The 287571-nt window shown below is 34.2% G+C and overlaps 7 protein-coding genes across 13 annotated transcripts; 1 reads left to right on the top strand and 6 right to left on the bottom strand.

Annotated features, from left to right (window-relative positions):
• Positions 1 to 7952: 7952 nt before the first annotated feature.
• Positions 7953 to 88401, bottom strand: LOC106133903 (uncharacterized). Its single transcript, XM_060953859.1, is given in 10 exon segments — positions 7953 to 8840; positions 9048 to 9170; positions 11108 to 11252; positions 16231 to 16314; positions 28410 to 28472; positions 40741 to 40917; positions 48947 to 49032; positions 57830 to 57953; positions 64185 to 64282; positions 88331 to 88401. Coding segments are annotated over 9 exon segments (942 nt in total). The 5' UTR covers positions 64260 to 64282; positions 88331 to 88401; the 3' UTR covers positions 7953 to 8775.
• A 13015-nt stretch (positions 88402 to 101416) lies between these two features.
• On the bottom strand, positions 101417 to 126355 carry LOC106133966 (DENN domain-containing protein 1A). Of its 3 annotated transcripts, XM_013333886.2 has the most exons (14): positions 126099 to 126355; positions 124793 to 124948; positions 124552 to 124689; positions 122342 to 122525; positions 121896 to 122153; positions 121246 to 121347; positions 120747 to 120859; positions 113554 to 113662; positions 113111 to 113299; positions 111476 to 111508; positions 109970 to 110076; positions 109120 to 109321; positions 108088 to 108507; positions 101417 to 106933 (listed from the first exon to the last, which is right to left on the bottom strand). In XM_013333886.2, exons 1-14 carry the CDS (start codon positions 126113 to 126115, stop codon positions 106697 to 106699), a joined length of 2265 nt encoding a protein of 754 aa, XP_013189340.1. In that variant the 5' UTR covers positions 126116 to 126355; the 3' UTR covers positions 101417 to 106696. The 3 variants fall into 3 exon arrangements, with proteins under 3 accessions (XP_013189340.1, XP_060809410.1, XP_060809409.1); XM_060953427.1 differs by lacking the exon at positions 108088 to 108507; XM_060953426.1 differs by lacking the exon at positions 111476 to 111508.
• Positions 126356 to 127538: 1183 nt separating this feature from the next.
• LOC106134021 (uncharacterized) lies at positions 127539 to 140790 on the bottom strand. Of its 3 annotated transcripts, XM_060953640.1 has the most exons (15): positions 140599 to 140790; positions 139694 to 139783; positions 138316 to 138436; positions 137940 to 138078; positions 137385 to 137601; positions 136927 to 137104; positions 136208 to 136416; positions 135664 to 135877; positions 134963 to 135060; positions 134377 to 134533; positions 133683 to 133867; positions 132958 to 133213; positions 132272 to 132483; positions 131614 to 131806; positions 127539 to 128677 (listed from the first exon to the last, which is right to left on the bottom strand). In XM_060953640.1, the coding sequence occupies exons 3-15, from the start codon at positions 138341 to 138343 to the stop codon at positions 128616 to 128618; spliced, it is 2148 nt and encodes a 715-aa protein (XP_060809623.1). In that variant the 5' UTR covers positions 138344 to 138436; positions 139694 to 139783; positions 140599 to 140790; the 3' UTR covers positions 127539 to 128615. The 3 variants fall into 3 exon arrangements, with proteins under 3 accessions (XP_060809623.1, XP_013189420.2, XP_060809622.1); XM_013333966.2 differs by lacking the exon at positions 138316 to 138436 and having other exon boundaries at positions 127540 to 128677; XM_060953639.1 differs by lacking the exons at positions 138316 to 138436; positions 140599 to 140790 and adding an exon at positions 140196 to 140298 and having other exon boundaries at positions 127540 to 128677.
• A 5773-nt stretch (positions 140791 to 146563) lies between these two features.
• On the top strand, positions 146564 to 188975 carry LOC106133991 (forkhead box protein L2). 2 transcript variants are annotated; one of them, XM_060953567.1, is made up of 11 exons: positions 146564 to 146831; positions 151628 to 151794; positions 164484 to 164595; positions 178295 to 178442; positions 179319 to 179653; positions 179795 to 180020; positions 183285 to 183441; positions 184604 to 184676; positions 185280 to 185402; positions 186942 to 187061; positions 187918 to 188975. In XM_060953567.1, coding segments are annotated over exons 1-11 (1533 nt in total). In that variant the 5' UTR covers positions 146564 to 146830; the 3' UTR covers positions 187989 to 188975. The 2 variants fall into 2 exon arrangements, with proteins under 2 accessions (XP_060809550.1, XP_060809552.1); XM_060953569.1 differs by having other exon boundaries at positions 146564 to 146835.
• Positions 188976 to 189618: 643 nt separating this feature from the next.
• Positions 189619 to 232475, bottom strand: LOC106134067 (cyclic nucleotide-gated cation channel subunit A). Of its 2 annotated transcripts, XM_013334022.2 has the most exons (10): positions 232347 to 232475; positions 214598 to 214715; positions 211032 to 211233; positions 201228 to 201467; positions 197533 to 197692; positions 193369 to 193514; positions 193139 to 193261; positions 192155 to 193060; positions 191876 to 192057; positions 189619 to 191707 (listed from the first exon to the last, which is right to left on the bottom strand). In XM_013334022.2, the coding sequence occupies exons 2-10, from the start codon at positions 214687 to 214689 to the stop codon at positions 191425 to 191427; spliced, it is 2334 nt and encodes a 777-aa protein (XP_013189476.2). In that variant the 5' UTR covers positions 214690 to 214715; positions 232347 to 232475; the 3' UTR covers positions 189619 to 191424. The 2 variants fall into 2 exon arrangements, with proteins under 2 accessions (XP_013189476.2, XP_013189477.2); XM_013334023.2 differs by lacking the exons at positions 211032 to 211233; positions 214598 to 214715; positions 232347 to 232475 and adding an exon at positions 209223 to 209571.
• Positions 232476 to 234766: 2291 nt separating this feature from the next.
• Positions 234767 to 240643, bottom strand: LOC106134012 (ankyrin repeat domain-containing protein SOWAHC). The gene is made up of 6 exons (XM_060953591.1): positions 240365 to 240643; positions 238042 to 238114; positions 237348 to 237440; positions 235702 to 235889; positions 235171 to 235284; positions 234767 to 234972 (listed from the first exon to the last, which is right to left on the bottom strand). Exons 1-6 carry the CDS (start codon positions 240392 to 240394, stop codon positions 234868 to 234870), a joined length of 603 nt encoding a protein of 200 aa, XP_060809574.1. The 5' UTR covers positions 240395 to 240643; the 3' UTR covers positions 234767 to 234867.
• Positions 240644 to 248052: 7409 nt separating this feature from the next.
• On the bottom strand, positions 248053 to 283260 carry LOC106134011 (uncharacterized). Its single transcript, XM_013333951.2, has 5 exons — positions 283010 to 283260; positions 281946 to 282604; positions 272124 to 272150; positions 271377 to 271499; positions 248053 to 248199 (listed from the first exon to the last, which is right to left on the bottom strand). The coding sequence occupies exons 1-5, from the start codon at positions 283134 to 283136 to the stop codon at positions 248143 to 248145; spliced, it is 993 nt and encodes a 330-aa protein (XP_013189405.2). The 5' UTR covers positions 283137 to 283260; the 3' UTR covers positions 248053 to 248142.
• Between the last annotated feature and the right edge of the window lie 4311 nt (positions 283261 to 287571).

Here is a 287571-nt window from a genome sequence, read left to right as displayed (position 1 = left end):
TTGTTTCTAAGAAATAATCTTGGAAAATTTAATTATAATGACACCGAATGGAATTAATTTCATATCAACCTTTGTGAAACTCAGTGTGGATACATTCAGGGCGTATTTTGCTGACGACAGCCACCCACTAATTACAGATCAGGCAAAATTGACTGTCACGGCTCGTGGAAAAAGCTTTCTGATTAATTACTGCCATGGCGCCAAAGTTTCAGGCTCGGGATTCCCGTTAAGTAAACAGCGATAAAGTAACTTTTAATATTCATAATTTATAGTCCGTTTATATCTGCGATATATACCTCAAAACGTTACCTCATATTTTAATAGGTACTATTTCTTTCGGATATGCTTCGGGAGTTTTATAAACTTAACCTATGCGACAAACGCTAATTTCATAAGTTGAAACGGCTTTCGAGGGTTCATGTTTTATTGAATATCCATTTGCTTAGATTACACTATCATATATGGGGTATTTGTAATTATGAAACATTCAGTATATTATATTAACAGTATATATCATTAAATATTTTTGAAACAGTACTATGTACTATCTAATCTAACATACACATTTATATATTTTCAGGTAATGCAATTTATTTTAAATAGACAACATATGCAAATAGGACTACTGTCTGTCTTTTAACAAATTTTGAGTGATATTGTCAAGACACTTTGATACAATAGATTTTTCAAAAAGTAGGCAGGTTTACAATCTATAATAATTATAGAATTAGTATTCATATTATAATTCTGTAAATCTATTACAAACATTGATATATGGTTTAAAAGTCTTACCACTAATAATATTTTTTTTTTATTTGAATCGTACTTTTACCAAAAATCGGGAAATACTTATTCATCTATTGCACATTTGTAAGTATTAGATATAGATAATTTTATGTTTTAACACAAACATCTATCTCAACTATTTCTTGTCTATGATAAATAAAAGAGTTGTACTTTTATAAGTGAAAGTATAAAAGCCGAATGATTTTAGGATGATATACATTTATGAAATTCTGCGTTATCAGTATTCTCATACGTCTCAATCTCTAATAGAAGTGCAAACGCGTTTTTAAAAAATACAAAATACCGTATTGGCACCAAATTTTAGCATTTCCAAAATTTTAATAAATAATATTTGATATTGGTTATTATAAGTTAAACCATAGATCGTGTTTTTCTTATTAATTACTAATCTTCAATCAATTTCCATGCCGTATGTTCGATCACTCTGATATTATACAAAATATACACCTAATGAATAGATTTATACAAACTTGACTAGCTTCTCTTACCCTGTTCCCTTCGACCGCCTTTTAAAGTTGCCGATCTTTAAAATATCTACATACTTTTCTAAATACAATCTTTTTTTTTAAACCTTTATACATTTATAACATAAAGTATTGTAAATAGTTCATAAATAATTTACACAGTTAGAACATTAATTTAACAGTGCCAAAGTATTATATTATATATATCTGTATAAGTAGGCAAAGGTATAATAAGGTTTAAAACAGGCAATATGGAAAATCAGACAAGTAAAGAGTTTTTGCGGTGAGGGTTCTGTATGTTATGCCCCTTACGTATATAAAAACAAAAATATGCCTGATTTAATGCCTTTAGCTAATGCTAAAGGCATTAAATCAAGCATATTTTTAATAATCAGGCACAGACCTGTAATGCTCTTGTTAATCAAACAATAAGATTACCAGCTGTCCGAAAACGCAGAGGTCGACCCATAGGGCATGGTTAGATCATGTTCTTTGGGTCGACCTCTGCGTTTTCGGATAGTAGTACAGTAGTAGGACTTAAGAAAAAAAAGAACAATATCTAAATAAACATTGTTATGTACTCGTACATGAAAAATAAATATATTTCTTAGAAATCGTGTATCATTAACTACTTTTTGATAAGTATATCAATTGCCGCAAAAGGCTTGCCTCAGCTTTGGTGGCTGTTTATTTTTGGTGGGTATACTGCCTCTAGCTAGCGGTAGAATATTTAGTTGGTTTGACTTGCCACTTGTGGCAGAATAGCCTTATTTGTTATTCTGCCTATAGCGGCAGAATAATACTATTTTTTATCTAACCACAAGTGGCAGTATATTTATTTTTATTAAATGACCACTGGTGGCAGACTAGACACTTCCTATAATTAATTAAAGTATGCAGGTTCTTTATTTTAATGATAGGGATAGGGAGGTAAAAAATATAGAATTTCAGTTTTTATAAACTTTAAGTATAATTATATCTATACACCAGATTTCTGAATAAGCGTTGAATTCAACATGTTTTTGGGCACAGATATTTTGTTTAATATTTTGATTACCGTCTGACCCGGAGGACAGGGGCCTTGTTCAAATGCAACCAAGACTACATTATTAAAATGAACTTCTTTTTAAACTAATGTAGAAAATGAAAAACATTGAATTCGAGTTTACTTGTGTAAATCCGCCATTTAAATACTTAAAATAATAAATCTCTTTTCGGTGGCGTAGACTAATGGAGTTGCGCGCTCTCTGATAAATTTTTGTTTATTCGCTTTATTTTACTTTTCTACAAAAACATAAATTAAAAACTGAAAGATGAGATCAAATAATGCAAAAAATAAAACCAGCATTAGAACTGTGCAAAACTCGAATGAAGTTAAATATTGCAGTGCGCTTTTCCGTTCCTTCCAAAGAGTAAGCAATAAAAAGTATACTGATTTAACTCGAGTTCTGCTCAATTTCCCGTTCTTGTCCCGATACGGAATATCTCCAAGTGTTGCACAAACATCGATACTTCTTTTTCAATAAAATCACAATTCGATAAAGTCACAATTTGGATTCGATAGTTCTTTTTTACATATTAGCACTTTATTGTTACATATGTATGTATAGATATATAAAACTTAATATGTTTAAAAAATTTCAAGTCAATTTATATTTTTTCTTCTTTTGTAGTATTAGGTAAAATCTCAGAAAGTTGAGTCAAAATTGTTATTTGACGCGACTCGTACATATTGTAACATTTTCTTCAAAGAAACTCCCGCACCATTGATGAGTTGAATTTAATAGGAAAACTGTAACCACTGATAAAAAAACAAGACGTGACTAGTTCTACTTATACTCGTATCCACCTGTGTGAATAGGATTTGATAACGCTGATCCACTTTTATGACGCTGTCGAAAGATTTGTCGCATCACTAAAGGTCGCAAGTTTTCACGCCTTTTAAAAATATGCTGAAATCGTACAAAGTGAAGCATGACAGTTGGAAAAGAATCGCTTTTTCAAGGAAGTAATTTTTAACACTTTAAAATTGCTCTTACTATATTTGCGTATAGAACAATGATGTCTTTTTATTTTTTACCGACTTCATGTATGATGTAATTGGGATTATCTGTGATAAAATAGTTAAAAGCTAATGTTACCCCATAAATTGTAGCAGTTGTAACAAAGCCCCAATTAGTAGATGAATGAAGATAGTTTGAGAAATTTCTATCAAAAGTTACAAGGTGAGTAGGCAAAACAGACAGTGGATCCGATTTTATATCTTAGGGTGATGTGCTTATAGTATGTTGGCTTTTAGGGGGAAATATTTTCTATAACTTGTTCTCAAGCTTCAATGCTGGTCGTGTAGCAATGAAAACACCAAGTTTCTGCCCGCTACTTCTCATCAACTCTCTTTTAAATTTCTTTTTACGTTACTTTTCTCAAATAGTGATATAAACTCTCTCTGAATAAAAAATACGTTGAAACATTTTTGTATTAACAATATTATGAAGGTACTCCACAATAATCTGGGTCTAAAAAAAGATATGATTGCCAAGAGAGTGTAAGGGGATGGCGAAATCGCTTCGACATATAATGGAACATCAAAGTAACCGATGAATCCCAATGATATTTTATATATACATACCTACCTACTCATATGAACAGATACGACGTACTAGTTACGAAACGTGGTGGGTTCCATATAAAATCACATAAAAAAAGCCGTAAGTGTTGAAACTTATTTTTTCTGATTGTATTTTTATAGATCTGTGCCAATCAAGTATACTGACTTGGTACTATGATGTTTATTATAATCGTCAATAAAGTTAATTCTGAAGAGTGTCGGACGAACAGCTAAGGTACTCGACTAACAACGTGTACTGAGTCCGTTTCTTTGAATGTTAACTGATTCTCTTACTTTGAAGAAAAATATCGTGAGGAAATATGCAAATTCAGCCAACATCTTAACTAATATTATAAAGCTGAAGAGTTTTTTTGTTTGAACGCGCTAATCTCAGGAACTACTGGTTCGAATTGAAAAATTTGTTTTTGTGTTGAATATAGCATTATCGAGGAAGGCTTTAGGCTATATAACATCACGCTGCAACTATTAGGAGCGAAGAAATAATGGAAAATGTGAAAGAAACGGGGTAAATTTTTCATCCTTGAGGGCTTCAATGATGCCCAAAATATACTCCACGCGGACGAAGTCGCGGGCACAGCTAGTTTATAATAATCCTACAAATAGTTAGGTTCTTTTGAAAGGTTGTTGTATGTCAGACAGGATTCGCTTGGTTAAAAAACTTGACCAGCGCTTGTCCTTGTTGCGTTATCACGATTCAGAAGTGGGTAAATCCGGTTCACGATGTGTTTAAAACTTTGTTGTTGCAAGCGCTTATTTCCTAAGTTGCCTCCTGTAATATCTACGGAAAAGATGCTTTTATTTTAAAGTTCTGGAAACCACACGGCACCAAAATACCGGGAGTATTCTATAACTTTTACAATCGCTTCGCCTCCCCATTTATCGAGTCCCAGAGATTTTTATTCAAACTCAATATGAGTTTTTTCATGAATAAATCATGACAATTCGCATTATTTATTTGCTTCGATTGCCTTTTGAGTTTAAATGATGCATAACTAATATTTTTATCATCTTCTTATACCTTATTTCAAGTTGAGAAACTCTATAGGTAACTATAAAAACTCTATGCGGTGTTTGTTTGTGCTGCAAGGAAGAAAATGTATGGGACTTTGTAGGACCAATAGAAGTTAAAATTTATATTGAACAGCACTTTTCTCCATATTGTACAACTTTTAAATTAAGAAGGTAAAACCATATTTTCTGTCTATTCAATCCGCCACTGCCTCATTCTCTACACGTTATTTTAAAACGGACTTTATCGTCTTGCAACAAGACAGTAACTCGGTCTTCTATCCGGGATCTCACGTGCCCACGTCGAGAGGATCCTGTGTTATATCCGGGGCACCTCCCGTCTATCCCGATGTAGTAACGAGTTTGCCACAAACCGCTATATAAAGGTACGTATCCCAATTTTAATGAGGTGCCTATGTGAAATCCCATTTATTGTTAGACAAAGGGGCCAACGTAACTCGCCGACGCCTTTGATCAAAAGCAGAGACATTATGGTTTAGCGAATTTGGCGAAATGAAAGGGGGTATGCGTATGGAACCATAGGAGACATTTGAGTTGGGGCATAAAAAAATACGTGAATACTTTACCATTATTAATTGAAAAATGTGGAGTGTACCTTAAGAGAGATAATTATACCATAAATTTAAATGACAGACGTAATGACAAAGGTTTATTGTAAATTTCAAGGTGGAGTTGTGTAAAAGAACAAGAGCAAAAAGTATACTTAGTTACGAAAGAATAAACGAAACAAATTTGTCAATAATCCTGTATAAAAATATTTACAAATGAATTTTGTATGAAAAACATCGTCAAAATTTCATTATCACTACATTTTAACACAACATTCTACATCCTAACTAAATTTATAAATAAAGGATATTTGGGTAATGTTATTATATAAAGGTTTATTTAGTTTATACAGTAGCAATTTTATTTATTATATATTTTTTATTTATGGCACTTCCCAACTATAATTGTGATATCATCTGCCACCACAGAAATTCAAATTTATCCAGAATTTCATGTCAGCAACAATCGCGAATATTTTTTTTTCTTTTAGTTTGGTCCGCTCTTGCTTTATGAAAGTCATTTTTGGCGCTTGGCGCAATAGCAACATTTATTAATCAGGCATATTACTTAAGGCGATCCTCTTACACCTAGTAGTTTAAAACACAGCTACAATTTTTACATTCCACGAGCTTTTTTTAATTATTAAAAATATATATTTTATATTGAGAAAGTAGGTATACAAAAAAAACTAACAACAACTAAATGTTTTCCGTCATACATTTCATCTGCTTATCAATCATAAATTCAGCCTCCTTGTCATTGTTACCAAAAGAACAACTATCTCTTAAGGCTTTAATCGTTTAAGCACTCCTCTTGGAACTATACTACGTGATCGATGACTTCAAGTGTGGTTTGTTTAAAAGGAATCATATTAATATAATCAATTGTTTTTTAAATATATTTTAACAGAGTTACACACGAAACATTTTAACAGAGTTCCAGTTATATTTTTATGTTCTTTTTGACATTTTTTACTAACAGAGGTTTGGTTATTGTCACCAATAATACATAATTTTACAAAAAACTGTGACAAAATATATTAATAACGAAAAATCAACCAGCTCTTTTACTTTTTATTCGTTTGGCCAAGGTTATGGAAACCAAATCATATAACTGTTCTGTCTAACTCTGAGAGAATAAAATTAGTCTTGTAATGAAGGCAAAAAAGGTCTCAGTGGAGTCATAAATAACTTTTGTTTTCTATTTTTCGTAGCATTGTAGACGTAGAAAATATCGTAGACTTTCGTAGAAAAAGTCGTAGCTTCGTAGACTTACCGTACTCTACTCAACGCAACACCAACGCCGTAGTAATTATAGAAAACGTTTAAGAAATTAAAAAATCAATAACTTGGCAATTCGTAATAGTCGCTGCAATCGTCTTGAAGCTTCATTTATTCAAACAATAATTAGCCTTTGTAATGAAAATTTCTACCGAATAAGTAAAATGTTAAGAGTGTATAAAAAAGTTACATTCATCATTGATTTATAGTAGTCAGTTAGTGCGACCAAAGGACTTTGAACTAACTATCGTCAATTACTCATGAATTATTAATTCAGTAAACAAGAGGTTAATACCATTCGACAACCAGTTTGAAATCTCCCGTAAGTACTAGCTATATTCAGCTGAACGTGGCCTTTCGGTCTTCTGTCGGTTCTGTCTATCCCATTAGATGTGACGTGTTTGTATTATGTAGGTACATTAATTAGCTGAAGAAATTGGAATTTACTAGTCTTGAGATCCATGAAGTACCACTCTCGTCTTATAGGTAAACCGGACTCCGTGTAAGGCTTCTGTAATAACCATCCACATTGGTATTTCTCTATTTGCCAATCACTCTCAAAACTTATAAATAGTATAGATGCAACTTCTTTATAAAATAATTTTAATTCGCTCAGCAGGAAAATAACTTAACATAATTAAATTAGTATTTACAATACATATTATCTATACTATGCACCGACCGTATTTGTTCTGTGTAGGCGGTACTCCATCTTGTGGTTATCGAAGCTCATTATGTCTTAATCCCGTATCAATCAGGTAAATACAGCAAGCATATTAATGGCATTGATTATCATTATAGGTACGTAAGATTATCCATCGTTAATATATTTGGCTTATAACAATATTTCGATTAAATTATCCTGTAGTACGACGTAGATAAATTGCACAGGTATTTCTATTACGTTATTTCTAGACAGCAGTAGAAAAAAATATAATTACACGAAGCGTTTGTCTATAGACTTTAAAAATAATTAACGCCATAGAATGGAGCGGTAGTCTATCAGCTGACGGTGATATTTTACAAAACGCTTCTTCGCTTGCCTAGCCCTGCTAGAAAAAGTTAAGTAGGGACAAAACAGAGGAAAGATATGTCAGTCTTCGTGCACAATTAACATTATAGACATACTAATATTTTTGGACATACTAATCTTTTTGGACATACTAATCTTTTTGGACATACTAATCCTTGTGTCTTAGTGGACATCTTGCATTTTCAAAGCTCATTACGTCCTATCTATCAACAATAAACAGTTCTAAAGTGAAGTCCTGTTCCTAAAGAATAGTAAGTCATCGCGAGACGCTACTATTGTCATGTGTAACAATTTAGGAATAGGAATCTACATAGACTGTTACATCTGCGTGCGGTGGCCTTTATCGGACATTGGTGGTTTTTGAAGCTTATATATGTAACGGACATTTGCGGTGTTTGAAGCTAATATATGTCTTATTAATCAATGTGCATTGATTATATCCATTTGACTCTGAACATGTTATCTCGTATCGAAAGAGTTACCTATATGTAATGAAAGAGATATCTTGATAGAGGAGATGTCATCGTGGGTACAATTGTCGTGTTTCACACTAGAAATATAAATCCTTATCTTCCGTGGCGTCTGCGGGCGGTACCCCTTAACGGACGTTTGCAGTTTACAAAGCTCATTATGCTAATACAAGCAAATTGGTGACATTGATTTAGCTGTCAAGATATTATCCTGTAATGTAAGAGATATCATGTATCTAGAAAGGAAAGTACGTCTGTTTTAAAAGCTCATTATGTCGTATCAATCAAGGAAATAAGTAAATTGTTCCTACATACATCTGGCTATGAAGTTAAATCGAGTACCTATAGAAGAGATATGTCATCGCGGGGTGCTACCATTGTCATATTTCACACTTTAGAGATAGGAATCTTTATCGTCCGTGGCGTCTGCGGGCGGTACCCCGGCGGCGGACATCTTGCGGCGTTCGAGTCGCGCGCGAGACACGGGCCGGTAGTACTGCTCGCTGCGCCGGCGTCAGCGTTCCGGCGCGGGCGCTTCCGACTCCAGCTCCATCCAGAGCGAGCTGATAACGCGGGTTTCTGGAACAAGGTCGTGAATAAACACAAAACCCACGGCAGATTGTCGTCGTTCCCTCTTCAGCTAAGTCACAAGAGCTGTCGTGGCGACGTACGTTTTAGTTCCTTGCGACTGGACATAAAAGAATTGAAAATCCTGTGCATTTAATACGAGGGGTCTAAAGGATTCAACCACGACTTGTGGATTACTGTTGTTTATGGTTTACTGACCTGGTTTTTCCTCCGGGTCCGTCTGAGTGGGAATCTCTGGCGCCTCTTCAATGCAGCTCTGCTCGTCTGGGAACTGCACGTGCTTCTTCACCGCTGACCGACTTGGCTTAGACAACACGGAGGCTGGGTGGAGGAATTGATCTCATTATTATCGCAATTTGATTTTATATAGATTCAGTTTGATACTGGTTCATCCTGTTGGTCCACCTGAGTATACCAATTCGGACATTTATGTCTTCCCATAGTTCACTTCCTAATAACTAGTTGAACCAGGGGTCATATTTTTCTACCGTGGTTCACCTTTCTAAAATTTATATTTAGTTTACTCACTTTTTCATTTATTATGCAAATAGACTACACATTATATTTTAAGAAAATTCTTACAATCTCACATTAATTCGATAGTAAATAATTCCAATGAAATGTAATAATTTACACTAATTTCAGTGGAAAAAGATTGATCTTTTACTCGTCAGAGATGCGATATGAAATTTATTATTAGAAAACTTCACCAATGTTTCAAAGGAAACACACTATAAAACAAACTACTCCATAGGCAGGAAATCATTATTTGTGTTTCAATTCTTATTCGAGAACAAAAGACAGTACGAATAATACTCGGGAAAATCGGGAGAGATCCTGTGATACCGGCTGTAAGCTGTCAAATCCTGTACGCTTTTATATTTTTTATTCTTTTCTATTTATTTTGTTCCTCTTTTTTTGCGACTATTTGTCATAGGGACGGAAGTGTATATTGAGGTCCAGTAACTTATTTTGGGTATCAATGGTCAATGAATTCCTGAAAAGTGGTTTTGCTTGAAGTATCAATATAAAATTGAGGCAATAATTATGTTTTAGCAGTAATATGAAGCGGAGTTTAATCTTAAGTAAAGGCTATTTTATATTAAAAAACAAGTTAAATATAATTGTATTGGTCTTTGGTTGCTATGTAATTTTTGAGGAGATTTATTTAAATCCTTCGATTGTGAATGCTTTCGTCATCAAATTATCTAAGTCCTCATCCTAATTATAATGTTGATGAATTTTTGGGTAATCTGTTCAATGAACTAGGTGGATTGATGAATTTTCTTTGGTAAGTAATCAGTTACATTTACCTTATCCCTATTATATTATATAACCCGATAAACCGAACAGGAATGTCACCAGGGCATTAACAAAATTACTGACAGCTATTAATTAATACAGGAAATATCTCTACAAAGAAAGTTAACCCAAAACGCCTGTCTCATTCACTTTGGGCAGTAATTGTGTAAGATAATATGCATTGTCACGAATTCATACAGTGAACTCTATTCTGTAACGAAGGCCCAACTGTTTAGTACAACCCTAAACAAGTTTTAACAAGCGCAAATTGTCTGAAATAGAAGTTAATTGGTTTCATTATCTTTAGCAAGATGACGATTAACAAAGCTTTTCCGAAGTTGAAGAATATTTGATGCATCTTTATAGCAGGAAAACTGAAAAGCGTTGTAATTCACGAACTTTAATTGACAAGAATTGAAATTAATTAACTTCCCATTTTCGTTGGTATTTTAAGATATATAGGTACTTGTTTATGTGATCCCCTGCATTTTCCAAGGTTACAAGGTAATTTTATCTTCCAACGCCCAGTAATAGTTAGTTTACAACGGCTGTACGAGTACTGTACGTAGTCAGTTATAACGTAGTACAAGTGAACTTTACCTTCGAGTCTTTTCAAGACTATTGACTTTCTTGTAAGGAATAAACACATGATAAATATATAAATATATACGGGACAAATTACACTGATTGAGTTAGCCTCGAAGTAAGTTCGAAACTTGTGTTACGAGATACTAACTCAACGATACTATATTTTATAATAAATACTTATATAGATAAACATCCAAGACCCAGGACAATCAGAAAAAGTTCTTTTCTCATCATGCCTTGACCGGGATTCGAACCCGGGACCTCCGGTGTCACAGACAAGCGTACTACCGCTGAGCCACAGAGGCCGTCATGATAAATGTATATATTTGATATTGCCTAACTAAAATGAGTAGTGAAAAGCAACTTACTGATAGTTTTAGTGGGGACTTCGGAGAACTCATCTGGGTCACACCTGCTGGGCATGGGTTTGCCAGCTGACCTGCGGCGGCCGCTCGGGGCGGAGCTCGTGGTGGTGGTGTGCTGGGCCGTAGCCGTGTATTGCACAGCTGCCATCTGTATAAAAAAAAAAGAAATTAATGTAAATTCAGACAAGCATTTATATGCTCAGTAAATTTGTGAAATTTTCAACAAAACCTGAACTAATTTTGTTAATTAATATATTTTTATTGCCGTGTGGTTCCCGGCACCAATACAAAAAGAATAGGACCACTCCATCTCTTTCTCATGGATGTCGTAAAAGGCGACTAAGGGATAGGCTTACAAACTTGGGATTCTTAGTTAGGCGATGGGCTAGCAACCTGTCACTATCTCAATCTCAATTTTATCATTAAGCCCAATAGCTGAACGTGGCCATTCAGTCTTTTCAAGTCTGTTGGCTCTGTCTACCCCGCAAAGGATATAGACGTGACCATAAGTATGTATGTATCTATATTGCACAGAAATTTACACAGTTACAAGAAATAGTATATTTATATATATAATAAATCATTTGCAATGGCCGACTTATCCAATGAAGGGATCTCTTCCAGTCAACCAGCAGACAATAAAAGAACTAGATAATTAAGTAAAAAGCGGCAAGTCACTACGTTACACTAATACTATAAATGCGAAAATAAATTTGTTCGTTTATTTGATTGTTCGAACCAATATTCTTAAAATTTTGCGTATAGGTACTTATGCAATTGAGTCTTAAGAAGGTTATGTTTGTTACTCTTTTACGCAAAAACTACTGAACCGATTACGATAAAATTTGGTATGAAGATAGCTGAAGACCCAGAATAACATATAGGCTACTTTTTATCCCGGAGTTCCCGCGGGATTGATAGGGTTTCCATGCGGACGAAGTCGCGGGCGGCCTCTAGTATTAACTATAACGGCAACTATATCATTGGAATTCGTCTAATCTCTCTCTCTAAAAAATTCGGGCATAATTTACGTTACAATTTTCCAAACGATGGTTTTCGTCATTTTTTTGCGAATAGCGTATACTTTTGTTGTGAGCGTTATTACCGTTAAATTTAACTTTAACATTAACTTAAACTAATACTTTGGCGTATTCTATATTTATTTGTTGAAAAAGAACACATCGTTTTTATTTTACCTAACCCATTCTGTGTACACTATATTATAATAAACATACATACATACATAAGCCGTACGCACAGAAATTTGAATAATTAATTGGCTTATTATTCAAATTTCTATGTACGCTTGTCAAGAGGAAGATATTGTATATGTAGGTATATATCTAATGGAAGTAATGGAATTATAGTAAAATGTGTATACTATAATTAACATGTCCACATAAAACATGAAATAAGTACTCGTATTTTTTATTTATAGATTTATAGTTGCTTTCCCAGTAATACAAAAAATTATGAACCTATTTTATTGGAGAAAATGTAGAAAAACACATATAATAATTACTAGAAAAATGTACGCGAGAAAAAGTGTATCATGGTGGTAAATCAGGTGTTCAAGTGACACAATTATAACCTATCATAGCACAGATGTAACAAAAAAAAAATTATCACGACCAGAAAATTTTAAGACTTGTGTACGTACAAACAGACGGGACTTTTTCCTATCGTTATCATCCTAATACATACATGCATACATACATATGGTCACGTCTATATCCCTTGCGGGGTAGACAGAGCCAACAGTCTTGAAAAGACTGAATGGCCACATTCAGCTACTTGGCTTAATGATAGAATTGAGATTCAAATAGTGACAGGTTGCTAGCCCATCGCCTAAAAAAGAATCCCAAGTTTGTAAGCCTATCCCTTAGTCGCCTTTTACGACATCCATGGGAAAAGTGGTCTTATTCTATTTTGTATTGGTGCCGGGAACCACACGGCCCATACTAATACCCGCAAGAGATATGGACTTGATTATATGTATGTATGTATGTGTCATCGTAATATTACAATCATTCACAGTTGATTTAAATTATTAATGTGCATCCTACTTTCGTATTTCCTGTTTTAATTGATAATGATATTAATAACTTTTTTTACTTACTTTAACCCTTCTAAAAATTGTTTCAACATCCCTAGAGAAGTTCGGTGAAAACAATTATTTTTCCGGTTCAATAGTTTAGTGACATGGATACGGGATAACGGAACTTTCGACAGATTTAAATTGGAATTTCGTAATTTTTCAAGGTTCCGTATTTTTAAGTTGAAAACGGATACCGTTATCCTCTTATGTATTTATCCAGGCGGCAAATATATATTTACGTACAAAGGGATTTTCGATCTGATAACCATCAATTTTTTAGGCTATAGTTATATGTATCTTCTTCTACAGTAACGCATTGGAAACGGTAGAAGTTAGATATAATTAAAAACATAAGTTATCGTCGTATTAAATAATTTTTTTTATGATTCTTTCATTTTTGCTATCCTTGACTCAGTATTCCAATTATATATAATTATAAAATTTGGACTCTAAACATCGTTTTTTTGCCCCAAATATATTGTACGAGCAGAAGTGTAAATTTTAATCCAATAAAGTGATGTAATTTGTCTATACCTACCAAAGAGCACATACGTTCAAATTAAAAAAAGAAAACCACAATTGCTTACACAGCTTGGCTGGTTTCTTTTTTCGATGGAGTTTTACGTGTTCGAAATACGTACGCACCAAGCATGTTTAGAAATTTCTTTGTATACCTACCAACCGTTTTTTCACAATTTTGGGCTTGGTCCCTAACATAAAATTGTTCGTTCACATTGATGAGTACATTGACCCCATTCCGGCTTTCCGCAGGGGCATAGCAGGGGTGTATTCGAGTACTAACTATACGTGTTCTTTTGGATATCTGGGTCAATCCAAGGGTGTTCGAAAATGACTTGTATTCTTTGGAATCAATCAATTATGTATGGATAAGCCACTATTCCATGTCCAGCCTATTGTTTCCAAATTTGGCTCGCGCTTATGATCGTAAAATATGAAACCGTGAATGTTCCTTTATGATTTTATATATAAGTATTATCACAACTAAGGCGTTAGACAGATTTTGATGAAATTTTGTATGAATTACTTAATTATACAAAAGATGTAGTTACAGGAATAGAAAAGGGTATGTTGAGATGGTTCGGTCATGTGGAGAGGATGAATGAAAACAGGTTGACTAAGCAGATATACATGGAGAGTGTGGAGGGAAAGGTCGGGGTGGGAAGACCTAGACGAACATATCTTGATCAAATTAAGGACGTCCTGGTAAAGGGTCAGGTCAAAAGTACCCGAAACCGCCGAGCTTGCATGAAGATAGTTATGAATGTGGATGAAGCAAAGGAAGTATGCAGGGATCGTGGCAAGTGGAAAGAGGTAGTCTCTGCCTACCCCTCCGGGAAAGAGGCGTGATTTTATGTACGTATGTATGTATGTACTTAATTATACAAGGTCAAACAAAGAATAGGTACTTTATTTCCTGGAAATGTAAAATCAGGAATTTATAAAAGAGCACGGGCAGAGCTAAGAGTATAAGGAGCTAGCAAGATTAATTAAAATGGTTAGCTCGTAGGAATTTATTTTCTTGTAAATTTGAGAGATTTATTAGAAAATAAATTCCATTAAAGAAACGTGAACGAAATCACGGGCACTTACTAGTATGGCATAAAAGAGGATGCAAATGAAGTCACGTGCAGCTGCTAGCAATATTGGTGACGAATTGTCCGAAATATAAAAATGTTTCCAACAAAATGAGAAATTGAAAAACCCTTTTTGCAAGTCGATAAAAAGGGGCAACAGAGTTCTGATATTGGGCCTAGATTAAAAACCGGACGAGCTTTGTATGAAGTTAATTCTAAAGTGAGGGTTCCGTATAAAAAAATACAATCGGATATTAAGCTATCAATAAATTTTGTTAAAACGTTTATTCCATAAATGTGTCGTCACAAAACGTCGAAAAAAAGTATGATACGGATAATGTCCATTTAAGATCTTTCGAAACTTATAAAACACTTAACACGCAAAAAGATAGATACAATAACACATCTTTTATCAACCCAGTACCTAAATCAAATCATTTATTGTTTATCAATCAATTTGTTTCCACATCTTTTTATTGGTTTAGGGCTTTTGTTATTTTTACTATATTTTGATAAATTATCTGTGACAGACGGGTACAGTTATTTATAACGAGTTTTCCGGGGCGTCCCGCGGGAACATCCGGATAAAATGCGCCAATCCTGGTTTATTACCAACCAATTCCGTTACCAGTTTGAGCGTAAGTGACTAACGTAATATTATATAGATCTTAATATTATACGGATCCAATCCTTTGTGTTGTTGATTACAAGCCCAACTTACGAGCAAAAATTTATTAATAGTTTGATTATTTTTACTATTCGTCTGTTATCGCTGCGCGCTTATCTTCTTATTTCATATATACAAATGCACGTAGTAATGTTAAAAGTGCTTATAATTACACATAGTCCTAGATTAGTTTTAATACTTTTAAAAGCTCATTATTTCTCGTGGAACAAAATAATCTTGAAATATTATTATACTCTACATCTAGCAAACTGATAATTGATTGATAATAAATTGGTATTAATAAAACAATTCTACTTATGCACTTATTTCAAGTATATAAAGAATTTAACATCTGGCGTCCTGAAATACAAAATACTAGTCTTGTTAACACACTAGTCTAGTTAAAATTATAGGCATTAAAATTGTGGTGGGAAATTCCAAAAAAATAATCTTTTGTTAAGTAACTATAACATGTTACTATTATGTTTTATGGTTTCATTTAGCACCACGTATCACTAAAACTGAATACAATTGAACAAAGCGACCGATCAAAACATGTGCGTCAACGCCGATGACAATGTGGGTGATTGATTCAACGGGAATTCAATTTTATACCTTCACTGCAGTGGTTTAGATTGCAGTGTTAACGGTCAAAAGGTAACGTTTCTAAAAAGTTATTACTTATCTTACTACCACATCCATGACGTGGTAAGATTTCTTTTCTCTATTTCCCACAAGATACACGAAAATAAATTAGGTAACTCACCCTGTCCGAGTAGTCAAAAGCAGCTGTTCCACGACCTTCCAGATATTCCTGGAACTGTGATATCACGCAAACCATTGCATAGATCTGGGAACAAAGGTTATATTTATCATATATTGTTATATTTATCATTATATATAATTGTATGTATAGATTACAACAGAAGCTTTTGATTGTGGTTTTGTTCGCGCACAGTGTAATTTATCGAAAACCTGACGAGACTATTACTCCAAAATTGCCTGTTGCTGAATAAGTAAAGGCCACATCAACTTGTCCATAAAGGCATGACTATCGTCCTAGTACTTACATCAAAACCACCCAAGACCACGTTAACCCTGAATGTGGTCTCAACTTGCACGCAAACGCTCAAAAGGCGGCAGCCGAATCATTACCCCCGGGTACAGAAGGTTAATCACCCACTTACCCGACTCACAACCGATTACAAAAGGAAAAATAAATTAACGGACCAATGACTAAATGAGCCAAAAATACTTAAACGGTAAACGAATACGGAAATACTTAGATTATAAGAGGATGGAGATATCAGACCTAAGGCAGGGTTGACTGAAGGGATTCGCTCAACCAGTGGAGCTTGTAATAAAGCATATATATGTATAATCACGTCGTTATCCCATTCTAAGAGCTAATAGTAGTGCTGTCGATTATTAGTCCTTTATCGACAGTCTATCGATAGTTGGGTGAAAGCATTAGTGTCGACAGCTCAGTTACGGTCAACAGTATTGACACCCAACAATACTATCGATAGTATTAAAGCTCAATATCGTAAGCTATTGTTGATTTCCGAGGTCAACTAATGATAGTTCGGTGACGATAGCTATAGCTAACAGACTTGAAATCGTTCAGCTGTACCGCTTAATGATGGAATTGAAATTAATATATTTACTCATACTCATCGCCTAAAATAAGGCACTATGGCTTTTTTCTTACTCTTAATCTCTCTCTATTTATGAAGGCAAATCGAAAAGAGCGAGAGAGTAACATACGCCTTATCTAAGTCCTTGAAAAATCTCACTAGTCAAGCATTCAGGGCTGGCGCGCTTTAGAAGAAGTCTTGTAAATGAGACATTATTTTTATGATTTAAAACTTAAACTAATGAATTATATTTAAGGTTAAGAATATACGGATAATACAAAGATAAAGCGTGTATTTTTAAATGAAGATAACGTAGACATTATTTTCATCGTGTAAAAAATTTTTTGGTGTCGACAACACTATTTTGCTTACGAAATAATTATATTTGTAACATTACAATACATACATATACATTCTATCTACATAGATACAATGACTTGTTAATTATAAATAAATTATCATGTTTTCATCCAGGGATGAACAAAAATTATCACAGTCGAGCGGCAATTTAAAAAATATCATGATTATAACAAAATTAAACACGATTGAACAGCTTAATTAAAAGCAAAGTCATTAATTTTTATCGGCGTTTTCAAAAAGGATTTCGAATTACTAAAAGATTTGAGGACATGTTCACAAAACGAGGTAAGATGAAAGGGATTTCAGAATCCTTTTTCCGCGCCGTTCACCAGCCCTGCTGCCTAATTTAAATTTAAAATGAAAGTATAACTTAAAACAACATTATGGCCCTCGTAAATAGCAACTCATTTAAATATAAAATATCAGTCTAATATTCCAGTGGCTGTCGTTTTTTTCGGTAACGTATTCGTTTTTGCTTAGGGAATAAGCTGAGGATTCATGTTAATAATACAGAGAAAAGTTTTGTTTTTTTGTTTACTCGTAAAACGAATAATCTCACAAAACTTTATCTATTTTAGCTCAACTGAGTTGTTTCATTAACTGAGAATATTTTGTTTGTGTTTTAGTTTATAAAAAAATTTGCACAGATTGTTTCGGAAATCGATTACGAATCTCTTTTTCTTCGCAGATATACCTATTTACTTTGGGGTTCTTCTATTGCGCGTTGGACTAATAACCTTGTTGCCTCTGAAATCCACTTCCAACAAGCCGTTTGATTAAATATGGGTTTCGAGTCTCTTTCTAATAAAAACGTAATATGTATATGTATGTATGTTAACTCTCACCAGAGCGGAAACCCGGAAAAAGCTAGTTATAAACAACATATTTGGATGATGACAACTCGCTAGCTAATAAACCTAACTCTCCTCGTATATGTATGTATACGCCTCTCCCATACTTCTTTTGCTTAGTCCTCGTTCATATAAGGTATTTGTTTAAGGTAAGGAGCTACTCAACTAAAATCGTCTCCTATTTACTAGTTTGTAATACTTTGGTTTTGTCAAAGTGATCCGGAATAGTGTTAGCAGGGACACAATTGGGTTACTACCTTATCACGGCAGCTGACGAGGCCTTCTAGTTCCATGTCAATAGCCAATCATAAGGTAAAGTAACCCTAATAGTATATGCCCACACGGTAAGTCTATTTAATCTTCTATGAAAATGCAATACTTCATAGATAAAGTTATAACATAGGCGTGTAGGTATAATATTCGAAACGATTCTTTAGCTACGAGTAGATTTTAATAATCTAAATGCATCAAGGAGCACATTGACTGATTAACTGGCATATTGACGTAAAGCCCAAATTGCTGGAAGTAAATTTAAATTTAGCATGGGCATTCCTTACGTGGAACGGCACTTGGATTTAGCATTTACTTGCACCTTGCACCTTGATCTGCACTAGCACTTAGGTCATAACTGAAAATCAGCGTATTGCTCTATAGCAATAAATTCGTTGAGTTGTGACCTTTTTGTATTGCTGCAACTCACACCCTAATTAATTTGTATTTCATATGAAATTGTAAATTGTGTGTAGCAAATCAAATAAATGAATTATCAATCTATCTATCTACTTTATAAGCGTCGGTGGTGGAATCGGTAAGGTACCCACTTCGGCCATGTACCAATGCCTTTTCTGAATGCAAAAGCTTTTTTTTTAATATTAATGCCACACATATGTTAAAGTGTGTTTAAAGAAACATACTTTCCTATTTGTCCTATTGTTGTCACAAACAAAGTTTTGTCATCCCATTCTCTCGCTGATCTGATAGTGCAGTCTAGCAAATAAAAGTTTATTTCCAGGAGCGTTTTAAGCGTTATAAATTATAAAATATAAAAATTGTTTTCATACAACATAATTGATTCCATCTCCTGTTTATTCAAGGGTACAAAATTTGGCACCTCAATTAAATACCTAATAGAATCATGAATGTTAATTAAATAATTAGACAATTGCGTAAATTAATACCTAAATTATTTTATTTGGATAAAAATGTTGATTTGAAATGTATGCTTTACATTGTTTTCATTCCTGGAAAGTTAGTGACTACTATTATTAGTGACATACATATATATTTGGTATATCCCGAGCTGGAAGATAATTTGCAACAAGAACATATATTTCTGAAATGTATACTGTATCTGTAACGCAGATGAATAAGGTATGCGTGGGGTAAAAACATAAGAAGTTGGAATCAAAGATTTGATGTACTTCCGGGCATAACGCCCTGTATGTTAATTTGATTTAATCTATTTTAAGCCACAGAATAATGTTATGAATCAATATGAAAATGAGACCGTACTAATTACGATTTCTATGGATAAACTTAAAGATTAATAATCAATTGACAACTCCTTTGTCAAGGCTCTTAGAACTAACGGATATTGTAATTTTTTTAGCTTTACGAATTGCCTTTTATCTAGAGATTGTTTCTTAGAAAGCTCCATAATTCTCTTTCTTCGAAAGCAATTGAGTTCAAAAGATCCATTATGAGAATGCTTGTATATTATAGAAAAGACGATGAATATTTTTTTTATCCATCAAGCGCTCTTATGAAACTACCGTACAAAAAAATATGATACTTATAGTCGTCATATTTTTTGAGAAAGTAGATAATTTGTGATATGATGCAAAAAGGTTTTCTGATCGTTATACTGCTTATCCTAGTAACGTCTTAGAAATAGCCTCACTAGGAACTTTTCCCTCGCTTCGATTGTGTCCACGATCCAGGCAAGGTAATACAAGTAAAATCAATAGGACTTCTTGCTGGGCTGCACAGCGTCGTTGTTTAAAGCACGATTAACTGAGAGGTGGTGGCTTAATTTTATGAAAATTTCAATTTACAGAAGGAAGCTGGTGGGGGAGAAGATGAACTAAATGCTCCCCTACAACGAGACGAGACGGCGTAGACAGCTGAAGGGTTTATGATAGAAACCCAACCCAGCTAGGGTAATAGTATTTGCAAATACGGCCACTGTGGGGCAGAGGTAGTGCGCGTTTTAAGAGGTAGTAAGTTCATGTTTAAAAAAACGCTAAATCATCTAAAGAGAAGGAAAACTTAAATCTGAAATACTTATATATTCAGTTATTGGCATTTAAAAAGAACTGACAATAAAAGATACGTCAATAAACTTTAAATTAGAACACTCAATTTTAATGTCGGATAAATCCGATATATCGCAGCTGTGACGCTGTCTGTCCGCGCGTTGCCTCGGATTTGAAATGCCGCAAGTTTATGAAAATTTAATTATTTTCCATTCATGTCTGTATGATAAAACCGGCCAAGTGCGAGCAGAACTCGCGCACGAAGGATTCCGTGCTATTATCTATGAAATAAATTGCGCGTTTAATTCAGATTACTATATTTGAAAATACTGTAATCTTCCGTATTTGAAAATACTGTAATGTATGTAACGTACCTCGCAAGGGATATAGACGTGATTATATGTATAAATATGTATTTAAAAATTTTCCTGAGAAAACAAAATATTAGGTATCTGCTTTTTCACATGACTTATTAAGGAATGAATTATTTTTATTGCCACTGCCGATCAATCTAACAACTCATTTTCGCTTGTTAATGATAAATTAGACTGAAAACAATTTATTTCCATCCAACTTTCGTCCCTGTAGGTAGGTACTTATGATGGAAGTAAGATAAAGTTTTAACTTCTTTGAAAGTGAAAATAAGAGATATTTGCGAAGTTTTAAAGCTTTGCTAGTCGAATGGTTAAGTAATGAGTGTGAGGGCACAGGTTCAAATCCTCCCTCGGTTATGTAATGTACCAATGTCTATTTTCTAACTGATACGACGAGGGAAAACATCATGAGAAAACCTGAAAATTCAGTCAACTGAATGGAATTCAGGAATTCTATTAAATAACATTTTAATATCTATTATAGTATAAACGATAAAATAAGATTTTTTTTCTAAGCTTTGTCAGATGATTCACCAATTGATATGGGAGAGTAAATTGTTTTCACTTTTCATATTTTGTTTGTATGGAAACCTACTCTGTTTTATGATCCAAACATGCTGTAATGCATACATGGAAAGTGCAGAATTTTTTTTTACAAACAAAACTTGTTCTTTACGAGTAGAAATTCTACGATTTGTACAAAAGCTTGTATTTTTTTTTTACCATCATTATTCTTTAGGGCTTAGAATTCATTTGTGACCTCAATGCTGTAACGTATACATACATGCAAACACGTCTTTATCCCTAACTGGGTAGACATAGCCAACAGTTTTAAAAAGACTGAAACGTTCAGTTGTATGGCTTACTGAGGAAATTGAGTACAAATAGAGACAAGTTGCTATTTTATTGCCGAAGAATCTTACGTTAATATTACCGTTATGGATAGGTATGCCAGCTAATTTCTTCAAAAACAATAATAAGATATTGTTGTTACAAAACAATATCTTATTCTTGTTTTTCAAAACAATCCATAAATAGAGAATAGTGGAAAATGCTGTCATTGATTATTTAATTAGTTATATTTCCTGCCGGAAATTGGTGCACAAATAATCCAACATTATTTAATAGATAATTAATGTGTAATTAACACTTACGCCAAGGCTTCAATAGTACTGTTTCCAATACTAATTGGTTAAAATAGATTTTAATTGACGTACATTTTCATTACTAGTTACTGACTTATTTTATGTGTTTGACAATAATGCTGGCATTTACGTAATAAAATTTGGAATTATTTGAATACGGCCCTAAAATAAATTGTCTAATGGTGATGTTATTAGCTTGACTGAATCACAAGATTCAAAGATTTTATTTTGGTTAGACCATGAAAATAATTTAATCATACATAAATCGGAGTCGACTCAAATGTAGTGCCTAGATGAATGTAACTAGATCAAATCTGAGACGTTCTGACAAAAGGTCAAGTAAAGAGTACCCGAAACCAACGAGCTTGCATGACAAAATGTGGATTACGAGAAAGTATTATGCTGAGATCGTGGCTTGTGGAAAAATGTAAACTCTGCCTACCCCTCTGGAAATAGGCGTTATTTTATGTATGAAGGTATACAATAGTAAGTGGTTTATTTTAACATCAACAAAAGTGCTATTTCTTAGTTACAACGAACTTAATTAGTCCCTGTTTAAAACGACGAAAGCGCAACTTGAGTGTTTCCCGTTAATATTTAATGACACTGTACCCAAATCCGTCCGATGTTTTAGCAAACGTGTGGCTACCCGGCCACCCTCATCAAACCCAGGTACGGATTAAGGACAAACAAAGCCATTTTATGTTTGCTTTAAGAAACAAAATTTATGCAAGTAAACGTTCATTTTGCACCATTTCTCAAAACAGGATACGCTCGGCGAACGTTAAATCTTAGTATAAAAAGGTCTGAAATGGGAAACCCTATCGGTAGAAGTTTAATGCTAAAGTTGGGTCAATGGGAAAATTTTTAATTAATGTGACACATAGTCTCGAAAGAATTCATTCATTCATTGGATCTCCAAAAAAATTAAAGAAGTTAATGGATTTGTATCATGCTCTTGGCGTTATATTTTGTGGCGTCACCTTTCTAAGGGGAGAGTTATTCTTAGCAAATCACATTTTACCTCCGCTAACCAATTTTACAATAAATGCATTAATTTACGCGCGAATTTAGCGCCGCTTTCCAAAGAATACAGCATTTTCGTAAATCCCACAGAAACGGATGTTTTTACCGGGATAAAAAGTAAACCCTATGTCCTTTTCCGGATTCTTTATTATCTTAATAATATATGTATACTTATAATTTCAAGAAGATCGGTTCTGTGGATAACGCGTATTGAGACAGACAAATAAACTTAATTTCGTAGTAAATATTAGTATGGATTTATTCAAAACTTTATTGAGCCTCAAAGGTAGGTACAATAGGTGAAGTAATCCTCTACCTTTATACTACTCTAGCAAGTTAGATATTAAAATTAGGTGTCAATTTGGGATATAGACTAATAGTTACACATCCAGTTGCCAGAATGTACAGGTTTCATTGCATGACTGTACGTAAAATCCACCTATACCATATACATATATTTGACGGAGGAGTACAAAAAATTTTAACGCAAACATCTGTTCCCTTTCAATCAGGTTTTGTATTTTTATTTTTTATGTCTTTTCCTTTCCCCCTTTGGCCCACCCACATTCCAAGTAGGCAAATTTAAAGATTGCTCCCATAAACAACTTCAGCAGTTAAAGAAAGAAAAACGATTGATTTGTGAATGAAATTAAGAACGCTTACAATTTTTTTATTGGACTTTGCTTTTTTAATGGTCTCATCTAATAAATATATAAAGTTTGAAAATGTTTCAGATTTATTTATTTAGATCTGCCCCTGTTACATGTCGCGTGCTTTTTTTATCGCACGAAAAACAATCGCTGTCTCGATTCGTTTACGTCATAATAAAACGCGAATAACATTAGTTTTTCGCGCGATAGAAACGCCGTCGCGCGTGACATACGACGAGGGCTGGAATGTATAAATAAACAGCTTTCCCGTTACTGAGTGATTGATTGATCGATTGACAGAAACTGCTGCATTCAGAGACCGCTTCCCGAAATTCCCGCGGGAACGGCATTTAAAATTTTAAAAAGGCGAGCTGCGGGTGTATTCTAGTCAGATAATATTATCAATTGATCATGCTTTTTCCCGGATGGGAGAACTAAGACACATTTCTACTTGCCATACCACTTTTGCTTCATCCACATTCATCAATCTCTTTATGCTAGCTCATCATATTTAGGGTACTCTTTACTTTACTTTTCAAGTCTAGGGCTATGAAAAAATCGTATAATAATATTAACAAGTCCGACCTTGATAAAAAGTATTGGAATGGAAAAATATGTTTTTTGGATACTCACAAAGCGAAATCGAAATAGATTTTATTAGACTTGATATGGTATTCTGAGAATAAGTTAAGTAGGTTGAGGGTTTCATATTTGTAAAGTCCTCCAGTCCTATAAAAGGTCTTTTTTTGAAGAAAATGTTACAAATATTAATTTAAATATTCCTAGCAATAAGTCCCTTTTTCGTTTACTATATACTCTTTTACATACATTAATGTAATCACGTCTTTATCTCCAACAATCTCGCAAAGACTGAACTGAATGATGGAATTGAGATTCAAACAGTGACAGGTTGCTGGCCCGTTGTCTAAAAGAAGAATCCCATGTTTCCATAGGCCATTCCTTTGATTGACTTTTACAATCTGCACGAGAACCTAGAACATTATTTTTTTATTACCACCACCAGACCAGCATGGAAGATTGCACTAGATGAATGTGCATAATTCCCTTAGTCGCCTATTACGAAAACAATGGGGAAAAGGTGAAGTCCTATCCCTATTGAGTACCATAAACCACCTCTAAAATTCATAGTATATTTCATTTCAGTCGTCGACTCAATCCTTTCCGCAGTAAGACTTGTGGTAAATCCTGAATAAACTAAATATTCTAAATATTTCCGTTTCAGACGTTTACTTTACATATCGACTCGAAGATAAAGAGGCCCGCAACATAGACCGACTTTTTATCATTGAATATTTTTATTGTAGGTCTGTACCTATATATGTATAACATAGACATTTTATAGTCATTATTTTAAATTTTTATAAGATACGATATTAAGAAATGTTAATACCGCCCTAGGCTGGCTTTTATAAACGTTCAAGATCATAGTCAGTCAGTCAACTTAAGTTTTTTCCCATTGAACCTGGCACCTATTTGGCGCAGCGGTTTAAAGGCAACCACTGCGCCAAACAGGTATAAAATTTGTTCGATCGGATTACCTCAACTATCTATTTCTAGTTATTACCTGTACTTACTGTAATAATTACATTTTTATATAAGCATTCTTGTATTTCATGATTAAAAACTGAATAATTGCAAAGTATTTTTGACGACCTCTGTGGCGCAGCGGTAGTGCGCTTGTCTGTGTCACCGGAGGTCCCGGATTCGAATCCCGGCCAGGGCATGATGAGAAACTAACTTTCTCTGATTGGCCTGGATCTTGGATGTTTATCTATATACGTATTTATTATAAAATATAGTATCTTTGAGTTAGTATCTCGTAACACAAGTTTCGAACTTACTTCGAGGCTAACTCAATCTGTGTAATTTGTCCTGTATATATATATATATATCTATATATATATATATATATTTATTAAAATATATTTTTTCTTGACATAATTTATACTATCGTGTTTTTTAAACATTATAAAAAGCTGAACTTAACGATTACCCATATTGAAAACAAAAACAAAACATTTGGTTCGTAATTTTTGAAAATCGTTAAATTCTTCAAAATGTGGATAAACCGAAAATCAAGGGTAAGTGGAAAGATGTAGCTACTGCCTACTTCTCTGAGACAGAGACGATGATTTGTCCATATGAACAACAGTATAATATGTAATGCCGGTCTGACCTTAGATATAAAATATAAAACTCGGTGACAATGCATAATCTGATTACCGTTTGGTAGATAGCAATCAGCGGGAGGAAATTGGCTCTTTGTAAAAGCAGTATAATTTGAACCTGCTGTAATGACAAGAATTTATAAGAATATTCATATTTGAAATTTGCCTGCATCTTTCCTTTTTATTTATACAAATATATAAGACAATATTTGTGATTATAAACACGACATTATAACTATCCCACCAAAAATGTCCTGTAAAAATAGCCAAGTCTTGAACATAAAATAGCAGCTGCATGTAATTTTCTAATAAAAAGTAATAAAAATAAACAACGCAAGTAAAAAAAAAATGCAATTTTTTATTACTTTTTTATATATCTAGAAAGATGTACGCGACATACGCACTAGTTAATGACCAATTAAGTTACTCAAAAAAGCTTCAAGATAGCTGAAAGGAGAAGTAAAATTAATTACGATCGACAGACAGACGAGAAGAGTGAAACCTGTTTATCGTAACAATCGATTATATCGCATATATTTTCACGTGCAGATACCATAAAAGGTTCTAGATCAGTTTGTGATAAACCGATTAAGTTATACAGGATTTAAATTTAAAAAAAAAAAGCAATTCCAATTTTTTTTAAACAGATACGATGCAACAGATAGACACTAGATTACACTCATTAAAACTTTGTTTTATTTATCCTTTTTTCAATAAAAATTAAACACCAATTGACCTACGAGTAAATCCTTCTTTGGATCTATTAATTATGGAACAGGGATGCTTTTATTGAACGGTTCAAGTTAGTGTACTAGAAAGATTTTAATGTCATTAAAATGGTACAAATCAATAATATGTAAAATATCACACCGTGAAAACAAAAGTGACTCAATCAAGACTCGGAACTAGCTGCAGCCCGGGGCTTCGCTCTCGTGGAAATTTCGGAATAAAAGTACTTTTTATTCCGGATTATATTCAATCCAGACACAAAATTTCATCAAAATTAGTCCAGCAGGTTTTTACATAAAAGAGTAACAAACATACATTCACAAACTTCTATTATATATGTAAGAAGTAGAATTTTAGACTAAAAGATCTCTTGTCGAATAATTCAGATTAGAAGAGACAAGAGGTTATAATTTCAAGTACTTTAATGTTTCATTGACACAAAATGACTAAAGTAAACTCTTAAGTTTCAAAACAGATTAGTTAAACTAAATTACCCTGACCTATTAATTGGGACGACAGGGACTCGGTTTCTTGTTAATAAGTACTTCTTATATTGTATGAAAATCAGCGAATACCTTGGAATTAAAAATGTCATTCTAGATACAACCCTAAATAACGATTTACAGTTAGTTTTGTTATTTATTGATGTCTTAATAAAAAAATCTTTATTGATTAAATATTTTTAAAAGTTAACTTGTTTTGTGGAGAGTTAAATATATAAAAGAATAAAGATATTTAAAATCTTTATTTTTATACAAAGCATGTGCAAAGTTTTTAAAGTAATAATGGTTTTACTCAATATTTTATCCTTTTTATTTATGTAACGATAGGTACTGTTGTTTGTTTTAATAAGTGTAAGTAATAATACTTATATTATAATACTTCTTCACTATTGCTACATCTTTCAAATCCTTTAATTTTTGATTGTAAGGTAATTATTTGTTTTTTCCGCTATCTAATTTCTAAGTATTATTATTCTGAGATTGTCGGCAACAATGCACTATTACAGGAAGTATATCAAACCTTTACAGTAGGAGTGTGAAATTTCGATTTAGCCATACTTATACACACTAATATAATATTATAAATGTCAAAGTACGTTTACTTGTTTGTTTTCTCTACATGGGTTATCATTAAACCCAATCATCTTGAAATTTGGTTTATATATAATTTAGAGTTTGAAAAAGGACATAGGGTACTTTTCATCTAGGTTTAACTACAGGTTCCTTGGTATTTGCGAAAAACTTGTGGTCTTTTGTAGGTGGCGCAAAAACGAGTAAAAGCTAATGTAGATATAAATGTAATCGGGAGTCCCGGATTATTATCCTGACTCTGGACTTGGCGGAAAGTCAGAATCTGAATTATCTTTAAATCACAACTTTAACTCTTAAGATTATACAGAGCCATTGGGCATATGGACTATATATGTATGTACATATGTTAGACTTTCCCGTAATTGTGTTTCAATATAGGCGCAAAAAGTAACAGGCATATAAAGTATTTCTCAGCTGTATTAGACCAGCGTGGAATTAATTACACGTAGCTCTAGAATCTTTTCTCTATGCGTTTCTTATGAAGTCTAGGGGTGCACTAAGTACTGGAACTTAGTTATTTTCCGCTTAAAGCGGGCGGAGCTGCGGGCATTCTCTAGTCCTTTTTGGAACGAGGTCGCTACAGATAGTTTTTATTGAAGCAATTTTTGTAATCAAGTAGTAAGTACTTTACTTACATTGAGCACGATTATGAAGAAGTCCAAAGTGAACAGGAATGATGTGATGGGGTTGAAGTCGAGCTGAAACAAAGATTAAATGTTATTATAATATGCACCAGGATATAAAACAGAAGTTACGAATACGATTTTTCAATTTCATTTTCAAAATAGGTATAGGTAGGTTATTAAAAGCAATAATATTACAATCAAATGTTACCAAAATAGAGACGATATTATATATAAATACAATTTTAATCATATTATTGGTTTTTTGTGTATGTTAAGGTAAAAGTTTCTCTTAGTTACACTTTTCTGGCGCTTTATATATTTTTTGTTTTCAAGTTTCCTATATCTTTTTTATTACTCAAATTAAGTCTTAGGTACTTTTCTAGTTCTTTACAAGCTGTCTTTATTTAAGTTTTTGTAACACATACATCAAAGTAATTTTCACATACTTAACTAAATATGAATGTTATCACGTATAAATGGGTCTTTAGAAATGAAATGTGTTCAGAAAATACATTTATTTTCAAATGAAAGTGTCGTGAAAACGTCCTTTTTTCTTAGAAAAGGAATTAGTAACCTTGTACGAGTACCATCATATTTCAAGTTGCCGTCATTAGTTAGAAATGTGAATAACGAACTGAATGAAAGAAAATGTTCATTTATTATGTGGGGTCAAGTGTGTGGGAGGAGTTCGCAATATTTCACCACGTCACAGAGTTGGGCGGACAAAAGAAATCCTGAGATAATTTCATGGAATTATGACGACTACCATTTTAAAAGTGTCTCTAAGGTGCTATTTTTAATTTGGCGCCAATTATGCTCTGACGTTAGTATTAAGTATTTTTATTTTAGGTTATAAATTATAAATTCACTTCCTTTCATTAAGAAAGAGAAATGGAAGCAAGTAAGTTCAAAGCCCAAAAACATTCTGTTTTCTTCATTTATTATTTATGTTTAGTGCCAGGATCTTTAACTACATCCATTTCAATTGTCATTATAATCAATTTATTGATTTACTATTCTTAATACAAATTTTGATTATGATCTTAAAACTTATGATATTTTAAAACCATATCTAAGGTAAATATTATTAAAGTAATAAGGTAAAATTAACATACATACTATCATCCCTTGGCATAATAAATCTGGCAATTATACATTTACGTTAAATCTCACTACAACTTTAATTTCTTTCAAAACTTCTCCCTGCAAATAATTGCGAGTCCAATTTATGGCAACACTATATTTATATGTCTCGCCAGTTGCGATTGAGACACCCAATCCAAATACCAACTCGCTAGCCGTCGCACCCATACCAATTTACCGATGCTTTTATATTGTATTTTATTATGTACGAAAATTTACTGATTTATCTTATGACTTACATAAACTTTGTTTTCAATTACAGATATATAACTGTGAATTTTGTATGCAGAATTTATGTTTGTTAATTTGGGAATGTGTCTTCAATTCTGAAACTAAAATACTTAATACGATTAGGTAGCGAAAAATGTTTCTTCGCATTTTATATGAAAACTAGAGACATATTTCTCAAAGTTTATTTTTCATTACTATTTATATTATATTTTATTATTACAATAGGTGTAAACATAAATTAAAATAAATAAACTTAGTTACGTTATACTAAATATATAATTCTAAAAAAGAAAAAGGAATATAAATTAATAATTAAGACTCGCAAAAAGTGGTGTTCTTACTGCATGGTGCCAAGAACTCCGGAACTCTTGCATTCCCGCGTTGGAGGCATGGCAGCCCAGTTAAACTCAGCTAGAGTTAAAGCGATGTATGTGGAACTAAATTTCATACAATTTCGCATTTACTTAACTCGTTTCATCGAATAAAACCGGCACTAGGGTAATATATTCTGTGTCCGTAAATTATAACCATATCTACCACAGAGTTATTATTATATAAGTCAACCCTATTACTGGTCGTGCTATAATTGGCTAAAACACCTCACCATTTAGTAGCACATACCATTTTTCACCATGTTTAACCCGGAGTTAGTACGATTTGTCACGCCCGTCACGGTCAGACCAAGATTTTTATTAAGCGATAAATCACTACGCCCAAACAGTAGTGGTCAATTCTTTTCAGCTTTTTATTTATACTTAGATTCAGCTCTTTGCGTCGACGCTCAGGCTCTGTCAAAGACAAGGGGAAAGATGGATGTGTAGATGTCTTATTTTTTTTAGATAAAACTGGTTATATTTGATTAAAAGCGTTTGCAATGTTTTTACTAGATTCAAGTTCTCCGCGAAAAAGAGAGAAGAGAGATTAAACCCATCTTTGTGGGTATTTACATATCTCAAATCTCAATTCTACTGAAATTTCTAATAATAATTGTTATTAAAACAACCCTGGTCATAGATTGGAAAGTTTAGTGATTTAAAGTTATATTGTCTACTGCTCCAAAGATATACTGGCACTCGTCAGCCAGGTTTGGCCAAATGAATAACAATCAAGTATTTTTGCCATAATTTCGAAAGGTAGCTTTGGACCTTTTTTAAGTCATGGAGCTTGTTGGAGCTGAAATCCGTGACGTGGCTACGACCCAGGCTGTAAGTTAGGTAACAAAAAGTGACGCACGTCTTACCTCCGTGACATTATTAACAGTGGAACTTTAGCTATTTAATAGAAAGAATAGAAAAGCATAGTCATAAATAAACAAACCACATGTAAATTCTGATGGGCCAAAAGGATAAAAGGGTGCTTGGAATCGTCGTTTCCTTGTCTATGGTATGTAGAACACGTTTCTAGACGACATAGGATCCCCGACGAAATACAAAACATATTTCAGTGACTTTAGCTAGCATTCCGTGCGCTATTCCAAAGAATGTTGAGAATAGGGCTGCCGAAGTTCTTTTTTTAAACAGAAGTTTCAATTTTAAATGGTTTATTATTTAGACGGTTTAAAATTTTAATAACAATAAGGTACTCAAATCGCTGGTCATTGAATTTAAAAATAGCATCCTGTCCTACAAGATGATGACGTTTCAAGTACTATGACGCTTTAAATTATGCAGGTTAGGTACGTACTTTCACGAGACATTATCGACTAATCCAAAATTACATCGTTCAGTGTAATCGAAATCAATTTGATTGAACGATGTTTACATTAACCTACGTTTTCAGAAATTTCATTAAAAACCGAATGAGTTTCAAGCGCGACGAGAATTATCTGAAAATTATTATTCAGACTTCTGGGTGGTGGTGGTGACATCAATGATTTTAATAACAATATGTAATCATTTTGTGGTGTCACCAACCAACATACATAAGTACTTACTATAGTCGAGATCGTTGCTCGCTCGCTCGACGCTATTAGCTCATATTTTTCATTTAAATAAAAAAAGACTTCAAGTGATATATTCACTTAAAGTCTTTTTATTTCATTATACTATATTATATTCATTCTAAAAAACGTATTCCAAAACACGTCTGTTGTCAAAGCTGATAAAGTCCTTCTTTTGTTTTCGTATTTTCTTCGTAATATTTTTTTATTTAACTAATCTAGTCTACGGGCAATTTTTAATTTGAAATGAACTAATAACTCAATTTTACATATCTTGTTTTCTTTCTATTAGGGTCATGGGGCCAACCCTTCCATTTTGCAGTAGACCTGCGGTTGAATCAAAATAGTCTAGCTTATGGTTATAAAGAGATGTTATTCATTTACTACCTACCTAATTGTTATATAATTAGCCTACTGATAAATATAATATACATACAAATATATAGGTACGAGTATATCACGCCACGCTCGGTTGGATGGCTTAGTGATGGAATTAAGATTTACCTACATTACATAGTAACAGGTTGCTAGCCCATCACCTAAAATAAAAACCCTAATTTATAAGCCTTAAAGGGCTTCTACAATTTGCACGGGAAGAGAATCAGCCAGCAAACAACATTTATTCTTTCTTTTCTTTCAAACACATCCATAGCGGTAGAATCCAGCAAAACGTAGACAGTCCTGTGACTATTGGTTCTATCTACCCCGTAAGGTATCAAGAATGCGTGTGTGTATTGATAAGGTCAAAATGTCCATAAAGTTATAGGGTTCGTCTTCAATTACCCAAAATAACCATAACATTGCCATTAGGGTTTTAAGACCAACTTTATTACTGTCTATTAAAAATATGAATGGTAGATAAGCTCCAGAAAACAGCATAAAATACTATGTTTTATGGCTTTACGACTTGCGAAAAATCATTAAATTATGATTTAGTTTTAACATTCGAATGTAATAGTGAAAATGAATTTCGTGAATAGCGAAGATCAGTGGTTGGGTTGTAATTTTATATTGTGAGCCTTAAATTAAAAAATTGAATTGATTTGAGTTAAAATTCAATGCTAATTCAAGGCTATCTTTCATTTATTTGATAAATTATTATTACTTTATAAAGATGCAGATAAGTAAATTGAGCATATTGACAATATAATAATAAAATGAAAAAGTTTTTGGTATTTTGTACTAACTTTCAAAAAAAATTCATGTAACTTTCATGCATGATTACAGCTATATGCACCAACGGTTTTGACAGTAAGTTGTGTGTGATTCAGTCACTTAGTAACGCAAGGGTTTTATACATTGACTAGAGTATCCATCTGAGTAAAACGAAAATTCCCGTTTTCGCGGGAATTCCGGTATACTCTTAGTACACCTATAGACCACTTAAAGAATTTACATGCCAAATTGCAAGGCTAAGCTTTAGACCCAACTGATTGATTTGTGCGTTGTCTAACAGTCACTCAGCAACGGATCAGTTTTAAACATTGATTGAATTGTTAAATAAGTACGATTGTGTAGCGTGTCCAGTTGGTACGAGTTAAATTTCAATCAGAGATCGGCAAGCGACCATGTTTGTTTAATCTACTATGTTCAGCTCGATTTCACAACAAAGTCACATTATACGTGTGAGCAAAATCACGACTCTTTCCCGGAACGGTAGGCAGATAACCTATTTTTCTATTTGCCGACGATACCTGAATACTGCTTTGCTTCATCTATTTAAAAAAACCCACAACGTAGGATTAAATGTATGAACAAGAAGTGTGTTTCTTAATCGTATTATTTCACTGAATATAGTACCTATAATACAAAATGTACGTAAACTATGTATAGGGTAACATAACTTTAACTTTATTGCTACTTTCATGATCCCAAATTTACAATTATAGAAGGGGTGCGTACATACATACATACATATGGTCACGTCTATATCTCTTGCGGGGTAGACAGAGCCAACAGTCTTGAAAAGACTGAATGGCCACGTTCAGCTATTTGGCTTAATGATAGAATTGAGATTCAAATAGTGACAGTTTGCTAGCCCATCGCCTAAAAAAGAATCCCAAATTTGTAAGCCTATCCCTTAGTCGTCTTTTACGACATCCATGGGAAAGAGATGGAGTGGTCCTATTCTTTTTTGTATTGGTGCCGGGAACCACACGGCATAGGCAAGGGGTGCGTAAATGGGAAGAATGGAGCGGTTTCGGAAATGGCCTGACCATTTCCGAAACCGCTCCAAGATTAGAGAGAGAGAGATTAAGAGAGAGATTTATATTTATTTATTTATTACCCCTACGGCGTGATTTTATGTATGTTGGTGTCATGATCTGATTTTGATGATGATATTGTTTTTTTCATCCACATTCACCAATATTTTCATGAAAGTTCGTCGTTTTAAGGTTAAACTTACAAAGTCATTCTTTTTTATTTTCCGCATAACGACAAAAAGATAAAACTCTGAGCTCTAAATTTACATTGTATGATTGAGGTTTATGACAGATATGAATGGTGTGTAATCCATAGGTTTGTGGTTAAAGTAAGTGGAGTCGTGTGATAACATAAGCCGAGTGATAACGGAATTAAACATAGCCAAAAGACTGGCAGACAATGTAGGAATTTTCAGGAATATATAATGTATGTTAATTCCCAAACAACCTTATGATTCCTTCACTTCAAAATAGGGTCACTTCCTCTCTTTGCCGTATAAGGTTGTTTTAGCAATGTTTTCCATGGTACAATATGGATTCGGTCCCCCTGTATTGGTTGCGGAGGTCCAATGGGATTCGCTACATGTAAAAACCTGCCTTACCCTATCCAGGATTATGGTCTGAAGACGCAGGTCTACAGAGAAATAAGGATTTAACCGGGAACGTACCGGTAGTCTACCTCTGACGTTATCGGTACCGGTAAATTAGGGAGCGCAGTTCCGGGCAGAAGTTAAGTACACTATAGTGAGTGTGATGGCGGTTTCACACATCTAAATACATATTATCATTTCTATATAGACATGATAATATGAATGAAGGTATGTGAAAGAGATTTCCCTATCCCTTTCCCTAAACAGATCCTACAGTGAAAGACTGAAAGGCCAATTTGAGCTGTATGACCTATTGATGGAATTGAAATAGCCCTTCGCCTATCAGAATAATCCCAAGTTTATTAGTCATAGTCCCTTAGTCGCCTTTTACGATATCTATGAAAAAGCTATAGAGTGGTCATATTCTTAAGTCCTGTGTGGCTCCTTCTGTCCTACCTGCTTCCTTGTATCAAATAGTTTTAGGAAAATTAATGTATAAGGGATGCACTCCCATGGGATTTGTATACATAAGTTGTCTTGGAAACTTTGTAAAATGGAATTATTTATCTACTAACACCGGTAAAAATAATTGTATTTTAAGCTTTTGTCTGATTCTTCACTCACTTTTAATTTTAATTTTTTTTCTCCAGTGATTCAGGCCGTACCAGATGCGATTTGGCCACAAACTAAGTCAGACATTTGCATAAAGAACATCTTCAGAAATACTTAAATGTAACTTTTAAGCGAAAAGTTTTTTATTGATTTCCTTGACTAATTAAATGTAAAGAGGTTTTTATATTTATATTGCGAGAAGCACTTGGGACCCAGAGGCAAACAGGGATATTATAAAATATTTGTTTTCGAGCATTTCCCCAGCAAACGGGGGTAAAACAACTCGGTCGGGGAGGGGTCGGCCAGTCCCGGTTCACCCCCTTTTCACCCCCTCTTTACCCTTCGGCCCCGGGCTTCGACAGTAATCATCGCACCTCACACATCTTAACCTTCTCTGTTGACGAAGCAATTAAATATTTTGATTATATTCATTTCGACTGTGGACCGTCATTTATTAAAATATGAAATTACTTTTATTTGGTTACGTTGTAAAAAAAAATAAAAATACAGATCCATCCATATAATCACCTCTATATTCCTAGCCTGTCAGTCTTTCAAGTCTTTCGTTAGGCTTTATGATAGAATTGAGATTCAAAAAGTGACAGGTGCTACCTATAAAAAGAATCCAAAGTTTATAAGCCTTCCATGCACGGTCTTGCAATTTTTTATAAAAAAAAATACAAATTTATGTTCAATGAAAGATGACATTAAAAGTAGTACATTCTAGTAACTTAACAAAGTTGTAGAGTTTTAATAATGATTTTGACTAGTTATTTCAAAATCATTAAGTTAAATTGTACCTTAAACAGTATCGAATAACATTTTTTTTTTTTAAATAATATGGCACTTTAATGTGATTAAAAAAAATTGTTATTCGTAATCGTGGAGTATGCAGATAAATGCGAAAACCGGCTAAGTGTGAATCGGACTTGCGCACGGGAGTTCAGTACCATTATAATGTTTGTTGTATGGGAATCTCCTCTTTGAAATAATTTATTTTAGTAAAATTGTATGCAATATAATATACAACTAAATATTCTGTGAAAGTTTTAAGCGCTTATCTTTTACCGTAATTAGTATTGACCAGAAAATACGAAAATATACACGTTTATTGTTTTTTTAATATTTTCATTTTTGTATTTTTAGTATTGGTTGTTACATCGTTAACAGAAATACATAATTTATGCAAATTTTAGCTTTCTAGCTATCACGGTTTACGAGATACAGCGTGGTGACAGATGGACGGACGAACAGACAGCGGGAGTTTAGTAATAGGGTCCTGTTTTTGCCTGTAAGGTATAGAACACTAAACAATTTAGTCTCTACCTAGCCTTCCGGGAAAGCGGCGTGATTAATGTATGTGAACAGTAGGGTGCCGGGCAGAATATGAAGGTTATTGTTGGGAGAATGCTTTTCTGATTTCCTGTGGGATCGTTACCCTTATACATAAGTGTTTACTAGAGCCAGCGACTCCGCCCGCGTGACAAGAAAAATTCTGTTAATTTGTATTTTACTACTATTTGGAAAATTTTGACGTAAGATGATGCGGGGTGTACAGAGCCAACAGTCTTGAAAAATCTTTTAGGATTCGTTCAGCTGTTTGGCTTAATGACATAATTGAGATTCAATTAAAATTTATAAGCATAGACTTAAAGGGATAGCCCTAAGTCGCCTTTTACGACATCCATGGGAAAGGGATGGAGTGGTCCTATTCTTTCCGGGAAGAAAAAAAATTTTACAATTCCTTTTTTTTGTGACTAACTGGGCTTCCGACCCTCCATTGATTTGGCCGTAATACATTTTTATTACCGGGGAACTCTTGATAAAGCTGAATTAATATCTAACTCGATTTATATCTCGATCGAATCCGAAGCATTTAATTCTATTTTTACCTTCGACTTTCAGATTTTCATTTGAGTTGACTTCGACAATGGTAAAATTGTGCTCGAAATTATTAATATCAAGATAAAATATGGGTGTTATCTCGCTTATTTCTGTCAGTATTTGTGGTATCTAAACAAAGAGGGATATAACAATATTGATTATAAGAACGACTGTTTTACACGAAATTGGGATTTGTTTTAATATTTGTTTTGGAGAGCGTCAGTGATTCTAAAAGCGTTCGGGTGTAAAACTGACCTCCCTGTGGTTTTGGATTGTTCGAATATCTCATGTTTTGTTGCCGTTAACTGTACGTGGGTTCAAACAATGTTGTCTGCTGCCGGAGACCAATTGGGTTAGACGTCGGAACTATATTAAATATTGGATTATGGTAACACTTTCAATTGCCTGAATATGCAGGTTTCTTAACGTTTTTCCCTCACAGTAAGGGCATTGGTTAGCACTGAAACTAATGTACATAACGTTAAAGAGAAGGCACAAAGTGTCATTGGTACATGGTCGGAGCAAGATTTGAAATTGTGTCTCCATGCGCATCACGCATTTCAATCGCGCACCTTGTCTCTCTGACCACGGATCCCTATTTTCTTCCTAAATAGGTGATTTTTTTTCTTTTTTAATTTTTAGTATTAAAATATGGGCAGTAAGATAGTGAAAGACTGGCGTCTGCCTCAGCTTGTACCTCAGAGCGCCAGCCTCAACCCTTGTTACTTTTATAAAAACGAAACCCTGATTTGCTATTAGAGGGTATTTTTTTTACAAAGACCTACTTAATTACCCGAGGTCAAAATAGTCTATTTATTTATTCAATGATTCCCATAGTAACATTCCGGTATAATATAAGGCAGATACTAGTATGTGGTAAATTATACATAATAGGAAAAATACAGAAGTCACGCAATTTATAAAAGTATGTCAAAACGTTATTGCTCATGAAAATTGTTTCTAAATCAGTCTAAAATCGATTTTTACTGTTCCTTTTAATGTATCAACATACAATACAGAATACGGGCAAATACGGAGTTGTCAATAACGTTTTATACTCATTAAGTGTATTTATCGTCATTAATGATTTGATTCTTTAGCTACAATACAAAAAAATAATCGTTAACCATAGAATTCAGTATTTTGACTAACAACTAGTCGAGCTAATAAGAAAGTTACGCAAATAATTATTTAATATTCGCGAAAAGGTTACCTACTTTATTATATTTTGACTTGCGTCTTGATCAAACGGTGAGGAATGAATGGTCGAAGTTGCTGACGTTCTTATGTGTTCTAAATTTGATGTTAAGGATAATTTGATTCTAGATTTGATGATGTTTATTTATGAACTAGAAATACCTAATAGAGACATTTTTTTATAAATGATTTTCTACGTTTCTTAATCTGCAACAATGGTCCAAAACACAGTCTGATGACTTCTGAATTATGTCTTGGGTTTCGGAGTCCAGTGAGTCAGTCTCTCGATGCTAAAATGAAATAATTTATTTTCGGCCTACAATAGAAATCAAACACTAGGAACACATCACGCCCAATTTCCCGAACGTGATGTTAATTAAGTGCGGCGTTGACACAGTCCTCATTCACATCAGATCTCCTACAGGCGCATATAGGCTCTCATTGACCTTATCTACAATAGATCATGGTGAATTTTTATATCAGCATGTTTATTTTTTACTAGAGAGCTTTTTACTTTTTTAAAAGGAAAAATGACGCTAAATGTTTTGTGGGAATTTCAGAAAATCCTGTCTTTGTGCAACCCTTAACCGCATTAATATGTGTTTAAAATAACTACATTCCAAACCTTTAGACTTATAAGTTAGAGCTCTACGTTGATATGTCAGTAGTCAGTTTCCTCTATTTGTGTATATGGGATTATCTTTTTTTTAAAGTCCATAACCAATCGGTCATTATAATTAAATTATCGCGAAACCGCTGAAAATTCGGCTTCAACAACGATCCCCGCCAGGAATTTTAACTTAATTCCCATCATAATTTAATTGAATTCCAACCGATGGATACTGGGTTTTGAATAATGAGGTGAAAACACTGGACATTTAATGATAAGCTAAAAATTATCACATTTAGTCATTACGTTTAAAAGTTGTAGCACGTAAATATATGTAGGTAGGCTTTAGTCATACAATCACAAATATCAATCTCATAGCACTTTTTGGACAAAAAGGAACTAGAAATGAACTAAAACAGAATAAAAAACATTATCTAATGGCTAACTAGGCCAAAGTACGGAGCCTACATTGAATCACAAATTAAAGATTCTATAGAAATGTATCAAATTATATCGTCTTTTCAACGCGCAGTAAGTACTTATTTTATTTTTTGTTTTGATTTGACTTATTACATAGATCAATACAATACTTAGATACAATCTTCTTCTTCCTCCTGGCTTTTAGTCCCGTTTGAATCCTCACCACTATGAATAGGAGCCTGGGGTATGCCTTTGACCATGGACCCTGGATTGGGTGAGTTAGTTTTTATACGAATCGACTCTCCTGACCTCCGCCACCTTTGCAGGTAAACCTAACCCGTATTGGATCGATCATTGTTACACACCCATTTTTCTGAATGTCCAGGTTTCCTCACGATGTTTTCCCTGATCGTAACATCTTGACTTGGCCATTTAAATCATTTTTAATTGGCCAAGTCAAGATCTCTCTAAGTCTAAGTCGTCTATTTTCAATAAAACCTAACCGAAGATCGTACCAGGACGTTTGTAACTCAGAGGTAAGAAATTCGGTAAAACTGGTTCTACAGACGTAGATAGCTCAAATTTTGCACTTTTAATTAAAAAATCATATACTTTTTTTAAATATATAGAAACTAATATCGGGAAGGTTAAAAATATTTGATAGTAGTGAAAAGTGTTTAAGTACTTGAAATTAAAAATGTGAATTAAAAATTCATCTGACACTTTTCGTCAAATCTTACATTTCTTCGCTGATGACCTTACCATAAATTGAACTATATGTACCATAATTGTCTACTTCTTTGTCATTTTTATTTTGCATTAGTGCAAGTCTACATGCATGAACTTTTAATTCCCCCGTTCGGTGCAACACGGAAATGAAACGGATACACTATCGCACTATTTTAATCAGCGATGCCCATATTAACACTCGCATGTTTTTAATGGATTACTGAAAAGGAATTTACTCAGGCAAATTTTATTTCCTCTAAAAACTTGAAAGCACTAGCCAATCATAAATATATAAGACCATTCCTCGAATGATTTATTGAGAATTTAATAATCAATACATTAGAATTGTAAGAACCGTACTACAAAAAATATCAACGAATGTAAGCGGTTCCCGTGTGGTTCCCGGCACCAGTACTAAAAAGAATAGGACCACTCTATCCCTTTCCCATGGATGTCGTAAAAGGCGACTAAGGGTTTGGCTTACAAACTTGGGATTCTTTTTTTAAGCGATGGGCTAGCAACCTGTCTCTATTTGAATCTCAATTCTATCATTAAGCCAAATAGCTGAGCGTGGCCTATCAGTCTTTGGCTCTGTCTACCACACAAGGGATATAGACGTGATCATTGTATGTACATATGTATATATGTGAGCGGTTCCTTATAATAACAATTGTGTGTGCTCCTTTATAATTTTTACACAATACATGTATAAACTATAGCCGATTGTTTTATTATCCGAACTACCCTACAGAAGTAAATTATAATTAATCTCTCTCTCTACAGTTTATTGACTTTTCTTTGTCAGTATGTATTGAGCATAAAATAATTTTATTTCAAACGACAATTGCTGGTATATACTTACAGTTTGCAGGTAGAACAGGTACACCACATTAATGATTTCCACCAAGGTCTCCAAGCCCATGGACACTACCCAGGGAAGTAGCATGAACTTTATGTCCTGAAACAAAATACAGGTTTAGTTACTTTCTTTTTAATAGTTTATTTGTTAGTTTATAATAGTTTGTTTGTTAGTTTCGCCGTGTGGTTCCCGGCACCAATACAAAAAAGAATTGATCCACTCCATTTCTTTCCCATGGATGTCGTAAAAGGCGACTAAGGGATAGGCTCACAAACTTAGGATTCTTTCTTAGGTGATAGGCTAGCAACCTGTCACTATTCGAATCTCAATTCTATCATTAAGCCAAATAGCTAAACGTGGCCATTCAGTCTTTTCCAGACTGTTGGCTCTGTCTACCCCGCAAGAGATATAGACGTGACCATACGTATGTATGTATGTATGTATGTTAGTGTCGAATCTCCTTCTTAGTTCCGGACACTTAGAATTTTTTTTGAACATATTCTACACGACTTCAACACGAGTTTGAAAGATGATGACTTTGTACTTTTTGGCTACATAGTTAGTATGGAAATTTGCTATTTTTAAATACACGAGCGAAAGCCTAATAACAGATGTATAACAACAATATACATTTAATCACGTCTATATCCCCTGTGGGGCAGAGAGAGCCAACAGTCATCAAAAGACCGAAAGGCCACGCTCAGCCGCTTAATTATAGAATTGAGATTCAAATAAAGACAGGTCGCTAGTCCATCGCCTAAAATAACAACAGATGTATCTATTGAAAACTATTTATATACATTACAAACCCAAAATAAAAATGTTTTTCGCTATAAATAAACGGTACAAATCTTAGTTTACAGCTAATTTTCTACATCACTGCATCAGAAATCTGCGCTATGAAGGGCGATTTTACAATTTCTGGAAATGTAAAATTCACGCCGATGCGTGGTGTAAACGACATCGCGGGATATTCAACCAAAACCAACCGAGCGTAGTATTAGCCGGGATTCCTAACTAGATTCTCCGCTAAATCACGATCTTCGTACCACAGAAGACGCGGTAAGCAATTGGCCCGTCACGTTATAGGTATTATTACTAGGAATATATAGGTAACATTTATACATTACTTTAACAACTTTGCAATGCTATATGACGTTTGTTTAACCAGTTTTGTCATAATGAAATTGTTGTGATTTTTGGTTTTATTTAAAGAAATTGTAATAGTGTAAGACTAAATATTCCGATACTGTCTTGTGACATTAATGTTTGTATTGCATTAAATCGAAATCATAAATGATTTTCACACAAAGACGCATGCGCATCGCATTGAGACCGACTAACGGCTTTGTGATCGGCTAAATAATGATAAAATACCGTTGGCCTGGTTTTAATGGTTCCACACCTAAGAGGTGAAAACGGGACCCTATTACTAAGGCTCCGCTGTCTGTCCATCCGTCTGTCTGTCTGTCTGTGGCCAGACTGTATCTAATAAACCGTGATACCTAGAAAGCTAAAATTTAAAAAAAATATGTATTGTACTGTTGCCGTTATAATAACGATTACTTAAAAATTTATAATATATATTTAGGGAGGTCGCCGTAATATAATTATACGTGTATTTTTTGGTCTATATTAATAACTGTAACAGGTAGACGTAGAACATTTTTTACAGAATGTGTACTTGTATATTAAATATTATTAAAAATATTATTAAATATTATTATTATTTCAAAATGAACTAAAAACAATAAAGTAATTATCAAAGGGGGCTCCCATACAACGTAAGTTCCAAGTAAAAAACGTGATGATGGTACGGAATCCTTCGTGCGCGAGTCCGCCTCGAACTTGGCTATTTTTTTATAATATTGGGCGACATCTCTACGCCACTCGCCACAACATCAAATCAAACAACTACTGCCAAATATCGCGAAGAAATTGACGCGCTCAACCAATAGCAGCGAAGAATCTAAGACGCGATTTCAAAGATTTCACGGATTGGAGCTATATATACAACCTCCGACACAACATCGTCGGAGCCGCGGTTCCCCAGGCAGAACACCTAGCCCGGCGGAAGATCTTCCCTTTGGTGGCTGTCGAGCCGAATCATCGCTCCCACTACAATATCAAAAACTAATAACAAATTTAACATCGGTCATTAAAAAATTTCACCACAGTACCTAACATAGTTTTAGTATCTGAAATAGGAAATGTTCCTATGCAAATTACTTGTTCATACATTCATATAATCACGTCTATATCCCTAGCTCCCATAGGATATAATGATATAACCAGAATGCATTCCATTCTAACTAGAATAATCTGATTCCCACTAAATATACCGCGAGTTAATATGTTTTGATATGATTAAACCGCAATCAAATCAATGCTATTTGTGAGTCATATTTATAGCTGCGCCGTGTGGTTTCCGTCATTTAAGAAAATTACCAAATTTTCTTTTTCTGATGGTTTTTGTAAAGGCGACTAAGAAAATAGGCGTGTAGTGCTCCCATGCTGATTTTTAAACGAAGATGAAACATACCTAGTTTATGTTTGTTTGTTTCTCTTTCCGAGCAGATCGTAAAAGTCAATCACGGGAAAAGCTAATAATCTCGAGACAACTCGAGTTTATAGAGACTCGAGAGACTAGAGACTCGAGATTCTAATAGTGACAGATTGCAAGTCCAATACTTGCAATCTGTCACTATTAGAATCTCAATTCCAATATTAAACCATGAACGTTGCTTTTGAGTATATTTTCTGTCTACCTCGTAAAAAACGTGAAATATGTACATACGTTAGCATATTTATTTATTATGATGACTAATAATTTCGACGAATATAAATTGCTGTATCTTAATTAACTGCTATTGCGGCCTTGATACCACAGTCCGACTGTATGGTTTCACCATTACTCTGTCTAGACTTTAATAAAGATTATATAGATTGAATGTTACCTATTATTTAGATTTGTACATATAAGATATAAATATAATATATTATATAAATATAAATAAATAAATATATACGGGACATATCACACAGATTTAGCCTCGAAGTAAGTTCGAGACTTGTGTTACGAGATACTAACTCAACGATATATAATTTATATTATGCCTACCCCTCCGGGGAAAAAGTGTGATTTTATATATGTATGTATTATATGTAATAGAAATTTCAATAACAAATAAATATTAAAAAAAATACTTGAATTAACATACCTAACTTAAAACTGCTACATTGTCTGTGTCTCCGAAAAAATCCTCGAATTTTGGTCTTTTCAAGTTATGTTTATTCAAAAACTTATATCTAAAAATAAATAAAATCTATGTGTTTCAATTTCTTGAATTGAATAATCTGACTGTTCTTCAACAGTTGCATTAAAACATACTTTAAATTGATATTGTAAGTAAATAACGAATATGTGTTATTTTTTAAGTGACTTGATTATTTCAGTGCAAAGCACGCATAGTTTTGTGGATTATAACTACTCGTATATGGCTTATGGCTATACAAAAGCAAAGTCTTCTGTCAAGATTGTCAAATGTAGTTCTAACAAAAACCGAAAGACTTCCGTGCTTACACTGTAAACGCGACCCTAAAAAGTTCACTTAGCTAAGTGAAGGAAAGTAAAGAGACATGATAAATATTAAACCCTCTTACCACGCGGTTCAAACTTCTCAACCGCGTAATAATGGCAGGAAATATGTTAGTTAACTATTTTTTATAATACGTGTACTTCCTTGGATGTAAGTCTTCTTTATAATTTTGTTATCTTCTTCAAATGTAACAATGCTCGGGCCTTTTTGTAATGCATGTGCAGTCGTTAATAACCGTAATTTGATTATGATCATAGGAATATATTTTATGAATAAAAAATAATGAGACCTTATTTGGAGACTTTATAATTACTCGTGTCACCGTGTGTAATTGATCATATTGAGCTTTAAGGTACTCTGTAGTCCGGCTACATGGAAAAATAAATATAGGGATGCAACCCCAGGCCCCGAAGCACATTAGCTGAAGATGTATTCTGTGATAATAATTTTGTAAAGGGCTGAAGGCAAATTGCAAAGCTTTATCATCAAAAAGAACTATTTCTTTTTACATCGTTTTTGTACAGGTATTCTTACACCTTTATAAGGGCAGCTTTATAAATGATACGTAAAGCCTCAAAATTTTTGCGATTAGCCCGAACGTCATACAATTTCATGTTTGGGAATGAAAGAAATAAAATAAAAAATATTAAATATTTCATTTTGGTTTGCATCACTTTGAATGAAACGTATCTCTTTGATAAAAGTAAAATTGAAGCTAAACTTTTATTAATTCATAAAGCGTGGAGAAAAGTTATTTGCCGGCCGAGTATAAAGCGCAATGCTTGATATTATGCATATTATGATACTTCCATATAATTTTCATATTTCATGCTCTTACATTCAATTTTACACTCGCTGAACTCGTAACGCTGAGCAACTGTATTGCTATCGTATTTTTACATTAAAAATAAGTTACAAACGACTATGAGAACATATTGACAAGTCTTACATATGTAATCGACACTACACTATAAGGAATTGTCTTTTTGAAAAGTTTATGAAGTCTTCAAAATGAAATAGTTCTGTACACAGGTATCAATATAACCAAATATTCTTACTTCATTCATTGTTTATTCGAATGCTCTCAATTCTATTCATAATGAATGAATTAAGGACAGATAACATGCCGCTCCCCTTATAGCTGTTAACGGTTTGTTACTAATTGTTCATCAATTAAGCACAATTGTGTACGCAACTTAATTTCAAGTTGGGCTACAGGTAATTTTCTCTTTTATCAGTCAAATTGCGAAATAACTTCTCTCAAATTTACTTTTACTAAATTTGCAGGTAACCGTGAACCTTTTAGTCATTTCAACCGTAAATAATACTTAAGTATTTCATTTTTATGATGTCCAAAGTTCAAGTAAATTTGCCTTAAGTCAATCTTGAGGAGAATTGAGTTGTTGGTGACTTTATTCAATTACGTTTTTTCTGAATGAATGTTCTTTCTGAACTGACTTTTACCTTTTTCTTTGAAATCTGTGTTGAGTGATGCTTGAAAAATAAATATAAAATATATTCTCATTTGTGACATTACTATGGCAATTCATAGTAATATCATACGTAGCACAATCAATTATGTTTTTGTGTAATCATCATATACCTAACATTTGTCCAAGTTTAGGTAGAAGGCTAATTGTATCCGCTTTTATCCACGATCCAACAGTGGACAAGTCAAATAACTGCATGGATCTCGACTGACCTCGTTGACCACGGTGAAAAAAGGAAATAAGCGATTTCATCTTTAAGTTTTAATGTTAATAAGGGCAGTCAAACCCAGTTTCAATAGTAGTTGTACCTCTCACACACTTGAGTATGACATTCATAAGAAAGAAATGGAGAAGTCCTATTCTAAAAGCTAATTCTAGTCCTGTTGTTCTATTAATGCTCATGTTTATAATATTTACTTATTTACAATTTAATTATTGGACATTTATTTATAATAAGGCTATATTCTAATGAAGTATCTTTGAAAATTATTATTCCAATGAAAAAATAAAGTAAGCTAAACTGCATAATTAAAACACCTTTGAAAAACAACTTGGCAACTTTAACCTTTTGATTTAAGTCATTTATTTCACGCTAAAAGTATATTTATGTTTGTAAGAGTTATTATTATTTGGAAGAAATTTGAGAAGAAAATGTTTGTAAAATTGCTTAATATTATCACAAACCGAACGAAGTAAATAGAAGCTTGTTGTCTCAATGTACGAAAAGGTACAGAAGTTGCACATTGAGTGCATGTTTAAGATACTTGTTCAATCATTTCATTTATGTAAAATTTGTTAGACAGAGAAAAAATTAAAAAAAAAACGTTATATAAATCATAAAAGTAATCATAGATAAGTAGATTAGACCTATAAACACTAGTAAATTTTCTTTATGATAATTATGATGTTAACTAATTCATCGATAGAAAATCAATTCCATTTAATTAAAACGTAGTGAGGAGAAATTTGCAAGACGATTATGCAAAGTAGATATTTATTTTAAAAATATGGAAAATTAAGACGATTATAAGTTAAGAAAATATTACTACTATCGTTGATATTTATATTTTTATTAGCCTGAATATTAAATATAGACGGTAACCAAGAATGTGAAGGTATCCTTCTGGATTTATCATGTTGTAGTATTTCTATTGACCAAACTCAATGCCGCAATCAAAAATATATCGTGATTGGAATTTCATTTCGACGAACAAATTGAATTTCAAATTAGAAACTGTATCCTATTGGAAATGTCTAAAAAGTCTACAGTTATTCAGTAAATTTTGACGATTCTTTTACTTTAGGTACGATCAGATTTTACATTTACCTTAATATACCTAATACCTAAAGTACTGACGGGAACAACGTATTAGTTCGGAATTTACTTTGTGCCTAGATCAGTTAAATTTTTCTGCTAATTTAATCAACCAAGTTGTGTTGATAGCATTTATTTTATCGCCACTGGCTTTAAATGAATTTAAAGATTAATAAATTGAATGAAAGATAAAATCGGCATCAAAAGGTGTTCTACTACTAAATGACATACACCGTTCCGTACAAGGGAATAAAATTCCATATTCCTAGAAAAGTTAACGGTTCAGGAGTGAATTTTCATTAACTTTATGCAAAAGGTTTTCGGGGAAGTTATTTCCATTGTGCACATAAAGAGACTTTGCATGTAGTTCGCTGCAGAGACTGGAATTTTCAGTATATTGAAAGAGCTCATGCATGCAGGTAAAAATCAACACACATCATGTCTTTGTTACTTAAAACCCGGAATAATATACGGAACTAAATTTAAAAGGCTGAATGGTTCAAGGATGAATTGAGAATAAATAAGAATCCTGAATTCATTCATAACATTACTTAATTTACTTTTATTGTCTACAGCAGAAAAGAAGCACCTGGCAAACACTAAACTTTTACTTTTCCCTGATCAGCACGAAAGTTTATAAAATTATTAACACCAAGTGAAAAGTTGAAACCGGTGCGAATGTAAAAAATTCAAAAGTTTGTTCAATCAACAAATTAATGAGGGCTTTTCGTTATTGGAAGTACTAGACCGGTATTGGCGGGATCGTACCTATCTTTATACAAGAAATCTAAAACTATTCAAAATAAATGTGTTACTTAGATGACTTTGACATAAAAACTAGACAAAAATAATGGTTCATCAAAAAATCGACTTGAAAACATGGACTTTTACCAATAAAAGCATTTACGAGTAGAAACTAAAACACCAAATCAGCAATTTGTCGTCTGTTCGTCCACGCAAATCCATTACTCCTCTTGCTACAGACAATTTAATTTTAATAATATCTAAATACTAATGTTGTTAGGCCTGACTAGTATAAATTCTTAATAAAACTGAAACATAACATTGGTATTTTATGGTAACACTATGGGACATCAAAAAAATGTTTTGCAATGCAATGATCTTTATTTAAAACTTAATTACTTACAACAGCTAAAGCTAAAAACATTAAACTGAAAACGAGAAACAGATTGATATAAGAAATACGGGAAAATGAAATCTGAGATCGAATACAAAACAAGCACAAAAATTTATCGATGCTATTATAAGAAAATCTCTTGTTAAGTGCCTATGAGTATCATCGGTCTAATAGGGTGTGAGATGAAGGGTGTATCGTCCAGGGAGATAGCCCATATTCTTGGATTCAATTTTATGCAATTTCCTTCCTAATACAAGGAGGTAGCTTATATCGTAGGCAACACATTCTATATATGATCGGTGTAACATTGAATTAAAGGACAGAGAACAGCGTGAATAGAGAATGTTGTTATGAAAAAATTAATTATGAAATTTCGTGTTTAGTTTATGCAGATGCATAATACAGTGTCGCATAAAATTTAATATTTGTACACAAATATTAATAACAAAATCTACTCGTAACTTATTAGGTAGTGTTGAAGATTACGAAAAAATATTATTTTTTACAAGCGACCTTACAAATTCGCTAGTGTACCTTGAGTGTAAGAATACGGAATAAGTAACGAACAAAGCGTTTAGGTACCAACCTTGTATACTCCGACTATAAGCAGGATGCATGCGATGAGACCCAGGGTACTGCAAGCCAGCAGAGTAATGTTCAGCGACACGGTAACTGAAACAAGAAGTGAATTTCAGCACAATATTGTGATATTTAAATATATTTTATTTAGTTTTCATACAAACGTACTTTCGGTTTTATTTTGTAATTGAAATTTATGTTAGCCGTCGATTTTTGTAAGGTTTTCATTTAAGTTTTTCACAGCAGAAACCAATTAATAATACTGTTAATGTTAGTATAATATTATATATTATAGTGAAAGTACGTTTTTATGAAAACTCGAGTGTACAGTGGGCGACATAGAAAAAATATCACCTGCATTTGTATCGAAGACGTGTCAATAGTCTGCATTAGGTGATACACTTATATAAGTGGCCCACTGCACATTGGAGACTCAAGAGAACAAAAAATCTAGTACAGAATAAACTTCAGCCAGAATTTTTGACCATGAAGAAAATTGATTCTAAAAATGTTTACGATCAAATAAAGAAATGATTTTTTTTTTTGATGTTCAAAAATAACTTCATCCTTTCGAATGATGTTTTTTAAAATAATGACCAACCATAAAAGGTTTTTTAAACCCCAAAAATATGTATGTTTCTTTATATAAATTGTATGTTGATAAAAATCTACATATGCTAGGTCAATCAAAAATTGCATATTTTCAAATTGTCCGTGTGTCGGGCATCGGAGCTAAATCTTCTTAACAAATTATATTTATGTTAATGTTCTTCTTGTCCCTTGCTGCATGTCCTCCTGCAGTTTCACATTTCTGTGGATTCTACTAATTTTAGAAAAGAAAAAACAGGACAGAACAAAAGCATATTCGTACACGTCACAATGTGCGCTTAATGAGATAGTTATCTAAAATTTACAAAATCTATTTTAATTAAGTTCAATTTACAGATAAACGAAATAAAGTTAGGAATGAAAACTTGTTCATTATGAATATTTCGTTTATTAAAAGTTTAGTCATTTCGTGCATAGTTTTATCACAATTTAATGCTCAAAATTTGTATTATTACTTCCAATTTAAAGACGTTTAAAGCAGTTTTCGATTATATTAAAATACTATTCAATGCGGTTTGGGTTAAATAGTAAATTACAACTAAACGAAGTAGATCACTTTGATACACAAGTCTATCTATTTTAGTAGAAAATTTGGAAAATATTCGGCGTAATAAGATGTCGTTTGAAGCTAACTACAGGTATGTAAAAAAGGAAGCGTTCTCAATTTATTCATCACAATTTGGCTGCTCTTTGTTCCAATTTTAGGGAGATTCGGAGGTAACTGGTTATTAAATTTTCCAAGCTTGACGAAACCTTTGCAAAATAAGTATATATGGTAAGGAAGGTATTTTAATATTGCTTATTTAGCCGATCTACTAGGTCAATTTTTGCAATACGTTGGTTTGGTACCACAAGGTATCAATGATAAAAAAATTATTATTAAGCCAATTGTTAAACAAACCTTGCAATTATTATACATAAAATAAATAATAAATATTTATACTAAAATTAATAGCGATAGCCGTTCACAAAAGCTCACAAATGCTAATAATTAATATTTGAAGTTAAAATAAGTTTTCATCAAACAAAGTGAAGGAAACGACTGAAGTTTCCGTAGTTGGGCGAAACTTCAGATATTGTGTTGGAAGCGTGAAAATTAAAGTTTGAGTAATGGAGAGTGCCCTTACAGTTCCATGTGCCGGACACTTTACAATTTGGGTGTCGTCCAAGAAGTGTAAAATCATTTACAAAAACATACAAATAATCACAAGAGGCAGGCAACAAAGCACCAATACTTTTAACGTTTAAAGTCTAGCAAATAATGTTATACCTATTACGCCTTGCCTTTTGTGAGTCAGCCCATAATTAACTGAGTTTAATCTTCTTGGTCCTTTTAATCCAATCGCAAGACCTTTAAGTTTTTGATTCGTTTTAGACGTTTGTAAGCCAATCGATTTTAGCGTTGCGATTGGAACTTAAATCTTTTGCATGATCTGGGTGGTAGAATAGTGAAAAGATCTATTCCGAAAAGTTCTAATAACACAACGTGGGAAAGAAAATGTCTATGCTAAAGACACTTCGGAATGCCTACCTATAGTGCGACGCGGAGGAGGCGCCGGCGGAGGCAACTGCAGGGAGGACCCTCCCAAAAAGGTCACCGTACCTGATGCCAGAATGAGGCGACGGGTCACATCTGCCGACGATGACAAAGGCATTACAACACATCGATCGGTTGACTAAAATATTGCTTGGATCCGACGCGAATGGGGGAGGCTGATGTCAATCTAACATTTAAACCGTTATGTCACCACATTCCCCTCTCAAGGACTCTCAATTAAATAAATTGAATTTGCAAGCACACTTTTTCAACTAATTTCATGCTCATTTTAATTCAAGGTCGAAAGTTTTACAAGTTAATGTTGAAAACTCTTTTATAAAACTTGTGCTTTTTCTACCAGTCAATAAAGTATTAATCTTTGTGCCAAGCAATATTTCAGTTTACGGTCGAATGTATCTAATGTAAAACTGAGAGATATATTATGGAACACTTCATATCCATAATTATTTAATACAGCTATTTATATTATAATTTATAAACAAATACTTTCCGGAAATTTTATTTTTCTTTAAATATTTGACATGGACATCAATTGTATAAAATTTTTATTCTATTTAGATTTCTGAAGATAGTTTCTATCAACTAAATGACAAAGATATGTTGTTTATCTATTACATATGATCGGTTGAAATCTACGCATGCTTAGCAAATCAGCGTATTCAATTAGTAGTGAAAAGGCCAATAGCACCAATAGCACACAATAATTAATGGATGCACTGAACATTTTAGTTTGTAGTTTCATTAAATCCTTTCATTCGCTGGTTAATGATTTTTAGTTTCTTGTTTTAATACCATCAATTGTTGATATTTTACCCTTTTGTAAAGATTGTCTATACGTTACAATGACATTTAAAATTTGTAATTTTTTCTTTGATCTCCTTGTAAAGGAGTGAAGAGTGCCTAAGTAAACAGTCTAAATAGTATGGTATGTTAAGTTTATGTTAAAACCTTAGCAAGTCAAAAACTTCAAATTAGGAAAAATTATCATAAATGTTGTTAAGTCATAACAAAGAAAAGCATCATTTGTAAAACTTTTGAAAAGAAATTTTCGAATGAATGTTATTTACATTAAATGGTTCAATTTTTATGTCAGAGAATTACCTACTTAAATGAAAGTTAAAAAGGCCAACAATTTGCTAACTTGGACAAGAGGAAATGAGGCATTTTCTTGAAAAGTATTTAAAAATTACAGTTTGTTGATTGTTAAAACAGTGTTTGCAAATTTTTTACCTTATTCAAAAAATTTCTCTTATATTTCAGTGCGCACAGATATAAAACAACAAAACGACCTATAAACTATAATGCTTTTAAATTAAGCATTATCTTTGTATTTTTATTTTATGTTCTTATAAAAACTAGCTCCTGTGGTAATATATATTCTTGCTTCGCGGATTTTCACTACACATGACCCGTTCCAAAGTCATTCCGTTATTCTCGTCCAAACTGTAGAAGCGCAAACTCTTATTTTTTCCGTTCTTGTTGAAAATGTCTGAATTCTCATAGGGGACCCCTAACTTACCTTACCATGCCTTTACATCTAGCTGGTATAGTTTAGTACCTATCTATTGAGGGTAGAATATGTAATTTTTATATGTAATTACTTTAAAAGTAATCCTACTACTATTATAAAGGCGAAAGTTTGTATGGATGTTTGTTACTCTTTCACGCAAAAACTACTGAACCGATTACCATGAAATTTGGTATGTAGGTAGTTGAAGACCCAGAATAACACATAGGCTACTTTTTATCCCAGAGTTCCCGCGGGATTGATAGGGTTTCCATGCGGACGAAGTCGCGAGCGGCCTCTAGTTACATATAAAAGTTACATTTAACTAGTTCAATTGCTATGCGTGCTACGAGTGTTCTATATTTTCCTAACTTATATTAAAAATGGTATATTTTATTAAAGATAGTTAATTTATTCGCATATATTGCGTAAGGGGGTTTCGTAACCATAAAATAACAAGTGCTTATAAGCCTTCCCCAGGGAGACCCCGGGCGATTTCCGATTGAAGGGAAATCGGTAATCACCTGAAAATTATACTGAGATATAAAATTAATGAAGCTCCTAATAATATTTACTTGTTTATGTGCACATTGCGCTCTAGTAAACCCGGAGTAGCGTTTGTGTGTTTTTATAAATATTGTTTGTAAATCTAGCAATCCAAAATTTAATATATTTTAAATTCAGAAGTCTCTTGCAATTTCACGTTAAAATTTACGATTTTCCTAAAAATTCCCACGAAAATTCCAGTTGATACGCACGAAGCTTAAAACAGACTTAGTTGTACATAGTAGGATCGAGTAACAATCAAACTAATGAATTTAAGTGGGAAAAAAAAGTCACGCGGGAACAGCGCTGTGAACGGGTCATTCACATAAAGCACGCAAGCGCCGATATTCTCAAATCCCTAGATTTTATCAGAAATATTGGTTCTAAAATCGAAAGCCATTTATTTAAGTACATGTTCGTGATTGGCATGCAGGTTTATTTATAGAAAATTGGGAAATAGGTAGTTATAGAGGGACTGTCGAAGGCGGACGAGAGGTTAAGGTATCCGCCTCGTTAGCAAACCCTTTTCAAGGTATGCGTTAGAATTCCAATTCAATAATTTACCATTAACTCAAATTAATTAAATTTTGAATGCTAATATCTGTAGCTCTTTTAAAAAGGATAATTATCATGAAGTAACATGGATATTTCAGGCTACGGAATATGTTTAGAGATGAATGCTAGGTGAGGGTATCTTGCTAAAAAGCTGACGAAAGCAACCGGGATTGCTTATATACCAAAAGAAAAAGAAATTTACTTAAGCTAAATAGAAACTTTATACACAACTTACGAGTATTTCTAAAGAAATTTATTACAATAGTGTAGGTAGATATTTTAAATATTTCGTGGTTAATACGTGATCCACAAGAACCTTCTAGAGGTTCAAATCCTACCGAACGACGTCATTTAGTTAAATTGCGGTAACTATTATGTTGGGCGCCCTTAATGGCTGTTTCTAGAACAAACGCAAGGTAGTTATTGTTTGCGAATGACAGCTCTCTGATAAAGACAAATGTGTTTGACCATTTCAGATGCGATATTAATGGTAACATTTTTTACTGTCATAATAATAGGTACCTAATATAATTTTTATTTCTTGACTTGTAATAAGATATAGACTAAGTTGATCAGGTATAGATATCTGGAGAATACAGGGTTATTTTTTGTTCCAAAATTTCTTACGGCGTAGACTCAGGCAGTTCTTTAGTAAATGAATATTATAAAGATATATATATATAATCACGTCTGTGTTCCTGACTTAGCCAAAAGTCTTGAAAAAATAAAAAAGCCACAGCCTGTAATATTTAACTATGGAATTAAGATTCAAATAGTGACAGGGAACAGGTTGCTAGCGCATTGGCTACAAGAAGAATCCTAATTTTATTAGCCTTTCCCCTAATTGTCTTTTACGACATCCATTAGAAAGCTATGGAGCGGTCCTATTTTAAAGTGCCAGGAACCACACCACATTTAAAATTGCGAATGTATATTTTCGTGAATATTTGGCTCTGCATTGTTTACCAGCTACGCTTCATCACTTAGTAACGGGTTTCATATATTTTAATTAGGCGACATTAGCCGAGCGACTAATTATGCAAACACCTCACATCGTAACACGTCAGCTCCCATAAAATATCATATAAATATAATCACGTTTTAGCGTTTACGGGAAAGACATAACTATCTCAAAAAGACTAGAAAGCCACTTTCAGCTTCATTAAGCTATATGACTTAATGTTAGATTGAGATTCATATATGCCAAAAAGAAGAATCTCAATTTTCTAAGCCTTCCCCTTCATTGTCACACACTGTTCACTTTGAAAACAAAAAACAAATAAATTTACGGTTCAAACAGTCACTAGGTTTGCTATAAATTATTCATCACAATACGATATTGGCTTCAATCATATTCGCAAAACGAATTCTAGGTATCATGCAAATTTGTGAAATTTGCGGCAGTGTTCCTAGAAAGTGGGTTAGGGTTAAGTTCGGTTCGGTATGTATTCAAGGATGTAAAATTTTCCACTATAATGTGTATAAACAAATATACTTGGGATTCTTCTTTAAAGCGATGGATTAGCATATAAATCTCAATTCCAACATTAGACCATACAGCTAAACGTGGTCTTACAGTCTTTGCGGGACTGTTGGCTGTACCTACCCCATAAGGATAAAGACGTCATAAAATGTATATAAACAGCTTTAATTGGATTATGATAGGAAAGAGAGAGATAAAGGTATTATTGTTTCAAACCATACACAGACATTGTTCAGGAGTAGAGCCCAAAAGGTGCTTATAGGATTCTATTTAATTAAGCCGGGACTTTCTGGAGCTAAGAGATATGTATAAAAGACAATTAAAACCTTTAATACATCGAGTGCATGATCTATACTTTGTGGTAAAATTAAGACAATAAGTAGACGTACTAAGTACATAATAAGGTAGCAAGTTACCGATATAACCACAAGAATTGCTACTAAAGTCGAGGTGGCTAGGTAAGCCGTAGAAAGGAAGATGGAGAGATGACATCGTCAAAACAAGTTCGCTATGAAGAAGGAAAGCACAAAACCGAAGTGAAGCCTACGTCCTGAGGATCAACTCGGCTGTCAAAGAAGAAGAAGAATATCCATAAAATGGTACTGATGTCGTGGGATGCGCTATGGACCTATGTACATCCATGGCAGCGGAGTTATGGGGAAATCGCATATTATACAGTTAAGTTAATACATTCAAGGAGCGTCTTACAATAACAACTTTGCAAGTAAGTAATTTCACCGAAAATTTTACCATCTAAATGTGTTTCTCATATTTTCCTGGAATCATTTGTGTGTTTATGTAAGCATTGTGGCAGGATGTTATAATAGTAAGTGAATTTCTTTATGGACATTGTTCTAAGGAAACATTTGCTTTTGTGGGAAATTGTTTTATTATAATATGTTTAGGGCTCTTTCTGTGAAGTTTCAATACTGGTCTGGTACGCAAAAAAAAATCGAAACTTGTGGCAGATTATTTTTTTTCCGTGCAAAAGCTAATCAAAGGCGTATAAACTTGGGATTTTTTTAGGCTATGGGCTAGCGACCTGGCACTATTTGAATCCTAATTCCGTCATTAAGCCATACTCACAGCTGAACGACGTCTTCCAGTCTTTTCGAAATTTTTGGCTCTATAATCTAGTAAGGAATTAATACGTGATTATATATACGTAAAATAATTTAAATTGGCAACTACAAACAAACAACTGTATTAAAATGTAACTATATTGTTACATTTCATAAATTGACAATTACGAGAAATGAAACTACATACTTACATCAAAACAATTGTAATTTATTTTATTGGCTTACAAACAAATAAAATTTAATTTGCTTTCGGTAATTGTTTTTCGATGCCAATTATTTTCATGTTTTAGGGTTATGTTTAATTGTCATCTGCAATTAATATAAAGCAAATATTTTTGATTGCTGCAATTATTTTTAAGTCGATAAGTAATATATTATAGGTCCGAACAAATTTTGTCGTTTTGCAACAAATCTCTGAGAAACTGTTAGTATTTTTTATTTGGTATGAGTATGACCTCTTGTACTGATATGATTACCAGCTTCAAGTCCCTACTAAAAGTTTAATTTGCCGCTAAAATAACTTCCGAAATGAAGAACGATTCAGACTTAACAATGGCTAACAATAATGTACGAACCCGAACGTAGCTTTTTAAAAAGTAATTCTAATCGGAGTTGATAAGCTCAACGTGGCAGTTACAGAAATACGAGTATTATACATTTTCTTTGCGGTAATTCGTCTAAGGTTAAACTTCGTTGAAGAATTTAAAGATTTACTTATTTGAAGGAACAAATTTAAGTTGGCGTCGATTCGAGATTAATTAATGGCTTTTAGCCGCTAGCTTCGTTAACAAGCCTTTGTTCTCCACAGATATTTAATTATATTTTATCGTGTTTTTATTTATTTTAAGACGGATTTATTGCTTCGCTTTAACGAATAACACGACTGAAATAATTTATCATTGTAATGTCTAAAATATTTTTTCTTATCAGTTTGTTCGTTAAAGTGTATTTTATAAATATAGTGATGCGAGAAATCTCTGTTTTCAAATTGTTTTCATACTTTGCTACGATATTTCGTAGAACACCGACTGTCGTAGCTTGTGTATGCGCTACGAAACAGCGGTTCTACGAAACATGTAGAAGAATAAATCGTAGCGTCTGTTTATTTTCGTAGCAGGCACGGGATCCTTGTGACAATAGAACTAATGTTCCGGAATAATGTATACACTTGCATTTCACTCGTGTTCGTCTAGAATTTTATTTTCTTAGAGATCGTCTTCGACTTATAAATAAAGTGTTCATTAATATACTAGTATTTAGAGGTAACAAATTTATTCTAGATTAATAGGAACGTACATATTCTAAACCCGCTAAGAGTAACTCGTTTTTTTATTTTTATTATACTTCTCTGAATTTCTATGTTCTGAATAATTTACGTTCAACGTCATGAATATTTATTTTACATCAAAATATAAATACGTCTTACATTTATCAAAAATCAACAATTTCTCCTCTGTCTGCAATCCAATTTCCACTTCCTATTAGCCATGACCTCAAATTATTCCCACCTGGCATTCTTTATGTGTGCAATAAAAATATAATGTACTCACTGGGTGTAATCTTCCCCGGCTCAAGGAAGCTCTCCGACTGAGGCTCGTTCATGGCTCCGTTGAGATACCTCTGTTCCACTTCTATGAAATGGCCCATCGTCACTATGGTCACTGAGAAGTAAACCTAGAAAAATAATCCATGTTAAACACTAAATAAGGCTGTAAAGGCGGTTATCCATCGCTGTGCATCTTAGTTTTATAATTTCAGTTAAAATGTTACGATAGTAATGTAAAAATACTGCTTCATTCCTTATTAAATATATACATGACTAACTTATTTTATTTCGGGTCTAGTATATTATAGCGCCGCCAAGCATAGCGTAGCATGCAGTGATATACTAGTATTATGGTTTGACTTTTTCAGACACAAAACATAACATATTTATTTTAATGATTACTTAGAAAATATAACAATTACTCTTAAATACGCGAAATCGGTAAACGTTAATAAAATTACTATATAATTTTCGCAAAGCAAAATAAATATGATCTTACACTAAATATAAATACAATATTAAATTTTATCTAATGCTTTTTTGACTTAAATAATATAATTATATTGATTTTTTGCAATGAAACCTCAGTCTATTGAATAAGGTTAATAAATACATTATATCGTAAAATTCATGACCGTTAATTAATGCAAAATTGTAAATTGAATAAAATTTAACGTAATTGCTTTACAGTTGGCTCTGTCTGCCCCGCCAGGGATATACTCGTATATATAGTTTATGTATGAATGCTTAAAACTATACACTGAAATTAAAACAGCAACCATTGAAACATTATCTTCCAAATAAATAATAATTTTTATCTGGAAGACCAACAACCGTTTACAAAATAATTGCGTCATAATGTATACACATTATGGTTAATTATATACCTAGTTCCACATTATTCTGAATTCTATTTAAGCAACCACCAACATTCGATCCAATCTAACTGTATGCAGTCAATAAATCTCCAAAGTCAGTCGGTCAACTAATATTTATGGCTGCTCGATCATAAAGTTACTTGCGAACTCAAACAGCGATACTCAATACTGTGAATCAGGATTTAAGCTCACCAAAACTTGTATTAAGGGGTTTGAGGAAAACTTATTAAATTTCCCGTACTTTGTAATGCTTATGAATGAACTCGTCACTTATAAATTCGGTTGAGTTTAAATGTCAATAATTAAATAAGGAACTTTATGATTAAAAACTAAAATAACATATGTACATACGTCATGTCTACATCCCTTTCGGGTGAGGCAGAGCCTACAAAAGGAGACCCAAGTAAGCCTAAACAAAAATTAAATTTACAAATTGTTCAATCCTGCATAGCATCAACCTGCGGGAGTGTGTTTACATCAATTTACATATTTGATTGATTTGTTTTCAAGGGACTTAAAAAAGGAGAAGGTTCTCAATGCGACCGTATGTTTTTTAAATCAATGTGTCTTGTATGTTATATGACTAGAGGGGTCAAGCTGGCGGCAGCCAGCAAAAACAAAAAATTCCGTCAAAAGCCTTTCCCGTAAAAATTTAGGGAAACCTCTCTTAGTGACCTTAGACAATATAAGGTACACGTCAAATTTCAAATTCCTAGATCCAGTGATGCGCGTTGTCTGCCAGTCAAACAGTAACGGAAGAATTTTATATAGATTAAGATTATGTAGTATTTAAATAAATGTTCTATTTCTATTTCTAAACAAGGTTTAATTTCGTGCCGTGTGGTTCCCGGCACCAATACAAAAAAGAATAGGACCACTCCATCTCTTTCCCATGGATGTCGTAAAAGGCGACTAAGGAATAGGCTTACAAACTTGGGATTCTTTTTTAGGCGATGGGCTAGCAACCTGTCACTATTTGAAGCTCAATTCTATCATTAAGCCAAATAGCTGAACGTGGCCATTCAGTCCTTTCAAGACTGTTGGCTCTGTCTACCCCGCAAGGGATATAGACGTGAACATATGTATGTATGTATGTATGTTTAATTTCAAATAAAATAGATTTTAAAATTTATAAATTCTTTGATTGGTAAACAATGCGACTCACAAATGCCTGAACAGCCAATTAAATCTCCCGTATAAATTTGTTCTTTCAATTGAGGCATGAGTGCATAGCATCTGACCTTTATCTCAATTTCAATATGCCCAGACGGGCAGACGGAATGTCGGAAATTATTCATATTTCTTTTGTGCCGCTTCGCCTTCTTCTTATTGGACTAAAAGCTATATTTGAAAGAGATTCACGACTTATAAAATAGAATTTTGTGCGTTCCACGTTTTGTGGGATAAGATAAGCTGTGACCGATGATGGACAACCACTAAGATATAGAATTAATAAGTATGAGTAACGCCACATAAAAGACACAATATTACCTGAGAAGATGGTGAAATATTCTTATGAACCCGTCTCTACACCTACGTGTAAGCCTAAAGTTAGTCGTAGTATAATTATCTTCTTCTAAAATTTAAGAGCTAAGTCTTGTCGTAGAGTTAAGGGTCATCCATTTATTTCAGTTAATTTTTAGCTGATTGTTACTTTTGTGCATTATGCAGAAAGTTAATATACCGTAATAGGTACCCGTCTCTAAATTGATAATTGCCGCGTGTACAGCAAAGTTACAAAACAACATATTGACTAGTCGAAGGAGTCGCAGACTTAATCCCTTTCTTCTCTTTAAGCCTTTTTTCAAGCCAACCGTCTTTGCAAAAGCTAGACATTCTATCAAATGCATAAAATGACATACTGATTGACCGACTGACATATCAATGCACACTGCACACACACTGCTGTTAACTACAAAGTTTCGAATGACATTTCAACTTTGTAGGTTCAATGGAGCTTACATGCCAAAATTTCGTATAAGTATGAGCTTAGGTACTTAGGGAGGCTTTCCCTAAATTACAAAAGGACAGAATATACGGGATTGTTGTTTTTTTACCTCGGCTGCAATAGCGGGCATACCCAAATAAGTTCATCAAGTTAAAGATACTGTTCCCATGAATTTAGAAGTCAAATACAAAGACCACTGCGGTGGCCATTCAAATTCTCAAATGGTTTATATATAACGCGGCGCAATGAAGGAGAGGCTCTGTATGTATACTAGCCTGTGTGTAGTGGCTTAAAAATAGAGTTAAGGGTCCTTCCACACTTCAAAGACTGAAATAGTCTTTGGTTTAGTCGGGTTAAGCTGCTTACTTGTCGGATCGGACTCTGTCGAATTAAATAGTGAGCGAACAGATTATTTATGAAGACCCTTAAGATTCCAAGGATAATATAAGTTAACCTTTTTAAGTCTGAGATAATAGGATTATACCAATTTGCTAAAGATATTTGTTTAGAAAGCTGGTTTTAGAACAGTTTTTCCAAAAGTTTTAATTATCAATTCTTTAGCTAAATTAAATGCCTTTTATCTACTTTTTTTTAAATAAATTTCTATTTCGATTTTAATTTAACTACTAGTTTTTTTTTGTATATTAGTCAGTAAGTTAAAATAATGGCAAAAAAAAAATGTTTAAAGAAATATGTAGATAATTATGTTTATAAAATTTTAAATGCCAAATGTTATTTCTCATTATTTATAATAAAGAATAAACTCTAAGCTTTATCTAGAAGCACCTGTCAAAATCGTTTTATCACTTTCCAGGGGGCGACGGCATTCACAAAATTGCTTCTTGTTCGAAGTCACATTTACGCGTGATTTATGAGACATACTATTTTAGAGATGACGTGATCTAGTGTGCCAAGCAACCTTAAGCATTTAAAAAATAAATTAAAAAACGTTGCCTGAAATGTCGCAATCACTTATCATAAAACTGATAACAACTGATAACTAATAGATACATATAAAAAAACCGAAGAACAAAAAAATTTATTCATTAGAATTTCTTTTTAAATTGTAAGTGAAATATACTTTGTTGTCGGTACAGACGACGAACACATTGAATTGAGATCAGAAACTCCTACTTCAAAATAAGGCCGTTTCATTTAAAAAAAATATTAATTGAGAATGAAGTATTTTAGCCACTCATTTGTCAACGAAACAGCCCTATTGGACGAGACATCCCGTGGGCCATTCTCTGCTCAGATGAGTTCGTAACATTTCATTATCTCCGAACGCACCCTTTGGAAAATCGTCACAACGACCTTTTGTGTTTCTCATTCCTTTGAAGGATATCTTTAGTGTTAGCAAATCGAAATTGTATTCTCTATTGAAAAGTTTCGGCAACAAATTTAGTAATTTGTCTGGCTCCAAACATTGAAAGAGAACACTGAACTTTTTCACCATACGTTAACGGATTTTATATGACATATTTAAACCAAACAAAACAAGATTTAAACACTTATTTGTATGCAATTAGAAAATAACTTTGTATTATAGATCCAATCAGTAATTCTAAATACATACATATGATCGCGTCTATGTCCCTTGCGGGGTAGACAGAGCCAACAGTCTTGAAAAGACTGAATAGCCACGTTCAGCTATTTGGCTAATTCTAAATGAAATTTATAATTAGGTGTTTTAGGTTGTTAAGTAGAAAATTCCATAGCTCGACTATGAACAAAGTGATAACTTTGTTCATAGTCGACTTTTCTACTTAAATGATCAAAACAAGGATTTCTGCAATTACTTTGGGATAGAGAAACCAACTGAAAACCCAAAGAAGAATTACTAAATAGAAGGCATTAATATAATCCTACACGTATGTTTTATCCACAAATTTTAAGTTAGTTCTTAATATGTATGTATGTTAAGTGTAACTGCGCGATATTGGAGCGGATGTCGAAAGGTTAATCTACTTCATAATGAAATATTATTACCAGATTCCATATAACTACAGTAACGAATTTCTCTATTTTCTAAGAAAAGCAATACAAAAATTATTTAATAAGAGCTGTCTGCTTAGGTCATTAGTTACTGTCGTACCAAAAAATTATCAAAGTTGTATGGAGGGCAGCCAAATCTGGATACACGAATCCAGATTGAATGGCAATATCCATAAAAGTTATCTACAAAGCTGTGTGGGTGATTGGGATCCCATCGATAAACACGTCTGCGTATAAACCCTGAGATAATTGGCTCTCAGACAGGCCAGTTCTGCCCAATGTTGATTATTTTTTGTTTGTCCAGCAAGTTTTGTTTGTCCGTCGTCAAGTTATCAATATACGGATTAGGGACTTTTTCATATTGAATTTGGACACAAGTAATCGTTCTAAGATTAATTCATTATTTTTTTAAGATGTTATATGGCAAAAATATTGTATGGCAGCACTGTACAAGCATGAGACAATTATATTTCTAAATAAAAATATTTTTGAATTATTTGGCAATCTCACAGAATAAACTTTCGTGCTTAATAAAAAATAAACCTATTCATCAAAGTGGCATGTTTAAAGTTTGTCACTTGTAACATTTACAAGAGCTGATCTAGATTAACGTGCCTCGAGGCAGTATGATAGGTAAAACTTAAAATACAATTGCATACATTGTGTTATTATCAAGAATTATTATAACTTACTTATTTCTGTCCTGTTATGTCAAATATACACTCCGAAAAAACATTAGATAAGTAGGTACTGTATTAGGAAGTAACACTGTAGATGATGAAATAAAATCATATATATTTTTACACCTAACTCTATAACAAAGCTATTAGAACAATCGCTAAGCATAAACTATAGGTCAATTCACTACAACTTTTATCATGACATTTACTTTTAAAGCCATGTATTTTTATAGCTCTATTTTGTGGTATAAGGCGATAAAAATGCCATATCCATTTAATAAAATCAGTTTGTCTTGAAGTAAAATGGTAGGTAGTTATAAATAAGGCTTATAAACTAGAAATGAATCTTTTTGTGGGATTCGTCTACCTCGTTGGCGATAAACGCATGATAAACATATACTATATACTTGTATGTAATTATTTCTCAAATCCATGATTGAGGATATAGGATTGAGTCTTCTTCGAAGACCACATGGTCAAAATTTTAAAAATTTAGTCTATATCCAGAAAGTTCTTAATTTGTATTTGATATTCCCTTTTTGTATCTAACATTCTTTGTTCAAAACAAATTGATTTCTTTTATAACGCAAAGCGTACCTATTCAATTTTTGTTTAATAACTAACTGTAGCTCTCTCATACCATTGTTCCTAAAGATAACGCAGAAATTGGATTGGATGGATTAAAGAGAAATGGTTGTAGTATACATTACATCAGTTTACATAGAGCGAGTACACCTGAGGCTTCTCGCCAGAGAAGTGAGGACGTGACCAGAACCAGAAGATTTCTGCAACCTAAATATTAGTGTCAAACCACACCTAGAAAAGCACCATTTAATCAAATATTTAGTATAGGAATACCATGGTGTACAATGCTGAAGCATAGCAACCCTTGCGGAGGCTTCGCCAGCAGCAGCAAGACTGGATGATCGCCATCTTGCCTGACGCCCACCAGTTGCCTGAAACAATAAGGATTTGTCAATATACTCGTATATACGATAAGCTTTCGCCTGTGCTTCCTCTGGCGTGAAGTATAGATGTTAAAGTAGACACAAAGAGTACATCTCTTTGTGTCTACTTTAACATCTATACTAATATTATAAAGCTGAAGAGTTTGTTTGTTTGAACGCGCTAATCTCAGGAACTACTGGTTCGAATTGAAAAATTCTCTTTACGTCGAATATACCATTTATCTAGAAAGTCTTTAGGCTATATAACATCATGCTGCAACTATGGAGGAAAGAAATAATGGTAAATGTGAAAAAAAAGCGGGGAAAATTATTAATCTTTGAGGGTTTCAATGATGCCCATAATATTTATTCCACGCGAACAAAGTGGCGGGTACAGCTAGTTTATAATATAACTGGGTTTAAGAGGACCAGTGTAGTGAAGTCATTGATTTTATACGCAAAAATTTTAGGCAGATTAGTTCAGTAGAAAATGCGTGAAGAGAAAACAAACAAACTATTTTACTTTTGCATTTATATAAGTTGGGATTATAAAATGTAGTTTCGTTAAGTTAATATCCTATCTGCGAGATTTACCCGTATACATTTTGTCATACGTAAAAACATTGGCATATAATTTCGTAGAATCAGACTTTTGATGCCGTCAGCTCAAAATGCATTGGGCAATTAAGCTCTGACGAGGGAGTGACATAAATATAACCTGTGTGTGTAAATACCTACTCGTAATATCTGTTCCATATGGCTTTACCGCAAATGAAAAAGCAGAATAATTTTGAGAATTAAATATGCGTACCATGTTGTCACGTCGAGCACAAATTAATATCTTTTAACAACATTTTTGCGGTGTAAGCCATGACTGTTTTTTTTAAATATTAATAAAATGGAAAAAATTGGTTATGAGAAATATACAGAGTACCATGCAAGTCGGGTTATATTTATTTCAACGGGGCTTGATATTTGGAGGCGATTGTAAATATTGGCCTATGTATTATAATAACATGATAAATCTCTTTTTGGTAGATACAGAGTTTTAAAACAACAGCTGACGAATAAAATGGAAAATGAAATTGAGAAGTATACTAATATTATTCAGATATGATAAGATAAAATAAATAGAGAGATTCCTATAGACGAGAAAAACATATAGTCAAATTATACTAGTCAAGAAGCTTGCCCCAAAGAAATTTCGATACATATGCTCACTCAAGGATTAAATTTAACATACATATGTATAATCACATCGTTATTCTTTACGGGGTAGACAAAGCATATGGAACAGTCTTGCAAACTCTGAAAGGCGACATTCAGCTGTACTCGTAAGATAGAATCGAGATTACCAGTTACAAGAGTAGCAAACTTATTAGCCTTTCCTTTGGTCGCCTTTTACGACATCCAAGGGAAGGAGATGAAGAAGTCCTATTCTTAAGTTCCAGGAACCCTACGATATTATATTTAATATCAATAAAGTATAAAGATAAACATTCAAGACGCAGAACTATACGAATCAAACCTGGTACCTTTTGATCCAAAATAAAACTTCCACTGCACCATAGAGGTCGTCAAAAGCCAGATTATATTAAGACTGAGTTCTAACTTCGGGAGAGTTACACAGAATATTAATTCTAAGTTCACGGCCAAAAGCCGCACTGACATATACAAGATTACCCCGCTTTTCTCCTGTCTGTCTTTTGCCTGTCACCGTTCATAACTGGTATAGTTTTCATAAGTTCAAGCAATAGTTTGGAAAGCTTCACAAATAGGTACTTGAAAGTTCATGGTTCAAGTTTATGAGAAGATACGTTTTAGTTTCAGCGGCGAAATGTTCATTATGTTGACGAAATTAGATTAATTAGATACCTATTCTATATAAATTCTGTTTTAAATACGAACATTTGTGTGGATGCAAGGATTTAGGTTACATATGTTTGTGACTCTTTCACGCAAAATCTACTAGATGCATTTTGAGGAAATCTAGTATATGAGGTGGGTTTAGAATATAACCAAAAATATGATATCGGACATGAATAGTAATTCATGCCCAAATTCCCACGGTTGCAATCCCCGATTTAGAAAGAATCATTAGGAGGAAACCTGCACATTCATGTCACTGAATGTGTAAGTATGATCAAAGGTGGGTTGGGTTCTTAATACAAAACAGAGGTCAGATGACAGTTTATTCTCCTTTTCTGACAGTAACCTACCTGTGCGTAAATTCGGTAAATAATTACTTAAATACATAAATTCATTCTAACTACACTATGGTCATATGCAATGCTAACAATGGGTATATGAACATGTAAGATAGAACTGTGAAAAAATCTGAACATCAAATGGTTCTTTTCATAATGATTTGTACATTTAAGCATAATATGCCGCAATGTGCATGCCATCATACCGCAAACCACTGAGCCAAGAAGAACCGTCTTTATTGCTCTGTGCCACACAAATCCTAGGAATGTCACGCACCCGCTGCTACAATGCAATAATTGCTATAAAGTACATATATAATTTATCTGTTTGTAACCACAGATGAATTCATATTGTATATAATATAGATAATCTAGTTAATTCGGTTCAGATTGTAAATAGAATGTGCGTGTTGTTCTCGTGTTCATCTGAGAACTTAATAAAAACACAGTACCTATTGTGTGCTGTATTTAAAAAAAAAGTTCAGAAATTAAAACAATACCTACGATATGTAGGTTCAGAGTTTATATATGTAATTTGTTGAAAATTTGATTACCAAAAAGAAAATATATGGACACAAAAGATTTTTGTTATTGACCCTCTTATTGATTATCTTAATAAAAAACTACAGTGTTATTGCCAGTATGCAGCCTTAATAATATCACTTTTAATAGATATGTTTAATTGTATCCTAAAAAAGGTCTCAGAAACGTACCTACCAGCTGTTTTCGAAATTAATTTACTTGATAAATACCAAAAGAAACTTTGGTGAAACCTCGTCAAAGTTTCCTTCGTCTAATATCCCTCACGTATTTACGTAATCGTTTAAAGACGTCTTTGTAGGGTTTAGCATAATAATTGAGATCAATTTGAATTCATGTCAGATTACAAATTAACATCCTTCATAAGACTGCAATATGCAAACTACATCTAATTTTACTTTACAAGTTGTGATTTAATTTGTTTATATAAATTTAAGTTGTTTACTGTTTTGTTTTTGTAGATATGACTCTTGTGGTAAGTTCTACGGTAAATGGAATTGTCTGTTATAATTTAGATGACAGAATTTTACAACTCAGCCCATTAAAAAAATAATCTTGTCGCAAACATTATCATAGTTATCTCTTTCTGTCTCATGTTTGTGTGAACCCTGGGGTCCACTTTCAGACACTTTCTCTCTATATTGTCCGGTTCGCGGCGTCTTCAGGTTTTCAGTCGTATTATGATGATAATAACGTTAGTCCCGGTTGCATCCTCACATTGGAGAGAAGCCCGGGGTCTGTCCATGCCCACGACATCGGTTACAGAAATTAAGGTTTTACACTTAAACGATGCCCGATTTACAGGCGATCATAAGTCATATTGGATCTTGGCTACAAATCCAGTTGCCTGAATGTAGATTTCCTTAAGATATTTTCCCTTATCTGTAAAGTATTGGTTAGCTATCAAACGTACGTAGTAAAGGTTATTATTAATAATTTGGAAGCAAAATTTTTTTTCGTCTTTTTTTAATTTTTGGTAACGATGCCTCGTACAAGTAGTCACTTACACACGAAATTATAAGTTGATATTTCCCGAATTTCATCCTACGGGATTTGTAGATTCAAAGGTAGGACTATATTTTAACCATTATACAGATTTAACCGTTATGTAGCGTTAAGCCATTTATGACATTAACGACAACAAAGGGTGACAAACAAATGGAACTCATTCACCGGCCCCGTGAGATTTACGGAATACATTTATTATAGGTACCTATATTTTAAAAATTTCATTAAACCCAAATGATAAAAATGTATGATAAATCTCAATTCTATCATTGAGCCATCCAGCTGAACTTGGCCTTCGGTTTGTCAGACTATTAAAGCACAACAAGCAGGTTTGCTAATGTTAGGTCAATTTATAAGAGCCATCAAAATTCGTCGAGTAATTTTGAACCCATGAACTATGACCACGCAAGAATCAGTGGTTGAATGATGAAGGTGTAAGTATAGGTAATATGCTCTTCTAGCCGTGCAAAGTTTGGTTCCCTAGTATTAGGTACTGCTCGGAATCGACAAAAAGAAAGTATTTCTTATCTTCAGCCAGCTGCTAGTGATTAAAACTCGTCCGTCATTATTGAAAATGTATGGATGTTCTTTATTGATTTATTAATAGTATATATGTTGTTTAGTTAAAGATTATTAATTATAATAAATATATAACAATTATATTTAATTAATTTTAAAAAATAAAATAAGTAACGGTATTTTCTTATATGTTAATATTGATTGGATGTAAAACACTTTAGCGTCAAAATTATATCAAGAATCACGCAATGTATTTAATTACGTGTGTTTATACTATCATGGTATTACCAAGTTATATTGTTTTACGACTTTGTCATATTGTAGCCCCCTATTGTAGCCGTTGTGAAAAACGTCTTTATCCCTTGCGGGGAAGACAGAGCCAACCGTCTTGAAAAGACTGAATGGCCACGTTCAGCTATTTGGCATAATGATAGAATTGAGATTCTAATAGTGACAAGTTGCTAACCCATCGCCTAAAAAATAATCCCAAGTTTGTAAGCCTATCCCTTAGTTGCCTTTTACGACATCCATATGAAATAGATGGAGTTGTCCTATTCTTTTTTCTATTGGTGCCGGGAACCACACGGCATTTTATATCTAGTCGCTTAAATTAAATAATAGGCAAAAAAATAATAATTACGTCTTATCGTAAGTAACCTATTAGTAATTGTGACTCGTTCGGCTCAATATGAAAACCTAGAAATTTCGGCCCTCGGGTCGTTTCCACGCCCTGCGGTCTGAACGTAATTGATGACCAAGCTACGCCAGCAACATATGTAGCATTTATTAAATAGTAAAACTATGAAAAAGTTAGCTAATAAATTAGCTTCTGCACTTATAGGGTTTATTATGCGTGGTATAATGTAGGGGGTTCGTTCGTTGTCGTCAATATTGAGAAATCATTTTAGGTTAATGATCTGGCATTATTAAAAAATACTTAGTGCCGTGTGGTTCCCGGCACCAATACAAAAAAGAACAGAACCACTCCATCTCTTTCCCATGGATGTCGTAATTGGCGACTAAGGGATAGGCTTACAAACTTGGGATTCTTCTTTTAGGCGATGGGCTAGCAACCTGTCACTATTTGAATCTCAATTCTTTTATTAAGCCAAATAGCTGAACGTGGCCATTCAGTCTTTTCAAGACTGTTGGCTCTGTCTACCCCGCAAGGGATATAGACGTGACCATATGTATGTATGTATGTATAAAAAATACTCTACTGTATCAAATTTCTCAATTCCGTCATTAAGCCTTACTAAATGTGATCGTAGCCTCTTTAATAGATTCTCTGTCTACTCCGTAAGAGATAAAGACGCGATTATATGTATGTATTTTTTGTTAAGGATAACTTAATTCGAATTTACGGAAAAGAAAAATACGTGAGCAACTTCAAGTACAAAAGCTAAGTACCTTTTTACTGACTCTGTAACTGAAAAACCAAACGCTTACCCGCTAGTACGTACAAGGACCACTACATTTTCTGACGGAATTGCCTCTATTGCTGATGATGGGCGAAACGGTACTCAAACAAACATTTCCAAGAATTATTTTGAACCAAATCGCTCCAGACATAGAGTGTATTTTTCATTATCAATATTGTCCGCTATTCTGACGATGGTTTGCAAATGGTCAGCACGATTTATGATGAAATAAAAGTAAATAATTACAAATGTTGTGTTTACATTTTCAAAATATTATTTTACCAACTTATTTAATTTTAAACCAGCTTTTTCTTTGCAAATTTGTACGCTAGAAATAAAAATCTTATAGATATTTAGCAGTAATTTTTGCTGGACCGATATACATTGTGAAAAGTTTATTATCCGAGAGTGAATTATCAAACATTGGCTACATTTTCATAGATTGTCTATTGGAACAGGAAATGTCTTTACAGTACTTCAATTATTTAGTACAAATACCAGTCAAATCAATACCTGTCCCGGATTTAAATTTGCGGAAACGTGTCGCGCGCCATTTGTCACCCGATTGTATCCAGTGCGGGAGTGAGTCTGGAAGATACCCGGGCCCTATTTACAATGAATCTCTGTCCGCCCTATCTGGTAATACTGGTTATGAATAGACCCTATGAATATGCAACGGCTAACATTGTAAAGTAGTGCCTGTTTTGCATGCTCCGAATAGAAATAAATTTTGTTAGGAGACGGTAATGTTTTTTTTTTTTTGCGAATTGTATCTGTTACCTTTCTTGTTTGTTTTGTTCTTCATGAGAATAAATATGTTATTGCTTTAAATATTATAATAAAAAGTTCTATGTGTCTAAGGTCATGGTCCTGGTTTATTCAGTTTATGACATACGTGCAACAGAAAGTTTGCACATTAAAAATCCTACAAATTGTGAAAAGTGAATATAGTGCGCCCGCTGCATCTCTTCCCGCCTAGAATGTAAAAGCCGATCAAGAAAAAGACTTTTAAATACAGGGATCCGTATTTTTAGTTTTGAACTTTCGTGATTACCTACATGTGTGTGTGGTTTAATTTAAATCTGATCGTGACAAGTGTAAAAATGTAATTTTTGCCTAAACTTACAGAAGCATGATTTTGTGTAAGTGTGTATGTAAATTTAGTATTATTTACACGGAGTTACTTTTCTAGACATTTCCATGGTAAAGTCAAATTCACTAGCGTTAACGTCAAAGTTAAATTCGTAAAGTCGGTAATCTATTGGAGATCACATAGTGAGAAACTATGAATCCCATTATTAGTAGGGGAATATTTCAAAAATTCCCTTAGAGGTTCTAAATTATCCCGTAATTAACCACATGAATGCCCGTGCCGATTTCCTCGCTTCAGCGCTCAGCCCTTTGATGTCACATCATTACATATCTGGTACAATGAGGTTATATACACTACTATCCTAAGTATACTTCTCAAGTGACGGTTCGCCAAGAACTATCAATTAGAAAGCTCTCTTGAAGGTAAATAGCTAATTCTGATATCTATTTTATTTTTAAGAGCATAGAGGCTTGGTAATTTCTATTTATAATTATACTCGCAGAGACGCGAAAGAAAATATAAAAAAGTGCACACCTCTTAATTAAGGATTTTAGAAGAGAAAAATTTTTGTTCAACCTTATTTCAGTTTAATTTTCAAATGTTGGATTACAGTGAATGTTGTTTGTAAATTTTTAAATTTGAAATCGTTTTAAATTGTAGCTCCCGAAAATTATATCGAAATGTGTCAAATATGCTAACGAATACGTTGAATAAAAACACCTAGTTTCTAAATTACCATAATTCAAGTCTCAAATGGGAAATGTATTGATATTTGTTTTGAACTTCTTCCTTCTCCGCGGTTTATATAACTATTTATTAAACACAATATATTTCGCACACATTAAAAGTTAAAAAAGAGTATTCGAAAAAAAATCATTGCTAAAATAGGTAATATAAGTAATATTGTGTTCCAATTTCGATTCTCAATATTTAATTTCAATATGTTGATAATCAAAAATGGCTTAGAGTACCCCTAGTATATATTTAGAAAGTTTAGATTTATCCCCTAATATAATTATCCCACGTGACGGTCTCCCAAATTGGGTTGGGCGGGAATGAAATGAAGGTAGGCTCTCGAGCTCATTTTTGGAGGAGCTATTTTTGGATGTTTTGTTTTCAAAACATCTGCAGTTACAGGATGATTTCCTAAGACACATGTGGTTCCCCATACTGTAGAATGGGACTATATAATGTAGACTAATAAGTAATAGTGCATTTAATATTAAACCCCGGCTAAGATACGAATCAGGGACTTGTAATTTTAGAGACGAGAACACAACCGTTACTTCAATACTACGACAGAGAATAATACCTACTAAGACGTAGAAAATCCAAGCTTGTGCCTGATGTCATTTCCATTTTCTTACAGTTACATTTTCTCCTCATATTTTACACCTCTTTGAATGAATGTGTGTGTTTATTTCGTTGTTTGTTTAGCCATTTAATAAGATAAAGCTTTGTATGTGTAACATAAATAACAAGAAGTAGAATAATAAAAATAAGAAAGAAATAAAAATGAAATTTCACGATAATTTTAGTACATTTCCGTAAGAGCATTACTTAGTAAGTCTTGTATAAGGGTGAGTACAACTCTTGTACTCACACTAGTAAGTAAGACTTAGTAAGTTATATTTATACCTAATGGAGATAACAGTAAACAATACTAACTAGTGATAGATAAGATAAATTAACCAATCACCATAAAGAAGAAATTTATACAATAATTTTCCTTTTTTTGCAAGAGAAAGAGTTGTTACACAATATTTTTATCACAACCAGACTAGCATGAAAGCTTTTGTACCTACATGACTTATGAAAGTCATTGGTACAACGGGCAACAGTTGAATTAACGTACCTACTATGGGCCCACACCCAAATGCTTAACAAATACGCCGCCGACGCTCCAACAAACATCGTATATTTGCGAAATTCTATTAATAAAACTTCTTTCAAAACCTCTCTTTACGGCTAGAAGCCTTGCATACAGTCTCCTAATGAAAACTGATATTATTCTGAAAGCTAGGCTTTGATACAACTCGATGCAGTCTTGTGAGTGAAGATCCCTGCGGCTGATAAAGAGAAGTTTGGTTTGCTTCCAAATACTGAGATAATTTTGCTGTGAAATTTATATAGTAATTTGCTTTTTGCTATTTACCTATTGAATGGCTTGCTTGTGTGAATGAGTACATGAATTAGAATATTTATCCAAATTCCTATAACTATGGAGCGATATGTTTGTTAGAAACTGTGTATTTTAAACAAATATTCTTATGTGTTCATTAGCAAAAATAACTTACATCACTTCTTAAGTTACCTCTGCGTTTTATGAAGTGAGGGGGAATAATCTTGGATTTTCATATATTAAAACAGGTATGCCCGCGTAAATCCCATTACCTATTTTCCTGCATGTGCACCCCTAGACAACATAAAGTACCTAAGTGCGTGTCAAATACGTACCTTATTATAATAATTTTAAACAGTAAACAATTAAATTTAAAGAAAATCCGGCGGCATCCGATATAATTCGAAATAAGTATTAATATAATTTTTAATCGAAATACAGCCGTTGATGACTAACAATAAATTGAGAACCTGTATTCGTTTCTAGAGCCGCTTTATAATTGAGTAACAAAAATAAGCAAATATTTCACTCTTCCAAAGATATAAAAAGCAGAGTGATAAGATTACCCTTCTGCGAGCACAACTAATTACAATACTGATGATCAAAGAGTCAATATAAAAATCATAAATTTAGGTTGATAAAATATAGTACATATAAGTACCTACTTACGTTCCAAACATAGATAGATTCTGAAAACTAGAATGCGAAATGACAGCCATTCCAATATAAACGAATACGAGGGCGTCTTGTTCGGAGATAAATGTAAAATGGCTGCAACCCATTTTTCTCCCGAGAGTTCAAATTACAGCATCAGCTGCGCCAGATTTTTACAACATCATACTGGGCTATCGTTCCAAGCCGTTGATAAACAAACTAAAATACCTATCACGTGAAAAGTAGTAAAAACTCTTCGCACATAGTAAAATTGTGAATGTTTATTTACATCTCGTGCGCAATAATTCAATTCGTTCGTAATAAATGAATCACGGTAGGTATTCTCGACGCTCGGATTGGGTGCGATAGGTCGCGGAAGCGGATAACATTTTTTTAAAATTGATTTTTATAATTTTCAACTTTAAAAGATTAATCGGTAATAATAATAGCTAATCTCGTGAAAATTGTCCAGCTCAAAGGCTCAAGAGACAGCAAGCCTTCTGATCAGGTTACCGTTAGAAAGCACTGCAAGGAAAACAAGTGGGCTCCACATTTTCTAACTATACATATAAATAAGTTTTTATTAAAACTTTAGGTTTAAGTTTTTATTAAGTTTTTTTAGTTAGGTAAAAATTGCAAGCAAAGATTAAAATTGATCGTAAGATCGTGGCAAGCTGTTGACTAAAGTCATTTTAAAGCGTGGTTAACTAAGTTTTGATTCCAAAATATGAATCTTAAACCTTTGTGTGTTTTTTACCGCAACTAGTTCTACACTTGCGCTTAGTCACTTTTACAGGACTTGAAAGGATTTATTTCTTTTTTATAATATTATTTGAAGACTTCTCAGATGTCTATGGTTTATAATAAGTTATCGAATATGGAACCTACCCCGGTCGCGCCGTATCGCTAGCCGCCTTATACTAGATCAACATTTTACTAAATTACTGGAAGGGAATTGAGATTATTAATTCTTACTTTAATTTCCAACAAAAAGAGGCTCACTTCTACATTATGTGTGTATGGTTCTAACGTCTTCAGGATTACCATCTTTCCACCGCCGATCGTGCAGATTCCTCTTTTCCAGAAACACTTTGATTCTTCGATCCCCATTATTATCACTGGAATTTCTAGTTTGTTTTAAAAATTTGTCTTTGAATTGTCTTTTATGCTGTTATCAAGTGTGGTAGACTATGATATTTATGACCAACCTATCCCCATTACAACCATAGAAATAGGAATAATTTAAAACCAAAGATTTACTGTCAAACAATTATTCAGTTAGGATTCTCTTTTGTATTGAGTCTCATCCAGGTTTTAAAAGCAGTGTCCCGGATGAAAGACTGGATCACAGTGGGGCTGTCGGCTCGCCGCCAGCAATTTGTAGTTTGATGTTGTATTAGTCACAGTAATTTGCTTCGTGTTCATGAGAATAGAAATATCTTTATTCCATTACCCATTTGTATGAATCTGTCTGAGATATTTTTATTATAGTACCTACATCTGTTCATTGGACAACGATACTATAAGATCATTTATGACGAAAATAGAAAAACTATAGAAACAAGTTCAAGGTTTTTTGTTGTAAAAAATAAGGTATATTTTTACATACATACATACACAAGATCACGTCTATATCCCTTGCGGGGCAGATATACCCAATAGCCTTGAAATAAAAAAGGGCACGTTGAGCCGTATGAATTAATGATGGAATTGAAATTAAAATAGTGATAGTTTGTATGTACCATGGACCTAGTAATGGACCTAATAGTATGTATGTACGTCAATTTGATCTTTATATCATACACGCATATTTCGCGGTTATTTCCAGTCGTAGAGAAATTGAGCAGACGGTGACAGTCCGTAGTGGCGTTAGTAGGCACCATTACCGTTTAATATGGCTTCCAGGGCGTTAATGGATATTTAATGTGAATAATTGGCTCTATAAATGTATAAAACTAGTATAATAGTTTTGGTTCTAGAGAGTTCTTAGTCTTTACGAGACTGTGGTCTCTGTCTATTCCGTAAGGGATAAAAACGTGATGTAATTGAAGTGCATTTAACCAATGATCGTATATGAAAACGCTATGCAAGGATCGTGGGGGCTGAAAATATTTACCTAGTTGCTATTTTCTCCGTAAGGTAGGCGTTATTAGTATGTATGTGTATAAACATACGTTGGTATATGAAAAGCTAAATTATTCTTATGATTCTTACTTTCTACAAAAAAAACAGAAGAATACGTTCGATGGTTAAAAATAACATCTCGTCTTTACCGTCGCCGTTTTAGATGAGGTTTCCCTTTCTTTTAAATTACATTTAACATCAAACATTTAAATAAGTACACCTCTAATGTGTTCTTTTCTTCGCTGAAAATATTTTTTTCATCACCATATGGTTTCGAAGTAAAATTCTTACTTTCAGTTGTTCTGCATTTGTAGAAGCTCTTAGGCTAAAAGATGGATGAGGGATGATACTACGTGCTTACTTGAAAATTTTTCCATACATCACCTATTGTCTCATAAGTCCGCTTTGAAAATAATTCTGCCATACACATAACTATATATAATTTTTTTTAAACTAGTTGCAATACAAAAATTTATTACTCCATTCTATGAATATAAATGGAACCTTATTAGGACCAAAATATTATTTTTTATCATTGTTTCGTAACTAGTTGTGGATGAAGAAACCTCCGTGTAATTGATTGATTGATTGATTGATTTGAGCACAGAGTAATGAAAGACGCACCAGTATCCAGAGCCCGGTACCCATGCTCTGTGGATTTCGATTCATTTGTTTTACTAGCCAGACTACCAAATTTTTATTCAAGGGTACATTGATCATCACTTGAATACAAATTGATATTAACTCAAGCGAAGTAGAGCATAACTGATCGGTTGCTATTTTATTGATTCATAACTTTGTGTAACTAATATTACTCAGCTTATAATACTCTTATTTAGCTCATAATTTAACTACTTGGCTTAGCTGCATGCACATGTTCTGAGTTGTTCCCTAGTTTTACTACTTAGTCATTCATATTCTGTATTTATATAATATGGTTACAATTAATTTAGTGTTTTAAATAAGTTAATAAATAAAACTCTAGACTTATTATATTATTTCCATACTTACCAGAAAAAAAAAAACAGAATGAAGGACGCCCCTACTTAATAAAAGAAATATGTAATATCTCCTAATTCTAATTAATATCTCACTCAGAAAACAGATTTCGTTAAACATTTGAAATGGTAAAATGTCATATCGGCTATCTAGCCGCCCAGTCGGTTTTATTCGCACTTTTTATCATCGCCTCTTGCCAACAATTCTCTTTACCTTAAAACCCTTTAAGGATAAACTATGACAGTCTGCGATATTTATTTCTGTAGTCGCATAAAGAAAATATATGTTTTGTAATATCTTTTGGGTGACTTTTTCTATGTATTTACTAGTTATGTAAAAACCAGTAACATCAAATTATAAACCTACTAGAGTGCGCCCGCGGCTCTGCCTCATAAAACGAAAAAACCCGCTAATAATAAAATAAATAATTTCTGTTATTGTTCTGTTATTTTGTGAAAGCCTCTCTAAGTGCACCCTTAGTTCACATTAGGAACCTACATACCAAATTTAAAATTCTAAACCCATCGGATGGGTTTTGCGTTTACGCGTTTATATTTAGATTACCTTAATTTTCGTGCCATCCCCGATAATTATAAATTAACATTTTTCACACAGATAACCCTTTTTTCCAGTGACCAGTTCAGAAAAATTTCACCCCGGCTATTAAGAACACCCTTTATAATTTACGCAGCAATCGCGTGTTGTGAATTAATAATGATATCGGAATTCTAAACAAAGGCACAATGTAACTTTGAATTTTCTAATTTTGTTAAGTTTACACAATTTTATCTGCGGACCCGGATTTAGAAGCCATTGTGATGACGTTAAAAGTTTTGCTAACGCATTTAACAAGGTTTGTTGAGTTTTATTTATAAAAACCTAATATTGTCTTTGTAACGTTTAATATATACCTAATATACAAAGCACGGTGGTAGAGTGGGCAAAGACTCTTTTTATCAATATGCTCGACATTATTAGAAGAAAGTAATAGTAAAAGCTTCAATTAAAGGTAAACCCATATCCCGATCAAACTGTACTAAGATAAGTAATGTAAGTTGATAGCCTTCTATATAAGCTATTACGATGAAACGCTAACGATAGCGTCTAGTACTCTTCACAAGATTGCTTTCTTGCGAACACGGTCTCTTATCTTACCCTAATTTTGTAACGGTGGATTTTAGTTAACTCTTATTTGAAGGTTTTTCATTAATCAAGGTTTAAACCTGTAGAACTCAAACTATTCCTATTTCGACAAAATGTAAGTAAGTAAATCCAAGTAGTAAGTAATACTACATTTCTTTTTTAACATACTAGCTAATAGTACCTAAGCCGATATATACTAGCCAATAGTAACAAATAGTAGACTTTGTACTACTTAGTAGAAGTCTGAATCAGAAGTATTGACTGCCAGGAAGTCATGAATATCAATCAATATGTAAGGTATGAGTATGTGAGTATTCTCATACGATAAACCTATAGGTACTCATTCGTTATCCCACAATTTTTAAGTGAAATAATCTTTTCTTAATATTTATTTTCAGACAGCACTATCTATTATTCCATTAAGTTTCTATTACGGTCCGAACGACAATAAATATGCAAAATATTGAGACAACTTAGCTTGTCCGTTTTTATTTACAAAGTAACTCAATATAAAATCACTTAACACCGCTAAGAAGACCTTCTAAGCTTAGGGCGTTTTGATTTTTAATCGAAAGCTGTTCATTGAATATTCATGAAGTTCTTGCTTCGATGACTTTGTACACTCGGCTGATGGGTCAATGTGTAAAATGATGCTTAACTCAACATTTATTATGCAAGTAGATCTTTGAACATATCATGATTCGTTCAACGTTGGTCACAGAGTGTCTCGATGTTTTAGGATAACAGACAAGCAAAGGTTACTAATTTGGATAGTAATGAAGAAATTATATTTTATTTAGAACACCTACTTCATAAACGTATTAATATTGATAATACAATCACTCATTGTACAAAATAAAACAAGTACATATCATATCTGAACGTCTGTTGGCTAAAAGGAAAATTTTCGCTAGATTATCTAATAATCGTTTTGAGCTCATATTACTATCAGAAATTCTGAATTCACGAGCATGACTAAAGCTTACTCGCACCTGGCCGCATCGTCGAGTTTTCCTGTGAAAATATTATTATTACAGAATAAACTATGAGGAAAAGTGAAAAATAGAAATTCACATGTATTTTTAACATATTCTGGTGTATAGGAATATTTTCTATTCATCTGTGTAAATCAGATTATTTTTATTGAAAGTGTCTGTCTGTCTGTTTACGGTAGACTATGTCGCGGCAACAGCTAGTAATACTCTTTGAATACATTTCTGTAGTAAAAAGTGAGTTAGAGTGCTGAAAATTCAATCGGGTACATGCTATGAGGGAAGGGATAAACAAGCCCCTTGTACAACAAAGGCAAGGATTTATAAGTGGATTATTGTAAATGTTCTATCTTCTAACAATTTCAACTATGAAGTGGAATTCTCGGGGAATATTCTAAGTAAATCTTTTAAAACACTTCTAACACAAAATCCTTGTATAAGTGGATTCTGAGATAAAGAATAATATTATCGTCGCTACGGAAACCTTTTAGTTAGATATCCTCTTTCTTTTTTATATCACTTACTATAATTCAGATGTTTTATTTATACGAGTAGGACTATATTATATATATATTTAATTGTAAAGTAGATAAAATTATGTTTATCCTTCCGGTTCTTATCCAAGTTGTGACATACCTCGTTTATAAAAGGTTGAACATGTAAAAATATTTATTTGTTCGAATCCCGCACACATTTCAAATCAGTTTCAGTTTTACTACAGTCCATCAGGTGTCAATAAATAAAAGTATTCTTTAGGTAATAAGTTTAGAAATACCGCCTACGTTCATGGCGAACGCCTTAATAGTTATACTGGGTTCTTTACAGTTCTTCTTTTTGTTTGTAAATCACAACAAAGAGAAGAACACGTATCGTATGTAGCCAATCTTCGTTCTGAACATGCGCCAGTAAGCGAATATCAGAAGCTATTGACAAGACGATCGCAATATTTGCTTTAGCAATACGAGTAGGGCTGCCAACACGGATAAATGCCTTTTGATTTCTGCGGTTGGTATTTAACATAACGAATTGCGAAAAAAATCAGCAGTCATTTTGCTCGCTCAGTCTACAAATTTTGTATCTATGTAACGCGATAATTTTGAAACCACTCTGTCCGATTTTGATGAAATATAATAAGTATGTTCCTACAAAAACGGATAAATCGTTTTTGAGAAATTCACAATTTTGTAGCACATCCTTACACAATGTCGCATTCACAATATTAGCACTATAGTATGATAAGAAAATGCTAGTAACCCTAAGTAGAAATATAATCCAAGTCTATGGAATACGGGGTGTCAGTTATTGGATCCAAGTGATTTTTTAATACCCTTTCCATTGAGTCGCTGGAATTGAAGACGAGACGGGATTTCTCGGTATCTTACATAAAAACCGTGCCGGCTGTAAATAACTTGGAATTCGCGGAGAAGAATATTAAAAAAACTTAGGTATTCAGTTTTAATATTAATTTTTAATCTTGAACAAGTTATACATTTTTGAAATAAATCTAGAATCTAGGTCAGATTCGGAAAATTTTATTTCCCTTGATTTGAATTTCCTACCTATATGTTCTAGCCGAGTAAGTATACGAGCATATTTCATTCAAATATACTTCAATAAGCAAAACTTTTATATTAAAGTTTTATAATATAATATGAAAAGAAACTGATATTTGAGAATCTTAATTTTCGCGAATAAAGGCTTTTAAGATGACACCACTAATATTGACCACCCAATCAACATTAACAACATTAATTGCTTGAATTTACTGTTAACTAACACTAACAGACCTAGTCTTCAACACTCTTATTTGCCAGTTACCTTTTTTTTACTAAGAACCTATGCTCAAATATTAAAATTGGCTTGAGGAATCCTAATGGAAGAGATGGGGTAACCGCATGGATCACAGACTATTTTTAAAGCAACCGCTTTTAATTACGCACTTTGAAGCGGTCACGTCGAAGAGCATGCTAGCTTTTAATTAATTAAAGTCCCATTTTTACGAGAGAATATTTTCATTCCTATTTTAATATTAAAGCGCTTAATATTATTTCTCAAATGATAAAATATTGACATTATAAGTTTTTATTAAGTATTCATATGTCGGATTTTTCGTTTCTTTTTAATATAATTATAATAATTAAATATTATTAAAGACATAATGTTCTTTTAAAATAATAATTCTTTGAATATCACAAAGTGTTATAAATAGCATTTGAATTTGCGTTACAATAAATTCGCTTTTAAATGAAAATTCCTCCGGTAATTCTTGATCTTACTATATCCCAGAAATCTGAATAAAATAGAACTGTAATAGCCCAATGTATATATATATAATTAAAAATTAAAAAAATCTTAGGCATCCATAAATCTTTGTAACATATGTTTTTTTTATTAATATAACAATCAATAACTTTCAACATTACTTCTAACATAAATGCTGAAAATATAAAAATCTTGACCTTTAACTGTGCTTAAAATATCGCGTAGCGTCGTATCAGTCAAAACTTTCAAGTTTCAAGACTTTATCTTTTTCTGGAACTTTCTGAAGTCACATTAAAACAGAGATAAGCATTTAGTTACAATGTTTACTTACCGATTATTCTGTCTGTACACCGATGTTCACTTAATTTTTTATCCTTCTTTACATTTTTCTGACACTATTTGAATGTCAAATCCATATTTCCATCATTCAGCCATACAACTGAACGTGACCTCGTCTTTTCGAGACTCTATGCCTACGGCTCACAACCTTATGACAAAGTTTGTATTACGAGTATAAGAATAGAAAAAAAAAATTAACGTTATATTTTTTTGAGTTTGTATTTGTAATTGTGATTGTGTGGTTTTACGTGTGAATGAAAATGGTATTTCTCCGAAATTAATTTCATGGAGATAAGACTTCGGGGTGAAACGTAAGGTGCCTACGTTTCACGTAATTACAAAAAGATAATTAACATTCTAAAAAAATTTGTAAATTTATGAATTGAAAAATTAAGTTACAAGTATGCATTAATAAGTTTATATATAATTATAGTTATATATATAGTTTATATATAGTTTAAGGGAATTTCCAGTAGCTATGATGCGTGTGAAATTGGCATTCTAGTCATTTAGAATTGTTGGTTGACTATCCCGTAAAGAATCATGTTTATGTACCTATATAATTTTCAGAAAATATTGCATACATTTTATCTCAGATAATTAGACATATTCATAATAAAAAATCATGAAAATCAGTAGACATACCCAACGGTTAAGTAACAGACTTTCACATTTATAATATTAGTATGGATGGTCACGCATACGTAGACATAAAATAAAAAAAAAACAAAACACTACATTGTACATATGAAAACTCGCTAGTTTGGCGTAGAATTCGTAACTAGAGTTGTGAAGTGGGCCTTGAGTCGCTGCGAGATGATTCTCACTATACTACTCGTAATATAACGCCTAACTAGACAACTAGTAACTTTGGTTATATGATAACCGGGATCGAAAAGAGTCCATAAGAGAAAAGTATCCATACTAATATTATAAGAGAGTACATTTGTATACATAAATATACAATATGGAGGAAAATATGTTGTACTCGTATACCTCAGTGTCGAGATTTATATAGCCCGAGCCTTATAACAACACTATTCGTAACCCTTATCTGGGTCACAGGTGCGCTTCTTGACCGCTCGACCACCATTACGGAACCTCTAGATCGGGGTTTTATGCAATTTATCTTACCTCAAAAAATATACGGTCAGAACCTACATACTAACTTATATAGTAGCACAAGAATTTGTCTACGTTGAATTAGGTGATTTTTGTTCTGTAGGCCGTTATCCCAAACTTATAGGAATGATAAACACAAAAAACAGTTGTTTGTGCACTGTTTTCTCATAATTTTTAAAGAAATCTATTCAAGCAGTCTTGAGAGAGCAGTCATGTTGAAAGGACTTTGCTACTTCTGAGGGTCAAGTCTAGGTCTCGCTATACCTAAAACTAGTCCGTTATTTTCTTGAATTTTTAAACCTGTGCGGGAAAAAGAAGCAGCTAGCACACGCTTGTTTATCGCTACCAGACTAGCGCGCCCTCAAAAGACTTTTACGAGCATGTGCTCGGAAATCTATTATAAAGTGACGGTTTCACACATACCAAAAAAAAAATAACAGACAAAAAATATATTTCCCCTGTATAAAAATTACAACATATTGTACAATATACTTTCTTTAATTGTGTTGTGCGAAGGCTAGATCAATTCTGGTACATAACATTTCCATGGTAAGCATCGATCAAAGACATTAACCATATTGGTTCATAAATAATACGATATCCGTCGCCGGTTTCACCGTCTTTGATATATGGACATTCATATTTATACAAAAGGGAAGTTGAAAATACTTATGTTTATTTACGTTTGAACCAAAGTAGCCTTTTATGATAACTTTTGTTATAAGTAAGTGTTTACCTGCAAAGCATCTATTTTTACCTGAATTTAATTTTGTGACAAATATGTAAATTTTTAGATGATTATCAGATTTCAGTACAGATTTTTTGTTGAAATAGTCCCTGTGTTTTGTGAAACATTAACAGCTGATGGACTTTCGTATAGCTTTAACGTTATTTCTAAGATCAAGGACTAACGTTATCTGCAGGGTCCGAGCAAGCGGCAAGAAATTAGCGTGCATTTTCTTATAGCTTTCTTGGACTTTGCAGAAGCTAGGACCTTCTTTACGTTTTATGAGGGTCACTTTGGTTACTGGACGTTTTACGTGTAGGTGAGGATGTAAGCGAGTCTAATGTCAGGAATAAGAAGAAATCTTTTGTTTCTAGACTGATTTAGATCGACGGGTGTGAACATACTCGTATTGCAACCCAGTTTTTTCCCAAGTTCTCGTGCGCGAGCTTTATAAAATTAGAACTATGAAGTTGATGCCGACGCATATACAGAAAAAGAATCAAGGTAGGATCAATCGACGCTCAGTAGTGAGAAGGTACTGATATTCTTCGAGGCAACGTATTCCCAATTATAACTTTATCCCAATCACTCGGAAACAAAAAAAGTTTGTTAACTTATAGTTACGTAATTAAGTTACTTGTAAAGTTACATACATCTTTTGGCTTTCAGGCCTAACCCGACGGATTTTGTTTATTAGAACCAAGTTTAATTAAATATCCCTTTGTCTCTATGCAAATATATCAAGTTAGTTTATAACTTTAAAGGGTATGACGGTGGTTTTCGAAGTTTGGTAAAGCCCGAACGCGTACAAAGATAACGCGTTAAGGCGTTAACCCCTCACGCAAATATAAAAAAGCTAGTTTTCAAGTCAAGTAAATCTGTTCAAAATTCATAACATATCATTTAGTGGCCACATTATGTTAAATTGTGAAGGCGTGGAAGAGGCATATGTCCAACTGTAGACGCCGATACGCTGAGAAGAAGTTTAGTATCGGACGCCATCCACTCGAACACGCCACACACCCTTGTTTTTCGTTTCTTGTTTTAAAACAAAATATGCTCGTAATGTGATGACTACGCGAAAACAAGAAACTTACAATACTTAATCTTGTTAAAGTAGACACATTTGCAAGCTCCAAGGCTAAGTTAAAACACCAGATTTTTTGAGGCTCTATACGTTAAATATTATTTTTGTCCAAATATTTGATTGCTGTAAAAGCTGACCGATAGCAATCACATTAAACTTAGAAATTTTTGGGTATTAGAAAGGTTATGGGTTATATACTCATGGCACAATCCGAACTTGTGCATCATGCTTTTCAAAAGCCTTAACCATTTAATAACCGAAGCTTTTATTTAATCGTTCGTTAATTAAACGTTTATAAAGAACAAAATACAGTGACATAATAATATTGTATTATTATGATAATTTTGCAACACGCCATCCATAGCAAGTTTTGAATTTTACCGACAAAAATCGCCAAAAAGAAACTCATTAAACAAACATTGCCGAGCCACGACAAAAGAACTTTGGAGGTATAATAATTTTTAATGTGTTACTTTCTGCATTAATAACTTTGACCTGGTTTTCCTTGACAATCTGTCATTAAAATGACTGTGGCAGATTTGGTGAAAACAAAATAATACAATCACAATACTTATTATCTGTTAAATGGATTTTGATTCAACTATATAGTGAAATAGGTTTTTAATAAAACATGTGCTACAATATGTATTAGAGTGAAGCCAAGACAAATGCTTGTAAATAAAATAAGGAAGATAGACGGAAAAATGTGTCTGTAACTAGAAACCGAATAAACATCTCGGTTTACGTGTTTTTGTTTTATGTGAGAAACTTCAGATGTAACACTTCATAACATCTACCGAGAGGCTTGTCTGTGAGACCCCAGGGCCTCTGTCCTTAAAGTTAAAAAAACTTTACATATAGTTGGTATAAAAATTAAGTAGTTCTTCGGTTTTCGAGTTACCTATGAATGTGGATGAAGCGAAAGAAGTATGCAGGGCTCATGGCAAGAGGAAAGATGTAGTTTCTGCCTACCTCTCCGGGAAAGAGGTGTGATTTTATATACCGATGTACATATAATTTGGCGCCCCTTTAACCCCTTGGTGACTCTCGAAGCAAGTGTCATACTAGTCCCCGGCCTGAATTCCACACCGGTACGAAGACAAGAGCAACAACTAATAGTTACAAAACTGGGATCGTACAAACGGACTGTTCCAGACTAAAGTTTAAACTATTGCATTGCAGAACTCAGGTCCACGTCGATACGCCCAACTAGTGCTGCAAAACTAGAATGGATTTCCTAAAGGTACGGTGGTATATAAATATTTACTAACGTTTGCAGATGTTCAAATCGTATCGGGGCCACGTAACCAATAACTCTTTTCTGACTGACTGTGTGGTGGTATACTCTGTGGTTCACTGTACATTATTTTGGTTGCTAACTGATGCTCTGACAGTAAGAGAAAACATCGTTTGGGCAGCAACAAATTGGGCAACTAGATATGTAACAAAGCTGTGTGAAGAAAGCTGTGTAAAAACCTGACCAATTTAGGACGATGGTCATAATGGCCTTTTTCCAGATACGGATGTCACAGAGATTGACGCCAGAATGATGATGATACCTACTAGCTTTTTACCTAGCCTTTTACCCGACTGCGCGACACAACAGTAAGATAATGTTTCCTGTATTTCATACTCACAGGAATTTTCAAAAAATGCGGTTTCTCTCTCCTTTTACGTAGATGTTTTGCGTAGATGTCTTTATAAAGGAATTCTTTTAAAAAATTCACGAAATAATTTGTATGTGGTATGTGTTGTGTGTAGCCCCGGCCAAGACTACGTTCACTTCAGCACATTCGCATACGACCAAAAATCCTAATCTAACCTATACCAGTTTAGATGTTAGAGAAACCTAAGTGGCTAAGATGTTGTACAGTGACATTCATATAAATCTGACGACTGATCCACACGAGTGATGGGCACTGTGCCTTCACAGTTATACTTTTGATACGTAAGTGTTAGACTTTTAATGTAGTCAGTTTTATTTGCCCCCCACTGTACACATCCAGACAAGGGCAAATAATTCCTAGAAATAAGGATTAACTATTATAATTCCTACACATGATTGAATACGTAAAAACTTTTTGCAAATATTCAGTCTAACATTTTATAACTAGCTTTTTTATGATCAACAAAAATAGTTGTGAAAGTTATAAGTACTTCAAAGCTAAGGCGTATTCGTAAATATTCATACATTCGCAGCTTTTAATCTTTACACAAAGATATATATATATCTTCAGAGATAAATTTTACCATCCCGGTTACTAGGTGGATATTACCTACCTATTTCTAGAACGCTGTTCTTTCTGCAGTAATCAAAATTAAGAAATCTACTGGACATTTACAGTAATTTGTTTGTGTGGTCGCCAAGATAGAATAGGACATCTGAAAGATGTTAAAGGACACGACTCAAGGACAAGACCAGTAACACACTTTCCCTCATCTGGCGTGTTCCCAAGTAGCTTTTTCCACTACGCGGTCTGTCCACAAAATACAACTTCCAACGCAGCATTTTCAATAGCAAATTCTGCTAGTGCCGCTCTAACCGCTGGCCACGGTTCACTGCCATACAACAAGACAGACCAAAACCGCGTCCACCTTTTTATATAGTGCAAAAAACATGATGTTATTACAGAATTTTTATACCAGCCCCTTTTAAAGTATCGGCATTTTGGGGTCACAGTCACGGCATTTTCGGCAAAAATTCCTTAAGGTCGATTGTTATAGGCACACCGACAACCAAATCCTTATGCAACATATTAAGAGTATCATTTCATCTTCAGTTTATTATAGAAGTCGTCATTATCTATCACCTAAGACGGCATGTATGGAATACGTTGCATTGTGTTCAATATTTGGTAATAGTTTTTACAAATTTGCTTGATTCAAATTATTCGGTAAGGACTCCGGACGTCACACAAAAATTTTGTTGACTGTTGCATTTTACGATTCAATAACCTAATATTACCCCTCTTTCATAAGATTCGGATCAAAATTGATGGTCTCGCAAACAAATGAACATTCAAGGTTGAATGATTTCCGGTTTGTAGTGAAATGAATAGGTAAATCGTTATGGCTATTACGGTGAAGGTTAGTTCGAAAAATTATGACGACAAACACGTAAAAATGTACTGCCTGTTTAAGTATACAATAAAAAAATGACATTTGCCGGTCACAAAGCTTATCTGTTCAGTGCGTAAAAATAATAAATGCCATTTAGATAATACTGATAAAAATCGCTACAGCAAGGAAAAACGCAGACTGGAATAAGCCAAAAGCAAACTGTTCAAAACCAAAAATTTTTACTTTCTGACAAAAATAACATCTCTATTATTTGTCTCATACATCATAATAAAGTAAAAATACCTATCATGAGTGAAACAGAGCTTTTTAAGTCTTATAACTTGAGTGATCATTATTTTAAAGTAGAAATACTTTTATGGTACATTGTGGAATATAAGTATACAAAAGTGAAAGTTTTCAAAGTTTCTGAAAGTTGTATTTTCAACATATGTATTTTCATTTAAGCCGTACAGTACTTTGTTAAGAAAATTATGTATAAGTATTATAAAATCGTAAATACTTTACATGTTTACTTATTTTTTTACTGCGGTAACTAAAATAAGAAAGACTTTTTCTGTTGAGAACTTTTAGTAGACTTTCGCATGAGTAAACATTTACTTTTAATTAGCTAATCTTACCTTTACAACCCAAACTGCGGCCAGGTGTTTGACCCGCGTCTCAGCTAGGCCATGTCTTTACGTGGAGATTGCAAAATTCATAATAAAAAGTTTCATTTTTAACCAAAAGTAGTGTAATAAAGTTTTTGGTTTTAAATTGTCTTTAATATTGTAGTTAAAGCGAGTTGTCACTTTTAAGTTAAGACTTCGTAGTTTAACCGAGAGGGGCGAGTACGTGCGTCCCGTCCTCCAGCTGAATTGGAACTGCCGAAAGCACTGAAGCTACCCCGAAGGCGGGCGGGTAGTGACGTGCTCTGTTCCCGCCTAACAACTTGATTTTTCCCGACGCCGTCTTAGGAAAACGTTTAGCATGGCTTCCAATTAGTGTCGACGGTTGACATAAGTTTTTAAAGAAATTTGTTGTGAAAATAGTATCTAGAGTAGAACTGATTAACAAATAGAAGTATATAAAATTATAATTTAATTAAAGTCGATGTAAATATGAACCGATAAAAATATATTTTTTATTATATAAATTCTATTTGTCTTTATGATAAAATTATTAGGATAACCAAAATATATAGAAACAAAATATTTTTGTCATCGTGTGTACAATTACCACCATTAGTTGAGTACATACGAATCCCTATAAGAATTATACTATATAACTGAGAATTAAGCTAAAAAAAAATATTATCATATTTCATAGTATCTAGGAAGGTACCTATATAGCCCTTAAAATGTGGCGTGAAATCGAGCGTTGCCCTTCCCTAGGACTATCGCGCCCCAAAACGGTGGAGCCCGAACAAAATATCTACCTATACAGTTACACGACATCTAAACCGCGTCTCAGATGTTCTCATTGATCAGCCAAAAGAAACCGTCGCCTTAAAGCCTACATTTATAATAAAATTCTGCATATAAACCTTGAAGAGCTCGCGTGGTAAGATTGATGAATGCGAATTTGAAAGCAAAATGTGATGCAGATATGGCGGTAAAAGGAAGGAGGAAGGAAGTCTCTGCCTACCCCTCCGGGAAACAGGCGTGGTTATACTCCTAAACAACTTGCACAATAACTTACTTACACAAGTACCTACAGAATTCAAGAAAGAACCTTACTGCAACGCTCACTTTTGTCTATATTCATATAGAACATTAAAGTTTTTATCATTAAAGTACCTTACTTATATAAACCAATATAGAGTTACTAATACAAATGCCTTCTTTTTTCAAGGTAAAACAGCTAGATAGGTTTTGGCGAAACTTTAGACAAGCGTGGTTGCACGCACAAAATCGATACTAATTGAATGACGAGGCGGATTCCTTTACCTTAGAACTCAAAGTTAACATATTTGAGGCCTTCACAATCAGGCAGTTTTAAGGCAAAAACTGACTGCGCAGTTGGTCACCTAAGATAAGCAAACTATGTATGAATGCATTTGCATTTATATTTCGCATAGTTTAGTCAACTTTAATCCATGGAAATATATTAGTCTGTAATGAATTAACTCATCAATTAAAAGCCTGAATTTAATAAACACACATTGATTGTCACAGAGACAGACTAAACCTTGCGATATGACATACCTACGCAATGTTACTCTGGTCTGGCTTCTGTCTCTGTGCCGAAGCCGTGTGGTTCTAGGCGCTTTAGAATAGAATCACTCCACTGATTTGATTGATTGGGATTCGTGAAAACGTTTCGTGGCCTTTTACTCTTTTCAAGAATGTTGGCTCTGTCTACCTCGCAAATAATGTAATTTTTGTGTTTACATACATACATACATATCGTCACGTCTATATCCCTTGCGGGGTAGACAGAGCCAACAATCTTGAAAAGACTGAATGGCCACATTCAGCTATTTGGCTTAATAATAGAATTGAGATTCAAATAGTGACAGGTTGCTGGCCCATCGCCTAAAAAAGAATCTCAAGTATGTAAGCCTATCCCTTAGTATTTTTGTGTTTATTCGCTACAAACGAAAATAAAATTCTTCTCTGTTCTATTTTTAGTATGTATTATTCTTGGGAGCATGGTCACGGCAACACAATTATTCAAGTCATGCGTTGTTTCAAATGCGTTTCAAAGTATGCAATCAAAAGTAACTTATACTTTTCATGACAATGTATTTTAGTGTAGTAGGAATATGTGCAACATACATTACATATATAGTCACGTCGTCGTCGCGTCGATGGTCGAATCGCTAAGTTGCCCAGTTTAAATGCGTGTTGCGCAGAAAGGCGCACGTTCAAATCCCACCTCGGCCATGGACCAATGACTATTTTTGTAATTATGTACACTAGTGCTGTGTAGTTCTCTGCACCAATTAAAAAGAATAGGACCACTCCATCTCGTTCCCGTGGATATCTTAAAAGGCGACTAAGGGAATGGCTGATAAACTTGGGGTCTTTCTTTTAAACGATTGGCTAGAAACCTGTCACTATTTAAATCTCAATTATATCATTAATCTAAACGCTGAACGTGGCTTATCAGTCTTTTCAAGACTGTTGGCTGTTTCTAGCCCTCAAGGGATATAGAAGGGATTATATGCATGTATGTACATTAGTTTTAATAATAACCGATGCTCTTACGGTGAGGGAAAACATCGTGAGGAAACGAGTGAGTAACCATGAATTAGGTTTTTCTGCAAAGGTTGAGGTCAAATGAAAGACGCTTTGTGTTAAAACCTGTCTGACTTAATCCAGGATCCATGGTCAAAGGCATAACCTGGGTTTCTCTCCCGAGTGATGAGTATGCAACCGGAGCTTAAGCCAGGAGGAAGAAGACACACATGTACTATATGACGTCGGTATATATAACATTTTAATGCTTAGTTATTTTTACTTGCTTATCCAACTAAAGTGAGTAGTAACCAAGAGAAAAGGAGAAGATTAGACGAAATTACTTTGATTAAATCGGCGAAGTTCTGGGAAAAGGTCGAATCAAAAGTACCTACCCTAAACGGGTGAGTTTTTATGAAAATAAATGAATGAGACTGACGCACATGAAGTACGCAGGATGGAGGCAAATGTAGTCTCTTTTAACCCCTGAGAAAAAGGCGTAATCATTATGTAACTGTACAAGTATGTATGCAAATAAATAAGTAAATATGCAAGTGGCGAGACAGCCTTCACACGAGCAGTCCGTAAAATTAAAAAGTATCTACACTGTAATTTCTTAAAGTTAACATGAAAATCCTTCATTCATTTTTAGCTCCTGCCATTAGAAACTAAATATTAGTTTTGAATAAACTGATCAAAGAAAGAGCTCAAAAATCTAGCCACGGAATTCTGATTCAAGGAATCTTGGCGTAAAATTCGAATTTGAATGGTCAGGTCAAGAGTTCTTTAAACCGACGAGCTTACATGAAGAGTTGAGTATGGACATGCGAAAAAAGAAACGACATAGTCTCTGCCAACCCCTCCGGGAATGATGTAATGTATGTATATTTATTCATGAAATTTCCCTGTATTTAGCCCAAGTTATAACTGTAAGTGATAAATATAGATAATCTCTCTATCTGAATTACGAAATTTATGTATAAATTACATGAAGCTGTGTAAGGAAATCTTAATGGCTTTATCTGTCTATCAGCATTAAACCCATTGATCCATCGTCTTGGTTTCAAAATCGGGACGTAATCCATACTAATATAACAAAGAGAAAAGATTTGTAATTTTGTTTATACTTACTGAAAAAAGCTCAAAAACGGTCAAGGATTATTCAATAATATTTGGCCCCATCTCATTCCCATTGATGTCGTTTAAGAGGAATAAGGGTACACTCATCTAGTGCAAGCTGCAAAGCTGGTCTGGCCTTTTAGTCTTTTTAAAACTGCTGGCTTTGTCCGCCTCGTCACGTATAAAGACGTGATATATGTAAGTATTTATGTTCGCATAAAAGCTGACAAAAACTTGTGATATATTCCAGACACTTGTGATATAATGAATGATATTCCAGAAAAAAAAAATAGTATCCTACATAAATGATAACTTTATTTACATAACATATAAGTACTTTTTCTCCATATTCCCACGAGAGTGAAGCCCCGCGTCATAGCTAGCACTTTATAAGTGTACTATTAACTAGGCTTACAACTTAAAACAATATAGAAGTATATGCATAATTAACCGCCTAATTTTGATATGGGGACGACGCACCTGTAGGTTATAAGCTATAATAGAAAGTGGGTTGGGTCATAACGACCCTATTTAGTCGCCATAACTATACTATATGTATTGGCGTAGCTATGGCCATATAAATGATACAGGATCACAGCCTACAAAGGCCACATTACAATGTGTGTAAGAAAAAACAAACTTAAATGTCCAAACTTTTTAGGGAAATAAATAGGTAAAGTTTGCTGAACAAGTGTCAATTTGATTTGGATTCTTCCAGCTTTTTTTCTAGGATGTTAATTCTTATATAGAAATAAAAATATTTTTTATTTCTTTTCTTCATTTATTTTATCAGATATTTCCCCTCTTAATATGGAGGCACAAATTTCAACACATTGCTAATAGATCTAAGACACTGACTCTAAGGTTAGTTATTTTTTAGAACCACTCCATCTTTATCCAGTTTTTATTGTTCTTTTATTTGTCACCTTTATAATCCTGCCCCTTCGTCTTCTTCTTTCAGAGGAGCCCGGGGTGCGTCTACGAACACGACGCTGGAATGGATAAGTCAAGTTTCTTCACGAAGCGACTCCCGTTCCACCTCCGCAACCTTTGCAAGGGTTACCCCCCTAACATATCCGACGGTTACACATTCAGTTGCCTGAATATGTAGTTTTCCTCGCGATTTTTTCCTTTCTTTCCGGTGTAATAAAACGAAAATAACTGAGAAATCATACGGAAGGAAATTAATAGATGTGAATTCATGCAATGTGCAAAACAATACACGAGTTAAGCTTTATTACTGGAGCTTTCATTTCAAACCATTGTCTGGCTAAACTTTCTCTGCTACAAAGTACATAAATGCACCAGTATTTACGTACGAGAGTCATGAAGTCGAAATGAGTCGTTTAGTTAACAACTTTGCACATTAGGGTGCGTCCATATAAGCTAATGCATGAGGGTTAGTGAATATCGATGTTAATTAATAAACTTCGAGCATAGCGATAAAAATTTAGCGAACTTAAAATATTTTAAGTAACTTACGTATACTAAGTAACACTAACTTAAGATGTAGATAAATAACACATCTTTATCCCTTAGGACTTAAAGGACTTAATGATCGATTATTATTATGAAGTCAGTAATATTTCATAAATAAATAATTTCGAACTACCTATATTAATAAATAAGTACAATTAAAAAAAAATATATAAAAATTATAAAATTTGCAGAAGTTATTTTGAAACAGATTTTTTAACATTAGCTTAATTTGGCGCTTTACTGTATGTGGACGCAGTCCTATATACTTATATCTTGCTGAAACACAAATAACAATATTAGCGGTCGTAATGTAGGTCTGTATATCTGTGTTTAAGTACGGGAATTCGTTATTACTGTGCTTGTAAGCAAGATAAAAATTTCATACATAAGTACTTCATCTACACTATCATGCCTCTTTCCCGGAGGGGAAAACAGAAACAATGTAGAAAAATTATTTCGAAATATTACACTTTGCTCACTCAGATGATATAATTTTTTCCACTTGTCACGATTCCTTATTTCTTGCGCTTCATTCACGTTCAGAAACTCCCTTCATGCAAACTCATCGGTTTCTCTTGACCTGACCTTTCGCTACTATTCCTCGATTTTTTTCCATTATAATACAAGCAAGCGACTGGCCCCTGCTTCGCACGGGTAACATTTATAAATAAGTATAAACCTTCCTCTCTAATCACTCTATCAATGAAATAAAAACTGCATCATTATCCGTTGAATAGTTTTAAAGATCTATGTTTACAAATGAACATACATACAGACATACTATGTAGTGATGTAGTATAATTATAGAGTAGATTATAATATGACTTTATTTATTTCGATTCCCTTTAGGCAACTGTACTAGTTTCACGCCAGTCTGGAAGACAATAAACATAATTATGTACCTAAATAAATATAACACCCACATTTATTTATATCATAGGTACAAAGGGACGAACCTAGGTTCTGTTCTTAAAATAAGTCAGTATGTTTTGTTTTGTTATTTCAGTTAAGGTCAAGGACTGGTTACATTATACATTAAGTACAATTACAGAACCATGAAATAATGTTATAACTAGATAACACTATATTTACATATCCCGGACGCTGGTTCAAAAGTCTTCAAAATCTATAGAAAAAACCTAAAAAACAAAAACATCATCTTCTCTTTTGATAATTAGTTTGAATTAGCTTTGTCCGCGAGGCAACTCCCTCGTGGAAATTACCTAAAAACTCCTGACGATTTTGTCGACGGGTAAAATATAACCTGGAATAACATACTTATTATCAGGATATCTCCACGGGAATGTACCCCTGGGGCGAAGCTAGTAAGATTATATAACTAGGAACCTAACCTATTATACATTTTAATTAGTCTCCAATCCATTACCATCTAGACAAGATCGGAGTACATGACCTTTGCGGGGCTGGGCGGCAATGCATTGTAAACCTGGACAGTAAATCACTGTCACTATCGCGTGATCCATTAGCCATTGCAATGTTGTCACCGACAAGATAACAGTGTCATTTTCTTATTGAGTATAGGAAGAGAGACCAAAAGATTCGTTAGAGAACAAAGAAGATGTACAATACAATACAAATTATTTTATTACCCATAACAAAATTACATGAGTAATTAATTACAGAACGGTAAGAATATAAACGGATTATTAACTGCACGACTTACTTATTTATTTATTTATTTACTACAGTACTTTAGCAATAAAATAATACAGTACTTAATTCTAGTACAAAGGTGCTACTTATTTCAAAAGAAATCTCTTCCAGTAGACCCATGAGAGAGGAGAGATGAATTTTGGAGCGGTAATACTTAGGTACTTATAGGTATTGGAAAAATAACCTTCGATTTTTTTCCTTGAACAACAGTATAGCATCAGTAACTAAGGAGAATTACGTAAACTATGGCATTTTAGCTGCATAACTATGCCAGCTGGCTTTGCTCATGAATAATTAGCTAATAAACTAGCATTAGGTATGACATTGTATGGCTTATAATTACTTATAATATAGGTACTCATTTGTTAAATAATTAACCTTAAAAAAACCTTAAAGAAGACCTACAAATTTAATTCATATTATATATATAATATTGTTCCACAATCCCGCACAACGCATAAACAAACGAATAAGTTATTACAGCGAGGATCGCAGGCCTCTTAATATTTAAACACAAATTATCCTCCTCCTCATATGGAAGTCTGTTTCTTATTCATTATTTAAGAAAAAACTCGAGAGGTAGATCCGTTCCCGACTCTTGTAAAACTTTTAGCACGTATCCGCTAAGTAACCTTACCTACTTTTAAACAAACCATTCCGGAAGATTTTTCGTATTTTAAGAGTTTGTAACAAGATACTTAAGTGCCTAATTTGAAACATAAATATTAATGACTCGTTAGTTGTGCCTGCCCCTCCGGGAAAATAAATGACTTTAGGTGTACTTATATCTTGTGTATGTATAGGTATGTTAATAAATATTTTGATCTTCTGAATTTCCTGAAGCGTATACTGAAAACGCTTAGATCATTAAGCCTGCAAATTGTATCAAAATTGCAATATCGAAAAAATTAATTCGAAATATACACTAATTTCATAAAAAAAATTCATCTGAATATGTACCAATTTTTCAGGTCTAACTATCTATCCCTCGTTGTCAGTGAAAATAGAATTTTAACTTATTACTTTCCTTTGCGCGGATTACACGCTTTATGCAGAGAACTGGGACAAAAATTAAAAAGTAGTCTTAGTTACAAAGATTAAATTAACCATTGCAGTTAGTTATCAACTGAAAAGAAAAGTATTGTTACAACACTCATACGAACCAGCATCACAACCAACGCTTAGTTTACAATAATATTATGGCGTTCACATCACCTCACGTGCCATTGTTTGTTATTGCGATCTGATTCGAGTTTGAAAACACGCCCGAGAGCCGAACGAGAGGAGAAACGATCAGAAACTGGACTACGCTGTCGGGAAACACAATGTTCCAATTCAAAGTTCTAGTTATTTCTATTCTTTTTCTATGGTGTACCACCGTTGTAAGTATTTTTATTTCACGTACATAAAAACACAAGACTTTATCTTTCCATTTGCCACGATTTTTCGTTTCATCCAAATTCATACTCTTTTTAAACAAGCTCGTCGGTTTAGGGAAGGTATCCTTGACCTTAACTTTTGCCAGGACGTCCCATATTTGATAAAAATCTGGTATCCTGACGTAATATGATAGAGCATCATTGAGAAATGTTTATAAGTACGTGTTTTAACCATAACTAAAAACCGTTAACCATAAAGTAATCCTCTACTATGTAAAACAGCACTTCGTCAAAAATACCGTAACGACTAAAAAAACGCATACGCATGCCTTTATCATTCAGTTCCTAAACCCTTAAAACTTTGTCCAGTTTCATCGTTTAATTGCTCGCATGCCAGTGTTCCTTTGGGCCCCGTCTAGTTGGGGCGAATCGGAACAACAGCCCTAGAGATCGATTGGGGTCGACAACTTTGATAACGAGAACCTTACCAAAATTCAACTTACTATAAACTGCCGCCTAACAATTGCGTTGGGAATTAAAGTTTCGCTCTCGACCGTACAAGAAAACAGATTATTACTGGATTATTATCGAATGTTTTTATTTTTATGGTTTATTTGTTAAGAGTCTGCATCTTCATATTTGTAAGTATTTATAGAGGTATTCGATAATTTTGTAAACGTTTGTAGGGAGGTACACCCGTTTGCTTGTTTCGCGTTGCCCTGAAAAACTAAATGTATACTTATTAAGATAAAGACAGTAGATTTCATAAAACGGAATAATTCTATTCAAATCTTATATATTTTTGATTTCGATGCTATAGGCAAATTGAGTTATACTGTTTAATAAAACCATGGGTTAGATCTTGGTCCTATAATCGCCCCTACAGCAAACACGAAAGAAATTGTCTTATTGTACTTTGCCGGAAACTACACATTAAATAAATATATATATGGGACAAATATAAATGTAAGTAAATATTAAATAAATATATTAAATACAATATTACACATCTCTTATCTAAAAATAAACCAAATTAATAAAAATGTGTGCTTTAAAACCAGCTAAACTACCTTAATTCTGTGAGCTCACCTAATTTTCGTGCAACAGACTAGTGCAATGCGCCAATGCAAATCTGATTTATTTTAATCTATGGCCAAAGCCAATAGTTTTAAGCCCGCCTATTTCATGTATTGCGAACTAGGTGCCTAAATAAGTTGTTAAGGAACGATTGTTTAACAACTAAAAAGGTACATAAATATAGATATTACCTGCCTAGTAAACTAGATTTGGTATAAAAGTAGGTAAAAATTCTGTCTATCCCACTAGTTCCAATGAGTTGTCCTGTGGTGAAACAAGTGGGATTATTTAGTCCCATTAAGTTGTCCCATAGAATATGATTTTGTTCTTGTCACTTATTCTATGGGATCCATGTCACTTCATGTTTTATGCAAAAAGTACTGAAAATTAGCACGCGAAGACCTATTTTCTGAATAAAATATTGAATTTTATTTTGATTGATTTGAAATAAATACATGTGTATGGCGTAAGCTAGGACTACCTTATTTGGGCAAGCAAATATAATGAGAATTGTTTAGGTAGGCATCACTATTGAATTTTCCCCAGGCTCTGATTCTCACGTATCTAATCGAAAAAGTTCATAAAACATGTTGAAACTCATTTATTTTCGAAAGCAAACACAGTTTGTGCATTCTCAATTATCTAACTGTTCGCTAACGGCTATGTTCCATCGAACTTTTTCTATTGTGAATTTCTAGGAAAACGGCGCGAGTTGTAAAACCTTTTGACCCAAACTTTGTAATAGTGATATATTTCATTCCCCTGGCGTTGTTGTGCTTATGTAACCTATTCCGAACTTACAAAATTTAACATAGTTATCTAAAAAACAGCTACTTCGACACCGACTTAACTATTTATGAAATAGAGTAGGTTCACCTTTTCTTTTTCGTTTTAGGTATAAATATGTAAGTAGTTATATTAGAAGATTAGGTATCATAAATCATGCTTAGCCAACCAAGTAGTCGAAAGAAGTTCTTCACGATATTTTCCCCACGTATGTGTAAATTTCCTCACAGTATTTTCCTTCATCTTTCACTATCCTCAATGTCTCAATTCCATTGAGCCATATAGCTGAATGTGGCCTTTCAATCTTTTCGGGACTTGGCTCTGTCCACCCCACAAGAGATATAAACGTGATTATATGTATGTGCCTATGTATTTTCCTTTACCGTGAGATCATCCGATATTCAAACTACGCATGCTTTTTCTACACTTTAGTTTAAATATAAATGTTGTAAATTCAGATGTGCAAGATAGTACTGCCCCACAAACTCCGGTACTTGGAGAACATGCTGAACTCGGAAGTGGTGGCCAAGGCAGCCAAGATACGCCAACGTTTGGACGCCAACCCTAACGCCGTTGACGGGGACAAGGGCTGGCCCATGCTACTGGCAAACTATCAAGAAGAGAAGAAAAAAAATCAACAAAACAATGCCTATAATAATATGTATAGACGCTATTCCAAATTTTAGTTTCATGAAGCTCTCTAAGTACCTATTTTATAATGGTTATTTAATGTATATGTGTTATTTCATAGAAATTGTTAAATATAATAAAATAATACGAAAGGAAAATTGTGCCGAATACATAGATAACCTAGTATATTTATATTCCTTACGAACTTAAGATCCCACAAAAGCTACAATGTACTTACTAAAATGTTTTATATTAGAAAGGTCTCTTAAATCTGCGGTGTAGAACGATATACATATATTTAGTACATAGTTCTTATGTAAAATAATAAGTACTCAACTAGTTCTTTTAATAGGTAGGTATATTTGATCGTAAAATTATTATATCTACATACATATAAATATTTCAGTTGGTATGCTCATACGTACGTAATTTGTAAATAACTACTTCAACTTATTTAAGTAAACTCAGAATAATATAAAATATAAAAGTCAAACAATAAATTGCCTCTTTATTAAACACGTTTACCTTCTTACGTTATGTTTTATAGGTTAATATACAGAAAGCCACAATTAATTTTATTTCCCTGATAACACACATTACTTATATTCACAGGCCACGTTTCAATGTATGCCTTAATGACGAAAATGGAAATGAGATTCAAATATTGACAGGTTGCTAGCTTATCGCCTGAAAGAATCTCCAAATTTATTAGCCTTTCCCTTGATCCCTTTTACGATCTGCACGGGAGGAGAAGCACCTCGCACACACAAGGATTTTTCCTCGCCACCACCAGACCAGCATGAAAGCTAAGTATGGACCTGCTTATAAATAAAATGGTATAAATTAGCAAACCAATTGCTCTTTGTTCATGTCAAATCGATGTGTGTGTAACGGGATTATTCGTTTTACGCGGAGCCACGGACGCTCTCTTGTTTAGGTTCTATACTCACAAGAAATTTCAACAAAATAGTACAGCGGTGTAGCTAACAAACCAGCTAAAAACAAACTAGGGTTTGTATATACCTAGTTGACCAATTTATCTAAGTAGGTACTCTCCAGGTCGGTTCTTAATGTTGGGTCAATTTAATTTTTCCACTATGTTCCTATTAAAAAGTATAGAAACTGTAGGTATGCTATATTTTTCAAATTTCTTTAATTAAAACGCAATTTACTTAGCTTTTATAATCACACCGGAAAACTGCGAATAGCAAAATTAAGTTATCGTGACTAATGAACTCCGCCCGGCAAAGGTCTACTCTTTCTTAACTTTAATTAATTAGAAAAAAAATACAAGCGAAAGGAAAAAGAAAAGTGATATTACAAAGGAAACACTGGTGTAGGGCTAATAAGTGTGGGTATAGTAGGTAGGTGTATGTTTATAGTGGCAAAGCTTAATTTTCCTTGCTAAACATGGCTGTAGGTATCTACGTATATATCCTAACCTGCTGTGTGTTATGAAACGAGTTTATTCATTGTGTGTTTTGTGTAATAAATATCTATCAGTCATTTACTAATTTCTAAGTGCCGATAGGCCCTTTCTGATTGTCGTTTGTCGCAAATACCACAGGAACAGTTCTTTTTCCAGAACATTTCAGAGAAATTAATAAATTATGTTAAATCGAATCGGTAGTTTTTTTCGCGATGTCTAGTCTAACATCCAGACATGCAATTATTTTAGGATTATCTGTGCAAGTATCAAAAGCACAGGTTTTAATTATATTTCAGTTAGTGTAATAATAATATGAGTATTTTTATTTATTCAGCTGAATTACTTTATGAGATCCAAACTAGGTGGATTTCACGTCCCAACAAATTTATTGCCACCATAAAATTTTAACCGTACCGTTTCCTCCGCCTAATGTCTTACCTCCCATGTTTAAATGGATTCGGAGATAGGAGAATTGGCAAAATAATATCTTTTCATTAGTGTAATATCAGATGGACAGCAAGATTAGATTAAATTAGTTTAGATGTAAATTGCTAACGACCTTAGAAAATTAAGTCATTATAAGGCATTTTGCTATTACGGTAAAGGATTCTCAATTCTGTATAAATTGTTTCGATGACGAGACGGAATTTGTTTCGTGATAACCAGACTCCAGATCGTGGTGCAAGGCGGACGCCGCGCTTACTTCCTGAGAGCAGTGAAGATAGGACTATCTATATAGTTTATACTTACCCAGAAGGATAATGACTAAGTGTTATTTTAGGGTATCGTGAATAAAATTTATTCATGTTTGCTTGGAAATTAAAGACAAACCATCACTCTTAGATGAAGCCATCACCATCACTGTAGTAAAAATATGAGCATAAAGAGGACAAACCATCTTCTATAACCAAACGGGACTGTGAAAGCTGAAAAGATTTGGCATTACGGATAATAAAAATTAAAAACGTTAAATATTTCATAATGCATTTCTTAATTCTTCTCAGGTACATACAATCTATTGCGAAAAATTAGTGTTCGAAATTTATCAAATATTCGCAATATTCGATTCTTTTGCGTCGCAATGACGTGAATTTCAAACAGACCAAGAGATATTCTCGGCCCTGTAATTTCCTTAATTACATAAAATTACAAAGTTCGAGTTATCATGCAATCAGGCAAATATACAATCAATTGGATATTCGCCTGCCCTGCGAAAAATTACAATGCAAGTTAACAATAAAAATAAAACCTACAGGAAAGGGATCCGTAATCAGGGGCTTTGGAGTGCGTAACTGCGTGCGTACGAAGACCCCGTCGTCTCCTTCTGTCACATAGTTATTCTACTGTGACTGTGACACACTCTAATAAGTATGTGGCCACTCTTCGCAATACAATGGGTTCGGTTTTACATAGTCAACAGCAGAATAACCTACCGAAATTCACTGAAAATTCGCCTCTATTATCGCGTCATTGGGTCCCATACAAAGAACTTCATGTAGGAAGCCACAAATCTCTAAGCCCCCTCTAACATTACTAAATCATCATGTTAAATTGTACAATTATAAAAAGCTACTCATGATACTCACTCGGTTGCGCAAACTTTATACTACCATAGGCAACACAAATATTTGTGCTATCAATATTAAACATTATATAATATACATACATAGAATTAATATTGTTATTTTCACAGCGACACGAAATTACTTAACTATTATTATCATTATATACAAAGATACAACAACTAAGTATACTTACTCAAAAAATATAATTAGATACTAAATTAAACGTACATACATACTCAATAAAAATAATTGCACCGAAAATTGGAGCATATTGCGTCAACAACGAATTTTTTTCTGAGATTATATGTTAATTAATAGTAAACTTTAATATGTAATTAATTATTCCATGGCTGTTTCAAATAGAAACTGGTATCAGTGTTGCGATAAAATGCTTATCTTAATCAAACGTGCTTATAGCACTTTGTTATTCAAACAAAATAGTCCTTCAACAAGAACACGTTTAATTCGATCACGAAGACTAAAACAGATATAACATTTTCTAATTTAGAACAGTATAGTGCAAAACTAAAAAAAATTTTGACATTCGTTTATTATGTGAAATGGAGACGTTCGGTTGACTGTTACTCATGTACCTACTACATTTTTTCAAATTAAATAAAAACAAATTTATTTTAGTCTCATTATAATTAGGTACTTCATTGCTGATGACGATCACTTCGTACGAAAACGGATCGCTCTAAATTGGTAACTGATGACATTAAACAATTAATATAAAATAAAAAAAAGTCTTTATTTTTTGACCGAATACACTGAGTTTGTGCACGTAAAAGTATATGACGTATAACGATGGAACGTGTCCCTGAGTGGATATTAAAAACTTTCCAGCCGATTACACGAAGCGGATATTGAGTTTCGCAGCGTTGCTCCATTTTTATCATTACGTTTTCATTTTAAATGCAAAAGATGCAATTTTTCCAGTTTTCTTTATGCGAATAAAAGTATTAACTGGGGCAATTAATTTTTGATAGAAAAGCCGAAAAACTAATTTGCTTAAACTTGAGCTCAAATAAAATATTTCGGTCGGTTTAAAGTGTGCTCAATCGAAAAGTGTAATAGCTTAATTTAGTGGTTTGCTCATATATATATATATATTACTTAAAGACATAAATTGCCATCGGACACGCTCACAATACATAATCCCATAAATTAACCCGAAATACTAAAGAAACAATAAATATCTGTCATTTCAACAATATGCTACAATTTAAAATATTAATAAACTTTAGTTATTTTATTTTAAAATAGATTTTAAGAATTGTTTTTCCCTGAAAGTTCGGGGGATAGTTTTGGGAAAATATATTATAAAGATACATAATTACCTGATTCTCGTGATTTTTTGAAATAAAACAAATAATAAACGGTATTGCACTTTTACTTTACAAAATCAAATTCTTCAGAATTTATCAAATAAAACTTAATTGACAGGAATGAAGTAAAAAATCTATGGAAATATTTCATGTTATCCTGCTATGAAGACCTTACTATTTATTTATTACAGGTTATAATGTACCTATTTAAATTTATTTTTCAAAGTAACGATTTCATTATACATTAATACCCAAAATAAAGTTTTTTTCTTTATTTTAAGCAAGACCCAAATTTATTAGTCAAAAACAATTTTAAAAAAATAATTTAATACACACAAGATATTTCAAATTGTTTGGCATTTATTCTTATCACATGAGTAATACAAGGTGTCTTTAGAGTACTCAAATCCGTGTTGGAAGACGTTTTACACAGAAGACTAGAATTAACAGTGCATGTTTAACAAGAATTTAATCATTGGTATCTTTAATTTCAATGTGTGATATAAATTTATAGGTGCTCGTTATATAATCGTCAAACACAATAATACCAAGCTTGATTATTTATAAAAAGATCTAAACTGACACATAAAACAGACTTTAGCAAAAACATTACAGCATGTAATTCGATTTATTTAACGCGTTTATTGATGAAAACGCGCAACCTGTGTTGCACTTTTGCGCACGACAGTACTCGTACAATACCCGGCGCATAAGTTGAACCAATCATCAGCCAGATGACCCACACTTAACTCTATTGACATCTCTGTACGTGTACTGAGCACAGGTCAACTTATGTGCCGCGAAAGAACGGTCATTAATTTGCGCATGCGATGATGCAGTGCATGTTAAACATCTTTTTTTAACGTATTCATAAGTGTTTATGGTGCTATTCACGAACTTTGATAAGGTATAGAAGATAGATAGAAGCTCTATCTCCCTCTTCGGTTCTATTATAGATTCAAAGCAAATCTTCGATAAAACCTATACCTTATTGAAACTCGTTTATTATCCCAGAAAATTATTCCGAACTATTGTCGCTAATCGTACAATGTTGTCACACAATGGGCCAAAGAAAATAATAAGATCGGATTTCAATATATTATTATATGTATTTCAAAAAGAATACAAAAGTATATATTAAAGTAATATAAAACATGAAAACTATTTAATTGGATTCTAAGAAAATGTTTGTAACGCTTTGTTGTGAAGGCGTAGTTAGGCCTTTTCAGCACCAAGTAATAAAATTACCGAAAAAAAAAAACAAAATTTTACTACATAAAGCAACAATTCCTATCTATTGAATAACAGAACAATAAGTTATTTAATGCTATTTCTTTTATGATGTTGTGAGGTTAGATGGTGTTAATTTCAGTTTGAATAACGCTGTTAGGAGTCAGCGTTCTTTAATGAGATGTACGTAATGATCTAGTGATAAAATATAAAACTGTAGCTGAACATATTTGCCTAACACTCCGACGTTACCGTTTAATATGAACATTAACCACTTTTTTTTAAACAGAACTGTGTAACCTACACGAATTCATTAAATTCCCAAAAACAAAATAAAATGAGAATTATTGATGGAATGCGAAGCTTTAACGTCAAATAGAAGCGTGATGAATAACTAAAAATCTATTGTATGAAGTTTGTACGGTTTGTACGGTTTGTGTGATTTGAAAACTGGTTTTGTTTCGGAACTTTCATACCAAATACATCAATTACAAAGAATTTAATTTTAATGCGTATACTAATTACAGTTACTCGGTTTTGTTCTGGTGATGAATATCTAGTGAATATCTAGAGAGTGCTTTTCTAATAAATCGATACTGAAATAATTTAATTGAAGGCAATAGTAAAATAAAGAATGTTAACTTCAAACAACTATGTAGCCATAACTTTGAACATGTTTAAACCCGAAATTGTATTGGGTACTTAAATTTTCAATAGCTTTATATAACAGATTTATTCCTCTTTCTATAACATTTAGAGAGCACGTTTTAGCCGTTTTTTAAAGGAATAAAATTTCGCAGTCATGTGTCATCTCCGAGAAGCTGCTCCTACCTTCACTATTTAATTTTTACTAACGTGCATAAATGTGGACCTCAAATAAAACTATTTATTTACATGGCTGTAATTTGAAACACTTCTTAATGTAAATATTTATGTATAAAAAGTTGGAAATATATATTGTCTATTTTATATATTAAAAAAGCAACAATTACGAGTTGATCTAGAAAAATACTTCATTGTCTTAGCTAGGTAGTTGTACTTTTTTACCGTTACTTAAACATTCAGATAAATACTAAAATACATGAGAAAATATTTGAGCTTTATTCAATATCTGAAAAAGAATTTACGCCTATGATAATATTTATAAAACATCACATTTGTGTAAAATATATAATTTGTTACGTTACAAAAATTTAATATTTCTTGAAAATTTCATGAAATTAAAAATTAATTACAACAAAAAGCAACATTGAGAAAAAAAAACATACTTTTTCAGAAGTCATAAAAACCATTATTTTTATTTAAACAAAACTAAATCTCATATACATAATTTGATTTTAAAGGATTATAATACATTGATATGTAACACTATTTACAATATTAGAACAAACTATAACTAGGGTTGCCTCGATCGTATACAAATAAATAAAACTATATCTAAAGACGAAACAATTATACAAAAGCTAAATGAGTAATGCACTAAATATACACATAATATATTACAATGAGTAGTTCGGGCAATACGTGGTAACGATGTACAATAATTCACTCAGGATCATTTTTTTAAACTTCGATTCTGTCTATCGATGCCGCGTATGCGCATAAATATGTCAACACATCAGTTCAAAGTTCGTTACCGAATATTTGGTTACTAAGAATATAAAAATATTTAAAGCTGACAGGAGTTTCTGTCATAATAATTGCCTAGTTGCCTTTAATGCAAGGCTTCAAGCCATCAAATATCAGATACGAAAATTGAACCAATTTGGTGACACACTACAAGCCTGTGCGCAACGTCATAACTCGCCACAAATTATTTTCCGCGCCTAAATTGATCCTGTCGGCTTGTACGATCGGGTATTTTTTATGTGCCATCTGTTAAATAAAAATGTGCCAATAGGGTTGATAGTCTAAGTGGAATAATTTATACCATTTGGTCATTGTAACCAGACACAAAATGCCAAAACCTATTCCACTGAGACTCTATCGACACCATATCGATGCACTACTAGATTATAACAGACCTCTGCAATTTGTTATAATTATTCAAGGGTTACATTTACGTGCGAGTAAAACAATTGTGGTGAATTATCGCCGTGCGGACATAGCCTAAGAGAGCTAGTGACCGACTAGTTAAAAGTGGTCCATCCTTTGGGCACATTACTACTCGCTTGCCCACTGGAGCCCGCCGAGTATTCGGAGAACAGGCCAAACTGACTGAAATCTAGTCCGTACTCGTGCAACAACGCGCTATCTGTCGATTTTACAGGCTCCGTTTTCTTATCACGACACTTGAGAGGATCGAAATCTTCCAGTGTTGTTGGCGAATCGTCCAGTTTTATGAGATCACTTACAGAGCCACACGACTGCAAAAGAAATACGGGCGTTAAACACAAAGCGACGAGCAGACTAAGATTTTTAATTAGTTACAATCACATAGATTTTATTACATTATATTTTTTAGTATACTGGGGTTTGTTATGTTATCATTGTTGGTACAGTTAAAAATATTATTAAGAAAAATTACATAATAATAATTTTGTTCTATTAATAAAAAAGGTACTAAATTGTTATGTATTTTCTAGGATGTGCTGATGACATGTCAATGATTAATAAATGATTATTACTTAAAACATATCAAGCAAAATAATCATGCATTTTATACGAGATCGTGCAACACATTAACACTAGATATAAATATGTACAGGTGCATGTGCAATATACAAATAATGAGAAAATAAATTTTAAAAAATTAGAAATAATTGAAATCATAATGACCACTTACAAAAAATATCATTCAAGAAAACCAGATAATGAAAAATAAAATGGGATGAAGAATCAGTAATTGATTTGAATTTTTAAATGATGATGATTTAGTCCAGCCAGGCAATGTTATATTTTAAGTCACAAATATTTTAAAAGAAAAACGTTAAGAAAATAAAGATATTAAATTTTATATAGGTAATCACATTGGGCAATAATGTTAATATTTGTTGTAAGGTTCCGAGACCCTTATTCTCAGAAATCACGACCCCTGTTAATTATAACTTTGCAAATTTATAATTACCTTAGAAAGTAAAGAAAACAGGTCGCGATCTTCTCTGCGACCTGATGCAGTCAACTCGATATCCATTCTCAAAATAATCCCGTTATTGTACTAAACCGTCCCATCGCTTCATATACTGATGTCAAGTAAAGTGGAACTCGTGTCAAAGAGAAAAGTAGATGCACCTCAGCTCCTTTAAGACAGTATGTGCTCAGGCACGATAGTGGTGAATTCGGAAATTGCGTCGTGGGGAATAAAGGGACAAACTCGTGTTATGTTAGAAGTATATTAAACCATAATCATTAACAATAAATTATTATATTTAAATAAATACATAATCATTCATTATAATTCCAACGTTAATTTCGTGTTAGTGCAAACTCCACTCGTTTATCATGGTACGTATGCGATCAGTTTCGACTTGATTAGGATATAAAGAATCGATATGAGTAGAAATGCGCATATCACAATTACCTCTTGAGGTTTCCCCAGAGGCGTGGCGAGTAGGGGTCGGGCCTGGGGCCTCGCCACGCGAGATTCTGCGGACGGCCGCACGCCAACAGAGGGCGCCACTGGTTTCAGCGCGTTGCCGTTACACGGCGCGCTAGTTTGCGACACTTTCCTCTGATTGGACGACAGCGTCAACTTTAATTTCGCTTTATCTTTCCCCTCTGTGAATCTTATCGTGCTCGTGTGAAAGTCCGTCTCTTGTTTCACATCGTTTTTAGTTATATTACTGACGAAATTCGAGTGGTTTGGCGGAATTGTGGTCCGAGGCGGCGGGACAGGCGCGTCTGATATATCTACTAACTTCCTCGTGGAAATGATTGGGTAACGGAGTGGGAGTTGAGGGCGTTCTGGTAACCGAGGTGGGACACTTGGTGACAGTGTTTTCTGCAAAATAAAATCAAATAATGTGCCACGGTGCTCCTAAGAGCGTACATGCTAGTAACGCGCATTCACATAAATAAAACATGGCTAGACTAAGCACAGTAGAGATGTCTGAAAGCTCGTTATGAAAGCGAAACATAAATCAAGTGTCCGTTGGAAATTAGTTAGAATCTAATGATGACAAATGAAATTCTAAATGGGAGACTTGTAATAAAATAATGTACACATTGAATAAGTTCGTGATCACAATTTTGCGTAAACGAAAAAATTATAGCTACATAATTATTATAAATCAAAAATGGCACTGCTAATATCACAATTACTCACAATAAATAATATGATAACGGTCAACAGTTAAAGCCACCACACATAGTAAGAGGCGGAGCGGAGTGAAAGCGATGGCGTCTATTTCACATCATGTGGATTTGCATGAAACACTACACACGCAACCCTGAACGACACACTCTACAAATCGCTGCCACGAACCGCCTCCGCTTCGCCTCAGAATTTTGTCTGTTTTAGCTTTTACAACGTTCGAATTCCGAAAACCATGATCACTTAAAACAAGCATGAGAAGCATTTCTACGCTACGTGTTTGTCTACGGTGCAACTGACCGCTTTATCCGCGAGGCTGACTTCGGAGTTGTTCGAACTGTTGGGGTAACTGTCCCGCCGTTGGACGTTTTTCTTCGTGAACAGAAACTCCATTTCGTTGAGAAGATCCAGGGGTAGGGCCTGAGGGGGCGGAGGAGGGTCTCGAGACGGCGTCGAGTCGGATGAGTCCGATGAGACGGGCGTGGCGGAGCCGCATGAAAACCTGCCGTTGTTTAATATGATTTTGTTAATAGGTAGCTCCCGTGGGTATTTCCAGAAAGTAGTCTTATGTTACTTCTGAAGGTTTTGTCTGTATCTGTGCCAAATATCATCATAACCGTTATAGTGGTTTTTGAGTTTATTCCTTACAGACAAAAATAATCTTCTCTCTTTTAGTATTGATATGCCTGACACCAAAGTTGTCCTTAGCGCAGAGCACGTTTATAGAGCACGTTTATATGTCTAACGTATATGAAGCGCTTGCGCAGACCGCGACTTGTTCCACTTATTGAACTATTTACTGTCATTGTACTATTCTCATACCACACAGAAAAAAAAATCGTTTAAGAATGGAACAATATTTACTACGAGCGATTAACAAACTTTGGACATCGAATTTTGGCATAAACACTTGATTTATTTAAATTTTATAAGAAAATGGGAAAGAAGGAGATTTCACGTAATGGTAAAATTATATTAAAAAATTAAAACTAAGTATTCAACTATGTAACCTCTCAAAAATATCTTATTATCTCTGATATTTTTGCGACAATCATGTCTTTATTTTTCTTTTTACACGAACTGATAAACCAAACAACAAACATAAGTTTTAGCTGTAATCGAAGGCATATAACAGTCAGGTGATACTCACCTACTATCATCCGTGGTATTGATAGAAGATGGCCGAGATCCCGTCCTGGGTATTTTATTCTTCAGCCCTTTCACTGCTGATTTCATATTCTTGCCGCCTTGGCGAACCTGCGGAGAAATATTAAAATCATGTCATTGTAATGAGTGTGTTTGTTAAGGTAAATTATAAAATATTTTATGTGCACCCTGACATATTATTTTAAATGGCTCAACATGTGGTAAGGAGAGAGTATCTTATTTCACTTCGCCATTGTGGGAATATCCAAAATTATTCTCTTTGAAGAGGAGAATTACTTATATACGTCTACCTCCAAAGTGGACTTCAGGCAACGAAGCATAAAGGTGAGAATGGGTTAAGATAAGTGGCAGAAATAGATATTAATGTGTCTATAGGGATATAAAAATAAAAGTAATCTTCCAATGCAACAAATAGTGGTAGCGTGCCCAAAATACTGGCAGCGTTGCCTCTGCGTATTGCGAGACTAATGCACTGAGGAAAAAAGTGAGCAATAGCAAAAGTTTTAATTCCGAAATAGGATACATTAGGATGCCAAAACAACTTATGATTAAATCTACTAATCACTCTAGTAAAACATTTATTTTCACGGTGAGATTGTAAAATTATTGACAAAAGTAACATAATACGATTGCATGCAATAAATACCGGAAGACCAAGAACCGAGTTTGTCTAGATTTGATTAACGCTGATATTCAAAACTTCTAGACGTGCTTAAAATAAAAAGTAAGAAGAGAAAATCTAAAACTACTTTTAATATTTCTAAAACTACTTTTCCTTTATTACTAAGGAAATGTTGATTTCTAATATAAATACATAAATATTTTTATTTTTGTTAAAAATAAAACTTGACATGCAGACATGTCAAGTTTGGGCAACATCATATTAGTGGGTTACACTGTAACACACCATTCTAAAAAGTAGCAAATGTAAAAAATTAAAAGTAGACGTAAAAAATATGATGTGCTCATTCGCCAGTTGTCATAATCACTAACGACTTTTTTTACAATCTTTTTGGATACTTGATAAATAAAGGCACAAATACCAACTTCAAGAACCGATACCACCACTAACTACTGTTTATGAATACGTAAATATTGAATTTTTAAGTATGCAACATATTTTATAATAAATAAAATTACTTCAAGAAGAAAAAAAATATATAATAAAGCCATAAGTTATAACCATACATTCAATGTAAACACTATATCTGTACAAATACCGATGTGGAAACGTAGAAAATTTACATTTTTGACGGGAAAATGACCTCAAAAAAGAGATTAAAAATAAAAAGGTCATTCGAGGTTATTTCTTTTTTGTTTAATCCTTTATAATAGATACTACAATAGCCAGATCTGCATTAAGTTGTCAAAAATGTGTGTTTTTTTTTACATGTAACCCAGTTAAAATCGAACAAGGGAGAAATAGGACGCACTAGATAGTTGTGAATATCAGTACGTGGAGACATTCCAACAAGACATCAAGACTCACCGTTTTGACAGCCGATTGTACTGCGGGGTTAGCCTGCAAATATTCATAGTTTAAAGCAAAATCATCCGGGTACTTACAGCGTGCATGCGTTTTATGTTAGAGCACAGATTTTGTGAGGTATGTCATTTGGATATATCATATTTATTATCTATGAATAAATAAATAACACTTTTTTTATATTCGAAATGAATAATGAGTTAGTGTGTATCAAATCAACACAGTAAAATAAATCATCAGTAGGTTGCGATAATTGAATTACAAGAAGCAATGGGCAGTTTTATCGCTTGAGCGATTTCTTCTAAACGAATCAGTGAATGAAATTGACGAGCAGGATGGAATTTTCTTTTATTTATAATATGTTTGCTATGATTGATATGATTTAACTGTTTGGTCCCAACATGGGGTTTAAACGAGACGAGACTTATAAAAACAAAATGACAATCCTCAGGAAGGTGTTAGTTTATAGTATAAGAAGACAACATAACGGAAATCAGAACAACAGAAAGCACAATTTGCCTGTCTTAAAAATATAAGACTTATTAAAAATATCAATGCCACACTATTTCAAGCACTAAAGCCGCATACACATTGTTTTGGTCATACCAATGAAGCTGAACTATCAACCCTCTAAGTTGCCACGGAGAGCATATTGTAAAGGACATTCGTGGAGGAAGAACAGCGCCAAGGCAGTCCAGTAAATTTATGTCATTGGGGATTAATTTGATATTTATGTTGACAAATTCAATTCTCGTGTCTCTTTCTACGCGCTACGGCGTGTTCCTTGAATTTAAATCGAATAGCAATCTTGATTTTAAAGGTCGGGTTCATTGAAGACAATGTGAATGTACAAACTGTATAAAAAAGTTGTATTTTTATTCATTTGGTCTGTGATAAGATCTTATTTTGATCAAAATGATCCCAAAAATGAAGCTAGCGATATAGGTAAGTGAAAAGTATAAGATTTTTTAAAGACATACGGCAACACTTGCATGCTGATTTTGGACTACGACTTTTGAAGATAACAAGTAAGAATGCAACCAAAAATACTCTTTGATGAGACAAAACTGGAAATAAATTTACGCCTTTCTATCTCATAGACATTAGACACCTTGCGAAAATTCATCGTAAAATTTATTTGGATTCGTGCTATGGCTAATCTTCAATGGCAGAGAACAGAATTTAAAAACTTATTCTAATCTATGCTCAGGTATTAATTGAAAAAAGTGGCGGTATAAGTAGGCTTTATTATTAACTCAGTAAAAACAATTATAATATGAGGCTCGCAAGATAAGATAGCTAATGGCATAAACAACATTTTGTTCTACGACTTTTATCGTTTGTCACATTTTACTAAAATAGAAAAATAATAAGTTAAAATGTTTGAACTCTCTTGGCAACGCACGGCCGTTTTGTTGCGCACGCGACGTGGCCTATCAATATTTCAAGATTGTTGGCTCCATCTGCCCCGCAAGGAATATAGACTTGATTACATACATACATATGTATGTACATACATACTTATATACATATGTATGTAAGTAAATTTCATAGAACAATCGTTGTTATTTATATTGTTAACCCTGCGGTTGTTTCACAAATAACCCTGTATCGTTATCTTCATGTCTCCTACGGTACCTTATCTTTGACAGTCTTGAAGAAGGCCCCGCCCTCCTTCTTGACATTCTTCGCCCAGTCCTTATACTGCTGTTTCAGCCGCTGCCCACTGCCGGTGTTCAGCTTGTCGGCGTAATTGTTACACTCGATTTCGAATTCGTCGTTAAAGCCCCGCCCAGAGTTGAGTAGCGCTAATCTTTCTTCGATAAACTGGAAAGTACGTGTGTACGTTTGAAATAGTATACAGAAACAATAAAACAAACAACACAAAACATTGAAGAAAAATATGTTAATTTGTTTTTTTATTCCCTTAAAATAGTTGATCTTATAACAGGCAAAGAAATCAAAACACTCTTAAGTGATTTTCTTGAAATTAAAGCGAAATCTAAAATAATAAATTATGACAGTTCTTGAAGGACACAAACATTTCCATAACTTAAACGAGAATAGGGGAAAGTCGGTACCTGTTGAAATATCTGGGACTGCTGTATCTTTTTGAGAAACTCTTGCATATTTTTCCTTGTTCTCACGAAAGCGTCAGGGTTAAACGTAATCAGTTGGCCATTTTCAATTCTGTAACAGAAAAAAGATCATGAGCACATACATCATCTTTGTTGCCTTTTTGCCCCTATTGCGCCTTGGGAGGTGGACCAAATTTATCCACATCACCCAGTTAGATTTGTTTTAAGTGGACATACCAGTTGACAAAAAAAAAGCAGTTCTATTATTAGTCTGCTTTGCATTCTATATAGAAATAAACTCCAGGAAAGCGATATTCACAGCTAGATTTTGATTCTTGCATCCCAATTTTGTCATACAAACTAATTGAACGCGCCGCTTTATTTTACTGTTCCTATCCCTTTTCATTCCGCACAATACGACAGTGACAGCATATGTAGTTTCTTCGGAGCTCGAAAACACTCGACGGCTTACGAATGGAGCAATAGAACATATCAATTTAAATTTGAAAATTAGTGATTGAAGAAAAAATATGGCCGCAAATTGACCGCTCCGCTCATATAATAAAAATAGAAAAAGTGCGCATCTTTGAAACAAGAAGAACCCTGGCCAGGGCCCAAGATACCAAAATACAAGAAATTAAGGTACGTGTTGTGCGTTTACATTCCCGCTTCCCGCTTCTTCCTTTCACAATATTCTCTTTACCAAAAATCCAGCGACCTACATAATTATTTTTCCGCTATCCCATTTTGTGGTCCATTACGAGCCGCATAAAACCCGCTTCAAACCCGCTTCATGCATATTGTTATTGACGAGATTTGTTTAAAACCGCGATTTTCTGCAGATAATCATAACCGCATTACGCCGACATTCGGCCGGCTTCTGTGTAGAATCTACCTACACAATTAAATAAAAACGTCCGCTCACAGTACTCTCACACCGCTCACCGCTTATTTTGAATAAGATTTTGGTATTAAGTGTTTTATTTCGTAAAATACCTCTATCCGCCATCTTTTACCATGGAATCTAAGCTCAAGTTGTTACAAGAGAAAAATAAGGTTCGCTTTGAACGTCTTACTAAATTATACGAGGTAGGCAAACATTTGTCGCCATCTACTACCGAATTGCGCTCGATTGAGACTTTTATGTCCGATAGTCAAACTGTAGACATATTGCGTAATGATTTCATGCAAACTTTGGATGAAATTAATCTATTACACATGGAATTAGATCCCAAATTCCAACCAAGTTATAAGTCACTTTCATCATTTGAAGATATTTATGCTCGTGTTGTAAGGTTCCGTGTAAATCTAAAAGGTAAATCCGTTTCTTCGAGTGCAGTTCCGCAAACAACGAATAAGGCTCCCTTCAAACTAGCTCCGCTTAATATTCCTAGCTTTGACGGAAAAATTGAAAATTGGCCCGTTTTCTATGAATCTTTTAAAGCTAATATACATTGTAATCCAGATTTAACAGATTCTCATAGAATTCAATATTTAGTTGGAAGGCTCACCGGAAATGCATTAAAAATTATAGCAGGCGTGATTCCTTCTGGCGAAAACTATAAGTCCATTTGGGACAGTTTAACAAAGAAATATCAGGATAAGAGAGCCCTAGGTTCGTATTATGTTTCCACGTTGCTTAATATTAAAGCCGCTTCAAATAACTCGGTCGCATTAAATAATTTCATAGATACATTTGACGCTGCCGCCGCTGCATTAAATCAATTAAAAATTGAAGATACTTATGATTTTATTTTATTTAATTTAGCATTCCGCAAATTAGATTCAAGTACCGCTCAGGCGTTTGAAATGACTGCTAGAGATAAAATGATTCCGAGTTATTCAGATTTAGTTGAATTCATTAAAAGTCAAGTAAAAATATTAGATCGCACTACTAATAATAATAATTCATTCAACCGCATTAATCAAAATAACAATGCTACTATTAATAATTCAAACCGCTCCCGCCATACAGTCCATTCGTTCGTAACCCGCAATAATAATAATATCGACAACCGCTCTGTATGTTCAATGTGTAATACGTCTGAACACTTTCAGCTTTATACTTGCCCCGCATTTAAATCTTTGTCACCGAAAAATCGCCTTGAATTTATTAAATCGAAAGTAGGGTGTGTAAACTGCCTTAGCTTGACACATTCCGTGTCAAAATGTAATTCGAAGTATAAATGTAGACAATGTGGAAAAAGTCATCATTCTTTGTTACATTTAGATTCATCCTCAAATAAAAACTCACCTTCTGCGTCATTTCGAGATTCGTTCACTAGGACAACCATACAAGACAGCGCTGCTTCGGCTGAAACTGGTACAGAGAATTGCGCCTCCACCTCCGCGGCATCAATGCCCGTTATTAGCAAAGATCGCGAGCACGTATCGCTCTGCGCTCGCTCACCTGACCTAACGAATGTTCTTCCCTGTACCACGTTAACTTGTCATAACCGATCTGAAGTGCTTCTTTCTACCGCCAGTATTTACGCGTATAATAATGATAAGAATATAAAAGAAACTGTTCGATGTCTTATTGATAATGCTTCACAGAATAATTTAATTACTTTAAACTGTTGCAAAAAACTTAATTTGAAAATTATTCCGCTGTCAAATTCGACTTTAAAGGGTGTTGGTTTGACTTCCCGGCCTGTTATAGGGTATGCTAATTTTACGATTTCTGCAAAAAATAATAAACAAACTTTTAATTTAACCGCATTAGTCATTGATTGTATTGCCGATCGTCTTCCTATAGATTATATTGACACATCTATTGTTAGGCATCTGGTAAACATACCGCTTGCAGATCCATTCTGGCATATTCCTGGAGAAATCGAAATTGTCCTAGGAGCAAAGTTATTCCCATTCTTACTTCTTAGTGGAAAAGTCATTGCACCGCCAGCTCCGCCCGCTATTGAAACTGTTTTTGGATTTGTTTTCATGGGTGACGCCGCTGCTAATACCGCTTCGTCAGTCATTGGCGATATAACCGCAATTCCATCTTCATCTTCCGCTTCATTTCTTACTTCTTTTGAAAAAAGTATAGATGCCTCTCTTTCTAAATTCTGGGAATTAGAGGAAGTTCCTGTGAATAAATTTCTTAGTCGTACTGATGAAGAATGTGAACAAATTTACGCTTCTACAGTCTCTCGCGACTCATCTGGTCGCTATTGCACCGTGTTACCATTTGCTAAGGATCCCAGTAGCTTAGGGAACTCGTACACTGTTGCTCATCGCCGTTTATTGGCACTGGAACGCAGACTTAGCGACACAGATTTACGTGTGAGCTATAACGCCGCTATCATGGATTACATAAATAACAAATACTTAGATCCAGTGTTACCATCGGACGAGTCTGATGGAGGTTATATAATTCCTCACCACCCAGTTGTCAGATTGGACAAACAGACTACTAAAGTCAGGGTTGTTTTGGACGCGAGTGCTCAATGTCATAATGGTGTATCTCTCAATGATATTTTACACACTGGACCTAATCTTCAAGCTGATTTATTTTTATTATTACTTAATTTTCGTTTATTTCCAGTAGCTTTAACTGCAGATATAAGGCAGATGTATCTTCAGATACTTGTAACTGAGGAACATCAAAAATATCAAAAAATACTCTTTCGATTTGACCCTTCTGAACCGATTCGTATGTTCAAGTTCAACAGAGTGACGTTTGGACTTAGGTCGAGCCCATTTGTTGCAATGCGCACAGTTCGTCAACTTTGTAATGATGAACGTTCTAATTTTCCTGTAGCAGCAGCTATAGCTGAAAAGGAGCTCTACATGGATGATTTAGCTAGTTCAATTTTAAATGAATCAGATGCTGTCGAAGCTTCCACACAGTTGATTAAAATGTTTAAATCAGGTGGTTTTGATTTAGTTAAATGGTCGAGTAACTCTAAAATGGTACTTGATAATATTCCGCTACCGCTAAGACTTTCACAACAAGTAGAATTTGATAAATCCGCTTCTCTTAAAATATTAGGGCTGGAATGGCAGCCGGAGAGTGACACATTTGTTTTTAAAATAAATAACGATGATCGCTCTTGTACCAAACGTTCTATACTTTCTTCAATCGCCCGCTTATGGGACGTGTTAGGTTTTGCCGCGCCTGTAATTGTTTATGCTAAACTTCTAATTAAAGAACTTTGGCTTCAGAAGGTTGGATGGGATGAAGCACCTCCGACAAATATATCCGCTATGTTTATTAAATTTAGAGAACAATTGCCACTTCTTGCTAATTTAAAAATTCCGCGCCATCTGGCTGTAGCTCAGGGTTCTAAGGTTAATATAGTTGCTTTCGCTGACGCTAGTATGAAAGCGTATGGCTGTGTTGTTTTCTTACATGTTACCGATCCTACTGGTAACATATGTGTCCGCTTGGTTTGTGCAAAGTCAAAGGTTGCGCCAGTCAAAGTAGTTTCACTTGCCCGCTTGGAGCTCTGTGCTGCCGTCATAATGTCCAAGCTAACCAAATTGGTCTACGATACTTATTCAGCGCGCACGCCTATAGATAATGTTTATGCTTTTTCAGACTCAAAAATAGCTCTTTCGTGGATTCATTCATCTCCACATCGGTGGAATATTTTTGTCAGCAATCGTGTTGCCAAATGTCACGAGAATCTAGAGCCTAAAAACTTCTACCACGTCGCCGGAGTTCAAAATCCCGCAGACTGTCTGTCGAGAGGTTTATTACCTGAACAATTACTTACGCACAAATTATGGTGGAACGGTCCTGAATGGTTAATTACGCCTGTACCTCAGTGGCCGATAGAATCTTTTCAGCCTGAAAAATGTGAAGACTTGCCAGAATTTAACAGTAAAACGCTTGTCGCAACCGCTTCTCGTGGTGAAGAACTGTCTCTTCTTTGTTCTTTATCGTGCAAAGTTTCTTCATGGAATAAACTGTTAAGAATAATTGTATATATTTTACGCTTTGTAAGATTATTGCCCCGCTCTAAAAGGTTAGAGACCTCTCATATAATTACCGCTGAAAACTATTTGCTTCGATCAGTTCAAATCGCTCATTTTACACATGTCATAAATGATTTGAAAAAGGGTAATACACCTTCCGCCCCGCTTAATAAATTAGACTTATTTATATCGGAAGATAAATTAATCAGAATAGGAGGTCGATTAGCTAATTCAAACTTACCGTTCGAAGCGAAACATCCTATTTTACTTCCTAAACATGATAATGTTACTTACTTGATTATAGACTATTTTCACCGCGTACATTGTCATACTGGTGCCGCTCTTCTTAGCTCTTTGATTCGCCAAAAATATTGGATAATATCATCTCGATCTGTTATACGGCAACGAGTACATAATTGTAATTTTTGTTTTAAAAATTCTCCTTCGCATCCAACTCCTAAGATGGCGAATTTACCCGCATTTCGTGTTCAAGAGACAAAAGCTTTCGTTCATACTGGCGTGGATTACGCTGGGCCTATTAACATCACTATTTGTAGACGTCGTGGTCAGCGAAGTCAAAAGGCATACATTTGCCTATTTATTTGTTTAGTGACGAAAGCCGTTCATATTGAACTTGCCTCAGATTTATCTTCTATTACATTTCTTTCTGCGTTTAAGAGATTTATATCCCGTAGGGGTCCAGTTTCTCATCTATATTCCGATAATGGAACTAATTTCGTTGGCGCTAAGTCTCATTTGAATGAGCTTTATAATTTTTTACTTTCTTCAGATTATAATGATTTACTCTCAAGCGAGCTTGTAAATCGCCGCATAGAATGGCATATGTCTCCTCCCCGCGCTCCGCATTTTGGAGGAATTTGGGAGTCAAATATAAAAAGTTTGAAGACTCATTTGTACCGCATTATTGGCAATCAACTACTTACATATGAAGAGCTTTTAACAGTATTAACACAGATTGAAACAATAATGAATTCACGACCACTCTGCGTACTACAGGAAGAACCGCATCTTGAGCCTTTAACTTCCGCGCACTTTATTATGGCTTCTCCACTACAGTACTTGCCACTCGCACCTGTTTCTTCTACGCCGCTAGTTACACGTAAATCGCTACTCGATCAAATGATTCGCTCATATTGGAAAAGATGGCATTTAGAGTACTTGAATAATTTACAGGTTCGTCAGAAATGGTTGAAAGATGTAACGAATGTCAAAATTGGCACTGTAGTGTTAATACATGAAGATAATGTTCCCCCATTACGATGGCCATTGGGAATCATTGAAAAGACTTATCCAGGTGCAGACGGTACTGTGAGAGTAGCTTTAGTTAAAACTCAAATGGTTTTCTTAAAAGACCAATCATTAAATTAAGTCCATTGCCGTCGCAATAACAATACCGCATTTTCTTAATAATTTCTTATTTTATGAATGTTATTATATTATTTTTTCCGCTTTAGTTAATATTAAAATCCACTACTATTTACGCTACTCTATGAGTGATTTCCTTTTATTTTTCTTTTGAGAAAGCGATGTTTCTCAAGGCGCCGGAGGATGAACGCGCCGCTTTATTTTACTGTTCCTATCCCTTTTCATTCCGCACAATACGACAGTGACAGCATATGTAGTTTCTTCGGAGCTCGAAAACACTCGACGGCTTACGAATGGAGCAATAGAACATATCAATTTAAATTTGAAAATTAGTGATTGAAGAAAAAATATGGCCGCAAATTGACCGCTCCGCTCATATAATAAAAATAGAAAAAGTGCGCATCTTTGAAACAAGAAGAACCCTGGCCAGGGCCCAAGATACCAAAATACAAGAAATTAAGGTACGTGTTGTGCGTTTACATTCCCGCTTCCCGCTTCTTCCTTTCACAATATTCTCTTTACCAAAAATCCAGCGACCTACATAATTATTTTTCCGCTATCCCACTAATACTAGTCTAGTTTTAGTATAAACATGTTCATTGTTTATGTTAATATTACATTAATATTACATGTATGTGAAATTGTACAGTCAGCTGTTTGGTCCCCTTACAAAGCTTGCCTCCACTCAACATAAGTGTGAAGACATCGAAGTGTTCCACCGAATACCCCCTTAAGTTTACACGTTTATTTTTAATTTAATGATGAGTTATAATATTTGATTTGATTTTGTGCTTTATGTAAGTCTAAGTAAAAATAAGTCAATAAAGTTATAAACTAAGATAATGAATAAAAAGGTTTTAATAATTGCAGGAGTTATTAAGGCTTACTTTATAGCATCTCGATATCCACCTATTAAACAGACTAGGGCTCGCAGGAACGCGCGAGACACAGCGTCCCCCAGAACATTCTTATCACTTAAAGCTTTCTTCAGACTATTCACCTGTAAATAATTGACAAATCTTATTAAATTAATCCGAACCTAGGTAAATAATTAATTCATATTACCTATACGTATGTATACCAAATGAAAACTTTTTTAATTGAAACAAATTAATGTTACTTGAGCACGAAAATTGTAACACCGAATACTACGCCCCCGTAAGTTTGAGAGTATACACCAAAAATTTGCTAGACCGATTTTGATACTAATTACAAAGAACAAACAACACATATAGGGGCATAACTAACATAAACTTAGTTTTATTCCTAGAAATTTAGAGTTAGCTTTTCGGCATTTCTCTCCGAACTTTAGGTCTTAGACGTCGATAATTTTAATGTACATTGCCTACTCACTACTCAATCTATTAAAGTTTTATTTATACTCACCAACTCCGGCGGCAGAGCTTCTAAGTCATTATGGGGTGTTCTAAGCTCGTTCGTATCTACATCCACTATAACGACGTCTCCGATTTCAGACATCCTTACAGTCTGAAAAACAAATGGCCATTACTTAATTTTTTTTTTTTGCATGTATATATATTAATTTTATATTAGCATTCATTTTTGTAAAGGTATTTGAAAGATTTTTTCAAAGGAAGAAGATATGACGTACTTTGACGGAGTCGAAAAGATTATGCAGAGGGATTAAAAGTACAGTCATGTACAATATACTAGAATATTAATTTGTAATTTACTAATTCAAACGAGTCGAGTAAGTAAACGAGAATATTTATGTGAATTAATAAGCGCCAACAAGTGGTAATAAAATGGTACTAATACAGTTCCATACATTTGTTTGACTTAGCACCAGACGTAAGTCAGCTACTGGATTAGATTACTTTAAACCTCTGAAGAAGAGCACGGGCGGTGCTCTACTTCAGAGGTTAAAAAAGCACACAACACAACCGAAACTTAACCCAAAAGGGTGATGATTTAGTTTCACGATGTTTCCCATTACCGAAAAGAATTACAAATCAAACTTACTTAGGTACGTAACTTAGTAAAGACTCATCGTTACAATAAATTAAAACACTCACCTCCATAACACTCTTAGGAACTCCAATAAGAAAGGGCATTGGTGCTAGCAAGTAATCGACGAGATGTTTCGGTAGTATCGGTATAAATATATGTTGCCACGTCATCGGGAAGAGAGTAGCGTTCGCTGCCTGCACACAAGCGGAGAGACGAGAAGGTTTCGACGCGACCACCGCTACCCGCCTTTCGTTCAATAGAGCGGCCCATAACCCAATCATAATCTTTATGTCCAGTGCGCTGAAGTATTCCGTTAGGTTGTACTGTAACATAAACAGGTTAAGAACTGTTAATTTGTGTACTTATGTTGGCATCTTCCAAATGAAAAGCATGTTAAGTCATTATGATCTTCTGAACGTTTGTTTTGGTTGCATCCTATCTGGCGAGGGACTCTATTAAGATAAAACCCCCAGAGAATGGACAATATAATATAAAGAATGTACCAACTCACATTATCAGGAATGCTCGGTAGTTTCACATCTGGACATTGGCAAGTGAACACGCTATGGCCCGCGTTGTAGGTAACTTTGAGCGTGTGCCCAGGCATGGGCGGTCGTGACCTGCATGATTCCAGGAAATAGGTCAGCTCGCCTCGCTCTGGACTGTTTAGAAGATTTGCTATACAATTTAATAATCTGAAACGAACAATATATTGTGGCAATATCAAAAAAAGAATGAGTCACACACATGATACGCTGGTTTTTCGGGAGAATCATTTTAGTAAATTACGGCGCAACTTGTTAAAAGATTCACTACGATTCGTATTTAATAAAATACTTATTTAAATAAAAACTCGCAAGAGTTCACTTCAAATACATTTCGCATTAACAAAAAAATAAAAATATGTTGTCTGGCAGTATCCTCTAAGTAATCTCCAAAATCTATCCAAAATTTTAAGCTTTGAAATAGAATAAGTTTTTTGGATGATAACACACTTTGGACATTGTTTAAATACTTCTATCTCTAAATTATTCCTTTGGTCATCCGATCAGTATAGTGCACATATTTACAATAATCCTTTCCTATGTTTACTTCCCATTCTCAAAGTATGTAAAGGCATCTGAATCTGACCGGAAGTGTAGGTGACCGCTAGTAATGTGATTAATTCAGTAATCTTAACAAGAATTTGCTATCAGCAAAAAAGCATCATAAATTATAATAATAACAGCCAAACCAATAACAGCAAAAATAATAAAATTCTTCACCCGAAAAATAAAACAATGATTTCATTTTTAAATTCATTCATACTATCACGTCTATATCCTTTGTGGAGTAGACAGAGACATCCTTACATACTTTCGCATTTAAAATATTAGTAGTATAAAAAGTAGTATTGATCCTTATTCGCAATTTATTAGCAGCCGAGCATATTACTTGCCAATATACGGTAATCTGATAAGCCATTGTGATTTTAAAGATAATGTTACAGTGAATAAACAACACGGACACTGTAATATTACACACAATTAAATATATATATTTACTTAGGTGGGCTTTAAATGTTGTGGATTTGATTGAGTAATATGCGTAAGTTTAGCAATCCCTTGTACACTTCTATCATATAGATTATAGATGTTTATTATATGTAGAAGTAAATATTTTAAATTCCCGTGAAAGTTACACAAATATAAAATGAATAAAGTTTGGTTTAGGTATTTATTTAAGGTCAGTCTTAAGCTTTCATCATAATCAATTTGTGTTTAACTGTGGTAAAATAAAAATAAAGAAACATAATTACTTTCGCATTTACATTATTTGTTGGGATTTTTATATTATCGCCTGGATTTAAAATTGGTGCATTTAGAGTGAAATACCTCTATGATATACATAGAAAACTATTCCACAAACACAGCACTGACTGGCCACCAAGGTGTGGAATCCCGGTTACACCCTGACCTCTCCAGAGAGGTGCCCAGGTTGCGCCTTTCGGCCATGATTCTGGTTGAGATTTTGACATGAAGGGACAAAACTATCTACATAATATAACGGTAAAAGTTACACCGGATGCATGTGCCTATATACCCTTAGTCGCTTTTCACAACATCCTCATCAATCATGTGAAAGATGGAGTGGTCCTATTCTTAAGTGATGGGAACCACAAAATACAAAAATATTAAGTATGTACCTGCCTATAGAAAATCACTTTCACCTTCATCAAAACCAGAACTTTCACTTTTAGCTTATTCATACTTGTTTTATACTTGAATAACTTTGTTTCCTATATTCACGTTTTGGATTTGTCACAATATTATAACCAAATTGCATCCTTATTATTTCAATACTAGCGTTAGCCCATGGCACCATATTTCATATATTTATATCATAACAAAATTTACATTTCTAAATGGGTATGAATATATTACTTTCGCATATTATTTTGCATTGAAAGCTTAGTAAAAATCATAAAGTTTGGTGATAATAACATGTGCATAAGGCAGAATAAAAATACAATAATTTCGATAGTATATCAATCAACAACAATAAAAAAAAATCAACAAGTTAGGATCTTAATAAAACAATTCGCAAAGCAAGCAGAACATTACGAAACACATTACTTATTTTTCCATGCCTGCATTTATGAGAATTTCCTCTCAGTACCTACATGGCTTGTATATCAGACATTGATTCATCAAAATGCAGACATGCTGATATAACACTTACTTGTAAAATATATCGTGCCATGGTAGGTGTGATAATAAAACTAGTGCTGATTTCGCCTTCGGGTCATACCGGCAAAAACAAAATGTATACTTGGAATCCTCAGTTGTCAACACAAATGAATAAAGCTGTACATATAATCTGAAACAAATATATATTGTTAATAAATAAGTTCATTTTGACCCATACACCAAACACTTATGTTCGGTTGTTTTATAATATGTTCTAGGCTTTTAACACTTACTCTTCAAACTGACAAGGGAATGTAAATTTGGGTATATTTTTCAGCTCTTCTTCATTCTTGTATGACTCGGGATATTTTCTGATGATGTAAGGTTCCCTGACATGATCTCCAGGTGACACTTCACAAAACAATTCAAACAGAAAACGGACAGTGTCTCTGAAAATAAATCAGGAAATTAATAGAGGGGCTCTAAATAGTGAAAACCTTGTCTATAATCTATGACATGGTTAAGATCAAGTCCACTTGACACCACGCACTAGTTTCATCTTTTCAATGAACCTCAGGCTTAAAGAGAATAAGACATTTATTTAACAATGTTCTTGAAGCACACTGCAGATGCTGTGTATTTAAAATTACAGCAAATTATTCATATACCTTATTGTATAACTCTGGAAGTCATGAAAATCTTCCATTTTTAAATAGGTACAACAAAATATATTTTTTAAAACAACTTTGTGTGCAGTTCTTGATCTAGACTTCATGTAAACATCGTAATGCTAAGCATGGTTATGCTCGCATTAATCTATTATTGATGAACCATAGTCTATTAAAATAAAGATTATAATATTATACTTCATATACTGTGACACAGTGAAACAGGTCTTTACTGTTCCATATATCAACGGTATCACAATCACTGTCTATGAGAGGAAATGCAATTTATCCCGTGCAATTGAAATCAAGCACATTTATTTATAGACACGAGGGGAGTTGGAGTTACAATGTACATATGTCCCTATTGAACATGAGGTTCCAACATGGGTATAATAACAAAATTAAATCAAAATGGATTTATCTGTTCCATAGTGGCTTTTTTATGAAAATAAAGATAAGAGACTTATTGGACTAATTTGACACACCTGTGTGTATACAAATACGCCTACTACTATGTGAATTCACAAATATTTCCAAAATAACAATAACAGAGTTTAGAAAAGAGATTTCATGTGTCATAATTATTATTAAGATTATACATCTGTTAAACTTCAGAAAACCAGTTCAGAATTTATATCCTGAGGTTTTATTAAATGTGCCTAAATTATGTAATTTGTGAGGGTTAAAAAATATTAAATATCACGAAATGATTTTGAGAGCACTGCATTCGTCCATGGCTCATATTATACCATGTAAAATGAAAGTCAATAGGTAAATAAAAGCAGAAACTTATAGTTTTGTTATTGAGAACCTCACCATATGGACTTCTAGCAAAGTATTTATGTGAAGAATTATGGGAAATCTAGGCATTTAGCTCTCAGGACCCGGGGCAACATCAATATAGATACACATACAAAGTTCAAACACTTACCTTACTCTGGAACCCATGTCTCGACGTGGAGTTGGCGAAAATAAGATTACATTTTACTCGGTGTTTTATTTTTACGAACTATGAAAAAATGTACCCATCATGAAACATCACAAGCCATAGAACTTTACTTCTTAATTGCAACAGGCATTTTTTACGATTTTATTATAATTTCCAACCAAACCCCAAACCACGATTACGAAAGACGATTAATCATTCTATCTCACAAAAAAACAGACAGGAAAGAAAATTCGATTGGATTTGACGATTTGACCAATCAGAATCGTACTTTTTGGTTTACTGCATGTCGTATGTCAAACAGATGTCAGTGTCAAATTTCATTTCTATGACGTGTAAATTTGGCACTTATTATTTTTTTTAAATTGGTTTTAGTTCTTGATAAACTTGTATAATTCCATAAATTCATCGATTAAGCAAGAACATAAACGAAAGGACCATAATTATATGTTGTAACCGTTTATATGTTGTACCTGTAGTACCTAAATTTTTTTTTACTTTTAGAATAGGACCACTTATCTATAGCTTAAGGAATCGAGGACCATGGTCCAGAGTAATAAGGATGTAATTTGAATTAAAGCCAGGAGGAGGAGTAACTAAGTGCTTTTATATAGTTAATAAAGTACCTGGGTGACAGAGCGGTTCCCTGATGTCAGAAAATGTATATATGTAATAACTTTTGTACAAAGAATAGGTCCTCCTTTTTTGAAGTCGGTTTAATTTGTAAAACTTACTTTTAAGTGTAAAGAAACACGTTCCTAAAAACCACCTAAAATCTGTTCGCCGAAAAACGAAACATACAGGGCAAAAAAAAAACACCTTTTTCATTCCGATTTTTCATAGAAAAGTAGTAAAAACAAAATTCGATGGAAGTCACCAAAACCATATACCTAAAATAGAAAAACATCAAAATCCACCAAATAAAGTAAAAACAAAAAATAAAACTACCTATCCGATGCTAGGGATCGATTCCAGGCGCGTCCACTTGATAACCAAACGATCGGTGCTCGGCAACTAAGCCATCACGTAAACTGGTCAAAGTTTCGAAATTGTCGATCTCTAGCGACCATTTAACATGAGAAAATGTTTTTATATGAAAATATAGAAAAAATTAATTATCCCAGGCATGGACAGGACCTAGCGAATCGATTTATAGGTTATTAAAAATTAAAAATATGGGTGCGTATGCAATGCACCTATATTTCAAATTTAAACGATTTTGTAAAGCCGTTTTCAGGAGCGCTATGCTCGTTTTATATCATAGGATTACATTTATATAACTAGTGTTTAAGGACCTTTTTCACCAATGCTTAGACTAATGAAAGGATAAAATAAAAAACAATACCTTCCAGCTCAGAATACTGAACATTGATTTATTAAACATATTTTACAATCCAATAATACACAGTAAATTAATACTAACATAATATATTTTGGACATCCAAAATTTTCAGACTACGTGTTTCGATCGACTGTATATTTCTGAATCAAACACGCAAACTGGGAATATAAACATACACCCATAGGTCACAGTATGTTTGAGTATAAACTGAGGTTGACGGTGGTCAATTATGTATGGCTCAGAATACTAGAAATTTTAAATATACTAGTACTTATACTTGATAGAAAATATTGAAATAAAATAATTAGCGAGGTACGTTGCATTACCATAATAAAAAAATATACAATTTTGCTTGTACCCCTGATTTAACATAAGTGAGCTAGGCCTATGGCCTTTATTTGTTATTAAATTGTTTTAATTTAAAACCATAAGTGACAAGAATTTCTATGATAAATTACATAGGACATGTCTAACATGTTTTAATTTAAAAATGAACCATCATGATGCTACTTGTTCTTAAATCATATTATATAGTTTAAAAGTAGATTATTTTATGATGATTTAGAAGAGATTATTTTATACTTATCTACTTTTAAACTATATACCAGACAGGGTAGCGTTAACAGTAAAAATAATAAAAAACCCTACCTACTTTGCTAAAGTAAGATTTTTTCTAAGTACAAAATTTAGTAACAGTTTTAAATGTGTACCTGTAACATAATATTACAAAGAACTTAAATTAATATAATATCACACTTGTTGCAGGAACTTTTATAGGACACTTACTAGAAATAAGATTTGAACATTTTTGCCCTTTATACCACATCGATATTTTAAAAATATTTTTATAAAGAGATGGTACTATTTCATATTAAATTAGAGTGCAAAAACACCTGCTGATTACTTTTCATTATAATTATATTTCCTTATAGAATATCTCTTATAGACACTTCTGTTCCCGTCATCACGTCTATATCCCTTGCGGGGATGAAACTTAAAAACCCGTCTTCTAACACTTATAAAAATGTCAATGTGGTTAAAACTAGGCATTGCATTGAATGTTTTTGATATATTTCACGTAACATTCGTGGTTATGAGATTCAGTAGGTCCAGTCATGATTTCATTGGTCTTGGATATTTTTTACGTCTTAAGTATAGTTTTAGTCATCAAGCATATGTACAGCATCTTGGGGCTTCTCATACTTCATAACGGAGGCATATCCTGAAAAAAAAATGGAATCTGTTTATACCTACTTATGAATAAATTAATGTACTAATGTAACATACTAAAAGGGCCGTAAATATATACGATACTGTTGTTGAACTCAGTTCTTATGATTATAGTTTAATTTAAACATGGGTTGTGTTGTGACATAGTATTCATAAAGATTGCATTACCTACTTTGCCAAACTTCAAATACATACAGTATGTCCACTTAAACCTGTCTTTAGCGGACTCTGAAATTTAAAACTAACAACTAAGAACTTAAAATGGAGTAGAATGCACAATGTAAGTAAGGATTATTTTGATGATAAAAAGGATTAGTGAACGTTCTTTATAAAAATTAAGCTTCGCAATTCATGTACCTAAGATTAGACAACCAAATACTTTTACAATACAATTGAATTTAACATTAGCGCAAATGTCTTGCTTAAATTATCTTTATGACCACTACAAATGCGAGTTAAGTCTACTACTAGGTCTCGTTCACACTCAAATTCTTTCCCACTGTAAAAAAATGTAGTCTTGCCTTCCCCACGGGTGTGATACCTATTCTCTTTCAAAACTGGAGCAAAAATTTCATTTATAACTAGCAAAATTTTAAAAATCAACTTTTCGGAATTTTAATGAAAGTGAAGTCGTTAATATCTGCCTTTGGAAAATATGTACCATTTGGATGTTCACAGATACAAAAATGTTACCCAGAAGCTATAAACATCAGAAACAACAAAAGAATATCGTGGTCTATATAAGTCACGTTCATAATACGGATTTTCACACGAAAATAAATGTATTTTATTTTACCAGTGTGGACGCGGCAAATTTTATTTTTCAGTAGATAACAGGAAAATTATATAAAGACGCGACAGCGCCGAGCGTTTGTATACTGATCTAGGGCATAAACGGATTCAGAGGGCATGCGATGTGTTTTACCATTTAAATACTTTTCGTGTAAACTATTAGTCTTTAACGTGTTCCACCACGCAGAATTATTGTTCAAATAGTTCATTCAACAAAGAATTAGCTTTACATTGACTTTGAAAAATTTGTGGCGTGCAGATCTACAAATGAACATTAATAGATTTTGTGTTATTTTTTGTTTGAACATTCAAAAGGATAAAGGTCTAGGCACTAATCATGCCTGAATATCTTGTCTGTGAAACAATTGTTATCACGCCATTCAGTAGATTTATGTTGGATTAATTTACAAGCATATTGTTGTTTTATGGATTCAGTACTGCAAATATTTGTACTTATCTCAATTTTAACATTACTGGTAGATATTTCGCACCTACACAAAACTTTTATTATGAGGGCATTAACTCATCCGCTCACATTATTTCAAAATTTTTGCCCATTGCAAACTTGTATCACATCCTTGATTGTATGCATTACACAAAGAATTTTTCAAAGAGAGGTGCTCGAGTTTCAATTATGGTAAGTAGTTGTTAGTAGGTATTTCAAAACGTTGGCTTTATCAACCACAACACTTCTGAGATCATTTTGTCCATGATACAATCCGTAAATTCGGCATCAAGCCATATGCTATATGGCTTGATGCCGAAAAACTTTCTAGTTTTTTAGTAGGTACTTATTGGATAACTATAAAATTTCTAATAATACATTCCTGATAACAGACAGGACCTTAATAACTTTATCAAATCGATGAAACTAATAACGGGAAATAAGACTTTAAACATTGTATAAATTAAACTCCAGTTTTGAAAGTGTATAAATATATTCAAGAACAAATATAATACCAATGACATAATACTCTGAGGGACGACAGGTGTATAAAATAATAATAAAACAGCAATAAATGTTTGACAAATTACGAGATAATATGCACCTATGTCATTAATCATTATCTTTATGGAAGAAGTTGTGTAATAAATTGATTAAAAATATGAAGTTTTGTTCGAATACATAATCTTAGCACTAAGAAATACGAGTATCCACAGAATATTATAATAAAGTTTGCCATAATTTTGAATGCAATTTTTTTCACAATAGGCAAAGGTTAGTAACATAAGTATTATTACAAAGCACGCTGGATATACCAATATCATTTCTTTTTAATTGCTATGAAATGCCTTATTTCAGAAATAACAGATTCCACTGCGTTATTAGATAATTACACATGTACAAACAACTAAAAATATATGGACTCTCCGATTCACTTATAGCTGAAGGAAACCTTTTAATATATTAATAATAGTAATTTAATAAAAAACCCTGATCAATAATAATGTAAAAATCATTTCACAGCACGATTAAGAATATCATTTTTCTTTAATGATTAGTTCTTACTTAATTACGTACACTATAAGAACTACACATTGCCGAGCAGCTTGCCTTTTTTTAATTCGGACTTATTTTTATAATTAACTCTAGTGAATTACCTCTAGTTATGTATTACTTTTTCCAGCAACGTTTACAACATTAATATTAATTCAATTTCTTTTGCCAAAATTTAGTCAAAAATTGTAAAAGTTCGAAAATGAACTAGGGATAATTCCCTAGTGCTATGGCACCACTGGTATTTAAAAAATCATGATTAGGTATGTACCGGGACTTACCGGACCATTGCTAAACGGTAAAAACGACCAAGAGATAATAAATTAATTTATGAATATGCTTTGGCGACGCTTTTCAAAAAAAAATTTATATTTTCAATTTATTATAGTCCTTAATATATGACTTGATCTATGTGACAGAGCAGGATGGAACGATTACATGGGTGGGAAAAACAGAACCATTAAATGTATGCATTAGACATGACTATCACAGAGGTCAAGTTATATTTCAAAGACTATAGGGGCAGCACTAAAAGCGACTCTTTCTTTCATTTTTCTCAAAACTATGACTGTCCCCATGTCATACTTGTACCAGATGTAAAAGGGGTGTTTTCAACCATTAATGCTGATTGATTTTACCTTGGTTAACGGAGATATGTTGATTTCTGTCTCTTAGCAGCCACTGTACCACAGCATGGATTAACCCAAGAATAAGTGCTCCTATTCCGAACCAGCGGAACGTTAACCCGCCCCCCAGCCATCGGTACATTCTACCGCCAATGAAACTACCTAGCGAGACGCCTACGCCTTCGAAAATTGCTCCCACTAAGCCCTGAAACAAAAATAAAGGAAGTTTGATTAAAGCTTTTATGGTGAGGGAATTCATGATGAAAATTTATATTGAGACAACTGGATGTGTAACCATGATCGCAACAATACGGGTTAGGTTCCCCTGCCAAAGTTGCGGAAGGCAGACGGGAGCCGCCTCGTCTAAAAGTGCAGGTTTCTTCATGATGTTTTCTCTAACCATAAGTGTTAGTGCTTTATTGTGTTTACTAAAGGAATAACGTATTTAAGCTGAAAATCTTATCTGTGTAATAATAGACAGTTTTGCGCCAAATAACTCTCAGAATTGAGATGCAGCATGAAAAGTTATGGTGTCACAACCATCAGATGGGACGTCACATTCACCAGTTCTCATCATTTCTATACTCTTATATTTATAAGAAGATTCTAAAATTGCAACTCATCATATACCTATAACATTTTTTTTTTAATTTAGATAAATTGTACTTGCCTGCACTGTAGTTTCCGCTCCAGGCGGCGCCACTACATTGGCATATGACGTCATAGTAGGGTAGAACATGCCGAAAGTGATCCCTTGGAACATTTCTATGGGAAGCGCAAGCCACGCATTGGTCAAGAAAGAGTATAGAATGAACCGCGCTCCGAATGCGAATAGAACTATACTCATCATGTTGGTGTGGCCTACTTTCTTGAGGATGTAACCTGGAAGGGAGAGTTTCAGTCACAGGGTTTAAATAGTTTAAAACTTTATTGAGCCATACAGCTACTACAGCCATAATTGGCGCGCGTGACGCCGTTTTTATCGCGCGGAAATCTATTGCTTTTTCCCTTTTTATTATGACGGCGCTAGTGTTTAAGTGTTCTCGTGGCTGTCATGCTACTTCGACAGGTGAACTTTATGCTAAAATGAATAACATGAAATTTATGTTACTTCTCTGTAAGCAATAAAACGGTAGGACGGAATTTAACATTCAGGGTATCTTTCTTCCTCTCTCTTTTAGTGTATGCTAGACTAAAAACGGAAGATAATTGACACTTGAGATTGATTTTTGGGCGATGGGCTAGCTATCTATATTACATTTTGCCAAGTTGCTTCCAGCTTATCATTGCCGTCATGGAGTATGAGTTGCGACTTTTGGTTCTAAGAGATTAATACGTATTGTGTAACATACGAACCTGACACAAACATGAATGGTATCTCCCCAAGGAAGGTCTGTATAGCACTGACGAGGCCTTGCAGAGTCTTGATATAGTCCGCTCCGTCGCAGCTCTGGCCAGCTATGTCTTCCAAGTGCCAGAAGAGGAATTGCCAAAGTAACCCAGTGCAAAGACCCACGCCTATAGTCCATAGCATGAAGACGAAGGTCGGAAGCGATGAAAGGAGGGTTCCAACGTCACCCAAAATGTTCATTGACATCTTGGTTGATTCAGTCTGTAGGAGAAAGGGTAAATTTTATTTAAATACTGTAAGTGATGTCGTGAAGAGCGATGGGAGAATTTACATAATATTAATATGAAGTCATAAGAAAGAAACGATAAGAGTGGGTTCTAATGTTAGCATTTGCCTGACAGTGTAAAACATACCTTAACACAATACGACACAATGACGTCACTGCACATGAAAATGAACCAATAGCTCTTCTATGTCCCGTCAGTGGAACGGCGTGATGAGTGCCCCGATGGTTTCCTTATACATACATACATATAACCACGTCTATATCCTTGGTGGGGTAGATAGAGTCAACAGTTCCGTTTTATGAATAATAAAGGTATTAAACGCGCACATAACGTACATTTATTTTATCTCGTTTAATACTTTTATTTTTTATAAATATGTAGTATAATGCAACGCGAAAGTTAAAAATCCGTTATAACAGTTTCCTTGCTAGTGTTAAACTCACCTTAACAAAACACGACACTATGACGTCACCGCACATGAAAACGAACATGAGGATGAACGCAATGGCGTAGTTCTTGTACGCCCCGTCGCTGAACAGGTCTATTAGTGCTCCGGTGGTTAAGGAAAATATTCCCCAACCGACAGAACCCCAGAGACGCTGCTTGCCGTATTGATCAACGCGGTCACCTTAAAAAAATAAGGTAAGTTAATGGAATCACATACAATACATGAAATCTTGCCTCTTTTTCGGAGAATTAAGCTGATAGTACATCACTATAATAGGAGTAATTTTCAATACGGGGCAAAAACCAATATTTATCTCGCTCTCTCATTTTTACGCGTTTTTTATACTAATAACTGCGGCTGATAAAATTGCTGGTCTGGTAGCAAAAAAAATATAATATTAACCGTTAACTGCCGTTGCTACACGTTCATGTGGGAACTTCAGGTTCTATATGTCCCGGTTCAGGGTGCGCCTTTTTACCATGATCCTGGGTTAAGCAAGTCAAGTTTTTACACAAAGCGACTCCCATCTGACCTCCGGAACCTTCGCTGGTGAACACATATCGGATCATGGTTACACATCCAATAACCGCATGCGCATGTATCCCCACGATATTATCCCACACCATAAGCACATCGATTAGAACTCAAACTAATGTACAGGTCAGAATATATTGATTGTTGGATCTTACCTAGGACATTGAAACATATAGCGTCAGCCACGGTGACGACTACGGCCTGGCCGATCCAACTGACGATCATCATGGCGAAGAACAGCCAGAATTCCAAGGTGTACTGCGATTGTTCACCTTTACTGCTTTCCGACGCCGATTCTAACAGTTCGTTAAGCTGTGAAAGTATAACTAGCTTTACACTATGTATTTTCAATATTTCTATAAAAGTTAAACAGAATTAAAAAATTAAGATGTTTTAGATTTACATTAATGACGCATCAGCCAGGAGTATTATGAAGTTTTACAAGTTACTGTTTTTTCAGAATGACAAAATTATTTTGTGCCAAAAAATTTTCGAATAAGTAGCATGACGTTATATTCCTGACAGATCATTCTATTATGCAAGTTACTACCAAAAAATGTGAGAAATAATGTGATCATACATAAAATGAGGTATTATGATATCATATAATTTTAAGTAATAACGATGTTACGTTAGTGAACTTATATTAGAACATACCCCGAACTGAGAATTAAGCCTCTCAAACAGTAAAAATATATAAGGAATAACACTTTATTATTTAATTGATTATTTTGTACGTACCACCGAGTTATCACAGTTAATTTTGCAGGTTGGATGAAACAATTCACTTTCAACTTGGTATTGTGCCCTCGAAATACAGTTTGGGTAGTGAACGGTGCCTGAAACAATTTTGTTTTTATAATTCAAATATTTCTTTACAGCCTGTCTACCGTGTCTAGTGAGCCCAGGAGCTCCTGGGCTTATACTTTAAAGGAAAGATCGTAAGGAAAATATAAAGGAAAGGATGGGGTTATAAATTTGGGATTCTGCGACGGGCTAGCAATCTGTCACTATTTGAATCTCAATTCTATCATTAGCCGAACAGTTGAGCATGAACCTATCAATTTTTCAAGACTATTGGCTCTGTCTACCCCGCAAGGGATATAGACGTGATTATATGCATGTATGTATAAAAATATAACACAGAGATTTATTGAGTGGATTACTATATACAACCACTGTCATAAATTAACAAAAGCCTAAATGATTACAAAGTATCAATTACTGTATAAAAATAAACATCATTTCATAGCTACTAGAAAGGGCTAGTTACTAAAAAACGTACGTACAGGAGAGATATTTATGTATATGACTTCCACTTGTGGTAACATAACATGTTTAAAAAAATCACATAAATACAAAGTATAACGATGCATTGTGCCAGTCACTCCATAACTTGAGTATAATATTTACTGATGTATTGTCGTATTGTAAAAACTTACCATCAGGCATTGTGATGTGATTTAGCTGCACGAACATACAATTGCCCTCCGGTATCGTCGTGGAAAGTAAAACAGTGCCGACAAACGATAAGTTGGAGGGCAGTTCTTTGCCGTTTATAGCTCTAGGGGCACAAGACTTTGTGACGTCAGCGCCCCAAGACTCGCAAATTTCCATGAGACGCCACGGCGCAGATTCTCCGAGGTCGCATACAGCCTAAAATTTAAAAGCAATGTACAAACAAATAATACATATCTATCAAATACAGGGTTTTGTATAAAGTTACCTAAGTATATAAAAACACATATTCTTCATTAAGTTTCTTTACGTTTTCCCTTTTTATCTGCTTAAGATGAAGGGATGATACTTAGATTGTCCAGATCGCACTAGCAGTCTTGATCCAAACTACAAGTATTGTGTACAACTACTTACTTAGTTTTTATGTACAATAGTTTCTTACCGGCAATGTTCGTAGTGTAAGTGCAACCTTATATTATCTACATATGTACTAATGATTGTTATTTAAATAAATTAACAGAATATTACCTCACAATTATCATCCTTGATGACCGACCAATCAGCGGCGGAGACGTTTTCGCCGCACACCCTATAGTTCATTTCTTGATCAACACATGTCATGTTAGCAGCGCCATCTTTTGACAACAAAGAGGTTTTGGTCCCACAATTCAGGCTACAAGGCTCGTTGAGGCCTACGTAACCGTGACCTTTGCGACACCGTGGTGTGTATTGGTAACCTGACAGAGGATTGAAAAATAAACACATATTATTACGTTTCAATTTCTTACTATACAGGCCAGGCAGAGCCTTGGACTGTCACAAGACTCGAATGCCAATAGCTTAACGCAGCTTAATGATATGAGGTTCAGGGATCGTGGCAAATAGAAAGATGTAATTTCTGCCAACCTCTCTAGTCGAGTCAATCTCTCCAGTGTCGAGTTCAGTTACTGGTTTCATCATTGATGCTGATTATTTATACCAATGAAACTTGGACATTTACAAAAGTGAATAAATACTTTTTAACGTCCATTTCTAGTGTTTAATTTTAATAAAAAGTCGCCCTTTTCCTGTATCTACATAAAAGGGAAAGATTTTACTCAGCAGTAGGACATAGCGAAACAATAAGGGACAAGACATAAAAAAGAGCAAAAAGTTGAATTTAGAAGTACACTACTTTATGGATAAGAGCTTTTACGCTTTAATTAAGAAGTCTTTAAAAAAGAACATAGATATTAAAAAATCCTTACCGTCTAAAGTGACATTAGATGCACTTATATAGGCACAGTCATCTTGCACAGTAGCATTCGACAGCACCACCGTGTACCGCAGGGAGTTCCCGTTGGCGTAACTGTAGCAATATTCGGGAATGTGCCAATGTTCGCATACCGTCTGCCACATTTTAGGCGAAGACATATCGCAGTCCATCTGTGGAGATTCAAATCAAATAACTAATTGTTCGCTGCTAAGGTTGACCCTTGTTTGTAGTGTCAATGCAACATTGACACTAGTCCTACTAAAACTAGTGATAAAAAATATTATCAATAGTTCTATTATGGAACCCTACTAAGGTACTAATGTCAACGAACATTATTTTCAGCGCCATCTAGTTACAAATTTCATTTCAATAGTCATATATTTTTGTCAAGAAATGAAAAAGCTTGATATTACGCTTCCAAAGCTAGTTTCTTATCAAATTTACACTCACATCACAAGAAGCGGTGGTATTAAAATTTTCTAGAGTTGTCATTTTACAATTGTCCATTTCACCGTCCTGCATACAACTCCTGAGTACCGTGATGCCATCACCACAATCCAACTCAACATCCACGCTTGGCGTATTCCCCGGGATAAAATATATAGCCGAGAAACTAACTATAGTCACTATTTGAAATAGTATAAAAATTGACTTTAGTATTTTGAACCTGAAAAAATAGGACAGTCATTCAGTCAGTATATTTTTTTAAGAAAGATGATTATTTACTTTGGATGCTTTGAATGAGACGAGGTTAAAAATATGTTGATTCTGTTAGAAACCATGATTTAAATTTAAGACTTAAATTATTTCCATATATTCATGGAAATTAGTTTCACATTTCACAAGTTGAGTAAACTTTAGTGTACTGGGGTCCACACTGTTTTCTCTTTGCTTGACTGTGTCTTCTGCAGTCTTATTCACAATCTTTAGAAGCCTTACGAAACAATAACCTACAATATAACGATCTTCAAACAACCAAAGTAACATATTGGAATATCTACCAACCTGTCAGCAATAACACCGAACAGGGGCTTTGCAATCAGTCCAAAAATTGGCAGTACTGTGTATATTAAACCTACTGTAGCCGATGTGAATCCTAATTGACGAGCATATGTTGATAAATAAGGTACTAAAGGTGCCGTACCTGTAAAGATAAAAACGAAATGTTAAACTGAAAAAGTCTTAAAGTATAGTCACCCAAAGACCTTGTAACGTTGCAGAAGGAAACTTTTTTGCATGCTTTTTCTTAAATTTTTTTTTACACCGCGCTATAACGCAGCTCCCGGGTTCGATCCCCATCGAAAACGAAATTTTCTGATTGATAAATATATATATATAAGACCTTTGAACCAGAAATCCCATAACGCAGTCTCGAACTTACGTATGCTCTTAGCGGATGCCTTAATCATAGCAACTATCCGGATGCCATATCTCAGCTCAATCGGTCCAGTAGTCGGTTCAGTCGGCTGTGCGTTCGATAGATCAGTCAGTCAATCAGACACCTTTGCATAACAAATACCTAGATATAGATTTACTTTATTTCAAATACCGTAGTTACAATTATATTAAAAAGTAATAATTAGGTCGTCTGGTGATAAAACACTCAATCGCTGATCATCATCTAGAAAACATAACAGGTCAGGGCTAATAGATAAAAACGTGATCAAAGCGACATATTAATCTCTAGAAACATATTGAGATTAGATTGGACTGCAGAACTTCAAGGCTATTTATTTCATTACAAGAGATAACTTTTGTTAACTATCACTAGGCTTGTATCATATGGTGATGGCCTATACTATCTTAAGGAAAAATGTCTGTACTTGAAAGATATTGCCAAAAAATTTATATTGGGTTGGGGTTAATATTATTTCATAGAAATTGAGATGTGAATTTGAATGCGGTTTTTTTCAGATATTAGGCTTGGTCCCAAATAAAAACCGATACTTAAAAAAAATGCTACCCCTCTAATGGGCCAACCGCCCAGGAGTAAACCCTGTACAAAATCAAATATCTAATACGGAAAATATACAGATGATTTTATTACAAAAAATATAATGTGAATTAATTTAACTACAAAAGCGGCCATGTGTGTTGTTATCACTTCTCGGGCTTTAATTCAATATGATAGGAGATATCAGATATATGACAGTGTGGCAGGGACGATAGTTCAAGTGATATTCAATGTTTCAAGATTAAAGTCATTCAGTTTATTCAGTTATTATGATTTATCTGATGCAATATAATAATCAATAGCGTCTTATTTTTTGGCTGGAATTATGTTTATCAACCTTTTGGTACAATGATGTGAATTGACTATATTCATTAATATAGAATGCTTCTCTTAAAATGCAGATCTTTTCCTTGTTTGAAAGGATATTTTTTTGAGGTAGTTTCATTTTTTATTATGTTAAGATTTAAAACTTTATTTAGCCTCAAAGGTACACTTGGTGGACTTAATGCTAATAGCCTTCTCTTCCACTCAGCCTTATACTGCATAAAACATTGTGTTTATAATCACACCTGTTTCACAGAGGGTTAGGTAGAGGTTACATCTTTATACAGAGAATAATTGGTGTAAAATTAAGAGAAAGATATGTTGTGATGTCTCAACTTTCCCAGTTGCACCTGCTGCCATTAAATTAGGGGCCTGGGTATCGCTGTGATGTGATTTGTTGGGATGTAAAAAATTAAGTGGCAGGACTATAAAAAAAAATTCAGAAAAGCAAAGAAATAAGAACAATTATGAATTAACTTACCAGCGTTGAACAGGAAGAAATGTCCTTTTATGGGTAAAAGTTTCTTATCCACTTTCATTTTTGATGGCCGCATTTATTTATAGTATTCACCTGAAAAATATTTAAAATAATAACCTTGATCCAGTATGGGTAAGGTCCTGGAAAGGGTGTCCAGGTCAGGTGGTCACTTTGTTTAAAACCTGCCTCGCCCAAACCAGAATCCTGGTCAAAACACACCCCAACTCTCCAGAGAAGTAAGAATGTAACTGGGGCTACTACCAGGGGAAGAAGATAACCTGACAAATATTTAATTTAGTGTCTCGCCTATTCCTAAGGAGAATATGATTTGCTTATTAGGTACCTCACTCTTGAGGAAATTACAACAATGACAGGGTATGAAGGACACAAACAACATTAAGCCTTTGGGTATTAGCACTGTCTAGGGATAAAGAAGAGATATGTTTAAACAAGTTTATTACCCCCTTAACAGGCATTTAGGTATTATATTAAAATAAAAACTTACAAAAATAGTTGTCTGGCATGTAAAAAAGGTTCTATATAATAAAGTCACAATGTCTTCAAAACAATAGTTAGATTTATCGAGATCATTGACATACTATACTGATAAGTGACTTTAATATTTTCATAAAGCGAATGAAGAGAAGAATGTAAACGATTTTTATTTATAATTCTATTTATATGAAGCTAGCTGAATAAAGCAAGTTATTTTATTGTTATTTTCACCGGCATTCAATAGCACGTGTACCTGAATATTTATCTATTCCTACCAATAAGAATGAAATACTAAAAAATGCAAAGATCCAAGTATTTAAACGACTACTTGGAACTTACGATCAGTGACGAGTTTCTGCAAACCGGTAATTAATAAACGAAACACACAAAAAGTATAAAATATTTTTACACACCTGTTGTGGTTAATACGAATATTTTAATAGTTATCTCAGTAAACACAAACTTAACACATTATTTTAAATCAATAAAATTTCAACACTTTATTCGGCTATTATTACTAGAACAAGTTAAGCTTCGTTCGTTTTTAATTAATTACTATTATTATTTCGATTCGCTCGCTCAATCAGCCTCCCAATTTATTTGTGAAATTGACATTGACGTTTCGTAAAATTTGAGACTTTAACATTGACAGTTTACTAGTTACCAGTTTTGACAGTTACCGAAGTTATTATTGCCCAATATAGATGCCAGGTTTCCCCACGTTTCTTTTTTCAAACAACAGTGTCTATTTATTAACAACTAATTCCATAGTATCGGCACTTTAATATAATAAGACCACTCCAACTCTTTCCCATGGATATCTTTAAAAGCAAATAGGTATATTCAACTAGCTTTTCATAAAAACCTTGCGAAGATTGAGGATATTAGTTGGGGGACGCTTCGTGTAAAAAACGAACTTGTCTTTAAGGATATCAGCATCATGGTCAAAAGACTCACCACGAAGCCCTTTACAGAGGATATGATGTACTTAATTAGGATTAATACCAGGAGGGATAAGAGGATCACAAATTATTTAAAAGCACTAAATATGATGGTCACAATCGGTAAAACTACCACAGAAACATTTTACGTACACAAAATGTCAAAGGAATAGTGTAAAGATGTAGTTGCTGCCCACTCTTCCGGGAAAGTCGTGATTTTAATTACGTCGATCATACAGAACAATCATAATTTCACGAAATCCATGTTTTTAATTTTTTGATTAAATCAGAATAGACTTCACTGTCTTGAATCGGGAATGTTGACAGACATATTGTCTCTCACTATTTAATACTTCGGATAACCTCAATGAGTAAATGATATTGAAGTTTGAACATTTTTCAGACCTAGGTAATAACGTTTAATAAATATTTCATAAGCCTCCAAATGTTATAGAACAACCAAATCGATTTATTTGATTATTGACTCAGATGACTTCACTAGTAATCAGTGACCACGCATAATAGAATTGATTCTGCATAGGAGTTTTCATCTAACACCACACTTAACTAGACCGTATAGACCACTTATTAACGAAAAAAATTTAATGCTTAATAACAAAGCTCTCCTAACACAATATAGAAAAACAAAAACATAGAATATAGTTTAGACCGTATTAGTAAGACTTTACTTTGGCCACACCCCTAACATATTCACCTATTTTTAATTCAATCTTTAATCCTCGATCGTTTACACGTTCAGTAAGTGGTAATGAAGTTAAAATACGTGTAAGCAAACTATTACTTCGATTTTAATTCAACTTCCTAAGCTTGTTACCTATTTTACTATGATGATGCCTCTTATTTAGTTGAGGTTCCCTGTTTTTCAGGGAAATATAATGAACTGGCAACAATAATTTATGGGCCTTTCCATCACAAACTAAATAGAAATACTTGTTCATAAATTCCTATTCGATGCCCGTTTTGGTTGTATAATTTACAGAAAGCCAAGAAGTACCTGTTTATAACACTCATTATACGTATTCGTATATTTGTAAAATTTTAGATTAAATGCAAATCGTTCGGCGTTAAAATGGTACCTACACGACAATAAATGTTGTCAAACTTTTAAGTCAAACGATCACTTACATGTCGTAAGGACTTTGGCGGGAACGCAATTTTGGTTGTGTATGTTGGGTTAGTTTTTGTGGTTGTTTGTATTGTAATATTTTTCCAAAATGTATGTTTGATCAACTATCAATGATTTATAAGTATGGATTACTGCTAGTGGACAAGCATGAGTATTGGAGAGGATAACGATAACAGATTTGGTCTCAAAAAGTCCTGAGAAAGGGCCAAGTGAAGTGTCCACGGCTATTGTTCGACCATTAATAAAATAGTAATGAATATCTTAAACGAGTATCCAAAAGTTAGTCCTGTAACTAAAACTTGACACAGACAAAAATAAGCTCATAATGAAGTATGGTTGCCACAATAAAGAAAAAAAAATGTTTTTCGTAAACTTTTTTGGCGGAAAACCAAATGTTATGTTTTTTTTGTTTGTTTTTCTTTAATTTGTGTTTGACTGACTTATAATTTATAAGTGTGGATAATTTAGTTTTCGTGGACAAGGATGAGTGTTTCAATAACGGATTTAGGGACTTTACACGTCTCAAAAACTCCCGAGAAAGGTCGACCATTTTGAAATGAATAATATGATGTAGGTAATTAGGTATAACGAACATACAGCTTAATTTCATTTGGGTAACGAAATAGTTACGGACACAAAGCTTACAATGGGTTTTGATAAAAAATTGAATACTTATACCAGGTCTTCAAATCTGGTCGCGTAAATACCACCACTGCTCGTAGACTCTTCGGTAAATAGAACTAAAATAAGCTATTAACTTTATACATATAAAAGAGGTAATTAAAATAGGAACTACTAGAGGCCGCCCGCGACTTCGTCCGCATGGAAACCCTATCAATCCCGCGGGAACTCTGGGATAAAAAGTAGCCTAGGTGTTATTCTGGGTCTTCAGCTACCTACATACCAAATTTCATGGTAATCGGTTCAGTAGTTTTTGCGTGAAAGAGTAACAAACATCCATACAAACTTTCGCCTTTATAATAGTAGTAGGATAGGATTCTTCAAACTTGAACCTAATCTGGTGATATATATGTACAGTGTACGTTTATTTATGTTAAAACTAAGTACTTATAAATTCTTAAATGTAACTTGTAACTTTTTAGTGGAAATCGAAACTACAGTTTAAGCAAAGCTAGTTTATGTAATACCTTTATGTCCTGATTAACTATAATGTAAATTAAACAGTCAAGCCTCTTTCACATCTTGCTTACCACCTACTTATTACGACAACGTAGATACTTATTATACATCTTTCCATTTACCTCGATAAACATATAGGTGATGAACAAAAAGTATCTATTTATGTTCGCAATTCTCTCACTCCACGACATAATCAAATTTTGTTATACATACATACATACATATAGTCACGTCTGTATCCTTTGCGGGGTAGACAGAGTCAACTGTCTTAAAAAGACTGATAGGCCACGTTCAGCTTTTTGGCTTGATGATAGAATTGAGATTCAAAGTGTGACATGATGCTAACCCATCGATCGCCTAAAAGAAGAATCCCAAGTTTATAAGCCTATCAATTAGTCGCCTTTTACGACATCCATGGGAACGAGATTGAGTGGTACTATTCTTTTTTTATTGGAGCTGGGAACCACACGGCACAAATTTTGTCATGTAATTTTAAACTAATAAAAAAGATAAAGACAAAGGTTGTTCTTCCACTTTTATCTTTAGGTATCTTAGCATTTCCCTTGATTGATTTATAATCTGCGTAGGAAGAGAAATCGAATATTACGAGCTATAAAAACTACTAATGTTAATTGTTTTTCAAGTAATTACGTACCTCTGCACACTTACCTATCACAGGTTTAGAAAATAATTAACAATTTAATTTATATAGGGGTATCTTGATGCATGTATTTTAATTACGCAACCATCAAACTACGGTCTCTCGTATAAATCCTGGAGTGAGTCCTGTTTGTATACGTTGCTACTCCCGTTTGACCTCCGCAAGCTTTCAATCGGAACCCAACCCAAATTGGGCAATAATGACAAATCACGTCATACATAGGGTTTCCTCCCGAACGACTCATGTCTTGCAAAATTCTGCTTAATCACCCTTCTTACATTTAACTCACCAGTTTTGTCCATCATCATAGGTTCATAACACTATAATATTAGGGCAACAGAATACTTGTGTATTATAGTGTTGAGTACAGAGATGGACCTAGGGACTTCACGCGGGCGGAATCTAGTGAGGTATTAATTTATTTCCACACTATCCATTTGTTATCTGGAAACAATAAAACAAAGCCATAAGACCGCCGAATAATTTTAGTATTGAAAAATTTTAGGTGCAATAAAAAGTTATATCATTTAACCTACTTTGCATATCTCTCTATCATCTCTGCGTGTTCCCGGTTGCACCCACCTCAGAAGTGTTTCGGGGTTCGGGGTCTTCCAACTTTTCAACCTACCTTATATGTAGGTATATCATAGCTACATAATGTCGAGCTTCTGGTAAAAAGAAGTAAATTTTTCAGTTGCATAAATGAAGGGCGATGGGGCGAATTGATAATTTCCAAACATAAATAAGTACATACAACTGACTTGTCGTAAACTTATTATACCTAAGTAGGTGGAAAATAATGCATTTAAGTCTACCAGTAAGGTTTTTATCTGAATTGACATTTTCTGTCATGTCCTACAAATAGGTACTTATGTTTTTAAACCTTGTTAATTGCAATATATTTTTATTTTAAACAATAATTTTACAGAACCATTTTACGCTACTACTTCTCTTTTTTTAAAAAAAAACTTATAAATGCCTTATCTCCACTTACATTTTATCACTTTTTAAGACTTTCAAGGTTCTACTGCCCATCTCTACGGTTACAAGATTTTCCATGCCGTCTTTATGGATCTACAAAACACCTTTGAAATAAGATTTGTAGTTTTTTAAGAGACTATTGAAAAAAAATAAAGGCATAGCAACCACAATCGCAAAAACAATAAGGATAAGTTTGCATCTTAGCCCTCTTTTGTATCATAGATGACAAAATTAATCACAATTTTATTTTTCTGTTTCAGGTCCAAACCTTAATGAGTTGGAACATCATGAAAAAGAGAGAAGTTCATACAATGTAAGTAAATTACCTTTAATTCTCTTGATAGCAGTCAAAATTATTGATTTTACTACTAGATCAGATGTTGCTCGAGGCTGTTTCGTAGTAATTTTAAGAAATCTTTAGGTATCTAAAATTACCTCGTGTTTCTTACAAGCAACAGAATTTTTTAGCTAAAACTATCATTAAATCAAAGAAAAAGTAGTTTTCTATTGCGTTAGGATGCGTATGTCAAAACTTCTTCCAGCTGCATTCTCTAAATATTTCTACTTAGTATAATATTAATTATATAAGTACATACATATAGTGAACATACAGCCTAAATAGATATAAAGTTTTAATTCCGACTCCTGCGTGACATGCTCCTGAGTCCTGACTAAAACGACGAAGACTATTATCGTCATGGTCTATGTAATGTCTTTTATAACAACAGGGTTTTTTACTGTAAAAATAAGTTTCTGATTTAAACTTTCACCATTTTTATAAATTTATTTGTCTTTATAAGTCTTTATAAGATTACGCTGAAAATATTGGAGCAACGTAGGTTTACTAAAACTCTTCCAACGTAATTTTTGTAGAAAGAATAACAAACGTCTTGTACAAACCATACTATTAAATATAAATTGGACGGAACATTCCTTTAACGGCATTGAAATATGAAAGTTTTCCAAATAAGTATTATATCGGTACATGCTAAGGTATCTACTCGTACCTGAAATCGATGAGGTAATTGAACGTTTGACTAAATTGAGACTTTCAATAGTTGTACCTAAGTATCCTTGAACTGGATCCTATTTTCGTGGATATTTACACAGAGAGGAAAATTGGGGAACCAAGGATCCCGTCTCGCCGAATTTCAGAACGAGCAGCGGACTCCTCCTTCCCGCGCGATTGGCGTTAGGCCGCCGCGGTCCACCAATGAGAGAGCTTGCCCCACTCCATCCTACTCTATATTATGTAGATTACATTTTCCTCTATTAAGAAAAACGTTTGATTTTTAAACAATTATGCGTCGAATGTGTAACAGTAGCGAATGCAACTTACAGCGTTGCGCAATAGCGATAAGGGTGCCGCGATAAGGTTGTATTTTTTTGAGTTTTCTTTTTCACGAGGCGGGTTTCTGAAAAGCCTGATAACCTTATTTTTGAGTGCCAGCGAGATCCGCCTACGCTGTGCGTGCGTAGAACTGTGCTTCAGTGGGGCTCGCGGAGTTCCGTTCAGTCAGTCGGGCGATGCACGTCGTGGCTTCCACGACACTCCGCGGGCACTGAACGCGCGAATCGACCCGCCGCCCGCCCAAACTTTAAAACTTATCTTCAATCATAAGGTTTACAAACTAAGTACTGTTTTGGACACAAGTGTTGATCGATTTGAACTTTCTTCGATGTTGTGGACTTGAGTGTTGTTTTTAAAGGATGCACATTTATCAATCAGCTGTTGCAAGAGGAGGCTTCTGAGAGGAACATCGTTGTTTTGAAAAAGTGGGTGAGTAATAGCAAATAGCTGTAAAGCCGCGTATTGACTGTGAACGCACGCGTTACGTAGTTTATGTGCACTTACGAGAAGTTACAGCGTTGTAAATCCGGCATATTCGAGTAATTACTGTGCTTTATACAGTAATTTCCTGTGTTAACATGGTGTTTTGTAAATAACAATTTAAATGTGCCTTCTTACTAACTTTTTTGGTTTTCAACCTATGATATTCGGATATGAGATTTTCTAAATAAAAAAATATATTTAATGTTTTTTTCCCATAGTTCGTTCTCGTCTTGGGTAGAACCAAAAAGCTAGCGCGACGCGTGCATCTTTGTGTTATTTGTTTCACCTTTGTGAATGCTAAACTAGCATGGAGTGATATTTTTCGGATTAGAATGCATGTGGTGTAGATATATAATTGTTTCATATTCATTATGTTAGTTTCATTGTAAATTTTTGATGTAGTTGTTAAATAGGGATTGTTAAATAGAATTTTTATTTTGAATAATTTGGAGTTCAGCTAATTTCGTTTTTGCAGCACTGCCCCATATTTCTATAAGGTAAAGAAGGTGTGATTTTACCAGAGAATTATAAATAGTATACCGTATGTGACGTGGAATGCATTTAGTAATATGCCGAAATGAACCAATTACTGCGGAAAGTTTATCTTTTATGTGCTCAATCTCGACCATCAATTCTAAGCCCCAGGTATTTTTCGCATTTCTTTTCCTGTATTGCTATATTATTAACTTTTAAAGGTACATGTGGTGATATTGGTTTGTTTTTAGCACTAAAAACTACGAAACACGTTTTAGAGGCATTGATTGTCAAAAGTTCGTCTTGTTTGGTCTCCTTATTCACAACGGCGAAATGTTCTAACTGCAATCAAAGATGTGGCTCCAACTTGTTTCCTCTCGTCTTTAGACAAGATTGAATTTTAATTGGTTCTAGATTAATGTTTAAAATAAAAATAATATAACACGTCTGCTCTATTCGGCTAACGAAGTGCGAAAAACTTCCCCATATTGTTATTTATACGTATATAAGAAAATATGTATTAACTTTTGTCTCTTTTGTTGATTTATATGCAAAAAGACTATTAACACTTGAATTACTACTAGGTGTAAACAGTTCAATAAAAAATAACTAAAGATTAAAAAATTGAAGTTATCAAAAATCATAAAACATCGCTCCCAGGCTACTGTAAATTAGCATTTACGCGCGACTTTACTTGTGACGACTACTTTTTACAGTGCTTGTGAATGTTTATAATATTATAATTAAATTATTTTTGAAGATTAATATAATTTAATTTCTTGAAGAATTTTTTTTAAACGAACTCCTACAATCAATTCTTTTCTTGTCTTTTCAGTGGGTCTGTTAATTGTTGTTGGGTTTACTCTGTATTTAAAAGCCTGCAAGTCTTTCCAGACTACTACCTCTGTTCACCCCGTAGGACATAAAGACGTGATTGATATATGTATTAATAATGCAAATTATTTTAATACATATAAATGGAGCCGAAAGAATGCGATCGGTATCAAGTAACGAGGCAACCAGGCCGGGTCATTGTCATAGACATTATCTTGAACTAATTTAAATTATTGTACACGAAGCACTTAAATCTGCTTATACTTGATATTTACGAAACTGCTACTGACTACGCAATCTGGACTTCGAAATAAAATATTTTATGCATGAATATGGTCACGCGTCTTACAGGAAGGGTTAGCCAAAGACTATGTTCTTCCACTAACTACATTCCGTATACATCATATGCTTCATCAAAATTTATCGCTCTTTTGATGCAAGCTCGTCGCTTTTCTATCATGCATAGAATTTAATTACCTACTTATTTATTTCCGTGGTTAGGACCAATAAAATATATAGGTACATACAAGCTTGTTCGATCATATTTTGTACACATAAATGCATAAATAATAAGTTGCGATTTCTGTGGTACACTGGCGTACCGAGAAATCGCCTGTTCATTAAAACCAAAACCATAGCGGGTCAAGATTCTCTACTGGCGACTGTACATATATAAATTATTATAACTACTTATTACATAACAATTTATTATATTCATATTCATTCATTGCTAAGTGTAGATGCATTGGTCTTAGAATTAGGAATGGAGCTTATAACTAAGCAACCTTATTATACATATGTATTGTACGTAATTCTTTATATTTTGTTTTATAAATAATTTAACCAATTTTTTACTCCAGCCTTTAGTTCTTTTCCCAGTTCTATCCTTAATTGAAGTACGCGCGACTTCTAAGACATAGTGCAAATGAAAATAATAGTACCTATACGTACCGTTGTACATAAAAAAAAATATAAGTATATAATTTTTTGCTTAGTTTTGTGGGGGGCTATCTGTCTAACACCCAACTTCTATATCCGCGGCTTCTGAATGATTTTTGTCAAGAGGCACACACTAAAAAAGTTTTTACAACTTAAATCAAAAATCGGTAAATTTACAATATTTATGCAATGATCTCAGGCACTGGCTTTGCAAAACAATTAGGTACCTAAGTAATTTGAAGCAATCAAAGAATGATGAATGTAGTTGAAGTTCATTCATAGAAATCAGAATAGAATTCATTCATTCATTAATATATCATAATTTAAGTAGGCAGTGATCGTGGAAAGTGAAAATATGTAGTTACTGTCTACTCCTATGGGAAGAAGGCGTGATCACATGAACACACATGTGTTTGAGAAATCTTAAATAAGCGACAATAATCTCATCTGAATAATGCGACATAAAACAACGTAGAATTTATTTTTACTCGTAAAAAGATAGAAGACAAATAGAGAATTATCGCGACAATTCTTGCTTATGCGCGGAAATTCTGAGAAAATTGTTGCGAGCGATTCGAATATCCTAGATAATAACAAGGTAATATCAGTTGACCTCGTGTTTTACTTTAATTAATTATTATATCGGTTATTAATTAATAATCGAAGTCGATTTTGAATTCCATGCATACATGAAGAAACTTAGGTACTTTGTACATACAAGTGTTCACAACTTGAAAGACTACGAATACTTATCGTATATAAACGTAATAAGAAAAAAAATATCTTGAAATAAGCAACGCCCTTTGAAATCGGAAATAATTTTAACACCTCTGATCTACATTTTTGGCTTTTGACACGGTCCTGTTGGTTTTAATGTACTTGTCTACGTCATTTATGAAACACGGGGTGTCAAAAGATAAACTAATATTTTTTTCAAGTATATAAATTTAAAGTATTTTTTGTTATAGTATACGAGCTGCCGTGCCGTGCCGTGTGGTTTCTGGCACAAATAGAAAAAAAATAGGGCCGCACCATCTCTTTCTCATGAATGTCGTAAAAGGCGACTAAAGGAAAGGCTTAGAAACTTGGGATTCTTCATTAAGGCGATGGGCTAGCAACCTCCACTATTTGAATCTCAATTCTATCATTAAGCCAGACAGCTGAATGGGCACATTCAGGTTTTCAAGACTGTTGGCTCTGTCTACCCCGCAAGGGGTATAGACGTGAGTATATGTATGTGTGTATACAAGCTACGCCCGCGGCTTGGCTTCGTCGAGATTTCGGCATAAAAAGTAACCGGGTATATTAATTTAGGTTATATTCCACCCGTGTACATACAAAATTTTGCGCGAAACTGAAACATACATCTTTACAAACTTTCAAATTTGTATAAGTGCCAATTAGTAGGATTTCGATTTGCGAAAATGTCAAACATTATTTATTTATCGCTAACCATACAATTCATCTTCTACCAGTATAAAGTTGTCCAGTTAATACGTAATGAACACAGCGAATGTTATGTAAACATCATGACAAACACACATACCTACGACAGAAAGTGTCATACCTACGATATTAACAACGCTATAACTGCGCAGACATCTTTGGCATCATGCATAATTGGTAGGCAGCAAAAGCTACCAGCGTAAGCTAATAAATTGCATAATTTCGTATATGTACAAGTAGAATAAAAACGTTCGGTTAGTTTAAGTTGGAAACAATATTAATTATTATAATGATAGCGCGGTTTCTATTACTTTTTCAAAACCTCCTTTACATTCCAATTAATATAATATAAATAATATAACTGCGAAAGTAAGTTTGTTACCTCCTCACGCAATTTCCTAAGTAGGTATATATAATTAGTCTGTAGAAGAATATTTAGTCTGGAGAAGGACACAGGGAATTTTTACCCCGATAAAAACTTTAGTTCCCGTGCGATTCGCGAAGAACCTGTAATCAGAAATTCTTTTGTACGTGGCGCTTAAACCGTGCGTGTAAGTGGCGCTAAATCCGCGCGAGCGAAGCTGCGCTTAAAACCTAATTTCACTAAATTTACGTAAGGGCATGTTTGAAACGATATTGTTTTTACCCTAGAGGTGTTTTTTGTTTTGAGGCGCCGCTGTATCGCTTTCGCCACTCAATCAACCGTTAAATTTTAGGTCACAACTCGGCCGCACATCTGATTCTCCTTTTCCTTTGGACCCTATTATTGTACTTAAGTTCCACAGAAAAACACCACAAAATTATAAAGCTCAGCATTATACGGTACCCATACTCCTGCGACCTCTTCTCGCTCTGAGGCCTTACCTTGGGGCGGGTAATGCCAGAAAATTTCGACCCTTCGACAGGATCAAGTTTCTTACGTAGCTTGCGATTGGATTTCGGGCCAGCGGCATTGATGATGTATGTTGCTATGGCATGATTTTATGTATGTATGTTGCCATAACCCTTTCATTTAAGTACTTATTCAAATATATTTTGTATGCAGTGGCCGGCAGCGCCGACGGGGCCGGTCTCGATGGCGATTGCGAAGACAACGTCTCGAGGCTGACCGGCCTTCCAGAACCCTTCGACATGAACGATATCCCCCTCGGCAACTACGCAGTGGACACACGGAGAATGCAACTGTACGCACACCCACATATACATGCAGCGGTAAGTGAGTCCACAGAAATTGTAAGTGATGTTAGTGATTCTACAGAAATGTTAAGTGATGTTAGTGATTCCACAGAAATGTTAAGTGATGTTAGGGATTCCACAGAAATTTAACGTGTTGTTAGGGATTTCGCAGAACTTGTTAGTGATGTTTGTGATACCACAGAAATTAAAATTCGCGTTCATGATGTCATAGAAATTGTGAGTGACAGTTTTGTATCGCTCGCCATAATGCTCAATTCGAAGGAACCTAAACCAAATCTGTGCCAAATATCATCAAAACCGGTCCAGTAGATTCTGAAGAATATTCGTTATAAACAAAATATGTTTTTTTTTTTTAAATATTAGCATGGATTCAGATTTGTATCGTACCTATAAGCGTTATATATATTTAATTAAAATAATGTCATATTAATATTTAATAAACCGCACAAATAACTATAAAAAAGTAATATCTATATCTTTTGAAAGAATTCCACAAAATCATAGTTGTTTTGCTTCGCCCAGGCATGACGACAGATCATAGTAAGGTCACTTTCTTGACGTTATACCGAAGGGTCAGATTCTAATCTGTTTTGGTCAGATACAAAAACATTGCGTTTGTCTCGCATTTCGATAGCCTACAACCGCGTATTCCAAGTTTGAGATATTTGATAGATGAAAAAGATTTGAGCAAGTCTAACTGCTTGCTGCATGCCTTACTCTTAGTAAAAGTTGTCTTTAGGCCTGTAGATATTTTTGTTGAAATAATACATCGGGAAACTCGTTGCACACAAAAACTATAAAATAAATCTTCATGAAACCTCTCGATGTTTTGTTACATGCATGTTAAAATGAAACCATTCAATACAGAGTTAAATGTTCCGTATAAGTAATAATTCTGCTCGGATTTAATATTCGTTTATGTGTATCGATACACATTTGTTTACTCACCTTATCGTGGAAACTAGTGTAATCGGAGAAATTAAAAATTTATTTTTGATCTTAAATTTCTCAGAAACAATTGATGAATGATGATAAACTTGGCAAATTGTTTATAAAATTATGTTTAAATAATAATAAACAATAACACTGGTTTATTTACAATAAAACAAATGGTAAATGGCGGTTAATTGATTAATTTATTTATAATTGGTATGAAGTTCTCATCGTGACGCTTGGTCCTCGCTATCGGTATTCTGCTTCAGTTATCGATGTCTTCGTCATAGTGAGTTACATCACTGACCTTGTTTGTTTGACTTTTATTATTGTAAGTACTTATATATCGCGTGATCCAAATTATACTATCTAGTTAAGCACTAACAGCCGTTATAGCATAGGTGACCGATTATTAAGCAGTCGCAAGTTCATGCCTAATTAGATAGATTTATATAATTAAATAGATACCTACTTAGTCAATATGAAAAAATGAGAGAAAGACTGAAACCACTGTTTGTATTTCACTGGAAGTCGCCTAGAAAGGTTATTTCAGAAGTGAAACTACGGGCAAAAGCTTGTTTAATCATATAATATAAATGATTTGGAAATATTTCAAGACTTTTATTAGGAACTTAGAACATGGTAACGCATGAAAATTTAATTAATATGCCTACAATCGTGTGTTATCACTCGGCCCTGACATGGGTTCATCGCAAACTGAGGCACTGATTGTCAATAAGATTACCGAGCTACTTGTGTTTTAGTATTGTTAAAAATAAAATTATACAGAACAATTTAATATAATCTTAGATTAATATGTGTTGAGAGGAAACGTCGCGAAGAAACTTGCACATTAGGCAACTGCGTAATCGTGATCCAATAAGGGTTAAGTTCCCCTGAAAAGATTGCGGAGGCCAGACTAGAATCGCTTTGTATAAAAACCTGACTTACCAAATCCAAGATCATGGTCAAAAGCGCACCTCTGTCCCTCTATAACTAGGCTAGGATGTATTTATTAAAAAAGCAAGAATAATCAATGAAAGGTATCAAAATCAGGGAGAAGAATAAAAACTTAAAGTTTCTTAGCGTGAAATAAATTAAAATGAACAGGGACAACATTGTGCACTTCATTGCTATATGCAAAACATATGAAAAAGGTGCTAAACGTTATTGAAAATTTGAATAAATAAATTAAATTTTAAGATAAACATGTATGAATCCAAAGTTCACAAATGTATGCTACATATTTTTTTATGGTAGATCTTACTTTATAATTTAGTGCTATTGATATCGGTAAAGAAATAAAAAAAAATATATAATTTTTACATCTGATTACGTACATCGTTTGTTTGTGATCTTTATACTACTGAAACTTATAATGTTATAAAAGAAGACAATCGTTAGAGTTCTGATGATATCTCCCACGATCGTAACAATCGGTCAAGGCCTTTTAAAGTTATATAAATTAAATGTACTTATACATTAGTGAAAAAAGAAACATATCTTTATACGAGCGGTCATGTGGAAATAAAAGTTTTTAGCACATAGCGTGTTATGGTCGACCCGGGACGTGGCGGGGACGTGTCCCGCTTGACACTGAAGCTTCAGTGTCAATCTATAGTAAATGTTTGCATAAAATTTTTAGGCTCCTTACGAGTCCTTACGCACGGCCTTGCTGTATGGGGATAGACCTTTATTTAAATTTGATACGTTGCAATAAAATTAAAATATATGTTTTTCACAAATGGCGCCCGTCTTGCTTGCATAAACGGCCGGCGCAATTACTTTATGCTGTTGGACTTTGTGTTTTATTATTCAGGTCTCAAAAGCGAAAGGTGTGAAGTGTGTATCGGAGGTGATGACGTGCGCCCACAGCTGCCGGTAACTGAATGACTTGTAACGTGAGCGGGGCTGTGACAAATGTGAAAAGTATTGGGTTTTTAAAGTGCGTCTGCGCTCCTGCGCCGTAGCCACGCGCATACGGTCATGAAAGACCTCCATTTATTCCAACGTGAATTATAACCCGGGTCGCTGATCGGAAGCCTTAAATCACTGGAACTTATAATCCTTTGTTGCAGAAATAGGTATTTGTATCAATGGTCGCGTTGAACTTGATGGCAGAAATAAATGTTGCGGTTAAATTAAATATACGAACAACGAAATGAAATTGTATGAATATTACTTATTGCTCTCCCTATTTACTTACTGCCTATATTTAGAATTAAGACCTCGACGTCTTTGACATTTACAGAAATAGAAAATGCTTACAATGTAGAAACATGTAACTTATATATTTTTAACTTAAAAAATTTTCAAAAAGAAATGTTTTCAAAAATAACTTATTTGCTAATAATTTATTTCACCTGTTTGTTTACCTGTACTTTATAATCGGAATATATATCATTTGTGCATCGTAATAGTGAAACATACAAAACCACACGATACAGACAGTGAGTACAAAATATATTTCAATCGCTTAAATTTTTATCTAAAACAGTAGGTAACTAATACGTTTTACTATGAAATATCAAACCGTGCAAGTGTTCGGCAAAGTTTGAATCTGCCAGCTCAGCATGCTGAATTCGCAATAACTACTTCTTTCGTAATTAACATTGACACGATTTTAATTTTAATTACTATTACGTTTAATGCTATTGAGGTCATATTACATGAATGCATTGTACGATTTTTAGAGATATTTAAAACTTTCTTGCATTTTTGATGAATACCTACCTATTATATATAATATATAACGATGTGAAATTCGCCCAGCAGTCCATAAAACAGCAAACTAAATAGGTTAAACTATGCATATGAACTTATTTATAAACTGTTTTGTTTAGACTTGAAGTCTTTTTTTCTCTCTCGTTGTGTTCCCATTCGCACCCTTCTCTTTAATGTTAAGAGCTCAAGGTTCCACCAGTAGGTGGTCGGTCTCATCTAGAAAATAACGATTGATCTAAAATTTCATCGAATGCAGACAGCAACAACAGAAAAACCTAACAACAAAGAAACTAATAAAACATATAAATCATATTGCCATGCCACTTGACATCTTAATACTAAAATCTTTTTGCCTCAATATTATTAGTATTTATTAAAAACGTCACTTTTTTATTTGCTTTCTATCTGACAATTTAATTATTTTTGTGGCCATTTAGAAAACAATAACGGTTGCATATTTTCCTGACATCTAGGTACGTATTGTCCAACGATAACTCATTAAGAAACAATTAACTATATGGTTTAAATTAAACATGATACCTACATAAAAGTTATTATTTTATTTTGTAAAAAGTGCCACCCGCAATTTGATACCAGAAATTATTTTGATTGTTAAGCGTAATATTCCACAGCTTTTCTAGCTGAAAGAGCTCGATGATTGTTTTAAAATCGTCCGTCGATTTCATTAAGCTTGCTCCTGGTAACACAAGTCTACTCTGTTTTGTGTTCGTGGGTGGCCTTTCATACTTTTTTACATGTGTATATTTTACTCAAGCGTCAACCTGCACAACATACTAACTCCGATCGAAAATCAATCTTAAAGTTAGAATAATAAGGACTAAATGAGCTAATGATTTGTATATCGGATATGCTACTAAGCTACTTGGCTAATTTGGTCGTGTACAGCACACAATGGACCTATTTCACGTACCAATTAACTTTGTTGCATTTTTAATGTTTGATTCTGGTCATATTCCATTTCTCAGCAATTAAAAAAAATCTCCGTTCAGTCTTTTCATTTTCTTTAATGATTATGTATTATTTTGGTACCTAGTATAAATTTCGACATGTCGATCTGTCTGTTTGTATGATATTATTTTCCAGAGAATAAGCGAGATTAAAGGTTTTGGAAGGCATTTAATGAACCGCTACAAAGTACTTTTCTAGGTTTTTATTTTCAATAGGTCGAGCAAATTTCCGGGAAATATAGATTTTTAAAAATGCCTACTAGTATGACATTTTTATAACTTTTAAATATCTACCTATTTATTTAATTAATACTATTTATTGTTTATAAGTAGGTGCGAATCGAAAAGAATAAATAAAATGACGATGCACTGAAATGATTTTTCATTCTTTGTTATTACTCGTATTTATCTCAAGACACAATTCTAACAACTGAAAGACCAACAGACATACTTACTCTTTAACATCCGGCACGAAATCCTAGAATCGTACAAAGAGGAGTTAAAATACTTTCTTTACTATTATAATATACATAAATACATATAATCACGTATATATCCCTTGCAGGGGAGGCAGAGCCAACAGTCTTGAAAAGACTGAAATGCCACGTTCAGCCGTCTAACTTCTTACTGATGGAATTGAGATCAAATAGTGACAGGTTGCTAGCCGTACATTATTCAAAATTGTCAGCAAAATAATAATGCCATCAATTCATTGTATTTATTTTCATTTATTATTTATGAACAAATAAATAATAAAAGTAGGAGAATAGGAATAAAAAAAACTTATGTTACTTCTGATGGTTTTGTTTGTTTCTGCGCCAAATATCATGCAAATAAGTCTAGTCAGTAGACTTTCAGGCAAAAAGCTATCCTTAAATTTTAACAAGAAAATTATTATACCAAAAATATTGTAATACACGGTTTGTAGTTAGATTTTCACGTTCTTACTTATTCCAATAATGTTTTCTGTTCGCTATCCGTTATACTTATAGATTTTACGTGAAATAACTGCAAACATTCGCCCATGCTTACATCCATCCATCCGCAGACACTCCCATGTTAACTATTATTAGGATAATTTATGTTTAGTCAGTCATAGATTTTATGAATAATTCCGAACACATGTAAAGTTGGACAGGCGAGAAGCAATGGTTTTATGCAACAATTAGTTAAACTAGCTGTTGAACATAAACATTTAAAATACTTAAAATTTTGGCAACTAGTGGTATGAATCTAAATTACATCAGTACCAAGCGCGAAAATGGTTACCTATTTAAAAAATATTCAGATTTATATGTGTGGCATTTATAATAAAGAGTAATTGCGTGAACTAAATAATACTACTTGTAAAAGTACTCGTATATCTAGCCATTAACTTTACATTCCCCGTACTCTGGAGAATTGTGCGAAGCGGCATGATTTCAAAAGTCTTTTAAATTAAGCTTTATCTCCGTATGATGCGTGATTTGATCCAGCATCTTCGGGACACGCGTCGCTAATTATTCTTAATCCAGTGTTAATGATGTTTTGACAGCAATTAAATGATATAATTAGTTTGTCCACTTATGCACAAGTTATCGACACTTTTAATGATTGCCTTTCATTTGTTTTACTTTATAACAAAGTTATGTAATGTCTTGAAATAAGATTTTTCTCGTAAATCTTTCTATTTGTACGTACTCAAACTATGTGAACTTATGCACATTGATAAATATATTACGGTCGCTTATTTTGAGCAAGTCAATTGTAGCGGCCGTTCAGCCTCCATGGACAATCCACTTTTTGACTTAACATTTTAGATGACTAAAACCGACTGACAGACTGTGAAAAAAAGGACGATCGACTTGGACACTAAGGAGACGACCATAAGACGACGAGACGACAAGACGTATCTTGAACGGGAAAAATTCTTTTTTATTCTGACTAGACAAATAGACCCTCGGCCCGTTCAAGTGGTCCTTCGAGCCATACGCAATCACACCCATGGTTGAAACTAGATCCGGTAAAATGACATCGGAAGAGACACGGGCTAGCGCTACCGCCGACCTGACCGGGCCGGGCCGACAGTCCGCCCACGGCAGCCGCGCACCGTCTCCTTGTCCCTCCATACGATCCGACACGACAGAACAAACGATTGCAAAGGCACGACGACGACGCCTTATCGACCTTCAATTGGAAGCGGCTGAAGAGCATGCTCGTTTCGAGAAGCGCCTTTTGGAGCGGAGGTTAGCTATACAACAACAAGCTATAGCTGAAGAAGATGACAATGTATCGATTGCCTCACGTCCACGGTCGCGGACGTCGATATCAGGTACACAACTTTTACCTCCCAATACGACACATGAAACTTGTCCATCTGTAAATAGTCTTGTACATACTGTAAATAAATTGCTGAGTAGACAGACTTCAGCAAAAGACCTACCCCTGTTTTCGGGAGAGCCTGAGGAATGGCCCTTATTTTATAGTCAGTTTATGTCCTCGACGAAGTTATGTGGCTATAGCGACGACGAAAACATCGCTAGATTAGCACGTTGCCTTAAAGGCCGTGCCAGAGACGCTGTATCGGCACTATTAGTTTCCGCAACGAACCTAAAAATTATTATAAGTACTCTTAAATTAAGATTTGGACGACCAGATTTAGTTATTGAAAATTTATTGGAAAAAATACGGGTTATGCGTGACATCAGACATGACGACGTCAACCATTTAATAGAGTTTGCGACTGCTGTACAGAATGTCACAGCTACTATGAAAATGACCGAAGAGGTTGGGCATCTGACAAATCCATCTTTGATACGTACAATTATAAACAAATTACCATCTATTTTGAAATATCAGTGGAGTATGCATGCTGCGAGTTTGGGAGTTAAATCGATCACCCTGTCCCACGTATCGGAATGGCTGATGACGACCGCCAATGCCGCTACCTACATCGCCCCACTGACCACTACGCTGCCGACCCAGAACATCTCGAAGCCACAAATCAAGCCCGAACAAAAATATAAGACAGTCGCGACGTCTATGACAAAGCCTTCATCACTGACACCAAGATGTGTATTTTGCAGTGGTAAGCATTTTGTAAATAATTGTACAGATTTTAAAGCCTTGACCATAGATGACCGTTGGAAGTTCGTAACGGAAAATAAATTATGTTTTTCCTGTTTGTCTGAGCGCCACCAGCTGAAAGCCTGTAAGAGAAAGACGAAGTGCACTATGCCCGACTGCACACGAGCACATCACACACTCTTGCATGCTGCTCCGCGACCTAAGACCGCTGTTGAAGACATTGACAGGACGGTCAATACGTGCACACAAAAGAATCAAGTGCTGCTAAAGGTTATTCCAGTTGTGGTTTCCGGAGGAAAAGGCGATGTCTCTACGTTCGCTCTCCTGGACGAAGGATCGGCAGTGACCCTGGTGAGCTCGTCGTTGCTGGAGAGGGCCGACATCACGGGACCTACGTCGAGCCTACGTATCCGCGGCGTGACTGGAATGACTACTACGGAGACAGACTCGAAGACGGTCTCTTTTAAAATTCGTGGACTGAACGAGAAAAATGTATTTAATGTAAATAAGGCGCGTTCTGTACATAATTTAAATTTGTCTGTAAATAGTTTTTTGTATAAAAATATTGTAAATAAATATCCATACTTGACAGACTATGTGACAAATTATGACATACGACCTGACAAGGTTGAACTACTTATAGGACAAGACAACATTGACCTAATTATAACTAGACAAGTTATACAAAAACATAAGACTGGACCGACGGTATCCAAGACTGACTTAGGATACGTTATACATGGCAATGTGGGACTTGGTGGACTACCAAACGACTTGACTGTCCTACACGTCTGCCGATGTGACTCAGACTTACATGACTTGGTTAAACGTTCTTTTTCTACAGAATCATTCGGCGTTAAGCAGTCTGATGACTTTTCCCTTTCTCGGGAGGATCAGCGGGCGCTGAATATTATGGAACGGACTTCGAGACTATTGCCTGAAGGTTGGTGGGAAACGGGTCTGCTCTGGAAATCAGAGGAGGTCCAGCTACCTGACAGCCTTCCGCAAGCGAAGGTCCGATGGAAGGGTGACGTTGAGATAAAGATGGGAGCGTTTAGTAAGGTGTGTAAAGACCAGCCTTATGATGACCCTTAAGACTGCGATTCCGACCAAACTTTATTAACGTTGCTGACTGAGACTGAATTTATGATTAACTCAAGACCTTTGACATACGTACCTTTAGACCATGATGATGACTTACCTCTGACACCAAATGATTTTCTGTTTATGAAAACCGACTCTCATGACTATCCCTTTGGAGTATTCACTGATTATGACTGGAATCCCAGCGACTTGCAGACTTGACTTGGAAGCGCTGGGTAAAGGAGTACCTGCCGACTTTGACTCGACGTGACAAATGGTACCGCGACAACGACAGACCACTGATTGTAGGTGACTTAGTAGTGATTGCTGACGATCAGCTACCCCGCAATCAGTGGCCTCTTGGCAGGGTCGATCAGGTTTTTCCTGGCAAGGACGGCCTGATCCGTGTGGCCCAAGTTAAGACAAGACATGGACTTTACGTTAGACCTGTGACAAAGTTGTGTCGGCTGGACGTCCGCTCCTCAACTTGAGTACCAGCTTTCTGGTACTGGAGGTGGGAATGTAGCGGCCGTTCAGCCTCCATGGACAATCCACTTTTTGACTTAACATTTTAGATGACTAAAACCGACTGACAGACTGTGAAAAAAAGGACAATCGACTTGGACACAAAGGAGACGACCATAAGACGACGAGACGACAAGACGTATCTTGAACGGGAAAAATTCTTTTTTATTCTGACTAGACTAACAGACCCTCGGCCCGTTCATCAATAGTTTAATCTTTCATTCTTGAATTTGGAACAAGAGAGAAATGTAATGAATATAATATTAAATTTTATTGCGTTTATATGTTGGAATTCACGAAATGCGTCTCGTTTTCAGATTGTGGGCTTGGGCACGCCCATTAATTACTTGCTATTTTGGTATAATCCCACCCTGCGCTGTCGACTTGTCACTATGTCGAATTTACTCGGCACTCTTTTGAAATACTACTTTTATTTATATCTTATTAATTTTTTTATTGAAATTGTAGAGCTGGCTCTTCAGCGCTTCATGTTAATAGTTTCTAACGAAAATCCAAAGAAGTTGTGTTATTTTTTTTTAGGAAGCAGTTTATTAATTTTGATACATTTTATGCCTATATCTGTAGTCAAAGAAACTTATTAATGTAATTCTAATGATGATCACATCATTTGACAGAAAAGAAGGTAAATTTATTATTCGAAATAATAGCAAACATGAGTAATTAAATTTTTTGTTATAAATCCGTCAAATAAAGTATCTAGCGTTTTATTGTAGTTGTACGAGTATACTCGTATTTCCTCCCGTTGACATTTTGTTTTGTAATCTTTACTGTGTTTGACAACATAGATTTACTATCACGTAGCCACGACGATGTAGTGTTTTGTTTATTTTTTTAATGGCTTGCTTATTAGTCACTAAAAATTTTTAATGAAATCATTTGTCATCTCTCTTTTTCTTTAGGTACCATTTCAAGACAGCTCATGTTATTAGTGTCTTAAAATGTATGTATACACGAATAAAAAATAGAGGGTTTTTAAAGTAGGATTAAAATTCTACATTGAGGCTAGCTTAGAAATTTAAATCAAGATAAACATAGTAGGAGCCAAGTATAAGTTAGAATTTCGCACTGTCGGTTCTGTGCTACCAATACTACAAGATAAATAACCATACTCAAATAAATTTAGTTATTAGTCAATTCCCAGGCTCGGGTATATAACACCAATCATTCGCTAAGCCACTTGGGTGTACACCATTTCTTTTCTTGACCAATATTTTATTTCATATTATTATCTGATCTATAATAGCTTTGTTATAGAACCCAAAAGGTTCTACACAAAGCTATTTTTTCGTACTTAGATATTCTACTATATTCTATTTTATACACATAGGTTAATAACCATTACAAATTTTGATAGGAGGAAAATCTTAGGCACAATTTAGCATTACTATCATTGCTTCTTTCAGAGTCAAAACTATCCATCTACATTTTATTGCCGGTCTAAAGGTGCGTTGACAAATATTTCAATTTGATATTTCGCCAAGAACATAATTTTTCTGAAAAGAGTGAACATGTTATAAATGACTTAATTATATCGTTTATAATATGCTGTATGGCAAACTACAAATTCATTTTTCGACTCTAAAATAACTGTAACCATTTTCTATTGCTGATATCATATAAATCATATATATATATAGCCCAAAACTGTGTCCGTGTTAAAACAGGAAGATAATTATTAACCAATAGAGTCACCACATACCCGTCACGAATTGTTACATTCCTTGACCAATATTTCTTTATATAGAAACAAGAAAGATGACCTGCCAGAAATGTCCCATTTAAACTTAGATTCTAATTTTTTGGTACAAGAATTTTTCGTGAGTATACGATGCAGCAGATAAATATTGGTGGTGAATTGGAGACATAAATCGATCTCGCTCTAATATAGATGATTTTGAAATTTCTTCTCTTTCTCCCTAATAGCCGACTGACAAACATGTATCAGCGGTTAATAGGTGCGCAGCAGCTGTTGCGAACAAATCAGATCGGATATAGCTGACACTGTCAAAATGCTGGCCGCGTGGCGCACGCCACGAGCGAAGGCGGCGTCGACGTTCTACTTCTAATTCCTCTTTCCAATTATTTACGTTTTGTTTACAGTACAACGTTTGTTTACTAATTCGACATTTTTTTTATGTCACAAGGTAGTACTATAACTAATTAATCAATGTTTTGTTGCGTCACTCATTAACAACGAGACATTTTTACGGAGTAAAAAGTTACCCTAAGGCATCACGAGTTCTTAAAAATACTTTACTATGAATATTTTTAGATGAGTTGTGACCTCGTTTTATAAATCCGTCGCAAAAATTCACTGTGAATATCAGTGTGTACCTAAATATAAAATTTTTGACTATAAAAAATGATAGTTACTGAAACTTTACAACTGCCTCTGTTGTGTAGTAGTTACAGTTTGCGCATAATGAACTAAATGTAGTGATTTCAAACCTCACGTGAAAAGCAAAATTTTTAGTTTGAAAGAAATTGGTATATATCCGGAGGTCTGATAACTTTTAAATATTCTCAGTGTCGTTATCAAAACCGACCATGAAACGTTAAAACTTAAAAACGTTGACACTAGGGTGTTATGCATCGATATATTCCCTACCGATTAGAATATTTATTTCCATAAGTATATGGCATGAGCCATAGAGCACCGGCCAAACATTACGAGGAGGGTCGTCTCAGTGTTCATTCAAGATCGGAGAAAGCATCCTACGTATGTAAAAATAGATATTGTAGAATATTTATTGGCCATCTCTTCGAGATTCGATTTAATATTAACATTAGAAAAATATAGTACGCGCGTGTTTGGGCGATGGATGCTAATTTCTTCAGGGACTTTGGGATTTTCTGAAATAGCCCTAGGATAACTTCTTGAATGATTGCGCACGTGAGTTATAAATTGGACACTTCTACAGTTAATGGAGATGTTGCACTGAACCTGTTGAAATTGTTTGGACATCTTGTTGCGGAGTGAGTTAGTGTGCGGTTTGAGAATATGAACGCGAATATTCGTTCAAGTGCTTCGGATTTTGGCACAGATATTTTAGTTGTACCTAGGCCTCATTTATCCGGAATTTCTTTATGATAATAATGTGGATTACTAGCTCGAATCATAATAAAATTTATACCTTTGGGCAAAATACTTTTTTAACATAACGTTTTAAGGGCTTCTCTTTACATTATATTATTTTTAGTGTTACTGATTGTAAGCGTTAATATTATTATATCAAACGTGTCTTTTGAAATTTTTGTGACTATTTGTCTATCCCTAAATAAGAACAAAGATGCCAAGTATGTGTATGTTATCAATTTTTTAGTATAAAAAGTGAATTTTCCTTTTATCGTTTGTATCTAAACTTATCGATTTCATTTTGTCAGGAGCTGTCGATACATGCGGTGTCCACCCACGAACTTCTGAAACCGAAGGATGAACCTGCATACTCGCTTGCGGCTTCCACAAACCTCTGTTCAGTCAACTTACATCATGCAGGTCAGTCGATTTTTTTACGTACGTATTTGGTATTGTTGGTTTATTTATTTGTTAGTGTTAGTTATTCAACAAGATTTCCATGTCTAGATAATATATAGGCAACAAAATTACAATAAGTTCACAGCGCATTTATCAAGATACATATTTTTGTGGTTTCTCATGGCTATAAATGAATTTAAAATTATGTATGTATGTATATGAACAAAAGACATTTCAAGATTGCTTACTTTTATGTTATTTATTATATAAAGAAAAAGACTGAGAGCGTCTGTATTAATTTACTAAACAACAAAAAAATCAATAAAAAGAAACATTAGAACAACTTAGACAAAAGGGCACCCTAAAATACCTTTCTAAGGTCAAATGAAATGATCCCTTCAAATTAGGGTGCTAAGTTAGATGTTGCCTCTGGGTAAAGAGATAATATTGCAATTGTTTTTTGTCAGACATAGAATGCGTACTAAAGGCTCACAATAAACCGTTGTAGGAAAAAACAGAATTGGAACGTTTGATAATTAATTTCTTGAAAATACCGATACCGTACCGATACGTAGATTTTCGGAAATTATAATAATGTAGATTAATTTAAATTCGCAACAAAAAAACGGGCTTTATAATCAACATTTGATTCTTTTTTTGCTTTTGATTTGTGGGAATGAAATAATATTTCTAATTCGATTTAAACAACTACTCGTTTATACAAGAATCTACATTCTTGTATAAATAAGTTTAGGTCTTGACTATCCCTTGCACAGTAGTAACTTTTTTCAGCTAGTTATTTTTTTTTTTGAAAAGTTGTGGTTGACGCTTTGTTGGGTAATAATCAGATGTTCTTATAGGAGAGATGTTGTGATTGTTAGTTAGTATGCTAACAGATCTACTATTGTTATTTCTTTATACTTACTCTGAACTTTCGGAATATCGAATTTCTTTGCCTCTAGGCTACCTGTTAATTATCAACCTTTAAAATATACTAGAACACTATATCTGAGACTACAATTCAAGAACAAGACAAAGATTAAACATACTTGCGATGGCAGTAATTTTGTGTTTGTAATTATAATCCTAATTCTTAATCGGTTTAATACAGGTGTTCAAATTTAAAATCTTCATAACTTTGTTATTAAATGAATAACAAATAGTTTCTTGGTATTGCCTAGAATAAAGGTTCTTTGAAACCAAAATTCAAGATAAGGTCACGAATACCTTAAGTCACACATTTCGGTTCTCGATAGTAGTATCGAGAAAGTGTACAATTTCCGATTTAAACTACACAAGGCGATAATAAATACTGTTAATCTGCGTTTGCGACTTAGGTGTAAGGATCAAAATCGCTTGCATCTTTTGTATGGTTTCTATGCCGGCTACTCGAAACTACGTTGGCAAGAACTTAGGAATATTTAATTTACGAGCTAACCAGCATTGTTCATTCAGAACGGTCTCGGGTTGATTGTCGATATTAAAAGTGTCAAGCGTTCGCTGCCGGAAATTCATTGATAGATTTAATCGCTGCACTGAAATAACGTATGCGCTTGCGTCGCATTTGATTTGAAGGAAAATTGCTAAGTCATTAATGCCGTCCGGTGGACGTAGCTCCTGCACTAAAAACTAGTGCTATTCTCGGGTCCACTGGGATCCTTGAATTTTGAAATAACACGGTTTGCGTCAATGCCCGTAGCTAGTGGCATAAAAGCTATGTAGGTATAAGTGTGTAAGTATACAGATTAAGGTTATTTAGATGATTTATTAAAGATCACAGTGTATTGATGCTTAAATGAAATTAAATTTAACTAGGAAACCATGAAAGTAATACGATTAAAAATTAATTTAAGTAATCCCAATTTCTTGTTTCTAAAATAACAAGAAATTAAAAAAAATAACCTACACAAAATTTGTACATAGTATCTAATATTCATTACAAAGCAATAATGACATTTCATGTGAATGTAATTTGATCTTTGGACTATGAATCGTGAGTATATGCGTCATTGGTAGCTTCTGAATACTTTCCCTATGATTAACACTATCATAACATGCTAGTTATAAAGAAGATTGACGAGACTAGATCACCAGTAAATATTAAGATTTTATGCTTTGGTATTCAAAATTACAATGTTTACAACGACTAAGTCTGCGGCATCGTGGTTCTTACCTACTGCACAGTCAAGGGTTCTTCTCTAAATAATCAAGCCAAACTGACTTAAATATTTTTTTACTAATTTGGGTCTTAATTTATTTCATTGGCATGGCCATCTGTTCCTAAGATAGCCTGCAAGACCTCAATGTACCAACATAGGCGGGTATTTTGTATTTTGTCAACTATGTAATATGAATGCTGCGTATGCGAAGCATTTTAATCTTAGTGATATTCAGTACCCGCCACATGCCTTAAGTCAAACTGGCATTTTGGAATCACAGACTCCCGTCACCTCACGCCACTTTGTCCAAGTTGCTTTTAAGTGTCCTGTCAGTACAGATTTCAAGTATTTGAAGTGGTTTGAACGTTCGACAACATCGTTGCCTATGCGATAGGGGACCTTTATTGCGGGCCTATGGTTTCTAAAAATTTAGCTTCAGATAATTTGATCATTTCGATGATTTATTAGTGTTAAGTATCTCAACTCCGCGCTATCTGGGAGGCGCGAAATATAAATAAAATTATTTTAGGTTCCTCAAGATCAACAATGTATCTTGTATATCCAGAACATTAAAATTTGTCGGGAAAAGTGTCAAACGCTTCAGTTTTGTTTTTCACAATATTAAACGTATACATTTTTCAAGTAAGTATTTTGCGCCGAAACTGATTTATTCTGGCTTTTTGAAATTCATTTGTCTGTTGTTTTTACAACAACCTGAATAATTTCAGAATGAAAAGTAGTCTGTGAGATGGTCATGGTCAATTGGACATTGACCCTCACTGATTTAATAATAAAAGCCCTTGAATTTGCAATTTTGTATTGATTATCTTACTGCTTTCCATTTAATTCTAAACCATTTTCGCTTATCTAAGTCTGTCATGTGAGAATTTATAATCTGATGATTGTTTTTTTCCTCTTGCCAAGTATCCCTATTTTTATGTCAATTTTTTTTTGCTTAGGAGCAAACTTTCTTCTTCTTCTTTTCTTCAAACTTAGGAGCCGCATAGCCGCAGCTATTTTTTTGGTATAGCTGGCAACATTTACAGAATTTTTGATACATAAATTGATAGTCAGACACAAACGGTTTTGGTGAATAACTGAATAATTTAATTGAGTCTTATTTCCGGTGACCTGACCGGATTCTAGACTTCTAATGTAGATACAGTCAATTTGATGTGGCTTAAATTACAATGATTGGGATCTAAATATTCGTATTTAGAAACTGAGTAATTCTGTATGTATATATTTGGGGCCCCTTACAAAGATTAAAATTCAAAATCTTTTTTTATTATTATGGGACATTCCGAATATCTCTTAATAATTTTTATATTTTTACATTGAATAAATTGCTCAAAAAAAGTTATGTGCCGATTCCAATGCATATAAATATAGATAAAACAAGAATTGTTCTTAATCACCAAAAATTTTTGTAAACTCTAAACTGCTCAAAAAGTAAACCAAATATAAAATTTACTATGGCGCGCGGGCCTATCACTAGAAGATATCTCTTACATTCAACCAGATATTTGAAGGGTTCATAATATTGTTATAAATATGTTCTAAGCAAACTAGATTATAAAATAATTACAATAATTGCTTTTCAATAGTGAAGAACGGCGGTAAAGAATTGGGGAATTCCTTCAGAAGTTTTTCTTACTTACTGCAGAAATGTATATTTGTATGAGTATATGATTATGGGTTTCAACACTATAATAAACTTCCTGTTTGTATTTTCAACATTTTTATGACAATATATATATATATATATATATATTAATAAATGTTAAACTGCGTTTAATGATATTTTATACATATTTGATTTCACATGCCCCGTTTAAAGTCTGACTTAGGTTAATGGCTGCCTTTTAGCGATAATCTATGAGGCTATCGGGCTTCCCAATTAGGATGTCAGTTGATTCAAGGTAAAGCAATGAATATTAAACTGATTATCAAACGTTTTTCAAAATTCTGATTTATCAATTAATAAGTTAACTTAATAAAGTAGTGTGAAGCTGAAGTTTTAAAAACTTTATTTCCTTTTGGATCTCTGCTTGCAACATAATGTTCAGACGATCTTCATGCTCAAATTCCTGTTAAAGTAAAACCTTATAAAAATAAAGACTGGACAAACACACTTGAAACTCAAATATTTTTTTTGTTACATATTCAAGCGTATTTCTGGTTACATACTAGAAATTAAGTCAGAACTGTGGATCAAAATGGGTGGAAACCAATGTACTCGTACATTCATGTTGTTCACACTTCTAATGAACAATTGGTATTACCTTCGGCTTGAATTTCTTCACAGTTATGAGCTCTTACCCGTGGCCACATCAGAAATCTTGCTCAGTTCACCTCGGATCATAATGTTTACGTTCCATAGCCACGCAAGATGTAAACGCTATGCTACGTACGAAATTTGCATAGTTAGAGAAAAAGTAAAAACACGCGGGGTAGACCGAGCTGACAGTCTTGAAAAGACTGATAGGCCACACTCAGCTGTTTGGCTTAATTATAGAATTGATATTCAAATAGTGACATATTGCTTGCCCATCGCTTAAAAGAAGAATCCCAAGTTTATAAGCCTCTCCCTTAGTCGCCATTTATGACTTCCATGGGAACGAGGTGGAGGGGTTTTATTCTTTTTTTTAATTGGTACCGGAAAGAATACTGCACGAGCAAAGTTGATCTACGTTGTCAAAAAAATTGTACCCTTAACCGATGTAGAGAGTAATACGAAAAAAGTGCAAAGGGATTGGAGAAGTTGAAACATATTATCGCTGCTAAATATAAGCGGTGGTGTGCGAATGTACAAATTATATAAAAATTTGTTGTTAATAAAAGCATAAAATAAAAAAATATACAAAGAACATATGGTTAATAAAGTAGTGGAAGGTCGCCTTTAAAGTTCGCACGGCTACATCGGTAGCCCTAGACTGACGATTGCGAGTCATAAAGCAGTCCGCATCGAATGAAGTACAAATAAGAACGAGTATTTAACCGGTATTAAAGCACTGCTTTTAACACAGTTTACACTTAAATCGATTAGACATCGGAAGAAATCGATTTGACTTGAGAACGATAATCCATTTACGATGCCTTTATCATTTACAGCATATATCGGTTTTTACATCATACTCGTAAAAAATAGCTGTTATGCAACACTAATTTTAAATCTACAAAAAGGAATGATTTTAGTTATTTACATAAGAGAAAATTACATATTTGTTAAAGCCTTTACGAGAAATTACTTGGATCAATACGAAAATTTTTAATTGTTTTCATTAAAGAAATCCCAATATTACCTAATCTTTGTATTTGGAATGCTGTTTGGGAATAACAAGAATAATTTTTATATTAAGCTACGTACTAGAGAACGAAAGGAAATCTTCCGTCAAATGGTCTTTATTTAGTTTCTCCCGCAGAAGTGCCACCCTCCAGAGCCATATTTGGCTCTTGAAATAGGGATAGACCTAACTCTCCCCATGCTTCTCGAGCGAGATGGGAGGGCTTACCCGTGTTTTATTAGATTTGTTTATGTTATATTTTCTCACTCTCCATGTGTATATATACATATATGTACCTATCATATCTTTTACCCTTACTAGATAGATAGAACCAACAGACTCGAAAAAAGTGCCACATTGAGCTATATGGCTTTATATAGGAGTAAAGATTCATTGATAATGAAAACCATAACAGGTTATCTCTTCCCACCTTTCTTTAGCTTAAAGAAGAAACCTTAGCTTGTCACTCTTTTATTTGATTGTTTTTTACAATATACTCGACAAGAGAAGCTGGCACACATGGCAGTTCTCAATTATTTATCATACCCAAGCGAATTACATTTGAATCAAAACCGCGTGCTGAGATTTGCGTTGACACGGGTGTTATCGCATCTGTATCTTGCGGGCGCTCCGCCCTCGGGCGCCGACGTCACCAGCGGTCGCGTCCCCTTAACCTCTCCGCTCTTGGACCTGATACTAATATGTAATGTTCTTGAACATATCTTAGCTAAATTTGAGAAAATTATTATAAGTGTTAAGTATGTTAATTGGTGTACTTTCTTTCTCTCTCTCTCATAGGTATAATTTTGACGAATGGATGTTGCACTCTCCGCCAATATGCTTCGAGGGTCTGAGGTCCGCTTTTCGACATAAAAATTTATCGTTAATATTGTCTTAAGTATTCGCGCGATTAAGATCGCGCAAATTGTACACAAATTAATACATACGTCTAATAATTAATACATAATTACACACGTCTTGTATTAGATGTTAAGCACGCTAACATATTGTAGTGACGGCGAAGGTAACATCTTTTTATTTTGAGCGTTTGGAAAGTTCTTGATATGATACGTTGCCTCTGCCTTTTTCTTTTCTGAATACGGCATAAAATATGACTTGAATACTACTCAATGCTCTTTCGCAAAGCTATAATGTATCTGAAGTTATATAACTAACCTGGGCAGGTATTTTTTCTAAATACATACTTAGCTAACTAAGTAATTTAGAAAAGAAAGTTATCCTTTTTTTTTTAAATTCTAAACAATGAAATTATGTAATGAAAAATGTAGAGATGAAACCTTCGATAAAGCTTATACAATAGTGAAAATTTATTCAATTCTAACAGTAATGCCACTTCGGGGAACAGTTAAAGATAGTTTTTAAAATGCTTGTATTTTGCAGTAAATTTCTTATTATATACAGTAAACACCACCTACGTATTTTGCGATTGTAAGAATTTTGTTTGTTTTCATTCAAACACTTTATTTTTCCGTTCATTACAAGTTATTATTTTTAAACCAAAACTTACACCAAGTATATTTTATATTTTCTTGCTTTTAACGAAGTAGGCATCTATTTTCCAAATCAATGAAGAATACAAAATGCATAAGCGGAAATAAAATTGTTAACTTTCTATTACTGTTGCGTAAAAATTAAATTTACTTGAAAAGCAGTTATTTTTAACTGTACAAATAACGCAACTGTATCTGAAACGTCTAGAAAAATCACGCATTACTAAATGTTACATAAGTTTGTATGGTGTTATCTAACTATAACACCGATTGGCCGTCATCGAGGCGTATTACTCCTGGCACAATGCGTGCGCGCAGCTTACCTAGAACCTTGCGTTATTAAACTTTATTGTTTGAGAGAACAATTACCCTTTGTAAGAGTGGGTATCGACACTATCAGTAGACGCGTTAAATAACCCCGGGATCGAGTTCGACTATTTGACGTAAACCATAAGTAACCATTACCACTTTTTAATATGTCTTTGTTCAATGCACGCGAAAGTGACGAAAAATTAAAATCTCATATGCATTTGTTCCCTGAATATACAGTTTTCTCACCGTAAGAGTATTGGTTGTCGTTCCAAGCATAGTCACTACATAGTATAAAACAAAGTCGCCCATTTTGTCTGTAGTCCCTTCGTATGCATAAAACTTTAAAACTACGCAACGGATTTTGATGCGGTTTTCACTAATAGAAAGAGTATTTTCTCCGACAGGTTTTTATATATAATTGAAATACATTGAAACTATATTAGCTGAGTTATAGCGATTTATGTCCAAGAAGTCAGAAAAAAAATCTAATTGAAGATTGCATTTGTGCGTGCGCCGCTTATACCGTTGGATACAAGTAAGAACAATGTAAAGCAAAAACATTGGTCTTTATTAGTTCTACAAAAAAGTCCGCGATGACATATATCCAGCTTTTTTATTTAAGTCACAAAAACTACTTTTCTGTATTAAAAAAACATTTAATTCGTTGGGTGATGTTTAACTGGTGATATAACCAATAATACATATATCCTTATCAGCATAAGTAAGTTCATCATCACGAGCATTTAATTTAGATTATTTTTGCAGTTTACAGTGTGTTATTTAGACATATAGTTTAGGAGATATCACGATATTAGTATTGCGGCACGGTACGGGCCGGCCGCGGCGGCGGAGGCAGCGACGTTGCAGGCTTAGATTTGAGCGTTGACTGTTTTTCACATGGCCAACTGTATGTCGCTCTTTCAAGAGTAACCTCTCGAGAAAACATGTTTGTATTGTCTAATGACAAAAAAGCTGTGAACGTTGTATATAAAGACATTCTGTAATATAATAATTGTTGTAAAGATAAAATAAAAATGTAAAAAGTAAATAAGTTTAAAATGTAGGTACACAACGTTAATCTTCTAAAAAATTTTTCCAAAAACTGATAGGGGGGGCGATCAAAGAAGAGTCACAGAAACCAAAAAACATTTTAATATTTTAAACGCGGTTAAGGGAAAGAGAAGTTATTGTGAATTGAAAATTAGTATCCAATATGTGTTGGTGCGTTGACTGTATTTGTCGAAGTAGCGGGATACACGCAAACGAAGTTGCGCGGGTCAGCTAGTAGTAGATAAAATATGGCAGACATTTAAAGTGACATATTGTATTTAAAACTACTTATAGAAAATACTCATTGTTTTTTTTGCAATGCACACAGTTTTCTGAAAACTTGATTGTGATGCTAGCAGAAAAAGTTATGGTGATATGGAAACTGATGATGATACATGAAATACAATAAATGATTAAATATTGAGTGGTGATAACCTTTCGTCTAAAAATAGTTTTATTATATTAAGAATTATACTCGAACCACACTCGAAGCACTGCCTAAAAAAACCGTAAACCAAAAATATAATATCTACGTCTACCTAGCTACTGCCTAAGTTTGGTTTTACACTTAACCTTAGAGATTTATGAGATATTTTTTTAGATAGACTAACAACCCACTTGACTTTGCTTAAATTAGAGATTTGGTGTGGTTTGATTTTAAAGAATTCGAAGAAGTACCAAATAGAACAGCTATTTAATTTTCTGAACGTTTACAGGTCATTTGCTAAAAGCGATTCCTATTTCATAAAACACTAAACATTAGTAATGTGATATACAGCTATATTTATACTTTGTATTTGCTCAACAATGTTTTTGTGTAAAAGATATTATATTTATAATATTGTGTGCTCATTATAAGAAACCAGTCATAGATGTTTACACAACTTAGTAGCAGCTCTTGTAACCAGGTGTTTGATAACTTTTTCCGTGATCTTATTTAATTGCTAATTGATCTAAAGGATAACGTTTCGCCCCCCTTGCCCGCGGGCTAAAACGAGCACCCTTCCACCCTAATTTCTACAATAATGGCATAGTATTTTTTTCTTGTTTCTCGTAATACTATTTATATAAAGCCCACGACTTTGTATAAGTTTCGCATTTGTAATTAGCGCTGTATTTTGTTTCATTCATCTTTTTTTTCGGGAATCTCCTATATTAAGTTGAAAGTTCACTTACCTTTTGTGTTTTGGTCTGATTTTAATTATAGCAATTGTGTAATCTAGGTACTATGTGCTTAGTATAGGTTGAGAAAATGATACAAGTAAAGAATCTTTTCCTTCTGAATACGTAGAGGAGTGCGTTTGATGTCTATCCAGGAGGGCCGAGGTATCGAAGTTTGTACAAACAATATTTTTTGAAAGCAAATGGGCTTAGATTTCTAGGCTATTAGAAGCAATTGCAGGTAGGTAAATGTTTTTTCTTAAAACAAAAAAAAAACATGCATACATTCTTGATGTTTCAAACAAGATTTAACTTAACTAAATTTGACCTTCATCCTATTCCGAAAGCAATCCTTGTGATAATGAAGTGTCTTGAACTTACTTAAGACAACAATTCAAAGATTTGTAAAACATTCGCATCGGTTTTACAACAAAAAGCATTTGAGGTATTGACTATTGATTGGTACTCTTCAATGAACTAATAGATTATCGGTTTTTTTATCTACTTTGACTTAGTGTACTTTTTATTCTTAACAAAGTTGTTTTACATAATTCGTAAATAATCTAATTTCCACAAAGGCGAATCCCACCGTCCAACATTCACCGCTGAGTTATTCAACGGCATGGGTAATTCGCACTGCTCCCGAACTAACGTTTCACAATTGTTATTTGTTATTAATTTCACGAACGATACGGCGGCTTTTAATGTTTTATAAATACGCATTGTTCTATAAGCGACACAATACCGAGCGGCGTTCACAGCGCTGCTCGAATCCGATATGCAACCGCCAACCAGCTCGGCCGGCTGTCTGACGCATTCTTGTTCGATTTATGAATTTGTCCGAAGAATATTTCGATATTTTCCTTTTTTTATGTATCTAATGCAGGTGACACTGCCAGTAATAATAAAGACAGCAGTTACCTTAGAAAATACTCGTAAAGTTGGGCCTGCTGGAAGAAATTTCTCTAGAAATAAGTAGTGCCCTTGTACTGAATTTCTCTTTATTTTAAGTTTTTTTTTTCTTATTTTCCTTGTTGTACATAAATATATAAATAAAAAAATAAATAAAGTTACAATAGGTGAGGAATCATTTTAGCTTTTTTTTTAAATTGCCAAATGCAGGTGACACTGCTGGTACGAGTACCAAATTAAGCACTTCGTTCAAAATCCAAATAGCTTGGTGAATCTATCTAAGGCACGGGCAGTAGCATCTAGGTGGGTTAAGTCTGGTCAAGCCACCTCTATTCTGGATGAATGACCGATGCAAATTATTTAAAATTCATAATGTTTTTACAAGCAATTCATAGATAAAAAAAATCTGTTTCACAGCCCTCAAAAATAACTTCATAGAAATTAGGTGACTGATCATTTTCAAGGTGTAAACACACAGTCTGGTGTAAAATATATTTGTCCTAACCTTGTAAATCTCGAATGAGAGCAAATTTACATTCGATGAAATTAACATATCATATCGACTACATGAAGTTTAACCTTTAACGACCCAGTTTGATTCTACACGAAATAATTGCTTATTCACGATGAAGTGACACTCCACATGCATATCTGTAAAACAGTGTTTATTTGAACACAAATGTCTTAGAAACATTAATTTCTGTACACTGTTGCGGGAACATTGTATTAATTATATAACCCGAGAATGGTGCCATCTTAAAAATTTAAGGAGCCTTTATTTGACACCATCTGTTGTCCGTGACTTCGTTTGCGTTTGCGTTTAAAATTTCTTGTAACTTATTAAACTATATATAACAAACACATACACCCTTCCACGCATACTTACAATATTTCGCATTTGTAATGTTAGGAGGATGGGGTCTTAATCTTTTTATTGATACATCCAACAAACTTAAATAGAATCGGAGGACTATATTCAAAATTTCATAGAATCCATCCATCGGGTTAGTTATTAAAACGTAACAGAATTTAGCGTTCATTGTATCCCAATCTGAATAAATTATATACGTGACAAATCATACAGATTTAGCTCGCCCCAAAGTAAGTTCGAGACTTGTGTTACGGGATACCAACTCGATATAAATATGGATGTAATAAATAATATTTTTCTAGGTTTGCTACTGACTTCTAGCTTAGTTACCATTAACCATGGACGGCTACGTACTTACCTACAAAATAGGGCTGTTACCGATGTTGGCTGAAAATGGCGGAAGCTGACACCGATTTCTTTTAGAAAATACTACCTGCAATTAAATATTTAGCTATGTTTAATAACGGTTAGCTGTGTGATATTCAGAAACTTTGGGATAATAAAATACTGTAGAAGCGGTACGTAATAGTAAATGTGTCGTTACAACGATGTTACAATAAAATATTATTTCTATATTTTTTGTCTTATTACTCCCGTCCCGTTTCTTTATTCTCTATGTTGTGTCCATTTCTATCTTATGTATTAAGCTTATAATTTCTGTGTTAGATGCTGATTTTGTTTGGCCGCAACCCTGTTCGTTGTGAATGCCCGTTTAGTACCGATGACGGTTCCAAGAAACCCATATCTGGAGGCACGTACGCGCAAGATTGGCTAAATCTCGAACATTACATGACCCGATACAATAAATAGTACTTTACAAAGCAAACGCTCAGTTCGCAAAATAAAGCATTCTGTAAAATCTGTTACTGCTATTATGTAATAGTTTATTAACAAGACTGTATTTTTAGAATTATTTTTATTGAAGATTGTTTGTTTGTAATTACTTTATTGTACATAATAAATTTTTAGTAGTACATAATAAGACATTAAAAAATGTACAATGGCGGACTTATCTCTATGAGGGATTTCTTCCAATCAACCACAAGAACACAAAGCATTAACTTCTGGAATAAGTACTGCGGACAATGGGGATTATATAGCACAATAAATAGGGGTTAAAGATATGGCAGTTGCGGCGAAGTCTGATAGGTTACCAATTAAGTTTATTACAAAACTCAGAAAATTTGCGCAATTCAAAGATATCTCTGATGCACTGATTCTGCAACCATTGTAGCCTGTCGAGTAGTCCCTCATTGAGATCTAAATATGCCACGTCTGCATACTTAAGGAGATACTAAAAAGAGTTTGAGCTAGAAGAACTTTTTTACTTGTAGGAAAAACATTTGGAAGAAGTCTCAACGAGTGCAGATTTACATATAATATTCTACGAATCTGATTTGTTTGGGGAACCCAAAGCAAAGACTGTTTTATAATGATTATATGACTATAATGTTAGTAAACTTGTTTAAAAAATTAAGTCATTTACAAATCTCTCTTAAAGCAACTTATTCGGTTTTGAGTTGCAGGATGTGAGACCATTTTCCATTCGCTTCTATCAGATACGAATCCCATGAAGAAGAGCCAATTCAAATGTACAATTACACCTCAAAGTCACACAGGCAACACCTAGTAACTTACATGTACCTAGATTCCGTCGGAAATTCGAAGAACCATTCTTGGTGCTTATCTACATAATGCGAGGTTCTACATGGCATTTATTTTCACATAGCAGGTTTTTATTTTTTATGTTCGATTTTTTACAATTCATTTTTTCTGATTGATTTCGTCACAATGAGTTTCATAGAATCCAGTCAATCACGCAGTGCCTGGTATCGCGACCGGACTTGAAATATGAGAGTGCCATATGAAATTGATCGCCATATCAGATTCTTCTCCTCGGTATTGGTTGACAGTAGAAACATAGTATTACAGACGTAATGATTGGGACAAAATAATATGAAAATATGTTTTCGGTTATTCAATTTTGTATATTCAAGCTGAAAATGCCCTTTCAGTTGGCTCGGTCTACGCCGTTAGTAATAAAAACATGGTATATGTATGTTTGTTTTGCTCTTCCAGTAGCTACGGTTTTATACAGACGAATGCGTCGATTATCTTTCTGCGGTGATGAAAATTCCAACATATTTTAAAATGCGAAAATAATTTTTTTTTATTAATTTGTTTGATATCTCTTTATCTCTGTAAGTACTCGTACTTAAAGAATCATCTCAAAAATCACACACAGTTAGGCTGTTAAAAATTATTTTACATTCCTAAAAAGGAACAGCTGTCGTGGAATATTCGATAAAGTCGTGGAAAAAGATTTTAATTCACACAAAAGTTCCCAATCCACGGCACCAGTATATACGTTACATTAGGCTTTTAAATTTATTTTTTTCAGAAATAATTCTCTTATCTCACACCTTTATTTAACATACTCTCTTCTATTTATCACAGGTACATCCCCGTACGACAGTCGAATCTGCCTTCAAGAGAGCAATGACACCTCGAACCCTGGGATCAAGGGAGAGGAAGACTTGTCCCGGGTGTACCAGACTCTCACTTTACCCTCTCTTTCCAGGGATGATAATAGCTCTACAAACAGGTTAGTTTTAATCAGAATAATATATGACCTAATCTTCTTCATCAAGTAATCTTCATTCGCAGTCTATTTTGTCTACTGAAAAACGTATCACATTCATAACTCTCTTCATGCAAGCTTGGCGGTTTCGGATACTCTTGACCTGACCTTTCTTTGATCAAGGTTCGTTTGTCTACTCTTTCTTTATAGATATTTGCTTAGTTGTGTATGTACCTTATCTTACAAGGGTACGTGGTACGATTTTCAGATACACATCGAACCTTTGTCTTGTATTGTATTTTTGTATATGTAAAACAATAGTAGAAGTATATAAATTTTCCGCAGCTGACGGATAATTATCTTCACAGTAATATTTATGTTGTCCAATCGGAAATTCCCTTTGTTTTTGTTGAGTCCCGTAACAATTTCGGTGATTTCCCTTCATTAACTTATCAATATTGTAAACACACTATATCAAGTTACTGTTATGGTGTACTATCGCCAAATATTCAGATTAAGTTCAGTTATTTATGTACAACCTGACATAAATTGGTGCCGTATTGTTCCCGGCACTTTAAAATAGGTCATGTTTTTCCACGAATATTGTAAAAGGCGACCATGGGAAGGGATAATGAACTTTGATTTCTACTTTTTGGCGATGGGCTAGCTACCTATTTCAATCTCAATTCTATCATATAAGCCATACAACTAAATAAAAAAATTAAGGGATAAAGACGTGATTTAATGTATGCACATAAATTGTCGATGTTGTATAACTTTTAAATTTGTATTTGAATGACAACCTAGATTCATTAAAAGTTTCATAATATTTTTTTTATATTTGTAAAAAATACTTGACTAGGTATGTTACATATTAATAAAAATTTTATCTCGCACCAGTAATGGAAACGAAACAAAAAGCAAAGTCAAGGCCTCGCCTTCCAGTCCCGGGAGTTCAGAAATGAAACCCCAGTCCACTACTTCGACGTCACAAGCGCTCACCAAGCCACCTTATTCCTACGTGGCGCTCATCACTATGGCGATACAGAACAGCCAGACCAAACGAGCCACTCTCAGCGAAATATACGCTTACATCACCAAGGAGTTTCCGTATTTTGAGAAAAATAAAAAAGGCTGGCAGAATTCCATCAGACACAACCTCAGTCTCAACGAGTGTTTCATAAAAGTGCCGAGAGAAGGAGGCGGCGAGAGGAAAGGGAATTATTGGACACTTGGTGAGTTTTTTTTTATTTAGCTATCTTATTGGCGTTGCGAATTGCAAATGCGATTTGACTTGATCATTCATTCCCATTGTCTGCGATGTGCGAAATACTTTATTCTCTTTATATTTGGTTGTGAGTGGGACATTGTTTTAGATCCTCAGTGCGGGGATATGTTCGAGAATGGGAATTTCCGGCGGCGGCGCAGGATGAAGCGGCCGTTCCGCACTACTCCGTACTCCAAGGCGTTGTTCGGCGACGGCTACCACGTGGCCCACGTGGCTCAACACGTGCCCCCACACATGCAGCCGCTGCCACTGGGAGCGAGGAACTACTTTGGATCCACATCGCCGTATCCACCTTCGTATCCTCGATATGACACGTAAGTTGATATTTTTCTAATTTATTATGAACGTATGAGATTAAATTTATTCTGTTATTGTTTGTGGACAAAATTAGGTACTGAAGAAAATATTGAATGATAATGAAAAAACTCCAAGAACACATGTATGCAAAACGTCATTTAACCTCGTAATTGTTTGAAAATCTTTCTGTTTTTGACATAAATGTTTCTAAAATGATTGAAACTGGTCATAAATAAAATTTATATGTGATGTGCTTCAAACTGTTAAAATAAGTCATAATATTTATTTTATTCATCGATATTTTTGTTCATCAGACTATTAGTGTAAATGGTACTTTTACCTAATTATTTGAACTTCTTTTAAATAATTATTTGAACAATAATATAAATACACTCAAAGAGTATCTGATATTTTGTGTAATATCGACTTACATAATTGTATTTATAAATGTCAATCAAACGGTGAATAAACTGCTTGTGCTTAATATTACATATTAATTATAATAAATATTTATATTTCTCGTTGCTATGTTTACAAAACAACTGCTAATGATATAAAGATTACGTTCTTTTTACCAATTTTTACACTGTGTTCTTCATACGCATACACATAAAGTCCATTTCTATTGTTACTTCGACATATAGGTAAAAAAAATGCATTTTTAAATTATGGCAATGAGAAGAAAAAGAAAATTTAGAATTAACAGATATTATAATAAATTACTTGTTTTAACCATACTTAATTTTACATTTTTTTTTTATATTTCTAGAATGTTGACCTTTATATTTTATACATAAAGTCATGTCTACATCCGTTGATACAAGATCCCTTCATACTTGAAAAGACTTAAAGACCACTTTCAGCTAATGATGGCTTAATGATGGAATTGAGAATATCATTCAAATATAATGACGTTTTTTTTCCTTGTGGGGTAGACAGAGGCATCAGTCTTGAAAGACTGATAGGCTACGTACATCTGTTAGGCTTAATGATAGAATTGAGAATTAAATAGTGACAGGTTGCTAGTTCATCGCCTAAAAGAAGAATTCCAAGTTTATAAGCCTATCCTTTCGCCTTTTATAACATTTATGGGAAAGAGACGGAGTGCTCTTTTCTATTTTATATTGGTGCCGGGAACCACACGGCACTTAGCATATAGAACATAGAATACATATATAACCTTGTTTTGAACAAGGCATTAGGTCAATACGGTGACCGTATATTAACATTTGCTGATAATGTTTTTATTGCCTAGCTACATTAATTATTGGTTATTTAATACAAGATAATAACAAAAGCTTTCATGTCAATATCACTTAATTACCCAGACAGCACGGTACCAAGCTTAAATGCATTGCCGTGTGGTTTCCGCCACTTTAGAATTGAACCACTTTTCATCTTTCCCATTGAAGTCGCAAACGACTAAGGGATAGGCTCATGAACTTGGGATTCCTCTTGTAGGCGATGGGCTAGGGACCCTGAATCCCAAATCTATCATGAAGCGATAGAACTGAACGTGGCCTTCCAGTCTTTTTGATTGTCTACCCCACAAGTAATATAGACGTGATTGATACGTATGGACTTATGCTGAAGGTAGTAGTAATGAGGACAGTTCTGGCGGCTCTCGTCTCATCATAAACATAAAAGTAGTACTTGTTTTCGTGAATTGATTTTATTTGGAAATTAAACTTTGAAATTTTCGGTTTAGAAAGTCGCGGGAATACAATATCATGACAGTAAAAACCTGACCCACCCAATTCAGGGTCCATGGTCAAAGGCATACCCCGGGTTCCTCTCCAGACTGGTAAGGATGCAACCGGGACTTAAAGCCAGGACGAATAAAAAGAACTATATCATAACAAAGAGAGTACATATGGAAATATCACCTTTTAGCAATTTGTCTATGGTGTAGGTTAAACGAAGTACCTCCAGTGAATCACCCCGCCTCGAAAATAATGGAAAATCTGATTCTGCTGGATTTCATTCACAGGTTCTAATTCCACCTTGGCCTTGTATCAATGACTATTTTCAAAGTTATGTACCTATATTAGTTTTAAAACTAACCGATGCTCTTACGGTGAGGGAAAACATTGTGAGGAAACCTGCATATACAGGCAACTGGATGTGTAACCATGACTCCAATACGGGTTAGGTTTACCTGCAAAGGTTGCGGAGGGCAGATGGGAGTCGCTTCGTGTAAAAATCTAACTCACTCAATCTAAACTCTATGGTCAATGGCATACCCCGTGTTCCTCTCCAGAGCGGTGAGGATGTTACCGGGACTAAAGCCATTACGAAGATTAACGTAAGGAAATGTAGGTATTTTTTTATAATGAGCTTAATTTCGGATCCGCGTTAAGCAACATTACAGTGGGTTTCATCACCAATTACATCACTTGAAGATAGGTTAATAAATATCGTAAATCTTTATCAAAGTGTTTTTGCTCTCCGTTAGGAACCTTGTTTACCGCCCTGGGTGGAGATAATAATGCCTAATAAAAAATCGGGATGTTAATATAAAGAATAACATCTTTTGACTCATTATTTTTAAGAGCTTCTGTAATAGAATCTGCTTGGTAACAAAGTCTGTTGCCTGATTGTACAGTTTTCAAAGGATGTATGTAAGCTCATAGACATAGTATGAGACAGTATTAGTCCTAATTTGAATATTTAAAGTAATATCGATGTATTTTCAACTTACTTTACTTCGATGTTATTATTAAAGCGAAAACTACGGTCACATTGCAACTCATTGCAATCAAGAACGTTTGTATATAATTAGCTGCGCTGTAAAAGGCGAAAAATTCAGGGTTGATTGAAATTCATGAACGAACATACATAGTTAAATTAATATTACACGTTCTGAAATAACTAATCAATCTGTATATTTATTATTCTCCTATTTTCTTAATTACCGAGTTAAGGGAGTAAAATAATGCTTTAGGATGAGGAAATGAGTGATAAACGTTTGCTGAAATGACAAGGCACGTTTAAGCACACCAAAAAGAAAAAGTATACCTACATACACAAACCAAACGCATGCATGTGTGTATGTCATGCAGATAAGAATTAAAAAAATATTAGCCCCTCTTAAAAGCGATGATTGTATAGTGTCACTCCATGTACTAGATGATCGCTTGTTACCTACATACTTATTAATTTTTGATGAAAAACCTTTTTTGCAGGGAAGACTGAACCTTACTAGAAGGATGATGATTTTTAAATGGACTTGGCAGCCCAATGTGCTTATATGTTTTGACTATATTTTCTTTTTATTTCAGTGCATGGCTGACTCAATCGACTAGTGGTCTAGGTTACGCCAGCACTTGCGGTGCGATGGGCCGGAGCCCCCCGGGATGCTCGCCTCACAGCGCGATGCCCCACCAGTCTTCACCAGTAGCCGTGAACCCGTTCGCCCCACATCAGTTACAGGGCCAGGTAAATTAAAATATTCAATTATATAAAATTCTAGTATGAGGAGTTATTAATAGTATTTATATTATAGGTTTGAAGGTTCCTTGTGTTTCTTGAAAAATATAAACAGACACATCTTTGTCAGCTACATATATTGATGTTTAATTTTCAATATGAATCTAACTCAAAGTAGATGTTAGTAACAGTATTGTTACTTTTAACGTCAAAGACGTTATTTGCAAGAAAGCAAAACGCCTTCGGGTAAATTCTAATAATAATCAAGAACGCCCATCTACAGCGTAGTCCTCGTAGCCTTTCTCGTAGCAACTCGTAGACGCTCGTAACCCATTCCTAGAGATTTCGTAGCAGATTCAAGGAATTTTAATGAGACTAGGACAATGAATTTTTGTTTTTATTTTATTTTGTTAACCTTAACCTTATTTTTTTAACTCGCTTCGGCGCCAGCTTGAAGCATACTTCACAATATATATAATATGCAAAATTTCATGAAGATTAGTTAAGTGATATTACTGTGAAGAGAGAGCAAGCAAACTTACATTCACTTTATAATATTAATATGGATGCGTACATATAACGATTGCCTATCTATTTTCCTTGACCTATTTTTGTATGAGAAAATATACAGTTATAGCAACAAGTAACTACTTACTGTATTCAATTACAAAATATCGCAACGTATCGCAGTACAATAAAGCAACATGTAGGTTCTGAAATAAACGTCGGTATTAGTTTATTCGTAAAACATTTGCCTAACTTCCTTTGTTTACATTATAATGTTACAGAGTTAGCTGTAATTAAATTCGTTTTGATATTGATTTATCAACAAAAGTTTATATTAAATATATTTACTGCTAGCCGTCGCCTGCGACTTCGACTATGTGGAATTTAATGTACAAAGCTACTCCTTGCATTGCCTACTAAAAGGAGAAATATGAACCAGGTTTTATGTTATTTTTTTGTTACATCTAGCCAATACATCTGAGAATACCATTCCAAATTGGAGTAAAAGCTTTTGCGTAATGCGAGTACAAACATACAGACATGCAGAATATCACGTTTTGTCTTCAGTTGGTCCTTTAGAGATCCCAATAAGTATAGGCATAGTCAGTTAAAATTTTAAAGTAAGTATTAATTGATGTTTTATAAAAATGTATTTTTATTTCAGTTACAGAATTCTCTTCAGCCCATGCAGTCTTTACCTATGAACAGCTATAATTCTCTCGGAGTAACAGCCTTAGGTGAGTTAATGTTTATACACTTCACACACAAATATAGACTATTCTTATATTACATATTAAAATAACAGGAATTTTCGTAGTCGCAAAGTTTATATATATCTATATCAAGTCAAGATTTACGTATATGAAGTCGTCAGATGCACCTTATGGGTTAAAAAGAGCTATGAGTGACGTAAAGACTGAAAGGCTTTGGCTTTTATGGGAACATATTGAGATAAGGAAACCGTGATAAGAGCGCTGATGGTCACCTTCTTTTTGTAATTATGGGATTGAGATTCAAATTATGACAGGATGCTAGCCTATTAGGTACTTTAAAAAAACCGTTTTCAGCCTAACCCTTATTCATCTTTTACGACATCCATGGGATAGAGAGGTAGTGATTTTATTCTAAACTACCGGGAACCACACGGCATAACTTAAATAAATAAAATACTAAAAACACGCCTCTCTCTCGGAGGGGTAGGCAGAAAAAACACCTTTCAACTTATCATGATCCCTGAATACTTTTTTTGATTTATACCCATTTGAGGGTACTTTTTCTTGGAACACAACAAGCCTGACTCTCGCTCTTAATAAATAAATTGGATTTGTCCCACATTACAGATGGTTCCCCAAGTCCGGGCCCTGGGTACGCTCCTTCCTCAGGAGGGTACTCTCCGAGTCGGCACCACGATGTCGTGACGTCGTCAGATACAGCTGTTTCTAGATTCTCTTTCTGGCCTGAGGGTAAGTAGCATACATATATCAGACACACACACATAAAGTCACGCCTCTTTACCGGAGGGGTAGGCAGAGACTACATCTTTTCACTTACAACGATTTCTGCATACTTCCTTCATTTCATCTACATAGCTCGTCAGTTTAAGGTATTCTTGACCTAACCTGACCACTTTCGTGACTAAAAAATATGTACAAGAAAACTTGAAACTGGACTATAATAACATGGATTTATCTTTTTTGGTAAATTTCATTATTTTATCAGAATACAGTGCCATCTGTTAGCATAGAAGTTACTTTAGTAACAAAGGGGTTCAACCCAGGCTTGCGCTATGTCGTGTTATTGGTTCGCAATCCGTACCTGAATTTACTAATAAGTACGGAAGTTGGATATAGAGGGCAGTAGTTATTAACTTAAATTATCGTACCTTTCGACAATAGAAAGGACTATACGACGAATCTTTCAATATAATGACGTCGAACCGTTTTAAGACTATAAGACACGATTATAAAACAACAGATTTAAGACTTATAGGTATTTTTACCATAGCCTTACTTTGGTCAGTAGACTAGTGACTCGCGTATTATATTTGATTATTTTTTTAAAACGCCCCTGTTGGATATTCGAGGAATTTATTTTGATACAAGTAACCCACGACTGTGACTAAATAGTTAACCCCAATAACAAAAGCATAGCTAAAAAGTTGCAATATGCTGATGTATGATGATTCATGAAACGACAATAGATGCCAGCACTAGGAAGTCATCGGTTGTAATAAACAGGTTATAAAGTAAACTTACAGATATACATGTAATCACGTCTATATTCCTTGTGGGGTGGATAGAGCCAACAGTCATAAAAAGACTGAAAGGCTGCCAGCCTACCGTCTAAAATAAGAAACTCCCAGGGTACGACTTCATTTTTGTGTCTTTAAAGTCAATGATATAAAATAAAGCCTTCATCTAGCCTGAACATCACCTTACGTTATTCAAACTTCTTACTGTAATTCACTATTAATGATTTTATGACTCAATTAGAAAAAGTCTCGAGAAAAAGCGAACTAGTTTCTTAATCCCATCCCATCTTTAATATTTTGTTTTATCCTTTTCTTAACATAAAGATAATTAAATATATTTATTTTACTTATAGATAATTCATTATATTTTGCATTTTATGATGGACTATGGAAACTACTGCGCCATCTCTTCTATAGAGACTTTATATGCAGCACCCAATCTCTCTGGAGAGGAGATCGGAGCGCGCCTTTTGTCTGGATTAGGATAGTCAGGCTTTTACACGAAGCAACTCTCATCTGACCTCCGCTTGCTTTGCTGGAACCTAACCCAACTCACAAATCCAATAATTCTCACCTTACTCAACATATTAGGAAGCGAAGGAAGTATGCAGAGATCGTGGCAAGTGGAAAGAGGTAGTCTCTGTCTACCCCTCCGGGAAAGAGGCTTGATTTTTTGTATGTATGTATGTACTCAACATATTCCTTATATTTTTGTTTTTATTTGTTTTTTTTTTTTTTAATTTATTTTAAGGTGGGTCTCCTAGTCCCAATGCTGGGTACGTTCCAAGTAGCAGTTTCTCCCCCCCTCGCCGCCACGAGGTGACGTCATCAGACGCTGCGGCAGGCGCACGCTTTACGTTTTGGCCTGATGGTGAATAAATAACCTATAAGGTTCTTGATATTTAAAATGAACAATAAATGTTCTGTCTAGTAAATAATCACGAAATTTCGCCTTATGTTACAATTCATAATTTGGTAAAAGAATATATGTTAAGTTCAGTAACCAGGCTGTCATAGACCTGACCTGTAGACCATAAACATCTGTAGCAAACGCTCATCTTATCAGTTGATAATAATATATCCTTTCATTATATGAGTTTCTGTAGATATTTTTTCTTGCCTTTTCTTTTTGTTATTGGTTTATTTTCGGTACTTGTTTTTTTTTTACTAAGAATAAGTAGTTTAATAAAATATACAGGGTGATTAGTAAATATAATTTCATATCATGAACACGCTTAACTTTATAAAATATAAAACCAACAAAATACTTATTAAATAGTTTAAAATAAACGAAATAGTGTAGAAAGTCTCAGAATGCTGCCCGTGCGCTCGACTCGAGACGGTTCGCGGCCGAAACATTGTCCCCTAGTTGTTTGGATTCGACGTCGATTTATAATTACGAAAAATTTGAATAATTTCGAACGAGAATCAGATAAAATATGTGGCGCGATTTACCAGTCCCCTGTATATATATATATATTTGTTAATCCGAACTATGCGGTAACGGTTACATCTAAAAGTACTCGTATAGTTAAGTCTGTATGTGTTTTTTTTTTAAATTCCTGTTATTGTTTTATTACCGTACAAGTCGAACAAAGGTAATATGACCACATAATGAACCAAAACACAGACTTGCCACGAATTAGGAGTCAGTACTACCCTATCTAAATCCGCCCTAAAAGGAAGTTAATCTACTAATTTATTTTTATTAATTTTATTTTTTTCAGTTGGAGTTAAAGAAGAAGCTTCATCAAGCCTCGTGTCTAACGGGCCCCCGTATTCAAAATATTTTATGTAAAGCCAAAGTTGGAGGGAAACAAGACTAGATATCCATTTTACGCGCTCAGTGAATATGAGATGTAGTGGACTTTTCGACTGTAATTTAAAAAAATGTAGTGATCAATGTATAAAAATGTAAGTTTAAGTCGATTGGATATTTGATAATAGGGTTGCCATATATGTAATTCTGTTATATGTGGTTAAGTTATCGCTTTAATAAAATTGTTTCATGATTATATCGCACTGCGAATATTCGCTGTTTTGATTTTTTTTCAGATAATTAGTTAATTCTTTTTACTCTAGGGGACAACAGCTTTATTAGGCAACACTCAGTGATATTTTAAAAATGTCATCTTAAGGATAAATATATCTTAATGTAAGCTACCATTGATTATTCGGCAGAAAATTTACATACCTACTGATTTTTAGTCGTCATGACTAAAAAGAAACACATGTTTAGAGGACATAGCCACCTTCTAAAAAATATTTACAGCTTGATGTTGAATAAAAAATAATTTAAAAAATTTCATTATATAAAACGGTTTTGATCCAATTTGATCTCGATAATTCAAGTTAGAAGTTGATCAGGAATCGCTGTAGTAGTTTGTGGTAACCCTAATGTGCAGAATAAATGTTTATCGATACGTTATGGTGGACGGGTAGCCCACCGTGAATTAGTTGTAATTGGAAAATGTATTTGCGTCTCTTACATACATACATACATATATAAAATCACGCCCTTTTTTCGGATGTATATTATGTATGTGTATTTTTAATTGTTCTTCCAAATACTGTGTAAGTGACGTATCTAATGACAAAAGAACGTTCATTTTATCTAATGTACTTACCAGTGCCCGTGGCGTATCGATTAAAAGTTAAAAAATGTTGTATTTCGTGGTATCTATGTGCAGCAAATGATTTGTTATACCTACTTTATCGTGTTCGTCAATATTTGTGATGTGAATCAAGATGCTATGTAAAGATAATTGTTGATGTATAAAATGATATTATTAATGTGGTATTTCTTTTTATTTCTCGAGTTTTATTACCTTATTTCACCTCGCTTAGAATTATTTGAATGCAGGCTGAGTTTTTATTCGTTAAGGAACACAACATGTTCGGATGATGAAACTGAGTGGATCCCCATAAAAACTTATAAGTACTTTACGAAAAGAGACAAAAATATTACTTTACTAACCAATGTTAATAAGAAATAATAAAATTTACTGTGAAAATTTCCTCTACGAATGAAAATTCAGCTTGTTTTATAAAAATGATTTAACAGTATGAAGTATCGATATACTTTTGAATTTTTCGATTGTATAATAAATTATAGAATACCTGAAGAGAAATACGTGGGTTGTATATTCCCAAATGTCGTTATAGTTGCGCGGGTTGCAAGGAGGTAATCTTGCCTTATATTTTATAAATATGGCAAATAATCTCAGTATATAATGGTTTAAAGCCAAGGACGAGAATCGGATGTCAATTGGAAAGAAAACTACGAAGATTAATTTACGTACTTATTCAGGGAAGGGAAAGTACAATATTTTAAATAATAAACAATAAGAACTCTGTTAGATATCATTTTATTTTGTAATGATTTTTAAGATACAGATACATAAATTAAGATTTGGACATCGCTGGATTGCCATCTGATTTAAATTACATTTACAAGTATAAGTTCTTATCAAAGATTTTTATTAAGGAAATACAGTTTTAAAATAGTCTCCAAAATCGTTTTAAAACTAATTAAATTTATTAAAAAAATTCGTGTACAAATAGTAATAAAAAAATGGAGTAACAATTTCCAGTTCAAAATTAATTGACATATATATATTATTATATATATTTAAATTTAAACTACCGGCCGCTATTTTAAAAAATATGCTTCACATTGTATAATTAAATTAAAAAATAAATACCTAAATCAGTATAATACAAAAGTATCTACACAAAATCTACATTAATATTTTAAAGTACACATACCTACACATTAATTATTTAAAAATGCCGTACAAAATTACCATTCCTTGTTTACAACCCTATTGATGTCATATTGACATCTCACTTAAAGCCACTTTCTATATTGACACATGTTTGAAACCTTAAATACTAAATACGTAGATGTTTGCTAACAATAACGTGTATCATTTGTAGATATTACACAACAAATGTTTAACATGCATTTTATATTCTACAATTTTATATTTTTTTTATATTTAACTTTCATCGCAAATATATGAACATGTATAAGTATTACCTAAGGAAAGAGACATGGAACGTTATGCTTAGAATCTAGATAATTTTCAATAATACAAACCAGAATTATTGTAAATATAACTGGAATGTAACGTTTTAATATATTTTTTTTAATACATGTATTACATATAGTTCATAAAAAAAAACCTTTGGAAGAAGATCATTGGCTTATAGTTTGCTACAAAGTCATTGATATAATTTTACTAACGAATAAGTATGTTTATTTGAGAAATGACACTATATAATCTTTAAACTACTTTTAAGCCATTGAATTGGCTTTTGCAAAGTCATAGGTGCTTTGTTATTTTGTGTACAATCTATATAAATTGTATATGCATATGTTCGTTTATCAAATGGGATTACACCAATTAGTATCGAAAATCTACTACAAAATTACTTTATTATCATCTGCTGATTTGAATCAATCTGCTCTATCCATCATCTTCGTCGTTGTCGTCCAAGACACTCCAGTCAGAGGGAAGACGCATCATTAGGCCTATTTGAAGGGCTCTGTCCAGATATAGCCTTTAAGGCGTAAAAGTGGTTAAGTATACATATTACTTACATACTATCAAAACATTCAAATGCAAAAGTTGCTCTGTTAAACAGATTTTAATATTAAATTTCTGCTTATGATAACGTTGTTAAAATATTAAAAATACTCTTAGGTAAGTACAATTTTAATTTCTACTTTTACTTTATAAACTTGAAATGGTCGAGAGTTGGTGCGAATTTCAATAAATTTGGTTCTGTTTTTGGATGGCATCTAATTTTGTTGATACATTCATCAAAACAGTATATATATGTTATATTATATATTATAACTAGTAATTACGTTCGTTAGAACGAAACACAGCTAGATTTTTGACAAGTTTGTAAAATGTTTTATTAGTTAAAATGTATACACGTCTAAATATTAGGTAGCATTAATAAATATCAGTTATTCATTACTAATATAAAGTTTAAAACAGTTATATATTTTTAGATTTTTGTAACTTGTTTTGTTATCTAAAATAAGAGTTCTGGAGTTCTTTACGCACCAGCCCAACAATTCATTATATTCTTTTACATAAAAATGATAGATAATTTTTTTTTAATCCGCCAAATCTATAAAGCTTTCCGTATCAAAAATAATTACAATTTTTACATAATTTTTTCGTTCATAAACTAAATTTAGTATACAAAAGATTCGTTTATTTTTGATCTTTGGGTCTTTTCAAACGAAGTGATTTGCTGCGTGGTTCTGGCGTAAATTTCAGCAATTCTGTTGTCCTCTCCACACACAAAGAGTGTCCCCGTTCTCGGACTGGTATGGGATTGCTTAGAAGATATAAAGATGTGTCGCATGTCGAACTCATGGGTATCTCACTATAACATGAAACGTCACATGTTCTTACGATTTCGCTCCGTAATTCAGATGCTTCCATTGATGTAACGTCATCTGTATCTGTGTCCTCGTCCTCAGTTTCTAATACTCTGAAAAACATGTTTAACCTTGTGATTTAAGGATTGACAAGTTAAACACATAAAAAAACAATATTAGTTGATAATTCGCAGTGCTTCAGAATGTAAAGTGCAGAATTAAATTCGCCAATTGCATTAAATGAAAACAAAACGTTCATATTTTTATGGTTGTATTCTAACCTGACTTCAATTTTGTTGATCCTTTGCTTTATTTTGGCTTGCTCTTCGCCTACATCCGCCAATAGTCCTTGCAAACGGTTATTCAACATGTCAACAGTAGTTTCTAACTTTTGTACAGTTTCCTCTAAACTTTGCTGGGTGGTTTGTGCATTTTTAAACACATTTTCATCTAATAAACCGTCCTAAAATATTTATAAATTACATAAATAAGATGAATAACTTTTATGTAAGTACATATTTATTATAATAAAAAAATATAAAATCTCAGTTATTACCAACCTTACGCAGAAGTCCACACCCAACTTCGGTCAGTGTAACTCTAGCATCGGGATAGTCAGCCAGAGCTTCCCATAAATCTCTTTTCGCTAAACAAAATAAATCGGAATAACCCAATGCTCGGACGTTAGCCGTTCGTCGATTCCCAGTGACGTTACCAGCAATTTCCAGAACACTCACTTCCCCAAATACAGAGCCAGCGCTGAGTGTAGCCAGGACAGTATTACCATCATCAGCAACTACTTGTAATCTGCCTCTTTTGACAATATACATTTCTTTCCCAACATCACCTTTGCGACAAATGTAATCTCCAGGACTAAAAACTTGAAGTCGCAGTTTTAAAACCAAAGCTTCCAATAACCCAGGTTCGCAATTTTGAAATATTTTGACTTGTTTCAGAGTGTCCATGTGAACTCTTATAGCAATCTCCGCTTTCAATTTGTCCGGTAAAGATGACAAAACGTTCTCCTCGTCCAAAGCCCCGCTTTGAGCCCATGTGTATGCGAACCACCTAATGACCCTAGCCTCCAATTCTCCACTGACTTTCCTAAATGCCATGTACTGTTTGACACCATCCATTTTATTCTGGAATTCCACTCTCGCCACATTCATATTTGAAATCATTGAGCCAATGTTTCCAACAATTGTAGCAAAAATTAATACTCCTGCCAGAAAGTCGGCCACAACAAACAAATATTCCGCATCGATTTCTGGTTGTGGTGTTTCACCAATTGTGGTCAGGGTAAGGGTCGACCAATAAAAGCTGTAAATGTACTGATGAGCCAAAGTTTCATTGCGAGAGCCTGTTATATTGTAAACCCAATTATCTGTGCCAAATCCTATAGCATAGCTAATGACAAAATATATGCAGGCATTCCAGTGGATAAGGACTAGGATACCCATAACGACCTGCGAAATATTTGAGTTAATTTATTAAAGTTAAAAAGAATTGGGTCAATATGTCGTATTCAATTTTTTAATGGTTACCTTGCATATCCTGAAAGCGTTTGGATAGCTCGTGGCCGTCTCAGTGCGGTCAAACCACACCCACATTCGGGGCATGCGAAATAGACGATTGAGCCGCACAATAACAGGGCATGGCAAACGATTCTGAAACACAACCAATATTGACGCTTCAGTAATAACGAACTTAAATAACGTTCTGCTGGAATATTTCTTGTTGTTCGATCGATTTGCAAAGCGTTTTGCATACTAACATAGTCGCACGATCCCGGACGCCACCAGTAATAAGCTATGTCGGTTGGCAACATAGATATGATGTCGTATCTCCATGAGTCCGATTCCAGATAGTGTTGCCTGAGTTTCTTTGAGTCTTTCACCATAAGTCCTTGTTCTAAATATCCTGAAAATACAAACAAATTTCCCTACAGATACTTCCATAAGGTACTCGTATAGATATTTATTTCGCTGATGCATTTTGGTACCTGTCTTAATTAACACAAATACCTAAATATGACACCTTACACAATAGAGATTTCACGACACTGTAGAAAAAAAACCAAGATAAATGTTGTAAATAAATATGTTACGATAATTATAAACTATTCTTAAATATTATATTATTAACAAATAACAAAGTTTCATTTACAGAATATAATGAATGTAACATATAATAGAGTATCAGTTCAGAAACACAGTCGCACGTCAATGGCGTAGAGATTACGTCCAATATTGGCGAACCACATCATATTATTTCGGAAATGATACCTCAACCATCGATCACGGGCCGTGGCAGTTGGATGTTGGGCCGTTCGTATCGCAATGCAATATTTGTACGGAAAAGCAACTAGGCAGGGTCAAATGTTTGTCTACTGAGTCTACACGTTAGCTAAATTTGATGACGCAAGGCGCGGCCCGTGTGGGTGTCAGATTGTTGATTTGTAGCTGGTTTGTGGCATTTGCCTCCAGTGATACAAGAACTTGATTCATGATAAGGTACCTACGGCACAAGTGAAGAGAACTTAAATGGGTGGCCGCTTTTCATTATTGTGGATGATATGGGGATGATTGTAAGGTAGGTACAGTCAACAACATAAATAAGTAGTCACAGTCGAAAATGTAACAAAAGTATGATCTAATACCAGTTAATTAAGAGTAATGTAAATTTTTTTATTGGTTTTGGAAAAAGTTATCATTACCAAAGTTACATTATCATTACCTATACATCTATCAGTATATACTAAATTACGTTTCTAAATGTACCTACATGGCAAGCGGGATTTTACAGACACATTAAGTCGTTGTTAATTTTTAATTGAAGAGGATAAATTGTTATGAGGATGAGCTGGATATTGTTTAAGATGGATTATAAAAGGATGGTCGGATATAGGTTAGTGGGCAAAACACACATAAAGGACTTCAACGATGATTTTATTGGTAATAACAATATTATACTAGAATTATACCAGAATAGAAAACACTTCACATAAGCCAGTAGTATTCTCAAAGATATGTTCTTTATGACGTAAGCAGTGCTGATGAGTTGTGAAAGCATGTTGGTGAAGATGATGAGTACAGTGGGTTACATAAAAAAGTACCACAATACCACTTCGATGGTTAACAAGTTACGAAGGTGGTATACTTTCTCTGTGGTCCACTGTACTAAGTTCGCTTTTTATCAAATACCTAAGAAGATACATCAAAAGTAAATAAATTCGCATGGCACAAAACAGCGGTGAATTTTTTTGAAAGGTTAATACACGAAGATCCTGTAAATGAATGAATGTGAAATGAATCTATACTTATAATAAATCTGTAGAGAGGTCAATTCTGTACATAGAATATATTTTCAAAATAACTATCAGGGGGTGATTAGTGATCGATACTGATGCCAAAAATGCAATCAGTAAAATTTTTGTCTGTCTGTCTGTCTGTCTGTCTGTCTGTCTGTCTGTCTGTCTGTATGTTCTTTATAGAAACAAAAACTACTTGATGGATTTGAACGAAACTTGGTACAGTTATTCTTCATACTCCTGAGCAGGTTATAGTATACTTTTCATTACGCTACAATCACTAGGAGCAGAGCAGTGAAAGGAAATGTTGGGAAAACGGGAGAAGTTACTTGATTTTTTAAGCTTCCGTCGCGTGTGCAGCCTTAAGGGTTAAAGATACAGCAAAACCATGTACAACGGAAATATTCTACATGAAATTATTAAAAAAATATCCCAAGACAGCATAAGTCTATCTTTTATGGTTGACTCACAATAACACATGTAATTCCTTAGCAGTTCGGAGATTTCTGATTATATTTCTTTACTCTGATGTTTATAATACCAATAACACTCACACTCATTCGTAATTCTTAAAAGTTAATATAAGTACCTATTCAATAAAAAAAGAATCATCGAAATCGGTATAGAAACACCAAACTTATACATGAAATGAAATACGCTAGCAAGCCATCGCGCGTAAATACTGAATTATGCTATAAGGATTATTTTTGCGTAACGGTTACCGCGCTCGACGCGGCTAGCGACGGCAGGGTAGAAAAGGGGCGGGAGGCGAGCGCAAGCTTCATGACCAAGGCAGCCAGGGGGAGACTTCACGCAGTTCTCTTCTCCAGCCTCTCCCTGAGGACGAAGCTCGGGATCTACCAAACGTACGTCAGATCCCGCCTCACGTACGCGGCCCCGGCGTGGTACGCATTCTGCTCTGAGACCAACAGGAGAAGACTCAGAGCCCAAGAGAACTTAAGTCTCAGAGCAGTCGTCGGAGCCCCGCGCTACGTGAGGAACTCGACGATCCTCAGGGACCTGAAGTGGGAGAACCTAGATATTCGAGAGGGCAGACGCGTCATCACACAGCCACCTGCGCGGCATCTCGCCGCTCCAGGCCCGCCCTCCGGGCCGTCGGGTGAAACTGCCCCTCGCTGCCTTGCGGCAGACGTCGTCGACCAGTGACAACGCCGCCGCCGATGGGAACTCCCAGTGTATGAAGTCGTGAACACCCAGGCCGTCACGGCCGCCCCATCGACCTGCCTACAGTCGTAGGCAGCGATGATGCCATTGAAGAGGGCCAAAAGCCCTGACCAATCTACTTCGACTCCCCTAAGGGAGTATGGGAAGATTGCGTGGGATTTTGCGTGATGCGCGTACAAACATACAGACAGAAAAACAAAAATTCTAAAAAAAATTGTTTTGGCTTCTATTGGCCCTAAAAAGACCCTTTATATTTTTTTTTCTTAAATATTTTCACAAGTTCAATGTTCAGTTACAGTTTTATTATATGTTTGGATAACGTCTAGCTGCAACTATTAGGAGCGAAGAAATAATAGAAAATGTGAAAAAAAATCGGGGAAGGAGCATCCTTGAGGGCTTCAATGATGCCCAAAATAACTATTCCATGCGGACGAAGTCGCAGGCACAGCTAGTGATTACATAAAATGCAATATTAGATACAATGATATCAGTTAATAAGCGTCTGAATAACATTTAAATCTCAGTCATATGGATTTGAAAAACTTTTTAGTTTAGCGGCGATTGATGCCAAATCTCAAGAATAAAAGAACCAAGACGAAGCGATCTTTAGTGAAGTGAATTCGAGATTTGCATTTTTAAATATTCGTAATTTTGATAACAAATCAAATGCGTTTTAATATTATTAGATACTATCGTACTATATATGAAAATAAGACATTTTGACTGAAATTTAAAAAAATTGCGTCCCTTAGGCATTCCCAAGGAAACGGCGGTTTCACACAAACGGCACTAAAATTCGGAGATTAAACTAGGTATCTAATGTAATTTTTGGTATTGGTGGAAATATTGGATAACGGAAAATCACTATGTATGAACTATTTATTACTATTCCGAGTCGAAGTCTCCGAATATAAATGCTGCTAAGAGGGTTATTTAAAAACATCAACAACCGCGCAGATTAGGAAGATAACTAATAATTCAAATGCTATAGTTTGTAAGAATGTGTGTTTACTGTATGTTACTCTTTCACACAAAAACTACTGAAAGGATTTTGATGAAATTTAGTACACGGGTAGATTATTGATGTTACAACAAATAGGGTACTTTCTATCCCGAAATTTTCATGGGCGCGAATCCCCAACGTCCAGCCATCAAACATCAATGTTATTAAAAGTTCGTATTTACTTTATCTGCATCACATGGTCGCGTCGCTTTTATGCGCGCGCGCACGACATTCGTACTTATAGGCTCACAACTTCCAAATGTGACCATAGTACATTAAAATCATTTTAAAATAATTAAAGTTCCAAGCTATCTAACCCTGTGAGGTTTTTGACGTCACAATTTGCTGTTAACATTTTTATATTTTTTTACCTCATAGTATTTTCAACATGATCAATAGGCCTATTGAAAAAGTGGCCCAAGAATCTAAAAAATACGTACCTTCGTGAACATGAACTACTGTGTCTACAAGGTAGATAGTGTCGCACAGGTAGTCGAGCACGAACCATATCGGCGTCAAATTGTCCAGCTCCCAGAAAACAGCTCGACCAATCACGAAGACCACATTGTATAGGATAGCCAAAGATACCACTGCTAACCACTAGACAGAGGAAAAACACAATAACAGTTAGTAAGTTACCCCCTGTGGAACTTTTTTTTCTCCTATTGATAATCCAGATAACATCCACGCCAAGCCTCTCTGGAGAGGGAGAGCTGTCCGGAATGCGCCCTTTGATCACTATCATTTTTCTTTCCTTTTCCTTTCTTTTTTTCCTTTTTCTTTCCTTTTCCTAAGGTTAATCCCGGTTACATCCTCATCTTTCCAGAAGAGGTGCCCGAATAGCGCCTTTAACCAAGATCCTTTATTGGGTAAGCGAGGACTCCCCTCTGACCTTCGCAACCTATGTATGTATGGCACTTAAAACGTTTCATAGAACTCTATGACGCGATTAATATAGGCGGATTCAGGTTGTGTTTGAATATTTGCATGTCCAGTAGCCAGGATCATGTATTACTGTAGGCGATTGTATTATAAATGATGTTACGTACGAAGAAGTTCGTAGGAGAGTACACGACACCTACGAGATTTTTATTTCCATAAATATAATTAAACTTATTTAATACATAAAATACGTGTTGATACGTCAAATTGGATTTCTTGTTAGTGGGTAGTTGTAAAACCTACTTATATGTAAATTATGTTTCTAACAGCCGTTAATACCTGGCCCAAAAACACACGAATAGAATAGGTCAGAAGGCCCATTTTAAAATGATAAAATTACATGCCGTCAAACGATAGATTTGAATGTGCCCTTATTTATTCTAGAATTTGAAATGCATCATAAATAATTGCTAAGATTTAAGACAAACAATTAACCAAGCAAAGAATTATTTAAGAACACCTACATAAAATATTAATATTATGAATACAAGCCTTTCTAAAAAAGAGATTCTGCAAGTATCTGAAACCATAAGGTAATACTTGTTCTCTTCCATGGAAACAGAAAAGTTTCATTACTTATTCCGGGAAATGAGAGACGACCACTTTATAAGTAGCTAAGTAATATTACACCAATAAATGTTCATATAAAATATTAATAGAAATAAGTACCTAATGTACTTACATCAAAAGTAACTAATTAAGTATTGATATTAAATACAAAAACAGAAGTACTGAGGTAAAGAAAATCATAACATAATCCTATTTTAACGAGAGAGCTGACATGAACGATGATTGTGAAGTTTAGGAGCTTTTAAAAAAATATTTCCGGGTCATTAACATCTATCATGAAAGGCGGGACAGAGCTTTACTATAAAGTAAAGCTCTGTAATGATGTAGTAGATGAGTAATAGAGTCAGATGTAGTAGGTAGGTTCTTATGCTATATATAAATATAGCATAAGAACCTATCTACTACATCTTGTTATTTAATGGAAGCTACTAGCAGGTACTACTAGTTTGGAATTGAGCGTCGGTGGTCGAATCGGGAAGGGATAAAATTCGTGATGCGCAGAAAAGCACAGGTTCGAAACCCACCTCGGCCATGTGCCAATCACTATTTTCGAAAGTTATGTACCTATATTAATTTGTATACTAACCGATGCTCATACGTTGAGGGAAAACATTGTGAGGAAACCCGCACGTTCAGGAAACTGGATATGATACGGGTTAGGTTTATTTGCAAAGGTTGAGGAGATCAGATGAACTGAACCTGACTCACCTAATTCAGGGTCCATGCTCAAAGGCATACCCCCGGGCTCCTCTACAGAGTAGTGAGGATACAACCGGGACTAAAAGCCAGGAGGAAGAAGACCTAGTCTGAAATCCCACACATACTTGTTTTCGCTCCCGTGGAAATCACATACATACATACATATGGTCACGTCTATGTCCCTTGCGGGGTAGACAGAGCCAACAGTCTTTAAAAGACTGAATGATCACGTTCAGCTATTTGGCTTAATGAAATGAGTGGAAATCAGATATAAAAGTAACCTAAAAGTTCCACTTGGAATAATAAAATTATGTATTTAATATACATTTCAAAATATAAATTTCGATTAAATCGTTCATGCGGCTTAAACACGGAAGCGTAACAGACAGATTTTCGCATGTATAATACAGGCTACGTTTTTGTTAACATTCATACGCAAATGGAAAATACGAGTGAATTATATTGGTATTGATGGATGTTATTTTGTGCGAGTATTTATTGACATAATTGGTTGCTGCAGTTTATAAACTAAAGTGAATATTGGGAATTTTATACAGAAACCAAATAAGTAAAATAATCCTTATTTTGGAAAAAATATAACGATCTAATATTATCATTTACATATTACAGTGGAACTATACAGACAAACTTATATTTATATGATATATGATAAAGTCACTGTTATATAGGTATGTATTATTAGTGCAAAAATAAAAAAAAACTATAAATTTATTGTAGTTGCCAGTCTGACATAAAATGATATACCAAAACTGAAGGAAATTGCGTAGTCCATCATAGCCCACGTCATTAATGCCTCCCAAATTAATTAATGCTTTTGACTATATGTATAATATATATTATACTTGTATAATAGGAACAGCTGCAACCCAATTACACGTCCATTACCAGCACAGTACGTGATGGACTTGACAATGTTCGATGAAATTAGTTCTGAACACGTATAATTATAATATTGCCGTGTGGTTTTTGGCACTTTAGAATAGATCAATTCTATGTTTTCCTATTGAAGAAAGAGGTAGCTAAGTACCTACATAATCATCCTTTAGGTTTCCATACGATGTTTCCTCACCTTTCCTTCCTCACCAAAAGAGCATTGATTAGCAATTAAACTTATGAATGTAGCAGTAACTTAGAAGGGTGTAGACCGCGATGTTAGAAGTAATAGAAATGACCGCGGTACGATGTAAACTTTTTTAATCGACTTCAAAAAAGGAGGAGGTTCTCAATTCGACCGTATTTTTTATGTAGGTATGACCATTATACGTAATAACTATCTCAGTGACTTGTAAAACCTGGACTCGGACCACAGACTTTAGATGATGACGTAGAGGTAAATAATATATCTAGGTTAAGGCAATTTTCTATTTTTGGTAAACTACTTTGATGATCCTACTGCCCGCCGTATCGCTAACCGGAAAATAAGCAATATTACTCCCTTGGGTGAATTATTTCTAGGTAGTATTATGAAAGCAATTACACATAGGAGTGCTCATTTGTGGCAGCCGAGTCTTCGACTCGTGGAGTCATTGCTATTAAATCATTTTCTATCAATTTAAAGCACTAAAATAAGATCTCGCCGTGGTAGTCACAAACTACTTATTCTAACATTCTTTCTAGGGCTCTGTAGCTAAATAGCAAAAGTGGAAACCTTGAAGTTTTATTATATCCGTTTATCATTTTATTAAATGTTTTATAGTACGTTAATTGCAATTTTTAAAAACTATCATAGCAATATGAAAATCAATACTATCATAGCTATAATCATTGTCTCTGGCTAGGTTAGGCAGAGACTATGGGTAATAGACGTGACCTACGACACTTTTAGTTACCGGGTCTGTATAGGCTTTAAGGGTATGTAAGTTGTATACAAAGACGTGACACTTATGTAAAATTAGTAACTCACATGATAATGCGCCGGAAGAGTCGGGTCAAAAGCCAGCTTCAGGCCGCAGAGTAGTTTCGACCTCTTAGCCTGATAGAGTGGTTCCTGTGGGTCCTTGAAGGTCTGAGCGGAGTACTTGTCCAGGAAGGCATCGGGCGGCTTCACCCGGCGTTCCCTGCTGATTCGGTAGCGGAGGTTGCGCGCTAAACGCGACACATGGCGCTGAATCCAGTTCGAGCCAGTGTTGGGATCGCTGGTCGCCTGCAGGAAAATAAATCGATAAAATATTGTAACGTTGTTGAGTAGAAAAATGACGTTAACAAAATGGCTTGATTTGGAAAAGTTTTCCATGGATGGACAATACTTAATTTTACTTATACTTATGAAGTTTAGAATTTCCGCCACAGAGATATAATTGATAGTAAGTCGTACCTACTTTTCAGTAAGTAACAATTTGCTGTCTTTTATAGGTGACGAATAACGTAAAGAGTATTCTTATATATATTTTTTTCATTATGTATCATATTGTATACAAACTAAGATCTAACGTGTAGGTTTTCAAGATCATTCGGTTTTCAGAATAAATTATCAATTAACTTGGAAATCAATCAAATTACCTAAGCTTCCCACGGATATAAAAAAAATAATTCTCCTAAATGACAGTATTAATATTATTCCACCGAAATTCATTCAGTCACTTTTTCATTTATACACATTTATTTATTGATCGAAAACTGGATTCTTGTAAAAGGTGATTGTGAGAAAGAGCGTTTAAAGGTAAAAATGTTACGATGTTACCGAAACATGTTATTTTATTCTTACGAAAATAGAGAGCTTGTTTTTGTTTATAAAAGGCGCTAATTGATGAAACTTAGATGATGTTGGGAAAAACAAGGTTCAAGGGCAGCTGGGTAAGAACTGAGAATAAAAACATAGGTCTCTTTTCATATACAATATAGTATCTATACTCGTGATAAATAAAATTATATATCCTATATTTTAATACACACGGGCTTACAAATTACGATATTTCATTAGAGACAAGTAAATTTAATTTTGTAAATTATGCTTTTGATTTTCTTTACAAAATATTAATAACATGAGAATTGCCTGCTTTTATCACTATCATCACTACATATTATAAATTAATGACTCCGTATTTTCTCTGTCTGTATGTATGTGACAATCTCTAAAAGTTGTGGACGGATTTCGTTCCTGTTTGAAATGTTGAAAAGAGGGTGTCTGAGGAAGGTTTTTACCTCTAAATGCTACCCATGCGAAGACGGAGCAGTTTGCTAGTATTTTAAACTTTTGTGTGATTGTGGAAAAACAAGTAAACATTTTATCTATCAAATATTACGATGTCACATGGATAACAAAAAACAAAAACTATCTGAAAATTATAACACAATTATGAAACTATATAATAATAATAAGAGAACGTCCGTGGCTCGGCCTGCGTAAACGGGAATTCCAGGAATTTCTCTCTTAATGCACCCCCCGGCCACCTGCATGCCAAATTTCAATAGTCAAACCCAGTATAGCGCTTCGGGCTATGTGTTGATATGTTAGCCAACCAGTCAGTTTCCTCTAGAATAGAATAGAATAGATTTATTTTCAAAATTGGATACAAGGTATTCCTCTTTTATACATTTAGATTTAAACAATAGACTATTTTAAGATGTTACCTTATTTGTAAAATAACTTGCTTTATTTAGGATGGTAGAAAAAAGCGTTTGTTTACATTTATTTTTGTCTCAACTCAACACACACACACACACTTCTCTTTCGGTAATCACGTCCACTCTCTATTAACATATTTATTGAAGTGCATAATGTGAATTGATGAATATATTTTCGTGCCTATACGTACGTGTATTTATCTAGCCTTGACCTTTCTGGTCAGGTCAACGCTAACTTTAACAGGATGATGGTTATTAAATAAGAGTAATTAACGCAAAATGTGCTTCTCTCTCGTCTTTGCCTTGTGAGTCTTACACGTCCAAGAGAAAAAGTGATTAAAACTTGTAAATAACGACCTTAGTCTATGTTAATATAAGTCAAAAACATATAAGTACTTAATGTATTTTTTCAGTTTGTGGTTTTGAAAACAGTTATATAGATTTTTCCAAATGAATTATTAAAAAAAATTAATATAATACAAATGAGCAACCTTAGTTTTATTAAACAATGTTAAGCTTGAGTGTCAAAGTTAATAATACCACAGCTGATAATATCTAACTGACGTGACGTAGGTGTCAGTTGCGAATTACCCGTCATTTTCGCAGCGATTCACCTTGCCGTGCGATGATCAATGAATTTTAAACAGCCCAATCAATGTGTATCATTGAAATATTTTGGGCTCGCTGTATTTGGAAGCGAAAGGTTGCAATTTCATAATATTAGTCAGTGCTGTTCATCAATGTCATATGAGTTAAAAATTCTCCACATGTAACTGGTTTAATAACTTTTTATCTGAATATATGAAAGATGAACACCGACTGACTGACTTATCAAAGCATATTCTAAATGGTTGGGTAAGAGATTTGAAATTTAGCATGTAGGATTCCTACATGGTGTAGGACTGCGTTAAGAAAGTATTTCCCGAAATAACCGCGTCAACAGAAATAAGCGGGATTTGTTTTTGATGTACTCTAGTTGTATCATATTTATGTAACCTCAATGATAAATTAATAGCTGCATTGAATCCGGAATAAAGATGAGCAGGTGGCTTGCAAAGAAATATACTTGCGAAATATCATAACGAGGCAAAAATTTGCTACACCGATGCCTAACAGCTAACAACTTATACATATTATGTATATGAGTAGCGGCGATACAGAGCAGTGAAGCGCGGAACGTGATAATGGTCATCAATCTGTGCTCTGGGTGGCAAGTTATAGAGAGTTGCCTCATTTTAGCATTATTGCTATTGAGCGTTTCGTAGACATTGCTACGAGCTACGAGGAGCTACGACTGTATACGAATGTTGCGTAGACTACCATAAAAATAAAATTATTTAATTATAATAATTAAGAATTAGTAAGTATGTATACAGTAGTTAGTCAAATAAGATAATTCCTTATTTCAAGACTTTAAAAATAAGAACAGGAAAAAGTACGTCGCCGCATCGCATGTTGTTTAAATAAAAAGGTTTTATTGCAATTGAACTTTTATTATTAACCTTATGTCCTTTTCTGTTCATGGAGATTTACTTAGAAATTCATAATATTAGTGAGGATAAAGAAATAATTAAATAACTAATAAATAATTAAAAAAGCAAATAATGAAGGATCTTCGTGTAAACTTACTAATAGGCGGCAATTAATATTTTAATTAATAGCGCTCTGATAATTATTGCCCTATTATAAGCTGCCAGTATCGAGAGAAACTCGATACCTTAGTACAGTCACCTACAAGACGACTTTAACATTTTCATTAGATATATTTTTAGAAATGCAAACTTTTATCTTAGCTTTTATACCTTGGAACAATGTTTTGACTGGGCTTAATTATGCGAAGGAAAAATCGTGAGGCAACCTACACATCAAAGCAACTGGATGTGTAATTACATAAACATTGTCCAAATATGGTTAGGTAGGTTTCCTTAAAAAGGTTAATGTCAGCCAGGGAGTCGCTTCGAGTTAAAACCAGACTGACCCAATCCAGGATTTTACAGTTTACCCCAAAGTGACAATGATTTCAAAATTGTATAATACATACTTATTCCTGTAGATATATATTCTTTTATTAGGAAAATATTGTTAAGTGACGAGACAAATAAAACCACAGAGTTTCGCCAACAAACCATTTTCAAAACTGTAACCACTAAATGAAATCATAATTGATTAGGACAAAGTAATTTTATGTAATAATAACGGTTTTCATGGAAAAACACCACCAAAGTAGATTGCGTTATTATTATTTACTTCCCTTCTTGTGCAGGTTGTAGAACCAAATCATGGAAAAGGCTTGATGACTGCCAGCAACCGTCACTATCTGAATCTCAATTCCATCATTAAGCCATACGTAGCGTCCGAGTCATTTAGCAAAGGACGTGATTTAAGTTTATTTGTATCCCTTACACGTGATATATAACGCCTTCCTTCCTCCTGGTTGCATACTCACCACTCTGGAAAAGAGCCAGGGATAGGCCTTTGACCATAAATTCTGAGTTGGCTGAGTCAGGTTTGTACAGAAAGCAACTCCCATCTGACCTCCGCAACCTTTGCAGGGGAACCTAACCCGTATTGGATCGATCATGGTTACACATCTAGTTGCCTGAATGTGTAGGTTTCCTCGCGATATTTTAGCTCACCGTTAGAGCATCGGTTTATATTGTAACTACTGTACGTAACTTCAGAAATATTTATCGCTCTAGTAATTTGACATATATATATATTTGCATATCTAAAGTAAATTAAGACATTGATTAGTAAAAATCTTTTGTTAAAAATAACAAGCAATTAAAATGCTAAACCATACAATGACATCAGGATCGTTTGTCATAGTCTGTTCATATAGACAGCTAAGTAGTTAACCATCATACGCCATTTGTATGGAAAGTATCTCATTAGCAGGACTATCCTCTGAGTCCGAATTCACGGACATTAAGGGCCGACGGAAAAGGCAAGGACTGAACGCATTCAGTACTAAGCGGCGTTCTTTTTTTGTAAATTTGAAATACAAATAGATTTTACAAATCATGAATACCAGGTATTGATTTATGATGTCAGGAACAATTTGTAATTGAAGTTACAACAACTTCTACAACGCAAGTATAAAATAAGCGGTGGGGTAAACTACACTGCAACATTTTTATCAAAGTTGAGGATATTACACTTTTGCAAAAATAGACCAGACAAAAGCAAATAATATGAGATGATTTAACGATAAAAATTTATTATTACATTACCTTCGAGTTTGTTAGTTATGACTTTGTTTAATCCATTAGGAATAAAAACTTGTTGTATTTCCGAATCCATTTGCCGAAGCTATGTTGCTAATTAGTGGATGTTTACATTTGTTCTTTGTTTATTTTATAAAAACAATGTATCTATTGGCAAGAGCCTGACTCTCATACCACAGGAAAACCTTGTATTGGGGGTTAGTACAACAAATTGAACACATACTGACGATATTTAGATTTATCATATTATCATGAAAATAAACAAATTTGTATTAAGTGAATAGAACGAGCGATGAGTCGGAACTTGTGTTAATTAACTGTACAACTTGGCACTAGCTCTATTTTATGGTCAAACAGTCACAAATAATTGAATGCCGCCGACCATTCGCCCTTCGTCCAATTAGCATATGCCGCATACGAATACTGCGTTGGTGTAAATACATTATTCGTCAAAAGAAAAATCATTTAAATCATCCAAGTTATACATAAATAGGTTAAAGTGTTTTGTAAAATAAATATAAAAAAAATTAAGTGATTTTTTGACAATCATTAAGACTTATTTATTAAAATTGTTTTTCCATTTTTTTTCACTCACGAGTAAACACATTTATAATTAAAAAAGATGAGGTACTTTATTTAGCTTATCTCTTGCATAGAAAAAAAAAATACAAAATGCCACAAAAAATTGCTAGAAAAATATTTTGATCGTACAGAATTATAGATAGCTGTCTACGATATTTGTAATTTCATTCTCAAATTTTTACATTCCAGCGAGACAAATGTACCTATATCGTTCGACTTGAAACAATTTCCATTCGAAATGTAACGTTTTTCCATTCGAGCGCCGATTTCGGCGCGTCACCCATGCGAGCGATCCGTCTTGTTGTATGAGGAGCCAGCGAGGAATAATGATGTGTCAACATGTATATAAGTTATCGAAATATTGGCGAAATGAAAGATTATCTATACTAATATGATATAGAAAATATTTTTTGGTAACGAAGTATCCAATTTTATTTTGTTTTTTTTTTTTTTGCTAGTAGTAGAGCTAAGCTCCAAACTAGCGAACGTAATTTTAAGTATATTTCATTGAAGATTTTAGGCTGGGCCATTCTGAGCTCCTTCCGCGTGAAAAGAATCCTTTGTCCTTCACAGGACTGGAGTACGTTACAATATGTACGCAAAATATCATGCTTACTTTCAACTTTACTGTCGACAAACAAACTGACTTTAACATTTATATTATTAGTATTGATTATCAACACGAAGATAAATATTGTATCAAAAACAATTAACTGTATATCCATTACTTCATTTAAAAGAATGTAACAGTGCAAACACTGGGTACTTAATTAACTTTACAAACATGATTGTATCGTGATATCATTGGAGTCAAAGGGCGCTCAAAGCTCAGTGGAATTGATCCAGTTCAAGGGTAATTTCCGCATGTGTTGTGTTTTTACTTAGTACTGAAAATGCATGACCGATTTTGATAACTTCTTTTCATAATTTAGTTACTACAATTTGTTTTTTCATAACTTAGTTTGCTTAAAATTTAATTTCCCGGATTTTATTCTCCCGTAGGACTTTCGGAATATTTTATCATAGTTTCTCTTTTTTCCCATACATATCCCTAACTTAAATAATATTCATCTGCCTAAGCCTAGTAGTTCCCACTGTCTGTTATCTGTCAGTCAGTTACTCTGTAACGCAAGAGGCTAATACCTTTAGATATACTGATTTGATTAAAAACCGTGACACAATCAAAATAAAATAGGATAGTACTACATTGAGGCTATAAAATGAACTGCGACCTCAAGACTTTAATTTGCAAAAGCAATTAAATGTCACCATAATTAGTGACCAACGGTTACACTTGGTTACAATTAACGAAGGATGGAAAAACACTCAAAGCAATAACTTTTTATTTGCAACAATCTGTCCTCGATATAAACGTTAGTTAGACAGGGTGGGTTGCACCATATTACTTAGCTAAAAAATAATATTTATTCGGTTGGGACAAATTACACAGATTGAATTAGCGTAAAAGTAAATTCGAAACTTGTATACGAGATAATAAGTCAAAATTACTATTTTGTTATAAATGTTTTGTTAATAAGCCGTGAAAGCCAAAAGCATGTGCCTAGCCTAGTACCTACTTAGTATAAGATTAGCAGCTTACCTTTAAAGATTTATAAGACTTAACATGAAAATCACCTTTATTTCTCAAAACCTTCTTGAATGCGAATGATAGTGGATATGTATGATACGACGTGATAACAAGGCGAAACTGAATAAGCTATAAATATTATTTATTAATAATATAAAAAAAATATTCTTCAAATTAATGACCAGAATTTGACCATTTCACTTCAATATTTTTGTAATGAAGATTATTTTTAGCCCGGGGTGGATCCTCAATTTGTATTTCAGGATCAAATGACGAAGGCCGTAGCCAGTGTCGTATAGATAGGAAATTGTCACGTGGTCGCGTCACGTACTTGTGTTGCTTAACACGTGTGGTTGGTAACATTTGACGTGTTACTACATATATGTATATAACATCTTTATATTCTTATGAATGAATTGCATTTAATTCCAAATATAATATTATCAATCTACCGCATCTCATATTTGTTTTCAAATACCTAAAATGAGTTGTTTAAAAATAATTGTATTAATATTACAATATCATTGATTACGATATGTTTGACAGATATACATAGGTACAATAATTGGAAACAGGTTGCGATGAGAGATAGACTACGGCTCATGACGGTACATTTAGGTCTATAATTTTTCTACTGCCGTATGGTTCCCGGCACAAATGGAAATAACAATAGGACCACTTCATCCCTTTCCATGGATGGAATAGGCTTTTAAACTAGAGTTTATTCTTTTAGGCGATGTGCTGGCAACCTACAATATTTATTTGAATCACCATTCTATCATTAAGCTGTTTGCTTAGCCGCAGCTTGCCGATCGTGGCCTATCAGTGTTTTCAACATTGTTGGCTCTGTCTACCCCGTAAGGGATAAAGACGTGACCATATGAATGTATGTAATTTTTCTGCTCACTGAACAATCAGATCTAGCAAGATTACTCACCGGGCCTAAACCACCCACGCTGTTCAGGCCGATCTTAGGAATGGTGTACACTGGACTCATCTCGTCCCGTCCGTTCCAGCCACAAGACACTCTTATTGCACTAAATCGACTTTTGTCCATCACAGAGTCTTCAAAACAAATGAAGTCATTACGTGAAATAGAGATCAGTATCACGTAATTGTTGAAGGCACGACAGCGAGTTAGCATGAACTTCAATGAAAGGTATTATCACTAATAGTTATGAGTGGCGAGTTAATTAAAACGACATGAAAGTTTCTACGTCCGTGTGTTGAAAAGTCGGAATGGGAATGAACGATAGATCCGAATTTATTAGATAGTCGGTGCGTGTTCAAGGCAGCGAAACAAAACAATGGGCAATGAGGAGTGGAGTCGCGCAACAGGCGGCATCCGATGGGCATCCGTGACGACTATCACATGGAGCATAGAAAGAAAAGAAGTCAAGCTACAAGTGATTACTAAATCTGATGAGGACTGGAGTAACGAAATTTGTGATCGAAGGTTGTAGAAAGATAATAAGCAGGACTTTGCTGTATTTAAGATGGTGACGATGAAATACTACCTACGTAAAGCCACACCCGGTGCGCTGTGTTATAAATGTACATATTAAAAAACTTCAAATAAAATAATATTTGCAATTCAGCAATGCTTACTGAAGAAAGAAAAGTCTACCTATGTAATTTAAAAGCATATCAGCTAACACGTTAATTTGACTTCATTGACGTAAAGTTTGGTGGACATAATGCTTTTTCCTCTAAATATGATGTACGCACATTCGCTGCGAGTTCACGCATACTTTTTCACTTGTAGCAGCCAAATATAAGTAAAATAAAACATCATTGAGATTGGGACCCCAAATCTTTTACTTGACTTGTGGCCTATCGATGTTTTGTGCTCATAGTCCCATAAATACTGATTGCCAGCAACGGCCACCGGTCAACCTAATATGTCTAATTGCCACTTTCAAAGTTAATGCATTAAGTTGATCATTTTCCGATGCTTCATCGCAATTACTCGGATATTTGTAATCAAAACGTTTTAGCTGGATTGAGGTTAAACAAACCTGATAAGTAGTTCTTTAATTTCTGAACTAAAAATAAACCACGATCTTAAGAACATCGTGAGGAAACAGAACAGGTACTTTTAGGAGATTGAATAAACCAACACTGTTGGGTTTTGAACCAAAGTCATATGGAGATCAGATAGTAGTGGCATCACTCCACTTCACCAGGGCACTTCAAAGACGCAAACACAGTAAACGTCATCAGACTATTTTTTTATGACTATCAATACATATTATAAAACAAAGTCGCTCTGCATCTATCAGTTTCAAAACATTTTTTTAAAAACATTTTGATGCAGTTTACTTATTTCCAATGTAATTTACAACAATTTAATACAAATAAGTTAGTGTAAATTACATTGGTATAATATTGTGTAAAATACAAATAAGGTTATACAAGTACCTATACAGAACACTCACAATGCGTACAATGCTTGTTGGCAATTAAAGTATAAAATAAAATAGATATGTGAAAAAAATAATTTAACTCGCCATATGTGAGGCCTATTAAGAGAAAAATATTTAAAATAGGGTTAATCAAAAAATATAAATATTTTTGTCCCTGTTCAAAAAACCGCCTGATTTTATGTCCCTACCGCTTATTGACCATACGATAGGGACTAGGGCTCAACTCACAGTGTTTGGACGCTAAGATTTGGAGTGATCAATGGCGGGTGAACATCTACATGTACATTATAATATATATCAAACAGTTAGACTCAACTGACCTCTTCAAAAGGCTCTATCCCGTCTTCCAACTGGTTCCTGTAATCGTTTGTCATTTGTGACGCGGAGGTGCCCTGCGTCACAGCTTTCTTTGGGTAATTCTGGGAGCTGGTGCTGGTGTCCCGGGAATTCAGGCCCGAGGGCCCGGGCGTAGGGCGCGGGCCTTGCGAGGACGATATGGTGAACACCTTCCCATCTCTGTACCTGGTGAGAATAAATTGAGGAAAGTTTAATGAGATAAAATTTTTAGGGAGTGGTCTTTGGGGACTTTGGTAGAGAAGAGGACTAGAGGTATATGAGGTAGAAGTAATAGAAGAAAATTAAAGGATTTTGTAGTCATTTTATAGATAGGTAGGTAATCATTATTTTGAAACGTAAAGAAAGATTTCCTAGTTTTTGTTTTTCTTGGTTATTGACGGAAAAGTCCCTTATTTGACCTCGGATTAATTACTACATTCGTACAAAATTTCACCAAAATCGGCCTAACGGTTTAGCAGTAATAATGTGTAAGACATACTGACCTCTTTTACTATATAAAAGGGGATCCTAAGTATCGATAACTTTAAATGGATTTACACTTATCTCGATAGGTAACTAATATATTTCATATAAAATTCAGGTATGCCAGACAAAAGGCGAAATTATTTGAACTATTATTGAAGTATTGCTTGTATTCTTAGAATAAGAAAGATTTCGATCTTACAAATGTCCAAAGATATTTTGATCATAAGACGATAATAATTGTCACCAATTACTCCTAGGTCACTTTGAAAAATACTTCTCAATAAGACTTTTAACCTTCAGATTTTATTTCTCGGTAAAGGTTAATTAATTTATTTCTGTACATTAAAATGTGTTGAGAAAATAGCAGTGGTATTACCACCTACAATTTTCTTTTGTGGTGTGTAATCTTAGATATCTGAACAACTGTTTCATTTTATTTGTCTGTGTGTTCAATCATCACGCTGAAACTACTGATTTGAATACGAAAAAAATTGAGTAATAAGCCGGATAAAAAGAAATTTACTTTGTCATTTCCCCACTAGTTATAAAACTTTGAAATAATAATAAAGTAATTTTCGCCACGCCACAACACGACAACGACAAAAAACAATGCGAGCAAAGCTGTGGGCAAAAGCTACTATACTTGTAATAATCTCTCGAATACAGCTGAACGTAGCCTTTTAGTATTTTCAATACTTTTGGCCCTGTCTTACCCTCAAAGGATAGAGACGTGATTTTTATGTATGTCTTACAATCTTGGTATAGTACAATATACCTTAATCTAAGCTCATGTACTTCGCCGAATTGTTTGTTTTAGAATTAGAATAATGACTTCGTGGGAATTGTTTACTTTTGACTGTAACTTATAATTAATTACCCAAATCATTATGACGACGGAAGCTATTCCTATGTTAGTAGATAGGTATATTATGTTTTAGTTCTTATAGTTTTCGTCAGAGAAGAATAACTCTATGTAAGTAGTAGGTTTATCTAAATACTCCACAAGTTATTTTAAGAAACTTATTACATAAATTGTACAAATTATCATAAGTTATTGCTGTTTTGTTTTTCTATTATAAATAATGTAATCACTAAATATTATAAATATTATTTTTATTTATTTCGTATCGTTTCATTTAGAAAGTATAACGTTTTACTTAGATTTCCACTTTTGTGAGTCTTTTATGACAGAAAAAATACAGGGACTGAAATATTGAAATACAAATTTTAAAATAATGTTTATTTACTTACATGCTGAAAATACCACCAAGAAAACACTATCATGAGAGAGAAAATTAATTGTGAACAAAGTCACACAGATTGAGCTACCCCCAAAGTAAGTTCGATACTCGTCTTAATTATGAAGCATTCAAGACCCAAGTTCATCAGTAAAAGTTTGTTTTCATGACCTAACCGCGGATCGAACCCAAGACTATTATTAGTTTACAATAAACATTATTTATGTAAATATGTGAATCCAACCACATATAACTAGGAAGCGATGCATGAATTGTGGTAAAGCCATATGATAACTGCAATTAAATCAACAATATTGTAAAAGGCATCCCTCCTGTCTGGATTAAATTTCAATTTTCAAGTTCATCAGCCGTCTGGTATGCACCGATATGAGTTTTCATTCGCAATATTGGAAAAGGTCTAGTCTCGTATAGTACACATATATATCATGCATTCCCTACCTCACCCTAGACAGCAGGGGAGCGCTGTGGTCAAACGTTTTGGTACTAAAATTAAAATTGATAAGCTTCGGTTTAAATTTGTTAGGGTAGACTGGAGCGTCGATGGGTGAAGGGTTACACAGCTCTATTATGCTAAATACGGTGGCACAGATTCAAATCCTACCGTGGTCATGTACTACTGGCCCTACGGTCATTGGCCTTACGGTGAAGGAAAACAACTTTAGGAAACGTGCACGTTCAATCAAATTAAAGTGTAAAAATAATCCAATATGGGTTGAGTTCCCCTAAATGGTTGACCAGACGAAAGTCGCTTTATATAAAAACCTTATAATTACTCAAACCAGGATCGTGGTCATACACGCACCTACGATTCCTCTCTAGAAAGATTTAGACGTCTCGGGATATACGCTAAAACGATGATGGGGTTTACAGTGCAACAATCGCTTATGTTGAGAATTCCAAGTTTGCAAGATTTTCCATGGATTGCATTTTACAATTTATGTGGGGCGAGAAGAAGAAACAATCTTGTCCAATTATAAAAAAAAATTAAGCGATCCGGCTAAAAGTGATTTTTGAGTCTTCTCTAGTTAATTCTAGAAAATTCATAAATAAACATATGCGAGCAAATATCCGAATACATTATTCGCACCTTCAAATTTCAGCTTTAACACGCACAATTTCTGGGTAAAGTGTCAATTTATTATAAGAAATGTAACATTTCCCGATAGAGCGTGGGGACTGGCGGTTCGTAGTCATGTCACGGAGGCGCCGTTCGAATTATGATGTTTACTTTATCCACTTATCAAACATCTATCTATGAAATCTTGCGTTCGCGAGGTTAGGTTACATACGCTCTTTGAATACTAATAATCATTTTTGGATAGTATCGAAGATTTCTTTTGTCTCAGAATGTCGGTTAACTTTTCTTTCTATAACTAGGTCAAAATTGTGACGTGTGTGTTATTTCATTCAACACAAAGAGAAATACATTGTATTAGAAAGGGGATGGAAAGCAGTGAATTCTAATGCTTCGTGCTTTTAAGTTTGGTAACTAAAGATAAATATATATATACATATATATCTTTTTAGTTATATAAATTTTAAGCGTATGTGTAAAATTTGGCATTTTGATCATCTTATCTATAATTTTTGAACTTTCGCGTTGCGATATAGGTACTATTTGTAAATAATATTACGTGTTTACTTCTTGTAGGGTAGACAGAGCGAATACTATCAAAAAGACTTTAGGTCACACATTTAGCTGGATGGGATAAATTATTAAGAAAGGCCATTTCTGTCGAATCCATCACTGGCACACAATAAATGTATTACTGGATATTCGATTTATATGATTTAAATAAACTCACGAGTACAAATGGTCGTCGTTGGCTGGAGAGCTACGCTTCTGGACGGAGTGTCGCGCGTCCCCGCGAGTGGCAGCTATGATGTATGCCCACATGGCGATCCCGGCCCACGCACATTAGGCTGAAAACAAACAACATTCATTTAAAAACTTACAAACGAACATTAAATGACCAGTAAAATTTATACCGACGTGAAATTAAAGTGATTGATCTAACAGTTTAAAGTTTAAATATAGTGTAAATATAAAACAAATGTTTAATATCAACAAGGGGCGGGGCGGTCTATATTCAGTGAACTTTTACTTTAGTCGCTGGTAACAACTCATTTTAATAAAAAAGCATTTTCTTCTTAACGATAGTCCCGGTTAAATTGTTAACTCTTTTTATAGGTGTCATGGGTGGGCTTTTTGGTATTTTGGATTGGGTAAGTCAGGTCTTCAAACGAAGCGACTCTTACGTGACTCGCTATCCTTGCAGGAAAACCTTATCAATAGAGTAAATGCGTAAAAGCTTTACTAGATTGAGTGTAAAAATGGAAGAACCCTTAAGGAAGACCGGGATACGAAACATATTAACCAAAACGAACCAGCATTGTTGAAAGGCATTCGGTCATATAACTTTAATCCTTCTCACAGCTAGTTTTTAATATTTAATACTCAGCCCAAAAAATGCTTAAAGTTAAAATTTAGGTGTTCCATCAAATATTTATAAATCTCATTATAAATTCGTACGGATTGTTGACTTGACCCTAAAATATAATCATACAGGATAAAACGAGAGCGGTCATTCAAAAAGTTTGGCATGCATTGGTCTGTTGGTGACCCGGCTTCAAAGACATGAATCCAGGTGTACCGAATAGGAATGGTAATTGTTGACCTTAGGTTTTACCTTTGAAATTAGCTGACTCTTTCTAAAGCATTTAAATTATTAATCTACGTGTCTCAATAGTTTTAAGTTTTAATCTACGTGTCTCAATAAAGTTCTTCCAATGTTGTAGTGTAGATGTAGGTAATATCTACACTACAACATTTGAAGTGCTATGCTATATTTGATTTAAAATTAAAAAAATGAAATGTTAAGCTTGAAATGTCTCTTCCCCAAACAAGATCAGTTCGTTCAACTCAACAACAATTTGCAAACAAAAATAATGTTATTTTCCATTGCAACAACAAACAATTTACGCTTGGATTAAAGAAGTATCAACAGAAAGATTAAAAACAATGTAGATAGCTTAATACAGGAGTTGTTAATTAAACACGTCTTGCCCGAGAAAATAATTAAATAAACACGGAGGAAAACGCGGCAACTGTAGAGTAGCCGTCATTACAAAAACAAAAAAAGTTGCCCTCCAACAATCGAGTGAGCCTTGTTCCGCGACACTTAATATTCTCAGCTCGCACTAGTGATGGGGGCTCAGCTTGGCCGGTATCGATTATCACGTAAAGCCTTATTTTACTGTGTTGCAGTTTATGGCACCATCACTGTCTAAGGACACAGTCTTAATATCACTATGGAGAAGACTTGCCAAAACAAAAAGTTCCTCATATATGATTGTTATGTCTGCCAAAAAGGTCTTCTGAGAAACAAGTAAATGGATAAACAAATAACAAATTTAATTGCTAAATATAAGGTTACGTTCAAATCCGTGAAATCGCGCAGTACCTACTTTACGTACGTTCGTTGTTATCTGTAGATGAACTTGACTCTCCCATGATTTAATTTTTATGGAGACGGGGTAGTATTAGTCATTTTAACTGGAGGCGACTGTACACAGGTTAAACCAAAACGTTAATGTACATTAACACTTATAATGATTAATAAACTAGTTTAAGTTTCTAACGAAAACAAGATTTAAAAAATTATACTTGGTAACTCGTTGTTTTATAAGTTATAGTTTTAGATTTTATGTAAATCAATGCTTACGGTAATATATATGAGATTCGCAGATAAACCCTTTATCCCTTTTGTTTAATTAAATATATAAGATAACTTAGTCTAATTCTGCTTAAAAATGGGAAATAATTGTTCATTTCGGTGAGTCTACTCTATTTCATTTACTTCAATGGCGATTTATAGGTAACATTATTACGACTGAAGTGTCAATAGTGATCCAATACCGCCAGGTCAAGAGGGGTTACACGTTTAACACCTATTATTAAGTAAGTTTGTAAAAAAATATTGATTTGAATGTCGCTTTATAATATATACTAAATATACTATTTGAATCTTAGTTCTATTATCAAGCTCAAAAGCTGAACGAGGCTTAAGTCTTTTCAAGACAGTTGGCTCTGTCTACCCCGCCAGGAATGTAGACGTGACTGTATGTATGTAGATTTTACAACAGAAAAACGCATAAGCTACAATATCGCACGAAGATGCGTGTAATAGATAAGGTTTTAAAATGTTTTCATACAGCCATATTAAAATTAAGGTAGTAAATTATCTTCTTAACCTTTTTCCTGCCTCCGTTGCATGGCAAGCATCGCTGTTCTTATCGCGCGTAAAACTATCGCTCTTTCGCTTTTTATTATGATGCTAAACGAGACAGCGAAACAATTCGCGCGTTCCATTTTTGAGAAAATATCTTGTGCCTATCGATCAGGTCACTTCCAACAATATTTTGCAAATATTACATACATACCTACATAATCACGCCTTTTTCGGGGACGGGTAGGCAGAGACTACATCTTTTGATGATTTCTGCATACTTGTTTCGCTTCGTCCACATTCATAACTTTTGCAAAGATAACCAAGTTTTATGACCGATAAACCACAATTTTAAAAAAATATAGGTAATTGTTGTATCGCACCGGACATGCAATAGATGCTGAGATTGTGGTAGATCATCTCTTACTAACGTATCCCAAAAAAATTAAACACACAGTGGTGTGTGTTTAATTTTTTAGGAGGGCTCCAAAATTCTAATTATGGAATTAGTAGTTCCCAAAAACTAAGATATATATTTAATTTATTTGGCTCGCTAATTGGATGAACAACAAACAACTTCTCACAAATTGAAATTTCAGCGCATACGTTGTTTATCTGCATGCTGAGTGGATACAGTATTCATATGTATGATGTCAATAAATATATTTTAAGAAATTATAACACAGATTTTGTTTTTACATGCACATTAACACGTTGATATACCTTGCGGGGTAGACAGAGCCCACAGTCTTCAAAAGACTGTAAGGCCACGTTCAGCTACCTATATGGATCAATGATCGTATTGAGATTAAAATTGTGACAAGTTGCCAGCCCATTGCCCAAAAGAATCCCTAGTATTAGTCTTTTCCTTAGTCGCCTTTTACGACATCCATGGGAAAGATGATGCTATTCTCAAACCAGGAACCACACGCCACTTAGTTTTAGTTTGTCCTAATACGTTAAATATAATGTAAGATATATTTTACAAAGATTGCGATACGCTCCGTTCCCTTGCTTATCTCCTAATAATGACCGGAATGATTCGATAGCACAAATAACATACAAAACTTAAAATAAATGAGAGTCCTTGAGGTGCTAAAAATAAAAGTCATCCGATCACGTAGAACGGTAACGGTAACAGCATAAAAATGTTGCGGCAGAGGTCGCCTAAAAGGATCTTAATATTCATGCCGAACACATTGGTCCGGTGGCAACATGAGAATAGTTTATAATTGATACCATCGGAAAGGATGTGGATTCATTTCCTATCTCTGGTGGATAAATAATTAGTGTGGTTGATGAAACTTAAGAAAATTTTAAGTAATTTGAAAAAAAATAAAAGTCAAAAATTTCCCATGAACTTTCATAAAACGTGGACAGTTGATGTGTAAATATGGTCAAATAAAAACTTTCATTGTAAGATATTTTACTAAGGTAAGTTAGTACATAGTTCTAGTTAATTTAACCAAAATCTAAAAAAAAACGTTGTCGGAATCGCTTGCTTCTACTAAAAAGAGCAATTACTTAATACTACACACTAACTACTTTAATTGTTTAAAATAATACAATAGGTACACCTATAATTTTCAAAACAAAAAGACGAACCCAACAAAATCTGAAGGCGTCGTTCAGCCTTAGAGAACTGTAATCAACTTTATTCAATGGCAAAACAGGAGAAGCCTTTATTTTAAATGCGTGAAAAGGTTTGAAATAAAATACTTTTCACATTTGTTTTTTTTAAGAAGCAATTTTGTAAACAGCTTAGTAGTAAAGTTACTAGGCGTCTTGTGACTATTGGCTCTGTTAACCCCGCACTTATGTATGAGTAAAGGCATTGTGAAAAGATTATTACGAAAATGCACTACTAATGACTTGTGATTTAAACTTTTGGAGTATCCAAAACCGCACGGCAGGTGTAAAGCTATAAGTTTCAATTATTACGGAGCCTTATCTTCGTCACAGAGTTGGTGCGTGCAATAGAAATCAATGCCAAATCAAAACATACGGTTACTGTACGTTTATTATCAATATCACCGTTATCACTATTGGTTGGAATCAACCTGATAATCCGACCGCGTTTGCACGGACCTACCTGAATGGTTTTAGTATTTTTCTTAAAGTATTTTAAATGTTTTGTCTTATAAATAATACCAGCTGTTCCGGCAAACGTTGTTTTGCCATATAAATAATTTTAAGTATTTTGTAGTTTAAAATAAATGTTGGACAACCCTTATCACTTAGGGGTATGAAAAATAGATGTCGGCCGATTCTCAAACCTACTCAATATGCTCACAAAATTTAATGAGAATCGGTCAAGCCGTTTCGGAGGAGTACGGGAACGAACATTGTGACACGAGAATTTTATATATAATATTTATAAAAAGCGATTCTTTCATCAAACTAAACAGCTGAACGTAGCCTATCAGTCTTTTCAAGATGTTGGCTTTGTCTACCCCGCTAGGAATAAAGACGTGATTTTGGGTATGTACGAACGACCAAAGATTTTTAAAAGTAGGCTATTTTAACCATGACGCTATCAAAAAGTAAAAACAGTTATATTTAAAACAGCTTAATTGTTTAATACTGGTATCTTTATGCTACTTCTTACGAAGATACTTTTAAGGTGAAATTGGATACGTTCGTAAGATCACAAACCCAATTTGACAAGGTGATATCGATTTTCTCTTACTAATTGAAAGTTCATTCACGTCAACAATGAAAGGATGATGAAAGATGACTAAAGACGCATTGTATCGGGAGTGTTTATACTCTTATAAATAGCTGATGCTTATAGTGGTTTGATAAAATGTTAGAAATATACATCAGTAACGTTCAGAAGGTGGTGAAAATAATAATATTTATATCTTTAAGTAAAGAATGTATAACATTGGAAAATAAAGCGGTATCTTACTTTATATTATAAAATTGAAACTTTATAAGTCCTGCGTTTATTATTATTTTCTTTCACTCAAAAGCAATGACATGCTAGATACATAGTTTATACACCTGCTTAAGATCTGGGATGCGAGCGGAGCCGCAGGTGGGAGCTAGTTCCAAATGTCGTTTCTGATCCAGCATTTTAGAATAAGACTTAATCTCTATTTCTTTCACAGATATCCCAAAATGCAACTAAGGTACTAACTTTCAGTTTGTTTCAAAACCATAAGCTGCTGTATCGAATTGACAAAACCAATTTATTTTCCGAATAACGTGAAGGCAATTTTGATATCGTTTGAATTTGAAAATGGCGACCCCATAGCTCGATTCGCGGAAATAACGAAACAAAAATGAGAAACGTGTACGAGGAAACTCAGTTGGAATATTGTTAATCATACCTGAATGTTTACCTAGTTAGACAACTTTATTCAGACGAAGATAACTAGGGAACTTCAGTGGGAAATATGAACTTGATTATGATATTCCATTTTCAAGTTCAAGTTCGTTCAATCATAAAATAAATAAACTGGCTTGCGCGAGCTGCTAAGTTAATAAAATACTTTTCTTGGCTTCGCTGTGTTTAGAAAGCAAAATTTCACAGCGCGTGTACCAGCTTGCCTTCAGAACTTTTGTTGGCACTATAGATATTATTCCGATATCTACGGTGCATTTTATAGTTAGCACTCTAAAACAAATATTGGATTTGTATTCTATCCTTTGCCAATTTTCAAATGGAACGTCGGTGTCAAAGTGGTTTTGGTATCTGATTAAAAAAAAGAAAAGCCATCACATTGGGAAACCCTCCCTTTGAAGTTTTTTAAAAGCGTACTCATTTCGTGGTACAGTCCAAAACGTAAATAAACATAAATACATACATAACATACATAATGATAACGTCTATATCCCTTGTGGGGTAGACAGAACCAACAGTCTTGAAAAGACTAATTGGCCACCTTCAGCTATTTGGCTTTATGATAGAATTTAAATTCAAATAGTGACAGGTTGATAGCCCATCGCCTACAAAAGAATCACAAGTTTGTAAGCCTATCCCTTAGTCGCCTTTTATGACATCCATGGGAAAGAGATGGAGTGGTCCTATTAGCCACGGCACTAATAAACATAAATAGAGTGGAAAATTCAACAAAAATTTTATCGGAAAGTAATTACACTTAAACAAGGAAATATGAGAAAATAATGGCTTTTGCCGAAGCCTATAAAGCACAAGCTTTTGTATATTCTTTTTATTTTGATGAATAATTATTATGAACAACACAGCCTGTATATTTAATAACCTTTTTTACAGTATTAATTACTCATGATTATTTTCTGAGCTATGTTAATTCATATAAATCTAAATAATTCAAAACAACAAAAGTGCCTTTTTATTCTTGAAACTAGGAGTAACATGTTGCCGTTTTGCAATTAACGCATATTTATACACAGATTTGTAAAGTTATTAAATAAAATAAAAATTATAAGATAATGACTAGGTATCAATAGCAACGACAGACCAGTACCTATTTACCACTTCTAATATCTAGTTTTATTTGCGTTTTCTATGCGCACATTAATTTGAATGCAGCGACTCCCTTAAGGTCAGGGAGTCGCTGCATTCAAATTAATGTGTAACATGCTTTGCTGGATATTAGTTTAAAATGTTCCACAAAGTTTGTTCGGTGCTTGAACTTGAAAGCGTGTGTACCTACTCTGTGTTTATGTTCTGCCTCCTGCTCGGGGCTACGTAACCATGAAACTGATATCTCTTACCAGTAAACATAAACTGAACCGAATAACTATGACTTCATATTTATCTATGTGGGACGTTTAATGGGTAAAATAGTTACGAGATGTAAACGGGACACGTGATAGCTAAGAAATAATAATCGTTATTTAGCCAATAACAAAAGAGTAAATATTTTTAAACTGTCTTACATCTGTATTTATTCAATTGGAAGTAGATTTTGACCGCGATTATGTTTACATGAGACTTTCCAGCAAAATGTTTTATCTCGAGTATACTTAATTGGCACATGCACTCCTAAACCACGCACATAAAACGTAGGTACGTACCAAATTTTAATCTCTAGACCATGCGGTTTGGGTTCCATGCGGTTTAAAGTGAAACAAACTTGTTTGCAACCTAACTCACTCCTTCGCACCGCATTAGACGCAATATCTCAATATCAATAACCAAAGCGATCACTGCGGCGAAGGAATACAGCGTATGCGGCGCGGCCAATCCTGACACTCCCCTTTAGACAACCCGGTACAAAATTGACGGGTTGACTCGTTTAGAAGTTAACTTCCCGAGCTATTTTATTAACAAGTTAAGTACAAAGGGCGCAACTTTATTTTTATTTAGGCATTTATCCCCTTGTTCTTTGGAAACTCGGTCTATATTTAGGTATCTCTCATTAAGAAGTTCAATTAACTAAGTAGGACTTTCTCGGTATATTTAATGTTGTCTTGTGAATTCCGTTACGTCTCATCACAGAGCACAATCGAAGAGTTTTTTGTTTTGTGGGGCAAATGTTGCTTATAAAGCTAAGAAGAGATTAAGTGTAAATACACCATATCATTATGGCATTTTGTTTATCTGTCGGGAGAAGCCTGAAATTAAAACAATAAAAATTTATCACGGGTAAGCAGAGACAATATTCATGCTTGTATGGCAAGAAGCCCACGTGTAAAAGCTTTATTATGGTATGAAATTCATTAATTCCGTTGATTGACTTTTTAAATTTCCTATTAGAAGAGGGACTGGGCGATCACTACATTTTTTCTTCGCTCGCATACAATTTAAATACTATTTTTTAGGAAATGGAAATAAAATATAAATATAATGACGTGATTTGCGAAAGTCAACGCGGTAAGAAGAGACGTATAATGTATTGGTACACTGGCTTTAGTTTCATGGTAGTGTTTACAATAAGCCTACTCTTCTTCTTCCTCCTGGCTATAGTCTGGTACATCTTCTCCACTCTAGAGAGGAGCTCGATACGCGCCTTTGACCATGGATTCTGGATTAGGTATTGTAGGTTTTTATACGAAGCGACTCCCTTCTGACCTCCGCAACCATTGAAAGGAAACAGGACCTCAATGCGTATTGGATTATAGTTGCACATTCAGTTGACTGAATGTGCAGTTTCCTCGAAATATTTCTCTCACACTAAGAGCACCAGTAAGTATTCGAACTAATGTAAGGTCATAACTCCGAAAAAAGTGATTGGTACAATGTTGATTTGAGGTGGGATTTGAACCTATGCTTTCGCGCATCGTGCATTTGAACCAGGCACCTTACTGACATTCTATTTACTTAATTATGAGTCCATATATGTACATAAGAAGATATAGTCCAAAGATTAACATAGTCTCTCAGAACTATAATAATATATTTTGATCAAACAGGAGCGAAGTCAAGTAACAGCTGTATTGTAATTCTCATCCCGGTTCATCCCGGCTTCGTCAAATTACAAACTGGCTTTAATTTATTCTGCAATTATGAGACGTCTGTCTAGACCCTCATATTTATTTCGGGAAGGCGTCCCGGCGACATGTTTGATTGATTACGGGAACATTCAATTTCTTTTCATGATGACCTTAGGAGATCGGAGGACAGTAGATGTTGGTACAATATATAGAAATAGACACAGAATGTAATTTAGACTGTTAAGTATTATTTTGTCCCGATTATAAGTATCAGTATTATATACATAGAGGTACATAATCACTTATTGCGGGGTAGTCAGAGTCAAACAAAATGTGTGGTTTAATGATGGAATTGAAATTAAAATAATGACAGATTGCTAGCTTATCGCCTACAAGAAGAATCTCAAATTTATTAGCCATTCCTTTAGTCGAATGGAATTGTCGTATGGAATGGTTCTATTCTCGATTCTAAAGGGCCAGGAACTACACGGCAGTGTCAGTATAAAATCGAATACATCTTACTGGAGAGCTCTGATAAGAAAAAAATCCGTTAATTTTCGTTTCGATGGTAATTTCGTTAAAACCTCTCTTAATACACCTTAGAATACAAAAATACATAGACTGGAACCTACATGCGAAATTTCAAATCGCTAAAGCGATATAATATATAGCTCTAGCGATTTGAAATTAGCAATAATAAAAAAAAATCATATTATGATTGTAATATGGAAGTGATAAGCCTTAGAAATTTCAATTTTAAAATTTATATGTGAATAAATGATAAGATTTTACACGGTGTGAACATATGGAATTTAATATCACGTTTTTCCAACAACAAGAAGATGAATCAGCATACTCCAATCCGTTGCTAAGGAAATGCCATATTTTATTTTCCATTGATCAATAGAATCATCAATTATCCGGCTGGTTGGTTATCAATCATCTTTACAACACAATCTGCAGAAATTCAAATGTGCGTGGTAAATTTTAAGAAAATAATAGGTAAAAATCTTTATTAATAACTGAATTGTGGATTGATACAATATTAACATAAAATAATTGTTATGTACGTATGTAATACCTATATTGTTTTCAACGTTTTAATTCTTTTATGATTGTTCTGTTTCGAACTCAAATTTACACCAACATTTTCAGCAGTTTATTGTTCGAGTAATAAAAAAATATATTATTATATGTTTCCCACTTATTAAAGTGACGTGCCGTGTGGTATTCAGTACTTTTAAAAAAGGACATCTCTGTGATCATCTGTCTACCCCTTAGTTATAATGACGCAACAATTAAACTTATGTATTTATGTGGCTAAATTGTGGATTGTGGCTTATCTATTGTAGTTTTTATGTATGTAGGTATATTTTATTTTATATTTTTTGTAGCTATAAATATATTTATTTAGTTTGACCCCCCCAGATAAAGTTCTTTGTCAGTCCCAATGGTTGACTGATAGATAATGCTTTGAGCACTAGCATTAAGTCCGCCAAGTGTGCTATACATTTGTATTATGTGCAATAAAGTTTAAGTAAATAAATAAATACTTAACATTGATTCAAATAAATATATGGAGACGATGTAGAAATGAAATAAGAATTATAATAAGCGTATTACACAACGGAGCATGTTAGCATACAAACGTGATCGAAGCGTCCCTGGAGCGTTTCATTTGATTAATCCTCACCCCTCACACGAAGGAAGACCATGTATTTATCTTTCCATATTTCTCGCTTCCGGAAAAAAAAACAACTGCATAATACGGCACTTTGCGACTTCGCTTGTTGAGTATATAGGTAGCCATTTTTTTCTACTTTGCCTGAAACGTTACTTTATATATGTATATATAAGTACACTAACTGCGCCCTGGGGCTTCGCTTCCTAGGGTATTTCAAGATAAAAGTGTAATTATCCGTGCATCAAATTTTATCAAAATTCTACCAGTAGATCTTACGTGACAGTGTTACAAACATAAATACACCATCTTTACCTAACTAACGCATTTATAATATGAGTAAGAAGAAAGTAGAATATTAAAAGCAATATGAACCTAGTATACCTACTTACACTCGTTATAAGTTACTGTGTGTTTATGAATGTCACTACAACAGTTTTGCCACAAATAAATTTCTTTGTAGTCGGTAATTATGTCCTTAAGGTCCGGTCACATCATCCAGATAGCGTGGGTGCGAGGAAGCTATCAATTACACAGTATGTAGCTATGACTATGAATGTCTTGGATGTCCAATAGATTAGTGGCGCCATTGATTGCTTAAACCTATCTGAGTTTACGGTCATGAAATGGCAATTCTAATAGAGTTTTAGATTTTGTATCTATGTTTATGTTTATGAAAAAATATTTTAAATTTCGCGACAAAGTTTGTATAATGTATTGCACTCAGTTACACTAAAATTGATAAACTAAATTTACACTGAAAACAAAATGTAGGTACTCTCAATGTATTCATGTGTGAACCTGTGGTTAATGGTGTTGATTTTACATTTATCTATATTTACATTTTAAACTGTTTATTTATTGTATTGTTAAATTGTTTGTTGACCCCAATAAACTAAAAAAAGTAAGCTTTATACATGGTGTTTGATTTATATCAAAATCTGAAATTAAAAATGATGATGATATATATAATAATATACCTGATACATGCATACTGGTTATTTAGATTGTTGCATAAAAAAGATTCATAAACAAGATAAAATACAATTTACATCTATTTGATAATTTAAATAAAGCTTGTGAATATTTTTCGTATGTAAGGGCTGTGCATAGTAGTGAACCTGCACTAAAGCGTCCCAATAATTAATGCAGGAAAGGTTGTAATTTATTCATTAGAATCCTTTTACCTTTTCAAAGGACGCTATTAAATTCAAATTAACTCTGTTTGTAGGTACCTATTAATGAACTATGAATAAAAAAACAAGTTTTGATTATCATCTTGTTTAATGAGTACTATCAAACTATATATATCTTATTTGTTAAGTTTCAGATAAGTGATTCATTTTGTAGTCTTTGCGGGACTGTTGACTCTGTCTACCCCTTAAAAGATGAAGACATGATTTAATTTAGTAAATACTTAAGTTCTAATAATTAAAATTCAACATGAAATACTTCTTAAAGAGTGCATTATTACCATAACCCTTTATTTTTATGTATTACTGGGTGTTGGTCTTTGGTATGTAGCCCGGTAGTATGCGACGCCTTTTTCATCTCGGGAAAAACTATCGCTGTCTCGTTTCATGGCATAATTAAAAGCGAAAAAGCGATAGTTTTTGCGCGGTAAAATCGGCTTTGCGCGTGCCATGTGACAGGGGCTTGATTGACGTGTACCAAGTATCATCGACTCAATTAACCCGTGATTTGAGGGGGTCTGGTATGGGCTCATGGTGTCCATTGTAATTATTGAACATATAAACTCACATAGTACTGAGATTATTAATTAGACGGCCTCTGTGGCGCAGCGGTAGTACGCTTGTCTGTGACACTGGAGGTCCCGGTTTCGATTCCCGGCCAGGGCATGATGAGAAAAGAACTTTTTCTGATTAGCCTGGGTCTTGGATGTTTATATATATGTATATATAAGTTTGTTTTATAAAATATATTATCGTTGAGTTAGTATCTCGTTACACAAGTCTCGAATTTACTTCGAGGCTAACTTCAATATGTGTAATTTGTCCTGTATATATATTTATATTTATTTATTTATTAACTCAAATATTTTATTGAAATGTATTCTCATGCGTGTAGTTTAACGTTGCCTTTCAGTCTTCTCGAGACTCTTGGCTTTGTCTGCCCCGTTACCCTTAATAACGTGATATACTTATTACTGTATGTATGTAAAGTCTCGTATGACAATCATCCCGCTCAATACATAGGTATATTGGTGTGACAGTACATTATCTTACATAAAAAACGTAACACTACTATCGTCTCTATCGATAAGGTTTTCATGATCACGATTTGTTTATTTAGTTACATAAGTTTGAGCACGTTTGTTTGTAATCGTTTCTGAAAATAGCTGGTGTCGCGGCGGTTCAGTCAGAATAAAGGAAATTAAAAGGTCATGGTTTAAAAAGGTAACTTAAATTTTGCCGCATCCCAACAGGCTTAAAAAGTCTGAAGGGTCACGTTCAGCTGTATGGCTCAATGATGGAATCGAGATTCAAATAGAGAGCTTATCGCCTGAAAGAAAAATCTTAAGTTTATTAGCATTTCCCTTAGTAAACTTGTACAACATCCATGGGAGAGATATGTAGTGGTTCAGTACTATTATAAAGTGCGGGGGAACCACACGGCGGCACTCATATATACATATTACATCTCTAATTAGCTCGAAGTGCATGGCCACAGTTGAACCAAGAGCGCCTCTAAGGAGAACCCACAACCAGGACTAAATTCAAAAGGATAATTGAAGTGCTTGGTCGACACACAGAAACCTTCCAATTTCAAAAGCAAGACATGTCCTGGATTTATTTAAGACATACGCGACAACATTATTTGCCTCAAATAACTCTGAAAAGGAATCTAAAGACAATTTGCAATATACAGTAAATACTCGTATAAATTTTGCCGCAGGTAGGTACATTTGTTTTATAGAGCTTTCTTTATTAATAGAGATCAGAGATCGTGGCATGTGGAAAGATGTAATATCAGCCTAACTCTTCGTCGAAAGAGAAGTGATTTTATGTATTTTTTGTTACTATGTATTCTGGTTTGGTAGCTAAGAAAAAGTCAGCGGTAGTATGTGCCAGTTGCATCTATTACTGTGGTTTTCAGCATCAAGTGAAGTCATTGTTTGAATCTCAATCCATCAATAATTCTTAAAGCTGAACGCTACTAATACTTAAAGTTTACGCCACACAGGATAAAGATGATTATATGTTTGTTATTTTATAATTTCAAGATGTTATGTCAATAAAATGTTTTACGTAGAAATGTGAGTGGGTGAGATATCCACTGAGACTATTATGCGGCAGCAGATTCCTTACAACCTCCGAAGCGCGTCTCGGTCTTATTCAATTTGGGCGGAATGGAATGCACTCACCGAGAAAATAGCATTGATTTCATTTTATTGGTGACATGAGAGAATAGTAGCATTGCATTTGACATTTTGATATCGAAATAGTACCTCTTTTGCCTGCAATTCTGCCAGTGTTTGATAAAAAAAACGGGGCGGTGGAAATTCCGGAAAATTCTCTCTTGGAGTTATCAAGGAGTACTTGCCAATTTTTAGGTTCTTTACATACATTATAGATACGTTTTATAAAACGTTACAGTTATAAAATGATGCTTTTGAGTAAACATTTAAACAACTTGCCAAATAAAGTGTTCTTTTTCTAGTTTTTCCTTCCCATCGTAAAATATTTTTTTCCACTGCTTGCAGATCGATAAGCATTAACACTACCTATTTTTCATTCGCCTTTTTTATTGCATCCTAATGACCTATTTGAGGGGCAACATTAGGCCTAAACACCCTCGATAATGATGCAAAAATTTGTAGTCATGTCAGAAATAAACACTTGCTTCAAATAATAAAAACAAAACAGAAAATAATATTTTCTTTTCTAGGTAAATCAAGTAAATGGAATGCTCATTACGGGAATGCCCAGTTTTTCATTGTAATTTAAGTAAGGTTCGGGTTACTGAAAAGGTAGCAAATACTCGTTGTATTTTATATTATCTCATCCGGAGATAGAAGCAAAAAGTTGTAAATACATTGGAAAAGATGCTGAAAAAGACACCTAAGTGTATAATTCCAACTTTTCCGCGCCATTAGTATTAGTTTTTTGTTACTTCTTTGGGATTAGAATGGGTTTGAGCACAGAGCACAGAATCGAGCGAGGTTAAGATTTTCTGCTCTGTATTACTGAATGATGTACCATGACCATGGATAGATTAAGGAAAATCCCTTAAACTTTTAAGACATTACATATATTCTTTATCCATTCTTTTTACATAAGTATGTATATTCCTATGTGATGTACAAAAGGTGGCCTTTATCGGATTAATACAATCTCTTTCAGGCCTTTAGTATTAGAATATATAACATAGCTTATTTAATTAAAATAACACCGTGCCGTGGTATTGTTTCTGCTCTGAACTACAAAGGTCTCGTGTTAGATTCCCGGTCTCCAAATAAGAAACTTTATAATTGGCCTTGGTCTTGAATGTTTATTGTTTATATTTATATAAGCTTTATTACGAAAATACGAGTATATATAACGTTGAGTAAGTACCAAAATAAGTTTAATTCTTTAGCGCCTTTGCTAAGTAACACAAAATATACATACTTCGTCTACAAGGGACTATATAATTTGTTGATCCTGCACAAAACTGCCGAAGGCTTTGCACAGCAGCACAACTATAAAATACCCACAAACCATGACCAGTTTAGCAATAAGTTTCCCCTGGCAAGGTGAATAGGAGAATCAATTTAATTCACTTGAAACCCAGCTGAGGTAATTCCCATTAATTGTGGGCTCTCTTTCGCCTTCCACGGGAGGGGGGAGGGGAGAGGTAAGGGAGCCTGGACTATTAACTAATTAACCAAACGCAATGGGACTGATTTCTTCTAAATCTAACTGTCGACTCGTTTTCATATGTTGACATTATTTTAATGTAAGCGTGAGTTAAAATAACATTAGATTTTTGATGAATATTATTAACTATTTCTAATGGTTATTTTGTTGTTGATGTGCTGAAACTGCTTCTCTTAAATGTGCTGATCGCCTTGGTCGTATTCTCTATCGGAGGTCGGTATTAAAACTTCGATACTCGTCTGAATCAAATTAAAAAGTATACACATAATCACGTTATTATCCCTCATGAGGTAGAGCCAACAGACTTGAAAAGGCAAAAAGATCACTTTCGACTGTATTTAATGAGGATTTAAATAGATGCTAAAAAACATCGTATACAATAACAATACCAAGTTTATTTAGACATCAAGTCAACATTGTCATAATCTAACTAGTAGTTATTGTTGTATTTTTTTAAAAATAATGTTCATATTATATAAATGCTAGTCGAGTTTATAGCGAACTATCCCTCAATATTGCAGCCTCAAACAGGGGCAGTCTGTGGCTATCGGCGTTCGTACTAATCTAAATTGGTTTTGGTGAGTTAGCTGAGAAGCTGCGATAGGTAGTTAGTTAGTAAGTGAGTTAGTAACACTGTGGTATACCTATCAATTTTCACCTCTAGTGAGCGCTATAACGTTTAGTAGGTACAAATTGCATCAAGTTTTCCTGTGGAAAGGTTTCAGATTCTCTGTATGTATGTACTTATGTTTGTCCGCGATTATCTCGTGTTTGACTGAACCAATTTTGATGCGGTTTTTAGGAAAGTGTTTGTTACACGTTTTAGAAGAGTTTAGAAAACTAGTTTAACCGACCTCAATAAAGGAGGATATTGATCGGAAGAGATCCTCTTTTTATTACAATTTTTTGTAATCTAAACAGGATCTCCTCCAATTGCGGACGGTTATGGCAGAGCCATAGGAACAGTTCAGAAGTACCGAAAATGTTGATTAAGTAAAAATATGGTAAGATGTACATAATCTCTTTCTACCCCTCCGGAAAGAAAACCCTCTATGTGAAGCTCGTTATGATAATTTAAGTATGTATTTTATGGTGGGGATAAATGAGTCTCATAAAATTAAGATCCATCATTGACATCGGCGCGAATATTTAGTAAGTGACAATATCGTTAGGCTTTAGGATTACATTGGTACAAACCCAAGGAAAACATAGAATGAAAACAGTGTGATGTACAGAAATAAAACCGTTCGGGTACGATATGTTTTTGAAAAAAAATTAAGTAAAAATTAAATATGTTATGTTTCCGTTTGTTGCTTTTTACAAATTATTAAACCACAAGTTACTGGCCGGTTTTCTTCTTCTATTCTTTTATATTAGAAAAGGGTTTTGTCATGCAGTGACTAAGTGTATCACCCCCGTAAGGTAAGTAGATCATTTTCATCCATAAATAAGTTTAATTTGTATTAATCAAGTTTAATTCTATCACTAAGCCAAACAGCTGAGCGTGGCCTATCAGTCTTTTCAAGACTGGTGGCTCTGTCTACCGCGCTAGGGATATAGACGTAATCATATGTATGTATGTAAGTTGTATTTTTCAAAAAAATTAATGTATAACATTACATTTTATTTTATATTTTGATTCGTTGTCTGGCCCATTTTGTTATTTTATGAGGAGATATCTATTTAAATATAATCATGAAAGATGTTTGTTGTGTGTTGTTAAAGAACTTGTTGGATATCAATAAAATTTTTTTCCTTGCGTATTTTATCACACGCAAACTGGCATTCCGTGATGTGTGCGTTATATATTCAATCATCATCAGTTATGATGATTTATGCATCTCGATGAAGACAGACGTATTCTCGCATACGTTTATAATATGGTGGAAGCTCATGGCAGGAGATTATTGCCTGACAAGAACAAGTTAATAAAGGTAGGTAACATGCTGTTGATTGGTTCTTGTGCATTCTTATGCAGGTATTATTTTTTTACGTGCCTATTTTCGGCGGTTTGTGATACGGCCTCGGCCGGCAAACGAATCGTCACTGATCAAAGTAGGTATATTCAAACAATCCTCAAAGATTAAACATTGGATTGATCATTGGTTATCACACAAATACGAATTATTCAATTTGCTAAATAAACATGAAAACACTGAAATGAAATGCTTGCCCAAACATTTGCAGACAAAACCGCTGTCCGTAAATTTGCGAATTTTAATGAAACGAAGTTTTCCATTAACGTAGGTATAGTTAGACTAACATAATTCCACATAACAAACAGTCTTGATGGCCACTTAGAGCACTTCTTATCCGCTAGAATTTTTATTGCTGTCATTTTATTATCGCATGCCTTTATGAAACGTTATGAAGGAAAAGTTATGCGAAATATACGTACCTCGTAGTGGCCGGTTTCCGATTTAATTTCGGATCGGGGATGTGAAATGTGAGGAAAAACACATGTTAGAGAGTTTGAAGTTGGCGGCGTACGGCGTGCCGGCGAGGAACGCGTCGTTCGCGCTCGGAGGGCGGAAAGCTTCTGGCGTTTCAGCCTTCAGCGCGCGATGTCGCTTGTCGCATCGCCTCGTCGCGCCGCGGCTTCAAACGCACCCATATCGCGAAAGACATCATTATTGTTTATTTCCGATTTACTGTTTCGAATTGACATGTTTGCTCATGCGGTTATTTTGAGCTTTAGTCGTGTTAATATGCTTCAATGCTGTATTATAAAGTGTTTGTTTACGTCTGGCTAGGATGCATTTAGGTATGGAATATTAATTATACACCTACGACGTGCTTCTCAGATGGATAGGCTGATAGATGACGTTTTTATCAGAATTGTAAATGCAGGAAATAAATTGAATTCAATAAAAACTTGAACAACCTATTTGTAGAGGCAACTACATTAAAGGTTGAGTGTATAAAAGCAAAACGTATTATTTTGTGCCGATCTGATATCTATATACAATACATGTCAAATCGAAAAGGTAAACTGACGGTAGGAAGAGTTTCATTGAATTTATTTATAAAAAGGTAGCTAAAGTAATTTTTGTTTCTTATTAGGGTGGTCTTTGTTTGATTAGAATAGGATTACTTATACTTACTAGCTTAATGACTGGTGAATGTCGTAGAAGACAACTAAGCACTGAAAGCACTAACAACATTTAGCATAAAAGGTATAGAATCTATACCGTAACTGTACCGTAAAGTTAACTCTGCGTTAATGGTTGACTGTTACATAATTTTTTTATATGCTGTAAAATAAATATTATTTTGATAATTTACATACCTCTTTTACGCCGAAGATACCAGTGGTTGAATTCAATAAAAATTTTCTTGTATTCTAATATTTGATAACTTACAGAATTCGGGAGTCACAAACGGATAAAAGATACTTATATAAAGCTAGTTTTAATACCCTGCGCTTGCTAGATTTCTGAGTCAGTTCTTGAAGAAAATTCATTTTGGTAGCTGACCCAGCTGTGACGCAGTAGATATGAATTAAAAAATATAAATTTAATCATCTTTTGAATTTTAATTATTTATATTTTAAACAAAATTGTCTTACTAAATTACAGATAAAGATTTGAAATTTGGTTTAATGGTTTTGGATATCTAATAAAAATTTTTAACTGCTGGGCTAGATAAAGCTAAGAGGATTTACAGAAATTACTATGAGCATGGAATTCTGTTTTACCCAGGTTTTTATTTTATATTTATTTATTTATTCTTATTTAATATGAATATTATGCTTAGTACATTTGCATCCATCTACATCCTCTTAGTCCCTATGCATTCTTTAAAGAGGAGCCCGGGTTGCGCCCATTATTAGCGCCCACAAGAGCGTTAGCAATAGGTTAGCGATGAAACTAATGTCAGTTCATAACGCAGCGAGTTTTGGTTATTGGTAAAAATATAAAAAGTATACATTAAAAATGTTTTATTTCTTACAAACAAGTGTGGAGAGAATACAAATTTTAATAGAATTATTGATATAATGTTTATTTTGTGACTAAATAATTGACAAACTCAGGAATGGCTATAAATATCATATCATACAAAGTGGAAACCATATTTAGGTTTGCATTAAATTCTTCTTTATGTTAGAATGTAACTTATATACAGCCATGGGTTTATTCTACACAGAGTATAAAGATAACTTAATTTAATACTTTAAAATATCCATTTCTTATACACTAATAATGATAATTAATCACAAAAGCATGAATAAATTCGTGTATCACACAAAAAAGGGACAATAATATAACTTTAATTCCCAAAATTAACCTTTTTCTGCGAAAGATTATCTTATATTAATAATAATTAAGTTTTTTAAAAATGTAAGGCACTGCTTTATATGCAAGTCAAATTCTATTCGTGTCAAAATTGCTTCTCTCTTGCGTACCTATTGGAATGTTAAAGTAACGATTAAATAATTGATTCCGTTCCACCTATTATTATACTTAATAATAAAATAAATAACAACGTTTTTGTAAAATCATCAAAAATCACACGAGGCAAAAGCTTTTTAATACTATGCATCTATTGAAGAGTAATAACAACTAATTATTTTCTTTTGTTCTGGTTGAAGAGACATACATTTAATACACATGGGGGTTTAACGAACCTTTCCCAGGTTCGTTAAAAACAACTCACAAAATAGAAAAATTAAACAAAAAATATCAGTATAAAAATATTATCTCGAATAATTTACTATTCGTCTTTTTCCAATCAGGTCAATTAGCAAGAAATACTTCAAGTTCTTTTTAACCAACGAACGGAGGAGGTTCATTAATTATTAATGATTTTTTTACAAAGATTTAGGCTTATGTTATTTCCCATGGTTGATAATACTCCAATGACTGGGATTTTCGTGGGTAGTTGACATTTAACCCACACAAAGAAGATAGGTTCGCACGTTAAGTGATGTTGGAAGCACGTTGCTGCCTCCAGGCCGCGTGGAAGCCTGCTGCCGAGTCTGAGTCCGAGTCTCCTTCCTCGCTGCCTCCTATTTGAGCTCGAGGCTAGAAAATTAAAAATTAATAGAACTAACTATTATTGTCACGTCATTAGCCCGTTTCACGTAGACAAAGCAAGAAACAAGCTTAAAGGCCACTTAAGTAGGCATGCATACTTATTCTTACTACATTTGGGGATTAACCATGAAAATAAAAAATAAGAAATATGAGAGGAGTGTTCTTTGAAAATACACATTCACTTACCTGATCAGGAGTGGAAGGTGTGCTACGGCTGTGTGAAGCTAAGCCTCTCCTGCCATTGGCTGCCCTTCGCCGCACCTTGCTGCTCATTGGCGGAGGCATCAACTTGTCATCCTTCTGCAATTCAAATACAAATTCATAGTCATTCGGTGTTGCGCTGTTAAGAATATAAAAATGTTGTTTCTTTTCTGTCAGGAAAACTGATCCACCTTGGATTGTAGTTACCTTTGATCAAGTTTAAACTAGATTAACAGATGAGAGCAAACAAAAACGGTATTCACTTATATACGTAATTTTACAGATTACAAACCATTCAAAAAAGTATCTTACCTTATTGCAATTAAGCACAAGATCCGCAAATTAAAACTCTGCTCATTTTTTATGAGGATGAAGAATTGTTTGATTTGCTCTCATCTGTGAATTTAGTTCGATCGAAAAGATCGGCAAGCATTTTAACGAATATGTACATTATACAGAATAAACGTATTTTTATTTTTTTCTTATCTATGCCTCCTTTGATTAAATAATACCTACTTGTATATTATCCGCGGATCCCCAAGTCTTGATCATTTCGCCGTCATCAGATCGCCGATCCTCGCGGTCTCCTTTGGGAATGTAGGCGGAGAACCTTGTAGTGCCCACTCCGAGGAAGTTGCTGAAGGCTTCCGTGGTCTTCTTCACGCGGACGTTCAGGGAACCGATGCGGAGGAAACTCTCCTTCTCTAAAACGACAAGCTTTAATTTTTAAGTCGCTCGCTGTGAACATACCACCTTGTGTTTTATTTTCGGCGCCATCTAGTCGAAAATTTATGTACTGAATTAATATTTTTTTCATTCAATCGTGCGCTATAGAGATAGCCGTCTAGTGTGCTACGATCACGTCTCGTGAAAGCCTGCAGGCTATCTGAGCCTGGCAAAAAAGTCTGGCTATGTTGACTCCGCCGGGCCCGGGTGGCAGGGCAGGCTTAATAAATCCTGACTAGTTTGAGGGAAAGTGGTCACAATACTACTACACTATTACCTTTTGTTATACCATACGCTATTACCTTTTGTTGCAGAGATCAAGAAAATAGTTTTTATTTATGAGACAAACATCATTAATTAGAAGTTTATGACAGGAAAAAACACTTATTGTTATGTAATTAACACAGTTTCTTAAGACACAAAGTACTGAGCAAAGAAGATTGCTATATATATGTTTTGAAAAGATGAACAACTTCTAATAAATACGAAAGTATATTACACAAAATTCATTTGGTTAGAGTGTACCTTCAATTTTATATTCTACAAAGATACAGGTGTGTAAATGTTTTTTGTGATCGCGTGTGAATATGTGCAGTGCAATGTGCTCAATATATTTACAAAATTATCTACGTGCCAGAAGTATAACGTAAGTAAATTTAAATGCCATCTAATATACTAAGAAATTATTGTAAATTCACACAGATTTGCATTTGATCGAAAGTTTTGAATTAAGGACTAAAATTAAAAATGTGTGCCATGTAAAGTTAACAATACACCACACCAATATCCCACAGATTCTTTCCGTATTTTTAAACAATATAAAAAGTGCTACCGGGTGAGAAGAGTATAGGTATATCTTTTTACAATCTTACTTGACATATTATTTATTGTATGTGAAGTGATTCTTATAGTCGGCGGGGCGGTTACTGCCCGTTGCAGTTCGTACGTTTCTGCCTCTGCAAAACACCCTTGCCTCGTAAATATTAATTCAATGCTTATTTATTTAGCATACTTATTGCATATAAATAATATATATTTCTCATATTTCTATTATCATTAAATCAAAGTAGCTTAATGCCATCTAGTGGTAGTAACCAGGACTAAAAACTGAAATTTTCTTCGCGCTCTTGGGCGGCCAATCCGTAAGACAAACCCCAACTGCCTGAATTATTACATAGGTTGCTATTAAACTTGGCAATCAGTAATAAGCAAGTTAATTGAATGCTTTTTGTATTTTTGTTGCTCTTGTCTGTGTTATTAAGAATTTGCGAGTCGCATTCATTATGACTCAGTAATGTTTATGTAGGACAAAGGAAACGTGAAATGTTAAATCTTACTGATTTGTGCTTTAGATTTGAGCAGAAAAATTAATTAAGTATTTCTTGAAGCACCTGCAATGTGTATTGTATTATTTGCATTAATAAAGCTACACTTACTACGATACGATCCTGGCGACAAAGAAGTGTCCATGTGACCAGAATATTGCTTGGGCTTCCTCCCAGACCAGTCTCGGACGTTTGGATCAGCGTCTAAAATAACAAGGAAAATTTGCAATAGCGCCACCTTGCCTGGAAAATTAAAACTAAAATTTATGTAAAAAGCATAGAGATTACTCAACCATTATTTTAAGTATATAACCGACTGTAATTTTTAAATAAGGATCCACGACAAAATTATTTTATAGATTAATAAGGCAGAAATTTTAATATGTCTTTATAATCTGTTTGAATGCAGTAGGTACGAAGCAAATGCCGTATGAAAACCATATCGTAGGTGGTAGTTCGGTAGTTAGGCGTTAGATGGCGCCACCCGTAAATTGCGAAACCAATGAAAGTAAACGTATGATATCTGAAAAGTTAAGTTTACCTAATGTTGGCAGCACTGTTGCTTCCCTTGTATTTCTAATGACGATTGTTTCTACATATTTTCACTAATCCGGTCCAGATTTGAAATAGTTAGTTTTCAAGTAAGTAAGTAGTAAGTTCAAGTTCAAGTATTTCGTGCAAATTTGTTTTAAAAAACAAAATATACATACATTTTATCACATATTACATTTACTTTTTAAGGCATCAGCAAAATGGACGTTATCTTATATCCGCAAGAATAAAACCATGTATAAAATGAACATACCGTAGACTTCAATCAGGAGATTATACACGTTTTCGTGGCGAAACTGTTTCGCGATGTGCAACGGAGTGTAACCCTGAAATTTATAGAATTGATTATTAATAAATAAGAGAAGCCTTATCTAAATTTATATTCAATGGACTCATAAAAATGAACAAATTTTGTGCAACAACTTTATGTGTAAACATACACATTAGAGAGCGTGTCTTCCCCGGAGGGGTGGGAGGAGACTACATCTTATCACTTGCCTTTCACAATCCTTACATGACAACTAACAAAAACTTTACGTCATATCCTTCTCTCATAAAAAGGTAAATCTAACTTAAAAGCGGTCAAGTGCGAGTTGGACTCACGAACGACGGGGTTCCGTACCATCCGTAAAACGTGTTGCAAAACCGGTTTATTAAAACGCTAAGTACTTATTTATTAAAATCGACCAAAAATTTGCTTAAAAACTACGTTTGTTGTGTGGGAACCCCTTTTAATAAATACTTTATTTGTATTGTTATTTAGTTTGAAAAGTAATATACTCGTACAACCAAAACATTTTGTGAAAGTTTAAAGCGTCTACCTGTTACTGTTATTAATATTGAGGAAAACTATACGAAAGAAATACACGTTTATTGTATGGGAACTCCCCTTTATAATTTTTTTCTGTATTTGTTGTTATAGCGGCAACGGAAATACATAATTTGTGAAAATCTCAGCTTTCTAGTTAAAACGGTTTACGAGATAAAGCCTGGTGACAACGAAGGTCCCGTTTTTACCTTTTAGGTACGGATCCCTAAAAAATTCAGAATAATTATATTATTCCGAGTTCTATGAGTGACACAAAGACCTTATGCCACTACTATACCATTATATATCACATGCGCCCCACACAAGCAGCTTGAAGTTCCAATATTATCCCGGATAGATATTAAATTTCTGATATTACTACTAGCAGGTGTTCCGATATGGTAATATCTATAAAGAATATGAGAATAACGCGTGTTCATCTATTTGCGTTACTCGATTTTCGTTTGTCAAACCACTGAACCCTTTTTAGGTTTTATTCCCAATTAGGTCATGATGGAAAACGAACTTGTCCAATTTGGTTTTTAAGAATTATACTTATTTCAAATTACAAGTGTCGAGCTTCCGTTTATTTTATGTTTAGATTTCGTAGGTACCTATTTGGTTGTCTTTATAATACGATTAGGATACTCCATCTATTTCCAATAAATGTTTTTAAAGGCTAGTAATTGGAGAAAAAACGTAGTAAATAGTCTCGCTTGGTAATCCTAGGGAGAGAAGGTCGTAACCTGGTCGAACGCCAGGATGTTGATGACATTACAATAAGGTACATACCTGACATTCATCATTTCATTGCAAATATTTTTAGAGTAAAAGTAGTCGTAGAATTTAAATGAGTCATTAATTTGATAATGCTTCTTAACAACACGAAGTTTGGTTTTAAAATTAATTGAACGACCATTTAAGTTTAAGTGACACTACAGTCTAAGAACTTTTCCCTGTAGACTTGATGGCTTGTTGAATGCCACTGACTCTGCCCGCGCTACGTAATAAAACTGAATAATTGTTAGTAAAACTGACATTAAATTGTCTACCCCGAATCCACAAGTAGCAAAGAAAAAAGTAAAGACGCTACACTATAAGAACCAAAAGCGATGTTTCTAATGCTTTTAATTTGTGTTTAAATAAATGGAACGAGTACATTGAATTTAAAAAATGTCATAAATTATCCTATTTATAAATATTTTTTTTTTAATATCAATACTTATTGTAAGTATGGTTTCCTGTGATAGGTAGCATTAAAAGATGTAAGCTAAAAGTTGTAAGTAATTTACAATAAATGACAGTATTGTTGGATTAAATTACAGAAACCGACTTTAGTAGAATTCTGAATATTACAGATCTTAATTAATAACCAAGATGCATTTAATATTTATTTAAAAAAAAAAAACTACTTGTTCATACAATATTTACCCTAGCTATAATAGGGATAGACGTATATTATCGGCTGCCATTGTTTTTGATAAGGATCGTGGGGAAAGATCTTAATTAAAATAAAATTTTCAGATGATTTATGAGCTGTTGGTTCAGGCTGATTTTACGTTGTAACTTTGTTGTCCATTGTAAGGTTGTAACCATCCAGATTATTAACATTCTAACATCCAGATTATTTACTAAGTTGTAAGTTACAACTTTACTGTTTTAGCTTAAACAAATGCTTGATTAAAATCCGGCTTCGTTGAGCTCCTTAAGACACTCAGTCTTAACTTTTTCATTAAATCTGATTAAGTAAGGGACAATAAAAACTTACCCCATTCTGTCGCCAAACGAATCGCCACATGAAAAAAATAATGCCTTTTTAACGATGGTACAGTAAACGAAAGTAAGTACATGCTTTAACAGTAGCAGAATAGTTGCATTTAAAGTTAAATAGGTAATGGTGCTTAAAAGTTCTCTATCTTAGGAACTGCCATGGGTATTACACTTATTGCATCAACAAAAATGATCTTTCCCAATTAGTGCAGATCTGCAACATTGACGTACAAGCGATACACGATCTTTGCTAATGCATATACATATTTTTAACTAGTTGTTCGCCGCGAAGGTCTTAAGTCTCGCGAACACTATACATTTTAAGAAAATTTTGAATACCTTAATGACTACCTAATCGATTTTGATACCCCATTTACTTGAAAATTTCATTAAATGATTCCATACATACATATTCAATTTCACCAACCGTGACAACAAAAATAATCGCGTTACGAATAAAAATAATATACATACAAAAATTTTACTTTTCGTCACACACACACACACTTCGCTCGCTCGATCAAAAATTAACATTATACCTGTTTCGTTAATGCGCAATTTAAAAAGTACCGCTGTTATAACTTAACTAGCGACAACAAGTAAAATTTAGATATTCCTAGAGCTACTCAACACATAAATGGGACGTAAAAGAGAGTTTGAATTGGCATTAAAGATTCTAGGTATCTGTTAAGACGAGAGCGGCCGGCGTTAACGACCGACACGCAATGAAAACTGAATTCGGCATTTACGACAATTACTTGAATAATGACTAATTAAACTGTTAACGAGGGATTTGCGACTTGCGGTCAGTTCGTATTGAAAATATGTGCACGATTAGGTTTGCAAAGATAAATTGCGACACGCATAATTAATGAGATTATCAATATTAAAAAATGTTTTAACAAATAAATTATATACCAAAATAAACAGCAAAAAAACTAAACATATGGCCGACTTTACATCCGACTATAAAAGCCAATATTAAAAAAAAAAGTTCTATAGACGTACGTACGTACGTACGTACTAACGTACTTACCTGTCACACATTGAATTTTTCAATATAAATTAGAACGGACAGTCCAACGAGAATTTTACAAAAAGTACGACAAAACTCACCGATCGCTCGTTGACAAGATGGCGAGCCACACCAGCCAGCAGTTTGACCAAGTTCTCATCGCCCCGCTTACAAGCCCAGTGCATTGCCGTCTGAAACACAGGACCGTGACACACTGAGAGATGAACGACGTATTAGGGACGAGACACGTTTGCGGAAAGCGAAGCTCGTTGATAATTATTAAAAAAAAATTACAATTATAAACATACCCAGAATGAAAATTGACTATGATCTTTATGATTGCGCTCTGAATTAATATTTGTATGTTATTTTAATCAATATGACGTATGTATAGCACCAACCTAATCTCTATGTACCATTCTGGCAATAACGAATAGAATGGTAAAATTTAAAAGCTGACGATATACCATCTGTAGCTAAATTTATTTTCAGCAAAGTATCATCACACCAAAAATTTGTGCAAGCGTTGTAGGGATGTACTTTCTAAATAATGTTCTTTTTTTCAATTAATTGAATATTATTATTATTTTATAAATATGCGTTGAATCCTGATAATATTTAAGAACATCTTTACCAACTCAACTTATTCAGAATCAGAAAAAGATTCATTTTGTCTACATATGTTTACGTAGAACTGTCTCATGCAGGCACTGTCTACGTCCTTAGATATAAAATATATTTATTTCGACATGCATTTGTAAAGGGATTCTAACTCTCCGATATTGCTTCAAAATATAAACAACAGAGTTTTCACAGCAAGCTGTCAAAAGAGGGCAAGTATAATGAAATGTGCAATTTAGGCGCATCCGAAATGATTAGGTCTAAATATTTAAATCCTAAAACGGGATAGGATCACGAAACTGTTTAGTAGGTCGAGGAACAAATTACTTGATTGCCGGTTTTTTATATGCCTATTTTTATAAACACTTTGATGGACAATATAATATCCAAATTATAGCTCTTTATAATCGGAACGCATTAGCTTGATTTGCATTCAGATTAAAGATTATATTTTGTTGATGGTAGGTGTTATTAGCATAGTTATATGAATTAACTTGCTATCATCGGTGGTCATTTTAATTTTTAAAACGTTAAGCAAAGGATAATTTTAAAGAACGGCTGTTTAGATAGAAGATTAAGTTAATACAAGTAATACTTATTGTGTTCGGCAGAGGCAAGTTCCAGACTTGTTTCTGAGCTATTAGTGGGACCCTCATTTTTGATTGAGCCACTAACCAAATTAAGCAACATTAAGATTAACCTCATTAACTTTTACGCGATCATGTGGATCCGTAATTCGTGTAAGTATGCAGCCATGCTAAGGTGATTGGCGCAGGTTGAAAGATAACATCGATTTGTTACTACGAGCATACTTCTATCTCTATAACAGGAAACAAAAACTATTTACACTTTGAGATCGATCGATTTTGTAATAATGAAGAATCCTATCCTTGTTATTCTTTTTTGTTGTAATAAATAATATTAAATTCAATTGAATTAAGAACAATTCCATAGACGTAAATCGATAATAGTTTAATTAACACAATTAATATCACGCTACCTATAGCATCAAGACTGCATTACCGCGCATCGTCTGATCTTCCGCAGCGAGCGCAAGATCAAAAGCAATTGTTGGCTGAAATTCATTACGACATCCAAGGTGATAAGGAGCGGAGTACTGCCGACTCAGAAACTAATACTTGTTAGGGGTTTATACACGATGTAGGCGTGATCACCGCTGATTCAGTCGGGCGGTTGCTGGCAGGCGGCGCTGGCTGAACACAGAGAAATATTGGCCCACTGGGAGGCGCTGTTAATTTGCCGAGCGCTTTGGGTACGATTTTCCACGTATATATACCCGTACGTGTGTGGATAGTGCGCGGTTTACATCGATTGGTGGGCTTTCCCAACAGCCATTTCAATTTTATTGCCGTTGTTCAATGGGTAATGAAATTCGATTGTATATTTCCAACCGGTTTTCGGGAGGACTCGCCTGGTATAGATCAAGATATTTTCTAATCATTTTATTCTTGGAGAATTTGAGAAAATTTATGGATTAGAGTCGTGTGTGAAAGCATATGTTTCTATCTATTTATAGGATTTGAGCAGAAAATTAAATCAAATTGCAAAAGTAATTTTAGCATATTGCTTAAATGAGTTGGAAGAGTTCAAAATTTTAAACATATTGTTGGTTTCCCCCTTTTGAGTAATTTAGTATTTGAAGTAGAAAATATTTGTAAGTACATTTCACGCATTTAACGGCTGTGTTGTAAGATTTATGCACTTGTGCCGGTTATTTTGCGGGTATGATTAATAAAGTACGTTTTAACAAAATATACAAAGTAATGCGAAATACTTACATACTGAAAAGCCACATCCATTGCAAAGTGTTGACGGCATCAGGCAGCAAACATGTAAAAATTTAGAAAATAATAATTAGTTTTTCCCATTTTCAACCATTTAGAATAAGATGGCACCATCTTTTCGTAAGAAATTTATTGAAAGCTACTAAGAGGCTAAAACATTATAACAGTAGTGCATCAAAGTGTTTTTTTATAATTTGGCTTAGTTGTCAAAATTTTAATAGGTATAACTTAATAGGTAAACAAATATTCTATCTATTGCAGTCAGTTACACATCTCTGCTGACACATTTTTTATGTTTATGGAGACGTTATACATAAATCTAAAGTACCAAGAACTTTTTTTACCCAGACGTAAGGTGGTTAACCCTGTCTACATACAACTCAACACACACAAAGCCACAGCGGAGGCGACCGGCCATTATATGCTAGTTTTGGACATCCTACACAAAAATGTCCCTTCAAAACAAAAAAGAGGGCTCATTAAAGCGTTTCCGGGTCAACCGGCGGCCGAATTTACTAATTTATTGTGGGTTTAGCTAATAAATTCAAGGCGGGATTATGCGCGCACAGAGTGGCTTTATAATTCGCCCGAAATAAATCTCCTTTGCCACTCTTTATCGCTTACAAGAATTTTATGCATCCAAAAGACGCCTACGATTTCCTACGTATATCATCCTCGCTATGTATCCGATAAAGATATTTTAATTATCTTGTTAATTTCCTCGAGATAATTTTGAACTGTCTAGCGGTAGCGTGTCTTGGTGATCGTTTATGTCGCAGATTAGATACTTAGTTTTTTATTTTGTTTTTCTATATTCTCTCCTATTAGCGTATTTCTGATTCTCATCTGTTGGTTTCAGTGCTTAGTCTATATAAAATACAGCAGTATATAATTTATTCTGTACATTATTGAAGTTTTCGTTTACACTTGTTTCCATTTTTCAATGACTATTTTTTATTTATCAATTAATATAATTATCAGATTTAATCTATAACAAACTTATGAGCTTATTATACGAGTACGTAAGACTTAAATGATCATAGCCAGTAATTTTATTATTTGAATTAACTGATACTTAATTAACATAATCAAAATATAAACATCTCAGATTGAAAGAGGGGCCGAGCCAAAATAGTTTTGAAATCATGCACCATTTTAGTGGCCATAAAATTATTTGACTTCCGTTCACTTTAAAGTGTAAATTGTTATAACTATTTTATTTTAGACGTTTCAAAAGCGTATTCGTGTTTGGTGACCAGCATTCAGACGGGTCCACGTGTGCCAGTTTGCTATCACATTGCCGCTTACAATTTAGTTGAGAATTATGGACGACTGCATCGGAATCTTCGCAACGTATGCAAGCCAAAAACGCTCCTAAAGTGAAATCACAATTCCTATCAAAAAGTTTACTGTTTTTGTAAAGTTCTGCATTTTATTTTGTTACACTAGCTGTTGCCCGCGACTTCGTCCGCGTAAATTTTGAGTTGAATCTTGATCATACAGTCAGATACAGACAGACAGACTAAAAATGTTAAAAAAAAATTCACTTATATATTTATATGTTATAGATAGCTGTCGTACAATGATAAATGACTTTGAATTTTAAATTTCGTAACTTATTTATAGGCAAACTGATGCTTTGAGTTCATTCAAATATCGATAACTTTTTTTTTAGTGAACCGATTTTGATGAAACAAACTTTAAATGTTCTTCTGGGCTAAAACAAAGCAATTGGTGAAAGTTTGTAATAAATCGGTTGAGTACTTTCGGAGATAATCGTGATCATACATACAGACAGACAAGAAATTAAAAAAAAATTTTTTTGCTTTCTATTATTCATTCTAAGTGTTCCTCTATCCATTTCAGTCAAAAATACTAAATGTACAGACAAAATATTTTTACTGTTTTATTATATGTATAGATAATGTGGTAATCAGACGTAGGTATCAGCAATATTGTGCAATTTTAAATAAACAAATTCTATAGGTACGAGTATATAAATATTCAATTTTTCTGTGGGATAACGATCTCTAAACGATCGAAAAAAAGAGGGGTTAGTGCGAGTTTTACTTGATCGAACGCTTTGAGCAAGTAAACGCGAATTTGTATGTGATTTGATCAGCGCCACCTAGTAGTGATGCGATGGCACTAATGCAATTCCATACATTTCGCGATTACTGGCTCGAGTAAACAATTGCGCGAGTAAAACTCGCACTAACCCCTCAAATCAGAACAGGAGTACATAGCGAACAGATCACGCCTGTTCACTATGAACTCTTGGCTGTTTATATTGAAATCATCTTAGGCTAAAAGTTTTGAACTAATTTATTAACTTTATTTAACTTTTACCAATTCAATACAAATAAAATATTTCTTACTTGCTATATCTTTTTACAAAAATAATGGTAGTACTAGCTTTCGCAAGCGGTTCCGCTCGCGTTATACATATATTTCTATTTTCCCCGTTCCTATAGGAATTACCAAAAAATAGAGCAACTTTCGTTTTTAAAGCATGACCAAATGACCATAACTATAACAATACTAAGTTTCATTAAAATCAAATCAGCTGTTCAACTTTGAATTGGTAACAAACAAACTTATATCCGCATTTGTATTATAAGTTGGGATAAGTTAACATAGCGAATTACAAGTTGCACATGTATCTATTACAACCGACATCCGACGCCGACATCGATTGGGTTTCCGCGCAGGTTGACGAGAACACGTCAACAAGTGCATAGTGGACAGTAATATTGACCCATATATCATATTGATAATTTGTTATATCGGAATACACTCTTAACGCAATCGCCAAAACGCTGCCTGGAAGTGATTGCATAATGCGAGTTGGCCACTTTTTTATTTAATATTTTTTTTTATATTTGGTGCCGTGTGGTTCCGGCACCAATACAAAAATGAATTGGACCACTCCATCTCTTTCCCATGGATGTCGTAAAAGGTGACTAAGGGATATGCTTACAAACTTGGAATTCTTTTTTAGGCGATGGGCTAGCAACCTGTCACTATTTGAATCTCAATTTTCATTCTCTATACTACTCAATCATTAAGTCAAATAGCTGAAAGTGGCCAATCAGTCTTTCCAAGACTGTTGGCTCTATCTACCTCGCAAGGGATATAGACGTGAGTAATTGTAGTCATTCGGTCTATCACCACAATTTCGTCTACCAATTCACACATATTCACCTATCGCGTTCTAAAAACGATGGTGTAGACTATACCATTATTGTTTATCTGAATACTAGGTATACTCGTATATTCCATGTGAAGCTTACAGTTTGTCCCTCTTGCCGGCAATATCCTGTAGCATCTCATATTGATTGCGTTTGCATGTATGTCAATTAGGATCAACAGAACGATGCGTCTTCAGATCGGCTAATTATCGTCTTGTCACAGGGCGTATATGTAATTATGCTTATACACTGACAGCTATGCTGATGGACGCGCTAATGTGTGCAAATTGCCACTGTACTGGACCTACGGCGGTTGATTAAAGTCTACAGTAATTACTGATGATGTCGACGTAATGAATGAAAAATTATTACGACCCCGTGGGTGAAGCGAAATTTTTGTTCCGAACTGCTATGGAACATAATAATTTACATACATACATATAGTCATGTCTATTTCCCTTGCGGGGTAGACAGAGCCAACGGTCTTGAAAACACTGCCAGGTTTAGTTGTGATGGCTTTATGATAGATTTGAGATTCAAATAGTATTGGCTGCTAGCCTATCGCCGAAAAGAAGAATCCCAAGTATATAAGCATATCCCTTAGTCGCCTTTTACGACATCCATGGGAAAGATATGGAGTCGACCTGTTCTTTTTCTATTGGTGTCGGGAACCACACGGCACAACATAATATTTTAACTGATATAATTGAATCTGAATACTTTAATTGTTATTTAATAAAATCATGCGAGACTCGTGTGAACTGCCAGCATATCTCAGTCCAGTATCAGTGGTCAACGATGGACTTCACTACAAAAATAATTCGTAATACTTAAGAATATAGGTAATAAATAACAAATACACTTACACCCTGCAGCCCCCCGCCGCGATGATGGTACCGGAAAGCATAATGGTTATATTAATATTAAAATATTGTAAAGAAGCAATAATAGAAAGCTGCAGTTAGTTGGAATTCATAATTAATAAAAAATATTTCTCGTTAAATGAGTTTATAGCCGTGGTAACAAAAGTTGAGTAAGTATACGTGCGTAACTAGAACTTAACTGGAATCATAAAAAAATTTAAAAAAAAATTGTTTAAAAGAACAGGAACATTTTTTTTTACTACATAATTGACCATGAAATCTTATCCGTCTTCATGTAGCCGGGGGAATATTCCATGACATCTTACCGTAAACGAATCCTGAAACAAACAAAAAACTTATTATAAAAAGTTAAATTTTTTTTTATAAACTAATGTAAAAAAGGTTTTTTTTTTGTTGGTAACTTATGAACTCCAAAACAACTTAACCATTATAGTGATATGTAGCCTAAATAAGACTAAAACCTAGAGTAACATTTGTTATTTTTTATAAATCTCACGCGAGAAGAGCTCGCATAAAATTGAGCCTTTGATATAAATTCTTAGGTAAGTATTTATTAAAAATTCAAATTGCTCAATAATAATACCGAAATTGATCACGCCCCCATCATCCGAGCTTGCAGTAAGCAGCAAAACATATGTAGGTATGCTCGTGAGTTTATTCCACGGTGCATAATGTATGAACACTATTTTAAATCGACGTTTACGCAAAATTCCGAATAGGTAGGTAGGTATTATAAGAAATTGTCCGATAAACTACATGTAAGTATTCTTTAATATCCAGTAGTTGCTTACGTGATGAAAATGGGCTATTATTAAGCATTTAAGGTTCATCTACAAGACATTTTAACTTGAGCGATAAACTGATCTTTTTTTATTATTTTTCCAGTAAAACGGGAAAGAATTTTTTTTTTAAATATTTTGGTATTTGGATACCATTTCAAAACTTAAATTAAACTGACGTGTCTGAAAATATATATAATTGTGTATTTTTATTACAACTATGTATTTATTATTTAACATTTATGGATATAATGGACATTTACATTTCTGCTGAGTACAAAGAAATGCAATGACGATCACTGCACCATCATGTAAGGTGCCTATTATGCTGTTGTTGGAAGAACCTAAATGAACAGACAAATTTGTTGGCAGATAAATATGTACGAATTCTCTATGCGAAATTCTATATGAGAAATATATAATTGCTATTTGAGAAAGCAAACGTAAGAGCAGCGCACCCCTTCTTCATTCCGCACGTATAACAAGAAAGGTGGTTGTGAAAGGTTGGTAGATCTATGGGTAGTGTTGTGATAACTAAATCTGTAAATGTAACGTTAATGATGAAAAATAGATAAACGTTTCATATGTTTTAGGGCGAGTTAATTATTTGAAACGTTTGTTGTCACTGCGCCGCAGCCCAGACACAAAGCGAACAATTGCAGTCGTGTCGGTAAAACTCAGTGAGCTATCAAATGGCGTTTGCGTAAACGCCATTGTGTACCTACACGTCTGTGTTTGCGTCACGCCTCCGGTCAGCTAATCAAAAGTTCGTTTTACCCAGTATGTGCGGAGCGGGAGCGAATCACTATGGGCATGGGGAGTGTATCTGAACGTGAATAGTATTAACTAAATGTTACAGTTAAGCTTTGAATAAATACATAAATAAGAATCAAGCAGACATAAGTGACAACTATGAGCGAAAAAAGAAAAATTGAAATAAAACAACAAATCACTGACTTAAAAAAAAACCATTAAAAAGCTAATAATATTTGAATATTAAATGAGTTGAGGCAAGTGAAAGGACAAAAAAAGGAAACTAACAAAGTGATAACTTTAAAGGAGAACCCCGAGTATAGAACTAGTGTTGAGCGGCGTCACTGTCGATCCAATTTCGATAAAGCATTATATTAATGTGAGAAGACAGCTACTTAGCAAATCCAATCTTTGCGTTACTTAATTTAACCTAACACTGTTGATAGAACACATCATTACTTATATATTTCCTGAAATTCAGCAAAATTTAACTTAAAGTTATTTAATAGGTAAAAGTAAAAAAGGAGAGGAAAGTAGTCATAGCTCATAACGTCACGTTTGAAGCTTCCCAAAAGTAGGCATGGCGTTACCGATTGTTTTTATTTATTCGAAATTGAGCGAATTGTGATTGTAGGCATCGTACAAAATCACCAGATGATTGCATCCAAGGAACAATACCCATAAGCGCGTTTTACCTTACATATTTACAGGACTATGGGGCCATATGCATGCCATACATATCCATGAGCACTAAGGAAATAGCTTCGAATACACTTCGTATTGACCATAATCAAAAGCAGCTAAGCAGAGTAATTTGGTCAATTACGGAGATCCCACGGACTACGCGAAACTAAAAACACCATTAACTTTTGGATCACTTCCCATAATGCTCGGGCGTTCGTGGCATAGAATATAGGAATGTACAGAAATGACACATTTTATTTTATTAACCGTCGCTTACAAAACAATTGCCGAATAATAATGGAATATCTAAGCGGGGAAATAAATATTCGTACAAATTACACCAGTTTAATACTTTTCGTGTTCTTTTTCTCATTTTTGCGGACTAATTTTAACCGTCGTCAAACGTTAGACATCGTATGCTGTGGTCAAACGTTATAAATTTCCCGTCCCGTTCTTTAGATTCTTCATTTTTACTTTTATTCGCATACGATTTCTAGTAACGCCGAGCCCCAAGGCATTCGTCGTACTTTCCCGTATAGGTAATTGTATGCATATTTCTGTAAGACCTGATTGTAGCAACTTTTGCTGATCACATGCACATTTTCTGCCGCAGACAAGAGACCATAAAACATTTTAAAGTTTGAATAACATGTTTCGATGAAAATATATTTAAAACAAAGACACCATTGCTGTACACTCCATAATTTGTGCTCACCGATGATCACCGAATTACCTACTAAACTGTAAAAAACGTAGATAAAAGTGCGCCCTGCATCTTCCCAGGGTTCGGAGACGCATCGACGGCATTTTAATATACCCATAATCGTCGATGGACGTCCGATCATAATATATGAAATGTGTAATACCACTAATAGGTGTATGGCTTCCTCAGCGGTCGCTGGCCAATTTTGCTTTTCGTAATAACTTTAATATCCCATCAGGGCAGTGGCCGTGCGTGTACAAAGATGGGGTAATAGCTCTGATAGCTTGCACTATAATGCGCCTTTATTTAATAAAACTGTTTGGTTGTGGTAGTGCGAAATAGCGATTAGGTATACCCACGCTGCGCTACCTTCGCGCTTGAGGCGAAATTAAAAGGATTAATTTATGAGTAGTTTATACGTAATTTAGTAGACTCAAAGTAGTGGGAGTAACAACAAAACGCAAGTTTATATATTTTTTTATACAAAATCGAGTTTGCGTTTTATGCAAATAAGTTTTATGGTCTTAATAATAAAATTATAATTTTATGCATATTTTTTTTGCCATTATATTAATTATACATAATAATGAACAATCATCAGACATAACAACAAAATCGATCGTATTAGACAAAATAATACCATTGGTAAAGCTAAACAAAATAATGTTTCCACAACACAATCAATCAGAAGAGCAGTAAAGCAATCAGTCGAAGAGAAATGTTTCGTTTGATACGTCCGTATGGATATGAGGTGAATGAGAATACTAAAATAAGCAGCAATTTATTATCGAAAGCATTGCAAGGAGACGGGAACGTTCTTGGACAGTTATTAAGAGCTAAAACCCAGCGGAGAACACGATACCAGCTATCGTCGTCCCTTTCTGCATCAGTTACGCTGAAACTAGCTCATAAATCAAAGAGACAAATATGATCCCATTTCTCTTTTTCCAGTATTATATCCGTGTGGGGAGTATTGATGTTGTCAACGAACGATATACTAATTATTTTTTATTTTGTGTAGTATTTTTGAACAGTCTTGAATTTCTAATCAAATTAGAAATAACAACTAGACTTGCATCATTTTCATTATTAACACTATTTCTATTTTAATAAGCAGATGAATAAATTGACAAAAGAATGTTGCTTAAAACAAACTGTTGTAAAATTTCTATACTCAAATAAGACATTCCCAAAAGTGGTTTACATTTGGAAACGATAACGTCGAGCAAATATTCAAGATGACTTCCGGTATTCTACAAGGAAGTACCATGTTGAAACACAAGTGTCAAATAAATCATAACCATGATTTAGCTTGCCAGGAATCCATTAATTTCTCTTAAGATAACTTATAACAATCATTAAATTATTCATGATGAGCTGATAAAAATTCAAATAACTGGCCGAGTATATTACGTTAGACAAATGACCAATTCGAAACGTCCAATATTTCACGTAAAAAATAAAAGAATATTCGGCAACTAAGTGCGCGTCGGATTAGCAAAACTAACAAAACGGTTCGGAAAGAAAACAAAATATAAGCGGGAGGGAACGTTACGAAAATTGAACGGAGCGTTGATAAAATAAGAGAATTTAGGAGTAGAACGTTAGGAATGAGACATCGACGCAAGAGTGCAGAGGCGGCGGAGCAGCTGACACCTGTCATCACGCAATTTATTACCCGCTCCGAAATAACAGAGTCAGTGAACGGTCGAACAAAACGAGGAGACACAACGCTCTATTAACGCGGCGTCCTGTGGGTGTGCTGAAAAGTGCACACACGCAATCAAATACAAGTACTCGTAACAAATGCACTTTAAAAATTTCGCCCGGAGCAGCTCTGTCCGTCACAAGTTTGTTTGTGCAATTACGCTGTATCAGATCGATTAATATCGTTTTAACGACATATTATGGATTACTGGTATCATTTTGGTGATTTGAATTGTTCGGTGGAGGCTATTTATCTTATTACAGCTTTGGCCAGCGATATCGTGCGCATTCTATTTTATCCCGCTTCTTTGGGAAAGTTTTGTAAATTCTCAAAATACATTGTCACCTCAGAACACAATCAGAACTTATTTACCGCATAAAAGTAAAAAATAATGTCAAATTTGTTTGTAATCTAATCGGAAGTAGGTATTTTATTGAATAAATACACAGTGCGACACACAATTTTTTTTTATAATAACATAGATTTGATACAACCCCTGCTATTAATGTTCTTTATATTTTCCATGTACAGAGTAGAGAGTTCTTTGGACTTCTGTATATGCTCTACGTAAATTTGTATATCGTGAATCATTTGATAATGGTCTTAAACTGTACCAATTTAAAAATGTTAACATGTAAATTATAATTACGTGACTTGCATTACATTCATTTTCACCAGAAGAAACTAAGCAGCTTTATTTCTTTTCAAATTAGGAGTAAAAAAAAATGTTGTTAAAACAATTAAATAATTTTCAACGACAGAACATTACTGAACGCCTACTCGAAAAGGAAAAAGAATTTCCGAAAAAAGGGAATACCCTAGTGGATCGAATTTATTGAGATTCGGCAAATTGCGTCCGCGCAGATAAGGAACGCAATCGAGATTTTTAGCAGTTATAAATAAGGCCGACGCACAAGCAAGGAGATTTATTTGACTGAACGAAGAAAAGCGGCGATCTTTATGTCTCATATAGTAAATTCAACATCAAGTCAGGTAATTCTATGCCAATGAAACATCAATGAATTTGTTTATAGTATTATTAATTATATTTTAGAAACTGTGAATGCGCTAGTTAAAATTACTAATACGATTTGAGTTGGTATAAAGTAAATTACTGTTTGAATATGCACATCTCTCCTCCTCTGTTGAATATTTTTTATTTATTTTTCGTTTTGTTATTATGTTTTGTTCACATTGATGGTGACACGAAGAGGAATATAATAAAAGATCGTGATTATAATAAATGAGACTTTAAAGAAGCAGATCAATTTCTTCTCACAAGGAAAGAAAATGATATGGAATAAGGCGAAGATCTTTTACTATAGTTAATTACAGTGAAGCGTATAAAAATAAAGAAGTGTTGACTATTGAGGCGCTGGTCTGCGAGGAGAGGAGGCGAGGCGGCCGCCGCGGCGCGCCGTGTTGCGACAAGAAAATGCACTTATCTTACCGGGATGTGAGAAACCACCGCCGCTGTCGACGGCTAGCAGCGCCAACACAATGCATCCGACACACACGAGTCAATGCTCCACAGGTTATACGTTTGAACAGGATTTGGGAACCCAACAAACAAAAAAACTCATTCAGAATGGGCCCAACCAAGGAAACAATAAGAAGTAACACTTATTCATGTTTATTTTATTCCATTGTATTCTTTTAGCACCGAGGTTCGACTACGGCTTTTGACATGAACCTCTCAAGGCGTCTAGCACGTCGGAGCACTTAACCTTTGGTATGGACGGCCGGCTGACAGACCGGGCTTGTGACTGTATGCAGTCTACGAATTTTGACCTCGTCATGTTTACCGTGATGAAGTACCAAAATAACTGGCTTATGTTTACATGTGCTGTATTCGAACCTCATCCACTAAGTAGTAAGGGATCTTAATTAACTTAGAATAGACATTGCAAAGTTGAAGACGAAACTTCATAATCTTCCATTTTTTTTATTTCATTCTGAACAGAACACACTGGTGTATAAAAAAACGCTAAAATATTGAAACTGTGTAATCCAGTCCAGTTAAACGTTAATTAAAGAACGGTTAATGACGATCTCGTAATTAGCCGAGCCTATATTTCATTTCGCCCAGTGGAGCCGTCGTAAAGCCGTCATCAAGCTACGGTAAAAATAAACAGAAGTCTTTGAAACATTATCGATACAAATAAATTGTCCGTCCAAGAATGAATATCAATAAATTGAAAATGTAACTCGTAAAAACATATCATCGATTATTGTAAACAGCTGGCGGGCATTTATGCAAAGCGACCTGTTCATTGGACCAATTCAACAGCGGTAGCGAAGGGATCTCTAATTGAAACTTAACATATTACACGCGAACACTGTGGTAAACGTAAACACAAATAACAATTTTTCAGTACGTCAAATTGTAGCAGTCACCGCGCGTCTCGGGATCCGCTCGGCTACTTAACATTGGCTCGAACTTAGCAATTTACATAAATTCTAAACTTTCGCTTGACAAAGGCCTTATTAAAATCTTGAAGAGAACTTTAATTTGCGATGACGGCAACATCATTAATCTTATTACAGCTCACACGACCGCCCCCGCACAACGCCGAAACAGGAAAAAATGTCGGAAGTAAATATTTTGATGATAGGAATAATGCGGGAAAAACTGGGCATGTTAATTAAAGGCGAATTTGGGGAGTGTTTCGTATTTATTTCATTAGGTATTTGTAATGGAAGCCGTCTAGGTTTACTGCACTCGGTTGCTTTATTTGGTGAATTGATTGTGCTATTTAACCCGTCCTCGGCAGTGAGCGTAAATCTTTCTAACGGATGATGCGCAAATAAAACCACGACGAGCAATCTCAATAGTCGATATCTTTGCTTTTAGTTGAACAAATAGAGGTTAGGTCCTTGTTAGGTCGGTATGCAGATTCTAATTAAAAACTATATGCAACGGCTGTCTTAAATTACGCAGATGGGGCCCTAGGGCGGTTAGTCACTCGGCGTCGACTCCCAGTCATTTAGTGTTTATAACTTTACCGCAAAGGAAGTACTGCAGGTCCCAGGCAATGTTTAAAAGGAAAGATTAGTAACAAGCTTCAATTATCAAATCGCAAGTAATGTTGATTGCCCTAGACGAGGGTGTATTGTCAGCCCCCTGAGAATAGAGGGTAAGTAATAAAGAAATCATTAAATCATACAATGTCTAAACTAAGAAAAATACTCGTATTTCATCTATTATTGCCAAACCTAAATAGAAGTTTTTCAGGAGTGCTTCAATCACTTCTAAAAAGCAAACTGACAGACTCAGAAGTAATAAAAACTGATGAGTCTAACAAGCCAGCTACCAAACCTTTCAAACCACTTCATAATCAGAAGCCAATTAAATAACAAATTACAAATAAAAGCAAACAACAAAAGATAATTACAAACAATATCGAATTGAATGTTTGATCAATTCATAATTAGAAACAATTGTACGTACGAAAGCTATAAGGCAGGAGATGGAGGTAGCCGTTGGCCGGCGCTCCAGTATAAAATAGTGACAGAACAGTCATGACGCATTAAATTTTTAGGGGCTCATGTTTTCACAGCTTGTCCTTATTGAGAGTAGATCCAAAATGATACTAATGCAGGAAAACACATAGCAGCAGTTTTTATTTTTCGGAACACACCGCACATACTTATTTATTTGAAATTAATTATGGCAAAAATGGGTAACAAAATGTGATTGTAAATGTTGAAGATTCTTAGATCTTAAATTCCTTAAGAGGTAAATGTAAATATTCCTGAGGACGTGAACGCGATGCATATTTTGAACGATGTCTCAATTCTGTTCAGTCCACGATTTGATACTGGGTTCTCGTTTATAAAGGCCCAGCCCACCTCGTCCGCACTAAAAATTCGATCTTATCTTCAATATTTTAATAGGTTCCCGTGGCGGCAAGTCGGCCAGTAATTGTATAAAGTATCTCTGGAGGAATAAATTCAATATACAGTCCGGGGCTGGCCGAGCCTTCTCCGCGCAACGTGATAAAGCTTAAATCAACACACGAAGTAATTACAACGAAGCCACACTTCATCGCAAATGCCTATACGGTGATTAAACGCATAGTCAAATAAGGACTGACGTGGAGTTGGCCCAAAGCCAAGCTGTTTAGCGGAGACACTTCGTGACATTTAGAGATTTTGATTCATGACAAGTTTCCAACATTTGAAGCGAGCCAGTACATTTCCTCCAATGATTTCCTTGGAAATGTAATAAATAGGTATATATCATAAAATCTAAATGCATTTAAGATATTTCCTATTATTTTGAAATTGCTTTGGCTTTACGTCCCGCGGCGCTTCTCCACAGCAAGCCACTCAACTAAACTAAACCCCGTAAGTCAGTTCTCGACCTCCGTTAACATTTAAGTTGCAGGCGCCCGCCGCTTACTCGCCCATACCTCTGTGCCATTTTGGCCAAATTCGAAATAGAATTGGTTAGGGGTATATTTCAATAACTGTCACCCCGATTAACACGACCCAAGGGGTTTCATTTGATTCTAGCGTTGTTACCGTTTGTTGTATTGATGTGATAATAGCCTTTCAGAGACCAGATTGGAGTTCTGTGTGGAAGTAGGCTATCGGCGGTTGATTGAAGCTAAATTTAGACAAATCAAAATCAATATGGTCTGGTAATCCCCGGGCGACAGCCTTTTGCTACGATTCGAAGTCCATAAATACGCATTTCTACTTGAAGTATGCATTTTAAGTGTTTTAATTTTTAATTCAATACTTATAGAATAAATATCGAAATAAAGAAGAATGTCTAAATCTCAAGAATTATAATCTAGTATAAAAGCATTTCATAAAATAAGGAGTAGGCGAGAGCCGTCCCTCTTAATTTTGATTAATTAAAAGTTTTGCATGAAAAGAGTAATCTTAAAGCAAGGGTTGTACTCGGTGAAGTTCTTTTGTATTTCTTATAAAGAGAAGTTTTCAGTGAAACAACGGTGGATCTGCAGCAAAATATAAAAGTTTCACAATAACGTATACGCCTCGGGCGCCGGGATCATCAAAGAAAATTCCTTTAAAATGTTGCCTACTTCTTTACTGAAAATATTAATCCAATAATGTAATAAAGATTAAGAAAAGGACATTACTTAACGAAAAGGTTTTACCTAAGTATATAACAATTGGGGTTTACGGTGTCGATCGCACAATTTTAAAATTATTCATTTACAAGAAAAGACCTTAAATTTACTTGTTTATTATTTTGATACCTATATAATTCTCTCGATCTCTCTTTTCTGGTATACTACCTTTTTATTTGGGTTGGTTTTCAACTACACTGCTTTAACCAATTTTAATTAAAAATAATTAGGTATTAGAACAATATTGACAATCTAATTTTTTTTTTCAAAAATCAATTGCGAACCCCTTTAATTTTCAACAAAAATGTTCAATATATTTCAATCAATTCAAGTAGTATTATTGCTCTTGTCAAATTATAGGCAAACGGAAAAATTGTCAACCCTGTGTGTTAGAAAAAGTATGTGCAGCAGAACTTACAACTGAACCAACTTCCTTTCCGAGCGAGATAAATTCGAAATTTTTTGATAGTCTTCGAATTGTGTTTTATTCGTAATTCGTTCAGCCTAAACCCCCAAAACGTCTTGTAATTCAGGTTAATGCAGAAACGGTGTATATAGGGAACATTGTACCGTAATGAGTTGGAACGTTCGGTACGCCGGGGGCGGGAACAGAGTCGCACCTACTACACACGACCAGTCCCAATTAGTACTAAAATAATGAACATGTTTTATATTTCAACGGGAGTGCGGCGTGTACTTATCCCAGTTATCCTGGTTTGCCCCGGGAGGTCATGTGGTAGGGATGGGAACATCGGCATTAAGAGTTGTTGAAAATGTTCTGCGATAGAATTAATTATAACTCGTATTGTTACAGATTAATAATTATTGTATGAATTATCTCTTATATTATATGCAATAATTCGGTTTTAATTCAGATTACGTTTTTCTATAATTATGAATAATATTTATTTTTAAGTTACAATGGTTGTTCATTTTATCGATGGAATTAATCATTCCTTTCATTTTCTTTTTTCTTTTTCCTTTAGTTATAGTATTTACGGTAGGTATGTTTAAATCGTTACGTAGTAGCTGATCGTATTCATTATTTTTCCCACTTCCGCCAACTTGTTTCTTATATGTTTGCCATTTTCTAAAGGTTCTTTGACAGGTGATGCAGGTACCAAAGCAATGCACAAAATATATAAAAAAAACCTTATTTAATTATTTCCTTTTTATCGACATATAATGTAACAATGCTGGCACATCACTACTGAAACTCGAATGTATTTTCAAGTGCGTATAAAAGGAAAATTTCGGTATGATGTCCGCTTTGTATGAATCCAACCGTAGTTTACCTTCCCATACAATCTCTAGTGGCTATTGTTGAGTTTTGTGCTGCATTGTCGACTAATAATACCCGTAATGTTGGATGCAGTAACAATTGAACTATCAAGATGGCCGCTGTTTTTACTAACTTCGCATGAGCGAGTGATTTGATTGGGAAAATTACTTAGCATGAATTTGTACGGACGGTGATGGCTCATCTCCTAACAAATAGAACTTAATCTAATCAATAATTCAAAATTTGTGATACGAATTTTCTTAAACTTTGATGCTATAATAAGAGGAATCGGCTGATGTTGGATTGGTTCACAGGAATTTTCATCGCAGTTCAGTTAGTTATAAAATAAGGGGTTTTACATAGATGTTTTGTTCATGTCGATCATTGTTGTCAACTACATATCACTGACCCGAGTATCATTGAAACTGTCAAAAAATTTGCTGGCTAAGGATCTGTATAAGTAAATGGTTTTTCCGTGACTTATTTTTGGGAAATACGAATTTAGTCAAATAATACTTAATCTATTAACGACTATATAGAAGAAGAATAAAGCAAGGAGATGTTTTTAAAATTGTATACCAAACTCAAAAGAAGGATCGGTAGAGCGCGAGCATATTTCTCGGGATTAAGAGCATATTTCTCGGGATTAAAGCAAAGTGCAAGTGCAACGGCGTTTTTTTTTTCTATTTTTATTCATTATCAAAAATAGAAAATGTAGATTGCACCTAGACATGTACTAGTAGACATTACTTACAACAGACAAGACAGGTATACTCTTATACTCTTAATTAATGTACTACTCTCGCGTTGACCTTTAGCATAAGTTTATTTATTGATTCCCGTCAATATCCAGAATGCAGGTGGCGCGAAATCGATTACCATGGTAATCAGTCTATTACAAAGTATATTGTATGTTGTGAATGCAAAATACGAAATAATATTGGCATGGATACTACCTTTGCAGTCGTAGTCGTGTCGCAGTCAGGTTCAACTAGGATTACTAAACAAAACTCCCTGAAGCTTTCACCGGGATCCGGATTACGATATCCAGATAAAATCATTTAGGATACACGTCTGTCCGGCTATTCCAAATGAGTTCCGACAGTGCAAAAAAGTTGCCCTATTCTTTTGGTTCGTTGGCAGAGGAAAAATTGAATTATTTCCTCGTTGTCGTCAGGTGTATATCCGTACTAGGTAATACTTTTATAAAAGTGAAAATGTGTTTATTTGTTCATCTATGAATGCCACTGCACCAAAAAATTACCACACTTGTAGAATAAATGACTCCTTCGTGCTGGCTGTGACTACTTATACTGAAACTCCTTCAAATAGTGGCCTTCAAATATTTTTACATACATACATACATATGGTCACGTCTATATCCCTTGCGGGGTAGACAGAGCCAACAGTCTTGAAAAGACTGAATGGTCACGTTCAGCTATTTGGCTTAATGATAGAATTGAGATTCAAATAGTGACAGGTTGCTAGCCCATCGCCCAAAAAAGAATCCCAAGTTTGTAAGCCTATCCCATAGTCGCCTATTACGACATCCATGTGAAAGAGATGAAGTGGTCCTATTCTTTTTTGTATTGGTGCCCGGAACCACACGGCACATTTTAGTGATTTTTAATTCGAATAATTATATTAATAGTGGAAGCCACAAGTATCATCCATATCATTTCCATAAATATACTTATTGCTCTTATATATGACAGCTTAAATAGAGGATGACCTCTCAGAAGTAAATTTATCCACCCGCGTAAACAACATAAGACCATAAGTCAGGAATTCGCCACGAAAATTAACGACTGTCGAAAATCGGTTAACATTTTAAACGAGCGCTTAACTACTTCCTGTCTCTTTAGTCTGCTCTACAAATAACGCGGCTGCTCCCAAAGATTTAACTAAGCCTGAATAAATAATCAATTCAGCCAGCCCGCTGATCGATTGCCACAATATACACCGAATGATATACTCCACAAGTCGTGGCAATAAATATTCCGAGACAAATGTTTAGACCGTCTCCAAGGAGTTGCGGTGACACTAAATTTAAAAGCTTCAATTGTACAGGAATAACCAAAACACGGTTAAGATCTTTCGAAAACAAATCGTGGATCGGCCGCTTGACGACAATCGTGATGGACTGCGCAAGTGAGCGGCTTCTAATATAAACAAATTAATAGGGTGGCTCCAGAGTTATTTAGACAACGACGCCACACTCTGCGCGTCATTTATGCACCTACGAGAAAAATATTACACACAACACGCTGTTAATCTCGCGGGTTTGAATAATAATAATAATAACCGAGGAGGAAATATATTGCATTAACATATTCAAAACCGCCATAAAATGTTTCACCGTTAATTTAACTAGAAACTATACTATTATTAAAAAAAAAACACGCATACAGTGTTTAAAAGTCGGAATCCGTGCGAGTCCATTATCTACATCCATTAACATGTTACATGTGTTAATCACATCCTCTTAAGGCCGCGTTATCAAAACGGGAGCAATTTTAAGAATGACTGAGCCTATAAATAAAGGAGTCTTTACATTAATTATGAGCTTAATTATGTAGAATCCCTTTGATTTACAAGCCGCTCATTGCCGCCGCAAACGAATTGTAGTGGCTTAGCGGAGTACCGCGGGCTTTGCCTACCAACGCTTGGTTATAATTATTTTTGTCGCGATTGCGACGCGACTATAGATCGAGATGAAAGTGAATCGAGACAACTTGACGCCCGAACACTTTCCAGGGATTAGCCGATTAGAAATGTTTCGGTACGCTACCAACAAATTAGCGATAAATATAGAAATCAGCCAATCGGATGTGCGGTTTGCAGACTCGGTAACTATTATGGTCTATATCAAACCATTTAAAAGGCATAAATAATATAGATCTAAAATAATACTGATTGTTGGAATAAATTAAAAATGTATGATCTTTCGATATTCCATATTTCGACACAAAAGATATTTCGTTTGATATACCTAAAGACGTCTTTTTGTACATTTTTCACTTAATATAGAAACCTTTGATGAGCGAAGGCACAGTATCATAATTATTCTGAGTGATATTTTACTGTGCCCCGGAAAAAAGACGAAGTTGAAAATTATATAATTATTATATCATTTCCATCGCCGCTTTTCTATTCTTGGTAAAACTGTGCAAGTTAATGGAAATTGAAAGTTAGCATGATAATTGACAATAGAAGAGTAGACCGGACGGCTACCTTAATAGAAAAAGTATAGTTTTAAATATAGTTATTATGTATGAAATTTCACTCCTTACATTTTCAGTGTAAAGCTGACAGATAAAACATAATATTTGTATAGATAACACACTTCAGACTAACATTTTCCCAAATACAACGGATGACGGAATCAAACTTTTGGATTTTTTAATACTTATAAATTCCGATATCAGGAGACATCATCGCTCCGAGACTATTAAAAATAGGTTTGACGGATTAAAAAAATTCATCTTTAGATTTCTAAACGTTTTGCTTCAAGCGGAAAAAAACTCCCCCACGGCATTTGTCTGTGTTTTACCGTGGAACTTGTGGTAAAGGTAGAACATCCAAATGCATACGGCAGAAATCATACATCAACCGCACCAATAAACGGTCGAATTGGAACAAAACCCTGAAGGTTTACAGAGGGTCGCGCCGCAGAGACGAGGCTTGTACGCCAGGGGCATCCATTGCGACGACACGGCCGCGCCCCGCGGTACCGATGGCCCTGGAGCCCTGAGCTGGGCCCTGCATGTTCCTATTGCAAATAGCATTGTTTTGGAAAATTGACAACCTAGGCACCATGGAGGCATAAGGCTAATTATTAAGCACGTTGGATCAATTTGTAATGAGATGAAGTTTTAAAACATTCATTTAAAGTTCCATAAGTAAATATTATCTATCTATGTAAGGTAAAAAATTCCCAAATCGCGAAAAAATACCTGCCGATTTCCGGACAGAACGCCCGGCACTGCTACGTCACTTCAATTTAGTCTTGGATAAATGTCTGTACATTAACATTTTTGTTTCATTTTACCTAAACAAAACTTGTTTATTGAACTTTGCATTAATTGCTTATATCAATATTTCTTTCGGTGAAGCACACAATCGCACCATGTTGAGATTATAAGACAGTATCTTATAGACATATTTCACATAATGTTTTCGGCGCGATAGTAGATCATACAAGAATCCATTCAGCACGATGCAACGATACTGGCCGGCAGAGCCACTACATATTTATCATCGATGCACAAAGATCGCATTCAGGCGGAACAATCGGCAATTGTCCCGTGCCGTGGACAATCGCCCGCCTAACCCTGCCTCTATTTCTGCCTAGTGTTTAGAAACAATAGCTCTGCACTGCAATTAGTTTATCCGATAGATGGTGGTCGAACGAGTCGTAAATCTTCGCTGTACCGCCAGTGGGCGCCGTAGTTCCCGCACCGTATGTAGATTCAGCTCGGTTAATTAATGTGCCATGCTAAAGTGCGAGGTTCCCTCGTCCCTAGTCGGTTTCTGTAAATTGCGCACCCATCTCCCTCGTACAATAGCTCCAATTTTGGCAAATTAAAATTCGACGCCTAAAGAGATTTTTGGTTAGCGAATAAATGTTCCTCTTTGTAGGGTTTATCTATTTTGCTTTTAATTAAGAGGCCTTCTTTGTTATTCGATTCTATGGGCATGTTTGTTGCCGTGAGATGGGAATAAACAAGAATCGTTATAATTAAATTAGCGAGATTTTGGCGATGATCAAAATCTTTTTACTTAAATATGTTCACGAATCAGGATTTTAGACAACAGATTATTTATGATTGACACGTGTTAATGTATAAATGTAATGACTTTATGTTCTTTTCACACAAGATGTTGCATCACTATTTAAATAAACATAGACTAACTTCTTGTTTATATCCATGAACTCAATATACTAACGTTGCACGAAAATACACTTCGAAGGCCTAAAAACATCATTACAAATATGCTTAGAGTTTTTGCGGAATTTAACAAGTTTCGGCACTTAAACTTTAACTTCTTGAGGCCAATGCAAACAATAACTATGTTAGTTAACATACATGAATACCTCTTATTTGAGGGCGCTGCTGTAGAAAAATTGACTGGGCGTGTTTACTGACATAGAAAACACTTAAAAATCATTAAAAAGACTTGCATTGGTAGAAAGTGACACATTAAAAATAAATGAGTAAAATATATGTATATGTAAGGCAGTGATAAACAAAGATGGTTTATGGCAGTTTTTACATTAACAGAAAACACATCTAATTATTGAAATAGCGCAAATCGATCAATCATGCATACTATGGGGTTGAAGATTTTAATCTAAGCTTCAACATAGACTAATGCACTTCAAAATTGCAACCGACAAGCTCCCGTGATATGATCAGCTTACGACACTTTTAAAATTGTCTTATTATGAAATAGACTCATCATCGCCAATATTAAACTTGATCTCGTTAAAATTATTTATCACAACGCAATAAGCCGAAATCGTAACATTCGAACTTAAGAGAAGTATCGAACTAGAGTGTACAGGGTGACTGGCCTCCGCACTTTCGATGATCTGGATTATATTCACAAACGGGCCTCGGTCTATTATTGCAAAACACGAAAGCATTCTAATTGAAATTCAGCATGAAAGGGATAATGAGAAAGGGTGTCCCGGATTCGTCACTCCGAGTACCGCGGAGTGCACGTTACAAACTAGATAACTCAATACCCTCATGTCGCTGTTTGGCTATTGGCATATATCGCAATTGGTTATCTTATATTTTAATATTTTAATCGAAAGACTTTCTAGAAATTGATCTTAGATTTGTGGTAATGGTGTATACTATGTACTGGCTGAATGATTTCTGCTAAAGCATCATTTTCAAATATGTATAACTAATTCATAGTAAATAGTTTAAAGAACAGACACTTTATATTCCGTGTTTGAAAACAAAATTATTCGTAACATTCAAAAAGCTTACGCAGCAGTTATCTCCCTCACAGTCTATCAATAGCAAAACATTCAAATTAAAACAGTAAGACAAGAACTAATGATGAATGTAAATAAAAGCAATGAGAATAAATTAACATTTCATAGGCGAACAAACGACTTACAAAATATAAGCTGGTAATAACAAACAATAGGGTACAAGTAGAGTTTCAATTGGGCACTGCCAACACCTCTGGCGCCAGCACCAAATTACCAAAACACCAAACTCTGAACCTGTCTCCTTTCAAATTTGATTGCGCCCGATACGCCCATGAACTCTATAATGAAACGTCCATATAAAAACAAAACTATGGGCATATATGATTAGTTCGATACACGAGGAAGGTAGAACCACAAAACAAACAATAAAATAATATCGCTTCGTCATCGAGCTAGAAATCACTTATTGTGGGAGTGACTTGCAAGCGGAGCTGTGGCTTATGCGCGCCTGAGCACTGTTCATGGAGGACCCCCCGTTTTAACGGTTACGTACTGTACTTACAATATTATCACCGAGCCAGCTCTAAAGGTCAGATACGGACAATTCTCTCGCATCACGTAAGTCATCGCCAGTTGAGAAATTGAATTCTACCACGCAATCGAACGTGACGTGGCTCTTGCTAAACACTTTTTGTTCATATGAAATATGGTTATTAGATCAAGAGTGTATGTGAAATATTTTGCCAGTAGGAAAATAGTTCAAGAATTATGGAAAAACAACGAAGTTATTGCTCTAGTTGGAAAGGTAAACGATGAAATAATGTGGAGTATTCCGAGGCATTAAAGACTTGGAACTTAAAGAAAGGACACACACCAAGCGGTTAAAATATAAATGAAGAGAAAACCTGAAGTTGGTTTTCTTCCATATCCTTGCACACGGGTCTTGCTGTCTTAAAATAAGATTGAGATTACAATTTACTAGCCTAAGGAGTCTGCCTCTGTTTTATCTCTGAAGTTATCCTATGAAGGAACGAAATCCAATCGCTGTAGGTAAGCTGTTAATAGCGATAAGCAGGATTTTCGTGAAGTTTTGTATGTGAAGAGTATAAAAGACAATGAGTAACTAGAGAATGTGGTATGAGCATTATAAGAATAGTAAGAAGTTCGACCAGTTAAAGTCATGAACCTGTGATAGGGATTAACAGAATTCTCAAATCAAATTTAAGAAGATAATCCCTTTAAACTATATCAGTGTATTATTCACAAATATACCTTTGCAATTACCGAATATTAGGTAAATTTTTAACCCATATGACTGTAACAGCACGATAACAACAATCTTAAAGTATTATAAATTTGTCTAATGAGATAAGAATGATTCGTATCTTAGGGTGACACGTATAAAAAAGCACAATAGGCAACCTGTTCGACATGCATAAATACAATAGCACGTTCCGACGGCCGAGGACGCATGGCGCGCGGCGGGTCAAATGAGGCGCGCCGTCAAATCTCGGGTTGCACTCGGTTGGCGCCGGCCAACACCGACACATTCGAGAACTTAGCACACCCACTGAAACTCGACAAAAAACAACAATGCACCAAAAGTTCGACGTGCTTCACTTAACAGTGTAACAAGCGACCGTAACAAACGATTCGCGGGGAATCGATTTCGTGTAAATCCTGGACGCGTGAAATACAAGTCCGGACATAATATCTGCCAGACCGAGGTGCAAGCTGAAATTCTGCTCTGGAAAATAACAACAAAATAAATCACAACACATACTTCAGTTCATATTCAATGTTTGATCGTAAATCTCCTGTAAAGATTAAATCACGAGTCGGTAATAGGATTTCAGAAGCTTAAGTCATATTATATTTGTGATAGAGGATGCGAGATATTATTTAATACTAAACTGGATATAACCCGCAGTAGTAAACAAGAACCGTAAGCAGTGCTATAACTTTAAGAATACTAAAATCCACGGTGAAGATAATTCTAGAATTAGTTTAATTGATCAATTAAATGGCATTAGTCAAGGAGTATGCAGTAAATTTAAACGCAGATAAATCATTTGGAAAATCACTGTCTTAATTAGACTAAGAGATGTCAACGGAGACGATGCCTTGCACAGGAATAAATCAGGACTTATTGCTTTCCGCAACGACACTCCCACAGTCGACTCGGCGTTAATAGCGCGTGCAGCCGAATGTTTGGCTTCAAAAATATTTTTTACGTTGAAACTGAATCCCCTGTCTACAAACAGGCGCCACATACATGCAAAAACTAACATAATCGCACGCAGCTTGACTCGCCAATTAGTGAGAGCCATAAAGAAAAACATTCTTGATAGGAATAAAACAAAAATAGATGACAGCAACATATAAACACTTGATTTACAATAAACAAATAAATTCCAGTTATAACCGCCCGATATAAATGCAATTAACAATACGATTATTCGACCGTATCAATATAACTGTTGGTAAGGCAACTATCATCAAATGATTTGGATTTAATTACCTCGATCACTGGCCCCGCCCCGCTCGGCTCCAATCCTACAGCCGTAAATCAACAATAATAACACTGAGCTTCGCCTTTTTATTGACTAAACAAATCTTTATCAACACAATTACATGATCGTTAAGGAATAATTAAATATTGTGGATTGGTTTTAGATACACTCGATATTGCTTTTTTACATATTAGGTTATAATGAAAACCACAATATATCTGTTGGGTATAAGTGACTCATACAAGGGCCTTGAACAAAAAGTTTCATTTTATCTGGAGTAGCATTATCTAAGTTTGTAACATGAGAACGCTTTGTTACTGCGGTTTAAGCGGACAGGGAATTCGTTGAAAAAACCATGTCTTTTTTTAATAGGCGCCAGGCGGCGACATCTACAGAATCCAGTCTAATTCACTAATACAGACATACCTAGTTTACGCAAGATTAATAACGTGAAAACGGGTGCGTCATATATTGTCAAAAGAACTCTGATCTTCTAACTAATTCATATCAAAATAATCATCTATTTATTATAAATTTTAAACGAAGCTCTTTTAGATAGGAAGCGACGATGACACATTAAATATAATTTCAAAGAGATACAAGAAAGGCGTGCAATAAAAATATCGTTATGATACCCACACAGTGAGAAGTTTCCACAAATCTATAATTCTATCAGCAGAGAAGGCAAATACGAAAATAAGCATCAAAGTGTTTTTTAGTATAAAGACGACAAATGTGAACCAGCAAGGCGCAGAAGCTAACACGTGTTACATATTGTCTGACAATATTTACAGTTGCTTTATTAGCTCTCGGGAGGAGCTCCGGCCTCAGACGAAATGTGTGTAACCGACGATCTAAATTTCAAAGCACGTGTTATGAGAAATACACTTATCCTGACTAATTGAGAACAAATACAGAAATTGTTTCATAAATGAAAATCAAAATTTGACTGGATTACTTATATTTATGATACAGCTGACAACGAATTAGACTTGTATCGTTGTTACGTGTATAGATTTTAAGCCCTAAATAATTCTCATTAAGTCCAGTTAACAACTATTCAAATCACTACGAAAGGATGCCAATAAAATTCAAATCCAATTGCGTCGACCCCTGATTTACAACGAATCAATAAAATGGAAGGCTATCATTACCTTTTTTACTGCGGTTTCAATAAAAGTAATGTAGTTGATAATCAACGCGACGGCAATGAAGGAAAACAACCTAGTGCCGGGAGCTTTTATTTAATTATATTTCTGCTAATGAAAATAGTTCTATATCTAGTTGAACATTTTCAAAACTTTTTATGGACGTATCGCCGTTCAGCAAATCTCGTAAATTTTTGAAACCTTTTATTTCTTACATCTTTCACCAGTTTATTTGACTACTGGTTGACTTTAAAATTGGTCTCAGGCGAATTGTTGGCTAGAGATGAAATTTGGTGAGCCTACGTGTCTATTTGCTACGTATGTATTATAAGTGTTCAAGTTTAAGCTCTATTCAACAGCAGAATTCGATCTTTATCAGATAAGACTATGTTTCAGATTCACAGGTCACGTCGTATGCATATTTTAATAAGATTGATAAATCAAGATTAACAAAGAGCTAAAGACGTATCAGAAGACCTAAGGAAGGATAATTTGACAGATCTTTTACAACAATTTTTTTTTTTCAATTTTTATAGATGTTTCATGACCTCTTTGATATTCCTTTTTATAATTATTTTTGCCAATACAATATATAATAATAATCAAATCCAGTGGTTTAATCAAATTGTCTTTATTCGCACCAGACCACGATTCATCTAGAAATACTTCAGAAAACAAATCAGATCAGAATTGGCGTTGGCTTATTTATATGACGTCTGTATATTAAGTGCGCGTGTTGTAGTTCAAACATAATGGTGGAAAAAAGTGGTCTGAGAGATGGCTCGTAAAATAAAACAAGGGACGTAGAGATGTGTCAAGATAGGATGCGGCGGGGGGTGCTGGCCCGGCGCCGTCCGAACTTCCCGGGCCCAATTAGGAGCACACCTTTTGGACATGTGCGCTCGTTTGACGCTAACTAACGCCTAAAAACTCGACGATACGGGACAACTACATCCGTTATCGTTTATCACTTTTTTTGTAGGAAAATGTCCGGTTTGATTTGGTTTGCTGATTTGATTGAATTAATTTGGGTTGTTCGAGCAAAACGCGTGGCGAATAAATACAAATGGTTTTTAATTTTAAAATGAAGGAATTTACCACTTTACGTTTCAGGATTTCAGTCAGACTTTAGTCCTCTTACGAGATCACCACACTTACACGGATTGCAAACAGCAAAACTATTTGCATGACAGAAAAAGATGTTAACCATTAAAAAAAAATACGAAGAAAAATGCAATACAAACTGTTGCGTGTTTCATGATACATAAGTAAGTACCCAATAGACATATCCCGAGTCCCAAAGCACTTCGGTGGACGGTGCAAACTGACCTCGCAAAGATGACTAAAAGAGAGCATTTTTTATAGAGCATTTTCATAGAGCATTGTTCATAGAGCACTTTTCATAGAGCATTTTTTATAATACTAACTAGAACACAGAGTTTTGATTACTCCAAGGGAAAAGATACATACGAAGCAGGGTAAGGAAATACACGACAAAATGCCGCGTTTACAGTGTGTAATTAAGCTCAATTCGTCCGACCACGACACGGGAAAGACGCAGGCTTCGTGTATTAGCCGCTAGAATTATTTTACAATATGTAGGTGGTATAATAATGTTATTTGTCTCAGAACATACCTAGGAGTACAGAATAAACACTGTTTTTTTAACTTCGCTGATCATGCGATCAGTCTGAAGACTATAAGATTTGATGTAGGCGAAATTGTCTTGCAAAGTGCTCTCCCATCCGGGGCATATTCCCCAACGATAGTATAATTTTAAGAGTTAAAGTTAGAAATATAGACATAAATAGTCTTCTCAAAGTATACATACTAAAAAGTATTACAACAATAACTATGTTACAAGAAGTAGAATGAAATGTTACTGTTATAAATGTATAAACATAAGTATATTACAAACCACGCCTTTTTTCCTAAACGGCAAGTAAGGTAGAAATCTAATAATCGGCAATTCGGATTAAATGCAATTTAACTAAAATAACAAAAAATTAAATCTATACAAAATGCTAGTACCATGTTTTCAAAAAAGCAGATTGTCAAGATGGGAGTGTTAAGAAAATAATACAATGTAGGTGGCCCAACAACAGTTTCTATATCTATTAAGCCTAGATTATAGTTAATGATCTGTTTAGAAACTTTGTTGGACTTTTAATTACTTGTAAACAAATCTTTAATGAACTTATTAGCATATAACAAACACAGGTAACATTGTGCGATGACTTTTTTTATTCAAAAATAGAAGAAACATGATCAAGGCCGGATATGGGACTACGATGCAGAAATCTTAACAAGTTTGAAAAGGAAAAACACATTTAAAAGTATAAAAATAAAATTGGTATTACATATCGAGTTAAAAACTGTGATAAATGATGTAAACAACACGAGGAAACCTGCATCAGAAACGTGCATTATGTAAACCTACTACTATCCGATCAGATCTCCCTGTTTTCAGACCGAATCCCTTGGAATTCCAATATCAACCAGACCATGCGCTCACAGAGTTCAGTTAAGTACAAAAAACGACTAATTCTAATAAACGTCAAAAATTAATTGTAAGTAATAGAATGCTTTATTGTTCACTAAAGGAGTACATTACAAATATAAAACAGTAGTACAATACATAGGCGGGTTTATCCCTAAGTGGGATCTCTTTCAGCCAACCTGACAGTATATTATGACGAATGACGGTATTAAAGTGTAAGTTATCATTTGTCCTTGAATTTTATAACTTTTGTTAATGGCAAAGTTTTTTTTCCTTGTTCTCTGTCTGGAAACCGATAAGAGCCTACAAAAGCTTTCTAACATGATATTCGCTAATCGAAAAGAGGTAACATATTGTATATTTTACCTTAGTTTTGGCGAGCTTGTTGTTTTCCTTGCACATCTTGGCGAGAGCGTGGTACTCGCCGCGGGCCGCACATAAAATCCACTGCTTTTGCTTCGTGTCAAGAGGCTCGTTCTCACTCTTGCTCTGAAATCGAAGCCCTTAAGTTCATTCCCGGCGCGTACACATCACAAACACCTATACAAAACGTTATCAAATCATACTCCTATAGTTAAAATATTATAACTGAAACAATCAAGTGTCAATGTTGTGTCATGGCATTTTCAATGCCTAAGTTGGTTCATATTTGTTACCTAAGAAATGTTGTGATGATGTAAAAGTTCTGCTCCAATAAATGACGTTTCCACTCGTTAACTATTCTATTGTCTTCTATCTTTCTTTTCTCTATCTCTCTTGGGTATATTAAACATTAACCGCTATTGTAAACGAATTCTACTTTTTATTGAATCTACTTTTACTTTTTTTCATGTCAATTCGCCAATGAATTTTATTTTAGTCCATATCTCTTTATGTGCTTAAATAACCTTACTTAAATAAACGATAACGATTCAAAATAATGAAAAAAAGTATAGTTTCACAAGTCACTTTAACAAATACATTACAGTGTTTTCAGCATCATTAACATAAAATACAATATCTCACTAATGTTAAAGGTTTATGAATAATTTGAATGACATTTGGGAGCAGTCACTGTGAAAGGTGATGTTACTCGTAACAAAGAAAAGTGTCAAAGTAAACATAAAGACTTACCGACACCCGGTCCTCCTCGTCTACACCCTGCAAATAAATATTTGTATTGTTACTAAGTATGTGAACTAAGAAAAAAAAAAGAAACAGTTAAACACACAACCCCGTGTTGACTTAACATTACACAAGTCTTGTAAAAAACAAACCCCTTTTTTATCTCATTCGCATATTAATTTTCGTGGTGTTAAAATGTGTGTCCGAGTGACTCGTGCCTCAATGATAGATTAAATTGATAACCCGACCCGATATTTCCTACACAAAATATATTACTGCTCTTCCTATTAATATCGTAATTAATTTTCTAGATTTATTTACTATACCGTTAGACGGAGATTGGTTTGGAGAAGTGACGAACCGAGTTTGCTTTATTTGACGCAGTGAATATTTATCTAATCTGATTCATATTATTTCTTTTGATATTAGTTAAATGTATTGCCATGTCTTCAATACGATTTCATAACTATTTACAATGTCTGAGGTGATGATTTAAGAGCAGAAGCATCATGAAAGCAAAAAAAATGTCAAAATCTATAACCGGGATGCAGTGGATGGTGGAGTGGTTGATGCAGAGGAACGGCCTCTGGGTCACAGAATAAAACAAACAGCTGAGGATACAAAGTACAATAAGATGTTATGCGACACCTATTTCATATACTTGTATGGCGAATAAATTAACGTTCTAAGTAGTAGTTGTGATTTAGATAAAAATAAAATAACGTTAAAATATAACTGTGAATAATATTTGCTACTTGGTGAGGTTTTTCTGTTTGTTTAAAGTTTTTATTTTATGAAGAAGTATCATGCAAATTGACATCTTTGAAGAACTAAGTAATTGGTGCGTGCACCACACTTGTTTAAAGATTATTTAAGCCAAAAGGGCAGCTATGTGTACCGATTAAATGAACCATTATTAACTCTATGGGTGCCAATTTACACGCAATTTTTTAATTCACGCAAACCATGTTCATTCATACGAATACGTTAAAATATAACTGTGAATAACCAAGACATACTTAACGTCTTAAAACAAAAGATTAGCTTTATAAAATAAAGACGATATTTACATACATAATAAATATCTTAACGACACATATAAATTAATCGGAACCTAATATTTCAAAATTAATAAATGAGTACTTATATTGTGAAAATAATATTTTGAATTAATGGTCAATAAATTCGAATTCTCCCGTCCTCAGGCTTGCGCTGCGATCTTGTGGTCGGAACGAAAATCGTAAGTGCGTAGGGGTTGTAAGTTTAATTAAAACTTTAAATCAATTTAAATACAGTTGGTTTTTGTTTGATGTAATATTTGAGTTGTTGTTTTCATCTGCCTTGAATTGGGCGTGCGCTGCTCAGCATGGCCACTTTACCACCTGTCGTTAGATATTTATGTCTACACTATTGACTTCACTGTTAGGGACTTCGATATTGACAAGATAACATCCTTAATGTGATGTGTTTGATTTAATAATAAGATTAAGTTTGTACAGTGCGTTTTTAAAATGCGCAGAGACAATTAAATATCGAATTGCTTTTATTAATCGGCAATAATCGTATTGGAATTGAATTATGTTTATTTTATATATATTGGTCCGCCACTTAAGATTATCTTTATTGAATGGGCACGTGGGTGAAAACGGTCGGTCTTACTAATTGTATAGGAACTTTATCACCATTTCCTGACAGATGTCCCCGGTTTCTCCCTGGAGAGCAAGTCAGAGGTCTACCTACAACCACGATCTAGGAGTGAGTTAGCCAGGCAATTCGCGACTCCCGCTTAACTTCTTTGACTATATTAACAGGAGAACCGGGAGAAAAAGCTAATTAATGAATATTCTTAATTTTAAATCGTGACAAGTCTCGCCTCCGAATCGCATGCCATCTGGTGATCGATTTCTTAAAAATCATGAATCCTACGATAACATACAGATGCAGGTGACTACAAACATTTGTGTGTAGATAAAGTGTTTACATCGCAAATTAAAGGTGGTGGGATGTGCAGACCTTTGCGCTACTTTAATTTTGATTTGATTTACGCTTAAAAATTAAAAATTTTATAACTATGATCTATAAGACATGTAAGTACTCGTATATATATACGGGAGCCTGAAAGGAAAAGTATTTTTAAATTAAATGATTACTTAAATTTTAATTAAATGATTATTTATTCAATTAATCTCTCTTTCCTTGGTAAGATTTGGGAAAGTTTTTATGATCGGATTTCTTTAAGACGTGCCATAGGTTTCATAGATTTCTTATCAAGTCTGTAATTTTAAGTTATTTTATGTATTAAGAACTTTTTCGCAAAGTTTTGACTATTGCGACCTTATATATTAAGGTTTATAAAGATTGAAGCCAATCTCAAATGTGTTGGTGTTTTTGTTTTCTTTTTCCACGCTGAAAGATGGAGTGAACTTATAAAGAAAAATGCAGGGGTAAATTATTATGTTATTTTGGTTAAAATTTCCTCAAAAAAGAAAATAGCTTTTAAGTACTTAGGTAGTAAGTTTTTGTAAAGTTTTGACTTCTGCATAATTTTGCTTATAGTCACTTCATATAGACTTGATGCCAAACTCAAATACGTTATAATATTTCGTTAAAATTGACACTCGGCCTTCTATCCCATAAAAAACGCATTCCCAGTCAAAAATTCACCTCACCAGGCTTAGGAATACCATACCGTGTCAGATGATTTGTATGTCTCAAAAGTATGTGTTAATAGTTTAATGTCGTGCACGGGCAATATTTAATGCTATTTGTTCCTATATTTATAAGTTGTGTGGCATGTGGTGCTGGTGAGGCGTCCAGGCGCCCTGCGGTGAAGACCCGGGCCCTGGCGACCGCCGCCCGGCGCCCTGCGCATGCGTCCACTTGTATTAAAAACAATACCATTTTTTACACTGTAGGATCATAATTCCAACTTTTGATGGTCACTAAATTATGACTCACGGTGACGGGAATAGCATACGATTGTGCCAAGTTGTCAAAACATTCGTTAAATTTTTGGACGTTTAGTCAGACAGCGAATGGGAACAGAACGTAATCTTTCAAAATCTCAATGTTGTAGGGTACAAATAAACTTACCTACTGATATCTTATCTATAATAATAACAAAAAAAAACGAAATAATTAACAATAAATTCAAATCACTTTTTAACAAAATTAAAGCTTATTTATTTCATAAGCGCCAAGGAATTCAAAGTAGGTATCATAGGATAACACGTGATAACATAAAATGAAGTTAAATATTTAAAATTTTTGAATGTTGTACGTTGATGTTTCAACAACTCAATATTTTCTTTAAAGTGGAGGAAATAAAATTTTAAAAGATCATTATTATTTGGCAATACGTGAAGCGTCGAGGGCGAGGTGTGAACGAATCAAAGAATTTGTCGAACGAAAGCCAGGAAGAGGATCAAAGCCGAATCGAAATAGTTGCACGGCATTATATTTAAATTAAAAAAAAAACTGGTCGTGAAATATTTACAACCCAATTTGATCCGATTAAATTTTACAGATAAAATCTTAAAACTTAGTTTTAACAATGCAGTTTTCGGGAAGACGAACTTGTAAACATTAAATTAATTAAAACTTAAAGAAAGAAATAAACCGGAAGTAGAAAAAAAATTCTTCCGACAAAACGTTACAAAAATGATTGACAAAAACAGTGGATTGTTCCTCGCGGCGCGTGTAATAGCGTCTGACTTTTATCTGAATAGCTGACAGCTAATTCATCTGCAGCTATTTTCCATAAGTTCGACAAGCCTCGTTAAGTGTGGCATCCGCGTCGTTGATGGCTGCAAGTGATTCTCAGGCGAATAGCAGAGAAAGAACAATGAAATCGGTCATATTTTCCTGCCAAACTGCAACGGAGCGTGTTCCCTTATCTGCCACATCACGCATAATAACTACCATGCGTTATTCAAAACAATCATGACGTATACTTAAAACTAAGGTTATTTTCGCTACCTTTCTGAAGGATTTATTGGCTGAGTTAAATAATTAAACAATATGATAGTATAACCGCAACCGATAATTTGCATTTAATGAATCCAGTTCCAAATTGATTAAGATGATGAACCATAGAAGTGTACAGTCACGTGAAATTGGACAAGAGGAACTGTTAATGCCAGCAGTGAGTCGGTAGCTAAACTAAATTTAAACGTAATATGGGGAAACGAAGCAATAAAAACGTTTATTGAGTGCTTAGCCACTAAAAACGAATTGAATTTCACGTTTAGCACATGCTAAAAGAGGACTTAAACTTGACGTCAGATTAAAAGTACTTAGCTTTACACAAGTAAGAAATAATCATCTTTCATTATAAGTAGTAATTTGATAAAGACGAACCAATGCGCAATTGCGCATGCGTTCAACAGAGCACGAAGAGTTTATTTTGCATTGTTGGCACACTTTAAATACGAATGTTTTCCAGAAACCATTATTATCATCATAACTTCTTTGGCAAAGACAATTAGTAAGCGGTTGGTAGATTGACAACGTGGTCGGCAATGCACGAATAAGTTTTTTTTTTGCTTTAATGGCGCACGTGCGGAGACACACGACGGCAATCGTCAGGGACCAGGGGTACAATTGACCGCAAGTCACGAATCTGTTCGACGCTATACTTCGTGAATAATGATGTCAAAATTAATGCGGTCAAAAACAATGATACCGTTAATTCGTTCCAAGTATATCATCCTATGTGACTTATACAGCTAGAGCAATAGTCACTGCACCCATAGACTACACGATATGGACACGGAAATACCTAAAAATAATTACTTTTTAATGTAAAAGTAATTATTTTTAGGTAAATGGATGCAAGAAATAGTACGGCCGCAAAATAATTTAAAAATGGATACATACCTATATTATTAAAATTACATAGTTTATTGCTTTTATATTCACGCGTTATATACTTTCATGAAATTTCCCGCAATCGTAGTGCGATAATATAGAACTTTTAAGAAAGACTTTTCATTTCAGAATAGGCAGTGCTTCCGCAGTATTTGTTATATAAGAAAGGGTGCACGGACGTTTGCGGGCATAAAACCACTTATAAATAAACCAACAAAAAAAACCTTATTTGAACATGATCTTCAAGAAAGCAGTTGAAAATTACAGTGACTAAGATTGTGAGCTTTTATAATCGGCTCTCCGGAGGAAGCGGATAAAAAACTTAACGTTTAAGCTCACCGAACTTAAAGTATCCTTTTATAGGCGTTCACTTTCATAAAATCTGTGTAGATTAATTTTTGTGTTAGACAGCGGAAGTGAAGAATACGCGTCGTCTATTCTTGTTTGATTTATGTGATACTTTCGGACATGTGCTCGTGAAAATTTGGATTCATTGAGAATTCAAGAGTTTAATTTTGTAAATAAGAATACTCAGAAGTAAAAATTATACTAATAGTAGCTATTCTCGCTCTTATTTTAATGTTTTTTTATCCATTTTTCATATTAGACCTAACTTCCCGTCATAAGAATACTTCTTTAATCCTCGATCATTTTCTATATATTCGTAGTTCATACAGGCAGCATTTTAAGTGAATTTGCAGAGTAACTATTTTTTTTAAATTATTATTGTTATAAAAGTAGCAGACAACAAAGAAAAAACTAGTCCTAGCAAACTAAAGGGGATTTAGTATGCGACTCGTACAGTTAACCGCATATCAAGTCACACTGCAACTTTATGACTTGGTAATAGAGTCGAATTTGCAGATAATGTCGATTAGTTCATTTGCTGACGACCGTACTGTCCAGTGCATTAATAATACTGAGTCTCGTCGAATAGAAAATCAAATGATGCTCTATTAGACCAGTCATAGACGTTGAAATATTCATACCATTATTGATTTGTGAAGTTTTTGACTGTCGCCAATGGTGTTCAAAACTAATATGTCAGCTCGTCTATAATTTTTGTGTGATGACGTATTTTATCTTATCTGCGAACACACATTCGATCGGCACAATTAAGGCACTGTTATATTTATAAGCTTCTTTTAATTATTTTTGTAAGAAGAAAGGAGCCCATGGTGCACTTTTGACTAGTCATAAGGTATCCTACTACTATTATAAAGGCGAAAGTTTGTATGGATGTATGGATGTTTGTTACTCTTTCACGCAAAAACTACTGAACCGATTACCATGAAATTTGGTATGTAGGTAGCTGAAGACCCAGAATAACACATAGGCTACTTTTTATCCCAGAGTTCCCGCGGGATTGATAGGGTTTCCATGCGGACGAAGTCGCGGGCGGCCTCTAGTATTACATATAATGACAATTCCCTCAAATTCTATATAGACTCTCTATAATTTTAAACATCAGTTTTCTCAGCGAACGGCTTAAAATTTTCTTTTCCAAAATACACCTCCTACAAATTAAGTTACATTTCTACTATTCAACAAAATACGTGACGTTACACAGTTAATGTGCCCCGTATACTGCAACGAGGCATCGCAATTGTAAAGTCCATTAGTGGAGCCGTACGCCGACTCTACCTAATATTGTCATTAGGAGTTTTGTTGTTCACGTTGTAAGCCCCTCGTGTAGGTGCAAAATAATGAGAGCCTGGAAAATTAGTCGTATCGTTCCGATAGTTCATGACTTATTTTCATAGAGTAACTTGATACTACACTACTGCACAAAAGTCGCAACGATATACAAAGAAAAGTTACACTCTCTAACAAATCATCCAGAATATATATAGGCAAGTATTTCTTTAATCAGAAGTACAAGACTTTTTCTGTACTTTAATTATTTTATGGTGCCGGGTTACCCCGTTTGGATGAGTCCAAATTATTATTATATAAATTTTTGCGCGAACATCCCTCTCCTCTTGTTTACCAAATGTGCCCTCTGGGTGTAGTAGCGGCTGCGATATTAAAACAACGATAGAATATGTCATGTGATTTGAATAAAGGTGAAATTGGTTTCTAGTTTGAATTCCTCAGCTGACTACGTCATTACGTAGGTATTTGCCTTCATAAATACTGAATAGGATAACCTATTCATTTCAAATGGCAGCTGAAGGTTCAAAAAGGAACACGCTTATTCAGAGACAGAGAGAGTGTGAGAGAGACATTATTCTATCAACCGCCAGAAAAAAATAGCTACGGGGGTGAATATCTCCTAACGAGTTGTGCCAGTCACGCATACATCGTCCACAACGTGAGAAGCCGTACGATTTCATTTATCGCTCCTATCGACCGTCCGCATATTTGACGCGAACGCTCTTTGCAAATCTAAAACCGCTCATTCCGCCACGTAAAGCATACATTAGCGATTTCCCCCGAGCAGTCGATATCCCGGCGCGATCACGAAAAATATCGATAATAATCTGATTGGACGTCCATACCGCCAAAGGGCCGTGTAAGTTTTACAATTCAATTAACCTACCAGGTGCCGTCCAGGAAACTGACCAACAATTTAATATTCAAGAGTTTATTAGAACAGATAACGTATTCATAGTTGTGTTTTAGTAATTTACAGTTGGCCTATCAGCCGGTGTAAATAGTCGGTTGTATTTTGTATAATGGTTTAAGTGGGCTAATAATGAAAGACTGATTTAGGGTCGATTGGGTTGGGATCGCCGCGAGAGTCATTTATTTTCTCCAAATAACGCGAGCGTCCTTGTAAATTTCTTGTGGAAAAGATGCTGTCGGACATAAAAAATAAAATAAAGATATAGCACAAAATAAAGACGCGGATATAGCCTCTATATATCTGCAGATCTTGAAAACTTAAATGAGATAAATTTCGTCCAAGCGAAGCAGGGATCCAAACAGGTTGCAGTGTGGTTGGAATTTGGGAATATCATCACTCCCATACATTTAAAAGGGATATCCTAATAGAATAAAGCATATATCTAGTGCAAAATAATGCTTGTCTATTGACGAAATATTATGGCCACTATACCGCATGTGCCAGCCGTTTTTCTACCCGCTCAGATATAAACTTGTGATTCGTCTTTTGGGCAATGGCATAGGCAAACACCCTGTCATAATCTCTGAATCTCATTTCAGTGATCAGCCATTTAATCTAACGTAGCCAGCCTTGTCTTGTGACAATGGCCTCTCAGCAGTTTGTGTTTCGCTGCTACTAGCTGTGTTACCATGCATGCTTTGGTTTTTCTTAAAAAATTACTTAAACTTTTTTAAGAAACCAATAACGATTCTCAATAAAAAATGCCTATGAACAATTTCGTGTATAAACCATAGAATAAACACATTTACGTCCCTTTTGGTTTATTAAAGACAAACACTAAGAACTAACGACTTTTATATTTATTTGAAAACAAATCAGAAATACATTTTTCATCAACATCAATAGTTATAGAAAGATAACCCACTTTGGGCTTCTGTCAACTCTTCATTATCGAGCCAAATTATTCCGTTAATGGCCCAACAGTCAACAGGTGCGCGCGCGCAGTGTCCCAACCTCCGTAATTATTCAGTTATAATTATCTAAGTAAATACTACACAACACACTAACGAGTTAAGTATATAATTAAAATGAAATTATTCCCCGTTGATAGACGAAAGAGAGCGTTTGTCGGATAAATGAGGCCGTATTATAACTGCTAAGAGATACATATCTCTTCAACGTATTTTGTCTTTGTTTTTGTTGCAATGTTAAGTTAATTATGACTCAATTCGGTTTACAGCGATATGAAAAAATGTTTCTTTTTGTTTTACATCAATTAAATCGTGTCGTTTTCTAATAAATTGAATAGGATTACTTCGTTTTTTTTACGGATGTCATACGTAGCGGCTGGAGGAGAATTGCATTCACTATTAGTTACATGAAAATTTCAGTTCGAGGGCCTTTTATTTATTCTTTTTCACACCATTTCAATAGTTACAGGCTGGTCTAAGGAGAGCCAGAGTTTGAAGTTAAGCTCCAGAGCAAAGGTACTTTAACTGTTTGTATATACAAAAATCACGTCTTTATACATCACGGAGTAGGCACGAGTCATTAGTCTCGAAAAGGGCATGTTCAGTTGGATTGCTTATAAATGGAATTGAAATTCAAATAGTGACTAATAAATGAGTCCCAAGGTGTAAGCTCCATCCTTTTTCTGTGCAGATTTTAGCAAAAAGAAATATTTTTATCCTTTGATTGACTTTAACAATCTGCACAAGAAAAGTAGCTGCTGACACACGATGTTTACACACACACAGGTTTATTATCAGCGGGGCTAGCTTGGCATGCGCGATGCCATTTTTATCGCGCGATAAACTATGGCTGTCCCGTTTCACGTCATAATAAAAAGCGGAACAACAATAGTTAACCAGCATAGAAAGTTGTCCAAGATTGATGTGATAAAAAGTTAAATTCCCATTTTATTGCACCTGTTCATATGGAGATGACTAATACAGAACCAATAACTACCGCCAGCAGGCATAAAAATCCTAACACGGCATGGTGGCTGACCTGCAGTGTTTAAAACTTTGCCAAATCCTGATACAATATGTAAAGTGTGACTGACTTTTGAAATCAACAGCTACAATGTATCAAGGATATTTATCTATACTTATTTTAGAAAGCTAAAGAGTTTGTTTGTTTGAATGCGCTAATCGCAGGAACTACTGGTTCGAATTGAAAAATTATTTTTGCGTTGAATAGACCAATTATTAAGGAAGGCTTTAGGCTATAACATCACACTGCAACTAAGGAGCAAAGATATAATGGAATATTTGAAAAAAACAACAGTGAAAATTATTCATCCTTGAGGGATTCATCGATGCCCAAAATAACTATTCCACACGGACTAAGTCGCGGGCACAGCTAGTATGGAATATGATAGAGATTCTCACCTGCGGACTAAAGTTGCCACTAAGTTTGTTTGATTTCAGCACATCACTTTCAGAAGCCATCCTGTTGAACATCTGTTTGCGTTCCTTCACTGAGATTTTCTGCTCATTTTCCACGAGCATACTCTCACTACGAGATGATGTCAAAGTTGGGGACATTGATTCTTCAGTCAGAGACTCTTGATTTGGAATAGAGGTTCGTGTACCTTGCATGGGACTATTAGAATGCTTTTCCCCAGATGCTTTGTCCGAAGACCTTCTGCGAGGAAATACTTTAGGCGGTATATCTTCCTCCATAGGAGTGTTTGTAATTGGAGAATTTACTACAGAAATGTTGTCTTTTGATTCATTTGATAAATCTACTTGAACATTTCTGTGCTTGTTTTGATCTTGGATCAAATTATTCAATATACTGAAGTCCTCATTGAGTTGCACTGGTGGGGGTGGTCGGTACGGAACCGGCTCAGGTTGTGATTCAGTTTGCATGATTGGGTCTGGTGTAGTAACTGGCTTGGTCTCAGTAAATTTACTTTCAAAAACATCATCAGCTTCTTTGGTGGTTGGTAAATATTTCTTTTTCAGAATAAGCCATTTCTCATTGTCTTGGTTTTTGATGTTTGCCAATGTGTTTACATGTTTTTTAAATGTACTCCGGGCTTCATCTAATACAAAGTAATAAAATAGATTTATTTCCATTCTTACCATTGAATAAAATTACACTAACATCCAATGTGATGTGGTTGAGTCTTAACTTTGATACATATTAGGAGTGCTCATAATCCTCGACTTTCTTTTTCAATCTACCTAGTTAATGGTTGAATGTATTTACTTACTAAGAGAAATTTATCAATGACTCACTGCTGTATAAAAATAAGTCTTAGTCACTTGACATTAAAAATAGGACAAATAACTATTGGTGAACGTGAATGACAATGTTAGGAAGAATGGAAATAAGTGTAAATATATGTACTTATGATCATGTTTTAAGCCGGTTCGATTAGAAAATACTATTCTTATTGGCTGAGATTTTTTAAGCAAATGTTATGAAACCTGTAAAATCTGATTACCTCTCATGTCTGGATTCTTTAAAAACACTTTGAAATGTTTCACAAGTTCATGGTTAGTGACTTTGCCATTGTGCGCCAACATAAACTTGAGGATTTCATCAAAACTCAACTCCGCTGGAGCAGACATTTTAAACCAAATATTAATATACGTTATTCAATAAAGTTTCACTATAAATTAATACATTCACACATAAATACAACAAAAACTGAATTGTATTAATGCTAATAACCATACTACGTTCCGTTATCAACTTATTTTGACATTCATGACGTTTAAAACATACCAGTGACGTTTTCCTTGAAATAGCGTTCCGTTTCACTAAAATGCCACAGATAGGTATCCGAAAAATTCACAAAACTCTATAATCTAAAGTAATCTTTCTTTAATTTCGCTTTCGCCCTATTTTTACACTTTGCATAGTGGACATGGACAATCAAGACAAAATACAAATCTCTGCTTTTTTTTTATATAGACAGCCTTCGACTATATGTTGCATTGAGGATCTAAGGGCTTCCAATCCACATATCCACATCCACACTATTAAAAAGAGAATTAGGTACCAATAAGATTTGTTTTTTGTAATGAAAAAATCAAAAACTATGTACTGGACTGAATTTCATTAAATTTGGCACAGATATAGAAAAGACCTTTGTGAATCGGGAGCGACATTAACATAGTAACTTTTATTCTAGAAATTACGTCTGGACCGAATCCTTGAATAAAAGATAGTACTTAATCAATATTGACGTAAAACTACTCAACATCTCTTGCGACAGCGATTTTTTTGGTTAAAACTAATAGTGTGTTACTGAACAAGAACTGTGATTCCTACTTACTTACCTACCTGCCTACTTACTTACATATTCACCAAAAGTATTTTCCCTTGTTTTCATAATCCATGCAAGTCATGCGTAGTGCGAGTTTTTTCTACAGAATCAATCAAGGATAGGATAACATGAAAGTATCATAGCTTATTTATTAAATATAATTTTACAAAAAATAAACCGAATATTTCTGAGGGTTCTTTTTATTGTGAAAATTGATAATTTTGAATCTTAGCTACATATAGAGAGACATTAGAATTGCTTGAGAAAATCGCACTCGAAGGTAGCGCTCGGACGTCGGTGTGCATTTTCTTTGCGAAAGGACAAACATCCCAGCTAAGTTATAATTCATATATAGGTACATTTCCATTAAAATCGAACTTTTAATTAATAACCTCTGAACATGTAAACAATGCTCGGAGCTTTTTAATGTTCCGTAGTTAACAAGAAACCCGTATAGTTTTACGATATATGTCTGTCTGTCCGCGGTTTTACTCAGAAACTTTAAGTGGTAGAAAGCTGTAATTTGGTACCTATGGGTATGGGTGTATGGTATGTGCCATATTTTTCACACAAAGTGAACCCCATTTGTCCTCCGTAATATTTCTAACATTGGATCATGGCATCACACAAACCATATCTGTTACCTAAGCAGGTTCCCTCAGGATGTCTTCCCTCGTACATGTGTATCGGTAAGAAATAAATAACTGGAAAAAAGAGTTATACACGACCGAGGTAGGATTCCAATATATGTAGTGTACCTATCTCATTTGCCGAGACACCTTATGCACCCGACCATATATCACTCGCTATTTATACTAACTTACGGGATTTTACTGTGTTAGTCTTGAAAGTTAATTCTATCTCTGTGCCGAATTTCGTCAAAATCGGTCCAGTAGATTTTGAGTTTATTCATTACAAATAAAAATTACGAATCTTTTCTGTTTATAATTAGATTTCGGGCGGGGAGTCGTTTTACTCCCGTGGGAAATTATGGAAAAAAATATCACTATGTCAGTTCCGAAGGTTTATTCTATATTGGAGCCAAATTTTGTGAAAATCAGTCAAGGTAGTATCTTTGAGTTTATTCGTTAGGTACACATTGTGTGGATGTGGACAAGTTAGTCTACAGCTACACCCGATTAAACGAAAAAACGGGAAACCCCCTCTTAAAGCACCACTATGTGGGTACTTATGGAACCTACATACCAAATTCATAAGATACCTAATTGATTCAAGATATTATGTGATACAAGGTATCACTTATTGACGTCACATACCTAAATCTAATTATACCTACGCCTATTTACAAATATAGTTCTCTTAAATCTATATCGTCAACTAAAGCACATTATCTACGTTAAAAAATAGTGAATAAGTATAAAATCAAATTCAACAACATAATACCTAAACATACAACGTACGACGCACATCCCAAACTAGTGATATGTGCGTTATATGTCAGTTATATAGATGGACATATATTAAACGTATCTATATATCTGTTCATATAGAAAGTTGACGGTACCGTTAACAGGGGTCGCACCTTCGAAACTTCTAGTATGCTACTAGTTGCGCGCTTCCGTACCTAACAAGAATTAGACATTTAACTTTTAATTGGCCGCTTGTATCTTCACAAACTTTGCTCCGTAAGTGTTTAACTATGTTATAAGCTTTTAAATAATGACCCAAGTTCGGTTGTGGCGAAGTCCAAACCGGTGGACTTTAGAAGATCGTAATTGAATCGTAAATGTAATCGATAAATTCAATTATACTTACTAGATTTTAAACCACGCAGTTTTAGTTTAAAGCTAATATCATACGTATAATCACGTCTTCATCCCTCACAGGTTAGAGAGAGTGATGGAGAATAATTTAATGCGAAATATACCAATCTATTTTAAATATATGTCGTCACTATTGATGATGCGAGCCTATAGGTAACTAAATTTAGTTCTAAGGATTCTGAAGAATGGAGAAAGTGATGATCCAAAATTGGAAAGGTTTCTTTTGCGAAGGTTTGACGGGAGTCGGAGTTGTTTCATATAAAATCCTGACTTTGTCCTAGACCGGTACTGTGCCGTTTAATTACATACGTTCAAGTCCGAGTCGGTCAGACCTTAGTCGGAAGAAGTCGGTGGCACGCTGCAAGGTCCCATGCCCACTCAAGAATCATGGTTTCAGGCAGACCCCGGGCTTCTCCAGAGAGGTGAGGATAGAACTGACGCCAGGAAAATTATAATAATGCGCATTAGAGGAACCTCTTTGATATTTGAAGCCAAAACCTGAATTTTATCGATAATATTCTACGATGAGGGAGCATCGTATTCCCATGTAATTAAAGCTGCTTTAAGCTTAATTCATCTTAATGTTTTATGCACAGTATAATTTATCAGTCAATTAAACGTGTGCCTAAACGTTTTCTATCAGCTTCTTGAGTAGTCTAAAGAAGAATTCTAAGAACCTATGTCAATTTACATGACAGAGAGTAAAGAACATGCATTTATTGCACTTTTATCGACTCATTCCTAGAAGATGGTTCTACACTTTTAAAATTGGATGAGGATAGACAATAGATGCAAATCATTTCTCAACTAACTTTAGCCTGGGGCTTCGCTAGGAATTGCAGGTTTAAAAGGATGTTATTTAAGATTATATTGTTCACGTTTAGGTACATACTAAATTTCATAAAAACGTCCAGTTAATTTTGCGTGAAAGAGTAACAAACCTACCTTTTTTTCTGTTTCTACCTAAATGATTTTCATGGATTTTGGCATAGCTATATAATTTACCTTCGGGAGTAACATATGTAGACTAAATTTTTTTCTTAATTTCCCACAGGAGTGAAGCTCAGCGGAAAAGCTGGTGTCCTATAAACATAACATGCACTATGTGTGCATATTATCAGCGAGGTTGTATCAAGAGAGTGACTAATATTTTTTAAGCTTCTACAGTTCCGAACAGATCGTAGCAAGGAAATCTATATTTTATTTCAAGTTACCCTATGTAGAAATAAGGCGTCATGATATTTATGTACTTTTTATGTATTTGAAACTAATTAACATTATCTCAATTCTATTATTAAACCAAACAGCTAAACGTGGTCTTTCAGTTTTCAAGACTGTTGGCTCTGTCTCCCCGCAAGGGATATAGTCGTGACTATGTGTATGTATGTATGTAATTAACATCATTTTGCTATGAAAAATTCGCCAATAATGTAGTTTCGGAACGAGCAAAATAGGACCATTTAATCTTTTCATAAGGTTGTTTAAGGTGATTAAAAGAAATTACCATTAATAGTTATTCTATCTAACACTCTCCATAAATTGGGCAGAATGGCTACGGAAAAATCTTTAGCAAATTTAAGTGTGTAGGGGACTATTTGGTGACGCGTAGCAAATTGGTTTCAATGCTACGACGCGCCTACGAAGGGTCTACGAAAATTTGGTAAACAGTAGCATATCTGTGACTTTGAGTGCATTTTTTTAATTTCTTACCTATGCCTTTAGAACTATTTTCTATTAAAGTGTTTTTTTTTTATTAAAAGTTTGTTATTTTTCATTATACGTTTGCTAGGTAGGTAAGCTTATAAAGTGAAGTATGAAAAGTTTCTCATTATGTTTGTGATTTCTTGTTTAGAACAAGTCCGAGTGTATCTGTAAACTGAACAGTTAAAACTGAAACTAAGTTTGAACTGTTCTGAAAGTACAGGCAAATTTTCTTTTAGGGGCGGGGTT

Source organism: Amyelois transitella, chromosome Z (genome assembly GCF_032362555.1).
Source record: "Amyelois transitella isolate CPQ chromosome Z, ilAmyTran1.1, whole genome shotgun sequence".
NCBI classification, from domain to species: domain Eukaryota; kingdom Metazoa; phylum Arthropoda; class Insecta; order Lepidoptera; family Pyralidae; genus Amyelois; species Amyelois transitella.
This window is presented reverse-complemented; position numbering and strand designations above follow the sequence as displayed.

Bases quoted from the DNA above. Each gene is read 5' to 3' on its own strand.
- LOC106134067 (XM_013334022.2), bottom strand. From the start codon at position 214,689: ATGTGGGCATACATCATAGCTGCCACTCGCGGGGACGCGCGACACTCC. The intron at 211,234-214,597 runs GTGAGTTTATTT...TATTCTCACCAG, and splicing joins AACGACGACCATTTGTACTC to GTACAGAGATGGGAAGGTGT. The intron at 193,262-193,368 runs GTTAGTATGCAA...GTTGTGTTTCAG, and splicing joins GTCCGGGATCGTGCGACTAT to AATCGTTTGCCATGCCCTGT.
- LOC106134021 (XM_013333966.2), bottom strand. From the start codon at position 139,766: ATGCGGCCATCAAAAATGAAAGTGGATAAGAAACTTTTACCCATAAAA. The intron at 138,079-139,693 runs GTAAGTTAATTC...TTATCTTTACAG, and splicing joins TTTCTTCCTGTTCAACGCTG to GTACGGCACCTTTAGTACCT. The intron at 134,534-134,962 runs GTACGTACAAAA...ATACTTTCACAG, and splicing joins TTAACTGTGATAACTCGGTG to CTTAACGAACTGTTAGAATC.
- LOC106133966 (XM_013333886.2), bottom strand. The intron at 124,690-124,792 runs GTAAGTGTTAAA...TATTTGTTTCAG, and splicing joins TTCCCTTGTCAGTTTGAAGA to ATTATATGTACAGCTTTATT. The intron at 109,322-109,969 runs GTGAGTATCACC...AAACAACGGCAG, and splicing joins AATACCACGGATGATAGTAG to GTTTTCATGCGGCTCCGCCA.
- LOC106134011 (XM_013333951.2), bottom strand. From the start codon at position 283,136: ATGTCTGCTCCAGCGGAGTTGAGTTTTGATGAAATCCTCAAGTTTATG. The intron at 272,151-281,945 runs GTGAGAATCTCT...ATTTATTTGCAG, and splicing joins GTGGCAACTTTAGTCCGCAG to GGTGTAGACGAGGAGGACCG. The intron at 248,200-271,376 runs GTAAAATATACA...TGTTTGTTTCAG, and splicing joins ACAAGCTCGCCAAAACTAAG to GATTCGTTTACGGTAAGATG.
- LOC106134012 (XM_060953591.1), bottom strand. From the start codon at position 240,394: ATGTGGCGATTCGTTTGGCGACAGAATGGG. The intron at 235,285-235,701 runs GTAGGTATTATT...TTTGAATTGCAG, and splicing joins GATCCGCGGATAATATACAA to AAGGATGACAAGTTGATGCC. The intron at 234,973-235,170 runs GTAAGTGAATGT...TTAATTTTCTAG, and splicing joins CACCTTCCACTCCTGATCAG to CCTCGAGCTCAAATAGGAGG.
- LOC106133991 (XM_060953567.1), top strand. The intron at 151,795-164,483 runs GTAAGTGAGTCC...TCATTTTGTCAG, and splicing joins ACCCACATATACATGCAGCG to GAGCTGTCGATACATGCGGT. The intron at 187,062-187,917 runs GTGAATAAATAA...TATTTTTTTCAG, and splicing joins CTTTACGTTTTGGCCTGATG to TTGGAGTTAAAGAAGAAGCT.